The sequence below is a fragment of the Panthera tigris genome, chromosome C1 (genome assembly GCF_018350195.1).
Source record: "Panthera tigris isolate Pti1 chromosome C1, P.tigris_Pti1_mat1.1, whole genome shotgun sequence".
Classification (NCBI taxonomy): Eukaryota; Metazoa; Chordata; class Mammalia; order Carnivora; family Felidae; genus Panthera; species Panthera tigris.
Window position 1 is genome coordinate 16616965 of NC_056667.1, and position 269523 is coordinate 16886487.

Genomic DNA, 269523 nt, shown 5'->3' on the forward strand with positions numbered 1-269523 from the left:
GAGGGAGCATAAGGACGACAGTTACGGAGTGCTTACGAGGCAGGCCTGCGTTTTGTATTTTACAGCAGGTATTTAGCAGGTCCTGGGAGTCCTAGGACCTAGGGCCACCCCTTACCGGTTGTCCAACCGTGTGCATATTATATAACTTCGGTGAACTCAGTTTCCTTATCTGTAAAATGGGAATAACAACGGCACCTACTTCAAAGGGTTGTTGAGAGGATTGAGTGACTTAACATATGAAAATTGCAGAGCCGTTCCTGAGTCAGAGTAAGGGCTGAGTAAGTCCTAGGTATTATTATGTTTTGTTTAATCTGTACAGCTGAGGGGTGAGGTGGGTATCACGACCCTATTTTACAGATAACGAAGCAGGTTGGAGTCTGGGGCTGGATATAAGGCCCAAGGTCAGCGTTCAGGTAGAGGAGCTGGGGTCTGAACCCAAATCTTACTAGCCAAGTGAGGCTAGTAAGGCTTACTTACCCAAGCCTGCGTGTTTAACCGCGACCCTTGCCAGCCTCCACAGCCACGGCCTGACACATGCTTTCCAACCTTGAACCAGAAAAACATGGGCAAGACTCAGAGAGGGGTGGTAATCGGCCCAAGGGCAGCCAGCAGTCCTCCTCAAAGCCAGGCTTCCTGAGTCCGGCCCTGGGCTTCCACTCAGGCAGGCATGTGAGGCTGGGGCTGCTGCTCGCTGGGCATCCCTCCCGGACTGCAACTGAGGTCTGGAATTCTCATGGTGCCTTCCCAGGGTCCCACTTAGCCTGTCCAGGAACACTCGGAAGCAAGAAGCCTCGCTATGTCCTCTGTATGTGAAGACAATAAGGAGACCGGGAGTTCAGTCCTAGGCTGTCCAATGCCCTGCACATTTTCTCAAAGGAAGCCATCTGTGCTTTGTGCTGTGCGCACATCACACACCTGCACGCCACGCAGGCACACCCGTCTTCCTCAGGTTGCACGTGACCCACATTCCCCCATGGAGACCGGCCTACTTCCCACTGAAACACGGGCACAGGAATCCCCTTCTTCGGGCACACCAACCCAGGCCCTTAGATACACGGTGCACACCCCTGGACGTGCACGCTAGTTATACCCTCAAACCCACAGTCGTACTTGGGATACAGGTGACACGCAGGTGTGCATGTCCTCCTCACTCTCCCACCCACTAAGTGACACACAAGCAGCCTGGGAGTCCTCACATACCACCCCCTCCCCAGCACCCTGGCCTCTGACATACACCCAAGACCCTCCCCTGGGGCTGCCCTGCCCTGCCCCCACCGACAGCCTCTGGGGTTTGGGGAGAAGAGAGTGACCCCTCTGTAGCCCCAGCATAGTGCTGGACTCCTCACGGCCTCTCTGCCTCCTTCAGGCCTCCACTCTGCCCCAGCTCTCTGCCTCCTTGCCCAGAACACACTCTCCCACAGACTGGGAAAAGAAACCCATCTTTGTGTATCTATGATGGGCTGGACATTTCCTAGCCATTGATGCATTTAATCTCAGCAATCCCTCTTAACTGGTTCAGAGAAAGGAGATCCCTATCCAAGGTCACACTGCCAGAAAGCGGCAGGACCTAGATTTGAACCAGCTCTGCCTGACCCCAAAGTGGAGACCTCCTTTCCTTGCGATGGGACTCAGAGATGTCAGGAGTGCGGGCCCCGTAAGTGGTGGGAGAGACCCGGCTACAGAAATGTGAGTGCAGGGAGTCTGGCTGCTCCTTATTCTAAATTCCACCCACACACTCCACACCCTGCCCGCCCTCCCCCTCACTGGGCAAATCACTGGCCAGGCTGGATGGAGGAACGGGCAGAGCCAGGCTGGGCCTGGCTGCTGGGGCAAGGGCGGGCTGAGCATGGGCTGAGGCTGCCACCTGCTGGACAAGACAGACCCAGGCACAAACGAGATGAGAACTGAAGATGGGAGCCCCAGGTGCCATTCGGGTCCCCCTCCCCGCCCCCCTGCCAGTGCTGTGTCTATCATTTATGCTTTTCCCAGCCCTACACCTGCTGGGGACTTTCAGGGTCAAGGACATTCACATCCTTGCGCTCATCCCACACTCTGCGGCCCTGTGCCACAGGGTAGAGGGACAGACTGGGAAACTGAGGCCCTAAGGGTCAGTTGGTGAGGCAGGGACAGAGCTCTGAACTCCTGCTCATGCCCGGCACCAGCCTAAGCCCTGTACATGCATCATACACTGGGTCCTCACCACTGCCCTGCATGGGAGCTATTGGAACCCCTCATTCACAGAGGGGGACCTGATGCTCAGGAAGGTCAAACCCCTCACCCCGAGTGACACGGGTGGCAAGTGTGGGGTCAGGGCTGGAGCCCTCTACTGCTCGACAGCCCCTTCCTCTTCCGAATCTCATAGGAGGAGAAGAGGAAGAGAGGAGAGGAGCCTCTCTCGGCTCTGCCCAAACTGGCCCCAACCAGCAACGCCTCACCAGCTCCCACAGGCTCCAAGACCAGATGCAGGGGTGCCAGAGGCGGTGCGGGCAGGGAGGCTGGGATCGTCAAGGGCCCCAGCAAAGGAAGAGGCACCGACATGCGAAGCCTGGGCCTCCCCCACAACCCAGTATACAGATGGGAAGGCTGAGGCCTGGAGGAGCCAGTGGTTTGCTGAGGGCCTCAGAGCAAGGGAGTGGCAGGGCTGGAAGATCTGAGGCCACTGACTCTGTAGCCAGAGTCCCACCACAGCAGGCTGCTTGCCATCAAAGCTTGTCCATCCTGGGGGTCCACCTCCAAGTATAACCAATGGGAGGGGCAAATGGAAGTTTCTAGAATAAGGCCTGCCACTTGACAAGTGCATATGAGGCTAAGCAGAGGCTAAGCAGAGCAAGACTTTGGACCCCAAGAATGGATTTGCTGTGTGACTTTTGGTAAGGGCTTTCACCTCCCTGGGCCTCAGTTTCCTCATCTGTAAAGGGGGAATTATAACTTCCTCCTAGGAATATTGTAAAATAGCTGAGTCTCAAGCACAGTAAATGCCAACATATAGGGATGGGCTGAACTGGACACACACACACATACACACACACACACACACACACGCTTCAGCAGATCTGGGGGAGGGGACATTTCCTCTTTTCAGACGCTCATGATCCGGGGCCGGGGGGACACAGGGTCAGCCTGGCTCAGTACCGAAAAGAAAGTATTGAGTCAGGAAAAATGATGGGAAAGGGGATGTGGGACTGGGGGCAGGGTGAGCAGAGGGGAGGGGGCCGCCCAGCCTGCTCTGGGCCCTCTCTGCTGTGTCCGCTCTGACACCGTGTCCTCCAGTCGGGGAGAGGGGAAGCAGATTTGAGGATACCTCTGTGACCAGACCAGAATCCTTTCACCCCCAGGTGAGGCCAAGACCCCGGCTGAGAGGGAGCAAATGGCAGTTTCTCCCTGCTACCTCCCTGAAACATGGGGACAGCTTGATTTGTGAGAGGAAGGAGGGTCCCCATCACTGCTGAGCTAAAGGTCCCGGCTCAAAGAAGAGGCCCCATCCTCCGTCCATCCTGTGGCCCCAGGACCCAAGGGGCAAGGGGCCTGGGGAAGGGACCTATAGGCTCCTGAGGGCTGTCAAAAGACCAGCGAGGAGGGTGAGTGAGGGGCCAGGGGGCCAACTCAGCTCTCTCCCTACCCAGATCCTTCCCCAGGATGGACACGGTGTCCAGCTCCCGGCTCCCCCTTGGACTAAACCTGCTGGTGCTCTTACTGGTGCTGCCACTTGGGGGCCAGGCCAGCACAGGCTGCTACGGGATCCCCGGGATGCCAGGCCTGCCGGGGGCCCCAGGGAAGGACGGACACGATGGCCTGCCGGGGCCCAAGGGTGAGCCAGGTGAGTCTGCTGGGCTTCTGGGGAGGCGTCACCTAAGACCTGGGGGCAGCAGGCGCAGTGTGCATCTGGCGCTAACCTGGGGGAGAAGGGCAGCGACTTGTTGGCAACAAGTACAGTCCCTACGGACGCACTTGCTCCCAGGACAGAGTCCAGCTTTCCCAGCAGGTGTAACCCCTCTTTTCTCAGAGCCCAGGCCTTGGTCCTCCATATTCCCCTGTCTGTGCCTCAGTTTCTCATCTGACAACAGGGAGGGAACAAAAGCACCTGCCCCAGAAGGTGGCAGGGAGGATCACAGGAGATGACCCACCTGAAGACCTTTGACAGACTCTAAAGTGCTGTGCTGTTTATTACAGCTCCTCCATCCATCACCTGCCCTGCAACACGGACCCCTGGGGGGGGGGGCGGGGCCCATGTAGGGAACGTCCACGATGCACAGAGGGCCGGGCTTCAGTTCCCAGCCCTTCCACTTCCCTGTGCAGAGTGCCTCAGTCTCCTCATCTATAAAATGGGGAGATAGTACCTACTGCACGGGGTGCTGTAAGGGGAGGATTAAGCAAGTTGCTACTAAAGCAGCATCCAGCACATAGTAGGTCTCAGGTAAGTGTAGGCTATGTGTGGTATAGCTGTTGTCCTCACTGTTTTTATGGGAGGTCTGTGCTCACCCGTCTCCCTGGGATCCTGGGTAGTTGGGCCATGGGGAGTGAGAAGTCAGGATTGCAGATTGACGGGCAAGCCCTAGCATGAGCAAAGGGGGCTGAGAACATGAAGGGGCCCTGGTGCTGAGCAAGCACCAGAGTCCGGGGACGACTTGTTTGTCAGAAGGTGCGTATCCGGGATGCAGCGTGTCTGGAGCCAGCGTGGGTGAGACTGAGGTGAGGTTGAGCAGAAGTGATGGCGGGGGTGGGGGGGTTGGCAGAGGCAGTAGGGGTGTGGGAGGCCGGCGGCAAGGAACGTCCTTAGGAATTTCCCCACCGTCATCTTCTCTCCTGGCAATAGAATGGGATTTTGCCAACATTCCAGAAGGAATTCTCTAATTCAAGGTGAGCCGAATAAGGCTCTCGGTTCTGCCGTCGTTTGAGATCCTATACCGCACGCTGCCTCTGGCCATCTCACAGCTCAGTGGCTGATGGCCACCAATTATTGAGCGCCTACTACATACCAGCCATCGTTCCAAATGCTCAGCATATGCTTACCTTACAGGGTAGATAAAATTGTTAACTCTGTTTTGCAAGTGAGAAAACTGAGGCCAAAATCCTTTTTAAAAGTGCCTGACTGCCATCTTACAAATGTCAAACCTGAGGTTCAGAGAGTTGGAGGAACTTGCCCAAGTCACACTGTGGAATCCTGCCCAGCTCCAAAGTGCCTTTATCACTACCTTCCCCTGCCTCTCAAGCCCCTCCCCAGTGCATGTCCTCCCCCTCCCAATCAGTTGCTGGAAGATATCTGGAGGGATGAGACATGGCCCTGCATCACTGACAACCGTCACCAGGAGCTGACCCCATGGAGCACTTCCTAGGAGGTGCCCAGCACATGCCTTCTCCCACTCCAAGCTCCCGGAAGCTCTCTGGGATCTCTATTATATCCTTTCCTCAATTAGGCAAGCAGAGGCTTGGGGAGGGGAGGTCACCTGCCCAGGGTCACACAGCTTTAGCCTGGATCTGTTGGATCCTCAACCCCCTCTCCTAACCCCGGGACCGAACAGGCTCACAAGCCATAGAGGATCTGTCACAAATAGGTCTGCACAGACACCCAACCCTAAGGGAGTAGGAAGCGGCCATGAGGGCTGGCAGAGTTGGCCAAAGAGGGCTTCCTGGAAGAGGAGAGTAGAGCCAGGCCCTAAAAGATGAGTACAGTTTGGCAAGGGGAGAAAAATCTCACAGAGGCTCAGATAATCAGGGCTGTCACAAGAATCACATCCTCTGACTGGGACTCAGCCAGACTTGATTTTCGATCCTGACTCCACCTCCTACTGGCTGCATGGCCTTGAGCAAGTCTTTGGCCTCAGTTTCCTCATCTGTAATATGAGAGAAATGGAACCAGCCCAGGAGTCATAGGGGCTCCAGTGGGCTGAGTGGGGCCGGGGGAGCTGGAGAAATCAACCCCCTTGGTGGGGGCCTCTTCTGTTTGGGCTTCATCCAGTGATTCCCATGTTCTAAGCCGGCCTGGGGTGGTTCCATCTCAGGAAGGGGTACAGGTTTTGTGGGGCTCTGAACCTTATAAAATATTGAGGCCTCTCTTTAAAAAACAATACAAAATTATAGGTACATTTGACTGCGGGGAAGGGGGTCTACACGTGCTACAAGATTGTACTAGAACTATACACACACACACGCAAATGAATGCACGTGCAAAGTGGATCGTCCAAAGGTGAGTTTTCCCGTTTTGATGTCGTACTTTAGTTATGCAAGATGTGCCGCTGGGGAAAACTAAGCAAAGAATACATGGGCTCTTCTTGTCCGCCCCCCCTTTTTCTTGGCAACTTCCTGTGAATCTGTAATTACTTCAACATAAAAAGTTGACAAAATTTTAAGAGTAATGTTAGGCAAAGGGCCTTGAAGGGGCCAGCGCAAGTTAATGGGGCCTAAAGAATAAGTTTCATGAGCTTTCCAGGAAATGGGCCTCCGACCAATCTTCTGATTTTTGTCAAGAGACACTCAGAAGCAAAACTTTCAGGTGAGGTTTGGATTTGTTAATGTTGGGCTCTAAATAAAACGTTTAAGAAAACACCGCGCAGGCCACACAGAAGCTCTCTGAGGCCACACGCTGGCTGTGGGTTGACAGTCAAGGCCTCTGACGTGCTCTCTGAGACCCTGCCCGGTTCTGACACCTCCTGAGGCTGGCGAGTCCCACCCTCTCCACCGTAAATGTGGAAACTGAAGCCAAGAGACAGGGGAGCGTCTTAGCGCTCGGGGAACAAGTCCATGGGGGAGGCCGGACTCCAACCAGGGCCTCCCTCCAACTCTCTGCACGCTTACCCCCAGGTGATCCAGTCCATCTGGGGAAGGGCGTTCCGGAGACCAAACTCTGGTGGAATGTCCCCTGGAGGACACCCAGGGTCCCTGTTCCTGTCCCCTGCCCCATCACTTCCTTCCCACCTACTCTCTCCCCAGGAATCCCAGCTATCCCTGGAACTCAAGGACCCAAGGGTCAGAAGGGAGAACGCGGCACACCTGGGCATCCCGGGAAAAATGGCCCCACGGGAACGGCCGGTAGTCCAGGGGTTCCCGGCCTCATGGGACCCCCTGGGGAGCCGGGCGAGGAGGGCAGATACAAGCAGAAGCACCAGTCTGTCTTCACGGTCACACGGCAGACATCCCAGTACCCCACGCCCAACAGCCTGGTCAAGTTCAACGTAGCCATCACCAACCCGCAGGGCGATTATGACACAAGCACTGGCAAGTTCACCTGCAAAGTCCCAGGTCTTTACTACTTCGTGTACCACACGTCGCAGACGGCCAACCTGTGCGTGCTGCTGTACCGGAGTGGCGTCAGGGTGACCACCTTCTGTGACCACCTGTCCAACAGGAAGCAGGTCAGCTCGGGCGGTGTGCTGCTACAGCTGCAGGCGGGCGAGCAGGTGTGGCTGGGGGTCAATGACTACAACGGCATGGTGGGCACCGAAGGCTCGGACAGCGTCTTCTCTGGCTTCCTGCTCTTTCCTGACTAGGGCGGCCAGGCCCGCTCCAGGCCCGGGGCCGCCCCGCTCCCCTCAGCTTCCCCGCAAGACCCGCTGTGCCCAGGCCCTTCTCCCCACCTGATGGACTCCTCCTCCAGGAAGCCCGCCCTGACGCCCTTGCCCCAACTTCTCTCCCTCCTCCGAACTCCTTCAGGAGTCACCGCTTTGAGCCTTAACCAGCACCCTCTAACACTGTCAATGTTTTTTTTTTTTTTTTTCCAAGTCTCCGGAAAGGCAAGGTGATATATAAATAAATAAATAAATGGAAGAATGTGGCACGGCTCAGGCTTCTCACTGCCAAGTCCTCAAAGGAGCAGGCCTCTTCATCCTCAGCTTTGCACCTGTCACAGCCACCCATGGGCTCTAGACTCAGACAGGGCATCCAGTTGGTGTTCAGTTAAAGGTTGGTGCCAGTGTTAAGACACTCAGCGTCCTGTGGCCATTTCAGAGAGGGATGCTCCAGTGTGATTATAGGCTGCAAGAGGTCCCCAATGTGCCATCTGTTGTCACTTGTTTGGCTGAGAGGTGCTACTGTCATTAAAGGTATCTGTGCTCACAGGCAAACAGGAGTGTTTGAATTCCCAGGTCTATGTTGACCTATGCTGAAGTTTGGAAGCACCTGTGGGCTCAGGTAAGCCCAATGTAGACAAAGAACAGATCTGTAATGGATTTGTGCCCAATTAATGAGTTAATGGGGGTGAATGAATGAATGAACAGTGGGTAAATGAGTGACTAAAAGTAGAGTAAATGAATGAGTGAATTTAAAAAATCTTAATAGCTTGTATTTATTGAGCACTTACTATACCCCAGGCATGATGCTAACCGATCTATTAAGTCATTAATATTCATCACGCACTTTCACTGTGGTGACCATGAGAAGGGCTGACAGTTCAAATTCAAAAATGATAAAAAGCATAACGTTCCTGTGCAGACTGCCAGTCCAGCCTCGGAGCCCAGGGAGACCCAAAGTTCGCTCAGGCGTAGGAGAACCTGCCTGGGCCTAGCTGGGATCTCAGCTTGCTTCCACAAGGCCCCATGGAGCTCACAGAGGCACCAGCCCACTGAGGTGGGCTGAACAACAGGCGGCTGCAGCCTAATTCCACGACTACCTCCATCCACTTTGGCTCCTTTGCTCGTGAGAGGAGACATTTCACACCCTCCACGCCTTTGCCATGATCCTGCACAGCCCCCCTCCCACTCACACGAACCCTCATCCACCTGGATAATACACACTCAACTGTCAGGGTTCAACACAAAGATCACCCCTCCTCCACGGAACCTTCCCCAATTTCCCATTTGTGTCCCCACAGTGACCTCCAGAGCCTTGGATCACAAACTCCTGTCTTTTTAGAGCCTCGGTTCCCCAATCTGGTGGCACAGCAAAATCATCTGCAGATTTGTTTACAAGGAAAAAAAAAAAAAGATTTCTGGAATCAAGGCTTTTTTTCATAAAAGTTTGCAGAGGACGGGGATACGGGTGAGTAGGTCGTTGGCCAGGTGAAGTCAAAACACATAGTTCTCGGGGCGCCTGGGTGGCTCAGTCAATTAAGCATCCCACTTTGGCTCGGGTCATCATCTCTGGGTTTGTGATTTCGAGTCCCACATGGGCTCTCGGCTGTCAACGCAGAGCCTGCTTTGGATCCTCTGTCCTCCTCTCCCTGCCCCTCCCCCACTCTCAAAAATAAATAAACATTAAAAAAACATAAAGCACATGGTCCTCTAGCTGGTTTTCATACACTCACTCACTGACACGTCTGCCCTCTCCGCTGGACGGTGAGTATCCCTGAGGCCACTTTGATAGACGCCTAGCACATAGGAGGGGCATGGGAAATACCCCAGATGGGAAGGAAGGAGGGCTACACACACACACACACACACACACTCACACACACGAGAGGGAACAGAGGCAAAGGCCTAGGAACTCAGCCTGGTTCACGGGGTGCCTCTGGCCGGGTCGCAGGGCCACTCTCTTCATGACTCTCCTCCATCAACCACTTAGCAGTCTGCCCAGCAGTGCCCCGAGTGATACATCTTTCTTCTCATTTCTCTTTTGTTTAAAAAATCAATACACCGTTTATGTGGGCCACAGTGTCAGATCAGAAACCTGTACTTTGGAAGCGACAATTTTTTTTTTTTTTTTTGCCATTTTTGTTTTCCATAATTGTTTCCTTGTTGTTCTCTCTTTGTCAGGAGAGACAGGCCTTTGAAAATGCCAGCTTGTCTGCTGGGCTGAGGGAAACCTGGCGAGGGTTTCTAAGGGGGGGCAGGCAAGGGAGGTTGGGACAGGGACAGGAAAAAGACACGCCAAGCTGCAAGGAATGCCTTTTTGACCACAAGATGTGGAGGGTTTATAAGTTTCTTCTCCCACCCTGGGTAGGGATCATTCCCCCTATATCAGGGATGCGAGCAATGATTTCACAGATACAGAGACCAGCTGGCTCCTACTCAGGGGCCACGGTCCAGGGACCCCCCTGTGCCTGATCCCTGATCCACACTTGGCACCCCATGCTCCCAGGCTCCAAGAACTCGGCCTTCTCTTCATAAATATAGCACTGTCCCCAGGTTTGCATCGGGGGCCTACCAAAAGCTGGGCCCTGGACATGCCAGGTTACCTCACTGGCCCCCCACAACCCATGCCCCCACATTCATATTTGGGAAACTGAGGCCAATAAATGTGCCTGAGGCCACATAGCTGGAAAAAGGCAAAGCTGGGATTTAAACTTGGCAGGGGCTGATTCCAAAAGCCCATGCCCATACTCTGCTCCCTGCTTCTTTCTGTTCTTAGTCTCAAACTGTCTACCCCAAGTTCAAGCTCACCTATTCCCATTGCCATTGGGAACCCACAGAAGGACCCCGGACCCACAACGTACGAATCTACAATTTTCTAGGTTCAGAGACCAGCTGGTACAGAGCTCCACCCTTCTCCCTGCCCCGAATACACTGCCTTTCCCTCCTCATCCAGCCCGAGTCCCTTCCCGTCTATAGTTGGCTGAGCCCGGAGACCCTTTGGTTTTATCAAATAAGTCTTTTCCTTCCCTAACACCCACTGCAGGTAACACTTAATTTCCATCAATTAGCATCCACAAGCCCAAAGATATTCTATCTCCAAGCGCAAGTAGGGCCCTCCTGACCTATGGCAGCTCCTGGTGCCAGCTGGGCAACCATCCCTGTGAGGGGCATCACGGTGCCTTAGATGCAGCCTCCGTAAACAGGCTGAGGGTCTGGGGCCAGGGATGCCTTGCTCTGAGGCCTGCACCTGCCCCTTGTATGAGGTGTGGGCTCCAGCAGTCCCCTCCTTTTTCTGACATTTGTCACAGAAGCCATGAAACCACTGTGTCATTCAATGTTGAACACCAGTCTTCCCAAGTAGAAGCAATTCCCCCTGGGGACGGGAGCCATGGCTGGTTTGCTTGTGGGTCTGTCTCCAGCACCTAGCACAGAGAGGCTCGTGGTAAATATTTATTCTTTCTCCCCTCCGAGCCTCGGTTTCCCATACATAAGGTGAGGGGAAGGAGCTGGGTGACCTCCAAGCCCCTCTCCAGCCCTGACGTGGTGTGATTCCAGGATCAACAAGCAATAAGCCCCTGCCTCTGTCCATTATTGTCATCAGCATCGAGCCCTGCTGGAAGCAGAGGAAGGGCTATAAATAAATAATAACCACATTTAAAATTCATTATTAGATCATTTTCTGAGAACAGGGCAAGAGCAGAAGTACAGAATGGGAAGAGGCAGAGAAGACGAACCCAGAAAAGGGAAGCCTGAGACGTGGCGTGATATTAACAACTGACATGTGTGCTGCACTTTACCCTCCACGATCCCAGATGAGCTCCCCAGTGCCCCATGCCGTCTATAGAGCAGGTATAGTCCCACCACAGAGCAGAGGAAATGGGGGCTCCCTTGGGTTCTCTTGGCTGAGAACATTTAGACCCCCGTTTGAGACCTTAGGAATCACACTCTGATGAGTGGCAGAGCCAGATCACGGATCCAGGTTCCTGACTCCAAATCCAGTGCTCAGGCACCAGGCCAGCCATGTTCTCGTTTCAGTGAGGAACAGCTACGTCTGCTGTAGGGGATCACAAGGTCAGGGGCCTTGGCACGCAAGCCACCGGTTGTGGACATTCTCCCAGGACAGACTGTTCCCCCAACAGCTGCTGAGCTGGCGAAACCAAAGTGGCCACCTACCCACCGCATTTACAGTAAACCCCTCCAGATTGCAGAAATGCGGCCTGAAACTGCCGGATGGGCTGAGAGTGGAGGGGGCCGTCCTGCTGGGCCCATGGGAGGGGGCCCTCAGGGGAAGGCCCTTCCTGTCTCTGGGGAATGGAACTTCCCCTTTGGACCGAGAGCAGCAGGCTCCTGGCTCCCAGCCCCACTGCTGCCCAGCCGAGCGGCCCCACAGGACACGAGGTTCCCAGGTGAGGACGGGGTTCGGGACCTGGGGGGACTGGCCAGCCGGACGATATGGCGGAGGGTGATGATTCCCAAAGTGTAGACTTTGAATCTCTGCCTTGGGCGATTAACGGTGTGGACCCCCAGGCCCAACCCCAGACCTGGGGAACCAAACTTCCCGTGGGTGCACTTGGGTATCTACTATTGCCCGGGACCCCAGGTGATGGGAGCAGCCTAAAATGGGAGCCACCAACATAAGGGCTTTGGAATCACCAAGACTCAAGCTGAGTCCTGCTTCTGTGTCTTAGATGCTGGTGACCTGGGGCAAGTCATGTAACCTCTCTCGGCCTAGACCCTCTCTGGGAATGATGGAACGTTCTAGGGGCCCTAGGAGCCCTGAAGGAGATGAAGCTCACCCAGCACTTAGTGAACTACCTGGTTCAAGATATGTCAGAGGCCGAGGTGGAATTAGAACCCAGGCCCCCCTTCACCCAGCCCAGCATTTTTCCAGCACCTGCCTTCTCTCATTCCCTCTCCGTCTGCTGAGAATAGCTCAGCTTGACTCTTTCAAGGAACGAATTTGCCTCGTAGGTGGAGCTGCGATTAGTGGTTAGTTGGTCTGATAACTAATTGCATGTTTATAAAGGAGGGCGTGGGATCAGACACCACACTGGAGACCTCATTCCTCTCAGATGCCATCTCTTTCCATCCTCTGGCGGTCCTGTGGGTAGCAGTTAACTCTGCCAAAGAGGCCCAGAGAGGTTAAGGCACTTGTCTCAGGCCATACAGCGAGGTGGCAGTTTGAAGTCTCATCGGTCTGACTCCAAGTCGGGGAAAAGGAGCTGTCGGGGCTGGAAGGAGAGGGAAGGGTTGGCGACATGGGAAAGATGTGAGGGGCAAGGCCGACGGTGGTGATGGATGGCAAGGGCAGGGCTCGGACCAGATGACCAACTCTGAGACTCAGCGGCTCCTAAGATGCATCTTCCCACTCCCCCTGCCACCTTCTGCTTCCCTAGGAAGCCTGAGTCTCACTGTGGGTCTGGACCCGCTGTCCCCATCGCCCCGACCCCCTGTTTGCTGCTCTCCACCCCTGGGCTGTACCCACCTGAGATCTCCTCTCCCTGAGCCCTATCTCCCAAAGGGGCTGGCTCCTGCTTTACTTTTCCAACCATCCTCCGTCATATCCCAACGCTCGGGGATTCCTGGATGGCAGGGATAATACAAAAATAGCGAATATTCCTTTAGCATTTCTGGTGTGCCAGGGCCTACATCATCTATCCTCCCACCAACCCTATGTGGCAAGGATTAGTATTATCCCCATTTCATGGAAGGGGAAACTCGCCAGAGAGGAGAAGCGATTTGCCTGGGGCCCTCCCCTGCGAGTGGACCCTGATTTGGACCCTGGAAGCACGGCTGTCCTTCTGATCCCGGAGACCTGTCACCACCGCCTCTGACGGTGCTCAGCCTCCTTCACCGAGCACCAGCCCCGTACCCAGTGCTGCTCAAAACACAGCCACTCATTAGCCCCCGTCAGGCTGTCTGGCTCCAAAGCCCACGTTTTAAACCACCAGGCTTAACAGCCTCCTAGCAGAACACCCGGTGAGTTTTAAGGTCTAGTGGACGTAGTAGGTGCTCAGAAAGGCTGGTTGGAATCCTGGCCACAAGGCAGCTGTGTGACCTTGATGGAGGTTCCTGCCCTCTCCAGTACCCAGTTTCCCCATCTGTAGAAGGAGACAGCTGGGGGCTTTATTGGGGCGGGAGGGGCTGTTGTAAAGACCACATTAAATGAGATAGTAGCACATAAAGTATTTGGCCCAGAGCCTGGCTAAGTGCCCAATGCATGGATTACTGAAGTTGTCAAATCTGTCATTTTGTAAAACTTCCAGGAACGGGTACTTATACAAAGATAATCGTTTTAGGTTAAATTTATATTATGTGAATGTCACCTCAATTTTTCAAAAAACTTTGGACTAGAATGTTAAGGGCGCTTCCGTCTTGAGAATCCATGCTGAGGGGCTCTGGCTGTGCCGACCAGCTCGGTTCTTCCTAGTTCCCTGGTATTTGGCAGGGCCGGCCCTTCCCACTCGCCGGGGCCTGCGGAGGGACCTGAGAACATCCCATCAGCAGAGATGGCCTGGGGTGCTGGCAGGGATACCTGCTTCAGAGCCAGACGGGCTTGGGTTTGAATCCTGGCTACAGTCCTTCCCGTGTGACCGTGAGCCAGTGTCTTGGCCTCTTTGAGCTTCAGGGTCCTTGTCGGTATGAAAATAATAGCTTTCTCCAGGCAGGGCCGCTCTGAGGATGTCAAGTGGCCCAAAGCCCGCAAATCACAGCCTTGACCTCCTATCCCTCTGACCCCTCACTCCCCTCCAGCCTCACTGGCCTCCCAGCTGGCCCTCGACACTCCAGGCTCTCTGTCCTCCCTCTAGGCCTTTGCCCCCACTTCCTTTCCTCCCAGAACATTCTTGCCCCAGCCCTTTCTGAACCTCTGGGTCCTGGCCTGAACACCACTTCTCGGAGACGCTGCCCCCATCTAGAAGACTTTCCTAATGGGAGGACTTCTTCTCCCAGAAAACCATCCACCCGCCCCTCAAGCCTGGCTACTCTGCCTGCAGGCACCCCTACGTTTCTCACAGATCGCTCTGCACTGTCTCTCTTTCCATTTACTTGAATGTTGACCTGTTTACTGCCTGCCTTCCCCTCGAAGGCCAGCTCCGTGAAGGCAGGGGCCGTATCCGTCTTACCCCAGCACCCAGCGCGGGGTCCAGTCTGGTAGCTGGGACACGCTCGGTGAACGCACGGACGAGCGGATGCATGAGTGAAGAAACACGAGGAGTCTCCGTGGTGGTAAAACTCACTCCACCTTCTCCCCCCACCCCTGCAGGAGGTAGCTGAGCCGGGCCAGTGATGAAGACCGTGAGGGATGGCGTCTTAGCATCCCTGCTGCTGCTGCTGTTCCTGTTTCTGCTTGAGGTCTCCTGGGCCCAAAGCAGCTGCACCGGGCACCCGGCCATCCCCGGCATCCCGGGCATTCCCGGGGCACCGGGCTCTCCTGGCACACCCGGGACCCCAGGGATAAAAGGAGAGAAAGGTACTGCAGGCTTTGGGGTTACTCCCATGTCATCGAGCCAGGCCCTGTCTCCTGCCCCCCCAGTCACAGCTGCCTACCTGAGAGATCGCACAAGCCCCCACAAATCCATCGGCTTGCCAAGGCCCACCCCCCACCCCGACCCGTGCAATGACTCTGCAAGGAGGGGATTCTGATTCCCATTTTACAGCCGGAAAAACTGATGCCCAGGAAGGCTACCAACTTGCCCAAGGGAGCAAATGTAAATGTTGAGGCTGAGATCAGGCCATGGCTCTCTTACCCTTAACTCCGGGTAGAGAGACGGAAAACCACTGCAGTGGCTGTCTCCCCGGGAAGTGGCTTCCCAGCTCTCAACTATTTCCTCACCCATACAATGCAGGCAGATACTTTGTGGGGTTGTCACAGGGTTCAAAGGAGACTTCCCGCCATGAGACCCCACCCCCACCCCCAGAAAATGCCGTTCATCCGTTCATTTAACCAAAACCAACCACCGTCCTCACATAACCGCGTGTAACCCACACAATCTCGCAAACTAATCATCCCCATTGTACAGAGGAGGACGCTGAGTCCCGGAGAACGTGCCTCCGTCAAGGTGCCCCGATGAATAATGGCAGGTGGGGCAGGAGGACATCCGTCTGTCCCCTGGGCCTGTGCTCTCAGCCACTATACTCCACCACTTTACTGGAAAAGAGGTTTTATCTCGTGCTGTGCCGAACCAAGGGGCAGCGGCTGCTTGGAGTGGCCGTGAGAAGGCTTCCAAGGCCCCCTGGAAGCCCACTGCGCAGGAAAGAATGCTGGGATTGATTAAAGATGTCTGCCCTGGGGGAGCGAGTGGAGAGGGATAGCCCATGTGCCAAGAATTCATCATCCCCGCCCCAGGCATTAAGCCCAAACAAGGGAGCCTGGATGAGCTGGTGAGGAGGGCAGGCCCAGCACCTTCCCTAAGGAGACACCACCCTCCACACCTCGGGCGTCAGTTCCCATTGCTGCCAGGCACATCGCAGACTCAGAAAGCTGGGCTGGAAGGAGAACCCCCACCGCCAGGGAAGCTGAGGCCCAGAGAGAAGCAGGGACATGTCAGAAGTTACACGGCCAGGCTCCCTGCCTCCCAGCCCGGGACTCCTTCCGTGGTTCTCTGGCCCATCATTTCTCCCGTCTCTCCTTTTCCAGGGCTGCCAGGGCTGGCTGGAGACCATGGCGAGTTTGGGGAGAAGGGAGACCCAGGGATTCCTGGGAATCCAGGAAAAGTAGGCCCCAAGGGCCCCGTTGGCCCCAAAGGTGCCCCAGGGCCCCCCGGAGCCCGCGGCCCCAAGGGTGAATCAGGAGACTACAAGGCCACACAGAAAATCGCCTTCTCTGCCAAGAGGACCATCAACAGTGCCCTTCGGCGGGACCAGGCCATCCGCTTCGACCAGGTGATCACCAACCTGAACAACAACTATGAATCTCGAAGTGGCAAGTTCACCTGCAGGGTGCCCGGCATTTACTACTTCACCTACCATGCCAGCTCGCGAGGAAACCTCTGCGTGAACCTCATGCGGGGCCGGGAGCAAATGCAGAAGGTGGTTACCTTCTGCGACTACGTCCACAACACCTTCCAGGTCACCACGGGCAGCATGGTCCTCAAGCTGAAGCAGGGGGAGAACGTCTTCCTGCAGGCCACTGACAAGAACTCCCTGGTGGGCATAGAAGGTGCCAACAGCATCTTCTCTGGGTTCCTGCTCTTCCCAGATGTGGAGGCATGAGCTGTGGGGCTGACTGCCTCCCTCCCCAACCCCGCCCCCACCAGCAATGCTCACGTTATCCCCACCACTCCCCCACCCAGCCAAAACACACGGAAGGGCTCCATGGATGTTCCTGAAAGAATGAGTAAATAAAATTTTCAAAGGCCAAGGAAGTGGTCTAATTCAACTCTGCGTCCCAGCAGCTGGCACATAGTAGGTGCCCAGAAATGCTGCTTAAATGCTGGTTGGACGACTGAACAACCAATAATGAACGAATGAATGAATGAATGACCTCTGAAAACAGAAACTGTATCTGATTGGAGGTGACTGGAGAGCCAGACTCTGTGCCCAGCTCTGTGACAGCCACATAGTGGGAGACGGGGAGGGAACACCAGCTAGGGAGCAACTTCTATGCTCCAAGCACTGGGCTAGACCTTTTCACTCTCTCATGAATCCTCACCCTCATCCCGGGAGACAGGTTGCATTGCACCCAGTTTACGGAGGAGAAAACTGAGCACCGGAGGGATGAAGGGACCGTCCTCAATCGCACAAGCAGACCTGGCTCTGTCCACTGATGACCCGAGACCTCTTTCGAGGCAACGTATCGAGTCAGCCACTATAAGCTTCCTGCTTACAACGTCACATACCTCGCCCCTGCCAAGGGATCCAGGGGTCTTCCCCCAATGTCTTAACTCACCGTGAAACCAAGGCCCTTCCCTCTTGATCCTCCCCACATGCACCCCCCCCCCAAAACCTTCCCAGCCTGGCATGAGTCAGCCATCCCGTTAGAACCAACGCCCTAACTTTCAATAACCCGCTCAGTAACCTTCAGCGGGTCTCCACTGCCAACCGGATATAGTCCCAGCCCCTGAGCCTGGCCTTCGAGGCTCTCCACGGACTGGCTTTCCAGTCTCATTCCCTCTCCTGGACAATCTGACTCCTGACCCCTGGGCCCTCTGTCTCCCAGGAAAGTCCCGTGTCGTCCCACCTCAGTGCCCTTACACTCCACGGTTCCATTCTCCTCTGCCTATCTTACCGTCCTCCACAGTCTCACTCAAGCCACATCATCTCCCTGAAGCCGGGCCATCCCTGCCCTCACTCTTATCTCTCCTCTGACCTCACCCAACCCCATTCCTTATGTGTGCAGGTCTGAGCACATACGGCCTGTGTCTGGTTTTCACGCGTGCCCACGCCTTCTGCCCAGCTAGGCGGTAGGCTCCTCACCCTGTCCACCTCTCAACCTCACAGAGCCCGATGTGCACAGCGGCCACTCTATAAATAAACGGTGCCTCATTGGCCAAGTACACGGGCAGGGGCCGCTCCAGAGTTCCAACCCCCACCTGCTCGCTGCAGCCCCTCCTACTAGCCCTAATCCACCAAGACCAATCCTGACCTGGGGTAGGAGGGATTTAAGGCACTCTGGCCTATCACACAGGGTCATGGCAACCAGCCGGCTCGGAGGCTGGCCTGTTTCTCAGGACTCCGATCACTGGGTGCAGCTCCAGCCCATCTCCTGGGCCTCAGGCTTGGCCTTGATGACTCGTTCCAACCCCAGACTCTCCAACAGGGACCAGGAGCCTCTACTCCAGGGCCTGGGCCTTCTTTCTGCTGTTCAATCCTTTCAGTACAAACCATCATCTTGGCCTCTGACTTGACTCTAATAACCACACCGCAGCCGAGTAACCGTGCCCTGCTGCGTCGCGTACATCAATTCATCCAGTTTCCGCCGCAAACCCTAGGAGGTACAAAGTATTATCCCCATTTCACAGGTGGGAATTTCACAGAGAGAGCAAGTGACTTGCTCAGGGTCAGTAGCTGCAGGTACACAGCCGGGACTGGAGTCTGCTTCTGTTTGTCTCAAAGCTCCTGCTGGACCTGTAGACACCCCGCCTCCTTGACGACCCGCAGCTGTTGGGATCCCCTTCATGGAGTGAAGCCTCCTCCGCAGTCCCCCATGGCCCTCGCCCAAACCCATCAGACCTTAGGGATTCTCGAACCTTGGCAGTTGGCTCTGTCTGTACGGCCCTTGCTTCACCCCACGGGCGGACGACCCAGGCAAAGCCGGCCATGGCCAAGAAATAAGCGTCTGTCTCCAGTGGTGCCTCAAGCCAGCTGGCCCTCCTGCAGCACCTACTCTCCTCTGACTCCTGACCCTGCCGCCTTTCCCCCACCAGAGCCACCCCCTCCCCAGGCAGGACCCTTTTAACAGGGGCCCCTTTTGTGCCCTCCTGCTCCCAGATCTGCCAGAAATCCAGGGCTCCTGCAAGTCCAGCCGAGGACATGTTAGCCAGCCATACCTTACTTCACCCAAACGTGAGCCACAATGCTCTGAGCCGGCCAAGAGGAAAGGGGGAGGGGGTAACGGGCAAAGAAGAAGGAAGGTGGGGGCTTTGCGAGCAACAGTAATCACCACCCACGCGGCACACTCACGTCAACTCTTGTAACCTTTACAATTATGTTCCCCTTTCACAGATAAGAACACTGACACACACAGCAGGTAAGTGACTTTCCCCACATGGCACAGCTAGTAAGTGATAGAACCAGGATTCAACGCAGGGCAATTCAGCCCCAGAGGCCACAGTCTCGGTCGCTGCTCTGCCGCAGCAGGTGGGAAGCATCCTGGCGGGTTGTGTAGAATAGCAGGAGAGCCAGCTCTTGAATCGGACAGACGCAAGTTCAAGTCCCGCCTGGGCTTACAGCTAGGTGACCCCGCCAAGTGATTGCCCCAGTTTCCTATTTTACGCTCTTACAAACAAACAATGTAGCCGAGAGCATCCTCACACGCATCCTTGATTCTTTTCTCAGATTAAATTCCTAGAAGTGGACTCCCTAAGGGCAAGGCTGTGCAAACTTTGAAAGCTTTGAAATGTGTTTCCAAATGGAGGGAGGGGCAGGCAGTTAAAGCTGAACATACCAGGCCGGCTTCAGGCCTGCTGCCACCAGGGGGGAGCAGACACCGAGAGAGGGGCAGCCTGGAAGAGGACAGGCGCACCCCGCTCTCAGCCTGGGCTATGGGTTTCCAAGGTGGGGCAGAAGGTCGGCTTTGAAGACCCGCGTCCTCAAAGTGGTTCCAGCATCAGCGTCAGCTGGGGGCTTGTGAGACATGCAGATTCCCGAGCCCCAAGCCGGCTGACTCGGAAACTCCGGGGATGAGGCTTGCAGTCTGTGTTTCCACAGCCCTCCGGGTGATCTTGATGGCGCTAAAGCGTGAGAATTACTGCTGTAGACCAGGGGTGGCCAAACTTTTTCTGTAAAGAGTCGCACAGGCACTATCCCAAGCTTTGTGGGCCATATAGTCTCTGTTGCAACTACTCAGCCCTGCTTCTGCCTGGAAACGGCCACAGATAATATATAAACAAATGAGGGCGGCTACGTTCCAATAAATCGTTACAGACACTGGCATTAGAATTTTACATTATTTTCACATGTCACAATCTTCTGATTTCTCTTCATCCGTTTAGAGATGCAAAAGCCATTCTTCGGTAGCAAATTGCACACAGTCTGTGGGCTAGATTTGCCAACCTGCTCTAGACCCAGGTATGGTTCTAGGCTTAGAAGAAGAGGAACAGAAACTCGAACCCACAACTCCCTGACTCCCAAGCCGGGGCACCTTCCGTGAGGCTAGTCTGCAGAATTCCAGCCTTGCGACATTGACAGAAAAACTCTCTGGGTCTTCTTGCCCTTGCCTGTAAAATGTGCACTGCAAACCCCTGTTCTCCGGCGAATTACTTAACCTTTCTGGGTACAGTTTCCTCATCTGTAACATGGGGGCGATCATCACATCCACCCCAAAAAGCTGATAAGGGTTGAAATGGGATTCTATGTGCAAAGCCCACGGCACACAGGAAGTCCTGCACAAGTATTAGCTCTTGGTGGGTTGTGATGGGAACTGAGGTGCTGGAAGGGGCAGGGTTTCCTCAAACTTTAATGCGCGCCTGGAGGCGGTAAAACGCGTATTCTAATTCGGGACTCCCGGGAGCACTCTGGAAGTTGCCAGGGCTCGGAACCCTGGTTCAGCTTGCTGATAGCCACGAACTGGAATTCTTTCACACGTGGCCAAGCACTTGGCGATTAACCTCTTACGGTTATTGCTGCCACTGTGGTCGTGGTGATTATGTTCTGATGGCGATGGTGAGCGAGTTCACAGGCAGACAAAGGAAAGGACAAAGGGCGGGCAGTCGGCTTCCTGCCACCGAGCGCTGCGGGCCTCGCCCCGTTTCTCCTCCACATCCTCGCCCCTCTGGTCTCCTGCTGGCAACAGGGCACCAGGTGCCCTGCCTTAAACCACCCCTCACCCAACGCACACACAAACACGTGCCCTCCTTACAGAGCAAGCTGCAAGCTGCGTTTATTTTTGCACGTAGCCGGGAGGCGTTCTCAGAGACAACCCTGTTGGCCAGATGCAAGAGAAAAGGGGGGTGTTTGTTCAAGAAATCCGGCAGGGCCCACCCACAGAGGGACACCCGCAGCGAGGGGACCCGGTAGAGCTGGAAGCATCCCGGATGGCTAGTCAAGAGCTCCCACTTCTGGGCTGGCCTCAGAACCTGACTTACTGTGCGACCTCAGACGAGTTGCTACCCCTCTCTGAGGCTCAGACTTCCCCACAGAAAGAGGAGGTTGAACTAGATCAGCGGCATGAGGCTCGCTTGGGACAACACAGCTTCTCAGGCCCCCCACCCCAAACCTATTGATCAGAAACCTAGGGGAGCTCGTGATACCCTTAGGAAAAGGGGGAAGAGCTCTGACAGGGTCACGCCCAGGGAGGAAGCTGGGGCCACGTCCCCCAACACACCTCACTTATCCGACAGCCCCACCTACGCAGAACACAGCGAGGACACAGGAGGGAACAGAGGAGGCCAGACAGGGACATGTCACAGCCCAGAGAGCCCAGGAGATTCATGTTTATCGGATGGATGAATGAAAAGCATGGGCGTATGGATTCATTAATTGATTGATGAATCTTTCTTACTCCAGAGCATACAGGACTCGAAGACCGATATACATAATATATGTTCAGTAAATAGTTCAGTGGAAGGAAGAAAGGCAAAATGGGAGGAATGTCAAAATTTTGTCCTGCCTGGAAGGAGAGGCCATGCAATAATGTTTCGTGGGCCCTTGGCGCAATTTGGATGGGAAGGCTTGGCATCTCCAGGGGAAGCAAAGGCAGGCAGGGAGAAAAGTAACCGAGGCCATGAACGGGCCCATTAAATTCTCACAACGACCCCCACCCCGACATGGGTGCCGTTGCCCCCATTCAGAGACAAGGAGACTACGGCTTATTCCCCAACCCCGAGGCAGCAAACTGAGGCTTGAGAAACCTCCAGAGGGATGCACCTGCCGCAGGCACGCAGGTCTGTATGGAACACAGTTTCCTGAGAGCCTCCTTCCTCGCTTCCGTTCTTGACCTTCCTGCCTCCCCCACCTTGTGTCCCCGCTGTCTGTCCCAGAGTCTCCTCCTCTGTGCCATCCTGTCATGTGTTGACCCCTGTGAGCTCTCACAGCATCTGGGGAGCAGGAGGGACCTAAACAGGCTGACGGCAGAATGAGGGCAGAAGAACCAAAGCACCTGCCGTGTGCCGGGCCCCGGGCCCTGTGCTCTGTGCACCTTCCCTCACTGGCTTCTCACGGGGGCCCCACCAGGTTCAAACCCAGCCTTGCTGATGGACCTTGGGCACGGAAGTTACCCGAGCTCCGAGTTGTTGCTTCCTCAGCTGTAAAATGGGGCCGGATTAGCTAATATTGGTGCGAGCACTAATGAGCCAACGTTTGTAAAGTGCCTACCTGGCACATAGTAGGCACACAGCCAAGAGCGGCTGTGACAAAGAACCACGTGCCACACCTAATACATAGTAGGTCCTCAACAAACGTTAGCACGGTCACCTGTAAAGTGAGACTGGTGGTTTTTGTGAGGCTCCTGTGGGTGAGCTGCAAGAAACAAAAAGCTCCGCAAACGGGAAGGTTCTGAGTCGGCCGGTGGCTAGGGAGTGTGGGCTGCACCGGCCATGGTGCAGGCCTGTCTGTGGCCTCTAGTTCCTGAGTCAGCACCTCTGGGGCTACTCTCCCTACAGGCCCGGGTGTCCCTGAGAGAAACAGCTGCGCCCTTGTTAAAAAGGAGTCTGCACACGTTGTTAGGAACACGGCCGCTAATGTGACTAAAGACAGTACATAAATGTCAGCTCCGCCGGGACCCACCCTGGCTGGTTTCCCGGGGAAGGAGACCTGAAAAATAGGTCTTCGTTCCTAAGTCCGTCATGGCTTAAGCCGTGGACAGCTCGTACACAGCGGTTTGTAGGGAGAGGAGCTGGTGCAGAGCCTGTGAGGAGCAGCGAGCAGGGCGGTCTGCCTCCAGCCAGGAGATAATAGCGTGAGTTGGAGTCACCTCTGCCCTGAGAGCCTAGGTCCTCATCGCTCAAATGGGGACAATTAAAAAGATAAAAGAAATTAAGAAGATAAAAATCACAGTTATAAGGTACCCAGGGTAGTGCCTGGCACAAAGGAAGGGCTCACTGCGAATCAGGAAAACAAAAACACGGACGCTGGGAAACGAAGCTGCACGCTTTGTATGCAGAGGTGCTCAGTGCATATCCGTTTAATTGGATCCAAACTAGTAAGGACTTTGAGATCCTCATGAAATGATATTAAAAACAGGTCATGGGAGGGAGGGGGCTCCTGGGTGGCTCAGATGGTCGAGCATCGGACTCTTGATTTAGGCTCAGGTCATGATCTCATGGTTTGTGAGATTGAGCCCTCAGTTGGGCTCTGTGCTGACAGCATGGAGCCTGCTTGGGATTCTCTCTCTCCCTCTCTCTGTTCCTCCCCTGCTCATGCTCTCTATCTTTCTCTCTCAAAATAAATAAATAAACTTAAAAAAAACAGGTAATGGGGGCAGATAAGGTTCAGAAGCACTGGTCCCAGAGTCATTGACATGCTGTGTGACCTCTGGTAAGTGACTCTACCCTCTGGGACTCGGCTTCCTCATCTGTAAAATGGGGGGCTTATCCCTGGCCTGCTGGACTCTTTTGGAGCACTGTGATTAAGCCAAAGACTGGCCTGCCACGTCCTTCCTGGCCCTGATGAACAGGGCATAGAGCGTGCTTGGATTTTGGTGCTCCCCAGGTCTGGGTTTGAATCCTGACCCCCTTCCATGGGCCACGGGACTATGAGCCAGTCCCCTCACATCTCTGGGCCTCCATATTTGCATCAGCAGGACTGGGCATTTAGATATTGCCAGGCCCCCAGAGACAGCCTGGTGTAGAAAAAGAGCACTGGACTGGCAGTCAGAGACCTGGGTTCAAGTTCTGACCTGGGCATCTACTTGGCATGTGGCTTTGTGAACCACCCTTCCCCTCTCGAGCCCCAGTTACCCTATCTGCAACACAAGGAGGCTAGCCCAGATGATCTCTAGGTCACCTGAGCTCGGGCACATCAAATTTCTTCCAGGACGTGAAATTATGGTTGGGATCGGGCTATGGGGAAAAGGCAGTTTAATGATTAACAAAAGGGCAGAAATCTGTGGCAGGAGAAGCCCCTGGATGTGTTTGGAGTTCCCCCAGCAGCGCTGAAAGATACACCCAGAGCAAGGAGTGAGCTCCCTGTGGTACAAGCCCAAGTTCCAGATAAAGGAGGAAAAAAGCTCCAGATGAAAGAAGAAACCTGTATCCCAGACCCAGGAATGGTGGGATGAGGGGAGGGGAGGGGAGTGAAGATTCCATTCACAAACTGCTTCTTAATTTCAGAAGAGACAGCTAGCATTGTCTGGCTCCTCCTTTGTTCCAGGCTCTGTTTTCAACACTTTCTATATCTTTGCTTATTTCATTCCCATGCGGCACTTACTGGTATTGTGTCCATTTCGCAGCTACGGAAACTGAGGTAGAGGGAGGCTATGTAACTTGGCCAAGACCTCATAGCTACTACATGGCAGAGCTGCGACATGGACTAAAACAGTGTGGCCCCTGAGCTGCTCTCCAGAAGTATTGATGGTGAATCATTTAATGAGCACCTACTGTGTAACAGGCTGTAAATATTCATCGTCATAGAATGATCTCTAGTCATTGTAATTGTAAGAGCTTCCTTACGAAGATGGCGTTCCGTTAATCAAATTTTGCAGACGAGGAAATGAAGGCCGAGAGCGATGAAGTGTCTGCCCCTCATCAACAAGCTGGAATGTGGCTGAACCGGGATTCTGACCCAGATCTGTTTGTGTCCAGGGCCTGTGCCCCTTCTACGCCACCAGGCTGGACAAGACGCCTCCCCAGAAAGCCTGAGGGGGTGCTAAAGCAGGTATCAGGAGAGACACAGCCATGGCTGTGTAGAATGTGATGAACGCCCTTCAAGCCTTACCCCAGGGCCAGAGAGGAGGGGCCCAGGGCACAGCCAGGTGATGGGGAGACCCCCACAAAGGAAGTTGGGAACTTTGAAGAGCTGCTGTGAGGTTCACACAGCATCAGAGTCATGATGCCAGGTGTCTTCATTGAGTGCCTGCTGTGTCCTGGGATCACACTACATTCTTTGTGTTTGTTGTCACTGAGTTCTTATCTGTGATGTATTATCATCCCCATTTTATGGGTAAGAAAACTGAGGTGTAGGTGGAGTCATTAGTCCAGGGGCACACCCTCAGCAGAAAGCAAACTCAGGTCCCTGTGTCACAAAGCCAGTGTGTTTCAACAGGGCAAATCTTCCCTCCCAAGTTCAAGTGTTCATCAAAAGCGCAAAGAATCTGGGGCATGGCCAGTATCCAACAATGTGGGAGCCCATCCTGCCCCCTTCTGGCTCTCTCCCAGGGCCGTCAAAGGGTTAACTTCCCTACAGCCCCTCATCATCCCTGTCAGACCTGTCCTCTCCCCCTGCATTATGAGGACCAGACCAGCTCCTTGCTCCCGGCAGCTGATGGGTTCTCTGCTCAGTGGTTCGCGCTCCAGATATTAAATTACTCATAAAATATTTGGCCTGTCCCCAAAGTGGCTGCTGCCTCCTCCCTACGCCTGCCACTCACCCCCCCCCCACCCGACCAGGTCAAGTTCTTCAGTGTGGGGAGGAGGCTCAGAATATGAACCGAACGTCACGCAGAATCAGTCTATGCTGGGAAATTGGGGAGCCCGGGAGGGAGGAGGCTCTGGCAGGGCTGGGAATTTTCAGGGGCTGGAATCCTGTCTGTGACCCTCATTCTGGGTTCCCCAGGCCTGGCCTGAACAGGCCGCTCCCCCAAATCCTCATACTGAAGGGTATGAAGACCCCAAACTCCTGACCACCCCAAGTCCCTCAAGGCAAGGCCAAGGGTGACCTAGAATAGGTTCCCATTGTCTGAGGGGCAAGTGGTCTCGCCTCTTCTCCTCCCTCCCCCACTCGGTTGTCATGGCAACCACCGTGGGGGGTGGGAGGCTGGACCGCTCATCTCCTGGCCAGGCTACCCAGCATGCTCTGCTTTCACCCAGTTTTCTCCCTCGCTGCCCTTCGGCAGGCAGGGGGGTGGGTCAATCCTGCCCTGTCACCAGCCTACGGAGGGTTCACATCCCAGGGTCACCACCTCCAGTCCTCTGCCTTTAGGCGGGAGGTTTTCCTGCACAGCCCTCAGGAATGGGACTTTTATGAATGTGGTTTGACAGAGAATGATTTGGGGGGTCTCTTTCGAGCCCCCTGGAGTTAATGAAGTCAGTTAAGCCCTGGGATTAGAAGGTCGGGGTCATGGGTACAGCCCATGTTTGCAAAGTAACACCCCACCCCACCCCTAGCTCCCACCAGCTGTTTCAGAAATGCCTGATGCTGGTTGTCTAGGGAACTGGCGAAGGGGTGTGGATGGGGCCTGGCAACCCCATCCCAAGTACCACAGTCATAGTCCTGTAGAGCACACACCCTGCGGCCTGGCCATTGGGAGCCTCACCTCTTTCTTCCTGTCCAGCAGAAGACATATTTTCGTAATAGTAGCACCTGTATCAGCAAGTTCTCATCACCCCGGCTTAGGGTTTCATAAATTCGACACCCAAATAAAATTGGGCTTTGGCCTGTATCACAGCTCCTCGTTTCGGGGTACACCGCCACCAGGTGGCAGTAGTCACTGCCGAGGTGTAAGGTTTCCCTGGGATTCCAGAAGGTGATTTTCCAGTTTATATTCCTCCACCGCAACCTATAAAATATAATGCTGTTGCTTTTTTTTTTTTTTAACCTTTATATTAAGGCTACAGGATTTTATAAGTAGCCGAAGTGAAGCAGACTTTAAACAAACTACATTTTGGCATTTAACAGCAGAGAGCACAGACTCAGGAACCAGACTGCCTGACTTCCAACCCTGGCTCAGCCACTTGCTAGCTGTGTGCTTGGGCAAGTTGCTTACTCTCTCTGTGCCTCAGCGTCTTTCTCTGCAAAATGCAGATGATAAAAAGTATCTCCCTCATAGGGTTGTTGTGAGGAGTTAACAAGTTAATGCACGAAGCGCTTAGAACAGTGCCTGGCACCGCATTAAACTCTTAAAAAACGTTGGCTGTTAATATTTAAAGATGATGCATGAGAGCAAAGTTTCAAAAATAATTTGTATTCTGAGATTCATAGGCATATCGTTCTCTATTCGGTCTTTTATCTGGTGATTTGTTGCAGGGCGGCACTCCCAGGCGTCCACACTCTGCCTGGATCCTGCCTCCAGCTGGCTCAGCCCCACATTCAAGACCATAGCCTAATGCTTTCGCCTCCTAAGTGTCTGTGAGACCCGGCCTGTCCACTCCAGACTCACTGACACCCTAATCTCACTCCCGAACCTCTGCCACCACCCCCCTGCCTCTCGCCCTGCTCCGTGCAGAACCCTACCTCCTCACTGTGGCCACAGTGATTTTTCTAAAATAAAAGTACTCCCCTGCTCAAATACCCTGCATGGCTCCCCAGCACCTCAAGAATGTAGCTAAGTCTCGTTCTACTCCCCTTCCCATTCCAGCCTCATCTGCCTCCCTTTGCTGTGCTCCTGTTCCAGCAGCCTCCTTGCAGTCTCCCAAAGCCTCAGGCTCTCTCCAGCTCTGCAGCCTATGCGGGCGCGGCTCCCTCTTTCCCCATCTTTTCTCTCTCTCCCCTGCTCGCTCAACTTCAAGACCGGGCTCCTCTCTCTGCTTCTCTGGGCAGTCTTTCCTGATCCCTCTGCAGCCTCCAGACAGGGTGAAGACCCTTCTTTGCCTGTCCTGACCTGTCTGCCTGCCAGAAAGGGCCCGTCTTAGTCCATCTGTGCCCTCGGACATGCCCTGCACACAGCAGGCCCTCCGTGAAGCTCAGGGGAACAAGCCCAGGATGGCCAACCCATCCTATTCAACCTAAAATGTCCTCTTTCCCATTCTCTCTGTCCTAGTACCTTCCGTTCATCCCCCCGGGCCTGGCTGAACGTTACCTCCCGGAGCCTTTTGGTAACCCTGGTCCACAATTTTATCCCCACGTGGAATATTTTACTCCCTCCTCCAGCAGGCAGAGGCAAGAGGCATGAACTCAACACCTATAACTCCACAGCTGAACCCCCAGGCCCTAGAAGACTGCCCGGCACACACTTGGGGCTCAGGAAACTTATGTCAAACAAACGACCAGACAAATGACAGAATTATAGTCTAGACCAATGATTTTCAACTGAGGTGATTTTGCCCCCCCCCCCCAGGGGCCATTTGGCAATGTCTGGAGACACTTTTGTCACAGCAGTTGGGGGCGGCGGGTGCTGCTGAGATCTAGTGAGGAGAGGCCAAGGATATGGTTAGTCCTCCCACAATGCACAGGACGGCCCCCACAACAAGGCATTATCTGCCCCAAAGCGTCAGTAGTGTTGAGACCGAGAAACTCTAGTCTGGAGCCTGTTACATTCCAATCTGTCCCCCTTGCACACGGAGGGCCCTTGAGGGGGAATCTGATCTTATTTTCTCTGTTTCCTCAGCATCCACCAGAAAGTAGGGGCTCAACAACTTTCTTAAATAAAAATTTTAAATACGTTCTCTCCTCAGTGAGATACTTCCTGTCCCTTTCCTCTCTCCAGCTGCCACCTCTCGCGTGGAGCCTGGTCTCAAACGCGGTGGTCAGATGCCCCTTTCTGGGGCCCCTCCCTGGTCTCCAGGCTTCAGCTTCCCAAGTGCCTCCCGCCTCTGCTGGCCCCAGTCTTTCTTTTCTGAGGTTCCCCTGATCCCCACACCCAGGAGGAATGAGCCTGCGGAAAAGGGAGAGCCCATTTCCGTGACAGAAGGGAGCTTTGCTGGGTGCTGGGGGTCCTGGGAGCAAGAACCGATAGGGCACTGGCTTGCTGCGTGACTTGGCTAAGTCCTAACCGCTCCGGGCCTCAAACTCTCAGCGAGGGGACGAGAGGGGACGCGGGCCCTCTCTGGACCTGCCCTAGGCAACTCCGTACTCCCTGCGTGGGAGAGTGCTTTCCGCTAACCGCGGGGTGTAGCCCAGGACTTCTGGTCCTTCCCAGAGCCTGGGTGCTCCGGCGCACATGGGGTGCCGCCGCCGTCTCCAAGGGCGCCGCTGTCAGCTGTGACCCCTGCGCCCCGAGAGGCAGTCAAACAAGCGGCCTTTGTGGTCCGGGCGCGGGCGGTCGCAGGGAGCCGCACAAAGGGTGGGAAGAAAGACGCCAATCCTCTTAAGGCCGGCGCTGCGCTTTCCCACTGCGGCCCATCTGCTCCCGGGGAGCCGGGCAGAGCCTGCCGGCCCCACGGCAGAAAGCAAGCAAAAGCTGCCCAGGAATGAAAGACGGGCCTGGGCGGCCCAGATCCCCACGGCAAACACAGGCCTGGCCGGGGGCCTGGGAGGGGGCAGGGCCGAGCTGAGAGGAGAACGTGCTTAAAAGCACCGCCCCAGGAGGGGGACCCCGGGCTAATCCCCGCCTGCCCTGTGCCTTCCCTTCCCACACCCGCGCACCGCGCTGCGGCCAGGGCCAGGGGTGGGGGGAGGGGCTGCGATCCGAGGTCCTCCCTCCCGTGCCAGGCTCCCAGTGGGGGCCTTTAAATGCATCCCTCACGTTTTCCTTGCAGCACCCTGGCCTCAGCAAGGCTGCGCTTGCCCCACGTCACCCGGCTGCTACGCGCCGCGCCGGAGCTGCGATCTCAGCTCGGGGCTGATTCTAAATTCGCTGCAATTATACGGGCTCTCCAACAGGGGCTCAGCCAGAGCTCTCCAACCACCTCCGGTTCTCACGGCAACCCTTAGACAGACGGGGAAACTGAGGCCCAGGGGAGGAAGGTGATTTGCCCAGCGTCAACAGACCTGATGCAGTCCTGGCTCTGCCCTGCCCTCTGGTCTCAGCCCCCATAACTCCATGTGCAACCTTGGGCAGGTTGGCATCCATGAGCCTTACCCATAAAGCGGGGATAGGGTTAACCGCCTCATAGGGCTGTTCCGAGCCTTAAATTAATTAAACTGTTAGTTAGTCACTTAGGATAGTGTCTGGTTCACGTTTAAGTGTCCCACGGTGTTAGCTATTATTGGTTGTGGAACTGTTCGCAACAGTTTTGAGGAATGGACAGCTGTTATCATTTGCCCCGTTTTGTTGATGAAGCAGTTGAGCTTCAGAGGGGGAGGGGGATGAACTTGAGGGTAGAAACAAAACCCGGACCCGAGGTCACCTCTCTGGCTGCTTGTGCAGAACCCCTGTAGTCCCAGAGTTGGGGTGGTGCTGGGGGGAGCCCCGGCTCCAGACTCGGCCCGGCCCTGCTGTCTCTGGCTTACATCCTCAGGCTGGTCGCTGCACTCAGCCAGCCTGGCTCTCCTCAAACGGGAAGTGGGAACCTGCGGAGAGGGTCGGTCTGAGGGCTCGGTGAGACGGTGTCCTCAAGACTTTAGTTCCAGGCCTGGCACACAGTAGGTGCTCAATACTGGCAGCCGCTGTGGGTATTAAACGGCCCAGAGCAGGATGGATCCCAGGATGGGAAGAAAAGAAAACGAGCTTCTGCCTGTTGATGGCTGGCCCCAAACATTCATCTTTCCCACGGTTGGGATTTGTCTGCGGCAGTGAGGGCAGAGCCGGGCGAGGGGGAAGGAGGCAGCCGCTGAGGCCCAGACTGAATCCCTTCCAGGGAGGAGCCTGTGGACCAGATGCCCCCACGTCCCACTTCCCACCCGGGTGAGGCCCTGAGCCCATAAGCAGTGGACTCCAGGATATCAGAAGCCAGATGCTATCCTCTACACAAACGCACACCCCCAGCCCCACTCTGACCGTTTTACAGATGCTAAAACTGAGGCTCAGGGAAGGGGCCATGCCTCTTGGAAGATCACGCAGCTCCTGAGCGCAGCCCAGGCCTCCAGCCAGCCTCTCCCCTCCCAGAGGGGATCTGGCTCTGGATCCGCAAGCCTCCCTCCATGCCTTGCCCGCTGGGGAGCCACCCGGGGCTCCGGTTGAAACTGGCTGAGTACGCTGTCCCAGCCTGTCCACTCTCCAGCTCCAGAAATGGGCTCCCTGGTTCTCTCCTCTCTCTCTCTCCTCTCTGCCTCCCCTCCTGCTTTCTTTCCTACCATTTTTTTAAATTTTTTTACGTTTATTTATTTTTGAGAGAGAGAGAGAGAGAGAGAGAGAGAGAGAGAGACAGAGCACAAGTGGGGGAGGGGCAGAGAGAGAAGGAGACACAGAATCCAAAGCAGGCTCCGGGCTCTGAGCTGTCAGCACAGAGCCTGACGTGGGGCTCGAACTCACGGACTGTGAGGTCATGACCTGAGCCGAAGTCAGACGCTCAACCGAGTCAGCCACCCAAGCGCCCCTTCTTTCCTACCATTTTGTGGCTTGCTTTCCACTTCTCTTTCTCCTCTCGCACACCGTCTCTCCTGGCTCTCACGCTGTTGTCCTCTCTCTTTCTCGCCCTGCCCCACGCCTACCCATGGCACACTTTCCCCAGGGAACCTGGCTGTGTGTCGCTTTCCCTGCACCAGGGGCTCTCCTGAGAGCTCCCCAGACTGGTCGTGTCCCTCTGGGTCATGGTTTGAGGCCAGTTCCAGCCTGCCACCAGCCCCAGGCAGCTCTTTGCTCTTCTCATAGGCTCTCTTCCTCTGAGCACCCAGCTGGAGTGCATGGCCTCGCAAACATTTTGTCCCCAACAACTGGGGCCACTGAGTCATTTGAGACGTTGGATAAGAGCTCTATTCACCCTTGGCAATGGTTCTTCCTCCAAATCCTGGTGTCTCTTCCAGCCCTCTCTGGACAAACCTCCCATGCCCTGTGCCCCCAGGAATGCCCATCTCACTCACCCAACCTGACCTCCTGCCCAAAGCTCTCAGACTTCCCCTTCCCAGAGTACGGTGTGCCTTTGGGTCCTCACTCTGATTCACCCCAAGATGTCACCAGCTGACCATAGCATTCTCCGTTAACCTTGGCCTTGGGGTCACAGGAATAAGGGAGACTAAGAATTAAGCAACCGAGGTTCAAATCCCGCCTCTATCCCATACCTGGTTAAGGGGATTAGACAAGATACTTAAGTCTCCTGGCCTCATTGTTCCTCCTCAGTAAGCTGGGGATAATTGCTGATTTGTAGCTGAAATTTAAGGAGCAGATATTACAAAAGAAGCTGGGGCTAAGGGGACACTTCGCTGACTCCACGGATTTGCTAATTTACATACAACAGAGTGTCTGCTTAGCATGAACCCTTTATACTTATGGAGAAACTGAGGCTGGGAGAAGGAAGGCCACCTGCCAAGGGTCCAACAGCGAGCAACAGCAGTGCCCAGACTTGAATCCTGGCCTGGCTCTTAGCAGTTACTCAGTGCAGACTATCAAAGACAGCCAATTCCAGAAGGGAGATCAAAGGCCTACTTCTTTATTCACAAAGAGAAATCCTCATTAAAACATGGCCAACGGCTGAGGCAGCCAGGGAGACGGGCCACGTATGCACAAAAAGAGAATTAATGATCCCAGGCAGCCCGTGCTGAGCGGCAAGGGAGCCATTCAGAGAGTCTGAGCCGCGGAGAGCCAGGGTCAGGGTGGGGGTGGTCTGGGAGGGCTTCCTGCAGGAGGAAAAGACTCAGGCCAGCCTCATGGGGAAAACAGGATGTATGAGAAGAGGTGACTAGAGCCACCATTTATTGAACACCTACTGTGTTCTAAGCACCGAAAGGATGTGGAGCCTATCCACATTTGCAGAGGAAAGCACTGAGAGCTGAGAGATTAGTCTGAGTGACATCATTGGGCAAGCCAGGGCCAGACTTTAAAACAGGTCTGGGGTCCCCCACACTTTTGAGCTGTCACCACTAGACTGTGCTACCCGTGTAGGCATGGTGGGTGCATCTAAGGATGAGAAGGGGATGGGAACATGGCCTGTCACCACAGCAATTTGTCAACGCAAAATGCCTGGGAAGGGCCTGGCTGGAATGGCAGGTTGGTGCCAGGCTGAGAAAATGTTCTCCGAGAATGCCAGGTGGGGGATTTGTGCATTCACCCGTTCTTTGATTTGACCACATGTTTCATGAACATCTAGTATGCAACGGACACTGTTCCAGATCCTAGGGACACAGCAGTGACAAAAACAGATGATGCCTGGCCTCACGGAGCTGACCCCTTGGAGAGAAGCATGGAGAATGAACACACAAGTAAAATCACTTCAGATACTGTATTGATCTCCTAGAGTTGCCTCAACAAACTGCTGCTGACGGGGTGACTTTGAACAGCCAGAGCGTATCAGGCCCCGGTCCCCAAGGCCCAGAGTCCGGAACTGAAGTGTGGCAGGTCGTGCTCCCTCTGAAGACCAGGGAGGAACCCCTCCTTGCCCCTTCCAGCTTGTGGAAGGCTCCTGGCCTTTCTTGGCTTGTGACAGCCAATCCCTTCATCTCTCTCCAAGCCATCCCTCAAACGTCCGCCTCTGTCTCCACACGGCCTCTTCTCGGTGTCCTCGCCTCTTCTTATAAAGATTCACTCCCTTTCACAGAGGAGGAAACTGAGGCTCAGAGAGAAGAAATGACTCACTCCGGGTCACACAGCCGGGAGATTGGGGCCAAGGTGGAAGCCAGGTCCGATGGATCCCCAAGTGCACGACGTGGGTACCCCGGCTCTACCCTACGTGTCAGGGGGATGGACATTTGTTACTTCCGGGCGGTGAAGGCCTTGGGCTCCACGGGCTTCAGCCTGAGGGAACGGCTGTCACCCGCCTGGGGTCTAGCCCCTTCTCCTGGCAGCAGCCTCCGGGTTTTCCTTGGGGGAACTCCTGTCCCTACCGGCAGTCCATGTAGTTTGGGAGGGGCTGACATTGCTGCCCCCACCCATCCCCCCTCCTGCTCCAAGACTGAGCGCGCATCCCGGGCCGGGCCAATCAGCACAGTCCATTATTCTTGGGCCACGCTCTCCTGTTCAAGACTTGACTCATGTCAAGGCAACAACAACAGTCTGTCCAGAGTTTTGTGCGCAAATATTGAGAAAAAGGAGTCCCCTTTTCACTTGGCTCACTAGGGAGGACTCCATCTTGCCAACACATGGGAAGACACTGTGTGAGGACTAAGCCCTCGGGGAGGAAAATTGAGGCAAGGTGGCTGCTGACGTCACGTGAGGGCCTGGGTCCAGCTGCGTCAGCGTGGGGCTAGCGCACGGGCAGAGCGTGCCCCGTTGCCTGAGGAAGGACCAGGGCAGCCTGGGGTTGGCATTCTTATGAGCCAACGCAACCGTAAGAGACCCCACAGAACAGTATCCGAGCGGAGAGCTGAGGTCAGGCGCACAGCTTCATGCTGGAAGGGCCCACGCTGGGGGGAAGCTGGCCCAGCTCCTGCCTCCACCTGGCAAGGTGTCCACATTCTCAAAACACAGCAGCGATTCAAAGATGAGGAGAACCGTCTCTAGTCTCTTCATCACTGAAGGCCTGAACGTGCTCCTCTCCTGAATCTCCCCCATCCCTGGATACATAGGGCACCCCCTCAGAACCCCCACCCAGCTTCTGGGCCCCCAGCTCACCCCTCACTGTGTCCCCTCTGAGCCCTCACTAAGCCTCTCCTTGGCTGTCCCGGGGTGGAGTTGGTTTGGATTATGCATTGTTTGCTCAGCAAAGCTGGGAGGAGACAGACCCCCACAGCCACCCCCCATGGTGGTGCTGGCTGGCTGGGGAACAGGATCCAGGCCACACCCCCCTTACCACCCCCTCCCCTTGGTCCCAAAACAGCGGTGGGTGCATCCCAGCTTGGAGACCGTCCCCCTGGTCTTTGGTGACACTTTTGCTCCCACACAAACCCATCCCCTCCAAGGCCCAGGTGCCAGTCTGTGGATACTGCACGTGGGGAACCACACTCAGAGCCCCAAAAGTTCCAAACACGATTTATCATCTCCTCCCCAAACTTGCTTGTCCACCAGAGCCCGACTCAGCAGCCAGCACCCCAGCACCTAAGCAGGCGCCCAGACTATGCATGCCAGCCCCAGGAACACCTGTCAGCCCCACCTCCTCCTCCCTGTCCCCCGGGGCCCTCAGCCACTGCTCTGCCTCAGCTCCGGGAGTGGGGGGGGATCGGATACAAAAGCCTCCTCGTCACTGGCCCCTCTGCCTCCAGGATGCCCTCATCCATTCATCTGCCTCAGAGTGTGGATCCCCAAGACCCCTTCAGGGAGTTTGTGAGATCAAAAGCTTTCATGATAATAAGCCAGACATCAAAGAGATCCGCAAGAATGTAAAACAATGCCGCTCTGCCCACTAAATACTTTTATATTGGAAAGGACAGTTACTTTTAATTAAAATATATATATTATTGGGACTCCTGGGTGGCTCAATGGGTTAAGTGTCTGGCTCTTGGTTTCGGCTCAGGTCGTGATCTCACGGTTCGTGGGTTCAAGCCCCACGTCAAGGCTCTGCACTCTCAGCACGGAACCTGCTTGGGATTCTCTCCCCCTTTCTCTCTGCCCCCCCCCAATAAAGAAACCTTAAATATACATATTATTTATTTTAATGTGTAATGGGTTTGTTATTGCTACTTTGAAGTGGATGAATAAGTAAATATTTCTAAGTTTTCTCAGTTACTAGGTTGACCCAAGCCCCCTGACCTTTTTAAAATTCCTCAAAGGTACCATTCCCTCTTTTCTCTTTAGATCTCTGCCCACACTATTCTCTCTGCCCCCAGTACCCTCTTTGTCTTTCATCTGGCTATCACCTACTCCCTCTTCAAGATGAGAGTCAGCCATCACTTCCTCCAGGAAGGCTGCCCTGATATCTCTCATCTCCGCTGGTGGGCTTCCACTACCCTCACGCTGCCTTCTTTCTTTTTTTTCTTTTTCTTTTTCTTTTTTAATTTTCTTTTTTATTTTTTAAAATTTACATCCAAATTAGTTAGCATATAGTGCAACAATGATTTTGGGAATAGTTCCTTAGTTCCCCTTAGCCATTTAGCCCATCCCCCCTCCCACATCCCCTCCAGCAACCCTGTTTGTCCTCCATATTTATGAGTCTCTCTTGTTTTGTCCCCCTCCCTGTTTTTATATTATTTTTGTTTCCCTTCCCTTATGTTCATCTGTTTTGCCTCTTAAAGCCCTCATATGAGTGAAGTCCTATGATTTTTGTCTTTCTCTGACTAATTTCACTTAGCATAATACCCTCCAGTTCCATCCACATAGTTGCAAATGGTAAGATTTAATTCTTTTTGACTGATGAGTAATACTCCATTGTATGTATATCCCACATCGTCTTTATCCATTCATCCATCGATGGACATTTGGTCTCTTTCCATACTTTGGCTATTGTTGATAGTGCGGCTATAAACATGGGGGTGCATGTGCCCCTTCGAAACAGCACACCTGCATCCCTTGGATAAATGCCTAGTAGTGCAATTGCTGGGTCGTAGGGTAGTTCTATTTTTAGTTTTTTGAGGAACCTCCAGACTGTTTTCCAGAGTGGCTGCACCAGCTTGCATTCCCATCACGCTGCCTTCTTTCAAGTTACCTGTCACCCTTTATTGAAAGGGTCTGTTTTGGGGGCACCTGGGTGGCTCAGTCAGTTGAGTGTCCAACTCTCGATTTTGGCTCTGGTTGTGATCTCACGGTGGTGGGATCAAGCCCCGAGTCGGGCTCTGGGCTGAGCGTAGAGCCTGCTTGGGATTCTCTCTCTCCCTCGCTCTCTGCCCCTCCCCCACTCACACGTGCACACTCTCTCCCTCTCTCCCCCCTCTCTCAAAATAAATAAGTAAACATTAAAAAAAAATAAAAAGAAAGAAAGGGTCTGTTTCAGTGCAGTCTCGCTCCCCAGATTACGAGCTCCTTGCTCATCTCCGTACCCCTAACCCCTGGCACCGGGCCTGGCACTCAGTGGGTTCTCAGTGAAGCCTGCAGCTGAATGAATAGCAGAGTCAGGTGGATAGATATCGGTGGATTCAGATTTTCTAAACCTGTAAAGTCATTATAACTATTAGCAATGGGAAGGAACGTGGAGATGATAGGATAGACTTAATCTCAGAGCTGAGAAGAGCTGCATAAGTGACGCATCCAGCCTCCCCATTTCACAGGTGAGAAACTGAGGCTCAGACAGGAGGAGTTACTTACTTTGTGTCACATGGTGGCATGAAACACAAGGAGCCTTTTTATTCTTGACTCATATCCCTGCATCTCTCTCTGTCGACTCAGGGGACCCCAGGATCATGGGAAACCCCCCTCACTTGAACATCAGAAAATTTGGTGTCCATTCTTGGCTGTCCCTAACTTGCTTGGGGAAGAAGCTCCCCACCTCTGTGCGCAATAAAGGGCTGGATAGATAAGCTCCAAAATATTTTCCAGTAGAACTGACCAAGAAGCCTAATAACATGTCCAACATCCTACAAAGAGATGCCAGCTAAAACAACAATGAAACAAAAAGCAGTAACACCTAGTGTTGGCAGGCATGAGCTGAAACTGGCACTCTTGATATTTTGAAAGTGGTGTTCGTCAATACCGTCGAATCCTGTAGCCATAGTCTTTTTTTTTTTTTTTTTAATTTTTTTTTTTTCAACGTTTTTTATTTATTTTTGGGACAGAGAGAGACAGAGCATGAACGGGGAGGGGCAGAGAGAGAGGGAGACACAGAATCAGAAACAGGCTCCAGGCTCCAAGCCATCAGCCCAGAGCCTGACGCGGGGCTCGAACTCACGGACCGTGAGATCGTGACCTGGCTGAAGTCGGACGCTTAACCGACTGCGCCACCCAGGCGCCCCTGTAGCCATAGTCTTTTAAATATGGTCTGCATATCCTTTGGCCTCGAGACTTCACTTCTTGAAGTTTATTCTGAGGACATGATGAAAAAATTGACTTCAAGAATGTCGTTTATTGTTTATAACGGTGAGGCGGCAAATAAGAGAGAGAGAATAAGTGTCCAATCAAAGGACATTGGTCCTGTCAATCGCCAAACATATACACCATGGAATACTGTCCAGCCACTTGCACTGATGATGTAGCAATGCATATATGGATGTGGAAAAAATGTCGAATGGAAAAAGCAGATTATAAACAACACAGGTAACACATCGCTGTTAATGTTGTTGTTTTAAAATGTATGTTTGAAAACAACAGGCAAAATATTCACTAAAATGTTAAAGGTGGTTATCATTGGATTCTGGGAGTCTGGGTGGTTTTTAAAAATATATGTATACTGGGGGGCACGTGGGTGGCTCAGTCAGCTAAGTGTCTGCTCTTGATGGCTCAGGTCATGATCTCAGTTTGTGAGTTCAAGCCCCACATCGGGCTCTGCGCTGACAGCTCAGAGCCTGCTTGGGATTCTCTCTCTCTCTCTCTCTCTCTCTGTCCCTCTCCCTCTCACACATGCACACATGCTCTTCCTCCCAAATAAATAAATAATTATTTTTTAAAAATATATGTATACATATACTGTCTTTTGGAGTTGTTTTGCAGTGGTTGTGTATTAGTTGTGAAATAAGAGAAAAAATAGAAATTTCACCTCCGAAATTCTAGGATGGGGGCCCCTCCTTGGCTGCACCCTCATTAACCTCAACTCCTCCCTTCCAGCCCTCCTGTGAATCAGGCCAACAGAAGTCAGAGTCGACCAAAGAGGAATGTGGATTTGGTGAAGGGAGTGCTGTGAACCTTTGGCCTGGACGTGAGCAGTGGAGGCTGTGGTGTGTGTCACCCATGAGAAGGCCCTTCTGTGACGCCAGAGGCAGGAAACCAGGTGTCAGCGGAGACAAAGGAGTCTTCAGTGAGTGAAATGGGACTTGGCGCAAAGCCCACTGGGAGGGATCGGAGGGGGGCCGCCCATCTAGTCAGCCAGTCCAAGAGGGGGAATTCCAATGTCCAGAGCATCCTGGGGTGATTTGGCTGTAAGGGCTTCAGAGCACTGCTGTTCAGCACCCATTTTTTGCACTCGGGAAACCGAGGTACAGTAAAGTAAGTCTGAGATACCTTTCGACCTGCCTGGGCAAGAGGGGCCCCGTCCTACACCCTGTGAGCAGTGTTCCTCAAACTACTATTACAAAGGACCGTTTCGCTTTTTAATGATTCTTTTAATATTTTTTTAAATTTTATTTATTTTGAGAGAAAGAGAGAGAGAGCACAAGCAGGGGCAGGGGAGGGGCAGAGAGAGAGGGAGAGAGAGAGAATCCCAAGCAGGCTCTGCACTGTCAGCACAGAGCCTGATGTGGGGCTGGAACTCACTGTGAGATCATGATCTGAGCCGAGATCAAGAGTCAGATGCAAAACTGACTGAGCCACCCATGCGCCCCAAGATGGTCAATTTTATGTTATGTGTTTTCTACCACACACACAAAAAATGTTTTATAAATCTCAATGATATAGATGCACTTTATATAGATATATAAAGTGCTCTTTTGAAATGACGAGGGGAGCCTGGGTGGCTCAGTCGGTTAAGCATCCACCGTCAGTTCAGGTCATGATCTCGCGGTTCATGGGCTTGATCCCCACGTTGGGCTCTGTGCTGACATCCAGAACCTGGAACCTGCTTCAGATTCTGTATCTCCCTCTCTCTGTGCGCCTCCCCTGCTCACGCTCTGTCTCTCTCTGTCTCTCTCTCTCTCTCAAAAACAAATAAACATTTTTTAAAAATTAAAAAAAAAGAAAAAGAAATGACAGTCGATGCTTCACAAAGCTATGGCACTAAAATTGGGCAAGAAATGAAAGAAACATATCTGTCTTGGAACATTTTATAAGATAATTATAAGAAGAGGGATTAGTAGAACCATCAACGTGAACTTGGAGGGAGCACCCCTGCTACATGGCTAGGGAAGTTTTTAAACAGTCCGGGCTTCTGCCCGGCGTCTGCACCAGCCACAGTCTACCAGACCACACGGGAGTAGCACAGAGTCCCCTATGTCACAAATGCAAACGATTGATTAAGGAGCATGTGGAGCCTGGGCCACTTGGCACTCAGCGCCCCCCATCGCCATCCACATCCGCTCTGGTGACTGATGCCGCTCAGGCCCCAGGGAGGTGAGAGAAACGCTCTCTGCTCGTCTCTCGCTCTGTGTCCTCGACACAAAGGATGGAGGCATCCAGATGCTACCAACACTTGTGGGTTGTGGGGCGGCCGACGTTGCGGGGGGACGCTACCGTGGAGTGCGGGAGGCTTTCGGCAGTGTGAGGAAAGCCTTTGCTCTTAGGGAAGAGAAAAGCTCAAACAATTAACTCGTTAAGTCCTTCCTCTTAGCACAGATGCCATCAACTTTCAGTGGGACCAAGCGTGATTTCCTTGCTTCTCTTCGTGTTCCCATTTGTGGTTCGAGAGGTAGTCAAGAAGGGGCCAGAGTTGCACAGGGCAGCTGAAGAACATTTTACAATATCACAATATTACGTAATTCCTAATACTCTTTTTTTTAATGTTTATTTTTGAGAGAGAGACAGAGAGTGAGCAGGAGAGGGACAAAGAGGGAGAGAAGGAGACACAGAATCCGAAGCAGGCTCCAGGCTCCGAGCGTCAGCACAGAGCCGGATGCGGGGCTCAGACTCACGAGCCATGAGACCATGACCTGAGCCGAAGTCGGACGCTTAACCGACTGAGCCACTCAGGCGCCCCGATTCATGATACTCTTAAATTTGGATATCTGCAGGTCCAGATGTAACATGCTTAAAGCATGACATCAATTGCTTTACATGATTATTGGGTCTAGATGTTGCTTTGACAGTAAAAATCAAGATGCACTTGATAGGATTTATATGAAGAACTTCAACTGTTTGTAATATTTTCCACAATAATCATAACTTAGGCAAGCCCATTACAGCATTTAAGCTTGCCATGTGAAACTCACGGCTCATTTCCTAATCTAAATATTGCTTCAAGAATAGTATTGACTATGACAATTCGTTGCTACCTTCTCAACGGAGCAAGTGTTTCCCAACTGAAATTAATTAAAAACCATCTAAGAAAGACAATGACTTGAGAAAAGTTGTCTAATTTCACAGGACTATCGATAGAACAGAAATCATGTGAAAATTTTGATTATAACAACACAGTTACTGACTTTTCTTAAATAAAGGCAATAAAAGCAAAACTGATAGAATAAATATATAATTTATGAATCATGTATTTTTTTTGTTATCACTCATTCAAACATCATCAGCCCCTCCTCGAGGGACAACCCACACATGTGTGGTAATAAGTCGATCCAGTAATCTTTGAGATTTTGCTGACTTTCAGTCATATAGCTTTACACATATTTTATATTTTGTTGTAATGAAGGTATGTTTGTCATAACTCATTTACAGTTGATTGGTTTGATTTCCAGCTTTTAAATGTTCAGATATATGGTAGGAGGAACTCCACTGGTATCTTGCCCTGGACCCCACGAATATCTGGATGAGTTCAGCCAAGGGAAGGGTCTGGCCCACACGTGAGCCAAATGCCTCGTCTCTCACTCAAACGTGCATTTAATGAGCACCTGCTTGTTGCTAGGTAGGGTGATTAGGCCAAGGTGTGCAGGTTCTAGCCCCTGTTCTCGGGAGTACGGTGGCCTATCGTGGAGCCCAGAAAGACCTACATTCAGTCATTGGAGCACCTGTAGGAGGTATATGGCATATGGTTCCACACACAGCAGATTTTCATTCAAATGGACCAGGGCTGAGGTCAAGTCCATCACCTCCTTGCTGAGTGGCCTTAGGCCAGCGTCTCCTCCTCTCTGAGCTTCAGTTCTCTCCTCTGTAAAATGGGGATAATGACACCTACATCCTTAAGTTACAAAAGTTAGATGAGATTCTACGTGTTTTCATTATTACTGTGTGACAAATTATCCCCCAATCTTCATGGCTGAAGATAACAAACAGTTAATATATGGCAGTTTCTGCGGGTCAGGAACTCAGGAGTGGTTTCGCTGTGTGGTTCCATCTCAGGGTCTCACCAGGTCAAGGTCAGAACATCGGCAGCGAGGGTGGTATCACCAGATGCCTCCCTCAGGGGGCCGATGGCTGGACCCTCAGTTCCTCACCACCCGGGTCCCTGATATGTACCTGAGTATCCTCGGACATGGCAGCTACCTTCCCCCAGAATGAGTGATCCGAGCAGGAGGAGAAAGCCAATGGCCCAGTCTCCAGAGTCACCGGGCATCACTTCGGCTTTGTTCTAGGAGTTAGAAGCAGATCGCTAAGTCCTAAACCACCCTCAAGGGGAGGGAATTAGCCTCCACCTCCTGAAGGGAGGAAGACCTAGGAATCTGGGGACATATTTCTAAACCACAACAGCGTGAAAATGCTTAGCAGGGGATCTGTGAGTTGTTCGCCGTGAATGCCATAATCCTTTGCCATGTTTATATTTCATTTTACGGTTAACGACAGGGTTCCTCGCATCCCTTACGATAGTTAATGTTCAGAAGAACCTTTGGTGCCGTTATTTCCATTTTACAGGTGAGGAAACCGAGGCTCAGAGAGACGTGATTTGCCTAGAGCCACACAGACTTCTGCGGCAGAGCTGGGGTTGGAACCCAGCCCACGGTCAGCCTGGGAGGACAGCAGCAAGCCCGGCTGCTGCTTCTGTGACTGCTTCCCCACAGGACAGAGTTCGAGGTCTGTATTCTGAAGTACGTGGGGATGTTTGAGAAGCCACAGAAATCTGGCCAGCTGCGGGCAAGGCAGCGACTCTTCCAAGGAGAAGAGGATGGCACAGGATGGAAAGGGTCTGGTGAGCACGCAAGGAGGAACAGGACGAGACAGGGTGTGGCTGGCACAGAGAAGCTGCCATTAGAGCATGAGGTGCTGAGGGATGCGGGCGGGAAGGGGTGACCAAGAGAGATCTTGGCAGGTGTCAGCAGCACTTGAGGGCAGACGGATGCAAGTGATCACATGTGAGGGTTTGCAGCAGGCTGATGGGAGGCTGGGCAGGCTCTGGGGTGGGGAGGTCCAGGCCACTGCCCTAGGAGACAGTCCTCCCAGCAAAGGAGGGGACAGACCTTGAGGACAAGCCTGGGGCTTGGAGTGAGGCTCACCGGAGCTGTGTGCCCTTGGGCAACCTCTAAACCTCCCTGAGACTCCATTTCCACAACTCCGTGGAGACAGTGACATCCCCTGAGCCCCTCCTGGTGCCCCATCCCCAGAATAAACACATCTATCAGGAAGCCTGTAACACACTGCGATGCTTGTTTTCATGGGGCAGGAAAGCCTAATTTTCTGGAGCCGCGCTGTCTGTAGGTAGCTACTAGCCACACAGGGCTACTTAAATTCGAATATAAATTCGGTGAAATAAAATTAAAAATTCACTTTCTCCGTCGCAATCGTCCTACTTCAAACTCTTGATAGCCAGATGTGACTTAGTACCATACTGGACCGTGCAGAACGGGACATTTTCGTTACTGCAGAAAGTTCTATCGGGATAGGTCTAGAGCATCAGTGTCCACGCCACGTATGTGATTTTAAATTTTCTGGTGCCCACGTTAAAAAAAAAAGTTCAAGCAGGTGAAACCGAATTCTAATAACATTTTATTTAAACCAGTATATCTTGAATATTATTGCAACATGTCACCAAAATTTTAAAAAACTATTAATCAATGAGATATCTTACATTCTTTCTTTCTTTCTTACCAACTCTTTGAGATTCAGTGTATATTTACCTTTATGGCCTATCTGAATTCATACCAGCCACATATCAATTGCTCAATAGCTCGGGTCACCTGGGGGGCTCAGTCGGTTAAGCGTGTGACTTCGGCTCAGGTCAGGATCTTGCGGTTCATGGGTTCGACCCCCGCGTCGGGCTCTGTGCTGACGGCTCGGAGCCTGGAGCCTGCTTTGGATTCTGTGTCTCCTTCTCTCTGCCCCTCCCCGGCTTGCATGCACATGCTCGCTCTCTCTCTCTCTCTCTCTCTTTCTCTCTCAAAAATAAATAAACATTAAAAGAAATTTTGCAAAAATAGTTCATGTGGCCTGTGGCCACCACATTGGACAAAGTAGTAGGAGGACACAGGCCCTGGGGACCTGCAGAAGAATCTGCTGCAGTGCTGGGTGACCTTGGGCAAGTAATTCAGTCTCTCTGGGCCTCAATGCCTTCATCTGTAAAACGGCGGTGATATTCTATATGTGATATTATTACATGGGTGATATTATATTCTATATGTGATACTATTACATTATTATTATATCATTATATCATCATTATATTATTATATCATTAGTATATCACTATATCATTATATTATATCATTATTATATCTATATTATTATTATTATTACACCAGCCAGTGATTGTTGGGAAGACTGTTGAAGAGCATAAAGCCTGTAGCACAATGCACGCTACAGCGTAAGCTTTTGATAAATGCCACTTGTGGCGGTGATGGGGATACTGTCACAGTTCTGACTATCCCCCCCAGGCTACGTGTTGCTGGAGGGCAGGACCCAGGGTCTGTTCAGCCTCCCTCCCCACCCCCCCAGCCCCCAACAGCCTACCCCTTGTCCCGGCACCTGACCCAGAGCTCCCCTCTCTGTCTGGGCCTCTCTCCGTGGTCAGACAAGTGTGAAGGCCGTTCGGCTTTCGTGCCTGTCCCCACCCCAGGGTCTAGCTCGGAGCTCATGACTCAAGCTCAGCAAACATTCTCAGCCCGTGAGGCAGTTAGTGGTTCGGAAATATGTTCCCCTGTGTGAGTGGGGGCTGGGAGGGAAGAAAGTTCTGGGCTGGCAGACACGAGACCTGCTGGTAACCCCAACTGCTACCTTGGATGGGTTATTTTCTCTCCCTGGGCCTCAGTTTCTCAACTGTAAAACGGGCGGTTCAAACCTGATGACTGTTAGGGCCCTTCTGTGGCATCTGAACAGTTGGTAATGAGGGCCCCTGACCAGCCAAGCTCTCCTCAGAGGTGAGAGCATAACAGATGTGTCCTTCCTTACATATACACTCCTGGGGCTGCCAGATTAGGACACCCAGTCCCTGCACTCTGAGGGAAAGCCGAGCCCAGACCCCAGGTCTCCTGACCTCATGGTATTTGCCACCCCCTCCCTTGACTGAGGAGGGTGAGAGAAACATGATTGCACGGCCCACACTCAGAAATCTGCTGGTCATTTCAGTTTGGCCACTCACCAGCTACGTGATTTTAGCAAGTTTCTTAACTTGCCTCAGTTTCCTTATCCATAAAATGGGTGCATTAACACACTAATGGTGCATTAAGACTTCCCTCACAGGACTGCTATGACCTTTAAATGAGCTAATGTATGTAAAGAGCTCAGAACAGTCTCAAGCTCCTATAAGTACTCTTCAAGCGTTCACCGTTACCTTATCGATCACTGTTACGTGTGTGTACGTGTGTGCATATAGTTTGATGTCATGTTATTGTATTATTTATACTACTGCTGTTATTATGTTACAAGAATTATTGTGGCATTCACTCCACAGGGAGCAGGTGGAAGAGGGGAGGCAGAACTGGCGCTATTTAACGCACTTTATATCTTTCGATGCGCACATGAACTCCACGACGGTGCTGTCCCTGCCCCCATTGCATAGATGATGCTAGACTTTGAGGACTGAAAAGGCACAGCCAGGGCCACACCGCCAGCAGGGTGCAGAGCAGGGATTCGAACCCAGTTCCGACTCCAAGGGCTTCACCCTTTCTCCTCTGCCTCTGTCTGCTTGAAGAAGAACTAAGCTCTGAGTTCTCTGGCTGTGCTCCTGTAAGGATGATCAGTCCAAACTCCTGTCTGCTGGGAAAACCTGCCTCCAGATTCCCTCTAGAATTTCTGGCCCTTGGCTGGGCCCCGTTAAGTCAGGGTCCCTCCAACTGCCTCCCCAGGGTCCCAGTCCCAGCCGTGGCTGAGTTGGGTGTTTTCTGGACAGGACTTTACTGCAGCCAGAACCACCAGGAGCTCAGAAAGCTCCCTTTCTATGGCCTCATTTGCATAATCCCCACAATCCAATGCAGACTCAGCTTCTCTTTGTGATATTAATTATGTGGAGGAAAATGTCCTGGGCAGGGAGGACTGGCTCCTGACTTTCAACCATTGTCCCCGTATGCTCGCCCCTCCCCAATGTGCCATGGGTATGGTGCAGAATCGGAATTCAGGAACAAGAGGTTTGAACCTGCAGCCATGTGTCCCTTAATTGTGCGTTCCCCTGGGGCTGCTTGGGCCTATGGAGCCACTGGAGGAAGGAAGGCCTGGCCCCCGCTCAAAGATCAGCGATCGGTGGATGTTAAATGTTCAAATGTGTGATAAAACATACCGTTTGCATTTAAAAATTAATCCCAGAGGAAAATAATAGACTATTAGTTAATAGGTAGAATTGACAAGCTGGCTGCTTTCCAATGCTATCTTGGGCAGTTACAGTGCCGAACTTCACTCAGCCTTCACAATGGTCCTAGAAAGATGAGAATCACCTGCCTGGTCTCCTTGCCCACCCCCCACCCCCCCACCCCGCCTTGAGCTCCTTGTCCCGGCCCCGTAGTTGGAAGTCTGAAGCCAATTGCTAATTCTATTCCATAAGCCAGGGAACATCTTATCACTAACTTGCTGTGTGACCTTGAGTGAATCACTCTCCTTCTCTGAGATTCAGTTCCTTCATTTATAAAATGAGAGGGGTGGAGAGGCTGATGCCAGGCTCTCCTGAATTTAGAAATTCTCCAGTTCTAGGGGTGCTTGGGTGGCTCAGTTGGTTAAGCGTCCGACTTTGACCCAGGTCATGATCTCACGGCTCAGGGGTCTAAGCCTCGTGTCGGGCCCTGTGCTAAAAGCTCAGAGCCTGGAGCCTGCTTTGGATTCTGTGTCTCCCTCTCTCTCTACCCCTCCCCAGCTCACTCTCTGTCTCTCTCTCAAAAAATAAATTAAACAAAATTAAAAAAAAAAAAAAAAGAAATTCCCTGGTTCTATCCTCATCCCCGCTTGTCCTGAGGCCCATCATGAGAACCGTGTCTCAGTGTCTGTCCATGGGAAGTCTGGGAAGGCTGAGAAGTTTGGGCCCCAGACGCCTGTTCCTATTTGGGCTCAGAGAAAAGCACCGGGAGATCCAAGTTCTGGTCCTGACCCTGCTCCAACCCACCTGAGACCCTGGACAGCACGAGACCCAAGGGCAGCAGGACTTTGAACTGGCCAGGGGCCTGTGAGGTGGCATGGGTACTCTGCCCATACTGGGCTGGAGGGCTGGCTGGGCCAATCTCAGACTCTCCCAAGAAGCGTGGAGTCGGGCAGTCAGTTGTAGAGGGGGACAACTTGCAGAGAGAAGGAAGGGCACAGAAGCCTCAGGCAAGCACCCTGAGAGAATTCTTTGAGGGGCGAATGGGATAACATTTGCAAAATGCCCAGCACAGCCCTTGACAGCTATTGTCGTTGTTCTCATTATCTCAATGGTTAGAGACACCTTAGATTCTGAATAATCACAAATCATGTTCAGGCCTCCTGAGGCTTTTGCTAGGTTCTATTAAATCCTGATCACAGAGGAGAGATGCCTGGTTTTTGATTGCCAGATGTGTCCTGAGTCAATTTCTTGCAATCCACGGAATTGTCACAGCTCATATGTCGTCACCACCTCCTGGAAGCATACCTGCTTGTCATCATCCTCCCTCCTCTTCAGCCAGCCAGCCAGCCAGCCACCCACCCATCCACACGTCCATCCATCCATCCATCCATCCACTCTCTTGGTTGGTAAATACTTCTATAACACCTCCTTGTGCCTGGTCCTGTTTCACTGTGAACCAAGTATAATCTTTGCCCTGCTGGGGCTCTACTCTTCCCCAGGAACCTTTCCAGAGAGCTGGGCTACACCTGGTTCTATGACTTTTTCTGTTCATGTACAACGGTTCTTAAAGAATGCCTGAGCCTTCTCTGTGCTCCCCCAACCCTAGCTCACAGCCCAGTCTGGGTCTTTTCTGATTCTACCTGGAGGAGAGCAGCTCTCCTGGCCTTCAGTGGCTCCATGCCCAGCGCCCAGCTCACCAGCCCAGCAACCCCACCCTGCTACACCTCTGTTTCCAGGCACCCACCCAAACAGCCCTTTCAAACTCTAAGAAAAAGGTAAATTGGGAAACGGCCGGCCAGGTGAGCAGCGATAAAAACCCTGTGTAGTCTTGAGTGGCGCAGAGATCAAAGCGTCCTATATCAGGCACGATGGGCAACTGTAACAGCCTTTTGCCTGGATATGGCATCCAGGTGAAGGCGGTTTCCATCTCCTGGAGCCTTTTATGTCCCAACAGGGCCCCTGCCACAAGGACACTGAGGCCCAGGATGTGACAACCACCCGAAGTCATGCAGAAAGTAAACGGCGGCACCAGGACTTGAACTCAGGTCTCCTAATATTTAACGTGATGCCTCTTCAAAAGGGCTTCAAAAGGGCCTTAATCTGGGGGTCAGGAAACCTGGCTCCCAGCCCAGCATTCGTGAATCTGTTGAGTGACCGTAGCTAAGTCACTTCCTCTCCTGGCTGCTGTTTCCTCTACCATGAAATGGGGAAGGTTGCCAGGCTTACCAGATTGTCGTGGGGATCAAAGCAGATGATGGGTGGGAACAGGCTTGCTGGGACAGGCTGACCACTGCAAGCCATAGCCACCCACCCGTACCAGTATCCTGGGCTATGAACTGGATGAACTGGGCGATTCCTCCCCCCACCCCCCAGCTCCCAGGATGAAATGTCTCTGGCTCTAAGCAGTAACTCCTGAGGCTCGTGGGCACTGAGTAGCATTTTACCACCTGCTCCCAAGGCCAAGCAGGTTCTTTCTGCTGCTGGGAGAGAAGTTTCAACTCACCATAGCAAGCAAAATTACTCAGTACTCATGTGCCAGGCCCTCTGGGGTTCAAAGGTGAACAGAATGCAGTCCACCCCCAAGGGGCTTCCTGCCTAGAGGTAGTATGAATTAGCAGGGGAAGGAAAGTAATGTCCTACAGGTACCTGCCAGTAGCAGGCATTTTGCATTACGCCCTCTCATTCTGTCCTCATAACAGCCCTGTAAGGATTAGGCCCACGTTGCAAATAAAGATACTGAGGCTCAAAGGGGTTAAGATTACACAGTGTTTGAACACATACCTCCCCCAGCTCCAAAGTCCAGACTCTTCCTAGCCCATGAGGCTGCAAGGATGAACGCAAACTGGGGTGTGTGCGATCAGCATACACACTGGGGGAGTTGACCTGTGGAAGGGTTCCTGGAGGAGGTGGTGTGTGACCAGGCCTTTGGAAGACGACTAAGATTCGGAAGACAGGATGGAGAGAACGTGGTCCGGTGCGAAGCTGTGTATGAGAAGAGCCCGGAGGGGGGCAAATGGAGGGTGATCCTGGAGCACTGCCGACCTACGGTGTGAACAGTGGGAGACAAGACTGGGGAGGTGGGCTGGGTCCTGTCTCTCAGGGACCTTAAATATCAAGCTGCAGAGTTTGTGTTTACTTCAGGAAGCAATGGGGAACCTTTGAGGACTTTTGAGCAGGAAAGTGGCTCCACTGAAAACTTAGAGTTTTAGGAAAGCCTTCCAGGGGCTGGAGGCCCGAGACCTAGAGAGAGAGCATGATGCTAAATAAGCCCCGCCCCCTATACTTTGCATTTAGCTTCCCTCTGATGTCAAATATTTATTTATTGATTTTTTAGTTTATTTATTTACTGTGAGAGAGAGAGCTGGGGAGGGGCAGAGAGAGGGAGCGAAAGAATCCCAAGAAAGCTCCATGCTGCCAGCCCAGAGCCCAGTGCGGGGTTCAAACTCATGAACCATGAGATCGTGACCTGAGCCGAAATCTAGAGTCGGACGCTTAGCTGACTGAGCCACCCAGGTGCCCCTGATGTCAAATAATTTAAAACACTGACTTCTTTCTGTGGACTAGGCTCTGTGGCATTTCGTGTGATGTCTCATTTCACAACTCTAAGAGATACATACTATTATTAGCATATGCTACAGATGAGGAAACTGAGGCACAGAAAAGTGGAGTGGCTAGCCCGAGGTCACAGGGCTCATCAAAGGGGGAGCTGGGTTCGAATACTGGCCGTCCCTCTCCCAAAACTACGGCCCTTCAGAATGAGAGCAAGACGGAGGTTCTTCTCCAGAATAGATAATCAGATGACCTGTACTGTGGAAGGTTGGTCATAAAGTCTGGTGGAGACCCAGGAGCCAGAAGGGGACCCCCCCCAGGACCCCCGCACCTCCTGCCTGGGCCCTACCCTCTGCTGGTGCTCCTGGAAGGTGCATTAACTTCCAAGGCCGCCAGGTGGCAGTGGAGAGACTGGTTGCTGGGAGCCTCAGCCCAGCCCAGCCTCCTCCAGCTCCAAGTCACAAAGACCCTTGGGCAGGCGGTGAGGAGGGAAACACAGCGAGACTTTCAGGGGACCCTGCCCTCCTGGTTGCTCCTCGCCACAAAGCTGCAGCCTCTGTGCTCAGAGGGGCATCCAAAGCGGAGCTGGGTCTGCTTTAGGTGATGTGGAAAGACACAAAAGGTTGCTAGATTGATGGCCAATCCCTTCCCTGGAATAGTACACAGCTGATAGCAATACTGTTGCATGAGCCTTTCTCACAACCCAGGGAAATGCTCGCTGCACAGTACCGAGTGGGTAAAAATTAGGACACAGCACTGTGCATACAGTAAGATTATAGTTATGTGCAAAATACTTGTGTCTAGAAAAACCCCTGAAAACATTATCAGTGGCTCTCAGGCTGGGAAAATAATGGGTGGTTCTTTGTTTTCCTTCTTAAGTCTTTCATGTCTTCTTTATTTTTACCAATGGGTATGTTCCACTTTTATCATGAGGTAGAAAAAGTGTTCTTAAAAGAGAGAGGAAAGACATTAGCCATCAGTAAGATTTTTTTTTTTTTTTTTTTGTCTTTCAATTGGCACCTCCTACAGGAAGCCTTCCTTCTCTGGGAAGAGGTAGTGACTTCCTCCTCTATGCCCCTTGAGTGTTTGGGCAGCCTGTATTAAGGAGCACTTTTTACTCCATAGGGTTATTATTGACATCAGGGTCTAAATCTATGCTATTCAATAAGGTAACCACGAACCACGAGCCACATGTGGCTAAGAGCAGGGCACTTGAAATGTGGCTGGTGCAAACTGAGAGATACTGCAGTATGAAGTATGAAAAAAAAGTAAAATAGATCATTAATTGCATGTTGAAACGATAATATTTTGGATATACTGGGTTAAATAAGTATATTAAAATAAACTTCACCTGTTTCTTTTTTTTTTTTTAATGTGTCTACTAGCAAATAAAAATTACATATGGGGCTTGTATTATACCCTGTTGGACTGTACTGGTCTGTGAGTTTCATGAGGAAAGATCTGTGACTCTGTCGGCTCAGGCCCAGAGAGGGGAAAGGCCCTGTCCAAGGTCTCAAACTAGGGGCAGAACCAAAACTTGAACTCCCTGCCCACCCCCACCCCCGGCACTCGGCACTCGCTCCAGCTGTGGTCTGACCCACAACTGGCCATGTCTCCCATTGGTCCTGCATCTCGGCAGAGAAGGGGCATTAGGATGGGAGTCAGAGACCCAGTTATACTGTCAGATAACCTCTATCTCTGTCACTCAGCATAACACATTTTCTTTTCAGAAAGCCTCAGGGAGAACTGAGGGGCCCAGAACTCAGTGGCATCCCCTGGTATCGGGGAGATGAGGACACAGGCCTCGCTCTTCCCTAAAGAGAAGGGAATCCACAGTCAATCCACAACAATGGAGGATCATAGCTGAAAGCGGCCTCAGAAAATGCACCTCAGCCAGTGCTCTCATTCTGCATTCCTGGCAAGTGGGGCCCAGAGAGGGCAAGTGCGTTGACCAAGGTCACACAGAGATTCTGTCCTCATAATCCTCAATGGTGCCCCATCGCGCTTAAAATACAATCTATATTCTTTCTCCCTGACCTAATCTCCTCCACACTCCAGTTGCTTGCCATGCTTCAGCTACTCTTCCTAGAAGGTACCCAGTATATTCTCACCTCAGAGCCTTTGCATGTGCAGTTCCCACCTGGTAGACCCCTCATCATCCCGGTTTCAGCTGTCATGTTTATGTTTCAGTCTTCAAAGAGGACTTCTCTGATTCCCCTGGCTAGAGTAGCCCCCTTCCCTCAGTCACCCGAAGTCCCATCCTGGTTTAGTGTCTTCCTGGCATTAATCTTAACTATCTTGCCCATATGTATGTCTTATACATCAGAAGGTAGGTTCTAGAAGTTCATGGCAGTCCCTACCTCCCCAATGTCTGGCATATAGGAAGTGCCCAATTAATGTTTATTAATCAAATTTGATTGAAAGAGACATGGACAAATCAGGTCACCGAAGGCTAGTTCCAGCGGCACCCCCACCCCTAAAGTCTGCTGTGTGTCCTTGGGTAAGTACTTTTTTCCCTCTCTGGGCCCCAGTTTCCCCTTCGGAAGAATGGAGCTTCCCCTGCTGCCAGGCTGGCTGGCAGGATAGGCTGGTTGAATTAGCATCAGTCGAGCTGATGGGTGTGAACACTGCTTTGTAAACTGTTAAAGCCGTGATTGCAAATGTGAGTAGCTGTTGTCATTAGACAAATGAAGTTAAGCCGTCTCTTCCTCTGCTGCTGAGGGGATCGGGTCAGAGGCTCTCTGGGGCCTCCTGCTCTGCGAGTGTATTGTTCTGAGTCCGGGCACTGCCTTCAGGCAGCTCACAGTCTGCAGGGGTTACAGAGATAAGATGTAAATCAGAAACAAACAATCTGAGACACCAGCTATGGGCTGTGGGCTGCGTGGGGCTGACCATCATCCTTCAGGAAACAGAAAAGAGCAAACCTTCAGTGAGGGGGTTGGAGGCCAAGGTCAATTAAAGCTCTGTGGGGGGTGGGGTGGGGTCAAATCTCAGCCATTAGAGTGGAGGAGGTGCACAGCTGGGACAAAGGTGCCACTGAAGGCAGTTGCTGGAGACCAGTGAGGAGAGTCCCAGCCAGCCAGGATCCCAAATGGGGAATAAGATAATGTTTAGGGAGATGGGAGAGAAGGGAGCTTCATTTTATTATTATTGCTATTTTTCTTTGTAGTCAGTTAAAGCCCCTGGACTGATGTGTATTTAATTATATAATGGTGAAGAAGTCTCTTTAGGCCTCGGTCTCCTTATCTATGTAGAGGGGATGGGGGAAGTTGATAAATGCTTCCCTGAGTTCTATGCATCCAGGAAAGGCTCCAGACGGAACTGAGCTGGGGTCAGAAAGCCTGGGGTTGGATCCTCACTCTAACTTGCTGTATGACCTTGGACGAGTTATCTGGTCCTCAGTTTCGTCCTCCAGAAAGGTCAGCACCTATCTCATAAGGTTGAGAGATTAAGGGAACAATGTATAAACAAAGCTTAGCCTAGTGCCTGGTACAAGATTCACAATTAATGCCACAGCTGTTCCTATTTTGGGTCAAAGAGGGAGGTACCACGGGGTGGGTAGGCGTGACAAGGGCCCCCAGGGGATAGACACAGCAAAAGAGCTTCATCCACCCAGCACAAGGTAACAGGTGCTCAAGAAACATTAGTTGAGTTGGGAAGGGACAGGGCACCTGGGTGTTGGCATGGGTGAGGGCAGTAGTTCGGGGCAGCTCTGCCCAGGAGAGGGAGTTTTGCCCCAGGATGGGCCAAGCTCAGGGTCTGTCAAACCCTGGGTCCCCTGGAAAGTCTGCCAAGCGAGAACCGAAAATAAAGGCCAGCCCTACCCCAGCGGATCTTGACCCTGGTCAAGGAGGAGTCTACAGGCTTGGGAGGGGGAAATCCCCACCCCCCAATTCCTTCTTCCTCTGTCTCCTTCCCAAGCAGCCTCTCCCAGGCTTCAGGGCCCACTTCCTCCTGGTGACCTTCCAGGATGATGCCCTTTTCAGTCGGACTCCTGAGGCTTCAAACGATGACCCAATTTTCCAAACCTTAGATGGGGTCTCAGAGTCCGTGGTGCCCTTTTCTTGGTATGGACTGTAGGATGGGCTCTGAAGGGAAGGGATTGCTGGGACATTTTACTAGTTTGTGGGACAAAGGGACAGGAGAGGTCTGGGTGGTGTAGACTGAATTTAAACCATCTGTACCTCTACTGGGCATTGACACCCACTCCACAGAGCAGGAAGCTCCTGGTTAAGTTTTGTTTGTCAAGAGGCAGCTAGCAAAGGCCAGGGGCCCTGCCTGGGTGATTCCCGCAGGCCCCCTGCAGCCGGCCCACCATCCGGCCTCTGCAAAGCCTGTTAATGATGATGGTGATGAAGGCTGTCAGAGCAGGGCTGGGCCCACAGGGATGGGAAAGGGGTTGCGTTCTCCCTGAAGGGACAGCCATGCACAAAACCATGGTGCACAGAGAGGTCCATCCCATGGGGGGAAGAAGACTTCCCCAGATACCCCCATCTGCCTTTTCCACCCCCAAACTGCATTAAGAACAAGATGTACAGAGAAAGAGAAACCTAATGTACAGATAGAAGGGTCTGCAGGGAGGGGCTCATGGGCTCGCTCAGAACAAGGCGGGGAGGGTAGGCCTGGGGTCTGTCTGCCAGGCCCGGCCCACCCCTGCAGGAGTGACCCCCCCACCCCACCCCCCAGGCCCTCGCGTTAGCGCCAAGGCCCACGCTCCCAGGCAGAGGCCCCAGCCCAGCCCCAGCGCCTGGGAAAGCCGCCTGTTTTGTTCCCATCTCCAACCCCCCTCCTCTCTCTCTCTCTCTCTCTCTCTCTCTCTTTCTCTCTCTCTTTTTTTTTTTTTTTTTTCATTCATTGCTGTTTGGTCCCTTTCGGAGCCGCAGAGACCTGGGTGGCAGGGCTGAGGCAAGGGGGTGGCACTCCAGGCCCTGACAGGTAGGGCCAGTCCCCGCTTTGGGCAGCCCCTTCCCCGCCCTCACCGCCCCCCCCCAACACCCCCCGCCCCGAGTCCCCTCTCCCTGCCCCTGTCAGCCGCGCCAGACGCTCTCCGGCTTTGCAGCATTCAATAAAAATTCAGAAACATTTGGGCTGAAATCGCTGCTTTATCTGGAGGAGCCACAGCGCCGGGAGAGACCACTGCTGCGCGGGGGGAGCTCGGGGTCTCCGTCGCCCGGACGCGCGAGGTCTCCGCGCATCAGCGCCCGCGCCGCCCCCCGGGCGGCCCCGCGGACGCAGGGGGCTGGGGCTCGGTGGTCGCGCGCGGCCGGCTGGGGTCCCCGGCGCGCGCGGGGGGCGGCGGCCCGGCCGGGCTCCCCCCGCGCCCGCGGCTCAGGTGGGCCGTGCCCAGCGCTGGCGGAGCCCGGGTCCCCGTTCTGCCCGGGCTGGATGGCTCATTCTGCTGGCTGCGCGGTGGCGGCGGCTGTGTGTGCGCCGCGCCTCGCCGCTCCCCCCGGCCCCCCGAGCCCGGGGCGCGCGCTGCCGCCCGGGCCCCGCGGCGCCGCGGCCCGAGGCCCCGGGAAGCGCAGCCATGGCCCTGCGGAGGCTGGGGGCCGCGCTGCTGCTGCTGCCGCTGCTCGCCGCGGTGGAAGGTGAGCGGGCGGGCGGGCGGGCGGGCGATGGGGGCGGGGAGCGGCCGGGCACGGGCGGCCGCCGGCGCCCACCTCCGCCCCGCGGCCCGCAAAGTTTGCCCGGGGGCTCGCGCCGGGCGCAGGTGGCCGCGGGGAGGTGTGTCCGGCCGCGCCGGGAGGCGCGGGCCCCGCGGGCGCCCGGGGAGCGGCGGGCGCTGATTGACTGTGCCAGGAGGAGGCGAAGGGACCATCTTGCCGAGGCTTTGTAGCCAGCCCGGCGAGCGCCGCCCAGGGCCGGGGGGCTGCCCACGCGCGTTCGCCGCCCCCGGCCCGGGCACCCCCTTCGCGCGGGCCTGGCCTGGCTCGGCACGGGGTGGAGGGGCGCCGGCCCCGGGGCCCGGCGCGCAGTCGGGGCCGGAAAGTTTGGCAGGGAGCAGAGGGAGGGAGGCACCGCGGCTGGCCGGGGTGGGGGCCCGCGCGGTCTGCGCCCCCGGGATGCAGCCGGCGCCCCGAAGAGCGGAGGACTGGCAGAGTGGAAGTGAACGCGCCAGCCCCCCGCGCGGGTGCCTGCCCATCGCCCGCGGCGTACAATGGGGTCCCCTCCCCGGGAGGACTACGGGGAGGGGGGGATGGGTCCGTGGGCATCTCTCCGCTGCGCGGGGTCTCCGGGCACCCCTGCCGGCCACCGCCCCGCTGGCGGCAGAGCTCAGCGTGGCCGCCGGAGCCCCGGGAACTCTCCAGCTGCCGCCAGGGCCGGACCAGATGCTCTTGCCATGTGTTGGCCTTGGCCAGGGTCGCTGGTCCCTCTCCCCGCGGCTTTCGCGTGTTGGTACCACCCGACCCCCAAGGGCTCAGGGTGGCTGCCAGGTCCCCCGAGCCGGCTTGCTCTGCAGGGAAAGTTAGAGGGGTCTGGGTGTGTCCACCACAAATGGCCAAGCTTGTAGGGCAAGAAACGAACACGAATAATGGTTCTCATGTGCACTGCACTTTACAGTTTATGAAGTACTTCCCACTGCAGGCAGCTCTCTGTGGTTTACAACGTGCTGCACAGTTGACAAGGTACTTTGAGCTTTACAAAGTGCTTTCCCACCCACAATTTCGTTGGATTCCCCAAAATAAGTCTTCCACCGAAGCCAGGTGGGTATGATTCTTACTCCCTTTTAGTAGAAAGGGAGACCAAGGCTCAGAAAAGTCAGTGGCTCACTCATAGCCATTGGGCGATAAAAATAGAACCCAGGTCTGAGGTCTCCCGAGCCTGGGCTCTGTTCATACTGCTGGGTTTTCTTGCCCCTCAACAGGGTGACCCCTTCTAGGATTCTGCCACCATGGGCTGAGGAGTGAAGCGTATGTTTCCTCATCTCAGGCCACTTTGGGCTGGTGGGAAGCCCATTCTCAGGCAGCTCAAAAAAAACCACCAAAACAAAAACCTGATCAGACCGGGCATGGGGCTCTGCAAGCCGTGTGACAGGGTCCCTGTGTTGTAACTTTAGTTCTTCTTTGAGTAAATGAGCGCTTTAGTGACCACAGTTTGGAGGGGTGTCCCTAGATGGCAGCCAGTTTCTTGAACGGAGGCAGCTGTCCTCCGGCTCCTGGAGGATTTGGCGGCTGCCTGTGGTTTCCCAGAGTGGGGCCGCTGGGGCAGCGAGGGTGCCACGGGGCCCTGGGTGTGGAGGGCAGCCCTGGGGCCTGGCTGCTGGCGGGAGCTCCCTGGAATATGGCTGAGGTACCACTTATTAACTATGGCTTTGGGGAAATGACTCATGTGTTGGCCCGCTATACATTGGGATGTTTACAGTATTATGGGGAGCTTGGCATAAATATTGCTATTTAGGTTGCAGTCAGCGGTGCTGGAGGGGAAGAAAATTGGCCCCTCTTCACGTTGGAAGAGGCCCGGGTGTGTTTTTAATTACCGTGGGGTAGATGGAAGGCCCACGTCTGTCCGGCCACGGCCCTGGCTGGGGATGGTTGGGATCGGGTGAGCTGTGGCCCGGTGGCAGTGTGAGCCCCAGACACTGGGCTGATCAGCTGCTGACATCACAGGAGGAGATGGCTGCTTGGGCTGCCACTTGGGGGCAGGGTGGGAGGAGGGCACCCCAAGCCTTGCTTCAGGCTCTTTCTTTGCCCCTCCCCCCGACACTAAGGCGTCTAGTCTGTTAGGGGTTAACGAGGAGTTGGCCAATGGACGGGGATACGGTATGAGGTGGAGGTCTAGGGCCCTTCTTCGAATTTACTATCAGATTTTGGGCCAGCTCCTTCCCTTATAGGGGCCTCGGTTTCCCTGGGTGTAAAATGGTCTGGGTGATCTCTTGGGATTCCATGACATGCACCCACTCACTTCCTGTCTCTGAGCCTCGGTTTCTCCATTGTTAGATGACGGTTACCATAGTGCCCATCCTCCCTGTCTCACAGGGGTGTTTGTGAGATTCAGACGACATAACCGATGAGAAAAGGCCATGTTGAAGTGTGTGTGGCCTTCGGGGGGTGGACCATGAGGATGGACAGTGCTACTTGTGGCACCTCCCAGAAGAGACGGGGTCCACCTGCGAGCAGCACAGTCTGCGGAGACAGGTCTGAAGCTTGGGGAGGTTGAGGGCTGCCCCTGCAGTTCCCGATCCCCTGAGCCACGTGGCTGGCGTACCCTTCCCTCCCTTCTCCTCATACCCCGTAGTACCAAGGCTATCCCAAGCATTAAGATCCTGGGAAAGCCCTAGCCTTTGGAATGAGAGAGGGGAGGGGAGAGGGTATGTGAATTGGGGCTGCGGGGTTCCTGGGTTAGTATGGTGAGCTGAGTATCTCCCCCCTAAACCACGAGACACCCCTACCCCCCCAAGAGGGAAACACAAGCCTGGGGCATCTGGAATGGGGGCTTAGAGAGGGATGGAAGTGCCCTGGGGGGACACATCCAACAAGAGAAGAGGCCAATGACAGACCAGCCACTAGATGGAATCCAAAGGTTGAAGTGGAGAGAAAATCGGTCTCCGTGCATTTGCTCATTTGATCTCCAAATATTTATGGAGCTTCCTCTTTGGCTGGAGTGGTGCTGGACCCTGGGGCCAGCAGGGAGAGGGGGACAAGCTGATACAGAAAACAGTTGGCACTATATAATGTGATAAGTGCGTCCCAGAGTGCTGCCAGGAGGAAGTTGTGTGCCACCTGGGGCAGCAGAGGCGGTTTAGGATGGAAGAGGGCTATTTTGTCTTTTACGGCTTTATTCTTTGCTTCATTTTCTCACTGCTTCCTTCTCCCTGCCTTGAAGCTTTCACAGCCACCCATCACACTGAAGAACCGTGTTCTCAAAAGTTAAGGAGGTTGCCTTCGGGACTGTAGAGGATGAGGAGAGTTTTACCTGGAAAGAGAAGCAGCCTGTGTAAGGGACGTGGATGCATGATGACTGGGAACTTGCTTGGGTGCACCTGAGGGGGATGGGTGTTGAGGGCAGCCGTGGGAGACCAGGCTGAAAATGGAGGGCAGAGCAAATCCTGAAAGGCTGGGATGGAAGGCTGAGGAATTTGAACTTGATGCTGAGGGCAGTGGGGAGCCATTGAACGTTCTTGAGCCATTGAGGGACCTGGCTAGATTTGTCTTTTGGAAAAATCACTGACTTCCAGGGTGTGGGCTGTTCCGATGAGCCAAACCTGGTCCCACACAGTTAAAAGGCCAGCTTATCTGTTCCCTACTAGACTGTGAGCTCCCTGAGGGAGCTCACCTGGCTTATTTTTATGTCCACAGCTGTGGTAAAAAGAGCTCGATTCAAATGCCACTTCCCCAGAGGCCTTCCCTGATTACCTCATCTAAAACAGGCTTAGTTCAGCCACTTTTTAACGCACCTTCTTTGTTTTGCTTCATAACACCCATGGCCACCCGAAAAAGTATCAGAGCTTTGTTAGTTTCCTTGTGTGTGTCCACCATTCCTGCTAGACTGTAGACTCCGGTAGGGGCGAGGGTTTTATCAGCCGCGTTTGCTACAGCGTCCCCAGCGCCTGGAACTGTGCCCAGCCCCATGGGTCCCCAGTCACTGAATGACACGGTCAGCTACGGAACATTGAATGAATATGTGTTGAGTGAACGTATGAACGAATCTATCACATTGTGTTATGTGATAAATATCAGGAGAATGATACAGAGGTGAAGGAGTGTGTCCGCCTGGCCAGGGAGATGAAGGAAGTCTTCCTGGAGGGAGAAGCAGACGGGCTGGCTTGAACAGGGACACAGGATGCAGTTCAGCCAGAGCTGAGGATTCAAATGGGTGGAGCTATGTTCTAGACACGAGCCTGCCCTCCCCCAACCCCCCCAATACACTTCTTGTCTCTCCCACCCCCATCCCAGCTCTCTACTGGGTCCACCTCTTGAGCATTACCTATCTAAGACCCGGCGACCTTCAGTGGGATTAATTTGGAATTGGTTTTCCTTTTATGCTTGTTTCTTCTGCTTTTCATTTCTAAAGGAGGCTGCTTTCATGTATCCGTCTTAGCCAGGAAATCTGGGCTTAGATTTAAAGCCCAAATGCGGTAGAATTCAGAAGCAAGTTGACTTATTCATTCATTCCCCCATCCATCCGCGGGCACCTATTCCATGTCAGGGGCTGGGCAGGGAGAAGGGATTCTAGCTCTGGTGGGGAACAGGGCCAGCCAACTAATAGATAGTGTGGGGTAGAGAAGAAACGCAACGTTTGAGGGCAGTCAGACCTGGGTTTAAATCCCAGCATGCTGTGTGCCCTGAGCAAAGAACTCCGATTCCCTGGACTTTTGTTTCCCCAGGGGTTTCTGTGGGTACCCACATAAAGTGCCAGGCACTCAAGCACATGGCCATGAACATGAGATGTTCTTCTTGGCCCTTTGACTTCCCCTCCCTTAGAGCACCCGTGGGCGTAGTCAGTGATGGCTGTGTCCTAATTTGGCCCCCTTTTTGGCATTTGGATTGTCCAGGCAACAAGTCAACCCTCAGTGTCTCTCTCAACCCGTCACTCAGGCTCCCAAAGTCCCCCAGTCTTGGGATGGCAACCACACAAATGTGGGTGGGCCCAGAGCTCCATCGCTGCCTCCCCCTCCAGGGCCTTGTTGTGGACAAATACTTGGGTTCGTATACCAAGGGAGTGCTCAACATGGGTCCAGAGGCCTCCTTAGGTCTGGGAATCTGTGATCACCCTGAAATTGTAATTGAACACTGGATGTCAATGCAGATTTTCCTAGGAAGAGGGGCCTTAGTTTCAGAAGCTTCTCAGTAATGGTGAAAACACCAGCCTACACCTGGGCACACAGTGGGGGGCTGGCTACCCCTAACTCTGGAGTTCCAGATTCGCTCCCACCCCCGGCCAGCCCTTCTGCCCTGCTGTGGCCCCAGTGCCTCCCAGGGGTTGTCCTTCCTGAGGCTTTTGCACCCCCACCCCACCCCTTCATCAAGGTTTTGCATCAGCCTCAGAGCAGGGGTGTGGTGAGGTTCTCTGGGCAGCTGTGCTGGGCAACTCGGCCACCCAGGGCTCACCTATGGGCTCAGGCCACTGGTCAGACCCCTTCACACAGAGAGACCCCTGCAGAAAGGTGTGGATGGAGCTGGCTTGATAGGAGGCCTGGACTGGGCAAGGCAGGGGAGCCCTTGCTCCCTCCCTGGGTGGAGGGGTGAGATCAGGACATCCTGGCCGAGGTGGGCCTGGCCTGCTTGCCTGACTTAGCTGGGGAGTCAATAGATCAGGAACAAGGCCAGGGAATCTGTACCTTCAGTATACTCCCCTGGTCTTTTCCATTGGGCAGGCAGATTTGTCCCCCAGAGGCCTAAGATAAAACACAGGACTCCTGGGACAGAGGAAGAGAAACCTCAGCGGTAAACTGGAAAAGACTGAAATGAAGTGAAATCAATCAGAGTTAGCGCCACCTGCCCGGGCCGCCTGCCTGCTGGTGAACAGAGAGCCTGCGCTGGGGGAGGGCAGGGAAGAATGTTTGCACAGCTCCCAGGGGTGGGGCGGGCCGTTGTGCCACAGCACCTGGAAGCTTCCTGATTGGGATCAGCTCAGTCTGATAAGGCTGCTTGAAAGCCCTTTAGGGCCTCTTAAGGCAGCTGCCTCCTGGAGGGTGGGAGAAGAGACACCTGTCTCTTTGGCGCCCCTGTGTCACCTGGGGAGCTTGCCCAGGCCACCTTAGTCTGGGCCATGCTAGGTGAGCTTCCTGGAACCATCTGTCGCCTTGCTCCAGCCCCCTGGGGGTGCGGGTGTCCTCAGGGAGGAGACCTTCCCTGCTCCGTGGCCTTGAACAAGTGATGTGTAGAGCCTTAACTCCCCTATCTGTGACTGGAGATGTAAATGCATCTGCTTGTCAAAAGCTCCTGGCAAGGATTAAATGAGATGCTATATACAGTGACCAGCAGTGCAACCTGACCCGTGGCCGGACTGATACTCATGAGTTGTCATTACTATGGAATGTCAGTACCTTTGCTCCCCACCAGAGCACTTCCCACAGTCCTCTAGCTTAGCCCTGACCCCTTTTTCTCTTGCTCTATAAACAGCATAGCCTGGGGGCTACAAGAAGGCCTTCTGGAGTCAGACTGTCCTTTACTGTGTGTCCTCTGGCTGATTACTTAACCTGTCATCTCTAAAATGGGGATAACAGCAGTTTCCAGCTCTTGAGATGGTTGTGAGGAATGGATGTGTTGATCCCTAAAAAGATAAAGCCGAGTCCATGCCTCAAGTGTGATGCTCATTCAGTAAATATGAGCTGGTTGCTATTACTCGAGACCAGCCAGAAACTGGATTCAGAGTAGGGGAATGTGGGTGCTGTTTTACTGGGGGGACTCTGTCTCTGGCTTTCCCTCACGCCTCTTCACTCAACTTTGGGGGAGACCAGACACAGAGTTAAGTTCCGAGCCTTATAGGGCAAGGGTCTGACTCTTCCTGGATAGTTGCGAGGCCCCTCCAGCCTCTCTGTCTGGGACCCATCCAGGTTTTCCTCAAAGGCCCCATCCCTGGCCCAGTTCTGCCTCCCTAATCTTAGGAAGGGGGTAAGATCTTCTACAGCTATGCTTTCCTTCTTGGCACCAACTTCCACACCGTGTTAATGACATCAGCCATCAATTCTTGTGCCAGACGCTCGATTAAGGGCATCGAGTATGTCACATCTGATACACTTGCCCCAAGAGCCCCACCAGGCGGTTTTATTATTATGCCCATTTTACAGATGAGAAAACCGAAGCTCAGAGTTTTGGCCCAAGGACACAAAGCGAGGCAGTGGGAGTCCGGGATTCAAACCAAGGTCTGGGCGACTCCAAAGCTCTTGGCTCTGCACTGCCACTCAAGCCGCTTCTGGAATGTACCTCCCGGCTCAGAGGAAGGGCTTGGCTCTGGCGAGGGTCTCCAGGGCAGCCGTCCAGCCTCTGACTCCATCAACATCCTGAGATAATGCAAGCGGGAGGGTTCTGGAACTCACAAACCTGCCATAAAAATGCAATCTCTGTCATAATGGCCAGAATAATGTTGTTCTAACTTAGACAAATCGGGTGTTAACTCGTTACATTGTGAGGGGCGCCTCCACAGAGAACTGAGGCTATGGAACAGCGACAGGGCCATTTGTAGCTTGTACTTCCAAATCCATTCGTTCATCGGGTTTTCATAGCAACCCAGTAAGTGGGCAGGAGCCATGGGGCCCATTGTAGAGATGAGGAAACTGAGGCCTGAGGGGATAACGCTACTTGCCCAAGGTCAGCGGCCAGACCAAGCTTGAAGCCCAAGGCCAGTCTCAATGGCCCAGAGATCATCCATCCAACTTGAATTCCTGGCCAACATTTAGAAATCAAGAGATTTTAGAGAGAAATCCTCTTTCTGGCTTCTGTGAAAAGTCAGACAATCTGGCTTCGCTGGGCCCACGTCCCACGGGGCCACAGTTGGCTGGAGCCGAATCGTGGCTGCCTCTTCAGACAACATGTGAGTGCTAGGGGTAACTTGCTACCAGCTTGCGTCACACATTTGTGTGACTCTTCTTACCCTTGTGGGTGCGAGTTTTCCTGCCAGATCTGCCCCCCTCTCTCTGTGTGATCTGGAGTAAATTCCTTCTTCTCTCTGGGCCTCAGCTGCCTCTTCCATAAAGCGAGGGGGTGGGACTCGGTGGTTTTGGGGGCCCTTCCAGCTCCAGGATTCAATGTCCAGTGCCAGGCTCCAGGCAATGGAGGGGAGACCTATAAAAAGTAACAGGGCTTTGCTCCTGGAAAGTGTATCAGTTATCTTTTGCTGCATAACAAGTCACCCCAAAACTTACTGACTGGCTTGAAACAGAGATCTGTTCTTTCTCCTGATTCAGTGGATTGGCTGGGTTCCGCTGGGCGTTCATTGGTGTCAGCTGGGATCACTCACAAGCCCACACTCAGCTGGGTTGTGGGGGAAGGCCCATCCTGGCTTCACATGCCCTCTCTGAGGCCCTGGCAGGGATGGCAGGGGCTGGCCCCATTCCTCAGGATCTCTCACCGTTAGTAGTCCAGACTGGCTTGCTTTCCTTGGTGGCTGGCTTCCAGGATGGAGAAGCAGAAACTTCCCGGTCTTCTAAAGACCCGGGCTCTAACATCACGAAACATCACCCTTGCTGCCGAAAAAGTCAAAAGCATCTTGGATTCATCCCAGGCTTCCTCATCAGGTTCAGTGTACAGGAAAAGACACTGGACTTGATTTTCTGCTCAATTGTTAAAGGAAAGCCCCACTCCTTCCCTCCTCCCCACCCCCTCCCTCCCTTCTTCCCTTACTCCTTCCTTTTAGCTCTATGTCCAATGTGGGGCTTAAACTCACCGCTCTGAGATCAACAGTCACATGCTATACTGACTGAGCCAGCTGGGCACCCCCAGGAAAGCCCCATTTCTTGGCCAAGGTTTGACACATAAAATTTGAGTCTGTGCTACTCGTAGTGTTCAACACGTCTTTGGAGTCGATGCTCAGAGCTCAGTGTCCCCTGCCCACCTATTCACCGCGGCACACGTCTCCATGCGCCCTCAGCCAACCTGTGGTCCAGACTTAGGTTCAGACCCCCCTCAATGGGAGGAGCGGCTTTGTGTTTAGCAATGGAAGACATTGTTGGTGGCCATATTTGGAGACGATCTGCCACAGGGAGTTTATAGTCTGGTGCAGGGGTGCGGGTAACAGGAAGCCAGAAACCTTGTTCCCTCCCTCCACCCCAGCACCGCCTCCCTGCATTGGCTTCCAGTGTTACCTGTCTCCCCTGAGATGGCACAGGACTCTCCGCTTCACCTTATCCCACGCCCAGCACAAAGCTCGTGATAGGCACGAAATAGATATTTATGCAGTCAATTACAAAGAATTGAAAACAGCAGCCGGAAATCACAGATCTTCAAGATCTGGCGTGAGGCTAGAGGCCAGAGAAGGAGGCCCTGGTCTGGTGGGACCGAATTTGGAGAATGGGGCCAAGGTGCCCCTGTGGCCCAGGGCAGGACACATCACCCCTTGAGGCCTCAGTTTCCTCATCAATACATTGAGGATCGTGATTTCACCCACCTCAGATGGCCATCGCAAGAAGCTACTGTGTTCTCCATTCAATTGCCAAAGAACCCATAACGGTGTGACTGTGGTTTGTCGCTCCCACCTTGGCCGGGGGCCACCATAGGAGTAGGGAAGCATTGGAGGAAACTACAAAGTCCAGGGGCATTGGCCTGTTGCTAGCAAATCTAAGTTAGGACCGCAGGTTGGCTCAGAGCACTTGGAGATACGTGCTGGGGTGAAGTGGGTGGGTGGGGGACACTGAGCTCTGAGCATCCCCTCCAAAGACCTGCTGAACACAATGAGCAACACAGAATCCAGATTTTATGTGTTAAAGCATTGAGCAGGAGATGGGGCTTCCCTCGGGCACCAGGGTGGCTCAGTCGGTTACCCATCCGGCCCTTGATTTCGGCTCAGGTCCTGATCTCATAAGGTTTGTGGGATGGAGCCCCGTATAGGGCTCTGCGCGGAGCGTGGAGCCTGCTTGGGATTCTCTCTCTCCCTCGCTCTCTGCCCCTCCCCCACTCACAGGCTCTTGCGTGCACGCTCCCTCTCTCTCTCTCTCTCTCTCTCTCTCTCTCTCTCTCTCTCTCTCTCTCAAAATAAATAAACTTAAAAAGAAAAGGAAAGAAATGGGGCTTCTCTTTGCTGACTGAACAGAGAATCAAGCCCAACATAATACAGATAATAAATTCTAGGAGTAGCGGCCAGAGGACCCCAGACTCACAAGCTGGCCCTGGTTGTGAATGAGTGAGGTGAGCTGGGTGTTAGACGGTAATACCCCAGAGACAGCACACGACCTCTCGAAAGAAGGCAGGTGCTACCCACTCCTGACCGTGTTGCCGTGCCAGAATCGGGGTTCAGTTTTGCCAGATCTTCTGATTTTCAAAGTTTTGATGTTTATGGAAAAATGAGTTTCTTACACGTTTGCTCAGTTTATCCTAAAATAATAGTCCTGGCCAAAGCAAACCACGTTTGCTGGCTGGGTCTGGTTCACTGGCGGGCAGCTTACAAGCTCTAGGTTAGGTGTGTTGGGGAGAGTGAAATAGCAAGGGCGTTGTTATCTCCATTCTGTAGATGAGAAACTGGGTTTCTAAGAGCCGAAGTGACTTACCCAAGGTCACACAGCTGGTAGGTAGTGAGGTTGTTAGAAATGCCTCTTAACCTTGAATTGGGGGCATTTCTTTTCCTGTAACTCCCTCCACAGTCCCTGTTTCCTGCCTTCCAGAATAATGCAGAAGCATAAGCTCCTTCTTGCAGGTGTCTGCCATGTTCAAAGGCAGAGGGCATGTCTTCCACCGGGCTTCTTCTTTGGGGCAGAGTTGCTGAACTGAAAGTACATGGTCTTACAATAGAACCATGTCACGGTGGACCTTTGGCTCTGACTCACGGCATCACCATGGCTCTTTTAACTTACCTCTTTGAGCCTCTGTTTCTTCCTCTGTGAAACGGGGCTAGGACAGTCTTCTAGGAAGAAAGTTCTTAGAGGATTCTGAAGGAAGAGCCAGGAAAGAAGCGACAAGGCAAACTTCCCAGGCAATGGGACGGCATCTGCAAAGGTCCGGGTGGGAGGCCTCTGAGTGTGTGATGCTCCAGGGAGCTGGAGGGAGTCCCGTGTGGCTGAGAGCAGGGCATGCCAAGCACCGGGGCGGGGTGCAAGCTGCCTGGCCGCAGCAGGGAGAGAGCGTGGGGTCAGCATTCCCATTATGGCGACGACATATGTCCACAGCACCAACTTGTCACTTGGCCTGAGTCCATGGGAAGCCGGAAGGACAAAAAGCATCTGAAACGTGTAAGTGGGGAGAAAGCGGCTTAGCGCACAGTGGGATGCGTCCCGCTTGAATGGGGCTTCTCCGCCTCTCACGGGGAGGCAGAGCCTGGGAACAGCCTCGACCAGAGCCCGCAGGGCCTTTCTGGAACCCACGAAAGACCGTGGCCCAGGGAGTCTGTTTGAGTCAGGGCCCCGGCCGGTACGTCCTCTTGCCTGCCCCATCAGTGTCAGCTGTCATTCCCCACGGCCTCAGATGGCAGCTCCTGTGGCTCTCGGGAGGACAGCCGAAAGGGCTCCTGAGCTGCCAAGGAGGCCCTGATGCTGGGTGTCCCCGAGCTGGCCCGGAAGCCCAGCCGTGCCAGCAAAGCTTGGGACTCCCTTCTGGAGCTGAAAGGGTTCTGATGTCCCCTTGGCCTGGGTCCAGGGATGTGGAAGAAGCAGGAGACGCAGGGGGAAGATCCCAGACTTGGGAGATAGGCAGACTGCTCAAATCCCGGCTTCTCCACTTGCCAGCTGTGACACCTTGGGTGAGTCACTTCATCGTCCTCAGCCTTGGTTCCTCATCTGTACAATGAGGGCGATAGCACCTACTCTGTGGTGCCGTTTGGGGAATTAAAAGAGATAATGTATGGGGGCGCCTGGGTGGCTCAGTCGGTTAAGCGGCCGACTTCGGCTCAGGTCATGATCTCGCGGTCCGTGAGTTCGAGCCCCGCGTCGGGCTCTGTGCTGACAGCTCAGAGCCTGGAGCCTGTTTCAGATTCTGTGTCTCCCTCTCTCTGACCCTCCCCCGTTCATGCTCTGTCTCTGTCTCAAAAATAAATAAACGTTAAAAAAATAAAAATAAAAAAAAAAGAGAGATAACGTATGAAAAGTAGGTGTTTACCGAACCTTTCCAACTTCAGTTTCTCAGCTGTTCCATGAGGATAGTAATAATAATGAAATCAGCAGCTAACATTTATGGAGGGTTTGCTAGAGACCAGGCACTGTGTTTAGGTGTTATTATTACCTGTATCCTACAGATGAAAAAAATCAAGGCTTGGAGACATTAAATAATTTGCCTACAGCCATTCGGTCGGTAATGGAGCTAGAATCCAAAGTCAGGGAGCCTGACTTCAAGACAGATCAACAAAGAGCTGATTTCTTTTCTTGTTCCCTTTAATATTTCAAACATACAGGGAAGCTGACGGTATAGTAGAATAAACACCTGTGTGTCCTCCACCTAGATTCAACAGTTGTGAACATTTTTGCCACATCTGCATCTCCTTTTGCACGGGTACGTGTACACATGTATGGGCGTCTGACCATACGTTATAGACGTGGACAAAGACCTAGTGTTTACTGAGAATTGATCCGGTGATGTCTGAAGCCCACACTGTCAACCATTCTTTTAGATCACATGTTGAACATCGGCAGCAATTGGGAAGCGTACTTCCCCCTGGGTTGCCTCATTCAGTCCTAGTCTTCCCGGGCCTAGGAGGGAGCTACCAGGGCCTTTATCATTTTCAGAATGGAAAGAAAGACTCAGAGGTTAAGTAACTTGCAGCAAAATATGGGGTTGGGATTTATACCTATGTCTGCTTGATAGCAAAGCCTGTCCCACAAAACTTTGGGGGGCCCGCTTTTCTCCCTTCCAGATGTACCCCTCTTATAACCACCAGAACACAACCCAGGTCAGCAGATGGCAGCTTGGCTCCCTGCAGGGGGATGTAGTCCTTTCTTTATAGAAATCAAGGGGAAATTATAGAGTCCAGCGGGCTCAGAAAAACTGGGGACTGGTGCATAGTCCACAGTTAACCAGGTGGTTATGAGGTCTCAGGCCTTTGGACTTCTAGAATCCACCATGCTATTTCATGTTTCCCCCTTGCCTGGGCACCCCCATTACTTCTCTCTGGCTAATTTCTGCTGCTTATAAAGACCAAACTTGAGCATTTCCTCTTGTTTGAAGCTTGCCCTGACCTGTCTCTCTGGTCCCTCCTGCTTCTGTGGACAGTCTTGAGCCATCTATCCTTGGTGGCCTCTGTGTTCTTGATGGCACTTTTTTTTAAAAAAACATTTTTTAAATGTTTATTTATTTGTGAGAGAGAGAACTCACAAACTGTGGGATCATGACCTGAGCCAAAATTGGATGCCCAACTGACTAAGCCACTCAGGCGCCCTGGTGGTAACTTGAACATATTACCTATTTTATAATGCATACATTAGACCATACTGTGTACTATGATATAGTACTGTGTCCTATATCAACATGTCTGGCTTCCCCCCGACCATACTGGGAGGTCCTCAACCATACTGGTTGAATAGTGTACAGCTGGATAAGTGGAGAGCAGCTGAACATTTGGAGTAGTGCTTGAGTGATTGACAGTTGGATGGGTGAGTGTCTGGATAGATAAAGGATAAATGAATGGACAGTTGCATGGATTGGATGGTTGGATGAATAATGGGCAATTTGAAGGTTGGTTGGATGATTCAATGGATGGATGGATGGATGGATGGATGGATGGTGGACAAGATGGTTTCATGAAGACCGGGTGGTTGGATGGCTGGGTGGCTGGACAGCTGAATGGCTGGCTGGATAACGGGTAGGATAGTTCTGTGTTTTAAATAGTTGGGTGAATAAATGGATGGAGGAATGAACAAGCACCAAAAGCAGAGTTCAGTTCTCCACCTCTCTAGATGCCCTTTGGTATCTGGACTGCGATATTTCCTTATTCTCTAGTTTCTGGCCCTGGAAAGAGCTGGCCAACAGCAGAAATCTCCAGGTTTGAGGAAACCTTCTGAGCCATTGACTGTGGATTTGCCAAACTTTCTGCTTGGAGGAGTTCTGGAGAAGTTGGCCCCCACACTGAATTTCTGTAAAGTAAATCCTATTTTCCCATTGACTTGGCTCATACTTTTGGAGATATGTTCCTGCTGTCAGGGGCTGGTACTCTCGGAGGCTGGTGACAGGTGGAGGCAGAGCTGGAACTCCCCTGGGCATCAACTGCCCTGAGCTTCCACTCACTCAACCTTGAGAGCACAACTGATACTGGCCAGGGGCACAGGAGCTTGGAGCCAGGGGGAACAGATTTGGCATCTGGTCCCAGAAGCCTCATCTGCCAGTGGGATGCTAAGCTGCTGGGCTTCTGGGATGGCACGCTCAGTCTCCTCCAGACTTATCTGTTTCTGTTCATCTGTCCATACAACCTTCCTTCTTTTCCATATTCCACCTTCCTTCTATCCATCCATCCATCCATACCTCCATCCATCCATCCATCCATCCATCATCTATCCATTTAACAGTCGTTTATGAAAGCCTATGGAATGCTAAAGGACACAGAAAGGAATCAAACAGAAATGACACTGTGATGTCAATGAGTTATATCCCAGTAGAAGGTTAGGACAGCTCTCCTCCCTCTTCTTCCTTTTCTATCTCTTCTCTCTCTTCCCTTTCTTGTTCTCTTTCTTCTCTTCCTTCAACAGCATCATCATAGCAGACTCTCCCTACTGGGTCCCTATTACACGCTGGGCACCATACTGGCTGCTTTTCGGATGTGTTCTCACTGAATCCCCTCAACAACTGTGCATAATAGTGACTAACATTTGCTTTGCAGATGAAAAAGCAGGTTCAGAGATGATGGAATGTATTGAGCGCTAAGGGGAACTGTCTTCTAGCCTGGGCTGTTGGAGAAGGGGTATTTGGCTACATAGGATTTTTGACACACAAGGAATGGAATGAAGGGCATTCTTAGCAGAGGGCACAGCCTGAGCACAGCCCTAGAGGCTGGAAAAGCGCAGGTGTGCAGAAGCCACAGTGAACATAAGTGTGTGAGAGAAATGGGAGGTGAGGCTGGCGGAAGAAGTCTACACCAGGGAAGAGAGGCCTCGAGTGACAAGCTAGGGCATTTGGACTCGGTGCTGGAGGCAGTAGGCAGCCACTGAAAGAAAGCAAAGGCAGGGAAAGGTTCAGGAAGATGGCTGTGGAGACTGGCATCAGGGGAAGGATCCAGAGCAAAGAGAGGCAGGCTCAAGGCTGAAAGGGGCCGTGTAGGTCTGCCCTCAAATAAGCCAGACCCTGGGTGCGGGGCCATCCCGTGCAGCCAGTTACTCTGGCTGTGGGAGGGCCCAGAATGTACTGGGAAGGTGGGCCAGAATGGTGGGGACCCTGAAAGAGTGAGCATGTCAGAGGAGGGCAGCTACCTGGCCCCTTCTTCCTCAACCGGAGCCCTCCGGCTCCCAGAGTGCTCTTTGGGGTCCTGTCCTTCCCCTGCGCACCGCCCCCCCCTCACTTCACCCCTCCATGCCAGGGAAGGGTTGTGGGCATGCTGCTGGGGCTCAGCCCTTCCATAGAGCCCAGGCAACCCAAGCAGCACACTGGGAACCATCCAGCATTCAAAATACTACAGCTGGGAAACTTAGGCCCAGAAAGAGACAGCACCTGCCTGAGGTCACAGAAAGTCAGCTGCAGGCCTAGAACTTGGGGCTAGATCCGTAGCCCTAAAATTCTTCATGAGGGAGATTAAGACCTTTAAAGTCATTAAGACCTTTCCTAGCCATAGAGACTTGGATAAATTACTTAATATCTGCCTCTAACCGTTTTGAAAATGAGGTGGAACAAAAGTAAATAGTGGAGATTTCAAAAATGACTTAACCGTTCTGACCTTCAGTTTACCCTGCTGTAAAATGGGAATAATAACAAAAACAAAAACAAAGCATCGGTTGGTCATTTTTCTCCCTGTAAGAGTGTAAGCTTCACAAAGGCAAGGATTGTTGTCTCTTATTTACGAGTGTCCAGCATGGTGCCTGGGACATAGCATCAGTCATCAGCAAATGAATGAATGAATGAGAAATAGCCATCATTTATGGACTCCTTGCAGTGTGCCAGACCCTGCACAAAGCCTTTTATGTGCAGATTCCTGCTTAATCTCAGAACAACCCCACTGAGTAGGTATGATTATCTCCACTTTACAGGTGAGGAAACTGAGGCTCAGAGAGATCGCGTATGACTTGCCCGTGGTCACAGGTCTCCCGAGCGATATTGCTGGGATTGAAACCCTGCTCTGTGTGACCCTACGCCATGGTGTTACTGGACCTGTTTCAGGGCCTGGCACAAAGCAGAGCTGGATGAATGGTGTCCCTTGCTCTCTTCTCTCTCATTACCCTTCCCTGGACCTCAGTTGTCCTATGTGGAAAGCTTCGGGGCTGCACCCTGGCCCCCTCAGTGTCCTTCCACGGGGACCTCTCACACTAAGGAGGACCTTCCCCTTCCATCCACCATCCCAGCTGACACCTCTCTGGCCAGTTGTCCTGCTGGTCATGACCAACTCCCAATCCAAAGAGGAAAGGCCTCTGGAGGTTGTTCAACACTCACTTCCCCTCCTGGGATGCTAGCACCTCTGCTGGCTTCCTGAGGGGCCCCAGTTGGCCTCTAGACGGATCCACCTGGATGGCAGCACCCGGTGGCCTTCGGGAGGGGCGTTTTCTCCCTGATGGCGTCCGTCCCAAGGTGCGAGGCTTCAGCTGCACGCGGCGGCCGAGCTGCTGCTCTGTCTGGAGCACTGCTCAGAGAAACAAACACAGCTGTGTTTATTCCAGAAATTACACATCCTGATAATCTGCTCACTCGGGGTAATGCCTCCCAGTTAGGATCACAGGGGGAGCTGCGCCGAGTTTCCTGAGTTTCTGGGCGAATTTTAATTCTCTGTAACAACTGTTCTGTTGGGCAGACCTTGGCCAGCGAGTAGACCTCGGGCAGGAGACACCTAGATACCTTTGGAAGGCTCAGTCCTGAGGGTGCTGGGAATTCTCACCTTTGCCTGAGATGCTGGGAGGAGAGGATATTTTGCCTGGAAGTTTCCAAATTGGGGGACCTGAGTCTGACACCCCCCCCCCGCCCCCAACCCTGGCCACACTGGGACACAGACACAGAAACATATGGACCTATGTTAGGAGAATATCACCTGGAATTGGGTTTTGAATCCCAGAATGTTTCTCTAAAACATTCCTGTGACTTCCTATTTCTTTTAGGATAAAGACCCACCATTGTCAGGGTCCAGAGGCCCTTCTTGGTCTGGCTGCTGCCCGTTCCCTGTCTTGTCTCTGTCACCCACTCATCTAGGAGTTCCAGCCACTCTGGCTTTTTGATTCCTTATATTCCCTTCCAGCATTTCCTTTGCAGTGACTGGTCCCTTTGTATGGAATGCTGTTCCCTTCACTAATCACCTGGATAATTCTCACCCATCCTCCACTTTTCCAGGGAAGTTTCCCTGAGTTCCCTGATAGCTCCACAGGTTGATGTTTCGTAGTGTTTGTCAAAGTCATTATTTTCAAATAATTAGTGTGTTTCTGTGCTCATCTGCCTCTCCCACCGGACTGTAAATTCCATAAGAGAGGGGCCGTTATTGAATTGCTTTATCACTAGAGTCCCCAGGCCTAACATAGTGCCTGGCCCATAGTAGGTGCTCAGTAAATATGCACTGATTGGAAGAATGAACGAATGAACAAACGAACGGTTCTTGGGTTAAACGAAAGGAGGATGTGCTTCTGTTTGTTCTTTTGGGTGACAGTTGGCAAAGTGCTGTGACATCCGTCATCTCTTTAATTGAACAGACTGGTATTGAAGTCTGCAGGGGCTTGGCACAGGGCCAGGCCCCAGGGTGGGGGTGGGGGACCCAGAGTGAATCAGGCATCATGGGCCTTGTCTTCAGGAGCTCACACACTGGATGTGCACAGCCCCCTGGGAGGAAGAGCCCACTGGGATTGTTCTAGATGGATGGAGGAGGCTTCGGATACTCAGAGAAGGGAAGAAACTTGGTGGGGCCATACAGGGGGTAAATGGGGACAGATGCACATTCAGATATGGTGGATATCAAGCCTGCTGACCCTTCCCTTGCTTCTCTCTGGCACGCGGATGGGTGTGGCCAATAGGTCCCTGGCTTCTGAGGGTCTGCAGCCTGGTGTCTTGACATCCAAGCCTCTTACCCGTGCCTGTAGGCAGTATGGACTGTCCTGCTGATGGGTGGTAAGGATGCTGAGAAGAAAATTAGAGCAGAGCAGAGGTCTTTCAGAGGAGGCGATGTTTGAGTGTTTGACCAACACTCAGCCGGGTGCTGCCTTGCTGAATGAAGCAAGGGATGGAGCTCTGTGGAGACCTAGAGGAGGCTGTTCCAGGCAATGGGAGAGTTAGTGCAAAGGCCCTGAGGCAGGAACATGTGAAGAGGCTAGTGCACTGGAGCAGGAAGGATGGGGGAGAGGCAGGGGAGGAGAGTAGGAGGACATGACATCAGAAGGGACAGGGGCCACTGTCAGGTGGCGGGGTGGGGACTTGTCGATAGACCGCCTTGGTTTTGCTCCCTGAGCTGCTTCATTCAATTTGGGGTAAGGGAGGGGAAGAGAGGAAGCACAGTACGTTTCTTCTCTTCTCGCCCTGACCCTTTACCCCTCCCCCCGCCCCAGGAGGCTCTATTGGCATTTGTGATGCAAAAGTATCTGTCTTCTTGTTTGTAACACAAATTAATAATTTATTGACAACTCGATCCCCTGGCAGCTGCACTGGTGACTCCAGCACGTGCTGGGCTGTTGTGGGGACTGGAAGGCAGGGGACAGGCGTGGCATCGTGCCGGCCCAGCCTTGATCAGGACCCACAGGGCGACTGCCCGGTGCCTTTCCCTCTTTGGACCGTGGCTCATCTATCTAGGATGAGAGGATGTGACTTGGTACCTTCTGCCCTGGCCAGCATGACCGCGTGGCCCGCATCCTGGGACCGAGGGCCATTAAGCACCTGCCATGTGCTGAGATCCTTGGAGCAGTGCATAGAGGACTAAGCCTTGTGGCCCGCACCGCCTCCCCCCACCCCGCCCCGCCCAGCCCAGGGAGGTCAGTCTCAGCGAGAAGACCGAGTTAAACAATAGACCTAGGTCCTAGATGGTTAAAGAAAGCCAGGCTGTGTGCTGCAGTGGAGGGCAGCTGACTGGGGGGCTCCCAGCTCTTATTAGATGTGACCCAGGACAAGTTGCTTTGCCTCTCAGAACCCCACTTTCCTTGCCTGACGAAGGGGGATAATGAGAGTCTACACATACCTTTATTCAGTTGTGACACGTAGTAAGTGCTCAATAAATGATCATCATCACTGCGTAGAGGGCAGGACACAGAAGCCAGAGGATGCCTCTGTCCAGGCTGTGCCTGGTCCCAGTCCACATCCAAGGAGATTTTGCCTGATCCTCGGGCCCCGCCATAGTCTCAGGGTTTGCCCCTGGGTCTCAGACCTTGCAGAGCCCAGCAGCAGTGGCCCGGGAGCCAGCGCCATCTAGAGGAAAGGGCTCCATTTCAGGGCCTGAGAGACATTCGCCAGCTGTGTAACCCCAGGCTGGGGACAGAGCCTCTCTGAGCTCCAGGGGTGATGAGTGTCCCCATCTGTGCGGTGGGGATAATAAAAAGAGCTGCCTCCCAGAGTTGCTGTGGGGATGAAATTTGGAAAGGGCTCAGAGGGTGGGGCTCAGTGCATTCTGGCTCCCTTCTGCCCAGATGTGTGGGCCAGTTGCCTCCCAGGAGTGGGAGCTGAGGGCTGCGGGGCCCTGGGAAAGGTGAGGGGGGCACGGGGAAGGTGGTGGGCAGATGCCTGGAGATGAGAGGCAGGAGGACTTGGGGAGGGCTCGGGGGCAGCCAGAGGGCGGATCTAACAGTTCTCTTTAATTTTTGAGAAAACCTTTCCCCCATCTTCATATAATTAAGAGTATTTTTAAAATGCTGTGTTGAAACAAAAATAGTCCATTTCCATATGACCTCATTTCATTCCACGCCCCCCACCACACACACACACACACACACACACACACACACACACACACACGACCAGAAGTTAAAGCTGCCTTTTGTGCCTCTGCTAGAGTGTGTGTGTGTGTGTGTGTGTATGTCTTGTTTGTTTTTGCTTTTGTTTTTGTTTTGCCTAGCAGGTAAATATTTAGGGGACTTCCTCTCTATTTTCTAATTTACAATCAGAGGCTCTTGAGGGGCCTTTAACCAAAACTGACAACTGCAGCTCTCTGCAATTTAAAAGAGGTGCTCACAGGTCCTGTCTGAGTGGCTCTCCCTGGGTGCGGTCCTGGGTGGGGGAGGGTGTCACTGTGACCCACAGCGGGAGGGGGCGCCACACCATCTGCAATTTTTTACTAGCCAGCGTCTGGCCCTGGACCTGGCACATTCCACACTCAAACTCAGCCAGTGTCTGTGGAATGCACATGAAGAATGAAGCCCATGATACCGGTGGAGAAACCGAGGCTCAGAAGTGAAAGCCCTTGCCCAAGTGGATTTTTGCTCAGATTCAAACCCAGGATTTTTGCTCAGATTCAAACTCAGATTCAAACACCTTCTCTGTGTGCCTTTCTAGTCAGCCCCTTCATTTTCAGATGGGGAGAGCGAGACCCAGCGAGGACAAAGGGTTTATTGTGCAAGGTCGCAGGGAGATGGGTAATGATGGGAATGACAGCAAGTGTTAACACGGTGTGGACTTTACACAGTAGGTTCACTTAATAGGCTTGAGTACATCGTGCAGCCTCACTCTGTGCTTAGTGCATTGCCTTGTTGAATCAGCTGTGAGCAGGACTATTATTACCTCTGCCTTCAAGATAAGAAAACTGAATCTCTGGTAACTTTGGTACCTGCCCAAGGCCACGCGGCCAGTAAGTAGCAGAGTTGGGATTTGAACCCATGATCTTCTGACTCCACAGCCCGTGCTCAAAGCTACTATATCAGGCTGGTGGGACTTGGTGGAGACAGAGCCAAAAGGTGAACTCAGGACTCTAGACTCTTGGCCTCCTGGTTTCCAAAAACAAAACTCCACCCAAAAGGCAACCCCCATTAGGAGCTCCTGAGTAGGAAGGACAGAGCTGTGCCCTGGTCCCCCCACTGGAGTTCAGCCTGGGGTGGGGCAGGGGGCTGGTGTCTCTCTCAGGTCTCTTTGTGTGGGGCTTGGGAGCAGCCCCAACAGTTTGCAGGGTCCCTTCACCTCCAGTCTCGACTGAGCCCCCTAACATCCTCTTTTCTTGGATTTTTTTTAATGTTTATTTCTGAGAGAGAGAGAGAGCGAGCGGAGGAGAGGAAGAGAGAGAGGGGGACAGAGTATCAGAAGCAGGCTCTGTGCTAACAGCAGAGAGCCCCATGTGGGGCTTGAACTCACAAACTGTGAGATCATGACCTGAGCTGAAGTCAGATACCTAACCGACTAAGCCACCCAGGTGCCCCCTCCTAGCCTCCTCTTGAGACAAGCAGGGCAGGGCTCCCCAAGTCTTCAGATAGAGAAACTGAGGCCCGGAGATGTATGTGCACCCCGGGAGGGTACAATGGAAACATCAATGTTCTTTGATTGTAGGTCTTAACTTCTTTGGGGTCATGAAGCGCCTTAAGCAGCTGTGAACTTCCCACCTCCCAGAAAACTTCAGGGAACTCAGATGCGAAGCTTCCATTGTAGTGCCCTGTGGTGCCAATGATAATGACGGTGGTGTCCTTTTGCTGCGTACCTGCTTCGCAGCAGGCAGAGTGTTTGACCCCATCTACACATCTTTTCATCTGGTCCTCATGACAGCCCTGCAAGATGGGAAACTGAGGCTCAGAGAGGGTAGCACTCGCAGCAGGGATTTGAACCAGCTCTGCCCCATCCTGCGGGTTGTACCGTCTTACCTCTGGCCTGGGGGGTGCAGTGCTACGGCATCCTCCCGAGGCTCCTGGCAAGAACCAGAGGCACTGAGGAAGTTCAGAGTTCACGGTTAGCTTCCTCTGCCTTTGCAGACGAGTGCTGGCTTACTCGAGAACAGGGGCTCGGTCGGGGACCGGCTCCTCTCTACCTCCCTGGGAGCTCCCAACATGGTGTCTCTTCTTCTGCTTCCAAAGGATCTGATTTGGGGATGGCCCCTCTTGGTTCTATAGGACTGGAATATCTGCAGTTTACGCTGGACTCATTTGGAGTTATCCAGACGGTGGTTTATCTAATTTGGGAAGCCCGTCTTCCCCGAAACTGCCCCTCCCGCCCCGGGACAGCCTACTCATTCTTCCAGGGCACTCAGACAGCTCTTGGGAAAGGAGTCTGCCTGAAGGCCAGGGAGGTGACAAGGTCACTGGACTTAGAGCAGAGCCCCTCGTTAGCAGAGCAGCCACGGGAGTCTTGTGTGGTGGTGAAGAGTGTGGGCTCTGGAGTCTGGTGGACCTGGGTTCGAATCCTGGCTCAGCCACTTGTGTGCTCTGTTACCTTAGATAGGCCGCTTTCCCTCTCTGAGCCTCAGTTCCCCGACAGTAAAATGAGGGTGAGAATATCGCACAGAGAGACACGTAGCACCATGTCTGGCCCAGAGGAAGTGCTCAATAAGGCTAATGAGTTGGTCATCATTATTGGTCATAAGCAGAGGGCGTGTGTATGTGTGTGTGTGTAAGGGATCGTGCTGGCCAGATCGGTGTCTGCAGGAGGCTGGTCAGGGCTAGGCCCCCCCCCTTTCCTCCTTGGCAAGACTGTACCTGGAGGGGGTTGAGTGAGGAGCAAGCAGGCCAGTGGGGAGGGCGGAGGGTTGGGGACGAGGAGGCCCCTCTTGCCTGGCTGGTGTGGGGAGTGAGGCCCAGGGGCTGGGCCCAAGGCACAAAAGACTCTTCCCTTCAGCTTCCCTCCCAAATAATTCTGGAGGCTGGACAAAGAGTTCCTCGGGGCCCTCTTCCCAGTGCATAAGGAGGGGCTCTGTCTAGCGGCCCCCCCCCCCCCACCAACCCGCCTTGGTCACCGTGCTGGCCGCAGCGTGATTCCCTAGGGGGTGGGACGGGGCCTGGGAGCATCAGGGGGGCCCTGCAGGCCGCGGTCTGGTTCCCATAGGAGGCCCCTTCACAGCTTCAGCGCAAGGCCCTTTGGGGGTGGGGGCAGCCTCTGCAGCCCGACACGTCTGTGCCGCTGACACTGTGGCAGGGTCACCGTGGATAAAGGCGCTGCCCAGACCCCGGGCCCAGCCTGGAATGGGGCTTTCTTGTCAGAGAGGAGCTTTTCTTCCCAGCACACTGTGGGGCGGCGGCAGGGGGTCACCCAGACTCAGAGGATAATGGAACTTCGTTGATGGAGACACAGGACCCAGCCTGCCCCCTCACTGCCCCTCATCAGAGCTGGGAGAGGGGGGGCTGGGGGCGTCTGGTTGGCTTAGAAATGTCAGCTGCCACCTTGGCAATGGTTCTTCTCTAAGGGAGACTCCCCCTAGAGGCCTCTGGGTATCTGTGAATCCAGCCATTGGCCGGACTAGGAATCTCGGGCCGGTCATGCAAGCCTCAGTTTCCTTACTTGGCTGGCTTCTGGATCTTGGGATAGTACCCAGGCCAGAGCCAGCCAGTCCTTTTCACCTGTGCTTGCCTTTCTCCCTGGCCATTCCCAAAACTCCCTGACACTCCATCCCTACAGCCACCACCTGAGCTCACCCTTCTTCTCCTGGACCGTGTCAGTGATCTCTGGACCCCACGGAGCATCACCACTGAGCCTTCAAAACTGCAGCTCAGACCATTCACTCCCCTGCTCAGACCTCGGGTCCTTCGTTGTCTAAAAAAGCAAAGTTAAACACTTTCTCCTGATTTTGCTAACCCAGCTGCTTGGTGACCTGGCTCTAGCCAACCTCCCTGCCTGTCCTATGTCATTTTCATCCGTAAAGTCTAGGTTTCATACGTATATGTCATAAACTGTGCCCCTAGACCTTTGTTCAGGCCCTAGCTGTTGCCTAGAATGAATGCCTTTCTCTGTCTAGCAAACTCCTAGTCATCCTTCAAGGCCCAACTCAAATGTCCCCTCCTTAGTATATCCTGCTTTGCACTCACCCTCGGTTTTTTATTCACAGCTCCTTTATAGGTGACCTTGTAACACCAGAGTGTAGCTAATTTTGTCCACATCGGCCTCCCCTGTTAGGCTGGAATGTAGACACTTTCCAGTCTTCATCATTGGGCTGCCAATGCCCAGCACAGGGTCTGTTACCAGCGGGCTCTTAAACTGATGCTTTATGAATGAGGGAATGAATGAAGACACTGTCTGCCCATAAAAATAACTTCCTCCTCTATCCTAGAAGCTTTTACAACTCAGCGTGACGCCCTCTCAAGACCTTGCAAGTGGGAGGAAGTGATCATAATACACAGGCTGTTCCCAATGCATCAAAAACTAGGCGGAACCCAGAATGATACTGGAGCTGGGTCTTGGGCCAGAACAAGGTGGCTTTTTTATCAGCCCAGCCCTTCAAAAGCTCCTTGAGTTCATGCCCTGCCTTCAGCAGGACCTAATGAACCCATTTACAGGTGAAAAACACCAACTTGTCTCAGAGATGAGAAATCCCCACTTTGGGGCTGGAGGGCTTCTTGGGAGCCCACCCGGGCCCAGCCCCCTCTTTGGGGATGATTTTCACAGAAGCACAGATGGCTTTATTCACTTGGGAGTCTGGTCTTAGCTTTCCTTCCTCTCTTCCCTTTATCATTTTCTTGTTCCTAAATATGTCTGTCTCTATCCATGTCTGTGCCGATGATCTTTCCAAAGCCAGGAAACCTCAAATGTTCTTGGTCTCAAGCCCTCAAGCATCAGTGGTGAATAATGATAATGGTCACTAGAGTAATAGTTTCCATCTCTGAGCATGCTGGGTGCCAGGTGCTGTGCTGAGCTCTGCCGGTACCCTATCCCATTGCACCCCCCTCGCAGCTCCTGGGAGTGGGGGCTGCCATCATCCCCGTATTGCGGCTGAGAAAACCAGGGTTTACAGAAGCAAAGTCATTTTCCTGAAGTTGCCCAGCTAGTAAGTGCAGAGCCGGGGTTCAAATCTCCGTATGAGTTCCTTGCACTTTCCTGTTCGGGGACCACACTGCAGCTACCAACCCATGCGTTTATTCATGCAGTAGCTATTGAGGGAGTCTGTGTGCCATCATCAATCACTTTGGGGCTTTTTTGTTTGTTTTTTTGAAAGAGAGAGCACGAGTGAGCAAGGGGCAGAGAGAGAAGGAGAGAGAGAGAATTCCACGAGGGGCAGTGGGGAGGGAGAGGGAGAGACAGAGGGAGAGGGAGAGAGTATAGAGCCTGATTGGGGGGGGGGGGGGCTCGAGTTCACCTGATAACAGGGCTCGAACTCACGAACCGAGAGATGACCTGAGCCAAAGTCGGATGCTTAACCAACTGTACCGCCCAGGTGCCCCCTGTTATCAGTCACTTTGATCCTATAATCATGCCTTGCATTCAACAGATGTCTACTGAGGATCTACTATGTGCCAGGGCTCTGCTGCAGAGGTTTCCAGGGGAGAGGAGATTAGAGTGAGACCTGGTGATTGGTAGAGAGGAGGAGAGGTATTCTCAAGCCCTGTTGGAGGAATCCCTCGGGCAAGGCATCCCCACAGTCTGACAGTTTGGGGATCATGCCCCCGACATATCAGGAGTGAGAGAACATGTGGGAGTCTTGGCTGGCATCCTGAGGCATTTTCAGAGTTTTGGAATCGGCCCCATGGCTTCTAGTCTTAGCTGCCACCTTTTCCTTTTCACTACGTCCCCCCCTCCCTAAGCCTCGTTTCTGAAATGAGCTGAACTGCCCGGCTCACCTGGCTATTCCAACGCCCCAAAGAGCCCATCTGGATGGAGGGCCTGGCCCCGTGGGTCCCACCCACGCCAGTCTGGGCATGTGTGCTGTCACATATGGATGGCCCCTGGGGAGTCAGCATCAGAGAGACTTGTGTGAGCCCACCCGGCACAGCAGCCCAGCCCCAGAGCTGGGAGCGGAGTGCGGGCTCCCTGCCCCCACGCCCAGCCTGGCCTGGAATCAGACTTGGATTTGATGAGTGATTCATAACCTGACGCTGCAGAAAGTTTGCTGGGCCGCAAAAGGGCTGCCCGGGGTTTGTGGTTTTGAACGCAGAGAAGAATTCCCTCATCGGCTCAGGGTAGGATAACTTACTTGTTGAGAGAGACATTTTCACAAAATAAATCCTTAGAGAAACCAGGCGCTGAGGCAGGGAGGCCTGGGGAGGGATTATCTAAATAAACCCCGTTTTTGAAGCCTCAGGCCCAAACGATCTGCCTGAGCCTTTTGTTGTTTCCTTGTACTCAGCGTGAGGTCCCCAGGGACCCTGAGATCTTTTTCAATGGTACCAATGCATCCAGGTCCTTTCCATCTGGGTGATGCCCCATCATTTGGCCTCACTATAATTCTCTTCGAATAGGGTTACTGGGGTATGGGTTTTTTTGGGGGGGGGGGCAGGCATAGGTGTCATGATTAGTCTACTTTTATTTTTTAAACAAGGTTGCTATTCATATTTTGGTCAGGACAGTTCTTTTGTGGGACTGTGCTGCCCACTGCAGAATATTTAGAACCCCAGGCTCCCCCATGTAAATGCCAATAGCAGCCCTCCTTGTGCCTCCACAGTTCTTGTTTTGTTTTTTTTTTTTCAACGTTTTTTATTTATTTTTGGGACAGAGAGAGACAGAGCATGAACGGGGGAGGGGCAGAGAGAGAGGGAGACACAGAGTCGGAAACAGGCTCCAGGCTCCGAGCCATCAGCCCAGAGCCTGACGCGGGGCTCGAACTCACGGACCGCGAGATCGTGACCTGGCTGAAGTCGGACGCTTAACCGACTGCGCCACCCAGGCGCCCCGCTCCACAGTTCTTAAATGGTGGCCCCGTGGCCCCGGGGTCCTGCAAGCTAGCCGGTGGCCAGTGGCCCTGCTGTGGAGTCAGGAAGAGCCTATCATCCTTCAACCAGGGGGCACGGTGCCCAGTTGAGACCCACTGCCCTCGCCACGGCCTCGTGTCCTGCCCCCCTTCATGTCTTGCTGTTCCTTTTACTCAGCCTGCCTTTTCACGTGGCCTTGCCCCTTTGCTCCTGCTGGTCCCTCCCCTGGAATGCCCTTCCCGGCCCCCTCCATTCCCTTCCAGAGCCCCACCTCCTTAGCCCCAGAAGCCCCTGTTCAGACCAGTCCGCTGCATCCTGGTTCCTCCACCGTTCCTGATGTGTGGCCTTCGACTTTGTCTTCAGCTCTCTGAGCCTCGTCTTACCGATGAGGAGCAGAGTAGAACTTTCTTCCCTTGCTTGTGGGGCGGGGTTTGTGCAAAGCTCTTAATTTGGTGCCTAGTCAAGTAAGCACCTGGTGAGGGTGAGCGGCTCCCACCATGGCCGGGCCTTCCCTCACTGAAGGCGGGGACTGGCACCCCGGCTTATGTACAGAGCTCGCAGCTGCCTGCCTGCCCTTTGGTGGTGGAGGGGGCAGTCCCCGCCCCCCCAGGGGCTCCTCCTACCCAGCAACAACAGCCTGGCTGCGTGGGGTGCTATGTGGACCAGTGGGTTTGGGCTGAAGGTGGCCAGTGGGACTGTCGATGGCTTCAGAGGCCCCCACCTGATCCTCTTATTCCATCCAGTTGCGGCCCTCACCCCCCCCCCCGCCCCCCTGCAAGCTCTCCCTCCAGAAGCAGCCTTGGGAGACGTCTCCTCACTCACCTCGGGGCTGCTGGGACGGGTCTCCCTAAACTGACACCGCGAGAGTCTGTCCCCTCTGCTTTATCCTCTTTCTAAGTAAAACTCCTTAAAACTGACTTCCTAGAGCTGTCTGTTTTCCCTCCCTTCCTGACACCTGGCTGCTCTCCCCCAGTCCACGCCCCCCAGTCTCCCTCTTATCTAAATCCCAAGCCGTCTTGTCTCTCCTTGAGAGATAAGGGGATTCCCTCTCTCTGCCCCCCTTCTCCCCGTCTCCCCAACAGATACCGCGCCTCAGTTACACGCTAGGGACTCACTGCCTGACACTTGGAATAGCTCCTGGCACGTAGTAGGCACTTCAATACTTGTTGAGTGAGTGAATGGGCCGTGTGGCCCCATCTGTGCCTCCTGTTTGGAGATTTGGAATGAAATCTAAAAGCCTCAGGGAAGGCAGGATGTATTTGCTCTGACAGCCTGGTTTTCTTCCCAGCGAAAAACTTGATCAGTTTCTCATGTCAGCCCCAGCCGGTGTAATAACAGTAATGACAAGAGCGACAGGAATAGTTAACCTGCACGAGCGCTTAAAATGTGTCATGCATGGGGCAATTGCCTTTCTTGCCCATCTGTGAGCTGGGCTCTATTTTTCTACCAGTTTTAGAGATGAGAAAGTTGAAGCTCCGTGTGGATAAGGCACCTGCTCCAAAAGGGAAATGGTAGAGTCGGGATTTCACCCCGGGTGGGCATCCATGGCCCAGGCACGTCATCACTGTCTCCTATCTCCTCCGCACTGTTTTTCCTCAAAAACTCCTGTTACAGATGGGAAAACAGGCTCAGACAGGAGGACTTGCCGAGAGCCCTCGGGTGAGTGGGTGGTGGGGCCGCGCCAGGGCCAGACCCACGGCCCCTGCTCCTGGGGTCCAAGCATATCACCCTCTTGGCCTGGATGAGCCCAGAGGCTCTACTGGCTCGCACGGCTCTGGCCTTGTGGTGTGGTCATGTCCCAGAGTCCCTGACATCGAGACTGCTTGGCTGATATAGGAGGGCACCTGGGACGAGACATGTTGGAGACAGACGGCCATTTCTGCATTCAGGGTAGGCAAAGGGCCAGTCAGCAGTAGTGGGTGGAATGTCAGTGGAAGGGCTTGGGGCGGGGGCAACCCTGGGAGCTGGAGCTCTGAACAGTGGCCCCAGCTCCCAGGCATCCCCCAGAGCAAAAGGGGAACAGTGTTTATTGACCCTCTATTCCAAGTACTTTGATACCGTTTGTCTGGACAGAGAAGTTAAACCCCGACTTTGCCCCAGAGTCCTTGTTCTGTTTCCATCTTGACATTAGCTACAGTCATTTGCTCCTTCAGCTACCAGGAAGCCTTTACTGAGCACAGACTCTGTGCTGGGCATTGCATGCTTGGGGAGGCAGTGGCTGTCAATGACCACGTTAACCCAGGGCTCGGTAATGCCTGGGCTCTTCCTAATGTTCTGATAGGCTTCTGACCTGCAACACCCGGAGGCCACCCTTTCCACACATTTCTTTCCTGTGAGACACAGGCTAAGGCACTTCAGCTCTCTGAGCCTCAGTTTCTTCCTCTGTAAAATGGGGTAGTCCTTACTGCCTCACAATACATTTGCAGGGATGAAGGGAAAAGAATAAAAGCCCTTCATACAGTGCCTAGCATGTAGTAGGCCTTTTCTTACACCTCTACAAATGGCAATTTCATCTGTTTCTGGACCGGGGCCCCCGGCTCTGAGTCAGAAAACCTGACCGGGTGTCCGGGTCAGCTCTCAATGCAGCCACATTTATCCGAACCCCCAAATTGCACACAGGAGGTCTGACAAAGGGTTTATAATTGATTTGTAAGTTTATTTCTAATGGAAATCACCAGTAGGATTGAGAAGAGTCAAATCACCTGTGATTGTTAACCCAATAAATCACTTTTATCCAAAATAACAAGGTCACCCCACACCATGATTTCCCCAAGAAACAGACTGGGGCAATGATGTGAATAAAATCAGTCATATATGCCTTTGGAAAATAGTTTTGCAGTTTCTGATAAAGCTAGACTCATGCCTTCCCTGTGGCCTGGCAGCCCTGTTCCCTATCTATTGTATGCCTAAAGGAAATGCATGCACGTGTTCACCAAGACAGGTATTGGACTAGAATGTTCGTTGAGGGTTTTGCTCATAATAGCCCCAAACTGGAAGAGACCCAAATGCCCATCGGCTGGGTAAATAAACCGTGGTGTGTCCACACAAGAGGATACCACACAGCAGTAAGGAAAGAACAAACTATTGGTAACACACAGCATCGTGGATAAATCTTAAAATCTTTATGCTGAGAAAAAAGGCACCGAAGAATACAATCTGAGTGATTCATTTATAGGAACTTCAAAAACAGGCAGAGCTAATCAATGGTGATAGAAGTCAGGACAGTGACTATTTGCAGGGGTCAGTGCGGGGAAGGGGACGTGAGGAATGTTCTAGGTAGCAGTAATGTGGGTATAGACGTTTGAGAAATTCATCAAGCTGTACGTGTAAAATCTGCACTTTAGTGGGTACAAATTATACCTCAATTAAAAGATAAAAAATCCAAACAATGCTCCTCTCTACTTTCTGATATTGTAACTTTGTGCAAATGACTCCATCTCTCTGAGCCTCCGTTCCCTTCGTCTCTAAAAGAGGGTGACAGGGGCGCCTGGGTCGCTCAGTTGAGCGTCCGACTTCGGCTCAGGTTGTGAACTCGGTTCGTGAGTTCCAGGCCCGCATCTGGCTCTCTGCTGTTAGAGCAGAGTTTGCCTCGGATACTTTGCAACCCATCCCCCCCACCCTTCTCCTGCTCCTGCTCCCTCTCTCAAAAATAAATAAAAACAAAAAAAATAAAAGAGGGTGACAATCTGTACTTGATGGGGTTGTGAGAATTTAATGAGATAATTACAGTCCATGCAGGGGCCTGCCCCATGGCGCTGCTCAGCAGTGGGGCCTTGGTGGGGCCCAGGCTGGGCCAGAATGGGTCAGCAGCCGTGAGCCCGGGAGGGGCCTGGCATCTGCCCCTGGATGTTGACTGGTGTGGCTAGTTGGTGTTCATCTGGTTTCTGTGACAATATGTGGCTTATCTTTCTAAGCATGTCCCCCCCCCCCCATGCACTTCCACACCCCTGCAATCACCTACAAAGTGGGGACACAGTGGGATCAATTTGACCTCTCTGTATGCCACCAAGGCTTGGGGAACAGGACCTCCAGCCACATAGTGATTGGTGCTGCACTCACCAAGATCCAGTAACGACTGAGCATCTGCTGTGGGCCCGGCCTTGAGCCAGGGGCTGAGTTACAGCGATGGGAAGACCACGCAAGATGCCTGCCCACTTAGAGCCAGGTGGCAGAGCCGACAGTCATCAAAAAACCTCACGGACGTGGGACAACCACACATAAAACAGCTACTCCAGAAGAGGTTGTAAGGGAAGAGTAGATCTGGCAGGGAGGCCAAGGAAGGCTTCCTGGAGGAAGTGACATACAAGTGCTGGAGAAAGATGAGCGGGAGCTGACCTGGCTCAGCGGGACGGGGAGTGCACCAAGCAGGGGACAGAGCTTAGGTCAAGACCCAGTGGGAGTGTGGATTATTGGTGGCCGAGAGGACCTGGGGGAGTGGAAGGGATGAAGGAAGACTTGTAGCCCTTGGTCCAGCCCCACCCTGTACATCCTCACACTTGTAACAACAGGAAGCCATTCCAGACTTTTCTGCAGGAGAGAGAGGAGTTGGTGAAACCGGCCTCCTGACTGACCACGTAGTGTGGGCTGTGCACCATGCTAGACCCTGCGGTTACACTCCTATTCCTGGCTCCCTCTTGCAAGGGGGTCTCACCCCTACCCTTTAAGATGGAGAAGTCAGGTCAGGAGGGCGTCACGCGTTTCCTTCACCACCTTCCAGCTCGGGAGTGGAGGGGCTGGGCTCCAAACCCAGCTCTGTCTGAGGCTGTGTCCACACGCTTCCCGCTGCACCCTTCTGATGTACAACAGCCTCAGGGTGTAGATCCCTTCACTTCTCACTCAGTCTTGCTTTCCTCCTCTCTGGAGCGGGGTCAGGACCAACCCTCTCCTTGGGGGTGTCGCGCAGTCAGATGAAATAAAGGATGAAGTGACGGGCAGTCAGCGTGGGTAGAGAGCCCCTCAGTCCAAGCCTCTTATTTTATAGAAGGGGAACTGAGGCCCAGAGAGGGGGATGGGCTGGCCCCAAATCACAGAGCCAGCTAGAGGCCGGGCTGGGATTGAGACTCAGGTTTCTGCACCGGCTGCTCTATACCAGGAACACAGGTGGAGCAGGTAGGCAGGAAAAGAACTGTCTTTTGCTCTGACCTGGGTCACTGGGCCGGGGCCCCAGTGAGGCCGGCTGGTGTCTGTCCATCATGGTCGGAGCAGCTGTGGATCACAGATAGGCCCGGGCCAGGTTAATTGCATTAGTAATAGCTAAAATGTTCTAACCACTTTCTATGTGCCAGGCACTGTGCTAATTTCTTTTACTGAATTACTGTAGTCAGAGGTTACCCCCTAGCAATGAAGGGACTTGCCCAAGGTCAAACTCTGTCAAGGCCTGTGGACTCTGGACTGACCAGGCTGTTCCACAGGCTCTGTGATCCTGGTAGGGCAAATTGGGAGGCGTTTGGGAGCCTCCAGATCTCATCTGCGGACACCCCCACAAGGGGCAGGGGCTCTGAGAATACTCACCCACCCACGGGAGCAAAGCCAACACCTCAGAGTGATGACATGTGGCCTCTGAACTGGCATTGCCAGTCACAGGGACCTCTGCCAGTGGGGGTGGCCCGTAGGCAAGCAGGCAGGCGAGCTGCTGGGATTCCACTGCCATCAGGGGAGTCAGATGTGACCTGTCTCATCACCTGGAATGAACTCCTTTGCTTCCTATTGTCAGTGGCATGAGCTCTAAAACCTGTCGTGCTGTGGAGCTGAGCCAGTATTCAGGAGAGGAAGGACAGGGAGGTTGGCCAGGGCCCACTGTGCCACCGGCCTGCTGTGTAACTTTGGGCAAATCACTTCACCTCTCTGTGCTTCAGTTACATCATTCGGCAGAGGAAGATCATCACACTGCTTGGTAGACTTGAGCAAAGCCAGTGAAAAAACATGAGTAAGAGGCCTGGGGGAGCAGCACAGTGGCTAGCTACAGCTGTGACTTCAAAGCTAAATTTCCTAGTTCATATCCTTGCTCCAGAACTTGCTAGCCACTTGAGCAAGTGACTTGATCCTTTCTTGCCTCAGTCTCCCCATCTGTAAAATAAGCAGATAATCTCATCTCTTTCACTGAGTCACTTTGTTATTTTATTATTATATTGTTTCCATGCATAAAGCTCTTAATGCCTGGCACAGAGTAACCACTCGATCAGTTTTGACTATTGTTCTTATTTTCCTTCCTCTTCTCTTCTCAACCTGCTTCCTTTCTCACTTTGGCTGCCAGGAAGCTCAGGACAAACAATGTTTCCTGATTACAGTCACTATCTCATCCCAGACTCATGGAACGATTCTTTTGCCCTTACCTCTAAGGGTTTGGGGATGCTTTTTTTTTTTTTTTTTTTTTTTTTTTTACGTAAATGTAATTTAGCTGCCCTATATAGTTTTTTTTCAACTATAAACTTCCCTCAAATTCTTTATAGAAAGAGCTGAGTATATAGTATTTTATAAAACGCGATAGGTTAGGCTACACATGTCATGGAGCCTCTTGTCTGTGTGTCCCTTATTGTCGGGGCCTGTGACTGCTGGTTACCAGCACTTATGCTCTGGAAAAAGAGGAACGGAGGGCAGAGCCTGGGACACGCATTTTCTTTGGAGTTCTGCCTCCTCACACTTCCGAGCCCAGGGCTGGGCATGTCACAAACCTCCAGCAGAGACGTGGGTGTGAACCAAGGTGTTCAATTCTGTGGGTGACAACAGAAGATATTTTTAGTTGTGTGACATCACAAATCCTGGCATGACATCTGCTCCCACCGAGGAAAGTTGTCCCTGTAGTTCTTTGTTCAGAGAAGGTGAAAGGAAGGTATGGGGCCCAGGATGGAGAGAGGAAGGACACTACCTCTCTCTGTCCTCGGGGCATCTTAGGTCCACTGGAGCCATTCATTCATTCATTCAACAAACATTTAGTCAGCCAGCTGGGTCCCTGCCCTCATGGAGCATTCAGAAAGACAGAAGGAAGGGTATGAGGAGGGGGATGCGTGAAGCATTATAATTGCTGTAATCAAGGCACATGGTTGGACATAGGACTTTTTTCTCAAACTTGGAGTTTATTTGTCACAACGGTCACTACCATTTACCGGGCACTCTTTTTGTGCCCGGACATTTGCTAATCCCCTAATCTGCTTGCTCAGCTACCTGCACTAACCCTCTCAGGTAGTTTTATCCTTATTTGGCAGATGAAGAAATGCAAGGGAGCCTGCGGCAAGTCAGAAGTTCAAAGTCCAGAATTCTCACTCTTTAACTCCTCCTGGGTCCCACCTCCCCATGAAAAGAAATGCGGTGGATGGTTTAAGTGGGGCCGACCAAGAAAATGCAGGGCAAATGCAGGGCGGGTGGTGGCGGTCGGGGTGGGAGGGTCTCCAGCGGGCAGGGCAGGGCAGGATAAGGAGGGGAGTGGGGCAGAGGGGTGCCGTGGCCCGGACCCTTGTGTGGCATCAGAGGTTTGCACCCTTCTCTCCATCAGAGCCGGACTTGGGACAGACGTGCTTTAGTCCCGTGTTTACCAGGGTGTCCAAAAGCACAGACTCTAGGGGGAACACGGAAACGGCATTAAATGACACTGAATCACACGGTAAGAAAGTTCCCCTTCCTTTCTCCTCCATGCCTGCTGATTACTCACAGAGAAAGTCTCTGTTTCCTGCCAACATGTCTCTAACACCTCTCTGACAGCCCCTAATCTCTCTTTTCAATAGGGAAAAGCAGGCCTCAGGCTCAGACCCTACTGGGGGGTTGGAATGCTAGGGCGTCGTCTCGTTACCACTGTGCATAGTTTGTGTACATCTTTTTATTTAACAGACACGTATACAGCACTTACTAAATACCAGTGCTTTGCAAACATAAACTCCTCTTATCCTCATAACAACTTTATGAGATCAACATTATTATTATCTGCATCGTACAGATGAAATAGGCGGAGGCCGTGTTTTCAAGCACCTCGCCAACTGCTTCTGGTTGTAGGAATCAGCGCTGGCTTTCTTCTAGTGCCAGTAGCAGCCTGCCTTTTCCTTTACTAAAGGAACATCTTTCAGTAAAAAAATAGGTGAATCAATTTCAAAATAAAGCCTAGCTCAAGTGGTTACATGGCTATGGCCAAGGTCCCCAAGATAGTTCAGGAATGACTAAAGTTTGAGAAACTCTGGTCTAGTCCAAGCCCCTCGTAGACCAGGATGGGGAAGCCGAAGCCCAGAGAGGGGACAGGATCCGCCCAAGGTCACACAGCAGGTGAGCCTGTAAGCCACTGGGGCAGGTGGGGTTGGGTTCTCACCTGCCTCTCCCACCTGCCTGCTTCCCTCACACAGGCACAGGGGCTGATGGGGCACCAGGTGGCGGGACTGCCAAGGTGCACTCATCTACCCGGAAGTGTCCTGGTAACACAATCCCCACGTCTGCTGTTCCCGGCACAGACAGGCCCTCACCCCTTCAGCATCTTGGCCACCACTGAGCTGACTTTCATCACATTCTCCACCTTCTTTCCCAGAACTCGTTGCAGCCTGAGTGCGGAGCTCTGTCCTCAGCTACGTGTCACCTTCCCACCTTCATACCTTTCCAGAAGGTCCCACAGCCTCTGCCTTGCGGAGACATAGCTGACCTGGGTTCCAGTGGTGGCCCTGCGAGGGACGCACTTCTAGCAGAGGCTTAGCCCCCCTGGGCGGTGCCATCCTCCTATATAAAGTGAGGACGAACAAGATAAGGACAGCTAGCGGGGAGATTGCCTGAGGTGAAGTGTGCCTGCCACACAGAAAGGCAGGAATGGCTGTCACTGCTCAGCTCTTTCAGAGTCACTGAGCCACAGGGCCACCCACCTCTGTCCTTGAGGGAAATAAGGCTCCACTGAAGGGAATGAATTAGGCTAACTGTCCCCATCACAGAGCTGAGAAGACCTAGGCCCCAAGTGGGGGCCAGCTTCTCCCCAAATCAGGCAGGGGTCTGGATGCCTCCCTGTGGGCAGAGGCCCCACTCACAGGCTGTGGACCCCGGCCGTGGCCTTGGGTGGGTCTTTCTCCTCCTTGGCCTCAGTGTCCTCACCTGTCACATGACACCTACCACACAGGGTTATTTTGAGACTTATGTGATGAATGTTCTCTGTAATGTCCAAGGGACTCTGCATGCCTTGTGTGGACGGAAAAATCACTGTGCAACATGCCTACCGTGCAGACAGGACATACAAGGGAATTAAAACCCCCTCTTTTGGTAAGAGTCTCCAGAAAGGGACCAATGGAATTGGATCCGGGCCGATACTTGGTTTCCCATTCATTTTTCCAGTCCACAGTCATGGTTCACCCGCAACTTGGGTGAGACCTAGTGGTGTGGAAGCAAGAGGCTGAGCTCCAAACTCCAGCTGTCCTGGGTTTGCATCCCAGCTGCCCAACTTTCTGGCTGTGTGACCCTGGGCAAGTTGCTTTGCCTCTCTGAGCTTCAGGTTCTTTGTGTGTAAAATGGGGATGACCAGAGGACCTGCCTCACCAGGTCGTCGTGGGGATTAGATGAGTCGATGCGTGTGGAAAGCTTGGTGTGCATCCTGGCCCGTGGGGGACACTCGCTAAATGGTGGCAGTTCCTGTTGTCATATAATTACTACACACTGGGCCCTCCACTAGACTCTGGCCGAGTCAAGTGGCTCGGCAGACATACAAGTCAATCAGTCCCGGGCACTGGTGGAGGAAGCCCGGGCGCCACACCCAGCCTGGGTGGCCAGGGAAGGCTTCCCGGAGCCCGGTGAGGGGGGAAGGCAAGAGCACAGCAGGCAGAGGGATCAGCACTTGGCGTCTGGACGGGGAGCTGCCTCTGCCTTGGGCCGCACTTGGGCTGCGTGTGGGGGAGAGGCAGGAGACAAGGCTGCTGAGTAGACGGCCCCCCCGGGGACAGTTTGTCGAGGAGCTTGACAAGGTTAAGGATCTTCCTCGAACATCCTTTTACTTCCCCTCAATAACCTGGTGCGGATCTATCATCCCCGTATTTATCTAAACCCTTGCCGGACCCATTTATATCCTCAGACTCTCCAGCTTCTCGGCATAATGAGCTCCAGATGTGGTGAGGAGGCCTTCCCCAAATCTCTGCCTCGAGCCCAGAGGGTGCTGGGGCTGGGGGGACGAGGGAAGGACTTAAGTCTGCTCCCTGACCTTGGCTTCATCCTTACACGGGCCTAAGACCCTGGGTCAGGGTCAGGGTGGGGGCTTCAGGTTGGAGCCTGAGCACTCTGTATGCCGGGGCGTCGGTGGGCTCCTCAGGGGCACCCCCCGAGATGTTGGGCCCACTGTGGACACCCCAGGAGAGAGGTGGGGCAGCCGGGAAGCTTGTGCAACCCACAAAGATAGCAGGAATGTCCCCAGACCAAACCAGAGTGTGAGGGCTTGAAGGGACTCAGACACCTTTTTAGTCCTGTGGTTCCCAGTTGTCGGTCTCAATTTCTACCCGCTCGAGCCATGTTCTCACTGCTGTTCTTGAAATGACTCGCTTCTCTGTTTACTGGAGTGAATGTGTTAGAAGGAAAGTCCATATCCCTGCGATAAATGAAACACCAATATTTCTGGACACCAACAGAAGGTAACTAACTATCGATACAGCAGAGATGGGACAAGATGATTATGGGCCAGCTCCAGTCTGGGGCTCGCTGTCCTAGCTGGGCCCTGGCAGAAAGGAGGGGAGCCTGGGGCAGGGTTTAGGGGACCAGACGGGCACTGGGAAGCTAACTTGCTACTCGCTGTTAAAAAGACCAGCAGTGTTCCAGGGAGGTGTTCAAGTCTCAGCAACCCCCAGTGGAGACTTCCTCTTGGAGACCAGGGAATTGAAGGGAGCTGGACAGGGAGAAATGTTCTCACCGTGCAGCGTTCCAGGAAGCAGTGTCGGGTCCCACTGAATCCTCTCGCAGACTGCGCCTGGGAGAAGCAGGTCCAGGGGAGCAAAAGGGGGCTTGTCCAAGTCACATGGAAGCTGGAGGAGCTCGGTTCTCCTTTCAACTACACTGACCCGCCTGCGCCAAATTCATAGTCGCTCACTTTTACAGTTTTTTGAAAAACAAACACAGGAGATATTTTTAGATGGATGCAGGAGAGGGGATCCCCAAAATTCAATAGGCAGGAGGCTGTCTTCAGCAAAGCTGTGGTCTATGGAAAGGACAGAACCTCAGAAAGAAAGGCTCATCTGTCCCCCCTCCCTACACCCCACCTCCTGCCTCCCTCCACTCAGGCTTAGTGCCCTCAGGGCGACTCTGAATTCTTGCTCTTAGAGAAAGGACACAGGACAGAGTAGGGGGCCATCTCATTAAGCTTCCAGAAGGCTTCCTGGAGGAGGGGCTTCCTGGGGGAGCTAGGTGCCCTGTGTTCAAGTTTTCATTCTGCCCCCCCGATTGGTGATATGACCTTGGACAATTACTTCACTGTGCCGTGCCTCAGTTTTCCCATCTGTAAAATGGGGAGAAGACAGTGCCTGTCTTATAGGAGCATTAAGATCAAATTAAGTGATACGTGCAAATGTTTCCAGCTGTCCCGGCACAAAGTGCTATGTGTGTTTGCTGATGTGATGCTGATGCTGGTGACCCAGCAGCACAGGCAAGACAGGAAGGAGACTAACATTCATCTAGTCCTTCTGAAGGGCCAAGCACCATGCCTCTGATTTGCATAGCTCATTCTATACAATCCACACAACTCTAGAAAGGCAGCTCTTTGTCCCATAAGAAGATGGGGCTCCAACCTCATAAGTGATGTGCCCACAGTCACATCACTGTGGGGTGCAGCCCACATCTGGCTCTGGGCACACAGGTATTCACTACATGGCCTTAGGCAGAATGGGGAGGGGGGAACATGCAGTGAAAGCGGGGGTGGGGGGAGGAACCAGCTGAGTTGAGGGCCCCTGGGGTGGGGGTGGGGAGACAGCAGGATGAAAGGGCCCCCAGGGCTGGCTCAGGAATTCCGGGGGAAGAAGTTTGCACTTTCTCCCACAGGCCCTGGAGAGCCACCAGCAGGCTGTGAGCGGGGAGTGACATGATAAAAGGGGTATTCGGGGAAGGTCTGTGTGGCTGCGGTTTCAGGATGGATGGGTGGTGGAAAGGTCCAGAGGGGAGGCAGGAAGCTCAGCTGGGCAGCTGGACTGGAAAGGTCCCTTGAGACAGGCACAGGCAGCCTTTAGTCAGACGCCGGGGGCAAGGCCCAGCTGGGTCAGGGCCTGGGCCCGAGGTGCTGAACGGGCCCTAGAGACCGAACCCTCCTTCCCTTTGCCAGTTTGCGGCTTTATCTGGGAGTCTCTGGAGGGTGTCCCGGCTGGGTCGAGCAGGCCTGGCTGCCTGCAGATTTATGAGGTGTGGGGGAAGTGGGCCCGGGTGGGCGGGGGTGGTGGGCGCAGGAGACAAGCCTGTTGGAAGAGGGGCAAGTGGGAGGATGTTCTCCAGTCTGTGGACGTGTTCTGACCCCACTTCTACCTCGGAACCCAGCTGGCCCAGCACAGGGCACGACCCCATGCTGTTCCACCCACCATTCCTCCACCCCCCCTCCACCTATTGCCTCAGTTTCTCCTCACAGACACCCTGAGAGGTGAGTAGAGAGGGGCTGCATATGCAAATCTTAGGGAAGCTGCCCCACACTAGGTTACCAGTCGCCAATAGAAAGAATGTGCTGGAACCTTCTGTACCAGGGTCGGAAGATGTCAGTGATAACGTTGAGAGCAGGTTACAAACAGTATGTTGAGTATGAGTTCATTTGTGGCTTTCAGAGGAATAAATATGCACTTATGCCTCTCGGTATACATTTGATTCACAGGAAATGCCTCAATGATACCTAATTGTGACTCCCTCTGGAGAAAGAGCTTTGACTTTCCATTTTCTACTCTTCAATGATGTTTCAGTGTCTTATAATAAGCATATATGTCTTTCACTTAAAAAATGGTTTTAAAATTCAGAGTCATGGTAGGGCGTGATGTCAGAGAGAGAGGGGAGGACCCTCTCCAGGCTCTGGGTGATGGGTGGGCTGCTGCTGCCAGGGCCTGAGGGTGCTCAGGGTTTGGGTCATCCTGTCTCTGCTGAGAGCCCTCCCCTGACCACCACCCCCTCCCCCCACCCTGCCACCAGACCCTGCTGACCCACATGCAGACAGGCTGTAGGGAGCATCGAGGTGAGTTGGGCCAGTCGAGGAAGCTCTCCCAAAGGCAGTGGCTCTTGAAGTATGGTAAGATTTGACTAGATGGGAAAGAGAGCAAGGGTATTCTAGAAGGACTGGAGCAGAATGGAGTCTGGAGTCAGGTGTGAATGCAAACCCTTCCTCTTTTATTTACCAGCTGTGGGACCCTGAGTACATTTTGTCGTCTCTCTGAGCCTCAGTTTTCTCATCTGTCTAATGGGGATCCTCTCCTAAGTGTTACTAAAATAAGGCTGTGCCCATGATGTGTAAGGTATTATATATTTTTTTAATTTTTTAATGTTTATTTATTTTTGAGAAAAAGAGAGAGAGAGAGAGAGAGAGAGCATGAGTGGGGGTGGGGCAGAGAGAGAGGGAGACACAGAATCCAAAGCAGGCTCCAGGCTCTGAGCTGTCAGCACAGAGCCTGACGCGGGGCTTGAACCCATGAACTGTGAGATCATGACCTGAGCCGAAGTCGGTCACTTAACTTATTGAGCCACCCAGGCACCCCTGTAAGCTATTATTTTTAGGTCTGGGGACCCCCAAGGCTGGGGATGACCTTGCAGAGCTTGAAAGCACCTCGACCTGGAAAGGCAGAGGGTCAGGATGGACTGTGTGAAGGAACATGCAGGGGAGGCAGTTCCTTCTAGGAAGGGCTTCCTGAGGCAGCTGGACGAGGGCAGAGAGCTTGGCTGCACCTTGTGAGAGCACCGGGCAGTCAGTCCTTGGATCAGAGCCCTGCGGGTCCAGGTAGCCACTGGCAGCTGGCACTCATTTGCGCGGGTGCTACCTCGCGAAGGCGGGGGTACATGACATCCTCAGGGAAGACTCCATGGTGCCCACCCACTAGGTAGCCAGTGGACACACCAGAAAATTGAAGCAGATAATGAATACTCCCTCCTCAGGGCCTTTGCACTTCCTCTTTCTTCTGCTTGGAACATTTTTTTTCCCCGTTACTTTCCTGGCTCACTCCCTCACCTGCCACAAGGCATCCTGAAAGGGCACAGCAGAACCGCTAATCCCCACGGGCCTTGAGCAAAACCCTTGGTCTCGCTGAATCAGTTATGCCGCCTGTAAGACGAGGCGTGTGCCCCCGTGCACCCCTCGGTTGCGGTACCTGTTATCCTTTATTGCACCTAACGGAGGTCTGTCTGCCCCATGCTCTTCCTGTCCCCACCTCCTCAGAATCTGCACTGCCCCAGGGGCTGGACCACATTCCTCCGGCAGGAAGCAGGCACATAATAGATGCTCAGTGAAGACCTGATGAATGAACGCATGTCCCTGTTGCAGGACTGTTGCGAGAAAAGTACAAGACTCTGAAGGGGCAAGTGCCTTGTGAACTGTGAAGTGTTGTGCCATCATCTGTAAGGGGTCTTGTCTTGGCCCCTGGCCGCACCAACCACACACCCTCCGTGGCTCTGCCTCAAGGGGCTGCCCTGCTATGTGCCTCCGAGCATTTGGGCAGGGAATGCAAAGCATTTTCCACCCCCACCCCCCGCTGTGTTCTGTGACAGCACTTTAGGGGAGGTGTGGGGAATACTGTTCTCACATGGAGTAATTAGGAGCTCACCTCCCTTGATGACAGTGGCACCCTCTGGAGGGGCCCCCTCACCACAACCACACTTGCCTGACGGCCCCTGCAGCCCATGGCCTGCAACGCCAGACTTTGGGCCCAGCTGACAGCAGGCCTGGGTGTGTGCGTCAGCAGCAGGGTGGGCGGGGGGTGGGGGGGGGTGGGGGGGGGTGGGGGATGTCCTTCCAGGACCTGCCCTAAGTCCCACCCGTGCAACATTCGCTTTGCCCATCAACCCAAGGCTTATGTGCTTTATTTACAGTTTTCAAAATGCATCCACATCCTCTGATTTGCTCTAGATGACAAGTTGAGGCAGGTGAGAGAAATAGCACGATTCACCCATTTTACAGCTAGGTAAACTGAGACCTGAAGAAGCTCATGCTTGGTTTATTCAGACAGAACGGAATGTGACCCAACCCTGCCCTCCTAGACCCCACAGTTTGGTGGGGGTGGGGCACTCAGAAAACATTATAACCCAGCAGGAGTGCAGGGGTGGGGACACACAGAAAGGGGGCTGAGGGAGCCCAGGAGGTGAACTCTGAGCCAGGTCCCGAAGGATGATCAGGTAGGGTGGGCTGAGCTAAGGTCAATTCCGTGCATGGCGGTGCGGGTCTGCTTTTTAAGGACAGGAGCTGTTGGTGCATGGAGTAGGAGGGGCAGGTAGGAGCAGAGAAGGGAATGGCAGGAGCTTCATTCTGGAAGCCTGGCACCAAGTGAGTTCTCAGTAAGTGAATGGCAATGACTGCCAGTCTCATTTGGACCGCCATCTATCATACTGGGGAGCCACTGGCAGTCCTTGAGTGACAGGGTCTGAGTTGTGTTGTGGAAAGGGATGCTCTGAGGAGGCAGGGGCAGCGTCTTGATCAACATCTATTATGGGTTTCCTTCTCAAAGGTCCCCGCCCCACCTGTGCCCCTCTTCCCTGGCTCCAGGTGGCTCTATCCCTGTCCTCGGGGACCAGCTTCCCATCCTTCCCAAAGCCTTCCAGGAGACAGCTGGAGCTGAAGCCACCGTCTTCCTAAGTGCAGGCCGGTGGGCTCATCCAGCTGGCTGCCTCGGCATTACCTGAGAAGCTGGTCAAAAACACAGGTTCCCAGCCGTCAACTGCCAGCCTCTCCCAAGATTCTAATTCGTTCCATCTTATGGGGTCAGGGACAGCCAGGATTGGTGTTTTTAAAAGGCACCTGAGTCCACTGTGATGCACAGCCAGCTGCTACCCTGAGCTGCCACCAGATGATGTTACAAGCGTCACAAATTACGTGAGTTAAAAAACGAAGAGTGGAAAGAACATGCCCAAATGTTAGCAGTAGGTCGTGTGGGGGTGGGGTGGAGGGACAATACAGGGGAGATTATGATCTTGTACTTTATATTTCCTTCTGACTTTTCTACCTTTTCCAGATAGTCTGTGTAATGAGCGTGTATTGTTTGTAAAGTGAGGAAAATAAATAACAGCGTCTGGACAGGAGCAGTTTGGAGAGGGGCAAGAATGAGAACCGGAGATGTGCCCGCACAGACCTGGGTCAGTGGCCGGCTCTGCCCTTCCCCAGCTACTGGGCTCTTGGGCAGGGCCCTTGATCTCCTGAGCCTCCATGTCCTCATCTGTAAAATGGGAATAGGAAACACTCAAAGTGTGGCTGGAAGTGTTCGATAGGGGGGTTCTCCACGGCCAGCAATTGTCCTTCCTGCGCCCGTCTGTTACACCTCTCTTTCCCTGGCAACGGTGCCCCTCACACTGGACAGACACCTTTTGCTGCCAGTGTCCAGCTGGGACCTCCTCCCCTGCTCTAGCCCAGACCTTTGTAGACTGTGGGGCCGGCAGGGGCTCTGGGAGCCGCCTCAGCCCTCCCTGCTTTACAGCTGGGGAAACTGAGGCCCCCCGCGGTGGGGGGGGTGTGTGTGTGCACGCGCCTGCTGCACGCCTTCCTCCCGGCCGGCGCCTTGCTCAGTGCGTGAGGGGCAAGTAAGTCACCATCTGTGTTTTCCAATAAAAGAAAATGAAAATTGAAGCGCATTAAAAATAGCTCAATTGGGATTCCGAGTGGGGCTCTGAGGCTGTGACAGAGACGCCCAGCCTGCCTCCTCCCCCCTCCCAGCCTGGCACCACCGGCATCGGGAAGTCATCTGAGGCGAACGTCTTCTAGGAGGGGCCAGGGTGCGGGCGGAGTCCCCATGAGTACCGAGGGTCGCTGGGGACCCCCAGTTCCAGCTTCCCAGCTCTCAGCTGCTGGCGTCCAGGATCATGGGGTCCTGCTACAGGCAGAAGATGCACTTAGAGCCATATGCCATCCCCTGGGCAGACTCCGGATCCATCCACCCCCAGGTCCCCGGGGCTTTCAGGTGGCACCCCCTGCCTCCCACGGATGTCCCTCGAGGGAGGCCCTGTGGCTGAGAGGAAGGCGGACTCCCCTGAGGGGCAAAGACCTGGGTTCACCGCCCACCTCCCCGCCGCTGCACTGACTCTCTGGGCCTGGAGCAAGCCAGGAGCCTCTCTGGGCCCATCCTGTCCTCTGCACGGCAAGGATACTAACAGAGGCCCGGGAGCGGTGCAGGAGGGGGCTCCTGAAGCCCAGTGTACTGGTTGGGAGTGAGCCTGATTCAGGAGTGTCCTCCGAAGGGATGTGTCAGAAGACAGAGTAAGAGGACAGCTCTCAGCTTGGCGCTTGCTTTGGACAGGGGCTCCGCAGATGGCCATTACTGGTATTGTTCTCGTCCTTGTCATTTTCTGTGAAATGGGAACGTGATGGTGAGCTGTAGGAAGCCTGAGTGAGGTCACATGGGAGAGGGCTTTGCACGAGCCACAGCTGCTTACCATGAGGACGGGCTGGCACGCGTCCAGGAGTGCTAGTTCCGTGATTCTCAGAGCGCCTCTTCCTCCCCAGAGGGGCCCCGCTCTCTGAGGGTCCTCCTGCACCTGTGACCTCAGCTACTGTGCAGACCTCTGTGAGGCAGACGAGGAAGCACCGTTCCTACCCCGGAGGCCCAGAGGGTGCTGGGACAGGGAGTAGTCCCGGGTTCCGCAGCCTGGCCTGCCGCAGAGGGCCGCTGCCTGGTGGGACTGTCAGATCCGTACGGCCTGGGTGCAGACAGCGAATCCAGAGAAGGCCGGTGCTGCCCATGCCTGTGCCTGTACTTGTGGAAGCCAGGTGGCCTCGGGCAAGTTGCTTCATCCTCTGGGCCTCAGTTTCTTCATCCTTAAAATGGGGCTAGGTAATAGTTCCCAGGCTTTGGGAAGATTGGGTCCTGGGCAGGGCTTCGCACGTGGTAAGTACTAGAAAGGCAGTAGCCCCGAGAATAGCCCATCCCTACCTGCTCTCCTGTTAGTCCAGAACAGACACTTGCCGGGCCCACCAGTGCCCAGCCACATGGGACCGGCATTTGCTCTGCCACAGCCTCAGGTCTCTCCAGGGAGGACTGGGAATGCTGGAGGGAGGGCTGTCCTCCACCAGCCAGGAACCCTCACCCCCACCACCCCTCTCTCAGCGGAGGGCCTGGGCCTTTCCTCAGTGGTGGGAGTAGGGATAGAGCAGTGGCTGGTGTGCAGGAGATGAGCATTTTCTCCATTAAGGATGGTGTAATAGTTTCCTATTGTCCCTGTAACAAATAACTACATCTTAGTGGCTTAAAACAGCACAACTTGCTGTCTTACAGTGCCGGAGGTCAGAAGTCAGCAGGCTTCACTGGGCTGAAATCAAGGTGTCAGTGGGGCTGCATTCCCCCAGGGGTTCTGGGGGCAAATTCATTTCGTTGCCTTTTCCAGCTTCTAGAGGCCACTTCCTTCGTTGGCCTACAGCCCCTCTCTCCGTCTTCAAAGTGCATCACTGCGCCCTCTGCTCATATTCTCCCACCTCTCTAGCTATGACCCTCCTGCCTCTCTCACAGGGAATCTTGGGCGCCTGGACAATCCAGGAAACTCTCCCCATCTCAGAATCCTCAACTTAGTCTTGTTTGCAAAGTCCTTTTTGCTATGTGAGGTAACAGTCACGGGTTCTGGGGATTAGGGTGTAGACACCTTTGGGGGGTCCACAGTTCTGTCTACCACTGACAGGAAAGCTAGAATCTGTCACTGACAGGAGAGCTACTGAGCGAGTGCTTTGTGCCAAGTTGTGTAGAAATTGGGGTTATAGTAACGACAGCCAGCATTTTACTGAGCACTTACTATTTATTGCCAGGCACTGGGCTAAACATGCCCCGTGTGAGGCATGATCTCACTAATTGTCACAGCCACCTGCAAGGTGTTAACGCTCTTCCTGTTCCACAGCTCAGAGAGGGAAGGAAGTGGCTTGCCTGGGGTCACTGGGTTAGGAAGAGGGGTTCAAATGTAGATCTGACTGCCGAGTCCGTGCTGGCAGCTCCCTGGGATGTGCACATATGCTGCTTCCCTGGGTTTGGACCCAACACCTGGGTTCTGCACCAGGCGCCTACTCTCCTGCCCCTCTGGTCCCACATCCCAGCGTGTGCTCCTCACCTGATGACAAGCACCAGGACTGCATGCCCAGGTACCCTTCTAGGCAGTCTGGGTAACTCCAGGCAGGGGCTGTGGCCACACAGCAGGTGCTCAGGGAGGGAGCCATGTTGAAATGGGAGGAGAGAAGATGGGTGGGGTGTTGGGAAAGGGGAGTGGCTGTGTGCCTGAATAATTCTTTTTTTTTTTTTTAATGTCTATTTTTGAGAGAGAGAGAGAGAGAGAGAGAGAGAGAGAGAGAATGAGTGGGGGAGGGGCAGAGAGAGAGAGGGAGACACAGAATCCGAAACAGGCTCCAGGCTGTGAGCTGTCAGCACAGAACCCGACGCGGGGCTCGAACTCACAGACCGCGAGATCATGACCTGAGCCGCAGTCGGAGGCTTAACCCACTGAGTCACCCTGGTGCCCCCTGAATAATTGTGTGCCCAAGTGGGAGGTAGAGGACTAGGAGCCAGACTATCCAGGATTGGGGTCATGAAAGGAGTTTGGGCCACACGGTCCAGAAATCAAAGTCTGCCTTCCTCACCAGCTTTCAGGGGGTCTTGGCCCACAGACTGACTTGTCCTCACTGAGCTTGATTCTGGCCACACCACTGGGTGGCCAACATGCAGCCTTGGCCCAGACCTCTCTTTCTGAGGCTTTTTGTCTGTGGAATGGGGCCGCCGTGGCACTCTGTCCCCTGGAAGGCCTTCAGGAGGCTCCAGCCCATTGAAAAGCCTGAATCTGTGCCGTGAGCCCTGTGACTCTCTACTCAGTCCTCAGGGCCCTTCCCCAGCTCCGTCTTTCTACCTCTCGATGGGCTTTCTGAGGCCCTTCTCTAGGTCTGTATCCCTCACATGCTGCAGCCTCAGTCTTCCCATCTCTACATTGGGTGCTGTCTTGTGCCTCAGCCTGTGGTGTGAGCCCTTTGCAGCCTCTGCAGGACTGACAAGGTGCATCTGTCCGTCCTCCCAGCCCCCATGCTAGCCTGGTCAGTGCCCTGAGGAAGGGACAGAGGGAGGGAGGCCCAGGAGCGGGAAGAGAACGCGTGTCCCCCGTGTTCATTTAGTCACAGGCTCAGGGGAGGAAGGTTCCTGAGAAACTCCCTGTTCGTGGCATCCTCCACCAGGGTCTTGCCGCCTCCCTGGAGAGCTCAGCTGTAACCAGCGGGAAATGGGACAGATAATTGCAACTTTAAATAAGGCCAAGTTAAAGCTCCCTGCCAGGCCCAGCACGGGGGACTCTCTGAGCGTTGATGGGAGGCAGCGGGAAGTCGCAGACAGCGCTCAGAATCCCCATGCTGCCACCAACTCCCTAGTGACCACAGGCGAGTCACCGCCCTTCTCTGGGCCTCAGTTTCCTCATCTGTTGAACGGGGACCAAATGGCATCACCTATGGGGAGGAGCTAGCATAGTGCCTGATACATGGTAGGTACTCAAGAGCCGGAAGTCTGGACTATGATGATTATCCCTGTTCAAATGCAGCTGCCCACCCCACCCTACCCAGAGTTTCTCTGGGAGCTGTTCTCAGTGCCGTTGGCCCCTGGCAAGGCGGGGTGATAAAAACTGCAACCGACCCCTCCCGAGCCAAGGCGACTGTACTAGGCCTTGTGCTAAGAGCTTGGCATCCACACCTGCGAGGAAGGCTTGTTCCGTGTTCCCATTTCTCAGATGAGGTCACTGAGGCTGCAGACCTAGGGTGGGTGTGGGGAGGAGTGGGCCAGCAGGGAAAGGATCAGGAGCTCCAGTCAGTATCCCGTCCTAACAGGGTGTACACCGGTGTGGGGAGACACGTGAGGTCCCACATCCAATTTCTCACTTAGAGCAGGAATTCCTAGGCCCGCTCCCAGCCTCAGCGCCTCTGCCAGGCTGCCCTGAGCTGCCGCCACCCCGATATTCCCGGGGAGGAGGAGGCCCGTGTGGGCCTGGGGGATTGAGAGCCGACCAGGGCAGGGAGCTGGCCGGAGTGTGGCCAGCAGACCTGCGGTTTCTTGCTCCCAGATGGACAAGCCAGGCGGCACAGCCAGCGGCTTGGGAAGGCTGCTCCTTGGCTCAGCTCTGAGGCAGGCCTGGCCTGTCGTGTTTGTGGGCTTGGCACGGGCCATCTGCTCACTGTCTGACATCGCCTCTCCGTGTGCCTGGGGGGCAGCCGCTATCTCCTGGTGACACCGGACACGAAAGACCATGATGTTCCGCTCAGCAGCCAGCATTGCAGGACCCCTGCCCCATCCGAATAAACCAGCTAGGAAAGGGCATCAGACAAACTCCGGTGAGTTGTTGCCCAGAGAAAGGCTTACCCGAACTGGGGAAGGGGTCAAGGATGGTCAGGGAAGGCTTCCTGGAAGAAGAGATGCCTGAGAAGTCTTAAAGGGTAAAGAGGAATTTTCCAGGTGAAGGAGGTGGGCATCCTAGGCAGAGGAAGTGGCTTAAGCAGGTGAGGGAAGGAAAAGGAGAGTCTAGCATGTTTAAGGAACTCCTCTCTTCTGCCCTGGGCCTCGCTCCTGCTGTCGGCCTGCCTGCCTGCCTGCCTTCCTGCCCCCATCTTTTCAGAGAAAGTGTTCCAGACAGGGGTATGACCAAGAGCAAAGACTCGGCAGTGGGAGACCTGAAGGCCTGGACTCCGACAGTGAGCAGGCTGGCCTCGGAGGGCGGAGGGAGGGGCAGTTGGGGTCAGAGGCCAGGGCCAGCCCATAGAAGGCCTTGAATGTCAGACTGGTCTGGATCATCCCTTCAGGGCAGCTGGTGGAAACATCCCTGCCTGGCCCATCAGCACCTGGTCAGTTTCCCAGGGCAGCGTGGGCCTGGAGGCCTGTAAAATCGTAGGTGGGGAAGAGGGGCCCTTCCCTCCCAGCATTGTGGCCAACTCCTCTTGGAAGCCTTCCATGACTTCGTGAAATGAAATGATCTCTCACATGGACGAGAAGTCTCCTTCGCCACCACCCACTACCAGACGCCCAGAAAAGCCCATTGCAGGTGACGTGACAGTCACAGCCCAACTCGGGTACCGCCTGGAGCAGGCAGTGCCCTCCACCTCATACTCTGCAGGCTACAACGGCACCCACGAGTTGTGGTAGGAAGAGCACAGTGTTAGGCGGCCTTGTCCCCTGCCCATTCACCCTCCCTGGCAAAGGCTTCCCACCTCTGGATCAGATGATGCCTACTCCCCGATTCCATGCCACCACCCTCAGGCCTGGAAGTCCCCACTTCCTGACCCCCCGCTCCTGCTCAGCCCTCACCTGAGACTGTATAGACTCGCCCAAGTTTCCCTGGAGCCATGAAAGGAGTTTGGGTCATGCAGGTCAGAAATCGGTCCACTTCCTCACCGACTTGCAGGAGATCTCGGCCCCCTAACTTGACCTCACTGAGCCTCAGTGCAAAACGGGGATATGATATCTTTCTTGAAGGTTTTGGAGAAGCCTGGATGAACTCAGTCCATTGCTTGGCATGGTGCCTGGCATAGAGTAGATACTCAGTAAATGGTCTCCATGGTGATGGGGATGCTGGTGATGGAAGTGGGATTCCCTGTATCTGGCCCAGGGTGCCCCTCCCCCCGTGTCTTCTCCACACTAAGAACCCCCTCATTTCAAGTCCTATTCCTTTCCAGGTCCTTCCTCTGTCATCAGTCCTTCTGTGCACAGCCATGCCAGGAGCCCCAGCAGCTCATACCAGAAGCTCCCAGGCCTGGCTCTTTGTCTGGCATCATCTCTCAGGGTGTCAGAGGCCGCGGGGAATGAATAGTAACTGATGACGAAGACACGGAGGCTCTGATCACAAAGACAATGACAGGAACTTGTTGGTGGCTCTCCTGTGAAACATTGACCCGTGAGAAAATGCCCCAGCAAAGCCATGTCTGCTTAACCGCCCGAGATGCCAGGCACGGTTGGCAAGTGAGCCCGGGGGCCGAGAGGGAGCAGTGGAGTCACACTGAGCAGAGATGGCGCTCTGGGGGTCCTGTCACTGCACCCAAGCTGTCCAGGGCCACAGAAGCAGAGCTGGAGGGGAGTGTTCACACAGGAGGGATGCAGGCATTTTGGAAACAGCTCCTCTGAGACAGCAGCTGCTCTCAGAATGAGCAAAGCGGGGTGGACGGGGCGCCTGGGGGTGCTCAGTCGGTTAAGCGTCTGGCTTCGGCTCAGGTCATGATTTCGCGGTTCATGAGTTCGAGCCCCGCATCAGGCTCCATGCTCACAGCTCGGAGCCTGGAGCCTGCTTCGGATTCCGTGTCTCCCTCTCTCTCTCTGCTCCTCCCCCACTCATACTCTGTCTCTCTCTCAAAAATAAACATTAAAAAAAAAATTTAAAAAAAAACAAAACAAAAAACGGGGTGGAATTTGCACGCTGCCCCCGACCAGCTGTGTGGCCTGGGACAGTCCTCTGCATCTCTCTGACCCCTTGGCTGCAATTTCCTCATCTATAAAATGGATCAGTTACTCAAGAGAATGCAGTGACAACTGAATCAGGCCACCCTGCTGCCCTCAGGATGATCTTAGCCTGGCATTCAAGGCTCTTTGTGGCGTCTGGAGTGCTCTTTCTCCTATAGGCCTTCCTACTCCCTCTTGCGGTTCCCTGTAGGGGCCATGCACATTCTGTCCTCCCAACTTTTGCACAAACTATGCCTGGAACACCCTCCCTCCTCTCTTCCCCTCCTTCTAGCCTGGCTGTCTCCTCTGTATTTGGGGTTCAGGCCAGGTGTTACCCATTTGGGAAGTCTCCTGTGAGTTTGTCTCACATCAGAACATTTCTTGAGGTCAGTGACAGTATCTGATTGTAATTCTCCAGTACTTAGCATGGGCCTAACACGTGGTAGGTGTTCAGTAAATACAGGGAGGGGTGGATAGATAGATGAGTAGCAGATTTTTAGAGATATAAGTGGTGTGAATGGAAGGACAGGTAAGTGAACAGTCAGGTGGATAGACAAATGAAAAGAAAAGCAGAGAGGGAGGGAGGTTGGTTCATTGGGAAGATGGATGGGTGAATACCTAAGTAGGATGCTAGATGTATGGGGGAGCAAATGGATGGTGGATTATTGGGGAATGGAATAATAGACTGATGGGTGGGGTAGGTGAGAGGGTGGGTGGGTGGGTGGATGGATGGATGGATGGATGGATGGAGGAATGGGTGGGTGGATGGATGGATGGATGGATGGATGGATGGAGGAATGGGTGGGTGGGTGGATGGATGGATGGATGGATGGGCGGGCAAATGAGTGTGTGGATGGGAAGAAGGCAGAATGATTCCATAAATATTTGCTTGGATTTGGTGGTTCGGTGGTTGGATGTGTATAGAATGGGTAGGTAGATAGATGGATGGGTGGGTGGATTGTTGGGTAAGCGAGTGCGTGGATGGATGGGTGGAAGGATAAGGGTGTGCAGGTGGGTAATTAGGTAGATGGGTGAGTAGATGGCAAGATAGTTTATGGATGATTGCAAGGATTGGATGGTTGGAAAGATGGATGAGTGGGTGTGTAGGTCAGTGGGTAAATGAATGAACAGTAAAATTTCATGTGGCTAAATGCCTGACATCTTGCCCAGAAGCAGAGGGGTGGTCTGGATTCTGGGATTTGAGTTAATTGTCCTTCACTGGGAGAAACCAGTGCCAATTAGGCAAATAGATCCAGTCCCAGCAGGTCCTGGAGCAGGCTTGCTAATTGACTCCAACCTGACAGACCCTGGCTTGGACTTACAGTGGCCTGTGTCTTATTGATTTGTAATTTACACTCCACACACATCCAGAAGGATTTGAGGTGACGTAATACTCAACCTGCATGCAGTAGGACAGTTAAAAATTAAGTGAGAAAGCGAGAGGCTGCCTCGCAGAGGGGTTAAAAGCATACCTGCGTTCAACTCCTAGATCTGCTGCTGACTGACTGTGTGACATTGGGTAAGTTGCTTCACCTCTCTGAAGCCCATTTTCCCATCTCTGTAGGAAGACAGGGAGGAAGGAAGGGAAGTTGGTTTAACGGAGGAATGTGTGAACGATGAGTAGATACCTACATGGGATGCTAGATGTAAGGGTGGGTGGGTTATCGGGACAGTGGAATGGAAGACAGACAGAGAGGGTAAGTGAGAGGGTGGGTGGATGAGTGGATAGATGGATGATGGGTGGGCAAGCAAGTGGCAACAATAATAATTCTATCTCATGGACTGCTGTGAGGCTCCGAGGAGTGACAGCACAGTGGTTGGCACTAAGTAAGCACTTGGAATGATCTAGTATATGGAGTTACCTTGATACGAGCGACTATCTCCCAGAGGAAAAATCCAGACACCCAGACTCATGGTGGAAGCAGGAAAGAACATTTGATGTCTGGGGGGCTGGGGGTAGGGACGAGGGAGAGGGTCCGATGGTTTTAATAACAAGCGAGACTCAGCCTCACCCACAAGGTGCTCACGGTCCAGTTGAGCTGGTGAGTAAAGGTCGCAGGGCAGGGTGACAAGTTTCCTCTTTTTGTTTGTTTATTTTCTTAATTTTTGTTGCTGAGGTCTAGTCGACATTCTCTCCTCTTCTTTTAAATGGCCGTGACAGTTGTCCTCAACTAATTGGTGACCGTTAGGATCTCGTGAAATGAAGTCTAAAAGCACTCAGCCCAGCACCTGGCACACCGTTGTTGCTCAGTAATGCCGACTGCTGTCGCTGTATTTTTATTACCTATTTATTAGGTGGGAAGGGTCTGTGGATTCATTTAAGTAAAAGGGCTTATTTTAAAGATTGTAAATCATTGGGTAGATGCTGAGGCAGCCTGGTGTGTCAGGAAGGCTCAAGGGCAATAGATTTGGATTCAATTTCTGGTCTGCTGTGTGGCCTTGGCCAAGTCACCTAACCTGTCAGAGCTTCGGTTTCCTTATGCATTCGGTGGGACCAGTAACAGGCATCCCTCAGGGTTGTCGCGAGGACTAATGAAGCTCTTATGTGTGCGGGGCCCTTCCCGTCCCTGCCTCCCTTCTTCCCCTTCCCCAGCAAGCCCCGGTGTTCATTTACCGCCCGCCCCACCCCCAGCCACCCCTTCCCAGACCTCCATCCATCATCCTGTCCTTTGCGGAGGTTAAGTGGGTCCCCAAGCAGCGAATCCAAACTCTCCCGAAGCCCCTGCCGCACAATGCGGCCCGCTGTTAGCGAGCAACCCGGCTGGCCCGGAGGATTGGGTTTCAGCCGGGCGGCCGGTGCTGGCGGATGCCCAGGCCAGCAGCGGGCAGGCGGGGGACAGAGTGGAGGAGCCGGCGTCGCGGGGACTCCTCCGCCTGAGCCTGAGAAAACAAGAGCAGACTCCAGGCAGGCAACCGAGGCAGAGAAGGGCCTCTGAGCGGCAGGAGGACGAGGAGGGGTATGTGCTGCGAGAGTCCTGGGGCAGAAGGATTTTACATTAACTCGGTCCCCTTTCCGTGAGCCTGAGGGCGGAGCAGGGGGGCGAGCTGGAAAAACAACGTGCTGCCTGTTGGCAGGTTTCACCTTAGAAAGTCCACGGTCTTCCTGGAACCGGCTCAGGGCTTCTGTGGCATTGCCACCCCCACCCCACTCGCCTTGCTTTGGGCTGAGACTCTCTTCGCAGCCGATCCTCACTGGCTTTTCAGAGGAGAGGTCCTGGGGAACCCAATGGGCTGCTCTGGGTTCAAATCCAGCTCTGCTTTCTGGCTATGTGACCTTGAGCAGTTCTCTCAGCCTTTCTGAACTCAGTTTTCGCATCCGTATGATGGGCACAACAGTGCTAGCTTTGCAGGGTGTACAGAGTGATGGGCTCAGGGTCTGGCACCCAGGGCATCGTACATGAACCCGTGGTTTTTCCCTCCCTTTTGTGAGGCGGCATAGCCTGGCGGTTTCTGGGTCACACCAAAGGGGTCAGATCCTGCCCCGCCCCTTATCGTGCCTGGGGGAGTTCCTGATCTCTCCAAGCCTTGGTTTCCCCATAAGGTTGCTCTGGGGCAACAGTGAACCAGACAGAATTGATGAAGCACCTGCCCACCGTTAGCCTCCACGAGTGTTAGCAATTTTCACTGTTGCCTTTGCATGACCTGGCCTTCGCATGTTCGAAAAACCTTTTGCACCCAACGCCTCCTTGAATCTTCTAAGCAACCCTGTGAGGTACACAGAGCAAGGATTTTGTGATCCCCATTTTACGGATGAGGAAACTGAGGCTCAGAGAGGGGAAGTGACTTTCCTAAGTCACCCAGTTTGTCAAAGTCCTTGAATGCCTTAGTTCCTGCCTGTTGCCTCTTCTTAGAATTTCTAACATGGATGTGGACCATGGAAAGAATGCTCCAACTCCCAGCCATTGATTGCCTGGGTATGGCCCCATGGTAGGGCAGATAGGCCTGTGTTCGAGTAACCTCGGCCCTATTAGTCCTCGACAGGGAGCAGGTGGAGCTGCCAGAAAGGGTCCAGAGCAGCATCTGTTGATTGGGTCATGCACCACGCTGATTTGCTGCCTGGGCTGTGGTCTACTGGCCAGTCTGGGGCAAAGACCCCACGGAACAACTACTAGGTGTCTGTCCATTTTCAGGATAGACCATATTCTCATGTTCATTTTTTCGGGACAGACCACATCACTACCTTACTCAGGAATCTTCCATCGCTCCCCATTGCCTCTGGGACAAGCTCCCAACTCCTTAGCCCCGTATCCAAGGCCCTATGAGTTCTGGCCCCATCCTAAGCTACCATATCCTTCCATGAAGCATTTTGCTCCTACCACATGGGACAGACACCCTAGCATGGTTGAGGGTTAAGTACTAATTGGAGGCAGACACAGATGCACCACTTCCTGGCCATGCAAACCTTGAACGATCTCTCCTAACTTCAGTTTTCCCAACTGTAAAGGGAGATAATAAAGTACCTACTTTACAAATAGTTATAATGAAATGAGATCATGAATACTAAACCCTTAGCCCAGAGCTCAGTGCGGAGAACCAGTCCTCAGGTTTTACTCTTATCCAAACTGCCCCTGCCTCTGTGCCTTTGATGCTGTTATGTGCCCTGTACATGGCATGCCTTGCCCTCTTCTCCCGGCTCAAATGCCACTTTCCCAGGGACACCTTTGCTAATTCCCTGGTCAAAGCTAACACCATCTTCCTCTGGGTTTCCTGGCCCCCAACCGGGACCAGCATTCTCACCCTGCCTCTTCTTGTAGAAAGTTCACGTGCCAGGCACTAATCCAGAAGATCCTTGAGAGAAGGATTTGCTGATCCGTTTCAACATCCCCAGTGCCCAGCACAGGGCCTGGCACTCAGTAGATAGGGTAGATATTCATGGAATGACCAAGATCTTGTTACTTAACCCGGGAGAATTCAGGGACAGGAAGAAAGAGCCTTTGAGTTAAGTTTTGGAAGAGAAGTTAGCCTGGCTAACCAGGCTGGAAGGGTCAGGCATTCCAGGCAGAAAAACCTAGACTGGTCAGTGCACCAGGACCACGGAAACGTAGTGCCTTCTGATGGATGGCTGGACACTAGAGACATAGGAAAGCCTGGCTGGAAGGTAATTAACTGGCCTGGTCAGCAGCGGGTGCCTTAGGGCAAGGAGCTAGGACTTTCTGTTACCAACAGGTGGGAACTCCAAAGGGCATTAAGCTCAGTTAAGGCATAATTAGACATGGACTTTAGAAACATCACCCAGCTGCCATGTGGAGGTCGAATACATCTACCTCGAGCCAGAACAGTTCTCAGTGCTAGGGATACAGTAGTGAAGGAGGCAGGCACAGAGCTCCCCCAAGAATGGGGGCCCTGGGAGACGGCAGATCGGCAGAATTGACTTACATGATGTCATCTAATGTGCATGTGACCCATTTTACAGATGGGGAGCCTGAGGGCCAGAGAGGAGCACAGACCTGCCTGCAGTCACAACCTAGAGAGGGCCAGAGCCCAGGTTCTAGCCTGGACAGTCTGAGCCCCACCCCCTTTTCTTTTTCCCCTCCCATCCTCACTCAGGCCCACACAGAGGGAGAGAATAAACACATGCAGAGAGCCCCAGTAATTGTGTGTGTGTGTGTGTGTGTGTGTGTTGTCTGTTTTTTTAAGTCTTTGTTTGAAGCATTCTTAAAAATCATGCAGATGTAGAATGAGACAGATGTGGTTTCAAATGCTAGCCTTGCCTGTGTGCCCTTGTGAAGCCTGCTTCACCTCTCTGACCTCAGTTTCTGCATCTATAAAACGGGGTTAAAGGCATATACCCCACAGGTTGTCGAGAGCCTAAAGCCGTATTTAGAGTGCCCATCTCAGTGCCCGGCACACAGTAGGTACCTAGTGAAAGTTCTTCCTCACGTCTTTGGAACTCTCACACATTGTCATTGGTACGAACCAACAGTGTCTGTGGCCCTAGAGAATTATGATCCAAGGGGGGGTCAGACAGAGCTGACCGGGGGTGGGTTGGGGAGCAGAGGGCGACCACTTGCCCCAGCCTGAAACGGGCCGGTGGAAGCATCCGCCAGGGCCTCGTGCAGCCACCCTCCCGTCGGCTCAAGACTAACGACTTCAGTGCGTCTCCCCTTTTAGCTCAAATATTTCTGAAATGCACACTGCTCATTCACACATAGCCAGAGGGGCCAACGGGCCTCCCCAGCCTGTGTAGTCAGGGCCTCCTGATTGCTTTCTTCTGTGCAGTCTCCAGGAAGGGGGTGTGGGCGCAGTGGGGCCAGGGCCAAAGCCGCTGCCATGGCTCGAACCCTGTTTTCCCACCGAGGAAGGCTCTCCGAGTAGGTGGCTGCAGGCCTTGGTTCCAGCTTCCTCCTGTATCTGTCCACCCAGCCTCAGTCTTCTCATCTATCCATTGGGATTTTTTTAAATGGTCACTGAGCGGGGCGCCTGGGTGGCTCAGTCGGTTTGGTGTTTGACTTCGGCTCAGGTCATGATCTCACGCTTTGTGAGTTCGAGCCCCGTGTTGGGCTCTGTGCTGGCAGCTCAGAGCCCGGAGCCTGCTTCGGATTCTGTGTCTCCCTCTCTCTCTGCACCTCACCCATTCACGCTCTGTCTCTCTCTCAAAAATAAACAAACATCGGAAATTTAAAAAAAAAAAAAAGGTCACTGAATGCATTCAGGGCTTGGAAAGCAGACATATCCATGGGAGTGCCTGGAGACGAGTGAAAGGGCAGTGTTAGGCAGGGTGGGGAGAGGGTGGCACCTGAGAGGCTGGCAAGGACATGGGCAGGGGATGTGGTCCAGCCAGGGGGCCTCAGAGAGCTGCTGACTGTTGCTGTCCACCCTTCATTCTCGTTCATTCCCACCGACCATGCCATATCGCTCACCTCCTTTGCCTCTGCTGGCCCCTCCGTCTCCCATGCAACCCCTCCTGCCTCCCTTCTAACTCATTCTTCAAGCCTCCATCTAGAGTCACTTTCTCCAGGAAACCATCCCGAAATTGAGCATTTTCTTCCTCTCCTTCCACATGCAGTCCCCTACCCACACTACCCCATGCACATCCCTGTTGCAATGTTTGTCACATTGTGTGGTGATTAATTATCTGTGTACAGCGAAAAACAGCCTCCCCTTGCATGAGGGATTGTCATTGTCACAGTGGGGATGGGCTGGGGACATTTCTAGCACTTTAGAGGCAGTTCGGTGCAGTCCCGCGGTCCCCAAAGTGTGGGAAGTGAAATGATGTTAGGTGCTTTGCAGATGAATGTTTTTAATTGTAATTGTCCTGTGTTTATTTTCCTTCTTTTTATGGCAAGTGATATTGGTGTCCCATTTATAACAATAACTTTTTCCTCTTTAAAATGCCCTTTAAAAAATGCCCTTAAAAAAAGACTCATCTGGAAGAATAGTAACTAAGTAATAGTACATGTTATAGGTGGAAATGGCTGATGTCATGAATGTTGTTCTGATGGAGCAGAACGCTAGCCTGGGGGTGGGGTGTGATTTCAGTCTTTGGCTGTCGACCTGCTATGTGCCGAGCCCTGTGCTGACTCTTGGGGACAGGCAAAGGTGTGGAGGGGGAGATGACTAGAAGGAACCACATGGCTGGGGTCTGGGGAGTGAGAGGACACCAGTCTATGCAGCTGGAGCACAGCTTGTGAACGAAAGATGTGTGACCTTGGGCAAGTTCCTAAGCTTTTGTAAGCCCCGGTTTTCCCATCTGTGAATGGGGCATCGTTGGGCATTTCCCAACTGTGTTGGCAATGTTGGAAGAACATTGGTGAGGGTCTCTGGCTCAGGAAATATGAGTTCTCTCCCTTTGCAGATTTTTGGATTAGAAGGGGAGACGTCTGAGGTGAAGGGAGAAGGAAGGGAGAGAAGGAAGGAAATGCTGGTGGTAGAAATAGGCCTGGCTTCCTAAACCCACCCAGGTTCCTGAGGCAGGAACTACTAACTCCAGATTCCCCGGGGAACTGAATGTGACTTTTGTGCTTGGTTTGAGAGGAACAAAGAGGAAACTCAGGGCATCCCAGGAAAGCAGCGTCAGACGAACCAGGAAGGGTTCCCCAGAGGCCGTGGTGCTGGAGCAAGAGGCTGATGTTTGTCAGATGTTGGCAAGCACCGTCTGGAGTGTGGGGGGAGCCTCTCGGACCCGCCTTCACTTTCAGGAGCCACCTCATGAGCCCAAAGGAAATGGCGTGTGTGCAGGCACGGGGTCAGCCAAAAAAGCACCACACTCAGTCTGAAAAAAGACTAACTGGCACTTACCGAGGCTCTGCTTTGTGTTAGACTCCAAGTTAACCCTCTCCTCTGTCCTTCAGTCCTCGGCCACACTCAGAAGGTACTATGGCCATTTTCCAGGTATGGAAACTGAGGCTTAGGAAGGATACAGGTCCAAGGTTACAAGGCAAGTCGGAGACAGCAGGTGTTGGAATCGAAGTCCCTCTGACCTCCTGACCCTTAGTTTATCTGCTCTGCCTCCCTGCCTTTTGTGCAGAGGGCGGAGGGAGATGTCAACACTGGAAAGCAAGAGGCTGAGACGCTGGGGGGAGAGCCCCCGTGGGTCACCTCCTGCCATAGCCCCGAGGAGTAACAGCTTTCCCAGCGGCAGGCTTCTAGGTGAAGCCGGGACAGGCATGGAGAGATGAGAGCCCCCTGCCTCCGTCCCAGGAGACCTGCAAACTTCACACTCCCTCTCAGCCCCTTCCTCTCTGTGAACCAACCAGCAAATTGACTGCTGGCCTTCCGGGATCCTTCCACCTCCCCCCCTGCTACTTCTAGGTGTAGGGGGAGGCAGAGGGGAGCAGTAGAACACCCACCCCAGACTGAGCTCCCTGGGATCCCGGAGTTTGAGCACCAGCCTGCAGTCTGTGACTTTCCGCAAGTCGTTTGCCCTCTCTGGGCCTGAGTTTCCACCCGTACAATGAGGATGTCAGCTCACAGCCCCTCCTCTGGGCCGTGGAATCCTCTAGTGCTTGGCCTCTGGGTCAGCCCAAGAATCCAGCCAAGGGGTGGGGCCACCTGCTTGGCAGGCGTGCCTCCCCCACCCGACCCCTTTCTAGTCCCAAGCAGAGTCTCCTCTCCCTTGTTCCGTGCGGCTCCCAGCAGCTGTTCCTCAGGCCCAGGCAGAGAGCCCGGCTTGGCGCGTCTCTGGCTGAGGCCGATGAGAGAAAACAGGTTAAAAGTTCAGCCCTTGTTCTCTCCAGGAAGAAAAATCTGTAGCATTCGGAGTGTGAAAAGGAACCCTTTTTTCAGCTCCAAAGCAGCACAATAGAACTTCCCTCCAATTTGCCATCAAAAAGACACCCTTGGCACTGGACTCCACCGTCCCTGGCACCCCTCCTCTCCCCTCACCAGCCCCCAGTGCAAAGGGACATAGTGGCCGCAGACATAAGCCACAGGCGGTCACGGGGACACTGCTGCATCCTCTGTTGTCAGCTCGTGGGTCTGAGTGGGGTCACCTCTGGCTGAATGCTTCCTCCCATCCACACCACCCCACCGTAGTTCAAGACCTTGTTCCTCCCATTTCGACCTTCGCACCTTTGACCTGGGCAGTGTGCACCCTGCCCCAACTATCCTCACCCTAATTCATCCAGCCCAGGTTATCCAACTAAGTCTCTAGAAGTTTGTAGGGTCGGAGGCAGGAGATCTGCACCTCCCACTCTGCTACCAACTCCTTTGTGATTTTTATGAAGTCTCGTCCCCTCTCTGTGCCTCAGTTGCCCTATGTCCAAAATGAAGCAGTTGGCTGGGCCAGAGATAGCATCTCAAATGGCAGGTGTCAGCTTCGTGGCACACTGTGGTGAGAAGCATCGTGTGGCCACAGAGTGTGGGCATTGATTAGTGATGTCTGCTTGGGCACGGAAGTGGAGCATAGAGGCAAGCACACCTTACCTACTCCTGCAGAGCTAGGTGGTAAGGAAGGTCCAGCTGTGAGCTTCTAGGTCTCTGTGCCCACTCTCTCGTGGCCGTTATGTGTACATGGCTCGTCACCACTACTAGACTGAACAACTCCATAGTAAGGTCTTGCTATTCACCGTTTTCTCTCCCAAGGTACCCACTGCCTGGCACAGAAGGGGCATCAGGATACATTTGTTGGATGAATGCTTGAAAGGGGCCAATTTAAATCTGCTCAGTGCCTTGCAGTTCAGCTCCAAAAGTGTCTTGAATTCCTTGTGGCAGGGAAGGGGGAGTGGGAAAGGGTCCTAAGCCTTATCTGGGGGTGAATAGGGCTCTTTCTAGCCCTCGGGGGTCTCCTTTGTCATAGGCTATGTGGCTCCTTCCTTCCAGCTGCTGGAGAGAGGAGGGTGGGCGAGTGGGGCCCTGGCTGGTTCAGAAGCTGATTTGAGTTTCCTGAATCCCCAGAGGGCAGGTGATAGACTAGACTCACTTGGCACAGTGCTCACCCTCAACACCCCTCCACTCCTAGGGCCCTATCCTAGGGGCACAGTTGACCGAGGCCTAGGGGAGGGAGCCCCAGTGTGGGGACACTCTAGAGGACTCTAGGTGCCTGAAGAAGGGGGAAGGTGTCCCTGATTGGAAGTGTGGGCCAGAGAGCCAAGGTAGGGTAACTAATGGGGCTCAGCTAGGACCAAAGGGAGACCTTTCTAAGGCCCACATTTCAGTTTTTGAGAATTTGATGCAAGCTGAAAAGCAGACACCCTAAGTTTTACATAAAATTTCAGGAGTTGCCTGGTGGACTCCCTGAAGCCCACCCAGGAGACTCCAGGTTAAGACCCTAATCCACCAGTAAGGGAGGGAAGTGGCAGTCGCTAGATTGGTAGGACATGACTGGCTCACAAACGGCATGACCCTGCGTAGAGGGCCCGGAGCTGGTCTTTAAGGGGGTGGAGCCTGGAGGAGCAGCATCAGACGATTGGCTGGGGCATGGGAGTGGGTGGGATTATGGGGCGGGACAGCCAGATGATTGATTGCCGCAATGGAAGTGGGTGGAGCTCTGTAAAGAAGGCCCTTGAGGGGTGGGGTCTTGGGGTGATTGACAGCACTCCGTAGGTGGGCGGCATTGACCCTTTGCTTTCCTCACAGAAACGCTGATGGACTCGACCACAGCGACGGCAGAGCTGGGCTGGATCGTGCATCCTCCATCAGGGGTGAGTCAGTGGTCCCCAAGCCCTGCCCAGTTCCTCAGAAGACCTGGGGTTTTGCTGCAGGGCCTGGATGCCCCCTAAATTTCATCCCCTTTCCCTCTTTCAGGGCCCAGGGCTTGCCTCTCATTGCCCCACCCTATTGGTCCCCTACTATTTGGCGTGCCGGTTACCATGACAACATGTTGGATGCTTTCAGCCTTTCTCCCATGGCATCCTCGGGGCAAGGCTGAGAAGCAGGAATTCGCATTGCCCCCATTTTACAGATGAGGAAAGTGAACTGTCATTTTCTGAGCACCCACTTATCATATACTGTATCAAGGAAGCACGTTTACACACATCTTCTCCAATAATAAGGGGAGGAAACACCTCAATTTTACAGGTAAGGAAACTGAGGCTCAGAGAGGTGTAGCCGCCTGCCAGGGACGTTACACCTAGTTAGTGATGGGGCTCAGGTTTGTATCCAGGGCTGTGACCGAGCCTTCTGCGTACCCATAACACAAGGCTTCCCCCAAAATCTCTCTGACCACTTCCATGGCCCCCCTACTTTCCTGGGGCCAGTGGTTTGAGCCCATGTAGGCTGTGAGCCCCTCAAAAGCAAGAGCAGGCACAATCTGAGATTCCTCTTTCTTCCCACACCAGCCAGCCCAGCGCTTACATACAGGCTGTGGGGTCAGACATGCCTGAAATTCTGTCCCAGCTCTGCCACTCACCAGCCATGTGATTTGGGGCCAGTTCCTCAGCCTGTCTGAGCATCAGTTTCCTCGTCTATAAAACGATGTTGGTCATGTCCTCTGCGCAGGATTGGTGTGAGGTTTTCCCGCACGGCGTCTTGCACGGTCCCGGTGATAAGTAGCTACAGTAGTCCCACCATCACCATTGTCCTCGCCACCGGTTTTCATATCATTGCCTCCTCATTCCCCTGGGTCCCCACAGCCCATCTCTTCCCTCCCCGCCATCCCAGCGCCTCCACTGGGACTCGGCCGCTGCCCCAAGGAGCTACATCCCCCCCCACCCCCCACCCCAGGCCTGTGTTCTCAATAGGCAGGGCCCTAGGGTCAGGCCTCTTTCTGTGGCTCTTTCTTGTCACCAATTTTCCATCTGCGAAGGCGGCTGGGCCCACAGCCCCACCCTATCAGTAATGAGGCCAGGCTGGGCTGCAGGGCCCCCGGACGCAATTATTTGGGGTGTTTAGGCTGCAGGGCCTCCGCATGTTAATTAGAGAGAGGGGAGAAAGGCAGAGTGCTCTAATTAAGTGCTCTAATTAAGTTCTGAAGAAGAGCAGTGGTTGTAACAAGGGGCTGACTTTGTCACATGGTGCCACCAAAAAAAAAAAAAAAAAGAAGCAATGTAGGGAGCTTCAGAGCCACCACTGACATAGAGGCTGGGCTAGCAGGCTCCAGCTCGGCCTTCCCCACGGGCACTGGCCTTTCACAACATCAACCCTCCCCAGGCCACTGCACTGCCCCGCAAAGATTTGGCCCAGATATCCGAGGGAGGCCAAAGGACAAGGAACACCGACTTCAGGGTGACACCTCTATACCGCCACCTGCCTCCCCCTCCTCCACCCAGCTGGGGAAATCGAGGCCCAGCAAGGAGAAGTGACTTGCCCCAGGCCACACATCAAGTTAGCAGGGCAGGGGCAAAACCCAGGACTCCCGGGGCACTTGTGGGTCCTTGTGTTTCGAGGCTGTGTGCACGAGTGCAGGAATGGGTCTGGGTCTGTGTGGCTTGGGTCAGATGACCTCACTTCCCTGGTCTCTGCTCCCTCATCTGTAACATGGAGATAATAATATGCACCATGTGTGACCATAATGACAAAGAAATGAGGTCCTCTTACAGCACCCACCCCAGGCCGGCATGGCTAGGAGGGGGTGCTCTGCTGTTGGGGCTCTTTTGGGTCTACCCCGGGTAAAGGCAGCCCAGTGCCAAAGAGGGGGGTGCGTGGCTACTCTCAGTAAGCTTTCGGCCCCCCTGGGGAGACCAGGCCGAGAGGGCCAGGAGTACTCGGCCCCCGCCCAGACCAGGCCGGTTGTCCCCAAAGACCCAAGGGAGAGCCAATGAATGCAAACACCACAAGAGGTTCCAGAAGGATGGGCAGAGAAGATGAGAGGGTTCTCGAGGAGGGCACAAAAGTGTGAACAAAGGCTCAGCATGTGAGGGTTGGCCTGTGAGGGTGTGTGAGGAGACGTGTGCCCCGCACCCTTCATCCCCAGCTTTCCGTGGCCCTGCCCGGTGCCACCCAGCAGTGGGGCTCGGGAATCCCTTAGCTGGGTGTGCGAGAGCCAGGCTGGGGTCCAGGGAAGGTGCTGAAGCACGTGCCGCAGGCAGGAAGGGAGTGAGTCTCCCTCCAGGTACATTCTTAACCACGTTAGGCCCCAGAACAGACCGCCCGTCTTCCCCATCATGGCGGTGAGAGCTCTTCTTCTGTCAGCCTGGGAATCCCCTAGGGTAAGGACTGTGTCTCCCAGATCGGAATAGGAGCTCCCAGTAGGCGGAAGTTCTGTCTCTCCCATCAGACTAGTACTCCCCAGACACAAAGCGATGTCTGCTCTCAGCAGAGGAATCCCCTCAGGCTGGGCCTCTCCCTAATTTTCCTTCCAGGTAGGAGCTTCCCAGGAGCGGGGGCCATGTCTCCTTTATTGCCCTGGAGTGAGGGTCACATCGCCCGTATAAATCAGGGGAAAACCAAGAGCAGCGTGTGTGCCCTTCCCATCAGACTGGCATGTCTCCCTCACAGTGTGGGGAATTCCTGGGGGCCAAGTCCATGTCTCCACCTCAGCTTGGGAGTTCTCTGATGGTACGACTCACGTCTCCATCATCAGACTAGAAGATGCCCGAGGTAGAGGCTGTGCCTCCCCCGTTAGACTAGGAGGCCCCCAGTGGCCAGAGTCCTATTTGCACCCAGCAGACTGAAGGGTTCCCTGAGGCAGGGTCTGTGTCTCGCCCATAGACAGACGATCCCTGGGGTTGAGCCCCATCTCCCCCACCTGACTAGTGTTTCACCCACAGTGGGAAGAGGTGAGTGGCTACGATGAGAACATGAACACGATCCGCACGTACCAGGTGTGCAATGTGTTTGAGTCGAGCCAGAACAACTGGCTACGGACCAAGTTCATCCGGCGCCGTGGTGCCCACCGCATCCACGTGGAGATGAAGTTCTCCGTGCGTGACTGCAGCAGCATCCCCAGCGTGCCCGGCTCCTGCAAGGAGACCTTCAACCTCTATTACTATGAGGCCGACTTCGACTCGGCCACCAAGACCTTCCCCAACTGGATGGAGAATCCGTGGGTGAAGGTGGACACCATTGCGGCCGACGAGAGCTTCTCCCAGGTGGACCTGGGTGGCCGGGTCATGAAGATCAACACCGAGGTGCGGAGCTTCGGGCCGGTGTCCCGCAACGGCTTCTACCTGGCCTTCCAGGACTACGGTGGCTGCATGTCCCTTATCGCCGTGCGTGTCTTCTACCGCAAGTGCCCCCGCATCATCCAGAATGGCGCCGTCTTCCAGGAGACACTGTCGGGGGCTGAGAGCACATCGCTGGTGGCTGCCCGGGGCAGCTGTATCGCCAATGCCGAGGAGGTGGACGTGCCCATCAAGCTGTACTGTAACGGGGACGGCGAGTGGCTCGTACCCATCGGACGCTGCATGTGCAAAGCCGGCTTCGAGGCCGTGGAGAACGGCACGGTCTGCAGAGGTAAGGACTGCCGCGGTGGGGCAGGTGCCCCTGCAAGCGCGTGGAGTTGGTATTGGCTGCGGACCTGGGCCTGGGGTCCCAGGCTGGCAAGGGCAGTGGCCTGGAGCCGACCGTGAGGCGCTCTTTGGCCGGGTTTCCAAACGTGCAGCCGCTGTTCGGTGTCTTGGAGGGAGACATTTGAAGAGCGCTTCTTGAATGGCAAGAGCGTGCAAGGTGCTTTTCGTTGGTGCCAGGACAGACGTTTCTCGTTTTAATCATTACGTGACTATTAACAGGGGCAAGTGGTGCTGTATGTCTCCATCTGCGAAAGTGATGTGGTTTCCTTTTTGCAGAAATAAGTCACAGTAAGTAACAGTTGGAAGTTCAGACTTATTGGACTTTGGCTGGATCGGACAGTAGAGGCCAGGTTGGAGGGAAGTGACCAAACAATAGACGTTTATTTCTTGCCCAGTGCTACCTGTCCCTCGTGGGTCGGCTCCAGGATTCCTCCCTCTGGGAGCCAAGTGGATGGAGGAGCCGCCATTTGCAATGTTGTGATCACGAGGGCGGAAGGAAGCGGTGTGAGCTGGGTTGTGTGCCGGCTCTAGGGTTCTGCCTCAATGGCCGTGCACACTCCTCTGGACACTTCAGTGGCCGAGGCAAGTCACGCGCTTACTTCCGATCCTCGCAGGTGGGGAGGTGAGCCAGGCCTCCTGACCACCACTTCTCCTGTGGGCCGAGCACCTTCTAGGTCTAACTCCTTTAATGCTCACAAGAGCCCTGTGAGAGAAAGTGCCATTTATATGAAGACATCGAGGCTCAGAGAGTGAGTGGGGGAGCCAGGAGTCTTACCCAGGCAGTGTGATTCCAAGCCCACCCTTAGCCACCGTGCCACTTTGGTTAACTTAAGGAAACGTTCTAAGTCAGCGGTGGTACGGGTGGTGTTTATTATGGTGAAGAATCGTGGAGGTGGTTTGCAAACCTAAGACGTTTGTAAGAGGCGATGCACGGTGGTAGAAGGCTGTGAAGGTAGACGGACCTGCGTTCGAATACCACCCCTGTTATGAGCTGTCTGTCCTATGCTGAGTATGAGACCCTCTTTCATAGGGTACTTCCGAAGACTCAACAAGTCAAGACTGTAAAGCAACTATAATGACTTGCAGTATACAGTAGGAGCTTAATAAATGTTGACTAAACGAGACGTGTACAAAGCCCGACCTGGTGCAGGTACTCTACAATGTGAGCTGTGATGGTGATTTAAAGCCCTATTTGTGCCACTTGCTCTTGCCTTTCCTGCTGGAATCGGGTCCCGGGGTCCCCCATGTGCCAGGCAAAGAGTCTGGACCCTATTCCAGGGTCCCTGCAGCACCGGTGGAAGTGTGGCCTGAGGTAGCTGCAGTGACCCTCCCGTTTATAAAATGCTGTCACATCCACTGTCCCTGTTCCTACCCTCCATGCTCTGAAGCAGCATTTTAAAGGTGCCTGGGAGGGCACGTGGGGTGCAAGAGACAGCAGCAGGAGCCTGTGGGGAAGCAGCGGCCGTGTTCGCAAGAGGTGGTGGCTCTCTGGAGTGGGCATCCACTGTGCAGGGAAGGAGCCAGGCTAGAATGAAGGGGTGTGAGGAGGGTGAGTGAGAAGGATGGCATGTGCAGGAAAGGAGGAAACAGTGAAGCCCGGCTTCCAGGGAGGTGACGGTCCTGGAAAAGGACATTTGGGGAAAAAAGCTGGTTTCTGGGGGAAGATAACAGATCTGGCTTTCTATACTTGAGTGTTGAAAGTGCACAGCCTCAGGAGGTGGCGGGCCATGTGGGCCACAGGGCAGAATCAGTTACTCCTCGCTCATTGTTTATTCACTCATCAAACCTCGCCCGCGCCTGCTCTGTGTCAAGGCCTTGTGCTGAGCGTCGGGTGAGACAGACAAGAATGCGGCTGTGGCCCTGCCGTCTAGGAGCTCACGGTCTAGCAGGGGACGCAGACTGTAAATGAACAAGGGAGGGCATGCCTTTGACTTGCTTTGATTGGAACCCAGTGGGCACAGAAAGAGAAGGGCTTCCCAGAGGAGGTGACATCGGGGCTGAGTCTTGGGAGAGGCATATGTTGACTGGGTGGCCCGGGCCTTCTGGAGGATGGCTCTACAAGGATCTGGGGACATGAAGCACCACGGGTTAGGGGGGACTGGTACAGCGTCTGACCTGGCTGTGGCTGGGGTTCGGGGAGGGACAGAGGAAGAAATGTCACTGGAAGGTGCCCAGATGAAAAGGTGCACTAGTCACCCATTGCTGCATAACAAGTCACCCCAGAACGTCACAGCTGAAAACAAAAGCATTTGTTTTTCTTAGTTTCTTAGGCTCAGGGATCCAGGTATGGCTTCAGGGGGCTTCCTCTGGTGCAAGGTCTCTCCTGGGACTGCAGCTACGCTCTTGGCCGGGGGCTGTGGTATTATCTGATGGCATCACCGGGGAGGGGTCTGCTTCCACATTCATCCTCATGGTTGATTGCAGGCTTTGGTCCCTCACCACAGGGATGCACATGGGCAATGGCTTCCTCCAGAGCGACTGACATGAGAGCGTTAGAGAGAGCACCCACAACAGAAACCACAGTCTTTTTATGAGCTCATCTCAGAAGTGACATCTCATAGCTTCTGCTGTATTCTCTTTGTTAAAAGCCAGTCACCCAGTTCAGCCCACACTCCAGGAGAGGGAATTACGTGAGGTGTGAGTGCCAGGAGGTGGGGTCACTGAGGCCATCATAGAGGCCACCTGGCACAGGCAGGTTCTCCAAGTCCGAGCTTCTCCGTGCAAGTAGGCCCCGCCCCCCTCCAGCCCACCTCCCCAGACCTACGGCCAGCCTGCCTGCCCCAGGCCCAGCCTAGTCCAGCCAGCCACTGGGTGTGAGTGGAGGCCAGTCAGGTTGTGATTAATGAGCTCAGGAAGCCAGAAGGACACCAGCAGATGCTGTGGCCTGTGCTGCAGCCACCCAGATGTGGGGCTACTCCAGCGCAAGTCCCAGAGGAACTGGTCCCACTGGCCCGGGATGTGTAGGGCTGGTGGCTACAGCTCACATCGGAGTGGTTGGCGGCATGCTTTCTCAGTCTCCAGTCTCCAATTCAGGGATTCTTGGCCTTGACTCTGCCTCAGAATCCACTGGGAAGTTAGTTAAAATGCAGATTCCTGGGTCTGGTGCAAACCTCTACCCCAGGTCTGATTCTGTGGCTCTGATGGAGCCACAGGTGGATGGATAACACAGAATTTACTGTATTATTTTTTTTTATTTGGAGGAAAGAGAGAGAGAGAACACAAGCAGGGGAGAGGGGCAGAGGAAGAGACGAAGAGAATCTTAAGCAGGGTCCACGCTCAACGCAGAGCCTGATGCAAGGGCTCGATCCCACAACCCTGGGACCATGACCTGGGCCAAAATCAAGAGTCGGATGCTCAACCAATTGAGCTATCCAGGCGCCCTAAGAATCAACATTTTTAAACAAGCGGCCCTCATGTTTCTGTAACAGGACCATTAGCTCAGACACGTGGTGTGGTAACATACCCTTGGTCAGACAAACAGGACTTCAAGCCAGATTGGTGACCGCAGGCCCAGCCCGGGAACATCCACCCTCGGGGATGGAAGGGGTCATTAGCAGAATCTACAGGAGAGTGTGGTTTGGGAAGATCCATTTAATATTGAGGCATAACTTGATAGGAAAAAAATCCATTGCTTTGTTAATACAATTGGAGAAGATAAGGCCGGATAAAGTCTCCTTGAGAGATGACAAGTAAGTAGATGAGTCCTCAGGGGAGTGGCAGCCATCCTGGGAGGGTGAAGGGGTGGGGGGGACAGACAGTGGTGGTTAACGAAAGGTTGGGAGTTTCCAGTGCCCTGAGCGTTTCACAAAACAGAAGGCCAAACTGACTCAATCTGACCAACCTCCTCTGGTGCCTGCTGTGTGCAGGGCGTAGTAGAGAAGGCAGGGGCCTGGAGAAGCCAGTCAACCGCTCAACAAGCATATATTAAGTACCTTCTGTGTGCCGTTTAGCCCTCCAGCAAATATAGAAGGCTCGACTTACCATGGTCCGACTTACAATTTTTTCAACTTCCCACTGGTGCTCTAGTGAGACATATTCAGCAGAAATTGTACTTCAGATTTTGAATGTTGATCTTTTTCTGGGCTGGTGATAGTTGGTTTGCTACTCTCTCCTTCTGCTGGGCAGCCAGCCACACGATCATGAGGGCAGACAAGTGATGCAAGAATAACCATTCTGTACCCATGCAACCATTCTTTCCCCGCTTTCAGTACAGTATTCAATAAATTGCCTGAGATATAACAGGCTTCGTGTTAGAGGATGTTGCTCAACTGAGCACATTTAAGGTAAGTGAGAGTAAGCAATGTTGTGTGGTAGGTTGGGTGCATTAAGCGACTTTTCCACTGACAATATTTTCGACTTGTAGTGGGTCTGTCAGGATGTAACCCCATCGTCAGTTGAGGCAGATCTGTATGTATCGGGTACCATCTATGAGCCAAGCCCACACCGATGCTGGGAAACACAGAAGCGAATGAGTTTTTTGTCTGAGTGGGTGGATGGGAGAAGACGGAGGCGAAAAGTTAGTGAGCAAATAAATAAAATAGTTATGGGCTGTGATGAATGAAAGGGGGGAAAAGCTGTAGCAAGAGAGAACAAAGAAGACTTGCTTTAGCCAGGTGGGCCAGAGAAGGCTTCTTGGAAGAGGTGTCACTTGAGGTGACAGGGGCCGCCCTGGGAAGGCTGGCAGAGAGCACCTGAGACACAGGGTTTGGCTCACTGGCTCCTGGGTGAGCAGGGGACTCAGACACACGGAGAATAAGGCAGAGTACGGTCTTTCCAGAAATGAGGTCCATCCAGTCAAAGCACTTTGAGAATATGAGAAAGAAAGCCTTTTCTGAAGAAGGCTTCAAGGAGGAGGTGACATTTGAACTGGGCCCTGAAGAGTGAGTAGGATTTGGATGGGAGAAAGGAGGGAGGTAATTGTAGGTCAGGGAACGCACTGCATGAATAAAGGCCCTGAGGTATGATGGTATAGGGTGTGTTTGGGGGGTGTCCTGTGCCCTACTGGGTGCAGGTGCTAGGGTGTGACTTCTCCCTGTTCATTCCTCTGTGCACTTTTTATTGGGTACCTGATCGGGACCTGCACTGGGCGTACAGCTGGCAGGTGAGGGACTCTGGGGACTTCCTTCACAAGAACTCTGCCCCCTTCTCCTACCCAAGTCCCCAGTCTCCGCAACATCATGGTCTCCACTGGGGCTTGCCGTCAGCAGATCTGCCGGCGGGGTCGGGGTGGGGGCAGGAGGGTGGCCCTGGAACTCCTTCCCTGCAGCGGCTGCTCCCCCCAAGCTCCCAAGTCTGTTTCTTGACTCTTTCCAGATGTTCCTGGGCTTGATTGTGAATGTGCTCCTGCCTCAGTTTCTCCAAGTTTGTCTCTGTATCCCAGTTTCTCTTGGTCTCTCCTTCCCTACCTCAGCTCCTACTCGCCCCTGCCCATCAGATCCCCAGCCTAACCACTAGTGGGGACCCTGCCCTCCTCTCTCCCAGCAGCAGACCCGCATCTATAAGGGATCTGGAGGCATTTCCACAGTGATCGTGATTGCTGTGTACTGTCGGGGTGTAATGGGATTTTTAATATTTAGCTTGGACAGGGAGAGGGGCTGTGAGCCAGCGGGGAGGGGGTGGGGGTGGGGGGCGGTTGCACGTTCATGTTGATCCTCTGGCTCCAGACTCCCAGTTCCCAGCTGCTGGGCTTCTCCCAGCCTCTCCCTCTCCTCCACCCTGCCCTGCTTGGCAGCTCCTAGCCCTGCTACCCACCCACCCCACCCCCCACCTCCCCAGCCGTGACCTCTCCTTGACCTTGGCCTTGGAGACCTGGTTTCAAACCCCAGCTCTGACCCTCTCCCAGCCTTTGTTTTCTCATCTGCAAAACAGGATAAACAGAAAGGCTGCTGTGCAGAGTAAATGAGAAAATACCTAGAAAAGTGTTATAAAAATAAAAACAGGGACTTCTATGAACACCATCTTCTGCTGTGAATGTTTTCCTCCCCCCTCTGATGAGCTTTTGATTTTGAGGAAAAAAAAACGTTTCCTTATCACAAAAGCAATGTAGGTCATTTGTGGAATCTTTAGAAATTACTGATAAGCAAAAAGGAGAAAATTAAAATCACCCAGAGATAGTCACTGTAACAGGCTGGTGGAGATCCTTCTAAGTGTATTTACACATATTGATTTATTTTTTATTTATTTATTTTTTGATGTTTATTTATTTTTGAGAGAGAGAGAGAAAGAGAGAACGTGAGCAGGGGAGGGGCAGAGAGAGAAGGAGACACAGAATCCAAAGCAGGCTCCAGGTTCTGAGCTGTCAGCACAGAGCCCGACGCGGGGCTCGAACTCACAAACTGTCAGATCCATGACCTGAGCCGAAGTCGGACCCTTAACGGACTGAGCCACCCAGAGGCCCCCGTATTGATTAATTTTAAAGAAAAAATGGACTCCCGCTAAAAATACACAAGGATTTTTGACTGATTGATATTTTACAGACACTTTCCCGTGTCATGTTAGATCTCTGGCATCATTTTGGAAGGCTCTTAGAATTCCATAGGAAAGATGTGTCATAATTTATTTGCCAGTCCTCTGTTGTTCGACATGTAATTGCTGGCCATTTTTCGCTCTTCATGAATGCTGGGATGCAAGTCATTGTCCCTGTCTCTTTGTGCACGAATACTCATATTTGAGTAGGTATGTTTCCAGATGTGGAATTGTGGGATCAAATGCTTTTTAGAGCTTGACACACAGAGCCAAGTTACCCTCCAGAGAGGGACCGCTCAGGTACCCTCCTGGCAGCAGACTTACACAGTGCCTGTTTCCCCACATGCTCACCAGTAGGAGATATTATGCCTGTTGCTTTATTTTCTGTTTTCCTCCCAGAATCCTGTGCTCCCTCAGCCAAGGTAGGGAGGGGCCAGGGGTTATCTCTGGGCCCTCAGGGTTGGGTCCTGGGCCAACCTCAGGGTGGCCTCCTTCATACCCTGCTTTCAGTTCCAGCCCTTCCCATAGAGGCTGGACCAGTGGCCCAGATGCGTCTGGCGAGTCTGTGGGGTAGGGTGCGGTCCGTCTTGGGGTGAGGAGGAGGGAGGCCTCCAGCTGGCAGGGCCTGTGCTGGCTGGGGAAAGGGTGTGAGGGTTGGAATGCTGGGTGGGAGGAGAGGCCCAGACCCCCACACAGAAAGTTCTGCTACATCTCTTCCAGGGCAGGGTGGAGACGCCCGGCTGGGGGAGCGGGAGGGGTAATAGGCATCCCCTCCAGACCCCCAGGCTCAGGCCAGGCCCAAGACCACACAGGCCAGCCTTTTGAAAAGGGGATTGGAGGGGACCTTGGCCAGCACACTCAGGCTATGCAGTTCTCTGCTCTGAAAAATTGAAGTTCCCCTTCCCCTGTGCTCTCAAAGCATCTTTGTTTACAGCCCTCCATCCATCTGTCCATACGCTGGTTCACCTGTCCAGCCAACCAGCCATCAGAGATTCACTGAACACCAGCTTGTGACTTTTTTGCTTCTTAGAGAGGCCAGTGATGTCTTCATAGAAGACCAGGAGGCTAGCACATATTGAGTGCCTGTCATGTGCCAGGTACTGGGCCGGGCATCGGGGTTTTTGGAAAGGTCAGTTATGGGCCCTGCCCTCACAGACCACCCAGTCTAGAGATGTTGACAGACATGCCTGTAGGTAGTGAAGGTGGAAGCAGACAAAGGAACCCAACCTACCTAGGGAAGCATCAACCAGGGCCTTGGTGGTCAGAGGAAGGCTTCTGGAAAGAGGAGCTGTTTAAGTGGAAGCTGAGTGAGGAGCAGGAGTTAGCCAGGTGAGGACGAGGAGATGCAAAGGCCCTGAGGCAGCTACAGTAGATATTCCTAGAAAGGAAGGGAGGGCCACTTCAGCCCAATTTCCTCTCTGGGTCAACTATATGGAAGGAACTGAATATCAGGGCATGGGATAAGATGGTCTTCATATCCCCTCGGGGGTCTGGGCAGGAAATACTGAACAATTTTGTCCTGCCGTACTCATAACAGCTCCCCAGGCACCTATTGTGCACCAGACCCTGGGCCAGATGTGGGGACTGTAGAGAGGATGAAGGCCCTTCTTGCCTTCCTAGAACTTCCAGTGGGGGTGGGGGAGATGGCTCCTTCTGTTACTATAGCCTTGGGGCACTTAGGAAGGAGTCTGGGGAAAGCTGGGGAGGCCCCCTGGAGGAGGAGCCATTTTTCCAGGGCTTTGGAGATTGAAAGGAAGGAAAGGCAGGAATTAGTCCAGAAAAAGATGGTCAGAAATGATACTTTTTTAACCCTGGCCTCTTGCTGACCTCCCCTCCCCCTCCCCCGCCCCCGACCCCAACAAGGTGTAGCCGGCTGGGGGTGGGGGTGGGGAGAGGAGAAATGTAGGGCAGAGGAGAAGGGTGGAGGGACTGCCAGGCTTTTTAGCTCCATGCCGTCAAAGGGCTGAGTGAGGCAGAGGCTGCAAGGAATCCTGAAGGCTAGGCAGTCCCTCCTGTGTGCCCAGTGCTGTGTTACACGCTCCGGGATCTTTTCGAATCTTCTGTTGACATCATTATTAGCTCCATTTCACAAATGATGAGACTGAGGTCCAGGGAGGGTCTTGTGCCCAAGACCACACAGTCAGTAAGCAGCGGAGGCAGAATGTGAACTTGGCTTTCTGCAACCGCTGAACAACTGATTAACCAGAATGGGGTGAGGCCTGGATATACTCTGTCCTGCCCACCTCCCAGATTGCTGAGGGGCCCCGGAGGTGGTGGCGGGGAAGGGCTTATACTCAGGACTGTGGGGCCGCCCTGGTGGGACAATCTGAAGGGCTTCCTAGTAGGAGAGGGAGGCTTGTGTCTGGGCCTTGAAGGACGAGTTGGTTTCATATCGAGATGCTGGGCACAATGGAATGCTGTCCCAGAGCAGAGATTCAGGGGTGGAGAACCCCTTGTGGGTCTCTTCTCCTCATGCTCAAGGGACAGAAGACCTCCAGGAGGGACATGCACCCACCCCTCGTCTAACCTCTGGCCAAACAGAAGAGTCTGTTTGCTCCCGCACAGCATTTACCGAATGCTCACCTCGTCTCTCAAACTGCATGGTAACCTTGTTGAATGTCCCCAGCGGACTAGGAAGCAGACTGGGGCCCACGGTCACACTCCTCGGAGGTGGCAGGGTAGGTGTGCATTCTCATGCCCCCCGCTTCTGATTTCTCCCACTTCTTGGAGGTGACGAAAAGGCTTTGTGGCAGGCACCCAGTGCTCGCATTTGTTAGGAGCTTCCTGTGGACCAGGCAGCTCTCACTCTCGGTCTCAATGACTCTCAGTCCCCCCTGGGAGTTAGGTATCATCATTTCTGTTTTACAGAGGGGAAACTGAGGCCCAGAGAGAGCAAGCAGCTTGTCTGAGGTAACACGGTTACGGAGGGATAGGAATGGAGCGCAGGCCCTCTGACTCTGGAGCTCCTGTGCTGTCCTCTCTCTCGGCCCCAGACTGGGGTGGGACCCTGAAGGCACCAAGGCCCATGGTTTGGTCACAGGCTGCCTCCACAGCGCTCTGGCAAGACCGTAAACAGCTGGGGAAGCTCCCCTCCCTCCAGCCGCTGCCTTTACATCTGGCTGGGCTTCAGGATCTGGCGAGAGAGGCCCGTTTATTGAGGAAGTTTATGCATTTAACAGTTTAAGCCTTTCTAAGCCTGTGGTACAACAGGATTTGGGAGCCGTTAACAATTCCGTGTGGTTAAGAGATTTTCATTGCTCTGCGGCAGCTGGCTCAGGCCCCACAGGCCCCATTCTGGCCTCCACCCCGCCCTGCAGGGCACCCCCTCCCCAGGGCCCTTTGTCCTCGGCCCTCATCCTGCTGCTTCTCCCTGCTCCCCCCTCCTCCGAACCTTTAGGTATGAACTTTGACCTCAGAGGAGGAGCAGGCCCAGAGAGGGGAATTCCCAGGCCTGTTGGCCAGGGCCACACAGCAGGTAAGAGGCTTGAATTGACCTGCCTGGAAAAGCCCGAGTCCTTTCTCCCACCCCAGACTGCTTTCCTTGGGGGACATTATATTGTTAATTCCTCACCGGCAGAACGGACAGAGCCCCTCTGAGACCACCATGTGTTCGAGCCCTACCAAGGCTTTGGGCAGAGGGGGTGGGGTGACTCATTCACCTTGTCAGGTCCAGAGCTAGAATCAGAACCCAGGCCTCCTAAAGTCCTAATGAGAATTCTTCACACTATACCAAACTGGTGGGGTTTTTTCCATAGCTTGGGGGGGAAATGCCATTTGTAATTATAATGTCTTACATATGCACAGTATTTATTTACTTACACCCTGCCTTGTTCCAGAAGAGATTAGAGGCTGCTTTTGTATAGCATTTGGTCTCACCCTATGAGATACTTTGATCTGCATGATACCCACATGAGAGAAGCAAGGCGAAGGTTATTATCGGCATTTTAGAGACGAGGAAAACTCAAGTCAAGAGAGGACCTGACTTCCCCAGGGCCACATTACACTTTGGGCCAGAACCGGAACTAGATGACATGGGCTCCCTCTGGAGAGACAGACAGCCTCCACCCTTGGCCTCCGTATCTGCAGGCATGAGACCCCGGGGGTCCCCCCTGAAACTCCACAGGGGACCTTAGTCTCCATCTGGGTGAGAAGAGGTGGTCCACCCCAGGGGTGAGTCGCTCGCAGCTCGGATGCAAGGTTTGGGTGAAAAGGAACGTGGGGGAGAGTTTGGTGGGATGTGAACTGGCTCCTGAATCCTGAAGATGAACCAACCCAGGGCCGGGGGACCCACCAGCGTCTCCCTGAACGTCAGTCGGCCTTGGGACTCCTCCTCTGTCTGGTATCTCCGGCCCTTTGCTTCTTCCTCAGGCCTTTCCAACCTTTCCCCACTGGGTCCTGTGGAGGTTGCATGGTCCTATTGTTTTTATCACATACACTTGTTTCCTGCTCATGGTAACTCGTCTGCCCAGCCAACCAACAGGCCCACAAACGCACACTCACTCCCATTGCACTGGTGTCCAAACAGCACGCCCGCTTTGTCTCCTGTCCTCTCTGCTCCCTCAAGTGAAGGGCCCAAGATGACTGATCAGCAACTTCATGGTTATGAAAACTGAGGCCCAAAGATGTCAAATGAAATGGCCTGTCCAGGGACACAGCATTCAGTCAGGATTCTACCCCAGCTCTCTGTACCTCCGGCCAGACCCCAGCTATCTGTAACAAAGACAAAAGCCCAAGGAGGAAGGGACACACATTGGCAGGTTGAGCACCTGCTAGTCACCAGGCCTTATGCCCTAGGCTTCGTATAGAATACTTTGCTGAATACTGTTGTTTTTTTTTTAACATTTTTGTTTTTTACAGCATTTTACTACTTTTCTTTCTCTTCCTTCCTTCCTTCTTTTCTTTCCTTCCTTCCTTCCTTCCTTCCTTCCTTCCTTCCTTCCTTCCTGCCTTCCCTCCCTTCTTTCTTTCTTTCTTTCTTTCTTTCTTTCTTTCTTTCTTTCGTTTTTCTTTTTCTTTTTCTCTTTCTCTTTCTCTTTCTCTTTCTCTTTCTCTTTCTCTTTTTCTTTTTCTTTTTCTTTTTCTTTTTCTTTTTCTTTTTCTTTCTATCTTTCCAAAGAGAGAAATAGAGAGCAAGCAGGGAGAGGGGCGGAGAGAGAGCAGGGCAGGGGAGTGGGGAGTCTTAAGCAGGCTCCATGCCCAGTGCAGAGCCCCATGTGAGACTCAATCCCACAACCCCAGGATCCTGACCTGAGCCAAAATTAAGAGTCAGATGCTCAACCAACTAAGCCACCCAGGCACTCCAGCTTTACTGAATCCTACAGATCCCAGAGGTTGGCTATAGGTGATATTCTCATTTTAGAGAGGAGCAAGTGGAGGCTCAGAGAGGTTAAAACCACCAACCCAGGATCACACAGCTAATGGATCGTGCGCTGGAAACGAAATCCAAAGCTGTCCTCTTCCCCCGGAATATTTGTACAGTGTTTCACTGTTAGTAACATTTTCTCCCACTTCTTACTTCATTTGGTTCTCAACAAACTAGGAAGTGAAAGGATGTTACCCCCACTCTTCAGATGAGGAAATTAAGGCTCAGGTGGTAGAGTGAGCTGCCCGAGGCTCATGGCTGGGAAGAGTCAGAGCTGGGACCACAGCCAGGCCTGTTGGACCCTGATGCCCAGGCTCTAACCCTCCCAACCCCCATCCTCTGCTCAGAACCCCCTGAGGCCCCTCTTCTTACACTGAACAAAAGCCAGGGTCCTAAAACTGGCCCACAAGGCCCTACAGACCTGTCGCTCCCTTCTCTCTCTCCGACCAGTCTTTCTTCCCAGCCTCCTCCACTCCAGACACGCTGGTCTCCTTGGTGGTTTCTTCTGCCTGGAATGTTCTTTTGTCAGGTATCCCTCTCACCTTCTGCAGGTCTCTGCCCAAAAGTCACCTTCTCACCAAGACCCCCCCCCCCATTGCCCCAGTTTTGAAAAGAGTGCACATGGGTACACACACATGGAAACATGCATCCCGTCCCCTTCCCTGCTTTATTTCCCTCCGTGACCCTTATCACCGTGTGACATACTGTATGTTCACTTGTTTGTCACTTCACTACTTGTCTTTCCCAGCTGGAATGTGTGCCCCTTGAGGACAGGCATTTCTGTCTTCACCGCTATTTGCAGTCTCTAGAGTACTAGGGTCTATTCTAAATAAAGATTTATTGCAGAGCCCCGCTCCCCCAGTCTCAGAGACCATACCTGCCAAGCTTGATGTTCATGAAGACACCAACAAAGACCCTCAGTGAGGCCGGGCCTCTTCCTACCACCTCCAGTGGGCTCGGGGGGGGACCAACATGGCCGGGGCGTCCTGCAGTCCCAGCTTCACGGGGTTTGGGAGAGGTTCAGAGGAGTTAAGGGCTCAGCAGACAGAAGAAGATGGGGAACGGAGGGGGTCCTCCTGCTCCAGAAAGCAATGTTTCTCAGGCGGGCACAGTCAGTGCCTTGGCAGAGCTCCTGGGGAGCAAGGCTGTGTATACATGTCTCTGGGGGTAAGGCTTGGTTGATAATCCCCTCTCAGTTACAAGCAAGTCTGGGCAAACAGCAGGCGCCTAATATGCGCTTGTGGAATGGCAGCGTTTTGACTAGATAAGGTACGTTTACTGAGCAGCACAAGGGCGGCTCACAGAGTCAGGGTGCTTGGGTCCAAATTTGGGCTCTGCCCTCCTTACTCTGGGATCTTAGCACAGCAACTCCCTCCCCTCCTGCCTGTGGGGCTCGGTGTCACCGTCTACGGAATGACTCTTACTCTGATTCTATCGGCCTGGTCCTTATGGTGCCCCTGGTGAGGCCAGCAGGGCAGCTGTGACATCTGTGACATGAGAATCGTGACCCCACCTTGCCTGCCAGGAAGGTTTAGCAACATCGGTTAAGGGCCAGCTGCCTATGTGCAGATCCTGGCTGCAACATTTACTCCCCATGTGACCCAAAACAGATGACTCACTTTCCAGAGCCTTGATCTCCTTGTCTGCAAAGTGGGTATATCAATAAATGGAGTGTTACAGATGAGCTGTGAGGACTCAGATAATGAGAGTATTGGGCACCGCACCCAGCAGGTGGCATGTGGTCAGTGCTGATCCTAGCCTGGAACTTACTATCTAAATGCTTAGGGTTTTCACCATCCCGTTCTATAGAGGAAGCAAGTGAGGTTCAGAGAGGGCAGTTGACTTACTCCAGGCCACACAGCAAGGAGGCCCCATAACCTTATTGTGTAGTAGATCTGACTAGTGGGCCGGGTAGGACTTGGGGGCCAGTCAGAGCTCTGCCCACCTCTATCCCTCTGTCCCCAGCAAATTCTGGGGCCAGAGCTTCATGTTACCTGGCTCCTTCCAGGAAACCAGACTCCAGTTTCTTCCCTTAAAGGTGTTGCCATCTGTTTAGCAACATTTAAAAAACCTAAGAGTGGTTGCTGGCCTTTTTGCGCTGCCTGGGCGGCCGAGCAGCTTTGGGAGCCCCACATCCGTATCCCTGGCAACCCTAGCCCTGGGCTGCCCTCCCCCCACACCCTGCTGTCAGAGCTGTCTGTCTGTGGGAGCTCCCTGGAGGCCTGAGAGGGATATGCATACACACATGCGGGGTCCGTGCATCAGGGCAGAACATCCTGGCTTGCCTGCGTGCGTGTGTGTGTGTGTGTGTGTGAGTGTGTGCACGCATGCACGTGCGTGTGCGCTAGCTCCGTCGGGTGTGTGAGTGTTGGCTGGGCCTGCTGGGAGTGTGTTTGTGTCTGTATGTGCACAAGTGCGCCCACTGGCCCAACCTCCACGTGTGTGCCTGGAACGTTCTGGACATAATGAGCAGGTGTGTACATTTCAGGGGTGGGACACATACGTGCCTTTGTCTGAGCAGGTCACCCTGGAGCCCACTGTATGTCATTATTGTCCCTGTATTTGTGTGTTCCTCTGTCCCTCTGACCTGTGTCAGCACACGTGTGTGCAGCGGAGAGCATATTCATGCATGTGCTAGATCAGCTGGACCAATACGTGTAAAGGAATGCGTGTGCCACGTGAAACAAGTGTGTGCGTCCATCCTTGCATGTGAGGGTCCCTGTCTATGTCCTTGGGTGTGTGCACCGCGGGTCAGGTCGGTATGTGTGCTTTTGGGCACATCCACCCACAGGAGATCCAGCCAGAGTGTATCATGCATACCCTTGAAAATAGGTATTTGTGAGCATGTGTGTGTACAGGCTGTGGAAGATAGTGGACTGTGCCTGTGTGTGTGTGTGTGCGCGCGCGCGCGTGTGTGTGTAATACAGACACACACACACATAGTTTCTGGGGGCCGGGATGTCAGGGCCATTGATTTTTCTGTCTCTTAGAAATTCCCTTTGAGGTCCTCTTCATGTCTCTTTCATGAACCAAAGTGAGCGGTTGCAATGCTCTTAAAGCAAATAGGGACCGTTTTGTAGCAAGGCTGGCCTGTCCGCCTCCCCGCTGGTTGTGCAGACAACACGTACATGCAGACGCTGCTTATCATTCATGGGACGAGCATGGGGGACCCTGGGGGGGATTCAGTGAGAGTGCTGAGCTGGGGTCAGGGTCCTCGTCCAGGCTCTGCTGTTTTCCAGTCGGATGGCTTCGGGCATTTCCCTTCACTTCCTGGAGCCTCGAGTTTCTGGTGGTGGAAAAGGCTTGATGGCGAAGTCCCCGCCCAGGCTGGGGCTTGTGGTTCCTCTCACATCTGTCTCGGGTGTTATGTTTACGCAGCACTTTCTCTTTCTTCCTGGGAGAGAGGCGGTGTCTACACAATATCCCAAAGCCGGGGTCATGGACAGGCCGGTGGAGGAGCCGTGGTTCTTCTGTGAGAGAGGGAAGGGCACACATGAACTGTGCACCCCTACTGTGCCCTGGCCCTGTGCTCCAAGGACTTGGCTAATGTCACTTCTGTGTCACTAATGTCACCAGCTGCTGCCCTCTGTGGCGGCTGGTGTTACCCTTATCCCGCAAAGGAGGAAACTGAAGCCAGAAAATTGCAAAGACTTGCCTGAACCCCACTTTGGGTAGCAGGTGGCAAGCCAGAATTGGGACCCAGGTCTGTCCATCTCCTGAGCCTTCCTGCCACATTCCAAGAACACTTCCAGGCAGGAGTAGGAGGCCAGGCCTTGAAGGATGCCCAGATCCCCCCCAGAGGGCAGGATGGCACACAAGCCCAAGGCGCTATGTGAGCGAGGGGAGGAGTGCCAGGCTGGAGGAAAGCCGGCCCTGCGGTCTCTGCTGTCTGCTCCGGCTCTCCCTGCCCCTTCCCCCTCCAGATGGGGTCCCCTCCCACCCCTCGAGCTGCAGTCTTTGTGGCCCGGGAAGAATGCCTCTCTTTATCTCCCCAATGCCCCTTCCCTTTGATTCTCTTCTCTCCAGCGTTTCTGCTGACCTCTGCGTGTTGGGAATCCAATTAGAGGAGCGGACAGAGAGAGTGACAGCCGCGCGGAATCCCGCCTCGGCCCCTCTGAGCACGCCCGGTGGAGCTGCAGGCTGGCGGGGCCTGCTTGTCATGCGGGCCCTGCGCTGGGCTTTGTGGGGATTAGCTGCCGGGGTGGGGGTGGGGGGCACTCTGCAGATGGGACCAGAAGTGACACTGGTGAATGTCACGTCCCAGTGGAGAGTAGAGGGAGGCCCCGCTGCTCAGTGCAGAATCCAGCTGGGGGAAGTGGGGGGAAGGGAGATGGGAGGCAGGCTGGCTTGGTAAGGAGTGGGGGTGCTTGGGGAAGTGATGGCCCCGTTGGGTCATTTGGTTCCCCGTTTGGGGCCTGGAGGATCAAGGCCCAAAGCTAGAGTAAAGTAGCACTGGCCACCAAGCTTGGATCTGCCTACTGTGGGAGATGATACCAGAATGTCCACGTAGGAGGGGATTTGGGGGTCAGTGTGACTGCAAGGATGGGCTATTGTCTTAAAGGTTCTTTTCCGTAGGATTGGCTGGGGGAATCCCAAGTAACGAGGAGGGGGCAGCCAATGAGAGATGGTGTCTAAAGAAACAGCCACCACAAGCCTCTCCTTGGCATGGCCACCAGGCTAAGAGCAACACCCTGCCCTTCCCCAACTGCCACCACGAAGCTATCCTCCTGCTTTACAGCTAAGGAAAATGAGGCCAGCGGGGGCAGAGCTGGGATTCCTCATTCCCTATCCCTAACCCGTGTCACCCCGACCCCATCCCCAAACTCTTGATTGAGCAGAGTCCCTATGTCCCCTCCCCAAGGGGGGATACCTGGTATCTGAGGAAGTGGATCTGGGGCCCTCAGGGAAAGCAGCAGCCTCATCCGTGTCCCCAGGAGCACCAGACAGAATATGGTCTGACCCTCTGCCCGTGACCAGCAAATGCCCCAGTGCCTCTGGAAATGACCAGAGCCTATAGTGTGCTGGGCCTGAACGCAGGGGGCGGATCCGACATGGCCTCTGCTCCCAGGAGCTCATAGTGGAGAGAGACCAGGAGAGATGAGACCCTGATGCCCAGATGATGGAGTGTGTGCAGGGGGGAGCCGAGGACTGTGAGAACCCATAAGATGGCCTGGAGGGTGGGTATGAGACCACACTCAGTCTGGGAGTCCCGGAGGTCTTCCTGGAGGAAGGGATACCTGAGCTAAGACCTGGAGGGTGAGGAAGCCCTGGATGTCATAGGCCTGAGAGGCAGGGCAGGTGTGAGGCTTCCCAGAGTGGGACACCTGCCCACCCCCATCCGCACCCTCATTCCACAGCTGCCTGGGCTGGGCAGGGCTGACCCACCTCCCACCCTAGTGACCCAGTGGGACTGCACAGCTGTGGCTGCCTCTCTGGCCTGCCAGACTTGGCAGCTTCTGGATGCTCAGTGTCTTCAGTACAAATCACCACAGGGTGAGACTGGAGAGCCAGGGGAGTCCCAAGGTGGTCCCTGGCCAGCAGTAGTGGTTAGGAGGCCACAGTGCCTGAGAGCACACTGTTGGAGAACCAGCATTTCTTTAGCCAAGCCCCTTACATGCGCTACTCCTCATCCCACACCATCCCCAGGGAGTAGGAATCGCCACCCTGTTTTACAAGTGAGAAGATGAGTTCAGAGAGGCAAAGGGACTTGCCCCAACTCACAGAGCATGGTAATTTATGGGACCAACCCTTAAGCTCAGGACCCCATAGACCCTCCAGGCTGCAGCTATCAGTGCGGCTATGAGTTTGTCGGGTTGGTGATTCTGGTTCACTCCAGCACAGTGGCTAGCACATGGCAGGTGCTCAGTGAGTGAGTGGTGGGTGCTTGAGTGGATGGATAAAACATCAATCAGTTGATCAATTCTTCCTTACTTGGTACCTTTTTTTTTTTTTTTTTTTTTAATCACAAACTACACCAACCCCCATCCTGCCAGGGAAGGCCATATTAAATATGAATTAATCTTTCAGCTCAGTTCTGGTGAATACAAAATGAGAAGGGCATGTGGACTCGAGAGAGCAAGAAAAGACACCCCCGTCTGCTTCCCACACCTGCCTGGGCCTGAAATGCACATGCACACCCTGAAACACACACGTGCAGCCACACGGACCCACTCACACCCTCCCTCACGGCTGGTGCCTCAGGCTAGGACAGCAGCTCCAGTGACAGCCCCTCTGGGGACCTCATCCCACCCCCACCCCCAGCTCCCAGTAGGCCTCACTGGGCTCAGCCCTGGCCTGCCAGCCCTTCCCTGCAGCCGCACACCCGCCCCTCCCCTCCCTCTGAACTTGACTCCTCCCCTGCCCGCCTTCTTCTTCCCTCCTCCCTCCCATTTGTCCCTCTTTCCCCTACTCCTGTGTTTTCCTCCTTTCTTCTTCTCCTCTCTTGGGGTCTGCCTTGATCCACCTTCTGGTCTAGTCCTCCGTCTGCCCTTCCTGCTGTACCATCTGACCATCCTCATCTCCCCATCTCGCCTCCTCTCAACCTGCCTCACCCCTTCTCCTGGCCCTTCACCACTTCTTCCCTCAGGCCAAGGGGACCTCTTGCCCTTGCCTGGAAGCCAGGGCCTGGTGAGCTGGAGGCTGGAGAGCGTCCTCTACCCAGACCCTCAGGGGTCAAGCAGCGCCCCCCCTTCTCCCTTAGGGGAGGGGCCTGGTGCACATGTATACGTTGGGGGAAGAGAGCCTGACTGCCTCAGTCTCCTCACCTGCCAGCTGGTGGAATCATCTGGCCAGGCCGAGCACACTCTCCTTACTCACCAGTTTATTTGCTGTACACACTTACTGAGCAGCCCCAGCCCCATGCCCAGCCCAGGTGGGGCCTGGGAGGAAGCCAACCCAGGCTCCACAGGATTCGCAAAGCCCTGGTTCAGATTTCCTCCATGCCCTGAGCAGGTGCCTCCGCCCCTGAATCTCAGTTTTCTTGTCTGTAAAGATGAGGACAAGAGAGTCGGCCTGGAAGGGCCGCGTGAAGCTCGCAGGGTCCTTGAGTCACATCCGTCCTCTCTGAGCCTTAGTTTCCTCATCAGGGCCTTTGAATAGATTAAACAAGGGGCCGCGGGCCCAGAGTGGGTGTTGGGTAAACCCCCAACCTCCAGCAGTGCCCGTCGTGTGCAGATTCCAGACCTGCCCTCCCCTTGTGGCCCGACTTGAGCCCCCTCTCTTTCAGGAACTGACCTCCCCTCCCACTGCCTGAAGAGTCTGGCCCCAGGACGCTGGCGCCCTCCGCCCCCTCCCTCCACCTCCCTGCGACCACCCAGCCCAGCCAGCTGGGCTGGAGGCCATCAGAGGCTGTGAGCAACCCTCCCCCCACCCCACCGCACCCACCCTGGACCCAGGGAATCAGCAAGCCTTGGAGTGTGGGAGGAGGACAGAGACTGTGATTCTATCGGGTGGGGGTGGGGGTGAGGGCGAGAATCAGGCAGGTGTGTGCATGTGCGTGTGTGAGAGCAAGAGATCGCCAGTGCACGTGTGCCTGCTGGGGAGGGGGCTGCAGATGTGTCTGAGGACCCGGGAAGGCAAGCCTGGGAGAGAGAAGACAAAAGAATGGAGTGAGCTGAAGAAGCCGCTGGGCTGGGAAGCTGAACCCATTTGTATGCAGCAGGAGCAGGAGCCCAACGAGGCGGGCTCTTCAGAGGAGTCTCAATTCCCAGGGCACTGGAGGGATCACTGAGACGTCTATGTCTGCAGAGCCTCCCTCACACAGCATCCTGCCCAGCCGCAATTGCACAGGTGGGGAAACTGAGGCAGGGAAGCCACACAGCAAGCGCCTGGCAGAGCTGGGACTAGAACCCAGCCAGCCTCCTAGACCACGGTTCTCCTCATTTCGCTGACTGCCTCCAGGGACTCCAACTAGGTAAAGAGTTGGATAAATGAAGGAGTGAATGATGACAGTTGATGTTTATAAAGCACACTGGTGGGCATTTTGTGATGCCTCGGTAATCCTCGCACAGCCCATAAAGTCTGTGCTGTTTTTATCACCCCCCTTCTACAGATGGGAAAATTGAGGCAGAGAGAGATGAAGTGACTTGCTCAATATCATACAGCTCGTAGGCAGCAGAGCCAGCGTTCAAAGCCAGGCCGGCTGGTGCCAGAGTCCGTTCTTTGCAGTCCCTATACCATGCAGCCTCTTCAGAGTGTGAAGTCCTTGAAACGCAGGGACTGTCCATCTCTGTGCCCCCAGTTCTGAGCAGTGGCCTGGCACATGGCAAGTACTCAGTGATGCTTGTTGAGTGAGAGAGTGACTGAATGAATGAATGAATGAATGAGTGAGAGCCAGCTTCGCCACACGGACATCTTCCCAGGCCCTAGAGCCCAGCCCTCTCATCACAGCCCTACTGCGTGTGCTTGGCTCCCACCCCCACCCCCACCAGGCAGGTGTTGGCTGTGCCCTCCACGGGGCCAGGCCCCATGGGGACAAAGCCGGGGGCGCGCCTGGGCGGCCCAGCCTCTGCGTAGGCTGAAGCTGCTAACAGGCTGGAAACCTCTTTTGTCAAAGCCTGCACTGCCTCCAACCTCCTTTAATTAAAGACAATCAGTGCTTTCAGCCCCTCTGCACAGCTCAGCTCCCCTGTTTGCAAACACACAGCTGCGGGAGCTTTGTGGGGCCCCCCCTCACCACCGCCCCTAGCCCCGCTTCCCCAGAGACACACAGAGGTGCCTTTATTATCAGCACTCGGGCTGCAGCACCAAGAGGCGGGCGCCTCACGCAAGGAAAGGATGTGAGCACTTTCTAGAGAGGCTGGGCAGCGGGAATTGCTGACGATCCGGGGTGGCCTGTCACACGTGGGCCATGGGCCTGCTCTATGAGGAACAGCCTATGGGTGCCAACTCCAGCTGGGTGCCTTCCAGGGACCTGCCACCTTCCTTTGTCCCCCTCAATCTCCTTGGTCCTCTGGGCCCTGCTTCTTAGAATACAAGCTCCCCATGTGTTTTCTTCCAGAACCTTGTCTCTGATCTGGGCACTGCAGGGCACAAATGTTGGCCCTGAGTGCCACCTAAAGAAGGAAGGGAAAGGGAGAAGTGGCTTCTATGGAACACCTGCTGTATGCTAGGACTCTGAGCCAGCACAGCATAATTCTGAGGTATCCCCATTTTATAGGCAGAGATGCCAAGGCTCCAAATGGCTCGGTAACTCAGACACAGCAGGAAGGAAGTAGCAGAACCAGGAATGCAAGGCCAGGCCTTCTGACCTGAGTGTACCAGTTAGATCTAAGCATACTTAGAGGCCCAACCTCTTGGGGGTCAAAGGATCATCTGGTCCTGCTCCCCACCTGCCTCGGCCCCCACGGACTGAGCCTGTGCCTTGTGCCAGGCAATCTATGGTTTTCCTGGGTATTGAAGCGGGCACAGTCATGGCTGTACCCTCCAGGAGCTCTTAGTCGAAGGGAAAATGCCATGGAGGAGAGACCCGTGCCACGGTGTTGCCCTGTTAATAGCAGAGGACTCTGCAGAATTCTCTGGCAGCACAGAGGTAGGACTGACCGTTTGCAGGGAGAGGTGGGAATATTTGAACTGATGCTCAGGGATAAATAGTTATTCTCCCCCCAAAACAGAGAACAGTGGGCAAAAGCATCCTAGCCAAGGGGCAGGGCCATACAAGAAAAGCAAATTTCCAGAAAGATGAGCCATTCAGGAAGGAAAGGGATCACTGTGCCCATTGTGGCCGAGGGGTCGGAGGCCCAGGGGGTGCTGAGTGACTGGTCTAAGATCATACAGAAAACTAGTGCAAGAAGGGGAGCCTGTCCCCCACCCCCATGCAATGCTGCACCCACCTCTCTTTCTCGGCGCTTTCCAAAGTTCTGAATTGACATGTACTTTTGAGACTATTTAATGAGGGTTTTCCCCACTGGATTTTTGATGCCAGTGCGAAACCATGTCTGTTTTTGCTCACCTTTGAATCCCAGGGCTTAACCCAGTCCTGGTACCGAGCAGGAGCTCAGTTTAGTATCTGCTGAGTAAATGAAATGTCCCAGTGAAAGCGTGTGATGGGTCTGTGGGCTTCCACTCTCCCTTTCGGGCGCAGGGCAGACATCACAAATCCATCACCTCACTCCTCCACCCTGTCCAGAAGGGCTGCAGGCGGACCCCTCAGAGCTGGCTCAAGTGGTAACACGCCCGTGTTACCGCAGAATCAAGTCCAGGCTCACTGTCTACAGATGAGAACTTGCAGGTAGGATGATTTCAGATGGGGCAGAAGGGATGATGATAATAATACTAAGAGCTTAGCATTTACAGAGTGATTCCCACATGCTGGACATAGTTCTAAGCTCTTAGGGTGTATTTGGTTCCCACAGCCCCCAGTGACCTGAGTCCTCGTCGTCGTCCTCCTCCTCATTTTGCAGAGGGGGAAGCTGAGGCACAAAGCCATTGAATAACCAACCCAAGAGTACACGTCACTAATTTGCAGGGCCAGGGTTCAAACCCAAGGAGCCTTGCTGCAGGGCCCCACTCGACCACTACACCACACTGCCTCTCTTGGCAGTGGGACCTCCTGGACCCCAGAGCTCGCCACCCTGAGGGCTGCTGCGTGTCCAGCCTCGCTGTGAGCCCCCGGCTTCCCGCCCCTCCAAGTCGAGACCCAAAAGCTGAGTCAGAGCCGGCAGGGCCAGGCCGGGCCTGGGATCCATCCGCCTTTCGGCAGCTTCAGGCCCACTTCCTCCAGCCTGGGCTGCTTCCCAGCGGTGCCTCTCGCAGGCCCTTTCAAGTCCCCTGGCACCTCCAGCCCCACTTCCTGCGACCCCTGGCCCGGGCCTGACCCGCTTCACTCAATTTCCCAAGATGAGTTGCAGAAGCTGCGGGGTCTATATGCAGAGACGGGAGAATTAACGAGCTGCTCCCCGGCAGTTGGCGGTTTCCAGGCACCAGCTGGCCTGGAGTATTTACTCGGCACCCTCAGAGCAAGACAATTAAGCAGAGCTTAGGCTGGGGTGCAGAGATGTCTACAGATCAGACCAAAACCCTCCTAAGATGTTTTTCCAAGGGATCAGTGCTGAGAACAAGTTTCCAGGGAACTGGGGCCTTTATTTGTTCTTCCTAGTATATGATATATTAATACATATAACATATTTTATGTGTGTGTGTGTGCACACACATACATTCATTCACTTAGCATTCTCTATGTGCCAGGCTCCTCACCTGGGTTACTTTATTCAACCCTTGCCTGTTTTCTGCAAGGTGGACAGGATTGTTCCCATTTTACAGATAAGAAAACTTGAGGCCCAGCAAGGTTAGGAGACGTCTTCCAGGTCCCACAGGGGAGCTGGAATTTGAACCCGGGTCCATCTGACTCCAAGGTTCAGCTTCTTACTGTAGAGTGGGTCTCCTTCCCAGCCTTTGAGTATATGCACCAGGTGCAGAGAAGAATATGAATATGAGATCGCTTCCCTACCCTGGGAAGTGCCATGTTAGAAATACAGTATATGCTCTACAATACATGAGCCCAGGAAGGTCTGGTCAGTTCGAATAGGATCCTGAAGGTGGGCAGGGCCTCACTGAGGAAACCTTGTTTTTGACTGGGAAGGCTGAATAGCAATCTGCCAGGTGAAGATGGGCCACAAGCATTCCAGGCACAGAGTTCAGCACGAACTCTCCGGTGGGCCGTGTGCTGGGAAAGTGGCGCCCAGTTTGGTCTGGTGTCCGGTGAGATCACTTGGTGGGAGTGGGGGGTGGGTAGGAGGAGAGAGAGAGAGCGCAGAGAGGACGGCGGGACAGATGGTTAAGGACCTTGAAGGCCTGGCTAAGCAGTTTGAACTGGGCACTAGCCTAAGAGAAGAGGCACAGGGCTGGGAGTAGGAACCCCGCTGCTGCTGATACATCCTCCAACAGGACGGGCCCACTTCCCCACTCAGTACCACACAGCTGCTTCCCCGGGCTGCTGGCCTTTCTCCTGTTCCCTGGGCCTCACGGTGGCCAGGGGGAGGAACAAGCTGGCTGCTTGGCCACTGAGCCACCTCCTCCTTGCTGTCTTCCAGGAGCTACAGATCCACCTGTCCTCCCTCATTCCCCAAATCAGGCCACTACTAACTCACTCTGACCCTGGACAGGTCACTTCTCTCTGGCCCATAGTCTCCCCAAAAGCCAAAGAAGGAACTGACCCAGAGGTCTCCGGAGACCCTTACACCTCTGGATCCCAGAGTTCTTAGAGAAAATGGGTAGAAAATTCTGCCTCTTGGGAGTTTCCCAGTGGGTGGGGAAGGGGGCAGGGAGTTTAGGGACTTCCCGTGACAACCGTCTCCAGCGGACCTGTCAAGGCAGGAGGTTTGTCCTCCAACCTCTCTGCCTCCCTGACCTACCCCATCTGGGCCCCATCTTATTCCTTGTCACCTAATCTCCCCTGAGGTGTCACTTAGCCGCTGTCATCCCACCCCAAAGCTGGATAAGCTCAAATGAGGGACTTTCAGACATCCTGACACACCAAAGAGGGTATATATTTAGGCAGGGGCCTGGCAGCCTCAAGTCCCCCTCCCCAGTCCCACCCAGGCCCACCCAGCCCTGAGTGGCCTCTTTTTTAAAATGTCCTATTTCCTGTCTTTGGGGTGAGGGGTCAAGGGCCTATAGTGGGGAGTCCGAAGAAACAGGGTCCGGTCTTAGCTTGATAGCCTACTTGCTGTGTGACGCTGGGTGAGTTCCTTGTCCTCTCTGAGCCTCCGTTTTCCCATGCATATAATCATGGGGGTTGGATCAATGAATGGTCCTTAGCCCCAAGCGAGTGTGAGAACCCCCCCCAGGCCCCAAACCCATCTCTGCTGCTCTTGGTCTGAGGGAGGGCCCGGCTGTCCTGTGGTTTGTGCACTGCTTCCCTAGGAGAAGGGCCAAATCCAGCTCGGACACTTGGGAACTCTGCTTCTCCGTTTGACCTAGCTTTGACCCCTCGCACCCTGATGACCAGGACCACAGAGAAGGTGGTGCCAGTCCCGCCACACTCCGGGTGTCCAGGCTAGAATGCCGTCTTTTGCCTCACTTTCCCTCTCAGTACGGCTGGTCCCCCAAGCCAGTCTGTCCTCAGGAGTAGCCTGGCCAAGATAAGGAGCTAAAAATAACCCTGCCCGGGCACTGGGAGTGGAGGGCAAAAACCCTGTATACTCTGGAGCGCCTGGGGGGCCCAGTCAGTTGAGTATCCGACTTCAGCTCAGGTCAAGATCTCGTGGTTGGTGAGTTCGAGCCCCGGATCAGGCTTGCTGCTGTCAGCCTATCAGCGCAGAGCCTACTTCAGATCCTCCCTCCCCCTCTCTCTGCCCCTCCCCCATTTGCGCTCTCTCAAAACTACACAAACACTAAAACAAAACAAAAGCAAGAAACCATGTGTGCCAGGCCAAGGAAGATAAGCCTGCAGAGTCGGGCCTGGGCTTAGGCTCCACCCCGGTCCTGCTTAACTGTACAGCCCCCGGCCGACCAGCTCTCCCATCTCCACACCCCTGGACATTTGTCGTAATGCAGGCATAGCACCTACCTCTCTGGATATTGGGAGGAGCAAGAAATAACAGCGAATTTAGGCGCCACCTTGCCTCCTGGCCCCAGATGTCCTGCCTGGCAGAGGAGAGTAGACAGCCTTGTAGGAAGCTGGGAAGGAGCAACTCTGCTGAGGGAGGGGTCACTGGGGGGCCCTCTTGGGCCTACTTGGGGATTTTCTGCAAGTCTTCCACTCAGAGTGGGCAGCAGTAATGTCAGTGAAATCATGGAACAGATTTTGTAAGAAAACTAATAAGGAACAGAGGGGATGGAAATTATGAGCCCTTGGAAACCAAGGGGAAAGGGGTACGGGGTTGGTACTCAGAGGTGCCAAACCCACCCAATTAAGTTGGGGGGGGGTCTTTCAGAATGAGGGGAGTTGGGAGTGGGGGCTGTGGAGAGTGAGGTGCTTGTAAGTCACAATGAAATGGCATGGCCAATGAAGACAGGGCCAGCCAGTGAGGGAGAGGGATGTGGCACAGAGATGAGAAGGGCCTCCCAAATCGCTGGATCCTGGCCTCAGCCTCTTTGAGCCTCGGTGTCCTCATCTGTAAAATGGGCATGCAGATTAAAGGGAACACGCCTGGTGTCACTGGGCTCCATGATCAGCAGCTGGTATTGATCTTCTTTGTGGGTGGGAGAGCTTGTGATGCTAACCCAATATGAAGCTTTGCAAGTAAGGGTTCGATGAGTGTTGGTACAATGGCCAGATTGTTGGATGCTGGATTGGTGGATGGACAGGCTGATGGACAGACAAAGAGAGGAAGGAATGACTGCAGATCGGACTTACTGGGCAGGCGTAGGAGCTTAAATCTGCATTGTATGTTTCTTTTATTTCCCCCACAACCCCCTAGCCAGCTGCTGACATCTCTACCCTTTTAAGTGATCATGTGTAATTAATTATAATTAGGCATATTATGTATTTATGTCTTAGTTCAATATTATAATCCATTGTATTTCTTTAATTAAAGCCCCCACCCACCTAGTACCTTTCTGTTCATAAAGCATGTCCACACCCACGAACTCACCTTACCCTCACAACAACCTATCGGGCAGGTCCTCTTCTCCACCTTTTTCCAGGAGGGAAATCCAGGCTCAGAGAGGTTCAGTAACTTGTCACAGGTCACCCAGCTCATAAGTGGCAGGGCCAGAATTCAAACTCTGGGTCTTTTGTCTTCATGGACACTGTCTACTGGAGTGGATCATTCTGGATGGGACATTCCAGGCAGTGTGGATCTGACATGAAGGAGTAAAGGAGGGAGAGGGAGCCACTGGGGGCAGGGTCAAGAAAAAAGGGGTGAAGTTAGGTAACACAGGTCAGAGGCTGAGGGGATGGGGGCAGCTCAAGGCCTGTTCCAGGGTATGATCTGTCTCTGTGAGGGCAAGAGGGGCCTGTGCCGCAGGAGGTCGACCTGAGGCTGCCGTTTGAGGGCGTGTTGGTGGAGGGAGGGGAAAGAGTGGTGGTGGGCCAGCAGCAGACCCTACAGGCCGCAGGAGATGGGCGGGCATGCTGGACAAAGCACATGGGTGCCAATATCATTGTCCACTGTCCACGTGACCCCATCAAGTGCCTTCACCCCTCTGAAACGTGGCTTCTTTCTCTGCGAGATGGAAGCTACGGCAGAAGTCAGGGAGCTTAGCATCCAAGAGCCCTTTGCACAGAAGCGCTCAGGGCACCCTGGCCTGTATCCCCATCAGTTACCAGTATAAATTCCACTGCCATGACCTCCAGCCTCCACCGTAAGATATGCCCCCCGGGCACTCCCCAGACCACACCCCTAGATCTGGGGTTCAGAACCCATAGTCACCCTGTTTATTCATTTGCTCTTATAATAGTGACTGAAGACCTGTTGAGTGCCGACCTCGAGCGTGGCCCGGCGAACATAGCAGGGCACCAACGTCAGTTACTCCGGCTCGTCTGGGGGACAAGTAAATGGACTATTGTGGAGTGTGAGGAGTGCTCTGACTCAGGTAGACATACAGAGGGCCGCTGGAGCAGGAGGAGGGGGCCCCGTGCACCTCTGCAGGGGGGACGCCGAAAGGGAAGGGGGAAATGGAGGGAAGCCAGCACCTACTTTGTACCATGCTGTGCCTGTTCTAGCCATCTCGCAGTCAGTGCCCTTTACGGTGCATCATGATAGCCTCCTCAGGCCCATTTTCCAGACGAGGACACGGAGGCTCAGAGAGGTGAAGGCACTTGCTCTGAGTCACACAGCCAAGAAGCTGACCGCAGCTGAGGCGTATCTACCTCCAGACCTACCAAGGTGGGGTGGGTGGGCCCGAGACAGGGCCCAAGGGCACTGTGAGGAAACAGGAACTCCGAAGCCTGGCAGATCAGAAGCTGTGTCCTCGCCAGGCCCGCCGCGGCCACTGGCCAGCCGCGGTTTACAAGGCACAGGGCTGGCCCGAGATGTGTTGCCTCGCAGATGCGCAACGTCGGCTCATCTGGGGTAAGTTTGCGTCTTTATGAGTGTTCTTCAAAAGCCCAGCTCGGTTCCATGCCCGTCACCATGGAGACGGCTCTGGGTGGCTGCAACCGGCCGCCCTCTGTGGCCGCACGTAAAGGCTGCCTGCCAGGTGCTGGGGTCGGCGCCATGCTGGGTGGGGCACCCACAGAGGCCTTCCTGAGACATGCTTGTTGAGGGCCAGAAGCGGGGGTTTGAATCCAGCTCCCACGAAAAACGAAAAGGTCGGGTCCCCTCTATTGGCAGTAGAACCCCGTGGGCTGGGGGAGAAGCGGGGGGGTGGGGAGCGCCTCTCTCGGGTTCCATGTGCCTCCTCTCCCTGGTGAAGCAGTGCTTTTTCCCCAGCCCACCGCCCTTGGACTCTGGACAGGCTAAAGCCGGGGAGGGGAGGGAACTGGGTTCGAATCCCAAAGATGGCCCGCACTTCTATACACCCTAAAACTCTCCCACAGCACCCCTGTTCCGTAAGTGGGGAAACCAAGGCCCAGAGAGAAGTGATTTGATTGAGGTCACCCGGCAAGGTAGACGCCACATGAAGCCTTGTCACCCCTTCTTCTGAGTCCAGTGCTCGTTCCGGGCCACCATGAAGCTGCTCAGTCAGACCTAAGGTGTGGCCGGGCCCCACTGCAGGCCAAGGCCAGGGTGCAGCCAGCTCACATTTGGAGGAGGGCTTGATGGCTGGGAAGACGGCCGGAGTCCTGCCTTGGCCCTGGGCCCTTCTTGGCTCTCAATTTTGGTCCAAGTCTCAGGGGCTGTTCAAAGATTCCAAAGGCATTTGAACATTTTGGAAGCAATTTGTCAGTCCTGGAAGCTGTTTGGAGGCTCCAAAAACTATTTAAAGTTTCCAGAATCTGTTGTGTTTACAAAGGCTGTTGTTCATGGTTTGCAGTGCGGTTTGAGGTCCTGGGCGAAGGTCCCCGACACAGTGTGGGGGTCTGGGGCCGCAGGCATGCCGTGAGCCCTAGTGGGCACTGGGGGTGGAGCTCCTGGCAGCATGAGCCCCCGGCGTTCTCTCCCGGAACCCATCCCGTGAAACCACTGAGTCCACTGGAGCATCTGCTGTTCTGAGGAACAGAAGGAGTGTGGGTGTTGGCAGCAGGGAGCCGGAGTTTCAAATCCAGCTTTGCCACTCACAGGCTGCGTGACCTGGGGCCAATTACTTAACCTCTCTGGGCCCCCCTTTCTCCCATCTGTAAAATGGGGGTCAGACCGCTTGTTCCGCAGGCCCGGCTATGCCCCTCCCATCCCGTCTCAGGCATTTGTGGGATTAGTCGGAGCACAGCCCCCTCCAGGGCCGGTTGACACTTGCTCCTGGATGTGGATTTACTGGTCCCTAACAGGGTGGGAGCCTGATGTGCCGTAACGGCCCAGCCCACCTGTGCCCGGCCACAGGGGAGGGGCCATGGGCTGAGCCGAAGGCCCTGGTTGACCAGAATGCTCCTACCTGCCCATGTCCCCATGGAAGGTTCTCTCTGGTCACAGCCCCCTGTCCTGCTTCTTGGCCTCCCCATACCACACTGCCAGCCCTCGTGTTCCTCCTTCCTTTTTAAAACAAAATTTTTTTTATTGTTCATTTATTTTTGAGAGAGAGAGACAGAGACAGAGCACAGGTGGGGAGGGGCAGAGAGAGAGAGAGGAAGGCACAGAATCTGAAGCAGGCTCCAGGCTCCGAGCTGTCCACCCAGAGCCTGACGTGGGGCTCAAACCCACAAACCGCGAGATCATGACCTGAGCTGAAGTCGGAGGCTCAACCGGCTGAGCCCCCCAGGCTCCCCCTTCCTTCTAATTGTTATCGTTGGCCCGATGATCCTATCCCCACCCACCTGTACCTGAAGTCTCAGATACGCTTTCACCTTCGTCCAGGACTTTGTTCATGCCATTCCCTCTGCCCCGAATGCCTGTTTCCACCCTGATACGTGTGCACATACACACACATACCCCATAGCCCTCCTGGATCCCCTGGTTCCTTCCCCAGTAGCACCCATGGCCTCTGTCATGTCACTGACCACAATGGTGCAGTCCACTCTCTGAGTCTGTCACCTCCTTGGCTAAAATCTTTACTGCCGGTGACTCCCCACTACACCCATGTGGAGTAAGCCTGGGTGTGGCCCAAGGTCTGAGTAGGCCTCTTAGGTGCGGTGCGACCTTGGGCAAGCTAGTGGCTGAGCCCTGCTGAGCCTCAGTTTCCCCCTCTGTAAAGTGGGGATGGGAAGTCGTGCTCTGCTCAACTCCCAGGGTTGTTATGCCGGTCACTTGAAGTGACGGATAGGAACGGAATTTATAAACTCGGAAGTGATGCGGCTGGTGGGGGCTGAGTGATTTGCCTAAGGTCATCCTGGGGAGGTAGGTGCCAACACAGAACCGCAGTCCGGGGCTCCTGTAAGGACGTCGATGGGAGCTTCTACCCACTGGGGTCCCGGGCCGTCCTCGGGGCCCCTCTGAGAAGCTTTACTTCTCTCCAACTCCCTGACCCACTTGCGGAGCTGCGAGTGGACAGGCTGGCTCCCAGCTGGGACGATCCGCTCGCAGCTGACTGATGCACGAAATGCATCGTGCCTTCCTGGGAGACGGGAAAATCGATACTGCGGAGGACGGGCCGCCTCGCTCGATGCCACAGCCAGCCCCCGAGGGGGAGAACGGGCCAAGAATAAATAGAGCCAGCCCTTCCCCTCCACAGGGTCAGTCCAGGCCAGACCAGAAGGGTGTGGATTTGATGTGCTACCTGTGGCATTCTCAGCGTTGTCACAGCAAGCAAGTGACTGTGCCACACGGTGTTTTCTCAGCTTGTTTGTGTTTAACGTGTGTTAGCTCCTCAGACCCTCACAACCACCCTCTGTGGCAGGTACTAATATCCCTATTTTAGAGACATAATGTGGCACAGAAAGATTTAGTGACTTACCCAGGGTCACACAGCACACAAGTATCCCAGTCAGGATCAGAACCCACACCTGCTTGGCTCAAAGTCCATGCTGTTGCAAGGGTATTCTGCCTCTTTAGTCATACAGAGCACTCTGTGGCCACACCCTCCAACCCCCCCACCCCACCCCAGGCCCCTGCTCACTCAGAATGCCCGCTTGGGGCCTCATCTCCAGCCCCCTCTGTACTCTGGGCACTGGGACTTAGGCTCCTGAGCTACATTTTCAGGGCTTGGAATGTGCTTTGGCCAGGTTCCCCTTGACAGGTTGAGGGACGCGCCTACCCCACCGATGCCCATACTCAGCCTCATGCTGCCAGAGCTCACAGCAGACGGGTTAAAGGCAGGCCTGGCCCCCAAGGTCACTCTGGACGTGAGAGGTCCTGTGGCCGACCTGGATTCTCAGAGGCCTAACCCCTTGAACTGCAGTGACCTCAGCCTCACTGCCCATCTGCCCCAGGAGGGCATGCCTGTAGCCAAGGAGGGGCCAGCCTGAGGCTTGCCAGCTCCATACCTCACAGGTGAAGCAGGAGAAAATGCAGCCCTAGGCTTCTTGGGGTTAGGCGGGGAGCGGGGACAGATAGATGGTCAGGGCACAAGATGTGGGGCTGCTGAGTGGAAAGGGCCTGGCCCTTCAGTCTTCTCCCTAAGTGGTAGGAAACGTTGTAGGCTTCTGGGTTAAACCCGGCTGGGCGCCTCCTGGCTGTGTGACCTTGGATAATACACTTAACCTCTCTGAGCCTCATGTCACCTCCCTTTCAGCTTTCCCCCAGACCACATGGCTCCTCCCCACTCAGAGTCAGTGTGCTCACCCCTTCTGTCCCTCAAGCCCAGTGCCCTTGGCCAGCCCCCCATTGCCTCCTCCCTCGGCCACACCCGAGTCCTCCTCCAGCACTACCCCTGCCATGCAGTCGATACCAAATCCTGTCCATTTTCCCTACTGAATATTGGCATAGCTCCCTCCCCTTCAGATCCCTCTACCTCCCTGCTGTGGTCCAGGCCTGGTTGTCTTTTCTCCTGGATTTGTGCCGCAGCAAGCAGCCTTCTGACTGTTCCCTGCCTCCCCCTACCTCCCCTCTGGCAGTTCCAGAACCATCTTCTTAAAATGGAAAGCTGGTTGTGTTATGTGTCTACCTAACGCATCCTGACTGCACACAGAATAAAGCTCAAACTCCTTCCCATCCTAGACGGAAGGCCTGTCACCGTCCTGGCCCCAGCCCCCTCGCTGACCTCTTCTCTTAGCGCCCCTCTGCCTCCAGCCACACTGTGCGGCTGGCTGTGCTTTGGTCTACCCCTGAGGCTTTGCGCGCACATGCTGTTCTCTTGGCCTAGAATTTTCTTCTTTTTCCTCCCTCCTCCTCCCCACTCGTTTAACACCCACTTATCCTCACCTCCTCCAGGAACCTTCCTTAACCACCACTCCCCAAGACTGGGATAGTAGGCCATCCCGAGCTCCCACACCCCCGTCATAGCCGCTGCCCCTCTGAATTGTCATCGTCTGTTGACATGTCTCTCTGCCCACTAGATAGGACCCCCATCCCCAGGCTCAGAGGTGGCCCCAATGACTGAGTGTGAATATCCTCCTCACCCCAAGCGTCCTGTCCCAGGGAAATCTCGCCTCCCAGTTCCTCCAGGGCTGTGCTGGGAGACCTGGGGCCAGTGCCTTCCCCTGACCACCACTGAGGAACTAAAAAGGTGAGGCTCAACTAGATGGCCGCTCAGGGCCGTGCCTCCTCTACAGTTCCACAGTGTGGTCTCCCATGATGCTCCTGGCTCCACTGCTCTGTGTGCCTTTTCATTTGGTCTCTGGCCACTGCCTCTCACAACTTCTGTTTCGGCCTCTCTGGTGACCCTTTCTCTCCCTCTCTGCCCCCAGACTTCCTGTGAGGACTGAGGCCTCCTTCATGCAACCCCAGGTCCGGGTCGAAGGGCAGACCTGGAAGCCTCCCCGATCCCCCTACCAGCCTCCCGTCGTGGGATCTGCCATCTGCACAGCCCCAGTAGGGCCATTAACTCACTAGGAGTCAAACGAAGCCATAAATAAGTAAAGGGGTGAGGTTCCCAAGGGGTCTCAAGCCCAGCTGGCTGCCCCGTCTCTGGCCAGATCTGGGGTCCGACTGCCCCAGGACGGACTCGGCCTGACAGATCTTCACGTGTCATCACTGTCCCCAGAGAGTGATGGGGAAGTCACCAGGCCTCTCCGGCCCCCATTAGTGTCAGTAATTGCCAATCAATTTCCTGGGATCCTGGTGGGGAAGAGGCCCCTGGGTGTCTCCAGTGGGGAAGCCACATCTAATGGCTTTTATTTGGATTGCTGCAAATTGATTGTTTTTTTTTTTTTTTTTTTAATGGAGTTTTGGTTTTTCTCCCTGCATCCTAACCACCCCCTCAGGGCTAGTTAGGCCAAAAGATGAGTAATGGCATGACTTTACTCTCCAGAAGAGCCAGGCACAGGGCTGATCATACCCACACTGCTGGTGTCTCGTCCATCCAGCACTTCCTAAAGCCTCCGCCGCAGGTCCCACTTCTCCGGGAGTGATCCCCACCATAGGCCTGCTGGATTGCCAGCTGGGACCTCACCACGATGCTACTGTGACCTGCATCACCATCCCCAGGAAAAGATGAGGCTCGCCTAAGATCCCACAGCTACTAATGGTAAAGTTGAGGTTTGAACCCAGCGCTTTCTGGACTCAAAGCCTTCATCTTGCCATTCTTACCTGTACCTTTCCATCGTGTCACGTATACAGAGATGAGGGTTCCCGTGAAAGCCAGAGATACAGGAGTTACGGCTCTCGTGGGATTCCTGCGGAAGAGACTGGCTGATGAGGATAATACTGGCAACGACACAAGCAGCTGTTATGTACTGAGCCCCTATTTATGAAACAGAGACTAGGCATCTGTATTTCATTTCCTCCTGAGAAGTATGCATCGCTATAACCATTTCAGACTGGGAAACTGAGACTCAGAGGTTAAGTGACTCGCGTCAGATCACTCAGATTGTTGGTGTTAGAACTAGGATTCAAACTAGGTTTGTTGGAATCTACAACATGTGCTTTTGACCAGGTGTTTCAGTTTGGATTGTGAATGACAGAAAGCGAAATAACAGTGACTTAAACAAGATAGGTGTTTATTCCTCTCTCTACTAAATGAAGTCCCCGGTAAGTAGCTCAAAGCTGGAATGGCTGTTCTACCATCATGAGGGTCCCGTGCTCCCTCTGTCTTGGTCTCATGATCTGAGTTGGCTGCTAGAGCTCCAGCCATCACATCCACATCCCAGGCAGCAAGAAAGAGCAGAGGGTAATGACAGACATGCGTATTTCTTTTAAGGACATTTCCTAGAAATTGCACCTACCATTTTTGTTTCGTCTCATTGGCTAGCACTAGATCACACTCAGGTGCAAGACGGGCAGGAAATGTAAACTCGATTCCAGGAGACCATGTGCCCAGACGACAATCAGGGTTTGTGATTAAGGAATGAGAGGAGATCAGATTTGGGACAATTATTAGTGACGTCCATTAGCATCACTCTAACTGCCCCTCTAGATATATAAACAGAATTTTATAGCACAGTCTGGAAAGCCACCAAACCTAACTTCCTGGTAGCCCCAAAAAGGAGTCTAAGCTCAGAGAGGGGGTGTGACTTGCCCAGGATTGAGCAGCAAATTGTGGCAGAACCAAATTCAGAAGCCTGTCCTAGTAACAAAACCCATGCTCTTGGCACAACACCCCGTGTCTGTCAACATTCCGGGACCTTTCTTCTGGTTCTTGGATTGTCCCTCTCATTTTCCCATTTTCCCCTCTCCCTTTCTGGGGCCTTTGGTCAGTAGCACTTTGGGACCTCTTTTAACCCCTGGATTGAGTAACAAAGAACTTTATTCTGTTCCCAACATCTGTACCAAAGATGACTGACCTTGGCCCTTGGTATTGCGGTCTGAGGATCTTGAAGATCTTTCCTGCTCTGACAGTCAGTTTATGAGATAGTCAGAAGCTAACGGCAGCTTTTGCTTAGCAAATGTAAATCTAGTGAGAGTAGAACTGTATATTCCTCAGCAGGTGAGGCTCCAGAGGCAGTACTTGTGTGTGTGTGGGGGGGGGGTGGTGGGGGGTGCTTGTGGAAGGGGCAGCAGATGAGGGATGAGGGGTAATGGATGAGGTCCTCAGATGATGCTGGGAGGAAAGAATAATCTTTGTTAGGCATTTACTGGACACATACAGTGCTGCAATAAATGCAAATGGGTTATATCTCCTAATAATAGACAATGACTCTTCCATAGGGCTAAAAATAGAATAAATCCAGCTACGTGTTCTTTTTGAAAGACATCTAAAGCAAAATGATGAAGGATCAAAAGTGAAAGGATGGAAAAAAGGCCTCCCAAGCAAAAACAAATGCCAAAAACAAATTAAAAATCGAGACAGGAAAAGAAAGCAGGAGTAGCAATATCATTGTCAGCCCTCTTTCACAGTGAAGGCTCAGAACAGTAAGGTGACTCACTTGGAGTCAGGTCTCCCCTACATGGCAGAGGTGTGATGTGAACCTGGGTCTTTCTGTCTCCTAAATTCCTACTTCCTTGGGAACATCTAGTTGCCTCCAATAAAGCCGACCAGTGTCGTGACCTTGACCTGATGGGATACTGATCTGGAAGTGCCTGCCGTTACAGAAAAAGGCTGGAGCAGGCAAGAAGGAAGGGAAGGCTGAGTTGGCCCGGAGGGGCCAGCCCTGGGCAGAACATGCAGTGGCCTCGGGGCCAGAGCCTGGACTGACTCCCAGAGTGCCCGCCATGCCCTGCTCTGGCCCGCTGTCAGCTGGTTCCAGCACAGTTCCAGGCCCAGGGCCACAGAGACTCCCACCCCTGCTTCCCAATTCCTACCTTCAGATGGAGGTAGGGATGAGGGTGATACAGCCCCCAGGGCCTCATGGCTAAGGTTCATGCCTGGAACAGAGCTCCCTCTGCCTGGCAGAGGACAGCAGGCCCGGGGGCCTCCGAGAGACAGTCTGGGAACAGTCAAGGCTCATCCCCCAGATGAAAGCCCCTGAGCCCCGTACATAGTCCAGCCAGTCCCAGAGCAAGGCTGAAAGTGGGGCCAGAGGCAGGTCCTCACTGTTTCCTGGGAAGAACTGGGCAGGGGACCTGGGTTGCACAAGGCAGGGTGCGGTCACACCCCAGCTGGCACCCCCACCAGTCCTGGACAGCACTCTCCACTGCCTCTCTCCTTCAGGCTTGGCACGTGCACGGAACATGCGAACGGAGTTGGGCTAGCCTCCACTCAGCTAACCCTGCCCGTCTGTCCCAGCTCAACGTGGGTATCACCTCCTCCAGGAAGCCCTCAACGACCCCTCCTCACTCCTGTATTATAGTAGACCCTTAAACAACATGGGTTTGAACCATGCAGCTCCACATATATGCAGATTTTTTTTCTGATAAATACAGTACAGTATTTACACTTTCTCCTTATGATTTTCCTAAAAACGTTTTCTCTAGCTTACTTCATTGGAAGAATACGTCTATGACACATATAACATACAAGATACGTGTTATTCGACTGTTTGTGTTATCAGTAAGAATTCCGGTCAACAGTAGGCTGTTAGTAGTTTCTGGGTTGTACGTGGATTTTTCTATTGTGCAGAGGATTGGCGCCCCTAACCCCAACCAGCACCGTGGATCTTGACCTGAGGAGTGTGGATGGGCTTTCAGGAGGTTTGTGGACTCACTAGAATTGTCCACAGAATGTTTTCTGTGTGCGCTTAGGTGCATTTTGGGGAGCAGAAGTAACAGCTCTCACTGTGTTCTCTGGGGAATCACTGCTCTAGACTGTGTGCTCTTATGGTTAGGAACCGTGTCTGTCACTGTATCCTCAAGTGGTATGTAATAGGCAGACAATACAGTAATTGCTAGGGGGATGCATAATTTGATGGATGGCCTCTTTCTGCCTTGGTTTTCTCATCTGGGAAGTGGAGATAAGGGTAGGGATCCCACTGCTTCAGCTTTTCCTCATTTCTATATTCCTTCTCTTGTCCTACTGTGTAGCATAGTACCTGGCACACAGTAGGTGTTCAGTGGACATGTATGAGAGGAATGGATGGTGGGTGATTTGGTAGACAGGTAGAGGCATCAGTATTTAGACGAATGAATTGCGGTGAGTGAGTGAATGGGGCGGTGGCTGCTCTACGTGAACATTCGGCAGATGTCCTGGTACGTTTGGTGGCTAGATGGCTGCATCAGTGCTTGGAAGGTTGGCTGGTTGATGGGTTAACAGAGTGAGTGGATGGATCAATGTCTAGATGAATGGATCAGCGGAGAGAAGGCTAGATATTTGGGGGTGGGTGGGTTTTCGATGAGGGGATCAGTGCATGGGCGAAAAGGATGAATATGTGACTCAGTGGCTCACAGATGCATTTGTGCATGGATAGGTAGAAGGATGGATGGATGGAAGGAAGGGAGGGAGGGAGGGAGGGTGGATGGATGGTGGACAAATGGACAGATGAGTGGATTCACACATGGATGGATGGAAATTGTAACCAAATGTTGATGTGTGCAAATAGGAGATTATGGGAGAACTGATGGATAGTTGGATGGACAGACTGACGATTGGAAAAACTAAAGGACAGATGGATGGAAATTGTACACAGAATATGTGTGTGCATTTGTGTGTCTGGGAGGTAATGTTTGGTGGAGGGCCTAAAGGGTGGGTCGGTGTGTGGAAGGAAGGAAAGGGAGGTGAGGAGGGAGGGAGGAAGGGGGAATGGCCTCCATATAACTGAGACCAGAGAGTGATGAGGCAGGGACACGGGGTTCCCTGTGCTCCAGGCTGGCTTGCGAAACACATAAGCCACCTTTCTTCCAGAGCCTCCATGTTGGGCCCCAGCTGAGCTCTTCCTTCCCGTGGGTTCAGGGTCTCCGGCAGCACCAATACCCAAGCTGATGGAGGACGGAGACAAAGGGAGTGGGCAGACACCAGGGCCAGAGGGAGGGAGGGAGGGAACATGGGTTGGGGCTTGAGCCGCCAATGGGCAGCCGCCCATTTACTCAGCTCCCGAATGAAGCCCCGGAGAAGGGCTGTTCATATTTCTCTCTTGAACGGGGAGCTGACATTAATGAACAGCTAATTAACATCTTGGAGTGCGATAGTTCCAGTGTCAGTGTCCCTAATTAGTCTCGCGCTAATCTGCTTTAATTAACTGTCCCTGTCGTGGTTTTAATTTAATTTTCAGCTCCTGCCCAGAATGGCAGCCCGGTGAGCATTCTGTCCCAGGGCTCCTCTGGCCAGGGCAGGGTGGGCTAGCCGAAGCCAGGTTCCCGGGGGCATTGCTAGGCGGCCCAGGGTTGGGCTAAGCTGGGAAGAGAGAGAGCCTGGCCCTGGGGGCAGAGAACCTGAGGACTGGACACTTTCCTCCCCGTGTCAAGGGAGTGTTCTCAGGTCACCAGTGGCTCCCAGAGCATGCATAAGTCAGGAGCACAGCCTGTGACCATGCCTCAGTCTCAAGCAGGCTCCGTAAACTGACCACACTTTCCGGACATGGGCTCTGCGTTCAGAAAGACCTGGATTCTTATCTTAGTTCTGGTACTTTTTAGCTGTGTGGCCTTGGGAAAAGTACCTGACCTCTCTGAGCCTCTGTGAAATTGAGCTGATCACCTAGCTGCCGCACCCTGTTCCCCACAAGGTTGCAGTTTTTCGGGGGTGAGCTGCACGCTTAACACCCTCGTGGTCCAGGCAGAGCCACCCATTAGCAGAAATGGAGGGGACTTAGAGCCCACATCGGGTGAGGAGAGCACCGGGGCAGGAGTCAGGCGGCCCAGGTCCCAGTCCCAGCTCTGCTACTAATCCTTCAACCTCTGGGCTTCTGCCCCGCTCCCATCCATAAGTTGATAGAGGCAGGTGAGGGGAGAATAGGATGCTCTGAGCCCCCTCATGCTCTGATGAGGGTTGAAGAATGGCCGTGCAGCTGGCTCAGGGAACCCAAATCTGGAGCAGGAGATCTAGGTGGGAACTGGGTGCTAGGGCCAGCCTGGGGGTCGGGTGAGGCCTCTGAACTTTGCCTTGCAAAATAGGCACCACCAGGGAGGATGTGTCTGCCTTGGTTACGAGGTCCTGCTGCAGGTGGGAAACAAATCAACACGCCTGCCCCGTGATGGGAGCCAGAGAAGCATCTGCCAAGATAGTTAAACAAATGAGGATCGTCTGAGGGGAGGCTGGCAGGTGGCAGAGGATATGGAGAAGAGTGAGAAGCTGAGTCAGGACCCCTCATCCACCTTGTCTAAGGAGCTAAGAGTGCAGGGCAAGAAGTGGGGACTGAGGCTCAAGGAGTGAGGAGGCTCTCTCTGAGGCAGGTATGCCAGCTCAGGAGTTCAGCTATAACCCTGAGGGTACTGGGGAGCCATGGCAGGGTTTTGAGCAGGAGTGTGGCATGATCAGGAGATTAGCTGCTGGCAGGGGGTGAGTGAAGGGGAGAGAATAAGGGGACAGGAGGCAGAGAGGGCTGCTATGGGACTGCTGTCTTGCACCAGGCAGTGCAGTCTTGCAGGGGGTCGAGCAGGCTCAAGACTTCCAGAAGCAGCTAGCTAATGTATGTGAAGTGTGTGCTCTTTAGAAAAGGCGGGCAGCACCTCCCTCTCCCTATGGCCTTGGGCTTAATGAATATGTTCTGAGTTTCTTTGTGGCAGAGGTTGGATCTCACGCTTTCTCACACTGGGTCTGCAGAGCCCAGGATGGGGTGCCCCACATGTATTTCCAGGGGTCTAGGAATTGTAAGAGAACTTAAAATTTGTGTTTAGATTTTAATGCTGTTCAAAAAAAAAATTTTTTTTTTTTTCTGTTTTTGACCACTTGTAAAGCAGCGATAGAAGGCATCCTTGTTACCCAGCCTGGCATCTGAGGTCTGGAGAGATGGTCTCCAAGGTCCACAAAAGAACATTCCCCTTTCCAAAGGGCCTGAGCCTTGTCCAGCTCTGAGAAATGCTGTCAGAAGCTCTTCCAACACCGAATCTATTTCTGGCTTAACTCTGCGTCCCCATGGCCCGACACAGGTCTGAACCTAGGGAGGGTCTGTGAATTGAGGTGAATTCTCTCTCTGGATGCCCCACAGGCCCCCTCCCCCTGCCTTTGACCTCCAGTTGATCTTTGTTTTCAGTCCAGTGGAGCTAAACCAGTTTTTCCTGAAATTCTCAGTAAATTAGTGTGGAATTCAGAGTTCCTGTGCCGACCCCCACCTACACACTGGTGCACAAAACTCCCATGAAAGGAGAAAAAGGCCCTCACCTTTCTCTACTCCTGCCCCCCACCCCATGGCAATCCTGCACATTTCTTCAGGTCCAATTCAGACCGTGCCACCTCCAGAGAGCCCTCCCTGGTTTCCCCAGACAAAGGTGTCAGTCAGATCTTAGAGCTCCTTGGAGCACGTGCTACTCCCTGGGCCGCCGGTCCTGTCCTGTGTTGTCTGCATTCGTGTCCAGGAATGGAATTGCTCACATCTCTGTGTCCCTGACTCCCGCCTGACTCCCACCCCTCCCCCACCCAGTACCTGGCTCACAGCAAGGGCCCTGCGGAGCAGGTGGAAGACTGATCCCTCACCCCCAGGCTGGCAGACGGACGTGCTCTGTGAACCGTATTCTTGGCAGAGGGGCAGGTGGCCACCAGCCTGGCTGATAGCGTGGCGCCATGGGGGTGGCTCTGCTGTCCGTCAGGCCCGGGTTTCAACTGCAGCTCTCCCCACGGTGTGCTGGCAAGTTTGGGCTGCATCTCTTGAAGTCTCCGTTTTCTCATCTGGAAAATGGGTAATGATAACACTCACATCCTGGCATCTCTGTGAGGACTTCATGGAGGAAATCCACGTCAGGGCCCGGGACGTCGTAAGTGTTCATTAAAACCAGCCCGTGACGTGGTGGCATATGAGGAAGCACTATAGCTCCAAGCCGGAGCCCCGGCACCCCCATGTGTCGGGGCACGGTGGTTCCCATAGACCCAGTGTGGAGTTAGAAGAAGCCTAGTTCTCAGTTTAGGGGCTGGCCCTGGGTGAGATCTGCTTCCCTCGTTTTCCCTCTCTCACTCACCAGGAAACAGCTGGGCCAGGGCTCAGGCTACCGTGGGCATAAACCCACCAAAAGGTGACCATACCCTTGGCCCTGGCCTTGGCCTATGGGGCTGTAGCATGAGACCTCCATGCCAGGGACATGCACAGATACCCACAGAGATGGACCAGAGCTCCACACATAAGCACCCACCATCGTGTGTGCTTGTGCACACACATACCCAGAATAAGGAGAAGGAGGCCACTTTTGACGACCGCCAGGCGAAGACAAACATTTCACAGCAGGAGCTGGGGGCAGACAACTCCATCCTGCCGTTTCCCCTGGCTCCCCAGGTGGGTTTCAGCCACACCTGCTCAGTTCTCTCTGGGTTGAGCCAACCCCCCAGGGGGTCAAGACTGTTGAGATCTCCTCTCGGCACCTGGAGAGGAAAGGCCACCAGGGTCTTAGCTCCACAGGGATTTGGGGGTCTGCATGGTAGCTTGGCTGTTTCTGACTTGGGGCTTCTAGGGGGTACACAAGCCTGTGTGTGGACCCTCGTGGGACGTGACAGCAGGGCCTGCACTGCTCCAGGACCCTCCCAAAGACAGGGACGGGGAAACAGCCCAGACACCCAGGCCTACTCCAGAACCCTCCAAGCCCTGCCCGCCCCACCTCAGGAGCCCCTGAGGACTCTTTCACATTTGCACTGATGAACTTCTAGTTGACCTGATCCTTGTTCTGGCAGGAAGAGGCCAGAGGGTCCAGACTCTGGAAGAAAGCAGGAGACCTTGCGGAGGGACCGTGAGTGCTGCTGGAAATGCAAACAGCCAGGGGCTGGCAGTTGGGGAGTGTAGGAGGTCAGGCAACCCAGGGTCACAAGCTCCCAGGGTGTTTCTGTCACTGCCCACTACGGCTGCAGAATTGTGCGGTGTTAAAAGCACAGTCAAGCAAGAATTTTAGAATGTTACAGGCCTGGAAAGGTTATAATCATAGCATTATAGAATGTTACAATCATGTAATCACAGAAGCACCAAGAAGACTAATTAAGCATATAAAAGACTAAGAGGCAAGAGTTTTAGAACGTTGCAGGCGTAAAAAGGTCATAATCCTAGAATGATAGAATTTTACAACTGTAGAATATTAAAAATTCAGCTTTACAAGCAGGAATTTTTAGAATGTTACAGTCATGGAACTGTGGCCTGTTACAGTAAACACACACACACACACACACACACACACATACACACACACACGTAGAACATTCACTTGTAGTCTTAGGAATTCTAGAATGCTATAGTAGTAGAAGGGCATGGTTGAGAATCGCAGAATATGTCAATCTTCAGGTGTTAAAGTGTCACACTCAAGAATTAAGGAATGTGAGAGCTGGGAGAACATCTTACGTGTATCGTGCCAGATCCCATGCAGAGCACATACACCCACTAACTCATTACCCCTGACGGCAGCCATGAAGCAGCAGCTCCAGGACAGGCAGGGCCGGGCTGGGAGGCAGGAGCCTGGCTGGGCCAGCCTCCCGGGTGCAGAGTCTTGGCAGGGATGGGGGGAAGCAGTTGCCTGGGCCCGTGCTTGGCCCCTCGCAACCCCCAATGCATACCCAGAGCAGGGGAGCACAGGACGGTGCAGTCTAGGCCTGCTGGGTCCGCTTCCTGTGTGTGGGCAGGGAGCCTGAAGCCTCATGGGGTCAGCTCTGCAGGCCCCACCCAGATTCCTGGCCAGGGTGTGAGGAGCCATGGGTGCGTGATTCCCAAAGGCCTTCTGCCACCTGCCCTGACCCTCACCTTCCTGTCTGGCCCACAGGTGATCAGATTGATCTTCACCCGACACCCTTCCTCCATCTTTCATACATTCGAATAACCTTTCTCAAATAACCTTCTAAGGGCCAGGCCCTATTCTGGGACACTGGGGAGATGGATGTGAGTCAAAATAGCCCCTTGCCCTAAGGAACAGAATGGTGGAGGCTGTTTAGAAAAACAGAGAAAGCGCTGCGGCGTCAGAGGTGGGAGAAATGGCCAGGGCCTCGTGGAGGCCTTCCTGGGGGCGGGCCTGGGTCTTAGAAATAGGCGGAATTTGGATATATAGGGATGGTGGTGAGGGCATTCCAAGCAGAGGAAACAGAAGGAACAAAGGCCCAGAGACAGCTGTGTGTGGGATGTGTTCAAGAATCATCGGGGAGCTTTTGCTCAGGCAGTCTGAAAGGTGCCAGATGATGGAAATGCGGCAGGAGAAGTAGGTTGAGGCACTGGGTGGAGGCTCTGAGTGCTGGGCTAAGGGAGTTTGGGACTTGTAAATGGTAAATGGCTGTGCAGGTTCATGACAGTGCTTGAGTTTGGCTGGTGGGAAGGAGGACCAGAGCTTGCAGTTTGCTTTTCCTTTCTTTAGAAATGAGAGACTACACATTCCTTCCCAGGACTGGTGGGCCAACCCTGGGCTGGGCTCCAAAAACGCAGAGAAAGGGCTTTAGCGGGAATTCTAGGGCTGTGCTGAGGGGTGCTGGCTACGTAGCTTTTGTCCACGGAGGCCGGCCGCAGACACCATACTCTGAGGGGGGGTGGGGGGGGAGGTGCTCAGCCATTGAACAGGTCCCACTCGGGGACCGCACGATTTCTTCCAGTTCTTGGCAGTCTCTGCGGTTGTTTTCTCAGAGCAGGAGGCCATGCACACACGGAAAAGGGCCAGACAGCCCTGTGCTCGAGTCTCAGGCTGGCCTCACATCGCTGAGTTAGTTGAGCAAGTGACATTACCTTCCCAAGCCTCAGTTTCTCAGACTGTAGTGCAGGGCTGATGACCGAACCTCACCCACAGGGTTACCAGGAAGGAATGGATGCCTGGCCCCCAACAGGCTTGTGATTCATGTCTGTTCCCTTTATGCCAGCAGTCCTAGAATCGGCAAGAAACATTTAATCCAACTGCCCCATTTTACAGGTTGGAAAACTGTAGCAGACATCTCAGAGGTAGAATGGCCAATCATTTGGTTGCCCAGAGCAGGGGAGCTAGGTGAGTGAAGAGGGGTAGCGTGAGCCCAAAATCTGAACTCAGGATGACAAGACAGGCAAAAACCCCAGGGCTCCGCGGATGAGCTCAGCAGGCACTGACCATGCCTTTACAGGTCCACACTGACAGCGTCTCCATTCTGTCCAGCAGTCCCACGGGCCGGCAGAGGGGGGCACTGCAGGGCCAGTGAGGGGCATTAAGTGGGGCGATTTCTGTAAAGCACCTTCCAGAATGTCCTGCACATGGTAGGTGTTCAGGCCCTGGGAGGGATTATCGTCAGGGTAAGTGAGCACTAGTTACAAACACAAACTGAGATGGAGTGACTGCCCCCTGCTAACCCTACCCCTTCTAAATGGCAGCATTCTGCACGAAAACTCAGCTGCAGGCACTTTGCACGCTCTTTAGAGTAATGACATTTATCTATTCATTGACTAGTTAACTGAGTTCCTACTGTGTGCCAGGAAACCTACTGGGCCTTCTGCATGAATCATCTCATTTAAACCCAACAACCTCATGAACAAACCTGCTATTATTTCCACTTTACAGATGAAGAAACTGAGGTTCAGCAAGGGTTTTGCCTGAGGTCACAAAAAGCAAGGCAGGAATCCAAGGCTTTCCGAATCCAGAGCCTAACCCTACACCACGCTGTGCTGGCACAGATACCAAGAATTGCTGACTGAGAGGTTTAAAGGGAATGTCCAAAATGAACGCTGAAATCAAATCCCCATGGTAGCTATTGATGGGAGGTGCTGATCTGGGCTCCCTCAGGAAGGTGTGGAATGTTGACACCATCCCCTGGGCTCTTCAGGGACTCAGGAGGAGCTGTCTATGTCTGGGCTGGAGACTGAGGGCTGACCATGATGGGTTCCGGAGGGGGGCTATCCACCCCCCCTAGCCAGAGGCAGCCAGGATTCCATTAACCTGATTCTCTGCCCCACATAAACCTGCAGAGGGAGCCCCAGGAGGGTGGGGAACTAGGGAGGGGAAGAATTGGGCTTCCCCAGGCCCTGAATGAGGCAGCCAATGGCATTAGTTTCCTCTCTTGCAGTCCGGGAGGACCTTCGAGGCCCCTGGCTCTTTGAACAGAGAGTGGGGAGAGGGTTGAAGTGCTAGAAATTAGGGATAAGAGAATCTAGGCTAGGGTATAGCAGCAGGGGCAGGGGAGAGGCCATCCAAGCACAGAGCCCTGAGTCGCCATGCCTGTCCTGCCTCCTGTGCGGCCTTGGATAAGTCACATCACCTCTCTGATCTTTAGGTACTTCCTTAGTAGTAAGGGCAAACCAGTGTCACCTCTTTATGCTGGGCAGAAGCAGCTCCATGCCAGACACATAGTAGGTACTCAAGAAATGGTGGCTGTTACCATTGCCATGACTTTAAAATTGTGACCCCGGTATAGCTCTTCTCAGCTTGTCTGGCACATTCACATCCATTTTCTCATTGGAGTCACAATATTTCTTCAAAGCGGGCAAGGATCCTTACCAGACAGGTTAAGGGACTTGGTCAGAATCACATAGTTTGTAACTCTTGGGCTGGGATGCAACCCACTGATGTTCATAGAGTGGGCCACCCCCACCAGGCCACTCCTCTCAGGAGTGAGGTCAGGTGCCTCTTCCTTCAGGAAGCCTTCCTTGACCACACAGCCTGGTTAAGTACTCCTCTTCTCCTACAGCCTTCCAGGCTTCTTCTACTAGAGCATTTATCAGACATTGTTTTATCACAGTTGTTAGGTACTCCCACCTAAGACTCTGAGGGCCCAGCCCATGCTTTTTATAGAAGGGAAGGGGCCGCAATAAATATTTTGTTAATGACTGCAGCTGCTCCCACACTGAGGGGCATACAGGTCTACGTAGAGTCACATAGAAGTATTCAGTCCTGCATGTACACAGTTACATGCGTGTGGGTTGGTGAGGACACATGTGCACAGATGAAAGATGAACTTTCTGGAATGTGGTAGATTGAGCTGATGTGGATGCCTCCCGTCTCCCCACATGCATACAAACACACAACAGTACCAGAGATGATATTGATGCAAGCTTGGAAAAAAAGGAAAATCCTTGGGTGACTTTCTTTTTTTAATTTAGGTTTGTTTGTTTTTTTAAATAATAGGTAGAACAAAAATACAACCATAAAATGGAAGATAGGAGGAATAAGATTGGAATTAAAACACGCTAAGATTGTTTGGGAAGTAGACAGGAATATCAAGTGACTTTTGACCTTGTTGAGATAAATGTGCATGTTAAAAATGTAAGGGCAGGGGCGCCCGGGTGGCTCGGTCGGTTGAGCGTCCGACTTCGGCTCAGGTCATGATCTCACGGTCCGTGGGTTCGAGCCCCGCGTCGGGCTCTGTGCTGACAGCTCAGAGCCTGGAGCCTGTTTCAGATTCTGTGTCTCCCTCTCTCTGTGACCCTCCCCCGTTCATGCTCTGTCTCTGTCTCAAAAATAAATAAACGTTAAAAAAAAATTAAAAAAAAAAAAAGGTAAGGGCAGCCATAAAAGACTAGAATATATAACTGCTGAACCAGTAGAGGAAATTAAAAGACCTAAAGGAAATTCAAGCAATTCCACAGAAAGCAAGAAAGGAAGAAAGGTTTTAAACTGATGATACATAGGGGTGCCTGGGTGGTTCAGTTGGTTAAGCGTCCAACTCTTGATTTCGGCTCAGATCATGATCTCACGGTTTGTGGGATTGAGCCCCTCCTTGGGCTCTGCACTGACAGCACGGAGCCTGCTTGGGATTCCACCCCCTCTAAAAATGAATAAATAAAATATATTTTTTAAAAGATTTAAACTGATTTAAAGATTAAAACTGATTTAAAAAAATTTAAAAAGATTTAAAAAAGATTTAAATGATTTCATCATTTATGATGAATAAAACACATAAAATAGTATAAATAAAGTCAAGTACAATTGGCCCTTGAACAACACCAGGGTTAGGGGCACTGACCCTGCCTCCTGACACACAGTCAGAAATCTGCACATAACTTTTGACTCCCCCAAAACTTAACTGCTATTAACAGCCTGCTGTTGACCAGAAACCTCATCCATAGCATAGTCAATTAACACATACTTTGTACGTTATACATAATATATACTGTATTCTTACAATAAAGTAAGCTGGAGAAAGGAAAATATTATTAAGGAAATCACAAGGAAGAGAAAATTCATTTAAAATACTGCACTGTATTTAAAACAAATACACATATAAGTGGGCCCCACACATTCAAACCTGTGTTGTTCAAGGGTCAACTGAATATTTGTAATCACAATGAATAAAAATGGATTAAACTCAATTGTTTAAAACCAGAAATTCTTAGTTTAGTTGAAGAAAAATTCTATCTCTGTTTATAAGAGACACACCTAAAAGATAATGATGCACAAAGGGTATAAGTAAAGGGATATAAAACAACACATCAGAAATTTTTCTCTGTAATAAAACTGGTAGCAAGTAAATATTAGGGAATAAAAAGACTTTAAGAAGCATTATTGGGACACAGAGAGACATTACTAATGACAAAATGAATAATTCACTAGGAAAATATAATAATCCTGAATTTGCATGTACTCCCAACATAGTTTCAAAACAGTTTTTAATATATTTTTTTAATGTTTATTTTTTGTTTGAAAGAGAGAGAGAGCATGAACAGAGGAGCGTAGAGAGAGAGGGGGAGAGAGAGAATCGCAAGCAGGCTCCACACTGTCAGCACAGAGCCTGATGTGGACCTCAAACCCATGAACCGTGAGATCATGACCTGAGCTGAATCAAGAGTCGGAAGCTTAACCGATTGAGCCACCCAGGTGCCCCAGTATCAAAACGGTTTTTTAAAAACACACGAAATGTTGTATTTGCAAGAAGCAATTGTCGAGTTCACATTCTTAGGAAGATATTGTAGCATAGCTTTTTCAGAAATTAAGTAGACACAAATTATTAGGCTCAAAGGACCTAAATATAAGAACCTTGAATCCAACAAACAAACACTGCACATTTATTCCTGACACACACACATAGGGCCACGCAGACCCATGGACCTCTCCCTGGATGTTTAGGCACACAGGGACAGAAAGCGACGAGTACACAGGCACAATTGCAGCTCATGCCAACAAAGACACCCAAAAGTGGGAGGGAGGGGTCTGGTGTATGGTCAGGTATTTAGCCAGCCAAACACTTACCTGGTCCATGACCTTGGACAGTTAAACACCCTAGCTGGGTCTGTTTCGTTATGTGAAAAATGTGGATTAGCCATCAGCAAATAGTAAAGATCCAGAGAGTTAATATATAACCGAACTCTGCCATTGTAGCATAAAAGCATCCATAGACAATACATAACCAAATGGGCATGACTGGGTTCCAACAAATTTTATTTTCAAAAACAGGTGGCAGGGTGAATTTGGCCAGCGGGCCGTAGTTTGTCCACCCTCGATGTAGACGAAACCATTTGCCTTGCCAGGATCAGGGATGACGTAAAGAATAGTAATAGAAACAAAGCAACTTCTATAGAATGAGCTCAATAGACAGCCTCTCAGAGGGACATCACATGAGGGTGTGTGCACACATATACATGTGTGTACAAAGGCATATGTGTGTGGATCTGTTTGCATATGGATATATAAAAAGTGAGGTGCACGTACGAACACATTTTGTGCACAATTAGACGTGTATGTGCACAAACATGTGTTTTTACGTGTAGGCGAGACTTTTATAAAATGGGAAAATAAAGGGCACCTGGGTGGCTCAGTCGGCTAAGTGTCCAACTTCGGCTCAGGTCATGATCTCACGGGTCAGGGGTTCGAGCCCCGCATCGGGCTCTGTGCTGACAGCTTGGAGTCTGGAGCCTGCTTCAGATTCTGTATCTCCCTCTCTCTCGCTGCCCCTCCCCTGCTCACACTCGGTCTCTCTCTCTCTCTCTCTCTCTCTCAAAAACGAATAAGCATTAAAAAAATAAAATGGGAAAATAACATAAATCTCATTGGGCAGTAAGGATAAAATGAGAGGCTGCCTGGCACGTAGTAGGCATTCAGAAGTTAGCTTTTATTGTGCATGGGAACAGGTTCTGGAGAAACGGGTACGTGACGCCGTGCCCGCTCACACACATTCACACATGTACCCATAACGCCGTTTTTGTGAGCTTGTTTCCAGAGGAAAACTGGGCTAATGAGGAGGTCGTCTTCGTAGCCAGCAGGTGCCCAGAACAGCCCTGACGGGGATGCAATTTAGCTTTCTCCTGAGATGTTGGGCAAATGAGGAGAAAGGCGTTTTAATCCCTTGTCACGTCTCCAGGGGCTGGAGGACATGTGCTGAGTTGGAATTTTTCAACTTCAGCCTTTTTTTTTTCCTTGACACATCCATCCCAGAAACATCTGTGAGATAAAACAGAGAAGGTCTTATGAATTCAGCTCATACTCGGCCTGTGCTCCCACCCCGAGCAAGCGAGACATGAATCACCGGCCCGGGGGCCCAGCAGCCCCGCAGAGAGCGGTCTCTCCAGCGGAGCCCTGGCCTTTCCTGAGTAGCTGCTTTTGATTTCCCCGAAGCCTTCTGATCGTCTACACTCACAGAGCGTGTGTTGTCCGAGGGGAGGCATGCTGAATGCTCGGCTCACATACCAGTGTGGGGGTCAGCCACTCGTTCCCAAGCTCGGCCAAGTCCTGCTCTGCACCGGGCACTCGAGGCACAAGGATGAACCAGACACGGAGTGAAGGCTGCCTTGCCCTGAGCCCTCTCTGCCTGGGCTCACATTTTGTCTCACCATTTCTGTAGGTTTCAAGAAAATGAGGGGATTTCAGAGCTGGTGCCAGCTTGTAGATTACACTCAGGGCCCGGGAGGGGGTGTGATGAGCCCTCTTTCTGATTTCTTCTGTCCAGTGAACTACCCCATGGTGGGTACCTGTTATGCTCTAGGCCCTGTGCTGAACACTAAGAAGGATAAGACAGAGCCCTGCCTTTAAACGCCAACAGTCCCAGGAGGTGGGTAGTCCAGGGCACTGATAAGAAAGGCAGAAGGTTTTTCATGTTCTCAGAGATACAGACAAAATCCTAAAGGGGTGCAGGAGGTAGAAAGAGACACACAGAGACACCTACTTTCCCTGGTCTGGTCGGCTGCTATGTGGGATGGGGACGATGTGATGTTTACAGAGCCATAAGTTTGTAGGAGCTGCACCGCCTGGAGGGTCTGGGTCTCTGACAAGAAGGTGGCAATGGGAGAGAAAAAAGTATCTCTGGTCCTGAAGTATTTATCCCTAGGCCTATTTTACAGATGGGAAAGTAGAGGCCAAGTGACATAGCCAGAGTTGTAGAGTATTTAGAATAAGGTAAAACCAAGCTTGTAGGGAGCAGGAAGAGAGAGGAGAGTGTAGATGCCAGACCACGTCTAGCCATTTTCCCGTCTGCTCCCGGGTCATCACTGTCTTCCTGAGGACAATTCCAGATCAGTCCTTCCGTGTGGCTGCTCCCGGGCAGCTTTTCACCTTAGCCTTCCCCGCCTCCTTCCCAGAATCCTTAGCAACAGACAGGCAGTGTGAGAGGGGCAGGAATGCCCCCCGCCCTAGGACAGGCTGACTCCTGTTTACCCAGCTGGTGTGAGCCCAGGCCGGGGTCGCAGGGAAGACCCGGGAGGCCTGTCGTCCAGCTGGCGCCCCGCTGCTCAGGTCTTATGACCCCTCTCTCCCCTCCAAGGCCTCTCCCTCAAAGATGTGACCCAAGGTGGGGTTTGGCCTCATGGAGAGGAGAGCTTGGCTCCTGTTACATCGCCTTTATGTCTCTGCTCTTTCATTTTTACTGAAAACACAGAGGTGGCCTTGAGGGAAGAAGTGCTGTGGAACAGAGGAGCTGGTTAGGAAGGGGCAGGTGGATAGAGCATGAGATTTACAACAGAAGACCTGGGTTTGAGACCCAGCTCTGTGTGACCCTAGCAAATCACATGTCCTCTCTGAGCATCAGTGTCCCCATCTGTCGACTGAGGGTGAGGGTCAGCCCTCCCTCTTGCCAGAGTCCTTATGCAGCTCGAGCCTAACAATGATCGTGAAAATGCTTTGTGGAGTCAAAATGCAACACAGCTCGAGACTGGGACCCTTACTTGATGGGCGTCAGGGGAAGTATCTGTTCAGATAGGTACGTGCAGCCAACCAGGGGCAGGAACAACAGGCCTGGGAGTCAGAAGACCCAGGGACTAGAGTAGTCTCTAGTTGACTCTGGGCATGAACCTTCACTTCACTTCTCTGTTAGCCCCACCTTCCTCATATTTGTCTGCATGGAAAGGCTGTTCTCCCTAAAGTCTCACAATGACCAAGGAGGACTATTCATCCGACCAGCATTTACTGAGCACCTGCTATGTACCAATCCTGGGCTAGGCTGGCATGTGGCTCTTGTCCCCGAAGAAAAATAACTCTAGAAGAAGACGTGGGGCTCAGATCTAAAGTATCAGATATAATTGAGTCTAGTCCCCTCATTTTGCAGACAGGAAAAAACAAAAACAAAAACAAAAACAAAAACAAAGCCTTAAAGTAGAAAATGGCTTTCCCAGGATATCAGAACTGGGGAGTGCCATTGCCATTCCTACCTGATTCCAAGCCAGATATTGAGACTCAATCATTATACTCTTCCCACTAAATCCAGGGCTACTTCAGGATCTTTCTCAACACAACACTCTAGAAAGCTACTGATCAACGGGATGAAGTTGGAGGTCAAGACCAAATCATTTGCATACCAACCCTAAATCCTCATCTTGCACTGGTCTGAGGCTATTTGACCAGAATCATCCATGTAGGGACTCAGACCTAGGTGTTCTCACCCACTCTGCCTCTCCATCTATTCCAGAAACCAGCTTGTATTGAGTGCCCACCATGTACCCAGCTTTGCGCTGGACTCAAAGACGAGTAAGGTCTGCTTACAGGCTCATAGTCTAGTGTGGAAGAAAGCCGAAAGGAAAATAATTATGGGGGGATAGTTGAGATACACACATATTCCTGTGGGAACTCAGAGAAGAGAGCAACCTGATGGCCCAGGGACAGGGTTGGGGGGCTAGGTGGTGATTGAGGAATACTTCCCAAAGTGGGGACGTGGTAGGCAGCACTCAGCCAGCAAACACATGACAAATATGAGGTCCAATATAGAGTCCAGATACATTTGGCTTCCTAGGGGATCAGTGACATCTGTGGCCTAAGAGATCATAAGAAAGTGTTGCAGGAGAAGCCACTGACCCGATGAACAGGAGTTTGCAATGTTGACAAGGGGCAAAGATGGAGCTTAGGAGGAGTGGCTTAGGGGGGAGAAGGGAAGCTTCTAGGTTGCTTTCTTAGTTAGGCTGAAAGCCAACAACATATACTGTCAAGCCCCTATTGAACTCACCTGTGCACTCCTTAACTTGTGGCCCTGATCAGACTGCCTGTTATTTAATGGAGGTAGGTCTTTCCTGGCTAGACTGGAGCCTTAATAGGACAAAGACTGGGTCTCATTTCTTACTAGCTGAGACTTGAACCTAGCCCTGGCATAGTGCGTGCCTGGCTCATAATGAGTACTCAATAAACCTTGGATGGATGGATGGATGGATGGATGGATGGATGGATGGATGGATGGATGGATGAGTGGGTGGGTGGATGGATGGATGGATGGATGGATGAGTGGGCAGGTGGGCGGATGGATGGATGGATGGATGGATGGATGGATGGATGGATGGATGAGTGGGCAGGTGGGCAGATGGATGGATGGATGGATTGATGGATCGATGGATGGATGGATGAGTGAGCAGGTGGGTGGATGGATGGATGGATGGATGAGTGGATGGATGGGAGAGTGAGTGGATGGATGGGTGGATGGATGAGTGCATGGGTGGGTGGATGGATGGGTAAGTGGGTGGCTGGGTGGATGGATGGATGGATGGATGGATGGATGGATGGAAGGATGAGTGGGTGGATGGATGAATGAGTGGGTGGGTGTGTGGGTGGGTAGATGGTTGGATGGATGGATGGATGGATGGATGGATGAGTGTGTGGGCAGATGGATGGATGGATGGATGAGTGGGTGGGTGGATGGAAGGATGAGTGGGTGGATGGATGAATGAGTGGGTGGGTGTGTGGGTGGGTAGATGGTTGGATCGATGGATGGGTGGATGAGTGTGTGGGCGGATGGATGGATGGATGGATGAGTGGGTGGGTGGATGGGTTGATGGATAAATGGATGGATGACCATGGAACCTCTCTAAGCCTGTTTTCTCCTCTGCAAAATAGGGGAAACAGTGCCAACCTCACAGGGATATTGTTAGGACTCAATAAGACGATGCAGCTAAAACCCTTAGAATAGTGCTTGGTGTTCAAAAAAAATATTTATTGAAGGGATAATGATTAGCTTTTAAAGGTAATCTCAGCAGATAGATCCTGACTGATGAATTTTGCATGTGCTCTCTGCCAGGATGCTATAAAAAAAAAAAAAAGGAGGGTGCCTGAAGTTATTATTTGTAACAGTTGTTAGAAATAAAATTCGGTGATTCCCATCGGGACAGTAAGACCTTGGCTGGGAAATCGTACAAGTCCCTGAGAACGTGAAAGAACAGACCTAAGCACGTACTCTGTGCAGACACACTGTTCTAAGTGCTCTACTCATAGTAACTCATTTAACCCCCGCAATGACCTTACGTGGTAGGCCTTGGTATTATCTCCATTTCTCATATGGGTAAACTGAGACACAGAGAGTAAGTTGGCCAAAGCACACGGCCAGGACATGGTCTGACTCCTAAGGCCACTTTCTTAACCACTTGTTGAGAAGCTCTCAGTCCAGTGGAAGAAACAGAGTATACACTAGGTAGCAGTACCTAAGAACAGGCATTGTGTCTGACCTCTTTCTGTCTCAGTGGCAGGTTCTCAATCACTGTCTATGGAGTGAATGAATGAACAAAACAATGAACGAATCTGCACTCAACCCACCCTTAGAGCATTGTGACAGGCTCTCATAGTGCTATTGATCAGTAGACAAAGGGCAGTGGCTAGTGCCTAAATCATCTGAGATGGCTATGTCATATCTAAGTGAAGGCCATGGTCGTTTTAAAGCTTGCTTAGGACACATACTCTGCTGCCCATTCCTGTCTGTTGCTGCCCATGTGTGGCCTTGTCGGTTATTCCTCTGATCCCAGCCAGAGTCTCCTGCCATCATGTCAGTCTTTAGAGAGCAGCGGGGAGCCTGGCTGGAAGACGGCCTTGTGCCAAGGAGACCAGGCTCAAATCGAAGCCAGAGGTGGACATCCTGGCCCGCTTTCTGCCCCCGCCATCCGTGTGACCTTAGGCAGTCACTTCTGTCTCTGAGCCCCACTGTCCTCAGCCCCAGGGGGAATAGAAATAACGTCCCTCTCGCAGGTCCTTGTGAGGCACACCTGTGGCCACGCTCAGGAACCATGGAGACAGGAGGTGGGGTTGTTTCTGGAAAGTTGTGATTTATCGTCTGGTTTCAGGAGCGAGTGGGTCAGTCTTGAAGGTGGGAGCAGTAGGGAACCATAGGAAATATGAATGGCCGTCCCCGGGGCCCTGTCGGCCCCAAGGTCACCCCTCCGGTACCTGTCATGATGCCTGAAATGTCCACCATTTGACTAACTCCTGGGATGGAGGTCTGGCGTCTCCGGGAGGGATCCTGTTTGAATACACACAGTGTAGCATTCTGATTCCCTGGCGAAGACGCATCCTCTCTCGGCCTGGGCCGAGTTGAGCGGGAATGAGACACAGCTGGGGGCAGAGGGCACACACCGGGGTGTGGTGAGACCTGAGACCTTGAGCAGGGGTCCTCTGGGGCCTTGGGGCAGCCTGGGGAGTCACATGCCTGGGGCTGGGTGAGAGGCGACAGGAGGACCCTTAAAATGGGGCAAGGAACTGCCGGGAGCTGTTTTGCTTCCCTTTCAACTTTCTGCCAAGGAGCAGCGCGGCCCAGAGAGGAGGTTCTGCCAGCCCCCCGGGCACCTGTCCCAGAAGCCTAATTACTGGCTCTCGGTGGGCAGTCAGCTCGCTGATTGAGAGTCCTTGGGGACAAGGCACTGCTGAAATGGTGGAGGAAACACCATATTCCTTCACAGAAGCGGAGCCTGGTGTCTCCCCTCTCGCCCCTCTCATTCGCGTGGGGTGTTCCCGGGGGCAGAAGAGGTTGCTCGTGGGTCCTCATGACACCTGACCACGCCTCCACCCACACTGTCATCACCCTGTCCATCCCGTGTCACCTCTGCCTGGACCACAGCACAGACTCCCCGCCCTCTGCACGGCCCCCTCTCCACCCAGCAGGCAGGGACCTGTTCACACAACAGGTCCCTTTAGAGCCCAGCGCAATGGCTTTCCGTTGACTCAGAGTCTGGCTTCATCTCCTGTGGTTCAGCTCCCTCCTCCCACCATGCCCTTCGCTCCCCTTTCCAGCCACACAGGCGTCCTTGAGGCTCTTGACACAAGGGCCTTTTTAGTCCCTCCCGAGGAAGGGCCTTTGCACGTGCTGTCTGCCTGGAATCCTCTTCCCCATGGACTCCCACTACCAAATCTTCTCTGCCTTTGGGCCTCACCTCATGTGTCACCTTCTCAGACAAGCCCTCCCTTACCACCCCGGCTAGAGCAGTGCCCGCTCAGCACCCTCTAGCACGTCACCCTGTATTTATTTGCTGTCTGTTTATTGTCCATCTTCCTCACTTGATTAGACGCTCTGCGAGTAGGGAACTAGCTTGCCTTGTTTGCTGTCGTGTCTCCAGCGGCCAGAACAGTGCCTGGCACACAGTAGGGCTTCAGGTCTGTTGAATGATCCCTAGAGGAGACACACTAACAGCCACCTGACAAGTCCTGCCGGGCCTATGGCGTCATCCAGCTGTAACTTCATTTTGTCCTCACAGTATAAAACCCTGCAAGGGTGTGTCCCCATTTTACAGCTGAGGAAACTGAGAGCCCAGGGGTTTAAGCAACTGTCCCAAGGTCATGCAGAGAGCAACAAGCAGAGGCCCAGATCTGCCTAAGTCTCTGCTTTTACCACTGTGTTATTAAAACAGGTGTGGGGCACCTGGGAGGCTTAGTCAGGTAAGTGGCTGTTGATTTCAGCTCAGGTCGTGATTTCATGGTTTGTGAGTTCGAGCCCCACGTCATCAGGCTCTGCAATGACAGCATGGAGCCTGCCTGGGATTCCCCATCTCTCTCTCTCTCTCTCTCTCTCTCTCTCTCTGCCCCACCCCTGCTCATGCTCTCTGTCTCTCAAAATAAATAAATAAATAACTTAAAAAAATTTTTAATCTAAAAAAAAAATTTTTTTTTAATGTTTATTTCTGAGACAGAGACAGAGCATAAGTGGGGGAGGGGCAGAGAAAGAGGGAGACACAGAATCCGAAGCAGGCTCCAGGCCCTGAGCTGTCAGCACAGAGCCCGACGTGGGGCTCGAACTCACAGACGGTGAGATCAGGACCTGAGCCGAAGTCGGTCGCTCAACCGACTGAGCCACCCAGGCGCCCCTTAAAACATTTTTTAAATAATAAAACAGATGCTATTACCCCTGTTTTACAGACAAAATAACGGAGACTCTGAGAGATGTCCCCATGGTACCTAAAGGCCTCAGCCAGAAAGAAGTGAGGTTGGGATTTGAACTCCAATGCTGCCTTCTCTACAGGGACAGAGACGGCCGGACCCAGCCGACTCGCTGTCTGTTACATAGGGGCTTTTGGACTAGGCGGGAGCTATCTGGTTTGGCAGCAGGATCCAGGGCACAGAGCACCCTGTTAGGGAGGGGAGGACAGTAAAGCAATATCTAACACATATGGAGCATTTACTGCTGGGGTGCAAGCATTCCAAAAGCTTCAGGAGTGTCACCCATCTTCTTGACAACCTTAGGAGGGAGATAGCTCTATTGCCCCATTTTGCAGATGACACAACTAAGGCACAGACAGGTTATGCAACTTACCCAGGGTCACTCAGCTAGGAAGTGTTGCAGCTAACCACTGCATTGTACTGCCTCTCTGAGGAGACAAAGCAGGATAGGACCCCAGAGCCCTCCGAGGCTAAGAAGAGCACTCCAAGCCTGGCCGAGTAAACAAAGCCTGCAGCCCAGAGCCGTGGCTTCCCTCGGCTGTAAAACAGGGCCAGGAGTTCATCAGGATGTTGTAATGAGAGGAGATGACAGAGCTGAGTAAAGCCCCCCACCCAGTCTGGAGCCCGACCCCTCAAGTAGTGAACAAGCAGTGGGCAAAGGAGAGCACATGATTTCCACCTCAGCTTAAATCTCTGCGCCACCACTCGCTGAACCAGTGGTGCTGGGCAAGCGATTTACCTCTCTGTGCCTATACTCCCCCGTAAATGAGGATAATTATAGTATAATTTGAGATTACATAAATTAATCCACATAAGGTACTTAAAACAGTGCCTGGCCTAGAATAAGCTCTAAGTGTGAGCTGTTATTTATCAGAAACTTACAAATGTTAAAATATTAGTTCTGGCCTCTCTTGTAACCAAGGAGACTCTCTCCAACAGGGTTGCCATGAGGTCAGAGAAATTAAGGTAGGAAACTGTGCTCTCAAGCCCTCGCTTGGTGACGGCGTGGGCTATCTCTGCAGGCTGCCCTTCAGCAGAAGTCGCCTCCCCGCTCTACATCTCCAGTCTTCACCAAGGATGAGACTCCTTCCCTGTGGGTGCTAGAGCTGTTTGTCAAATTTATGAGCTTTCAGAGACAACCAGGTCTCCCCATTTTTATAAAGACTGAGCGAAGAGTTTATGAGATTAGAGGTTTGTCATCATCCTCTGCTTTGGTGTCTGTCTGTCTGTCTCTCTCTCTCTCTCTCTCTCTCTCTCTCTCTCTCTCTCTCGGTTTCCTCCTCTTCTAAAAATCCAAAGTGCAAGCTGGGAGCAGCAGCCCCAGGCCCTATAAACACACTGTTCGAATAAAGGACATATTTAGGGGAGGATGGAGCATATTTAAAGGTGATCACTCTAAAATGACCACGTCTGGGCAATTTGTCATGAAGTATTCTGGCTGTTGCCAGAGATCATTTTTTCCTGCAAATCTTGCTGTTGGCTCATCATTTTCAACTTTTGACCCTTTAAAACTGAGGTGTGGGATTTTTGTAAGCTTTGGGGATGCGGTGGTTTTAAAATTACTTTTTAAAGGGGCGCCTGGCTGGCTCAAGTCAGTGGAGCGTGCGACTCTTGGCCTCAGGGTTGTAAGTTCGAGCCTCATGTCGGGTATGGAGATTACTTAAAACTAAAATCCTTAAAAAAAATAATAATAATAACTTTTTAAGAAGCCATCTATCCCCAGGAAACTCTGGGATTGGACTCGAAGGAACCCTGCGGAGGAGGTAGGATCCCTGGGTCCCTGTGCTGCCATGGGGGGACTTTACAGTCCAAGAATGTTCTAGTCCAGGGACTGGGCAGGCTTCTTCCTGATTCTCTGTGGGTTCACAAACTGTCATGCCACACGCAGGACTACTTGACCTGCAGGTGGTCCCGGAGGCATGGACACATAGTCCTGGGCGGGAGGCTTGTCACTCTCTGCCCCTGCTTGCCTCTCCAGCCTCATTTCCTGCACCCCTGCGTTCACAAATTCAGGGCTCCACCTACGGCCCTGAGTCTTGCTGTGCAGTTTCTCATCTCTACTCTTTTGCAGACTGTTTCTCTGCCCAACATGCCTCTCTTTTCACTCTTTTGTCCTTCTTTGTCTTCTAAGATAGCTCGAGTGTTAGTACCTCCAGGAAACAATGTTAAGGTCCCTTCTCTGGGCTCTCAGGCCCAGCACCTCTTCCCCGCCATGCATGCCTTGGCACTAATCACACACTGTGTGGAAACTGCCTGTCTACTTGGGCACCTTCCCCACCAGGCTGGGAGCCCATTGAGCTTTGGGTCCCTAGGCCCAGCCCAGGCACGAGCCTGGAAGACGTGAGGCCATGTGATAGTTAAGACCCCGCCTTTGGACTCACGTGGAGTTCTCCACTGCTGTCCCCACCCCCAGCCCTGACACTGCCTGTGGGCCGGTTGTGTATCCTTACTGAACCTTAATTATTTCTATAAATGGGACTATCAGTGGTACTTACCTACCTCATAGAATTACTCTAAGAATTGTTGTTGGGGGCATCTGGCAGGCTCAGTTGTTACAGCATGTGACTCTTGATCTTGGGGTCATGCATTTGAGCCCCACGTTGGGTATAGAGATTACTGGAAAAAAAAAAAAAAAAACTGTTGATGAACACTAATACACTCTATGGCATTAACTCTGAATCTTCACAAGTTAAGTCCTATTGGCAGACCCATTTTCCAGATGGGAAACTGAGGCACAAAGAGAAGTTCAGTAACTTGCCTAAGGTCAGTGGGAAAGCCAGAGTTCAAGGCCAGATGGACCCTGACTCCAGAACCCGTACCCATGACCACTATGATGCATGGCCCCCTAAAAACTTACATGAAGCCCTCAGCCTGGCACACAGTAGGTACTCAATACAGAGAGTGGCTGCTGTTGTCACTTGAGAGTTGTTAATAGCTCCATTCAGTTTTTAGTTGATTTTTACATGGAAGAGATGGGACTGGTCACAACACAGGAAGAAGGGCTCGAGAGCTGGGGGAGGGGAAGGTTAGGGGGAAACAAGGAGAGGAGATGGGGAAAGAGTGGAGACTGGGGGGTGGGCCAACAGAGGCCAGAGCAGCAGGGCTGGGGCATGAGTTGGCGAGGGCCTCGGCAGGCTGCTGGGAGGAAGGAGCCCAGGGCACTGGTGTGGCCATCTGAACGGTTAACACAAGACTACCACTGGCTTTCCTGCTCTTGGAAAATAAAAGCCCAAACTCCCATCACCGAGCACACAAAGCCCATTGTGGTGTAACCCCAGATCACCTTTCTTGTCTTAGATTTCGCCTTTTCCCCAACACATCCCATGCCCTAGCCACCCTGCCCTGCCCTTCACTCCTCCATACCTTTGCACACACTATTCATCTGCCTGAAATGCCCTTCGCTTCTCCTGGCCCTGATGGACTCCTACTCATCCTTTAATACCCAGTTCAAATGGCCTGAAAAACCCTCGTCAATACCCCTCGCTGATCATATTCATTCTTCCCCTTCTTGAAGTGGACTTCAAGGCTAGGGACTGTGTCTGTTGCCCAACACAGAGCAGGACACAAAGTCACTGCTTAGAAAAAAATTGTTGGGCTTTTTTTACTGAGTAAATCCATCCTCAAATCAAGGACAGACCCTAGTGAAACCACACACATGATCTCAAATCTCCAGTGTCCAGGAGAGCTAGAGCATTAGGGAGAGAACTCATCCTTCCCAGGGATCCAGACAAGAGAATGTTCTGGGGCAAGTGGGGCTCGGGAGCTCTGTTGTGGGCCTAGAAAATGTTGCTTGGGAGAATTCATGCCTGGGACCCCACTCCAAACCCCTCCAGCACAACCCAGAGATGGCTGCAGTCAGAAAACAAGCCGGAAACCTGTCCACTATCACTCAATGGACCTCCATAAAACGTGGAACTCAGGACTGACCCTCCCTGAGCAACAGGGAGGAAGCTGGGCTATCACTCTACTTCTACTCTTACAGTGTAAGACCACATTGGCTTTTTCAGCAGCTTTTGGCTTGTGGTCAACTCAAACCCCCAGATCTTTTTCACTGGGATGGCTGCCAAGCCACATCTTGTGCATTTGATTTATGGCTTGGGTTAGCTGAGGCCCACTCCTGCTCCCCAGAAGCCAACAGGAGGAGGCGACGGTTTCTGTACCCCTAGGAAGGAGAGCGATTGCAGGCCCCCAACCCAAGAGCCTCAGTGTGAGCGTCCCCCTCTCCCTGTTTGTGTTTCTAAGCCCTTTTCCTTGAGGCATCAAATGCCGGGACCTCTTGAATGGGATTTTCATTAGCATTCAAGTCACAGGCCACCAGGGCGCATGCAGACCAACCTTTGGGTTACTGGGGAAAACACCCAGAAGGTCAGGGAGAGAGGGGCAGGTATCGGAGGCTCAGGCTCCTGAGCTGGATGTCCATATGCCCCAGGGAAGGCCCCTCGTTGCTCTGAGCCTCTTGCTGATCTGAGGAATAGGGGTGACAAATCCCAACCCCGTGGCATTGTTAGGGCAGAGGTGCCCAAGCAGGAAGTGCCTTCACAGGCATAGTAGTGTCTGTGTGGGGTCATAGATAGCTGGGGCCAAGTGGGCACCAAGTGCCCAATAACATCCGGCTCTTCCCCCATTACAATGAATGAGAAACTGAGGCACTGGGCTTGTACCACCTTTGCAAATTTTGCTCCCGCTCGGCCAAGTGTGCTTCTCTCCCCAGGGACTGCCTTTTTAAACGCCACTTTTCAGAAAGGCCACACTCCCTACAGAGACGCCCCCCACCTGCCTCAGCCTGTGGCTGTCACCTTCGTGGCCATCACGAACCGTGTACAGTGTTTATGTTTGTCCGGTGCTTCTGTCCCCCTTGCTGTCCTAGACCCTCAGCATCATGAGGGCAGGGCCCCCGTCTTCCTCGTTCGCCGCTCTTCCTCCCCGGCCTCAGCACGGCCGGGACTTGGCGGTGTGTGGAGAGTGACTGTGAGAGTCTCTGGAACATGCCTTTGGACTTTGGCTACAAACCCAGGTTGCGTTAAAGAGAAGCGTATTTATTTCCCTGCGCCACAAACAAGGTCACTTCCCCTCCCTGGGCCTCTGTTTCCCGAGCTGTAAAATGAGGTGTGAAATGAGAGATTGAACTAGCTTTTCTCTAAAGTCCTTCTAGCCCTAAAGACTCTAAGTGAGCACAGAAAGGGGGAGAAGATTGTATTGAATTGTATTGCCTGTTGGGTTGAAAAAACCAACTTGTGCCAGGAAATCTCTCTCACTGTGTCACTTTCTCCACTGGCCTGGAAAAAACTGCCCCGTGCAGGCCCAGGCCTGTGGAGCCCACACTGGAAAAGTCACAGGCCCCTCCTGCCGTGGGCCCAGGCGAGGGGGCCCCCGAAAGGTGTGTGGTAGCTGCTTCCCCGGGGGGTCCAGGGTTTGTTGCCTTAACCGGGCGCACGGAGCAGGTAAAAAATTCCAGACATGTTCTCCGCTGACAGCTAATTGTGTCCTTTATTAATGACCATGGCTTTCTTGGGGCAGGTGGGCGGAGGGAGGAGGCCAGTCTCAACCCAGGGGGCTCCCTCAGGTGGAGCTGATGACCGCATTTCTGGATCCCATAGAAAGGGAAGTGCTACATGAGGTGACCCTGAAAATACACCCCCCAGGCTGGAGAGGGGAGGGGGCTTTCCCGGCTCCCCAAGCCCCAGCGGGGGCGGCCGGGCCCACAAAACGAGGCAGGGGTTTTGGAATCTGGCAGACCAGGTTCGGGGACCTAAGTCGGCCTCTTAGAACACAGCCACCGAAGTACAGTGGAAGGCCTGAAGGGGACCCACAAGGGGGCTGTGGTCCGTGGGCAGCTTGGGAGATGCTCTCCAGCTCCATCCGGCCATCAGCCCCTCATGGTACCAGGACCGGGCCCACAAGGCCCTTCCTCAGTGACCTGCTACACCACCTGTCAATACAGCAGCCAGATGTGCTGGGGGACTTGGGGCTGGCCCTGCCAGATGTGTCAAGCTTTCCAACACATCCGGCTTCCCCTCCGGCACATCGTGATTATTATTTAACACTTGCTTCTCCAGCATCTGTGAGTCCCGAGGATTACAGGCTGGGAGGCTCCAGCGTGCCGATCCAGCTTAAGGTCTGGGGGCCTGGAGTCCACTGCTCATCAAAGGGCCTGTTTCCTCAAGGACCCAGTGAGGACCTTTACAAGCCCTCTCGCAGTGATAGCCTAGAGCTGGAGGGAGGGCTTTTGTGGAGCTCTATCTGTTCCCCACTTTCTCATTAGGATCCCCTGTTAGCCTGGGGAGGAAAGTGAGGTGTGCAGCATTAACCCCATTTATAGATGAGGGATATGGGGCTCAGAGAGGGACACAGTGAAGAAGTAGCTGAGCTAGGACTTCAACCAGGCAGAGGAAACAGCATGTGCAAAGGCCCTGAGTCCAGAGGAGGCCTGATGTTTCCAGGATAGCCAGGAGGCCAGAGCAGCTAGAGTGGAGTAGACAGGAGGGAAAGTAGTAGGAGGTAAGTTCAGAGAGGTGAGAGGGATACAATGACATCACACAGAATAAAATACCATGGATAAATTAAACCAGAGAGGTAAAGGGGGCTTTGGTAGGCTATTGGTTTTTAGTCAGAGTGAGGTGGGAGCTGTCGAAGATCTTTGAGCAGAGGAGCAACACACAGTTGATTCCTGTTCTGCAGGATCCCTCTGGCTGATATGTCAACAACAGACTGCAGCCAGAGGCGAGTAGAGAGGTAAGAAGGCAAGGGGGAAGGCCAGGAAACCAGGCGGGAGGCTCCTGCAGTGATCTGACGGCCACCACCCCTCCACCCCTCTCTCTTCCCTTCCAATCTCCGTGTCAGGATTCCTGGGCTGCAGCCCAGTCTCCGTCAGCCACTAATTTGCTGGGTGACTTTAGGCAAGTCACTGGTGCCGTCTAGGTTGTGTATTCTGTAGTCATAAAATGAGGAGCTTGGACCAGAAGATCGTGAAAGTTCTCCTGATTTCCAGTGACCCAGACCCCAACCTGCCTCTCCAGCCTCATCTCCCACCTCTCCCAGCCTCGAACTTCATGCTTCAGTGACCCTGAAATATTTGTAGTCCCCCCCACACACACACCATGCCATTTCATGCCTCCGTGCCCGTGCACAGGCTGTCCCCTCTGCCTGCAGTGCCCTTTCCCGCCATCCACCCTGCACGTGGAGAGCCATGTTCTTCAGCAGATCTCAAGCTCAGGTGGCATCTCCAAAGGCTTCCCCTGACCCACCCACCCCCACCTTCCTCAGTGACCCTGGGCACTTTGAAGGGCCATCCTGATCTCCGAGAGACATTAGAATAGAGTGGATGTGGACTCAGAGCTGGCTTCAAATGCCACCTGCGTCTCCGAAATCACCTAATGTTATTGAACCTCTGTTTCCTCATCTTTATTTTTTTAATTTCTTTTTTTTTACATTTATTTATTTTTGAGAAACAGAGTGAGACAAAGCGTGAGCGGGGGAGGGGCAGAGAGAGAAGAGACACCGAATCTGAAGCAGGCTCCAGGCTCTGAGCAAGCGGTCAGCACAGAGCCTGATGCGGGGCTCGAACCCACGAACTGGGAGATCGTGACCTGAGCCGAAGTCGGACGCTCAACCGACTGAGCCACCCAGGTGCCCCTCCTCATCTTTAAAACAGAGATTATATTTCCTACTCCCAAGGTCAAGGTGAGGATTCAGTAAGAATGTAAAGCCCCTAACCCAGTGCCCAGCACGTAGTCACTGTCCGGGACCTGTGAAGCCAGATAGCTGCAGAGACTGGGCTGTCGAATGAAGATGGGGGTGGCCCTGGACAGTGTGGCCCCAGATTCCTGGAATGGCCCCGGCCAGGACTCCAGGACAGCCTCCCAGCAGCCCCACGGCTCAGGGGCATTCCTGTCCACCCTTCCTGTCACCAGCCAGTCCCTCCGCTCACCTCCTCCATCAGGGCCTGGTCAAAGCTGCCTGCCTGCAGCCACTCAGCACTTGAAAATGTCCTTAATTGCTTCACCAGAGTGGGGAGTCACCCTGCAGGCAGATAATTAAAAAGTTCAGAGCTTGATTAATTGGGAGGAAATTGGAGGAATGGGGCTGCCTGCGGGGCGTGCAGGAGCTCTCAGCCCCTGTGTGGGGACGGCACGAAGGGAGGCGGCCAGAGCCGGGACCTGTGGCCCTCACATAGGATCCAGGGCCTGGACAGGCCAGGCGTGAAACCTGCCTTTGCAGGATGTGGGGTTCAGGGCGTGGCTCCCCAGGAGACCGTGAGCTCCACTCCTACTCCACACATACACACAAATACAACTAGGGCAGAGAGGTCAAAAGACACATGACAATGGTCATGGAAGTTCTGATTACTCTGGCTTTGGGGCTGTGGGACCTACAGGCCTTCTAGCCTGTCGTTCAGTGAGGTGTCCAGAGGGCCTGCTCTGTGCCAGGCAGTGAGCAGGGCAGGCACGGTGTGGCTGCCTCATGATGCTCACAGTTGGGCAGGTGGAAAGGTGGGAGGTAGAGACAGGTATTAACCAAGTGCCAAGAAGCAGGAAGGTGGGATGGCTTGAGACCCCATCCCTGGGGCACAGGAAAGAGCTCTGGGGGCTCTGACATGGTCTGGAGAGCTCTGGAGGCCTAGAACAAAGTCTCCAGTCCGCCCACCAGTTGAGTGACCTTGAGCATAAGATTCTGTATTTCTGAACCTCAGTCAGTCAGTCAATACACACTTCCTGAGGCCTTCTGTCCGTCACCTCTCGGCCACTGGTGCTGGGGGGTTCCAGACATTGTGGGTGCCTGCTGCCACCAGGCGCAGGGCCAAGTGCAGGAGGCAGACACTTACAACCATTTAATCATGCGGCAGCAGAGGCAAAGTGACAGTGCTTCAGGAGCATGGGAGAGAGGCCCCAAACCCAGGCCCGGTCCGGGATGGTATCCTAGAAGAAGGCCAGAAGGTGATTTGGGTGGAGCCGAGCTGGAAGGATAAAAAGGAGTTAGCCAGGCTGGTGCTGGGGCAGAGGGAACGGCCTGAGCAAAGGCCCAGAAGGAGGACAGAACACAGCTGGTGGGGGAGCTGGAAGCCGCTGGCTGCAACTGGGGCCCAGGGTGCGGCTAAGAGGTGCCAGGAACTCCGGCTGGCAAGGTGGACCATGGAGGGGAGGCCAAAGCAGGCTGGGCTCGCCACAGGCACGGGGATGCATTGAAGGGTCTCGAGCAGAGGAGGGACGCCACAGATGGCCGGTGTGGAAGCTGGCTTGGGGAGGCCCTGGGATCCCCCCCCCTCAGGGAAAGAGGAGACGTGTTAACACAGTTCCTGCCGCTGCCTTCTGACTTCTGTCGTCCTGCCAGCTGCTGGCAGGGATCCACAGAGCCCAGGTCCCGGCAGGGGCAGGCGGGGGTAGCCTGGGCATGTGGGGGAGTTGGGGTGGGGGGGCGGCGGAGGCAGGATGACTGACATCCCCTGGGTGGTCCCAGTAGGAGCTACCACAGCAGGGGAATGAGCCTGAGGCGCTCCCTGGACTTAACCTGGCCAGGCAGGGCCCCCCTTCTCAGGGGAGGAGACAGGGAGAAAGGTAGAAGATGCGGGGGGCACCCTTCGTCAAGCTGGAACACTGAGAGCCTCAGAGACAGGAGTTAGGAAGAACTGTGGGTCACAGCCTCTGACTGACTTTGGACGAGGCATTCCTCTCTGTGAGCCTCAGTTTCCTTATCTCTAAAATGGAGACAACACCTCCTACTGCACAGGGTGACTGTGCAGACTGAGTGAGGTTAGGAGCTGAGGAAGCTGCTGGCCCAGCACCAGGCAGGTGCCTGGTAGGTACACAGTGGTGGGAAGTCCCTCCTAGCCCAGAAGCTTGCCACCGGCTTCCAGCGTGGCTGTGCCCATGCCACAAAGGATCAGGCACCCTGCCCAGTTCAGTCCAGGGGGACTGACTCCACTGGTTTAACCTCAGTCGCAAGAGGAGGAAGCGTGCAAAATGCAAAAGCCACTTTGCATGGGGAAGACCCCCCCAAACCCCCCTTGCTCCACCACGGGAATACCGCAAGCTCCGCTCAGACATAGTCACAGCACAACGCCCTGAAAATACACAGATCGGTTGATCCACAATTGAAGAACATAGGACCCAGGACTGGGTGCCTGAGCCTGGCCATAGCCAGAGTCCCACACCCGGGAGAGGCCGTAGAGGCCAGCCCAGAGTGGGCAGGAAGTGGCCCGGGCTCACAGAGCAAGGGGAGCAGGGAGCCACAGGGGCAGCCTAGCCCAGCCTCCCCTCTCTGGGCCCAGAACTCTCCGCCGCCCGCTCAAACTCCTCTCCCCAACCCAAACCCAGAACTTCTTGGAGACCCCAAGGCAGGAAAGTGAGCCGGCTGCCCTTCCAACCTGGCACTGCTGAGCCTGGAGCCCGCTCCCTCTGCCCAGAGTGGCCAGCAGTCAGGTCTGGTCAGGGGAAGGTGTGCCGGCCCCCTGCTCAGTCATGGCCCCTTACAGGCAGGGCCTGGGCCTTTGTCTCCGTGTCACGTGCCTGGCACATAACAGGGACTCAATACATGCCTATTGAATCAATTCGTAACTCAGCATCTCTCCGACTGGACACAGACTCCTGAGGGCAGGGACCACCACATCTTTTTTGTCTCTGTACCCCCAAGGCTTGGCACACAGCAAGTGGGGGACCAAGAATGAACGGAGATAGTAACAGCAGACACTTGTGGAGGGCTCAGTGCACCCTAGGCAGGCACTGCTGCCCGTGCTTTTTCTAGATTAACTCACGTCCTCTCCCCACCAAATAGAAGGTCGGTGTTATCATTCTCCCCATTATACAGACAAGGGTGCTGAGAGTGAGGTACGTTGTCCCTGGTCACACCGTTAGCCAGAGGCAGGCCTGGGATTCAGCCCGGGCAGCCGGCTCCACGGTCCACACCCAGGTTCCGTTTCATCAGACCTCCTGCTCGGGCGCTCGGGAGCTAGAAGGCGAAGCCGCCTCTGCCCGGACAGAGCCCTCTGCTCTACGGGACCCCCAGGGAGGCGGAGAAGCTCCTTCCCCACCCCCAAGGCCTGGCACACTGGGCCTGACGGAGCGTTTGACTCCACCGTGGCATCGGTCGTCTGGGGATTAAACCGGAGTCTCTGGGAAGACAGCAAAGGACCTGCGAGCCTGGCAGGGAGGCTGCAAAGATCACCCAGCGCCAATTAGCGGCCCCGCCGTGCCAGGTCCAGATGGAGCCCTGCCTCGGCCTGACTCAGGGCTCACTCGGTCAATTATCACCTATCCCGGAGCCCAGGGGGCAGGTGGGGAGAAAATCTGTTTCCCCATAATCCTCCCTCCCTCTCCCGGCCAGCTGCCATCCCTGCCTGGGGTTGCCTGGCCAAGGGATCTGGGCGTCTGCAGAAGGCGGGCGCTGACTGGCTGCTTTGGTCCCAAGTCCCCAGGTGTGTGGGGCCAGGCTTCGCCTCTGTCTTGCTGAGTGACCCGGCAAGCCCTGTCCCCTCTTAGGCCTGACGACAGGGTCTCCAGTAATGACGTTCAAGCCGTGCGATAATTTCTACGTCCAGGAATACCTGAGCGCAAGGTTTTTGGAATCCCACAGACCTGGGGTCAAACCTCAGCTCTGTCATTTAGTAGCTATGTGACCTCGGCATCGCCATTTCACCTTCCCCCTTGCCAAGCCTCAGTTTCCTCGTGCGTAAAAGGGGGGGGGGGTGATAATGGTACCACTTCAGTGGGTGGTCAGGTGGATTTAATGAGTGCCAATCACTTGCACTGGCCTCAGCACCTGGAAAGCACATGATAAATGAGAATTATTACCACCCTTGCACTCTGGGTGAGTAATAATAGCTAACATGTATATGGTACAGAACTTGCTGTGTGTTCTGTGTGGATATTAGCCCACCAAACCCACAGCCCCTGCTGTTGAGCCCCCCACCGTCCACTCGGGGAGACAGACCTGCCCTCAGCTAGCAAACTGAGCTGACTGAGCACCAATTATGTGCCAGACCTGGCACTGGGGATGTGGAGACTGAAGACCCAGCCCCTCCCCCAACCAGGGTCCATCCACCGGGGAGCAGCACACAGATAAGTGGCGGAGGGGTGAGGTCCGTGGTAGGATGGAGCTGGTTGGTACCAGCCTGGCTTTCAAGAGCCAGCCATGCACATTTCTTCCCAACTCCACGTTCAGTTATCTCAGACTGGTAGCTTGAAATTTGTCCTAGTGGGAGCTTTGCCACCGAAATTGACAAAGGTGACCAATCAGGGCTTCCCGCCCCCCTTCCCCGCCCCAGAGGGCCATTGAGCAGGACATCACTGCCCAGAGAGTGTGTCTGATGTGCCACAGTAGGGGTCTGAGGTGTCTGCTGTAGAGAGTGGAGGCCGGCCTCCCAGAGGCGTCCATCTCAGAACCCCATCCCTGATGGGCAGAAGGACATTCAAGCAAAGGGGCCCTTGCACGTGCAGCCAGGGCATCTAGGGAACAGCAAACAGGCGAGAGAGGTGACCAGATGGGGCCAGAGAAGTGTACCAGAGGGTCAGGTTACCAGAGACCGAGGACGTTTCTGGGACACGGGACTTCCAGTTTGAAAAGCAGGATGAGTTGTCACCATAAGGGGACAGCCCCCTGGGATGACCCACGGGGACAGAAGATGGGAAGTGGAGTGGGATCTGAGCAGCCACGGAGCCAGATGAAATTGACATGGTGACGGTGGCACCGAGCCTGGCATTTGCTTGGCCAAGTATTTTCTCATGGCACCCTGTAAGGGGCATATTCGTTTATGCGACAAGTACATGTATTGAGCAGCTACTATGCTCCCACCACTTTGCCAGGAGTTAGGGAACCAACGAGAGAGCCAGACAAACCTAGTTCCTCTTCCCCTCTGCAGGCACTTCCCAGGCAGGGAAAAGACATCACACATGTTTATAAGCTGTTTTCTAATATAATTACAATTCGAGATGAGTGTCAACAAAGGAAACAGACTGAGACAGAGTGTAATGAGAGGATCACTCTGGCCAGGGTGGTCAGGGAGGGCCTCTCTGGGAAGTGACATTAAAGCTGGGGCCTGAGAGGCGCCTGGGTGGCTCAGTCGGTTAAGCATCCAACTACACCTCAGGTCATGAACTCATAGTTGGTGAGTTCAAGCCCCATGTCAGGCTCTGTGCTGACAGCTCAGAGCCTGGAGCCTGCTTTGGATTCTGTGTCTCCCTGTTCCTCCCCCACTTGCGCGCTCTCTCTCTCTCTCTCTCTCAAAAATAAATAAAGATTTTTTAAAAATTAAAAAAAAAAAGAAAGCTGGGGCCTGAAAGAAGAAGCAGGTCAACCATAGGAAGCAGAGACAGTGCTCCAGGCAGAGAGACAGCATGGCCAAAGGCCCTGAGGCAGGGGCACTCTTGCCAACCGAGGGGCTGGAGTGCAATTGAGTGAGAGAAGTGTCCAGAAATGCCAGGAAGACCACAGAGCCAGCCCGGCGGGCTTCTCGGACCAGGGCTGGGTGTGGGGTAGTTCTCAGTGCCACGGGGAGCCACCTGTGAGTTTAAAATAAGCAGAGTGTGGTGGGTCCGATTCATTCAGATCTCTCCCGTGAGTGTGGGGGATTAGAGGGGAGGCAGAAGTGGGTCAGGGAGAGCCACGCAGAGACTCTGACTGCATCCATACCTTGCACGTATCATCAGCCCCCTTTCCGGAGGAGGGGACTGAGTCTCAGAGAAGGCACCTGTCAGAGGCACGGCCTCCAGGTCCGTTTTCTTCCCAGTTCTGTGCATGAAACCCGGATGTTGGCAGGACTGAATGCCTTCCCAGCTGAGAAGCTAGGAGTAGCACGTCCCCTAGGGCACTGGGCACTGAGGGCGGGCCGCGGTTCCTGACCTCTCTGTGGGCAAAGAGGTGGCGGACCAGAGCTGAGGGCCTCCCCCGGCTCACACAGTATACCTGGTATCAGAATCTGCCTCTGCTGCTGAAGAGCCAGGTGTGTCTGCCCCTCTTTGGGCCTCAGTTTCCCCCAACGTCGGATAAGGGGGTTGCACTGGACGCTCTTGCAGCTTTATCACTACCTGTCACCTGCTAGGCACCCGGCATCGGACTGGGAATTCACAGTCCAGCCAGGCACTTACAGATTCATGACTAAGTAAGCAAAACAGGCACCTCTGGGACACCCGGGTGGCTCCGTCGGTTAAGCCTCCGACTCTTGGTTTCAGCTCAGGTCGTGATCTCACAGTTCATGAGCTCGAGCCCTGCATCACACACTCTGTGCTGACGATGCGGAGCCTGCTAGGGATTCTCTTTCTCCCTTTCTCTTTGCCGCTCACACACCCACACCACACACCCTCTCGCTCTCAAAATAAATAAATAAACATTAAAAAAAAAGAGAGAGAGAGAAAGAAGCCTTCCCTCCAGGAAAGGCTTCCTGGAAGAGGGGGTACCTAAGCCAGGTCTTAAAGGGGTGTAGGAGTTTGATGACAAGGGGAAGGCATTGCAGGGAATGAGAGCAGGGTGGACAGAGGCCGGAGGTGTGGAGGCAGGCCTGGGGCAGGCACCACATGTAGCGGACTGTGCAGAACAGCACAAAGCTCAGGGTGGTGGGCACTGAGAGGCAGGCAGGTGCCAGCCCTGGGGGCCTGGGGGCCCTGAGCAGTTTGGGGAGCTGTTGCGGATTTTTTTTTTTAATAGCAGTTTTATTGTGACGTGAGGCACATACCATAGAATTCAGCTAAATTGTACAATTCAGTGATTTTTGGTGTATTCATAGAATTGTGAACATAAAATTGTTCAATTTTAGAACACGTTCATCACCTCAGAAAGAAACCCTCTTGCCCATTAGCGGTCACTCTCCATTCTCTGCTCTCCCCTGTCCCTGGCAACCACTAAGCTACTTCTGTCTCTAGAGATCGCTGCTCTGGACACTTTTAGATAAAGGGAAGCATACAACATGTAGCCTTTTGTGACTGGCTTCTTTCACTAAGCACAGTGTTTTCAGGGTTCATCCACGTTGTAGCACGTATCAGTGTTTTATTCCTTTTTACGGCCAAATAATATTCCATTGTGTGCCACTGTGGATTTTTAAGTGGCACAAAAAGGTTTGTACTTTAGAAAGCTGGCTCTGGAGGGTGGGCAGGAGGAGGCCAGATGGCCATGAGAGGCTAAGGAGTAGGTAAGAAGAGCTTTCTGGATGCCCGCATGGGTGGAACAGTAGGAGGGAAGAGCCAGGACGGGGCACTGCCGAGTGGGGGGAAGACCTGATAATTGGCCGCAGGGGGTGAGGGGAGGGAGGAGGCATCCAGGGTTCCGGGGGACTGGGTGGAGAGTGACGTCACCTTGCAAGACGAAAGAGTGGGTTTTGTGAAGCACGGTGCCGAGAGATACAGAAACCATAGCCGCCCAGTGAGAAGGCGGAGGGGTGTCCAGCCGGACACCTAAAAGAGGGAAGGCTTCTGAAGGAGGCAGCCTGGGGAGTCTGAGATGGGGCCAGGATGTGGTGACTGGGAAGGACAGCCAGGAAGGTGGCCCAGATGGAGGGGCTGGCACGGCACAGAGGAGACTGTGGGCAGCCACTCACCAGCCAGGCCCCGGGAATTACCAGCAGATGGGAGAGATGTGCTAAGCTGGGCCGGCTCTTGCCCGAAAGGGAGCCAGGAGGGTCCTGATCTTGGGATCAAAACCTTTTGGCATCTATTAGGATGGTCCTAGACCCCCCCTTCACAGGAGCCCTGTACCCCCACTTTACAGCAGAGGAAACTGAGGCTCAGAGAGATCAATCACTTAACGAGAGCCAGAGCTGACTGGATAGTGCCAAGATGGCCCTCTTTATCCAGACAGCAGGGAAACTCTGGTGCCTGAGAGGAAAGTAAGAAGGAAGGAGGGCAGGAGGACTCAGGACCCCAAAGCCAGTGCAGTCAAGTGGAGAGAGCTCTGGGCACCCACCCAGGAGCTGCCAATCCCTGCCCAGCACTCACAGACCTTTGACAACAATGCAAGTTGCATAAGGGCAGTGTAGTGTGGTGGTTAGGGAAGCCTCTAGAGTCAGACCACCCAAGATTGAATCTCAACTGTGCCACGGTAAGCTCACATCCTAGCAAATTACTCCACCTCTGTGCCTTCGTGCCTCCATCTGAAAATGCAGGTGATAACACTCCCTCCGTCACAGGGCTGGGTAACGACTGGATGAGTTACTATGGGTTAAGTACTTAGCACAGTGCCAGTATTTAGTAAGTACTCAGTAAGGGCTGCCTGGGTGGCTCAGTCAGCTGAGCATCCAACTCTTGATTTCAGCTCAGGTCCTGATCTTGTGGTTTGTGGGATCGAACCCCCCACATCAGGCACTGTGCTGAGAGCACGGAGGCTGCTTAGGATTCTCTCTCCCTTTCTCTTTCCCTCTCTCTCTGCCCCCCCACCCCCACCCTGGCTTGCTCTCTCTCTCTCTCTCTCTCTCTCTCTCAAAATAAATAAACATTTTCAAAAACTACTCGGTAAATGTTGGCTGCTTCGTATTTACACTCTGAAGGCCTGGTATCCCCAGCTGTACAGCAGAAGCCCTAAAAACTCCCCAGAGCACTCACTGCCATCCTCCTTGGTGTCACTGTGGCCTGAATGGTTATGTCAAAGTCCTGACTTGGCCCTTGCCTGGCAGTTTCTTAAGGACTGGACTGGAGCTGGCTCTTCAGGATCCCCACAGGGCCTGGTCCAGGTGACATCAGCCAGTGTCGCTGTCTGTTAAGTCGGTTGCCACCTTCTGGAAGCCCCCTCCAAATGGCAGGTAAACTAGGACCCCAGGGGGAGGGTGCTGCTTCCTAGTGTCCCAGGGGGACTTGTGTGTGGCTTATTTACTGCACGCTTGTGTCATCCAGCAAAGCCCTGAGATTGTAACCACAACCTTTCCCCACCCCCATGCCAGACACTGGCCATCGCATGGAGTCCACTTTATGGGGTAGATGCTCTCTCAGCAATGAGAAAACTTTAGCTCAGAGAAGGTGAACTACTTGTCTGAGGTCACCCAGCAGATTGGTATTTGAACCAGATACCGTTCAATAATGCCAGGAATTATTCCGGGAATTTTTGCCTAAATTAACCAGTGTGATCCTCACAGCAATTATAGAACATAGATGCTGTTGTCCCCATTTTGCAGGAAGGAAATAGCTTAAGCGACTGGCCCGAGGTCATACTGCTGGGGATTGGCCAAGCAGCCTGCACACCAGCCACCGTTCTCCACTGCCTTCCTGCTCGCACGATCCCCAAAGCCCAAGCTCTTCCCGCTTAGGCAAGGCAACTTCAAGCGGTGTTAATGGAGCATCTGCTGAGTGCTGGGTTCTGTGCTGGGCACAGGGGAAGGAGCCGTGAATCAGACAGGGCTCCGATCCTGAGGGAGCCAAGAGCACGGCCAGGGGACCCCTTGATGAATAATTATGGCAGGGGAGTAAAGCTTTCCGATCTCAAGTAACAGAAGCCCCAAAGAGGGTGGGGTCTCCGAGGCTGGAGCCGGTTGAAGACTTGAGAGGAGGGCAGTTTGCTAAGATGGGAACTTGGAGGATAAGCTTGGAGACTGGGGCTGGAAAAATAATTGAGGGAAATTTATGTTAGCCATTTACATATGAGGAAAGTGATGCTCTGAGAGGCAGAGATGGCTTGCCAAAGGTCACACAGCACACAGGCATGGAATGTGAGCGTCCCTGGCCCGGGGACAGTGTAGCCGCATTTCACTCCAAGGAGGAACTTGCCTGTTGCAAAGCTCTTCCCCATCCGCCTTCTCAGTTACCCCTTCCATGATCCTCCCTCCCAAGATCACAGCAGAGGTGGGATTATGAACCCCAGTAAGCAGGAGAAGAAACAGGCCAGGAAAGGGACAGGGCCTGGACCCCAGGCCTCCCGATTCCCAGCCCAGGGCTAGGAGGAAGACGGTAGGGTGGATTTGCACACTGGTCCACATAGGACTGGTCATTTCTTGTAGAACCTGAGCCCTGAGCTGCAGGGCCTGAACCCAGATCCTGAGCAGTCCCCCCAGAGCAGGGAAGAAGGCGGAAGCCTCTGGAAGAGCCCTCTTAGATGAACATGCCCATCAAGTGCAAACACTTCCCTCCTCAGGCTGTCCCTGGTATTGCAGGCTCCGTTTAGCGAAATAAGTTGATCAAACACCTGCTGCACTAACAGCTAGTACTCATTGGGCACCCACACTGTGCAAGGCTTCGTGCCATGTACCTCACACACTATGCCAGATTCCCCAATGGCTTTCAGAAATAGGTCTTAGGATCATGATTTTACAAATAAGGAAACTGAGTCTCAGAATGCGTAAGCCACTTGTCTATGGCCACACAGCTAGTAAAAGGCCCATCTGGGACTCAAACCCAGTCCTGTCCACTTCCAAAGTCAGTGTTCTTTCCTGCTATACCCACGTCATCTTTCTACATGCCCCGCACTTTGCTATTGTAATGTAATCATCCTCAATCATCTGGAAGCCAGGAATCTAGTTACAAGAATCAGGGTTCAGCCAGACATTAGTGAGCAAGACTGGGCCATGGGCGCTTCCCCAGACCCCTTCAGGGTCTTCGGAATAAGTCAGGATTGACCCTGGAAGCTGTGGCTCAGCCAACCTGGAGTATTTGAAGAAGGATTGCTAGGGGCCCCAGCTGAACCCATAGACAGCTTCAGAGACAAGACGCCAGGTAGCCTGGAACCTTCTGGGCACAGAAGGGACTGCCAGGTTGGAGCCTGGAGGCCCCCAGGAGCTTTAGGAGATGGGACTTCCCAACAACTGCACTTCGCGGCCCCTCCGTGATGCCGTGTGGCGTCTACGAGAAACTGCAGGGTCTCTCCATGCCTTGTGACCTCTGAGCCCTCCTCCGGTTTCTCCAGCAATTCTCCTTGTCTTCTGTCCCAGGTTGCCCATCTGGAACCTTCAAGGCCAACCAAGGGGACGAGGCCTGCACCCACTGCCCCATCAACAGCCGGACCACTTCCGAAGGGGCGACCAACTGCGTCTGCCGCAACGGCTACTACAGAGCAGACCTGGACCCCCTGGACATGCCCTGCACAAGTACGTTCGGGGCCTCTCGGGAGCAATGCCTGACCGAGTCCCGAGGCCACGTGCAGAAAGCTCAGAGCAAGGGCTGGACAGCCGTCGGGCTGCAGCCAGCCTTTCCCGAGAGGGGAGCAGCCAATCACCTGATGGGAGGGGAAATGAAAAGCTGTTTGGAAAAGGACCATCCTGGGGTGGTTGGATTGCCAACAAGCAGCTACCAGGGAGCTGGCATCTGGCTCCTTACCTCCTCCTGCCAGTCACATGGAGGATAAAGTCAAGGTCTCGATTCACAAAGGGACAGTAAATGGGAGGCTTGGCAGAAGGAGAGCCAACCTGGTGTCTGTGACAGAAGAGGCTGCCCGGTGTTCTAACCTGGTGGCGGCTGCCTGAATCACAGGCCAGCGTTCTCAAAGAAAGGGATGACTACGAGGGCAATCTCCCCACCCCTGGATCAGACAGGAATGGCATTCAGCTGCAGGCGACAAGAGACAGAGCTGACCCCAGTGACGTAAACCATAAGGATTTATTCTCTCACTTCACAGAACCCCAAAGATAGGTACCCCTGGGATAATTGTGGCAAATCCGCGAAGTTCTCTGGGACCCGGCTCACTCTTCCTGCTCTGCCAATCTCGGCATGTGGCTCCTCTCCTTCGGGTCACTTCCTAGTCCAGCATTGCTGCTGAAGCTCCAGCCATCACACACATTCTAGACGGAGGAAGGAGGAAAGGGACATAGGCACATTTTATAGCTGTGCCCTTTTAAGAAAAGGTCCTAACCAAAAAACCTCTGCCGTATCTCAGTGGTCAGCACTTAATCACAGGAGGCTGGGAAATATAGTCTTCTGGCTGGACATATTGCCCCCCCCCCAATAAAATCGGGATGCTATTAGAAGGAAGAAGGGGAAATAGATATCAGGTGGGTGTAATCCCCAACACAAAAAGACTGGTCCTGGTCCCGGTAACAATCACCAAGGAGGTTGGAGTCCAGGGAGAAAGGGTTAAGCAGATGTGCAGCAAGATGAGAGTTATATTCTAGAAGCATCTCTCTGATGGGTGGAGGGGAGAAAGGATGCGAGGGAAGCCTTTGGGGGCCTGGGCTGGAGCCAGGGCAGTGGGCAGAGAGCCGTCTCTTGGGGAACGTACCTCCACAGCCCCCCACTGACCGAAACCTCTCCCCACCCTCAGCCATCCCCTCCGCACCCCAGGCGGTGATCTCCAGTGTCAACGAGACCTCCCTCATGCTAGAGTGGACCCCGCCCCGCGATTCAGGAGGCCGTGAGGATCTCGTCTACAACATCATCTGCAAGAGCTGTGGTTCAGGCCGGGGCGCCTGCACCCGCTGTGGGGACAACGTGCAGTATGCACCCCGCCAGCTGGGCCTGACCGAGCCGCGCATTTACATCAGTGACCTGCTGGCTCACACCCAGTACACCTTCGAGATCCAGGCCGTGAACGGTGTCACCGACCAGAGCCCCTTCTCGCCTCAGTTCGCCTCCGTGAACATCACCACCAACCAGGCAGGTAAGCACTTCAAATGCACGCTCCGGGGGCAGGGCGGCGCCCTGCTGTGCAAACCAGTATCCCGCCAGCCCTCATCAAAGACCCTCTCGCCCCTGTGGAGTGGCTTCTGCTTTTCCAAGGCTGTACTCACCTGGGAGGGTAAGCGTTTACCTGTCCGTTGTCATGGTGTTCGTAATAACCGCTGTCGTTTGGTGAATGTGTGTCGTTGAAGGTAAGCGTGAAGCTGCTATAACAAAAAGGGTTCAGTGGCTTAAAGTTAACACAGAAATTCAGGCTTCTCCCCTGTGAGAGTCCACAGGTGAGCAATCCAGGTTAGTGGGTAGATCGGATCCACTTGGAGACGCGGGGGCCCGGGTTCTTCCGTGTGCGTCAGCGCCCCCCACGCCCCCTGCCTGTGTGCACGACCGATGCTGAGGTGCAGGCCTGTCTGTGCTCCGGCCTGCGGGGAGGGTGGGAGAGAGAGGACGCAGGGCCAGAGTAATGTTCCAAGCCGGGTAAGCAGGAGTGGCACCTGTCACTTCTGTGCACCTTCCCCCGGAAAGAGCTTGGTCATGTGGCCTCACCGAACCACAGAGGAGGCCAGGGGATGCGACCCCTCGAAGCCTAACTTAGACCTCTCACAGTGGGCGGTGGGGACACAGCCAGGAGACATCTAGCAGTTTCCACAGGTGTCTTCTGTGAGCCTCCCGCCCACTCCAGTTCAACTCAGGCAAACTTTCCTCCCTCAGCTCACCTTTCATAATCCTTTCTGGGACCCCACGTCACTCCGTCTTCTGCCCTACTTCCCTCATAGCAAAAAAAAGTTGCCAAACAAGGCAGTCTCACCACTGCTGCCATTCCCTCCTCAGTCCACTCCACACAGGCTTCTGGCCCCTTCTCTCCACCAAGACCACTGTCCTCTGGGTCGCCAGTGACCCCCATGTGCCCAGGTCCAGGAGACACTTCCCAGCCTCATCCCCCAACCAAGGGCCACATGAGATTTTCAAGGACCTCATGGGACCTATAGGCTGAAAACTGAGTGTGCCCCTCAGTTATTCAGTCAACAACCCTTGCCCAGCTTCCGCTGTGAGCATGGTCTGGGGGGCCCTGTCCAAGGAAGAGCCAAGGGAGGCCAGGCTCCAGGAGAAAAGGTGAGTGGGCTAAACATTCCCTAGAGTTTCTCGTTCAGTAGGTCTGGGTATGGCTCGAGAAGCTGCATTTCTAACAATCTCTCAGGTTATCCTTCTGATGTCAAGTGAGACCCACACAGTAAGTGCACAAGGGATCCAGAGATATAGGTCTAGGGACGCTTCCTGTAAGAGGCAGGATTTGACCTGTAGTTTAAAGGAACAAAAAAAATTTTAAGGGAGTGATAGAAAGAAATGTCTTATGGGGCACCTGGGTGGCTCCATCAGTTAAGCGTCCAGCTTTGGCTCAGGTCATGATCTCATGGTTTGTGGGTTCGAGCCCCACATCAAGCTCTGTGCTGACAGCTCGGAGCCTGGAGCCTGCTTCATATTCTCTGTCTCCCTCTCTCTCTCTGCCCCTCCCCTGCTTATGCTCTGTCTCTCTCTCAAAAATAAATAAAAACATTAAAAAAAAAAAAAAAGAATGAGGAAAGGCATGAACAAAGACATGGAAGGAAAGGGGCCAACCAGCTCCACCTGGCTGAGGGGTACTTTCTATACATGACCTCACTGCATACCCCCAGCTTCCTTGAGTAGGAGACATCCATGCCCCCATTTGACAGATGATGGTCAGAGAAGTTGAGTCACAAAGCAGGAAGGGTAAGAGACAGGAATTAACTAGGACAAACAGATGGTGCTTGGGCACAATCCAGGGTATGTCCAAGGACATTGGGTTTGATGGTGTGTGAGAGCGAGTGCATGTGTAAGAATGTGTGGGTGCGTCACTGTATGTGTTTGGGCGACCATGTGTTTATGATTGTGATTACATGTTCTGTGGCCATGTGGCTTCTTATTTATACATGCGTTCATGAGCATGGGTGTGTCTGAATGTGAGGGGCTTGGAGGGGGGTGTGTTTGAGCACGAATTTATACGTATGAATGTGGCCGTGCCTCTCTGTGTGTTTGTGTATGAGAAGGAGTGTGGTTTTGTTTGTGAATGGTTGCGGTCTCGCTGTGGCCAACAGGGCATATTTGTGAGCATGTGCCTGTAGTTCTTGTGGGGTCATGGGTGCGTTTAAGCCCCGCTCAGATTGGGGATCCGGATGGAGCTGACTCAAGGCAGGCAATCTGAGAGAACCAACAGCTGTTGGTAAAGACACCTCACAGATTATGAAGCCTCAGCTGTGAGGCTGTCTAACTGGACAAAGCTCTGTGGTAGGGAAGCCCAGGCTCCTGGTAGAGGGGGGAATGGAGGTAGAGGAGAGAGAGTTCTTTCCCTGGCTGTAGCAGCCTCCCTTGGACCTATTTGGGAGCCCTGAGGGAGGCCTACTCAAGAAGCCTCAGCTTATTAGCTGCAAGGAGTAGAGTCTGGCTGCTTGAGCTGGACCCTAGTTCCCAGAGATTAGAGATGGAACAGAGTGGGAGTGAGAGGCTTCCAGAGGAGAAGGTGCAAGGGGGAGCCCTCAGGATTGAAAGACAGATGCAGTGAGAAACAAGCACCGGATTCAAACCTGAGTTTGAATCCCAGCTTTGCCATTGACTTGCTGCATGACCTCAGTGTATCAGTCAGCTATTGCTGTAACAATGCTGCATAACAAAACCACCCCAAAACTTAGTAGTTTACAACAATGAACATTTATTTTCTCACTCACTAGTCTGTGGGGCAGCTAGGGTTTAGCTACTCTGCAGCAGGGCTCTCTATTCTGGGCAGGACTCCAGAATGTGGGTTGGATTCAGTCTGTTCCATATGTCTCCCATTCCCCTTGGACCAGCAGCCACCCAGGCTCGTTTCTCTTATGGTGAATGCTGGGAGCACAAGTGGCCGGGCCAAGCCATGCCACACAAACACATACCTCTGCTTGGGACACAGTCACCAACAGCAAATGAGCCCTGCAGAGTTACTTGGCAAAGGGTGTGGGTGCACAATCCTGTTCCAAGAGGCAGTGCTGAGATAACTGATCCAACCCATCACACTCGTGAAAACCACTGCTTACCTCAGGGCCTCCATTTTTCCACCAAATTGTGCATCAGAACTATACGAGAGCTTTTCCGGAACACAAGTTCTTGGCCCTACCTCAGACCTGCTAAATCAGAATTCCTGGAGTGGGCTCCAGGAATCTGCATTTGTAACAAGTGGCTCAAGTATTCCTTACCGTGAGACAAACTCGGGAAACCTGGGTCTAAGCGGGTCTAAGCCCCTGTATGCCCTCAAAGCCCTGGGGCTTTCTAGATCACAAACACCCTATCTCCCTCCTCTTTGTTTCAAGCCCCTTGACAAGCTGACTCTCTCACAGATGGTCAGAGCCCAGCTGGGGCCTGTGCAGCCACACCACGCCCTCAGCACATTATCCCCATTTGCCAGATAAGGAAACAGAGACCCGGAGAGATAGAGCCATTTATGCGAAGTCCCACGAGTAAGAGGCCTCAACTAGGATATAAACTCAGAACTATGTGACTGCAAATCTATACTAGAGAAGACAGAGTTCCTGCCCTTGGGGATTGATGCCCTGGTTGGAAAGACTGGATACAGCATCTACATTAAAGATGGAATGAATAAGGGCCCAAGGATGTATATGGGGAGGTGAGAGAGATCACAGGCAGGAAAGATCATTTCCTCCTGGAGAACGGGAGGAGGGCAAGTCATGGAAGGCTTCCTGGAAGAAGAGGCATTTGAGCTTGGCTTTGGAGAATGGAGAAGCTTGTAAGAAAAAGAGATGGAATCCTGCAGGGAGGAAGGTGTCCCAGGGGAGGGAAGTGCGGGAGGCAAGCCGGAGGGAGAGTTCTTTTTGTTCCTCTGCACATGTTCCCTCTGCCTGGATTGCTTTTCTCCTCACTCTTCTTTCAGACTTTAGCTCATCTTTATTGGCCTTCCTGACTTGGTCACACCCCCAGCACCATGGCCCTCAAGCTTCCCTGGTTGAGATTTTAGCCTTATGCCTTTGATCGTGGCGTTCCTGTCTGTCTCCCCCGCCATCAGCACGTGATGGTACACAATGGGTCTGCTTTTCCTCACCACGGTTTTCCCGGCACCTGGCCAGGGGCACACCACAGTGAATGCTCAGTGAACATTTGCAGAAGGGCTCAGGGAAGCATGGAGTGAGGTGGGGTGTAGAGAATTATGATAGGCTGGAAAGCAAGGCTGGGGACTTGATTTCCAGACAAATGCATTCAGTGGTCGGTTTTAATCAGACCCTAAAATTCAACATATAAATATCTAACTCATTGCCTTAAAAGGAAAAAGTATTCTTTTTGGGCAAGTGACTGGGCCTTGCTCACACTCCCTTGGCATTCACTGGGGCCAGAGCTGCCTTCTGACTTCATAAAGCCGTCATGCCACCTTCGAACCACACTCCGCCATCCTGGAACGCCTTTCCGCCCTGTTTTCATGCGTGCTCTCAGGGCCCCCTGGAGAAAGGAGGCCAGGCTGGGCCGCACATCCCCACTTGAAGGAGGAAGAAACAGGCACGAGGAGAGGCCAAGCATGTGCCCAGGGCCACTCAGCTGGGAAGGGGCAGACGCAGGATGCAGTCTGCTGTCCAGAGTCTGTGGCCCTCGACACAAACAAGCAAGACTACCCAGGGGATGGGAGGGAGGAGCACGGGCATCGGGGCGGGCATCCGAAGAGAGCCTCTCTGTGGAGGTGGTATTTAAGCGGAGATCCAAATCACAAGGCGGTGACGGCCTTGCAGACCCGGGGCGCGTGTGGCACTTCTGTAACGTGGGGCTCGTCCTCAGGGACAGCGTCCAGTACTCTTGGCCGCCCTCCGGGGCTGTGATGGATACCACCTCACCCGGAGCAAGCTCCGGGCAGCCGTGCCCCTGCCCAGTTTGAGACGGGCCGGGAAGGGTCTGGGTTTGGGAGTCTGGCACACAAACCTGGCTTAGGATCAAGCCTGGATGCTCGCTGGCACAAAGCCTTAGCCGAGTCACTTAGCCCACATCTGAACGCATCTCCTCGTGAGTGTCACTGCCCCTCCTTGCGGGACGGCTGGGATATTCTGAGGTCATGTCTCAAGGTGCCTCCCAGGCTGCCTCCCAGGCTGCCTGCCTGCAGCAGGCAGAAAGCAGAGCTCGTCTTTTATTCACCCGGGTCATAATAATGGCTCGCATCTAACGAGTGTTTACTGTGTGCCAGACACGGGCCCAAGTCCTTGGCGGTGAATCTTCACATCGACTCCATGAGGTGGGTCCTCTTCTTATCCTGTCTCATGGGTGAGGACAGTAAGGCATCGGGAATATAGGGACTTGCCTGCAGTCACCAGGCAGGCAGCAGCACAGTGAGTAACGTCACCGCATATTTGGGGCCCCGTGCTGGCCGGACTGAAGCTTCTGCAGAAGTGGGGCAGGCTGTGCGCATGGGCCCATTCACACCACAGCCTGGCTGGCAAATGCAGTCTTTGGCATCTCCTGTACTCAACAGTAGATTGGCCAGTTAGGAAGCTCCCCTGTTGTCACATCCTAGCGGGTCGTGTGGGCAAAAATGCGTCCTCGGTGCTGAGCTTGGCCCTCGTCCCACACCGCCCTTTCCGAGTTGTGTGACCAGGCTGCATGGGAGACGTCTCTTCTCCGAGCCTCAGTGTCCTCACCTTCAAAATGGGTATTGATCTATCACTGCAGCTTTGCCAGATGGTGTCCGGATTAACAATCATGTAGACAGAGCGCCTAGCACACGGTAAGTACGTGGATAAGACATGTCAGCTAGGCCTCAAACAAAATCGGAAGGTGTCTCAGTTTCCTACTGGTGCTATGACAAAATACCACAAACTCAGCAGCTTAGAATGAGACGCAGCTCCTGTCTCACAGCTCTGTAGGCGGAAGACTAGTCTGGATCCCTTCAGGCCCAAATCAAGCTGTCGGCAGGGCCACATTCCTTTCTGACGGCTCTAAGGGATGATCTGTTTCCTTGCTCGGTCAGGTGCCAGCAGAACTCAGTGCCCCGGGACGGTAGGAGCGAGGTCTCCCTTTCCTCGCCAGCTGGCAGCTGCCCTTAGCCCGCAAGACCCTCTCTCCAGCCCCTGCACGTGGCCCCCCCAACTCAGAAGCTTCAACAGGGCGTCAAGTGTCTTCATGCCCCAGCTCTCCGGTTCTCTGACTCTCCGCTGGGAAACGTTCTCCTCCTTTAAGGGCTCAATAGATTAGATTGGGTCTACCTGGATAATCCAGGATAATCTCCCCATCTCAAGGGCCATAACCTTAATCGCATCGGCAAAGTCCCTGTTGCCACGTAAGGTAACATATTCACAGATTCTGGGATTAGGATGTGGGTATCTTCGGGGGTCTGCCTGTCATCGAAGGTAACATAAGCCAAATTAAAGCACATCAGCATCGGCAGGGGCCCTGCAGGGCAAACCTTTTTTTTTTTTTAGAGAGAGGAAGACTGAAGCCCAGAGAGGTTCCTAAGTAGCTGTCCAGGATGACACAGCAGGTCCGTGGCAGAGCCAGTCTCCAGACCCTGGCCCGGTGTCACGGCCCCTGCCCGTGACACCACTCCACATGGCTTTCTCATGGAAAGACTTTCAACTTTCCAAAGCCCCTTCTGCCAGCGTGTTCTCCTCTGATCCTCCCGCCCTCCTGGGAGGCGGGCATACAGTGGCTTCGTCTCTAGAACTGGCACGAACGTGTACTCACCTACTTCTCTTCCTGGGGGCCAAGAGGATCAGAAGGAGATATGGGCCAAGAGAGCCCCCAGTGAGGCCCAGGCCTGGAGAAATGAAGAGAGAGGGAGAGGGCACTTCCCTCCCCAGGCCGAGCCCTCTGCACGCATCGGCCTCTTTGATCCCCCCAAGCTTTCTGCAGGGAAGGCACTGCTGGTCTAGAGTAGCAGTTAAGATTGAGTTTGGCTGCATATAACAGGAAGAAAAGTAAGAGATGCTGTTTGACAATCAACCACAACACCAACGGCATAAAAACAAGCGTTCACCTAGCTCACAGGTCTCCAGATTGGCCAGGTGGGTTGCGGGGGGGGGGGGGGGTGGGGGGGGCGGTGGGCAGGCATATTCATACGTTTGCACTCCCTCTACTCCGGGGTATTCGGCAGCTCTTGGGATATTTTCAGGGCCTTATGGCATGTTTGAGGTTGACTGCTGTCAGACTATCAGGATGGTCCTGGCTGGGACAACAAGGGCAATAACTCTGTTCTCTGTGTCTCTTCTTCATCAGGTCGGCCTGGGCATGTTCTTATGGCAATCACAGGGAACCAAGACAGCCGGCCGACATATGCAAGGGCTTTTCAAGCTCTGCCTATATCATGTTTGTTTATATCCCATTGGCCAAAGCAAGTCACATGGCTAAGCCTAGAGTTGGGGGGCAGGATTACACAAGTTATAGGGCAAAGAGTATAGATACAATGAGGTGGTTAATAATACAACCAATCTACCATCGTGGTTTAGACAAAACGGAGGTTTATTTTTCTTATATGTAAAGGATGTCAGAAGACAGGAGTTTGGGCAACTCCATGGAATCATGATGGATCCAGGCCCCCCAGCGCACAGCCTCTTGTCCTTTATAGGCCAAAATGGTTACAAGAGCTCCCGCTATCACATCCATGTTCCAGGCAGCAGGATGGAAGAAAGAGAGTGAGAAGGCTCTTCCCTTTGAAAAAAACTTCCTAGAGGTCCCACATATTACATTAGCTTTATGTCTCATTGGCACACATATTGTCACATGGCCACTTATAGCTACTAGAGAGTTTAGGAATATGTGGTCTGTTATTTGGGCACAATGTGCCTAGCTAAGAACCAAGTTTTGTTAATTTGACAAAGAAAGAATGGGTATTTGGTAGGCAGTAAGTCATATCTGCCACATCCCATTTTACGAGTGAGGAAACTGGACTCAGAGTGAAAAGTAACTTGCCTGAGGTCACACAGTCACCTGGGCATTAGAGAGCTAGGATCTGAACCCTGAATGCTGCCTCTTCTCCCTTCGACCACCGTCACCACCATTCAAGAGCCTTTCTGAGCTCTCAGCTACTCACAGGGCTGCTTAAGAGTCTGAACAGCCCAGGGGCACCTGGCTTGCTCAGTTGGAGGATCAGGCGGCTCTCGATCTCAGGGTGGTGAGATCGAGCCCCATGTTAGGTGTAGAGATTACTTAAATTAAATAAATAAAAATTTAAAAAAAAAAAGGGTCTGAGCAGCCCAGACAGCGACATATGGCCGATGTCCCGCGGCCCCTTACTCTGGACCAAGTCTTATGCTAAGCACTTTACATGCTGGTTTTCATTTAACCTCCCAACATCCATGCCATTGCCCCCATTCTGTAGAGGAGAAACTGAGGCACTGAGGGGTGAGATATGCTGCCTTGGCTACCGGATTTGAAGCTTGGGCTGTCACCATCTTGCTAGTCCGGGTGCTGGGGTAGGACTGGGTCCCACTCAGCAGCCAGAGGTAAGATCAAGGCTGTTCAGCAGCCCCCTAGGAGGTGGGCCGTTGGATGTTTCCACCATACCAAGCCCAAGGCGTGGCCTTATCCTGCTCGGATCGTGCTTATGGCTCCCGCCAAGTACTCAGGGAGAAAAAAACCAACCTGGGCTGTAGAGTCAGGCAGGCCTGGGTCCTGATCCCACCTGATCCCACCTGGGTCCTGATCCCACCAGCTGAGGTACCATGGGCAGGAGACTTGACCTGATTCTCGCTTTCCTCATCTGTGAAGTGGATGTGATGAACCCCACTCCATCTGATTGGGTAGCACCCAGCAGGTGCTGTTAAATCTATGCCGAATCAAGGGAAGAATGAATGTGCAGATGAACAGCCACCCTAGACAGGAGCCTTTCTCAGGTTCAAGGAAAGAGATATTATCTCCTGGACCTGATTTTTGTTGTTATGGGGGTTTTTTTCCCCCAAAATATATTTCACAAACTGCTACTTCCAAAACACATTAATAGCTGTTATGTGAAAAAGAGGCTCTAAAGCCAAATGAGACCTCAACCACCCAGTTAACCGGGTCTCTCCCCTGCAGGACATCTCAGAGCCTTGAACAAAGGAGTGTGCAGTATGAGTGTAGCAGGGGTCTAGACCTCTGTGTTTCTCTGACTTTCTTGGCCACAGAGCTCCTTTGCTTCGTAGAAAAGTGCCACCTTGGCACCAGTTCCCAACTATTCCTTCTTTTCTGTCCACCGCCCTGTTTGGTCCCATCAGAGAGAAACGAGGCCCATTTTCTGGACGTGTTTTATTTGTGGAAATTCTGTTGTGACAGTTATGATCAGGCCACCCAGAATTGCAGTTGGATTGTCAGGAGTTTACTGTATTGCTACAGTCAAAACAGCTCTCCCATTATCCACCGGAAATACTCTAGGAGTCTTGTCACGGGGAAGGTGTTCCTGCTAGAGACCCTGGAGAATGCAAGCACAGTAATAATTGACTGTTGTGGCATTGTTGGCTGACTGGTTGGCAGGAGGCTCCGTGTGACATCGCAAGGGGGCAGGGGCTCTGAGGGAGAGCCAACTGTGACGCCCATCACAGAAGCTGTGCTGCCTTCCCCCGGCCGCTGCCGGAAGACATTACTCCAGGTCCCAACCCCCAAGGTCAGTGACTCAGACAGCCTCCTGAGGGTGCCAGGAAAGGTGAGAGGCTGCCCTTCTTTTTCTCCTTCCTTCCTTCCTCCAGTATATTGATAAATGCTTCTTCTGAGCCACACACTGTTCCAGGCACGAGGGATAAAGGGTTGAATAAGAGAGATGAGATCCCTGCCCTCAGATAGTGTTAGTGCTACAAAGTAAAGAAAGCTGGGGGGGAAGGCAAGTGACAGGGGGCAGGGTGGGTGGACAGGGAGTGCTCTCTGAGGAGGGGCGGTTTAGCTGAGATGTGAGTGAGGAGGCCATGGAGATCTGGGGGACGAGGTGTCCAGGCAGAAACACTGTGGGGCCAACGCCCTGAGAGAAAAATGATGACCTTGGTGTGATTGGAAACAGAAAGGCGGCCAGTCTGGATGGCACTTGGGAGTAAAGGAGCAAGTTGCAGGTAGCTGGCAGGTGCCGGGCAGGTGGGCCCTGAGGCCACGTGGGGCATCCGTGCGTCATTCAGGGGGTGGTGGGAAGTCAGGTGCAGTGAAGACGTCACAGATGCAGCGGGATCTGCTACTGGGGCTTGGGGTGGGGTCTCACACTGCCAGTGCTCAGCGCCTTCTCCCCACTGCTCTAAGCTCCCGGCGTCTCCTTACTGGTGAAAGGGGAAAGGCCAAACACACTCGGGGGTCTCCTTCCTGCCTCAGAGCTCAGGGCTGCGGAGGTCAAGCTGGGCAAGGTCCAACCCACTCCCTCTTGAAGTAGCCAGGGTCACAGGCCTCCTGTCTTCCTGCCCGTCAAAGGCTCCTGGTCCCAGAAGGCTCTGAGAGGCCACCTGACTCAACCCCCCTCGTGCCCTGAGAGGGAGACGGGGCACATGCGGAAAGCACTTCCTCAAGTCTCAACTGATGAAGGGACTGGACACTCCCCCAGGCATCGCTGGGGACAGCAGGGCCCCTGACCACCTGCTCCAGCCAAGCAGGCCCTGCCTGGCCAGGCTCCCCTCTTCCCCTCTCGGCCACAAGCCTCTTTTGTGCTTACTCCCTGGGGCTCCATCTCCTTGCAGGGGTCACAGGGCACCACTGACCCCAGCCCCCTGCCGGTGTGCCCTGCTGGTAATTGAAAATACCAGAATTCCCTGAAGACCAACTTACAGGGAAATCTGATACCCCAGGGTGGGCGGTGGACAGCAGGAGGGATGGGAGAACATCCAGCTGTTCCCTCTTCTCCACCATTAATCCCCCTGGATTCCAGGAGAAAGGCCAGACCCGCTTGGCCCCCACTGGCCCGCCTTGATCATCTTCCCAGCAAATGCCGCCTCCTTGCCACGCCCAGGGTTACGGTACTTATGGGATCAGAGTCCGGGTTAGCTGCCTGTAACCCAAGCCTGCCGGCTAAGCCCCCCAAGCCCAGACCCCCATGGCTGTGTGGGACCCGCCCCCATAACAGCTGAGCTCCCGGAGCCGAGGAGGGCCGGGCGGTGGTGGGTAAGGTGAGTCAGCGGGAGCCGAGTGGAGTTAGCTTTGCAGCAACAGAATGGGAGCCGGCCCAGGATGTCCTCAGAGGCCCTCTGAAGTCCCCTGGTTTCCAGACCCCCCTGCTCAGCCTGCATCAGCTGCAGCCAATAGAAGGGAAGGGTGTGTTGGACTTGGGTGGGCCTGGGTTCAAATCCCAGCGTCACCGCCTGATAACCCTGTGACTTTGGGCAAGCAAGTTACTTCCTACCGCAATGCCTCCATTTCCTCTTCTATAAAATGGGTATAATAAGAATACCAGCCTCATGGGGTTAGTATGAGTGTTAAAGGAGTTCACTATGTAACGCATTTGGAAAAGCACCTGGCATAGAGTGAACAGGTGAGAGTCAGGTGTGGGCCTTCCTTACGTTTTTCCACTGGGCGTCATGGGGCATACAGGCATTGTCGAGATAACAAGCTCATATGTCATTTGAGGAGCAGGTTGCCACTCCTTCTGCAGCCCTTCTGTGGCTCCCCAGTGCCTTCAGGACAAGGCAGGCTCCTGGGCAGCCTACAACTTCTTGTCCCCCTGCTTTAAGACCCTCCAGAGCTGCAGGCTCCAGAGGGAGTTAGCCTGGGCTGATGAGAAGGGCAGTCCCTGCAGATGCCAGGCCGTGAGAAGTAATTTGGTGGATGGAAGATGTACTCAACCGGGATTCAGATGGTCTGAGATCTTATGCCAGCCCCTACCTGCTGTGTGATCTTGGATAAGTCACTTTCCTTCTCTGGTCCTACATCTACTACTCCTCAGAGTGTGGTCCACAAACCAGCAGCATCAACTTCCCGAGGATCTTGTTAGAACCGCGAATCCTCAGGCCCCACCATGTATCTTGGTTGGGGGTGGGGGGGGGAGGTGCCCAGCAATGTGGGTTTTAACAAAGTCTGGTTATCTCCTTATTCCCTCTCAAGTTTGAAAAGTGCAATCATCTTTAGGGATGGGAGTTGAAATCACAGGGAAAGAGGGGAAGGGAACAGCCTTGCCCCTTCTCAGGCCTGCATCACCTTGGCCTTGTCCTGACATGGGGGCTGGGACCCAGGAGCTCTAGCCTGGAGCAGACACTCGTTGTGTGAAACAAATATGCTTTCTCCCCTTAGGCTGCGAGTGCCTGGAAGGCAGGGACCCTGAGGGTTCCTCTCTTGGGCCCCAGAACCCGGCATCATGCTGGCATCATAGCAATTCTGTGAATTGACATCTTTTTTCCAGCTTTATTGAGATATTATTGACATGTAACATGTGAAAGTTTAAGGTATATGATGTGATGTCTTGATACATGTATATATTGCAAAACGATTACCACAGTAAGGTTAGTTAGCACCTCCATCCGACCGCTCACGTAACTGCCATCTTCGGGTGTGTGGTTATAACATTTAAGATCTGCTCTCTTTACGACTTAACTGTTACGCACTACAGGATTGTTTATTATAATCACCAAGCTATCCGTGAGACTTCTTAGAGCTAGCAGTTTATACCCTTTGACCAGCATGTCCTGGCCCACAGCCCCTAGTACCGTCCTACCCAGTTGAGATGTTCGCTTGTTTGTTTCTATTTGTTTGTTTGTTAAGGAAGTTTTACGCCCGGTGTGGGGCTCAAACTCACAACCCCAAGATCAAGAGTCGCATGCTCCACTGACTGAGCCAGCCAAGTGCCCCTGGGAATGTTTTTAATGATATCTCCCTCCTGCTGGTGCCAGGCACCATGGTCAACTCTGTACTTTTCTCCTTTTATGCTCATAGCATCATTGCCAGGTAAGGGTCCCCATGTGACAGGTATGGAAACTGAGGCTCAGAGAGGTTGAGAGAGCTTGCTGAAGGCCACAGCACGGGGGAGGGGAGGGATGAGGATTTGCCGGCAGTCTGATTTCACCCTCCGGCTCCCAACCACTAAGCCGGACCGCCTTCCTGGGGCTGGATTGGAACCTTCCCACCAGGGAAGATTCTACGGGTCTCCGCGGAAAGCGCCAGGTGACTGAGTTCACGTAGTTGTGGCTTAATGGCAATACTGCTCACCCAGGCTTGTGGGTGCTGTGTGTGTCCGATGCTGCACAGATACGACGGACGTGCAATGACGGCACACTCTGTCAGTGGAAGCGGGCTGCAGCAGGCGGGAGAGGAGGGTGGACAGCCTGGCCTCACAGGGGGGCCAGGGCCTCCGGCAGTCCAGAAGAACAGGGTGCTCAGCTCCACACAGAGGCAGCTCCGAAGGGAGAGACGGGGCTGGGCTGGACACGGGGTCAGAGAATGAGGGCACAGTTGCAGGGACTGCTCTGAGGGCCAGCAGGGAGCATAGCTGGGGGCAGGATAGCTCAGCTCCAGGCCCAACTGAGCTCGTCACTAGCTGTGTGACCTTGGGGAAGTCACCATGCTTCTCTAGCCTCAGTCTCCTCTTCTGCAGATTGTGGATCTTAACCCCCATCCCACATTGTTGTCGAGAGAACCGAATCAGGTGACACGGGGCAGATGCTCAGTGCACAGTGGCAACACCCCAGTGACCCTGGTGAATGCTCACAGCCATGCTGAGCTTTGGACAGGATCTCAAACACCCGCTCCCCACGACAGCCCTCAGGGGGCACGTTGCCCTCAGGCCCATTTTACAGATAAGGAAACTGGGACACTGAGAGCTCTGACTGCCCCTCCTTTGTGCTCTGACAATTAACCTCATCAATTTCTGGTAAGCATTTGGCTGGAGCCGGGCTGACGGCTCAGTAGCAGGTGCTGTACTAGTGAAGAGCCTGAGGTGCCGGGTTCAAGTCTAGCCTCCACGGCCTTGCTGCATGACCCTTGAGCAGACTATGCAAGAACTCTGAGCCTCAGTTTCCCCCTCTGTAAACTGGGGATACTAATAGCCCCTAGCTAATGGGGCAGTTGTGAGAATTCTCTGCTTCACCTATGTTAATAGGCATAAAGATCCTGGAACAGCGCCGGGAACAGAGTAAGGGCTCAATAAGTGTTAGGTTAGTGGCGTTATCATTGCTATTATTATACACATCTGCACAGCCCTGCAAGTCCTTCAAGCGACTTCGTGGAGCAGGAGAAACATCACTTCCCGTCCCCAGGCATCTGGTGAGAATGCGTTGCTTTGCGCGGCCACTTACTATCTGGATAGCCTCGGGCAAGACACTTTACTCTGGTTCTCAGGCTTCCCATCTGCAAAATGGGCCGAAGGAGGTCTGCTTCCTAGGCTGTTGTGAGGATTAAATGAGGTAATATGCACGTCCACATGGGCATAGCACAGGGCCCAGCGTGTAGTAGGGCCCCTTCGCTCACGTCGGGGTCTCCTGATTCTCTGGGAAGCAATAAGGAAGACAGAGTACCCTGTTTGACTGAGGGAGAAACTGCAGGGAGCAGGGGCCTGATCTTCCCAAGAGGCCTGCTGCCCCAGCAGGGCTAGGGCCAAGCTGAGAGCCAGACAGCACTCTTGTGGTGCAGAAAGAACAGAGGCTGGTCAGCGATGCCTGGACCAAGCTCCAAGTCAAAGGTCACAGTGCTGCCACCCTGTCTCGGGTGTCTTGGGCCAGTTTCCCACAGGTACTTGGTGCTGGGGGGAAGCCAGACCCACTCAGACTCACGCTGGCCTCTGGGCTGACCCAACTCCAGGCCGAGGGCTGCCCAGGAAGAACAGGCAGGGAGCGTTCGAGCTGCAGGACCCCAGGGACCTTCCAGCCTGTTCATGGTCCAGAGGAAGAGGCCAGGTCCAGAGGTGGGAGACAGCTCGCCTAAGGTCACACAGTCAGCGGGCAGCAGGCCAGAGAGCAGAGCCTGGGTCTTCTAACCAGCACCCTGGGGAGGAAGGGACAGAAACAGAGCAGCGACCGGGTGAGCTTCGGGTCCCGATGAGCTCCTACCGGCTGCTACCCCACACTCAGATCGGGACAAAGCCACTGAGAAGCAAGATTGGGGTGAGGGGGAAAAGGGTCCCTCTCACCCTTCAGACACCCTGGTGTGGGCCGAGACAGGGCATCTGCTGGTCACACACTTGCCCAAGATGCTCCCTTCACCCTGGTGAGTCCTCAGCCCCTCCCGAGACCATGAAAACATTGAGCCCGGAAAGGCAGGGAGGCTCACTGCAGTGAGGAGTGACCGCCTAGGGAGGGACTGTTTCAGGAATCCACCTCTGCTCTGTCCAATCATGGGGCAAACACTGCATTAGCAGACCTGGGTTCAAATCCCAGCTCCCCTACTGAGGGTGTGGGGGCACTGGGATCTCAGGACCCCCTTGCCCCTCTGAACTTCGGTTTCTTCCCCTGTCAGTGGGGCTAATACTGCTCCCTCACCAACGGTCAGCTCAGGAAACACATGTGAAGGGCCCAGGTCTGTGGTTGACACATAGTAGGTTTGGTCCATTTGAGAAGGAGGCAAGAGACACAGGCCTGGGTGCCTCATGAGTCAGGAATCAGTAAAAGGGCTGTGTGTTGTGAACTCCCCATGTGATCTTGGGCAACTCACAACCCTTCTCCGGACCTCAGTTTCCACATCAGTAAGATGCAGGAATGGGGTTAAGTTATTTCTCAGAAGCCTCCAGCACTAAACAAGCCGCCCCTGACTTCCTGTCTCCTTCGTTTAACCACCCTCCGTGATGGCTCTAGCAACACTAGGGGGAGGGAAGGAGGGATTGATCTTATTGAGGTTTACATACAGTTAACCATTTTATTTTATTTTTTAAGTTTGTTATCTTGAGAGAGAGAGAAAGTGCAAGCAGGGGAGGGGCATAGAGAGAGGGGGGGAGAGAAAATCCCAAGCAGGCTCTGCGCTGTCCTCGCAGAGCCCGATGCGGGACTCGGACTCATGCCCCATGAGATCATGACCTGAACCAAAATCTACAGTTGGATGCTTCACCGACTGAACCCCCCAGGCCCGCCTGCAATTAACCATTTTAATGTGTACAATTCCGTGGCGTTTAGTACATTCACAGGCTTGTGTGACCACCGCCTCTGTCTAGGCCCAAAACATTCTCATCGCCCCAGAGGAAAACCTGTGCTCAACATTCTCTGTTTCTCCCCTACCCTCAGCCCTGGCAACCGCCAGCTGCTTGCTCTCTGGATTTACCTGTTCTGAATTATTTCACATAAATGGAATCATAAAATATGTGACCTCTGTGCCTGTCTTTCACTTTGCATGTTTTTGAAGTTCATCCACATTGTAGCACATGTCAGTACTTGCTTCATTTTTATGGCTAAATACTCTTCTATGGTATGTGTATACCATCATGTGTGTGTCCATTTATGTGTCGGTGGGCATTTGGGTTGTTCCCCTCTTTGGGCTGTTGTGAATAATACTCCTGTTATGTGTACTGACATGTGTAAGTATTCATTTGAGTACCTGATTTCAATTCAGTAAAATTAGGAGTGCAAATGCTGGGTAATTCTACATTTAACTATTTTTTTTTAATATTTATTTATTTTTGAGACAGAGAGAGACAGAGCATGAACGGGGGAGGGTCAGAGAGAGAGGGAGACACAGAATCTGAAACAGGCTCCAGGCTCCGAGCTGTCAGCACACAGCCCGACGCGGGGCTCGAACTCACGAACCGTGAGATCATGACCTGAGCCAAAGTCAGACGCTTAACCGACTGAGCCACCCAGGCGCCCCTACATTTAACTATTTTTTTAAAAATTTTTAATGTTTATTTATTTTTGAGAGAGAGAGACAGAGTGCAAGTGGGGGAGGGTCAGAGAGAGAGGGAGACACAGAATCTGAAACAGGCTCCAGGCTCCGAGCTGTCAGCACAGAGCCCGATGCGGGGCTCGAACTCACGAACCACGAGATCATGACCTGAGCCAAAGTCGGATGCTTAACCGACTGAGCCACCCAGGCACCCCTACATTTAACTATTTTTAAAAAATTTTTTAGTGTTTATTTATTTTTGAGAGAGAGAGACAGAGTGTGAGCGGGGGAGAGGCAAAGAGAGAGGGAGACACAGAATCCGAAGCAGGCTCCAGGCTCTGAGCCGTCAGCACAGAGCCCGACGCGGAGCTCGAACCCACGAACCACAAGATCATGACCTGAGCCAAAGTCGGATGCTTAACCGACTGAGCCACCCAGGTGCCCCATTAACTTTTTTTTTAAGCTTATTTATTTATTTTGAGAGAGAGAGAGAGAGAGAGAGCATCCACGAGCACGGGGGAGGGGCAGAGAGAGGGAGAGAGAGAATCCCAAGCAGGCTCCATGCTGTCAGCACAGAGCCCGATACAGGGCTCAGACCTACAAACCGTGAGGTCGTGGTCTGAGCTGAAAACAAGAGTCAGACGCTTAACCAACTGAGCCACCAGGCACCCCTACATTTAATTTTTTAAGTAACTGCCAAACTGCTTTCCATAGTAGCTATGGATTTATTTTTATGGATTTATTTTTGGCAGTCATTTTTCTTCAATGCTGAGGGCACATAGTAGGCCCTCGGTGCACATTCGCTGGAGGAACAAATGAATCTCCCACCCTCTCTGCTCCCCTCTCCCAGAGCCCATGTCTTGGGTCTGTAAGTTCCCTAGTCCAGTAGACTGTAAGTTCCAAGAGAGAATGAACACCTTTCATCCAAACACGTTGAGCCAGGCCAGAGAAGGGCCCAGTGCATCTGTCTCTCACTTGGTGCGGCTTGAGCTCCCCAGGGATGGCCAGAACTGTCAGTGTCTGAAATCTGAAGGTGCAGCACCCACAGCCCTGCACAAGTCCTGCTGGCCCCCGTCAGCCCCCTAGGCAGGCTGTGTGGCCTCAGCCAGATGCCTTCCCCTCTCTGATCCCACACTCTGTCTGGGCACCTCTAGAGTTGGGACAGAATCTGTATGTACCCTCTCACTGCTGCTCCTGACCCTTGGCCTCTGACCTGTCTTCCAGCTCCGTCGGCTGTGTCCATCATGCACCCGGTGAGCCGCACGGTGGACAGCATCACCCTGTCGTGGTCCCAGCCTGACCAGCCCAACGGCGTCATCCTGGACTATGAGCTGCAGTACTATGAGAAGGTACCTGTGCTCCTGGGCCCACTCCCCACCTCCACACCCCTGGGCCTGCGGTTCTACCCTCCTCCGAGACTGGACACCCTGGTACAGCAGAAAGAGCACTGGCCTCAGAGTCAAGCCGCCTGGCTCAATTCTGACTCCAGTCCTCCCCAGCTGGGAGACCTCAGGCAGGTGCCTTGACCTCTCCGAGCTGCGCTTTTCTGGTCTGGGGCATCAGGCCAGCAATCTCAGTAAAATGCAATGGTCGGGGCCCTTTCCTCACCAGGACCCCCTTCCTCTTGACTTCAGTGGGCCTGATGTTCTGAAAGAGCTGGTTTCCCAGAAAGCTTCCCCCACTCTGAAGCAGAGATTTGAAAGTGCTCCAGACAGCTCTGTACAGGGCAGGAGTAGAGCCTCCTCCCCATGTTGCTCTGATTCCAGCTAAAACACTTGTTTCCATTTGCCTGGGTGCCATTTGTAGCGGGAGAGAGCGGTTTCTCTTTGAGCTTTTAATTCAGACCTTTAATTCTCTCTCAGGGACCCCTAGGACCCAGGGACCAAGGGTTAGAAGCCACTGGTGTTGTAGAAGGAGCATTGGACTGGGAGTGAGAAGCCATAGGTTCGGGTCCCAGCTCCAACCATAACAGCTGTGTGACCTTGGGCAGCCATCGTTCTCTCTCTGAACCTCAGTTGCCTCCTGTGTCAGATGCAAACAAGATTGCCTCTCTTGTTGGCAAGACTGGGGGCTGCACAGGTCAAGGAGAAAAGGCAGGGACAGTACCCGGAATGGCTCCCGGCCCTAACAGAGTGTACTTTCCTTCCTCCCTTCTGCCCTGCCTTTTGCATGGTGGGCAAGAGCTACACAACATGAGGCCAGGAGAGGCCAGTACATTTGAACATGGGGCGTGCACAGTGTTGGGGCCAGGGGGTGGATGCAGCAGCTGGACATCAGAGGCTCAGAAAACTCTCTTTTTGACTGGAGACTTTTCTTACCTGCGGCCTAAAGCATCAAACAGCCACAGAGGCTGGAAGAGCCCCTGGGAAAGGTGTCATTTGGACCTCATTCAGACTAAAGTGTAAATGACTACAGAAAGTGCTTTAGTTGAGGGTTGGGAACTGGAAATGAATAGAAAGTCTCTCCGTAAGGGTTGAGAGGAAAAGAGGTGGAAACAGTACCAGCCACCGCTGCTGGAGCCCAGCCTTCGGAGGCCCGGCCCCGCCCTTCCACTCAGTTAACTGCCGGCTCAGCCAAACTCTGGTGAGCCTCAAGACGTTTTCAAACACCTATCCAGCCTCACCCAGCCGGTCTGTGATTGCTTGTTTCCTCGCTCATCCTTTGCTCTAGGCAGTGCATTCTGAGAAGCCAGGGACCACATCTGTCCCATTCACCATCTTCTCCCCGATACCCTGGGCCCAGCACCAAAGAGACACTTGGTAAATATTGGTTGAATGGATAAGTGAATGAATCCCCTCCCACGGCCTGTTCCTCCAGAGTGGGGACCTTGCCTTACCTCTGCCTCTTCCCCAGTCTGGCACACAGTAGGTGCTCACGAGGTGCTGCTGGATGGCCCAAGGTGAGGACAATGTGAGGGAAGCAGCCCCACCCCTCTCTGGGCCCTGGAGGGCCTTGAAGGAGCCAGGCATCCTGTAGCCTTAGCCAGACCAGCTGCTCCCAGGCCCAGGAAGCCCCAGCCCCTACAGAAGCCAGCATTTCCACCCCCTCTGGCGGGGACAGTTCAGCACCTCAGAATTCAAGAAAGAAAGGGGGAAAAAAAAACTAATTAAGAAGCTTTATGATTAAACGAAACTGAAAGTGTTTGTCCCCAAAGACTAGAGCGGAAATGAGGAATCCCGGCGCGGGTCCTGCCTACGACCCATTTCCTACCGAGGCGGGAGGGGCTGCGGAGGCTGATGGAGGTGTGAACCAGGAGGCGGCTCTGCCCTACTTTCTGCCGCTGCCCCGCCTCCCCAGGCCCCTGCCGAGGTGGCAGGCCCAGCAGGCCCTGCAGCGGCCGCGGCCGCGGCCACCACCTGTTCGCGTTTCATGAGCACAGAGCACGTGCCAAGCACGCCACCTCCGTCGTCTCGTTCCTCCTTGCAGCAAGGCCATTCATCCCCCTGGACGGGAGTGGAAACTGAGGCACGGAGAAGGTGTGTGACCTGTTCGAGACCACCCAGCTGCTAAGTGGCAGAGAAAACAGGATTTGGACCTGCGTTCTCACTCTTTGCCTGGCTCTCCTGCTTCCTCCCTCCCCTTTCACCCTCCCAGGGGTGCTTCTGGGATGACTGTTAAAGGGCGGACAGGGCCAGGCTCTGAGGGGGGATCTTAGATACAAATGGCGAGAGAGGGACAAGCCTCAGGTACAGCTGTGATAAGACATGGCGCTACCCTGCCAGCCCCTCCTGCTGGGCCTGGGGTGCAGTGAGGGGCAGCCTGGAATCTGCCAATGGGAGAGATGGACACTGGTTCATTCAATATTCACTGTCACCAACCTTGGGCTGGGCCCTGGGCTGGGTGCTGGGAGTACTGAGATTAGCCAGACATGCCCAGAGGCCTCAGGGCCTTCACCGTCCAGGGGAAAAGACACCTCCAGACACAAATAGCCATGAGAAGGGCGTGACACAGTCACAGAAGGGCAGGCAAAGATCTGTCAAGGCACCAAGGAGGGACCCATGGTCTGAATATAAGTGAGGGGAAGTCTTCATTCCAGTGACATTTGAGCTGAGCCTCAAAAGTTGCTAGGAGTTCACCAGACAGACAAGTGATGAGAGCAAAGTCATTCCAGACAGCAGAAACAAGACACGCAAAGGCCCTGGGGCAGGAGAAGGCAAGTGTGGAGGAGCAATATGAACAAGGGAGAGATTAGCGGGGAAAGACTTGGAGAGGGAGGCAGGGCTGGGTTGTGGTGGGCCTTCCATGCCTTTGGAGTCTGGATTCAATTTAAAGTACTCTGGGAAGCCGGTGGAAGGTTCTGGAATGATGTGTTCTGACTCAGATTACGTGTAAGATCCCTGTATCTTGCTATGTGGGAAACAGACTATAGGGGGTCCTGGAGACACAGACCCTTTTGAGGGCTCTCGTGGGACACCGAGTGAGAAATGATAGTGCCATGATGGAGTAAGGGCTGGCAGCACAGGTGGTGAGAGGCCTACAGATTCAGACAACCTTTTGAAACTCAGGGGACCAGGGAAGTGCGAAGGACAACTCCCAGTGGATGGTGGTGCCTTTTCCTGGGGCCAGTGTGGGTTCGTGATTCGCAGGTGTAGGTATGGTGCTCGCCAGGAGTGGAAAGGTATAACCAAGAACAGACAGGAGAGTGTGTAGAGGAAAAAGAAACGGACGGATAGAATCAGGAGAGTGTGGCGGAATTAAGGGGAGAAGGAAAAAGGAGTTGATGAAAATGTCAGAGGAGATGCCAGCACAGGGGTAGGAGCAGTCTCGGTCCCCAACCTCTCGGGCTTCCTAGGTCAACCTGGCTGTCCCATCAGGGAGGGACCTCCAGGATGCAAGATGGCTTCTGACAAGTCCACAGCCGGCTCTTACCTAACACTTGGGAATCCTCCTGATGCCTGCAATTGATTTCTTTAATGAATGCTCCAAATCTTCCCAGGTAGGGAAGTTAGGCACTGAGCAGTCCCGTGTGGGCCCCACCGCCACTATCTTTTCCACTCCTCCTTTCCTTCTTTAGAAAGGGCTCTTTTTAAGAGACTGTTAAAAACTGAGAACAAACTGAGGGTTGATGGGGGGTGGGAGGGAGGGGAGGGTGGGCGATGGGTATTGAGGAGGGCATCTTTTGGGATGAGCACTGGGTGTTGTATGGAAACCAATTTGACAATAAATTTCATATATTAAAAAAAATAAAAAATAAAAAATAAAATAAAAAAATAAATATAAAAAAAAAAAAGAAAGGGCTCTTTTTGGAGCGGGCTCTCCATTTGGCCTTTCCCCAGCTCCACTGGGATTTCCCAGCCTGCCCGGAGCCCGGAGCTAAAAAACCACTTTGCTGGAAGGCTCCTGGATGCCGCTGACAAATGGTGTTGGCCAGACCAGGGCCGGCTGTTTCCGTCGGTTCCAGCGTCCTGGGGGAGGTGGCCTCCTTTGGCAGCTGCACCAAAGCACACAGGTTCGTGCTCCCTTTGGCTCCCCCAGAGCTCCGGGAGAAGATTCATTTGTGAGGCCACCTATGGCGGACAGGTCCCTATAGGCCTCATCGATTGGTGTTTGTTCAACAGAAATTTCTAGCTGGCAGAGCAAAGGGGAAGAGAAGGTGGGGGAGGCGGGGATGAACAGTGAAAGTCCAGGCTGCATAGGTCTCTGCCCAGTGTACGTGGAGTGGTACCTACATGGAGAGATCTATTCACTCACTCATTTATTCTTGCATTCATTCATCCATTTAATGACCATTGAGGAAGGCTTCTCTGTCATGGCATCGATAACTATGATGGCCAATGTTTGTGAAGTCCTTATGTGTACCAGAAACGATACTAAAAGCTTTGCCCGTTTTCTTTTTCCTGTTGAATCTCCATACCCACTCTGTGTGGCCTATAGTATTTTATCCCATTTTAAAGATGAGAAGACCGAGTCTCATAGGGCTTAAGAAATGCTCCCAGTGCCTCATTGGCCCATAGTCTTGGGGTAAGGATTTTTGAGCTGAGGACCGGTAGATTTCATACTAGATGTCTTCTCCTAACCTGTCAGTGCTTAGTCCTTATTCAGGTAAAGGTGTTCCAGCCACGAGGGAGGAGGTAGGGGGCTCTAGAGCAGCTCCTTTGTGCCAGACACTGCCTGATCACATTTCATCTTTACAACAGCCCTGGGAGGTTGGCATTTAGTGTTCCTTTCCTGAAGTAGAAAACAGGGGCTCAGGGGAGGGAAGAGTCTTTCCCAAGGTCACAATGCAAGCTAGTGGAAGAATCTGCCTTTGAAATGACTTCCCAATCCCCCGCTCTGTCCTGTTCCCGCTTTAGAGAAGGGATCTGCTAGTTTCTTTCCTCAATCTGAGGCACCTGTGCCACTGGCAGTTACCTCGCATCGCCATCCTACAGTCTGGAACTTAAAACTTCCATCCTCTCTGAGTGGACACCCACCCACCCACTCAGGCTGCAGAATCCGAGCAGATTCCGTGTTGGCTGGTGGCACCTAGTGGGCAATCTTGGTACTGCAAGCTGGGTTCGTAGGTGTTGAATGGTCTCTCCTGTTTTTCATTTGTCGCTGGCGGTAGTTAGTGAGCACCTACTGTGTGCTGAGCCTGGGGGTCCCGGAGATGGATGGGACAAGGTGTCTGCCCTCAGGAAACCCACAGTCCTTAGAGAAGACACGTGCATATCGGAACAACAGGTGGGAGAGGAGAAAACGGACCTGCAAATCTTTTCTGGGACATCTGGGAAGTCTCTGCAGCAAATGTGGTACTTGCACTGAGTCTTGATGAATAGGGAACTGCCAGGCAGATGGAGAATGGATATTTCAGATAGAAGAAACAGCACTTGCAAAGTATCAGAGTGTCCAGGGAAGGTAGGGTTGCCAAATAAAATATAGGACACCAATTACATTTAAATTGTTTTAAATAATTTTTTAGTATAAGTATGTTTTAAATATTGCATGGGGGAAACTTTTACAAAAAAAAAAAAAACACCCTATTCATTGTTTATCTGAAATTCAGATTTAACTGAGCATCTTGTATTTTTACTTGCTAAATCTGGCAGTCCTACCAAGAAAGGGAAGGGAAGCATTTGGGGGAGGGGGTGGCAGGCAAGACTGGCAAAGGGCAAGTCATGAAGGGTCTGGAAAGCCAAGCCAAGGAGTACAGCCTTTACCCTGGGGCCAGGTCTCTTTGTGCAGGCCTCTGTGCTCAGTGCAGGGAAACAAAACACAGCCACTTCCTTCAAGAGTTTACAGTCAAGGCTGTGAGATCAGCCTGGGCCCAGGATAAGGGGGTGGAACAGAAACCCCTCCTGGGGCGTCCACAGCAAGTGCTCCAGGGCTCAGAGGAGGGGAGGCACATCTGGCTGAGAGGTCAAACAGGCTTCCTGGAGGAGGGGGCAGAGGAGCGGACTCAGGAAAAGAGGCTTCCTAGGTGCTGCTGCCCCCTGGGAAGGGTGAGGGGGTTGGGAGGAGGCACTTGCAGATCAGCCCTTGTCCAGCCCCACATCCCATTTCTCACCTCCTTGCCTTTGCACCTGGTGCTCCTGGCCAAGAATGCCCTCCCCCTTTTTGACGTGGGTGACTTCTGTTTGTTCTTTAAAATTCCATTACGTAAGCCCCACTCTGCAGATAGCTTTCCTGGACTTCACCTGATGTCCCCCACCCAGGTGAGGTCCCATGCTCATTGTGCTTACACTACCAATATCCACATTTTATACATATGGATTCATTTTATTCTCTAAACAATCCTCTGAGGTAGCTGCCATTATTATTATCCCCATTTTACAGATGAAGAAAAGGAGGCAAGAGAGGTTAACAAACTTGCCCAAGGTCACAAAGATAATAAGTAATAGAGTCAGGACTTGAACCCAGGAAGTCTGGCTCCAGTTTGTGATTTTTTTTTAACATTTGTTTTAAGTTTATTTATTCTGAGAGAAGGAAAGAGAGCATGAGCCAGGGAGGGGCAGCGAGAGAGGGAGAGAGAGAACCCCAAGCAGGCTCCACACTGTCAGCACAGAGCCCAATGCGGGGCTCAGTCTCACCACCCATGAGATCATGACCTGAGCTGAAAGCGAGAGTTGGATGTTCAACCGAATGAGCCCCCCAGGCGCCCCCCAGTTTGTGATCTTAACTTCCATGCTATGATTCCTGTAATAACATTGCGCCCACTGAATTTAATTGTTTTGAGAGAGTTTTTGCAAGGGCTCTGTGCATTGCACGTGTGTATGATTGGCACGTACAATCAGGTGGGCATTTTTCTGCACAAAGGCTCCTACCTTCCATCAACTTCTCAGAGGGGTTCATGGTCCTCAAGGTTGAAGTCTCCACACTGTTTTCCTGAACTGAGCTCTGTGAACCCAGTGCCTGTGCCTCAGTCCCTTGGAGTCCCCAGGGCCAAGTGCAAAGAGGGCGTTTGGGGAAAGTTTGAAGGGTAGCTGACAGATGCCCGAATGAGCATCATCTAGATTGGCAGACAGCTGCATCCAACTCAACCACATCCCCATTCCCACAGCAGCTAATCTGTGTCTTGTCCTGTGCTCCTTGGGTCACCCTGGGCAGTGTTCAGGTCAGAACTGGCATTCTGCGGGGTGCCTGGGGGGCTCAGTCGGTTAAGTGTCCGACTTTGGCTCAGGTCATGATCTCACAGTTCGTGGGTTCCAGCCCCGCGTCTGGCTCTGTGCTGACAGCTCAGAGCCTGGAGCCTGCTTCCGATTCTGTGTCTCCCTGTCTCTCTGCCCCTCCCTCCCTCACACTCTGTCTGTCTGTCTCTCTCTCAAAGAATAAATAAACATTTAAAAAAGGGGGGGCACCTGGGTGGCTCAGTTGGTTAAGTGGCCGACTTGAACTCAGGTCATGATCTCACTGTTTGTGGGTTTGAGCCTCGCGTTGGGCTCTGTGCTGACAGCTTGGAGCCTGCTTTGGATTCTGTGTCTCCCTCTCTCTCTGTTCCTTACCTGCTTGCAGTCTGTCTCTCTCTCAAAAATAAATAAAGATTTTTTTATAAATAAATAAACAAACAAACTTAAAAAAAAAGAATTGGTATTCTGCATCTCTCAAAGGAAAGAACATTAGGTCCTGGGTACTCAAAGCCTTGGACATTAGAGGTAGCTCCGTGTACTCCATTGTTTTCTTTTTTTTTTTTTTTAAGCTTATTTATTTATTTTGAGGAGGGATGTAGGGGCAGAGAAAGAGAGGGAGAGAGAGAATCCTAAGTAGGTTCCACACTATCAATGCAGAGCCTGACACAGGGCTCAAGCTTACAAACTGTGAGATCATGACCTAAGCCAAAATCAAGACTCAGATGCTTAACTGACTGAGCCACACAGGCACCCCTACGAACCTGCTTTTGAGTCCCAAAGCAGCCACCAACTAATATGTGACTTTGAGCATCATTTTCCCTGTCTGGGCCTTAAATCTTGCCTCACTCGAGTGTGCTGTGGCGGAACAGGGGTCCTTGCGCTTAACCTATCAAGGCATGGGGCAGGGAAGTAGCTGCAGAAGTGGGTAAGGGAGGCCCTCTTCCTGCTGTCTCCCAAGAACTCACAACCTAGACCTCAGAGTCTGCACATAGTGACCCCTCAGCATCTGTGTATCAGTCAGCTATCACTGAGGATAATGCTGCAAAATACACAATCCCCTAAATACGATGGCTTCCAAGTGGCTATTTTTCTTGGTCATTGGTTGGAGTCTGCAAGTCAACTGAGGTGGCCCTGTTTCAGCATAGGAATAAGGTCAAGATCTTCCCTACATGTTTCTCATTCTGGAACCAGCCGCTACCCAGGTTAAGTCCCATCATGGCAGAAGGCAGGAGCACAAGAGGCCAAGCCAACTCAACAAGCACATATAAAACCTCTGCTTGCATCATGTCCTCTAGAATGTTCCATGGGCCAAAACAAGACCATAGACAAATTTGGCATCCGCAAGGAAGAGAAATACACTCTGCCTTCTTTTGTGGGAGGTGTTGGGAAGTCACATGCAAAAAGCGTGGGTGTGCAATTTAGTCACAGGGAGAGAATGAAGAATTGGAAACCACAGATGTTTATCCAGTGACCAACCCCCCCACCACAAGTGGCAGGAGTGGGCACTGGGCTCTGGGCCCACCGTGGGCAACAACCTTGCTAATGGTCTTCTCTGTTCCTCGGCAGGAGCTCAGTGAGTACAACGCCACAGCCATAAAAAGCCCCACCAACACGGTCACTGTGCAGGGCCTCAAAGCCGGCGCCATCTATGTCTTCCAGGTGCGGGCACGCACTGTGGCAGGCTACGGGCGCTACAGTGGCAAGATGTACTTCCAGACCATGACAGAAGGTAAGCAGCATCCAGAGGGCAAGAGGCGGGCACTGACTCCACAAACAGAATACATTTAAAGGCAACTGCTCCTTCAAAGTGCCTTCGCACAAATTAGAAAAGGCACCCCCTCTTCTAGATGTCAACCTTCCCTGCCGGTTGGGAACCAATCATACAGAGGTGCTATTTTCTGTGATTTGGAAAGCATATGGGCTCCTCCATTGCTATCGTGTCAGCCACTCCCTTTCACAGGACTCTCAGGAGCTCAGCCCTAACTTGCAGACACACTCTGAGCAAGTCACTTCCCTCTTCTGGTCCAAATTTTTCTCATCCACAAAATGAAAGCATCATATTCGGTCTTTGAGAGCACACCTATTTCATCCGTACACTCCTCCCATGACTTGCAGTTGGATTGAGAAGAATTCTAAAGTTCAGCAGCAAGAAGTGCTGGGATGGATTAGTGATGTCTGCCCTGGACAAGAAAATGGGAGGTTGCAGCCCATGTGCCGTGTGTCTCCCATTGCGGGACCACATGGTCTCTAAGTACCCTTCCTATTCTAATAGTCTTTGAGGAACAGCAGAGTTAAGAGTATGGGCTCTGATGCCAGCCAGACAGAGAAATTACAGTGCTGATTCAGCCCTAACTGTGTGGCCCTGAGCAACTCACCTTACCTCTCTGAGTCTCCGTTTTCTCATCTATAAATGGGGATGATAACAGCTATCTCATTGTCAACATCATCATCATTATCAAATTAGTGTAAAGATGGGGGATAAATATCTGGAACCTGGCACAGGGTTGGCCGTAGCTCTCACACGTAGTTAGCGCTCGCCAAATCATAGTTAATGTCATAGTTGTCACTGCTGTGAGTCTGTTGTCACTGCTGTGAGTTCACCAACCAATGAAGCCCCAAGGCAGCTTTCCTTATAACCAGACTCCAGCATCCCTTCTTAGCATCAGCTTCAATCACTGGCCATGGGCCTTGGCCTTTGCCTAGCTGAATGTCTCAGAGGCTTAGACCCATGAATTCTTGTTTTATCACAAAAATTCTCCCTAATGGCTTTACCATCTCTTCCAGGACGCTAATGGTACCTCCTCTATAAAGCCCCACTTCCTCGTGGCCAGCATTTTCACCTTTGTAGACCTCTTGTGTGTCGGATGAGGGTCATTGACCTGGAGCCTTGGGGGACTGTCCCGAGATGCTTTCCTTATTAACTCAACAAATATGTGCTGGTGCTAAGGACCCAGGACTTATCTGGTCCCTGACTTTAATGAGCTCCTGTCTGGTCATGGAAGTAAATGAGAAGTAATAATAATAGAATTAAAAACAATGATGGTGTTGATGGCATTGAAAATGTACTGAGTGGTTTCCAAAAGCCAGACCAATGCTGAGGGCATTTTATGCATTATCTCATATAAGCCCGTGGCCTTGGGTCAAAGAGACCTCGGTTCAAATGCTGGCTTTGGCCACTTTGTGTAAAGTAGGATTTCCCACTTTACAGATGAGGAAACTAAGCCACAGAGAGGTAAGTCACTTTACCAGAAGTCACAGATAGTAAGTGGTACTGCCACTTAAGCCAGGGAGTCTGGCCTCAGAGTCCGTGCTTATAACTGCCTCTCTGTAGTTATAAGTCAGCTTCTTATCATTGTTGATTTTCATATCAACATTGAGGTATAATGCCCATTTTATAGATGAGAAACTGAGGGTTGGAGCAGTCCACGGACTTGTCCAAGTTTACCTCTGAGCGAGTACCGGCCAGTTCTCCATCTGGGCATGTGACAGGTGCTCTATCAGGAGCAGGAAGAGAGTCTGGGGATCCTAGGAGACCCAGCCAGGTGGGGAACATTAGGATTCCCAGAGCCAGGCTGACAACAACGTGCTTTCTCCCCCAGCCGAGTACCAGACAAGCATCCAGGAGAAGCTGCCACTCATCATCGGCTCCTCGGCGGCCGGCCTGGTCTTCCTCATTGCTGTGGTCGTCATTGCCATTGTGTGTAACAGGTGGGTGGGTGTCTCCAGCCCCTTTCAGGGCTGGCTGAGCATCTATTCAACCATTCCTGAATAGCGTCTGTGAGCCAAGGAGATATTCCCATCATCCCCAGGGCCAGGGAGAGGCTCGCACAGGCCTGGATACCCTCCCTCCTACCTAAATGGCTGCCATTGGCTACATCCCTCTGGGCTCAGAACATGACTACATGTTGAGGCCCCTACATGACTAGGGCCACAAGTGGGGTGTCAGAGGGGAGGTTGAGGAGCTCAGATAAGGCCCACTGGCTTTGGTGGCAGGAAAGACAGAAAGGATGTAGATGGGAGGAGGTGGGGGAAGGGGAAGGGACATCCCAGGTGGCCGGCACAACATGTGCCCAGGCAGGAGGTGGGACTTGTTCCTGACTTCTGCAGGGCACCATGCAAACACCCTCTCTTCCTCCTTAGGTCCCCACTTTAGAACAGACTGGGCTGTAAGGTCAGATGGACAGAAGCCCCTGGGATGTCTGGGGCCACGGGCGATAACTTTGAAAGGGGCTTGGCTGGAGAGGGGATGGGGAAATGGTGAGCCTGGATTTGAGGTGGGAGAGGTGGGAAGGGATGAGGGCGGCCAGGAGGGGTGAGGCTGCTAGGCCAGGGGCAGGCAAGGAGCCCCCTGGCAGGGGTGTGGTTTTGAGGGCCTGCCCTCCCTCTTCCTATCACCTACTGTGGCTCCCAGCTCCCCGGGGGCTTCCAGGTGGCTCCAGCCCTTTGCTCTTGTTCCAGAAGACGGGGGTTTGAGCGTGCTGACTCGGAGTACACGGACAAGCTGCAGCACTATACCAGTGGCCACAGTACGTACACCCCAGCTGGGCCGGCGCCCTTGGGCCCCTCACTCTTAGCTCCCAGCAGCCTCCCAGCCTCCTTCCACTGCCTCCCACCATGCCGCAGCCAGACTGAATGTTAGGCTGTTCCCCGAATGGGCCAAGCTCACTCTTCCCTCTTAGCCTCTGCACATGCTGCCCCCTCTGCCTGGGGCATCCCCCGCCTTCTCTTAACCTGTGTAACTCTCCCCTCTTCCTCAGCCGCGGCACATACAAACCGCTCTGAGCGGCCTCCCCGGACCCCACCCCCCCATCCCGCCCTGGCTTCAGGGCCCCATCAGTGTTTGCACAGCGCTCCCTTACCTGGCCGCACCGTGATGGCCGTTTCCTTGTCTCCCCAACAGTATAGCGGGAACATCTGGAGACCGGAAAGCGTGTCTGACACTCACTGCTGCCCCCCAACACCAGCACGCTGCCCAGCACATAGAAGACACTAGATACATATTTGCACAATAAACACATGAGTTAAATGAGATGATGAGGACCCCAGGCTCTGGCCCAAGAGGTGACTCTTCTGGTAGCCACTTCAGGCACTGTTTTAGGTGCTGGGGATACACAAGTAAGCAAACCACATATCCCTACCCTTGTGGAACTTATACTCTGGTGAAGGGACAGGGAACGACAAAAAAAAAAAAAAAAACACAGGTAATAAATGAGAAAAGCGCATGGTGTCCTAGAGACGAAAAAGCACTAGAACAAAAGGCAAAGTAGAACAGGGCGATGGATCCAGAGTTGCAGGGTCAAGGCTGCCTTTTCAAACAGGGCAGGCAGAGCTGGCCTCAAGAGGGTTTCGGGTGAGCAAAGACACGAACAAGCTAGGGGCGTGAGCTGTGTGGATATACCTGAGGGAAGGGCCTCCCAGGCAGAAGGAACAGTCAGTGCAAAGGCCCTGAGGCTGGAATGTGCCTGGCAGGTTTCAGGAACAGCCAGGAGGTTAGTGTGACTGGAGCAGAGTGAGGAGGCAGGAGGGGCAGGTACGAGGGGTTGCAACATGCAGATTGTTGTCCGCCGTTGCAGGGCCTTGGTTTTTATTCCGAGTGAAATAGGGAACCTCTAGGAGGGTCTGAACCAAAGACTGACGTGCTCTGAGTTACAGTTTTGACAGGACCTCTCTAGCTGCTGTGTGGAGAATGGACTGAGGGGGCTGGAGGGTGCCAAGCAGGACAGAAGCAGGGAGACCTGAGAGGTGGCTGTTGGAATAATCCAGGGAAGATATGTGGTGCCTAGACCAGAGTGGAAGCAGTGGCGGTTGGATTCTGACATTTTCCAAAAAGCGGATGCACTAGATTTCCTGCAGGATTGGATGTGTGGAGCGTGCAAGAAAGAGCCGAGTCGAGGGGCGCCTGGGTGGCGCAGTCGGTTAAGCGTCCGACTTCAGCCAGGTCACGATCTCGCGGTCCGTGAGTTCGAGCCCCGCGTCAGGCTCTGGGCTGATGGCTCGGAGCCTGGAGCCTGTTTCCGATTCTGTGTCTCCCTCTCTCTCTGCCCCTCCCCCGTTCATGCTCTGTCTCTCTCTGTCCCAAAAATAAATAAAAAACGTTGAAAAAAAAATTTAAAAAAAAAAAAAAAAAGAAAGAGCCGAGTCGAGCAGTTCTAGATATTAAGCCTCTGGGTAACAGTCAATTTAAAGGAAAAGTTCCTGAGCTTAAAAAATCATTTTAGACATAAATGTAAAAAATAATTAAACCATTAAAATTTCCAGAAGACAATTTCGGTAACTATGTAATGGATATGTGGATAGAAAAGGACTTTCAGGGCACCTGGGTGGCTCAGTCAGTTGAGCATCCGACTCCTGATTTCCACTCAGGTCATGATGCCAGGGTCATGGGATCGAGCCCCACATCCAGGGCTCTGCACTGAGTGTGGAGCCTGCTTAACATTCTCTCTCTTTCTCTGCCCCACTCCCCTGCTTGCACACTCTCTCTCTAAAATAAATAACATGAAAAAAATTATAAAAAGAAAAGGACTTTCTAAGCATGAAAGCAATGGAAAGCTCTCAAAAAAAAAAAAAGGCAAATTTAGCTACACCAAAATAAAAAATTCACCTGTACATTAAAAATAAAAGTCATAAATTACATCACCCCCTCCTCTTCCCCAAGTAATAAAATCATGGTTGTAGATATAGCTAAATGCATACAGTATGCCCAGGAATTGTTTTCATGCGGTACATATATTTGTCCATTTAATCCTTATAACTGCCAACTTTGAGCATGAGGGAATCGAGGCCCAGAGAGGTCACAAAGCAGCTCAGGGCCAGAACGGAGGTCCACACTCCTCACCACACCGTGCTGTCCACACCTGACTAAATGTGGACTAAGGTGGACGAAGCTGGACTAAGGTGGCTCACATGCTTCGTCACCTGGAGCCATGTGGAAGCCTCACTATTTAGAGTGTGAGTGGGTAACAAGGAAACAGGTGACAGCAGGGATTTATTTTTAAAATAGAGCCCAGGATTTGTTCATGGATCAACATGTTCTAAAGCTCAGACTCCTGCTCCCTGAATCTAAAAAGGACTTTGTTTTCTTCAAAGCCCTGCCAGCCTTGGGGTCCCACACCCCCCGGCAACCGTGTGTCGCCGGGACAGAGGAGGAAGCTGAGGCCCGGAGATGTGTGTGACTGGCTTGAAGTCACCCTCACCGGCTCATGTGTTCCCTCGTCCAGCAGGTGCTGAGTGAGGACCAGGGTCCATGGTACCTGGATGTGGACCAGAGGGACCAACCTGGTTTCTCTTCCCTGCTCTACCCCTGGCCAGCTGTGTGACCTTGGGAAAGTCATCGAACCTCTCTGAACCTTGGCATCTTTATATGGGAAGTAGCAAGAATGATGCTTCTTTCACAGAATTGTGAGGATTAAATGAATTAATGGATATTAAAGTGCTTCCTAATAATATTTAATAATAGCCAACTCTTCTCTATAGCAGGTAACAATTATTCAGTGCTTTCTATTTGCCAACAACCATACTTAGCCCCTTAAAAAGATTCTCGTTTAACCCTTGCAGTCCCCTTATGAGGTAGGTGCTATTTATGATCTCCGTTTTATATGTGAAAAAGAAGTGAGGCACAGAGAGGTTAAGTAACTTGCCTAAGGGCACACAGCTGTATCAATACAGTGGTTGATCCTCCGTTCAAACTCATAACGCAGCTTTTTTGTGACTATTGTTACTGGCAGATCCAGAACTCAAACCTGGTCTCTGAATGTCTGGTTCTTCCTCCTTCCACTTGAATTTCCCATTTGGGTCCAGGACAGCAGGTCCTGACAGTCATAAGTCATCCAAACAGCAGACCAGTATTTTCTGAAGACTCTGACTGCAGAGATCCTTATCCAACTTCAGTTCAGCAAATACCTGTCCTGGGAGCCAGGCCTTGAATAATCACCTTCCAGTCCAGGAGACAGGATGGGGAAGCACCCAGAAGAAAATAGTAGGCGGGCAGTTACAAGTGTAAACTCACAGCCAGACGACCTGGATTCAGCCCCCAACGGGCTGTCGCCTCGGGCAGGCCATCTAAACTTTCTTATGCCTCAATGTCCGCATCCAAACAATGGGGATAATATTAGGTTGGACCCAATGGAGTTGCCATGTTTGTAGGTCGTAAACAGCCAAATACTAACAATTTCATACGGCTCAGCCTAATAATAGCATTTACCTGGCAGAGATGTCAGGAGGATTAATCGGATAGACGCCTGTAAAGTACCTAGAACGGGGCCTAGTGCCTGGTGAATCCACACTGAACTGTGAGTAGATTGTGTTATTAATGGTGAGATGAAACCAAAGGGTCACAGAAGCAGAGACAGTTTTACTCAGAGCCATACAATCAATAAGCGTTTATTAAGCATCTACTGAATGCTCCTTCACTTGTGTACTGTAGAGAAAACATTCTAGAGCGAGGGCTCATAATGGGGGGTTCACAAACCCCAAGAGCTTCAAGGGCCGGTGAGCATTCCAAAACTGTATGCTGGGTATGGGAGTGTGACACACATGTGAATAATTTTCCAAGGAGCAGATCCGTAGCTTTTGGCAAATTCTCGAAGGTATTCATGACCGCAAACAGGTGGAAAGAGAAAAAAGGACATTTCAATAGGTAATGTTATTATTCTTTCAGTAAGCATTTCTCGAGTCTGCTCTATGGGTCAGGCTCTGGCATTTAGCGTGAGCTGGACAGACATGACCCCTGTCCCCCTGAGGGAGAGAGGGTAAAGCGAGCGTTCACAGGCAGCAGAGTGTTCCAGAAAGGGGTGGCAGGATGCATATCTGCCAGACCCCATAGAAGAGGAGAGCCATACAGATGTCACGGCCGTGGGAGTGGGTGCAGAGACAGGGCTTCGGGAACCTGAAGAGGAAGCATGGATCTCCACTAGAAGGATCCAGGCAGCCTTCACGGAGGAGGTGGCATTTGATCTAGACACACAGAGGAAGAGAAGTGCATTCCTGGTGGAGGGAACCACATGAACAAAAGCACAGAGTACAGAAATGATCAGGTGTGTGGGACCTCTGGGTAAATACTTCCTTTTTGCTGTAGAGGATCAGGGAGCTGAAGTTGGAGCCCAACCCAGAGAGTTTGGAAGGCCGGATGAAGGCACTTGCCTTTGTTCTGCAAGCAATAGAGAGCCCTCCTGACCAACACTCCTGGCCAAGGCTTGGGGATGGCATGTGATCGGCTGACAGGGCCCAAGTCAGCTTTGAGCTCCTGCTCTGCTTCTCCTTAGCTCCCTGAGCTGACCCATTCCTGTCCTCCCTCCACAGCTGGCCTGGCGGAAAGGGCTTCCCCCAGTTCTGTCGGAGGGAGGTTGAAAGTCAGTCACCAAGAACCACAGGCCAGGCTCAGCGTTTGAGCAAGAAAGGGAGCATCTCCCAGGAGCTGATGTCCCCAGTCTGAGGAGGGCTGACTTAGAGAAGGGGTCATGGCTGAACAGTCCAGGAGGAGGAGAAGGCATGGACCAGATCTGGTTGGATTGCATCTGGGAGGCCACGGGCATGATGATTAAGAGTAGTGGCCCTTGGCTCAAATCTGACAGGCCTGGATTCAAGTCCTGGCTATACCATTTTCTAGCTGTGTGGCCTTCGGTAGATTACTTAGGCTCTCGGAGGTGCAGTTCCCTCATGCATGAAATGAAAATAATGATCCTTTCCTCCAAGAGTTGTTGGGTGCAGAAGATGAGATAATCCATATAAAGAGCCTGCCCAGTGCCTGACACAAAGGGTTCGGGTAATGGCAGCTGCTGTCATTCTTTTGTCTCTGTCACATGGATTCTGCTCAGCTCTATAGACACTGAGTGTATATTCTATGTAGAACTTTATGCATTATTCTAGGGGAGAGAAAAACGAGGAAAGACCATGCACCCACCCACCCCCTCCACCCAGGCTCCCACAGTTATAGGTGGTGGTTCTTAATTTCTTTTGGGGTCTCAGGCTCCTCTGAGTCAGCTGAAAATTTTGGATCCTATGGCCAGAAAAACACAAATATGCATACACGTGTGTAACAGAAAAATCTAAACTCAGGGATGGATTTGGGGAGAACTTCAACTTTCACAATATTTATTTCCATAGTTTTTAGACTATAAATAAAGAGTATGAGTCACTTTTCTAATTCAAAATGGTAATAATAGGGGTGCCTGGATAGCCCAGTTGGTTAAGCGTCCCACTCTTGACTTTGGCTCAGGTTATGATCTCACAGTTGTGGGACTGAGCCCCACGTTGAGCCCCACTCTGGGCATGGAGCCATGGAGCCAGTAAGATTCTCCTCTCTTTCTTTCTCTCTGTCTCTGCCCCTCTCCCCCACTTGTGCTCTCTCTCTAAAATAAATAAATACATACATACATACATACATACATACATGCATTCCATTTGGGAGGTTACCAGACTCCCCTGTCCCACCAAACTCATCCTGGGTCTGTCAAGTGGTTCACAGACCCAAATTAAGAAACCTTCACCTAAAGCACTAGACAGGGACCCCTGGTTGGCTCAATTGGTAAAACATGTAATTCTTGATCTCGGGGTTGTGAGTTTGAGCCCCATGTTGAGTGTGGAGATTGCTTAAAAATAAAATCTTAATAAATAAATAAATAAATAAATAAATAAGTTAATTAAAGGGCTAGACAAACACCTACATAAATAATCCAAAAAACAGCTAATGTATTAGAACAGTAGTTGGCAAACTTTTCTGTAATGGACCAGAGAGTAAAAATACCATAGGGTCTCTATTGTTAACTACTCAACTTGGTCGCTGTAGCTGAAAGCAGCACCAGGCAAAGGAATGCACGCAGCTATGTTCCAATAAAACTTTATTTACAAAACGGTCAGTGGGCCAGTTTGCCAACCTGTGTGTTAGAGGTTCCAATTTTAGATTCCTGGAATATCTGCAACAGAAACAGAGTGATCAACTAACGTGTCCAAGGTCACACAGCTGAGCAGCATTGATGCCCCCATTCACCAACCAGCCAAGCCTTACTATGGTCCAGGGACTCCAGCTCCCTCCTCCTAGAGTTGCTGCCTCCAAAGTTGCTGCCCCTGGGGCAATGGAGAATGTGGGCAGGAAGCTGGGGAAGCCAGAGGGAGGACTGGGCAGCAGAAGACGAGTTATCTGGGAGGGAGAATATGGGATTGATCACCTTTCCCTTCCTTCCCAGTGTTTTGTTGGCTCAGTGCTAGGATCAGAATTAGGTCTTTGATATCCAAGTTACATCCTTAATTTCTGCATCAAATAAAAAAGTACATCCAAATCAAGAATCAAATTAATATGCCCCATGTCCAGCCACATGCTGATCACCAGGAAATTTGAGATCTGGCGTGGTTTAAGACTAACTAGTGGGGGACCTGGGAAGTGGGCCGAGTGATGGGTCCTCCGACCCTAGTGAGTAGGCAGCCCCTCCAGGCTCTGGGGCCTGCCTGGGAGAGCTGAGGCAGCCAGGAAGTTCCCTGAAGGGAGAGGATGCTTAAATTAAGCTTTAAAAGACAGGGAAGGCTCCTTAGCAGCTGCCCAAGAACATGGACTCCTGCCTCCTCTTTCTCTATATCTTCCAAATCTCTCTCTTCCTTCTTGACTTCCTCTTCCTTTTCTTTGCACCCCCTGATTCTCTAACACAGGAGTGACAAACCTATCTATTCTTTTATGCCCACACCCATAGTAGACATTGATAAACAACCCTGACAGTCTTTTAGCTCCTTCAGGAAGACATTACTAATCAATTAGAGTTGGAACAAGAGCTAGAACCTATTTTCTCTCTCTGCCGAGCTCTCTGTTCTCCTCACCCTTCTACTCAGCTCAGTGCCCATCTGCTCACCGAGACTCAGAGAGGTCAAGTAACCTCCAAAGGGTTGCCCAGTTCCTATGGGGCCATATGGGAGTGTATTTCCCTCTACAGAGGGACTAACTGTAGCCTTTCCATTTGTCCACATCTTGATTCTGTGCATGTGACCAAGCCTGGTCTTGTCCCCCAGTGACCCCAGGCATGAAGATCTACATCGACCCTTTCACCTATGAGGACCCCAATGAAGCAGTGCGGGAGTTTGCCAAGGAAATTGACATCTCCTGTGTCAAAATTGAGCAGGTGATTGGAGCAGGTAGGTGGTGGGTGCTCTCCCAGGTACCATGGCCTCAGCCATGAGGGGGGAGTACTTTAGGGGCAGAGGGGAGCATGTGGGGTAGGAGCCTCAGAGGACCCTCCAAGGCCTGAAGGTCCACAATAGCCAAGGTGGAAAAGCCCTCAAGGGTCATCCAGGAAAACTACCTCATCGATAGATGAGGAAACTGAGGCACAGGGCTGGGAAGGAGCTTGCATATCATGTCAGAGATTGAGCTAGGTCTAGAACCCAATTCTCTGGACTCGGTCTAGTGCTGTGTCCTTCCTGTCCCTCTCTCCATCCCCCCCAGGTTCCCCTACAGCCTTACCCCATACCCAGCCAAATACCATGGGGCAGCTGTGAAGAGTTTACTGAGACCTTAGGGGCCCCCACATTCTACAAAGGGGTTCTTTGTCAAGAGGATGAGCTGACCACTGGGGAGAAAAAGTTCATTCAGGACCCAGGAACAGAGGTTACAGGGAGTGGGAAGGTGACATTTCCAGCTGGCAAGTGACATCCTGCCTTTCTTGGTGTGTGTGTCCCAGGGGAGTTTGGTGAGGTATGCAGTGGCCACCTAAAACTGCCAGGCAAGAGAGAGATCTTTGTGGCCATCAAGACGCTCAAGTCAGGCTATACTGAGAAGCAGCGCCGGGACTTCCTGAGCGAGGCCTCCATCATGGGCCAGTTCGACCACCCCAATGTCATCCACCTGGAGGGTGTTGTCACCAAGAGCACGCCTGTGATGATCATCACTGAGTTCATGGAGAATGGCTCCCTGGACTCCTTCCTCCGGGTAGGGAAAGCCAAGAGTTCCAGGGGCCCATGGGTGGGGAGGAAAAGGAGTGGTGGATATAACTTCATGTTGTCAGAGCCTGATGGGGTCTTGGGGAAAATCTGTGTCAGGAGGGGCTCGTCTGCTGCCTCTTTCCATCCTCTTACCAGTGGCAGACATTGCTAATCACCCCAGAACTCTGTTCCCCTGAACCAGGTAGCGGTCTCAGAATCCTGTCAATCTAGGAAACCACAGCCAGTCCGTCAAAGTTAGCACGCAGCCTGAAATCCGTTATCATCTATGCTTTTAGCCAACCTTCTCATTATGCATGAGAGAAGAGTGAGGTTCAAAGATGGGTACGGTTTGCCCAGGATTACCTAGGGGGTCAGGGTGAGAACCAGGACTGGAACCAGGTCTCTTGAACCCTAGTCCAGGATTTTCACCAGATTTTGGATTTCTCCAAAGCCATATGGGCTAGTGGGAGGAGTCCAGAGCACAAGGCCAAGAGAGGAGAGTTTTCAGACCCCCCAGGAGATCACAGATAACCAGCTAGACAAAAAGCATAGAAACATGCTGCTAGACTAGTTGCCATTTAACAAACGTTTTTAAGCACCTCCTATGTGCCATGCACATACCTCTGTGCGCCTTCTTATTTAACTCAGACAGCCCTGGGAGATGGATATAACTTATCCCCATTTAATACACAGATGAGGAAACAGACTCAAGAGGTTAGGTCACTTGTCCAAGGTTGCATGGCCAGCAAAGGGCAGAGCCAGAGTCAAACCAGCTGCGTCTACTCCAAAGCCCATGTTCTTTCCCTCACCGTGAAATTGGCCTCTCGTGGGCCTCTCTAAGACCCCCAAGCATCTGAATTCTTCCCACAGGGAGCATGAGGCCAGGGTAGCAGGGTCCTGCTCTGGTTTCCTGTTGTGCCGATGATCCAGAGCTCTGATTGATGCCCTCCCATTCACTATGTGTTTTCTCCACTTCTCCCAAAGCAAAATGATGGGCAGTTCACAGTCATCCAGCTGGTGGGCATGCTCCGGGGCATCGCGGCTGGCATGAAGTACCTGGCAGACATGAACTACGTCCACCGCGACCTGGCCGCCCGCAACATCCTCGTCAACAGCAACCTGGTCTGCAAGGTGTCTGACTTTGGGCTCTCACGCTTTCTGGAGGATGACACCTCAGACCCCACCTACACCAGCGCGCTGGTAAGATGGAGGCAGAGAACAGCGGGGTCATGGTGCCAGGAAAGAGGACATAGGTGTCCATCTCTCCCTACAATACCTTTTCACCGACACCTGCTCATGCCAAGCACTGTGCCGGACCCAAGAGACATAGAGGCATAAATCACAGTTTCTGCCCTCTTGGAGCTCACAGGCTGGCAGGGGACACAGATGTGCAGAGAAACATAGGGTAACAGAGCTCTAAGTCAGGACACCAGTCTTGGGAGGCCCAGGAAGGCTTGCTAAGAGGGGGTGAGATGTGAGCTGAAAGCTGAAGGGCCAGTAAAAGGTTGTCAGATGCCATGTTCTCAAGCCAAGCTGTGACTGGAACACAGACCCTAAGAGGGGAGGTGGTGGGTAGTGAGACTGGAGAGGCAGGCAGGGCTGATTTTGGAGACCTGGAATGCCTAAACTCAGGACTGTCCCCTGCTGAAGGGTTTTAAACAGAAAGGAGCAAGACGAAGCCCCTGCCCGAAGAACTCAGAATCTATAGCATAAGAAGAGGCAAGCACACAGGCAAAATGATTTCAGTGCTGCTCTGTATGACAAGTGCCTCCCTGACAGAGATCGAGGACCTAGTTGGAGGATTAAAAAGAGTGAGCAACTCCTTGGCACTTGGGACTTAGGGAGAGACTTTCAGAGATACTTAAAGGATAAGAAGGGGTTTTCAGACAGCAGAGTGAGGAAAGGCATTTCATGCAGAGGGAACAGCACGTGCAAATTCTCAAGGCCTAAAGTAGCATGGTGAGTTTGAGGAAGAATGAGGGGCTTCGTGTGACTGGTACGCCCAGGGCATAGGGTGAGGAATCTTGAGAGCAGAGACCAGATGGATCAGCCTCTCACCCATTAACTTTCCTCATTGTGTTCCCCAGGGTGGGAAGATCCCCATCCGCTGGACGGCCCCAGAAGCCATCCAGTACCGGAAGTTCACCTCAGCCAGTGACGTGTGGAGCTATGGTATCGTCATGTGGGAGGTGATGTCCTACGGGGAACGGCCCTACTGGGACATGACCAACCAGGATGTGAGTATCCAAGGGGGCTGGGCAGAGCCTCTGTGGCCAGCCAGATGGGAGGGGAAGATCCAGAATTTCTGGCCTTTTCCTGATCTCCCAGGGAATGGGAGCAAGGTCTCTGAGATACCGGGCCAAGGCAGCTCCCAGCCCAATGGTGGCTGATTCAGATGTCTGCACAGGACCCTGGAATCTCCAGAGGTCAAGAGCAGGAAAGGCCTACACATCCACAATTCAGCAAATCTTCAAGATGCCTTCACTTTGTGGTCAGCCCTGAGTGAGACTATCTCAGGTGGTTTCCACATAACTGGGGGACAGGACGCTTGTTCCAGGAACAAGATGTTGTCATCAGGAACTTTATGATCAGCTGTTAAATGGGAGAAGGCAGGTGTCAAGTCCTGTAGGTGTTGAGGCAAGGGCAGCATGAACAAAATCAGGAAGTCTTCACAGGACAGGTGGGATGCTCACAGTAGTGGGACTTGGAGACATGAGGACTTCAAATGGGAACGATAACCCGTGCAAAGGCCCCGAGATGGGAACTAAGGGATCATATTGGGGATCGGTAGAGAGGAAAGATGATCAGAAAGGTTGATAAGGCTCAATAATGGGGTGTTTGAAAATCAAGCCAGCAAATCCTGATTTGCAGCAACACAAAACGGGAAGGACTTGAAGAAGCTTCTTGAGCATGGAGGGTGACTCACGGTCCAGCTAGGGAAAGTGATTCTGGGCCTAGTGGCAGGACAGATTGGAGAGAGGGGGTAGGCACCCAGGTTGCAGGTCAGACTGAGGCCATAGATGGTGGGAACTCAGGTGAGGCCCGTCCTTGGGGCTGTATCCAGGAGGTGAAAGCAGTTGCCACGGCAACCAAATAGGTCTTTCCTGCAATACAGAGTGGGGGGTGGAAAGACAGGACAGGTTAGAGGCAGATGCTCTTACCCCACCCACCCCACCAACTCTGCCCCTGTGTTGTTCCCAGGTAATCAATGCCATAGAGCAGGACTATCGGCTGCCGCCACCCATGGACTGCCCAAGCGCCCTACATCAGCTCATGCTAGACTGCTGGCAGAAGGACCGAAACCACCGGCCTAAGTTTGGCCAGATCGTCAACACGCTGGACAAGATGATCCGAAACCCCAACAGCCTCAAAGCCATGGCACCCCTCTCCTCCGGGTACGGCTCTGGTCTGGCCCCACTCCCTCCTCCCAGTATATCTCCACCCCATCCCCAGCCAGCCCTTCCTGTCTCCAAATCTCCACTCCCTCAAGCTCCACCTGCCTCGGGCAGATGATCTACACTGCAGCTTGGGGTCAGGGAAGGCCAGCACTAATGTTCACTGGGCATTTGCCCTGCCTTGGGGGTGTGGAGGAGCCCAGGACACAGAAAAGGAGAAGGAAGCGGTAAAGGTGGTAAAGGAAGCACTTTTTTTTTAAATATTTATTTATTTTTGAGAGAGAGAGAGAGAGGGCACAAGCATGGGAGGGGCAAAGAGAGAGACAGAGACACAGAATCCAAAGCAGGCTCCATGTTCTGAGCTGTCAGCACAGAGCCCAACACGGGGCCCCAACTCTTGAACCCCAAGAACGTGACCTGAGCTGAAGTCGGCCGCTTCACCGACTGAGCCACCCAGGCGCCCCAGAAAGCACTTTTTAAAGCATGGTGAGGGGCGCCTGGGTGGCGCAGTCGGTGAAGCATCCGACTTCAGCCAGGTCACGATCTCGCGGTCCGTGAGTTCGAGCCCCGCGTCGGGCTCTGGGCTGATGGCTCGGAGCCTGGAGCCTGTTTCCGACTCTGTGTCTCCCTCTCTCTCTGCCCCTCCCCCGTTCATGCTCTTTCTCTCTCTGTCCCAAAAATAAATAAAAAACGTTGGAAAAAAAAAATTTTAAAAAAAGCATGGTGAGAGAGGACAGCATTGAAGAAAAATTACCAGAATCTTGGTTGGTAGACATATTCACTGGTCACCAGGTTTCCTTCCTAGCTACCCTCACGCTCAAACTTAGACCCTCTCACTTACATTTGCAGCCTCCCCAACCCAGCCACGCACGTGCACACACACACGCGCACACACACACACACACACACACACACACATGCCATGGCCCACACTCAGGTCACCATCCCTGAATCAGAGAGACTGTCAGCTCCAGTGATCCGGGTTTGTCTTCTCCTGGGGGTCCAGGGCATGCTTCATCAGACCTGAGGTCACCACTGCCTTGCTTGGGTGGCGGTCCCAGACCCCTGTCTCTCCTGGCCTTGTACGCTCTTTCTCTCCAGGACACTATCGCACAGGGTTTCTGAGGGGTGTCCAGCCAGGTGTCTTCAGGATCCAGGGCTGGCTGTATCCAGAGACTCTTTGGGCCCAAGTCCTTCACCTGCCAAGTTTTTGTGGCCAGAAATTTGTGTTTGCGTCTGCCTGTCGATCCCCACCGTGGCCCTGCGTCAGCTACTCCTGACTCTCCGGATAAAATCACTCTGAGCTTTTAGCCCCGTGAGAGTCATTTCACTCTCGCGAGTGCCACCAGCCTTGTCTGGACGTTGGAGGTGCAGCCCATAGCTTCCTACAGCACACCCAGCGTGGAGAAGGATGGAGGAAATACAGAATAGTAGCACACTTAGTCCCGCCACACTTAGTCCTGCACACTTAGACTCCTTCCTCCTGCAAATAGGAGGCTTGGAGAAGCGTCTCCCTCCTCACCATGGTGGTCCAGCCTTCCAGGGGTCCCCACAGAGGCTTCCCTGGGTTTTCCAGGTGGCCTCAGCGTGGAGTCCTGCACACACACTCACTCTCACATAGCCACACATATACGTGTACTCATTTACATAGGTGCAAATTCACATCCACATCACATTCACATCACACAGAAATACTCGCGTATGTATACGTTCGTTCACCTTTGTTCACGCAGATGGATACACAGGTGCAGGTACGCAGCCCACGGGTGTGCCCACGCCCATGCTTACCCCCGCCCCCCCTCCCAGCTCATGCCCTGACCATCTCTGTTGCCCACCCCACCCCCAGAATCAACCTGCCGCTGCTGGACCGCACGATCCCCGACTACACCAGCTTTAACACCGTGGATGAGTGGCTGGAAGCCATCAAGATGGGGCAGTACAAGGAGAGCTTCGCCAATGCCGGCTTCACCTCCTTCGACGTCGTGTCGCAGATGATGATGGAGTAAGTGCCCGGCTGCCTCCACCCACCATCATCAATACCCCTCCCCACCCATCCCACTAAGTAGGGGGCTCTGGAGGGTGAGGGACAGACAGTGTCCAGTAGGGATGTGTGGGACAAGATGGCCAGCTTGGGGTCATATTCAGAACACCACCCAGGTCTGCCTGTGACCATGGGCCAATCAGAACCTCCCTCAGCCCCAGTTTTCTCCTGTAAACGGGAGATTGGTAGGACGATCAAAGGGATATAAAGTGAGCGGGCGCTTCCTAAGTGCAAGTTCCCTCCTCCCTCCCCGTAGCAGGGGAGACCAGTGCCCCCTGAGTGTCCTGACTCCCAGTCACGCGCTCCTTCCACCCCCAGCCCATCACTCCTGCTCCAGACATCCACCTACTCACCCCCCTCCCTTGCTCTCTTCAGCAGGACACCCCTGGAGAAGCCCAGACAGCTCTCTACCTGGCCCAAAGTCCCCTCCATCCCCACATTTCCTAACGCACATGCTTCTCTCCTAAAGGGACATTCTCCGGGTTGGGGTCACCTTGGCTGGCCACCAGAAAAAAATCCTGAACAGTATCCAGGTGATGCGGGCACAGATGAACCAGATCCAGTCTGTGGAGGTTTGACATTCATCCGCCTCGGCTCACCTCTTCCTCCAGCCCCCCCCCCACTCCGCCCCACACGCCAGCCCCCTGGTTCTCCGTCCACGTCCACCGCAGGGTCAGCCACCTGCCAGGAGGCCACGGGCAGCAGGAAGAACCGAGCAGCGCTCCAGCCACGAGACGTCACCAAGAATATGTGCAACTCAGATGATGGAAAAAAGGGAACGGGAACAAAAGAAAATAGATCCAGGGAGGGGGCGGGAAATACAAGGAATATTTTTTAAAGAGGATTCTCATAAGGAAAGTGATCATTGTTCTTAGGGAAAAAAAAAAAAGAAAAGAAAAGAAAAAAAAAAGGGCTTGGGAGATCCACGCGATTTGTCCCAATTGGAGACCAAAAGCAGTTTCTCTCCAACTCCCTCTGGGAAGGCAACCTGGCCAGAGCCAAGAAACACTTTCAGGAAAACCAATGTGAAGGGGGAGACAGGGGCCACCCTTCTCTCCTGTCCCTGGGCTGTTCTTCCAGGCCTCACTCAACAGCCACACGGCAGGCAGACGGGGCAGGCGGGCGGACAGGCAGCCACCGCGGGAACCACTCGGGGAAACTCCACTCCCGCCGCCACTGGGCAAACAGAAGAATTTTTCTGTCTTTGGAGAATATTTTAGAAACTCCAATGAAAAAGACTTGTTTCTCCTGTCGGCTCATGGGACCGAAAGGGGGCTGTTGTCTTCCTCGGTCGGGGAGACCACGGGGACATCGGCAAGGTCAACCTTCCTGAGGATGCATAGCCCTGCCTGCAGGCCCGATGCTGCAGTGACGACTGCCACTGAGAAGGATTGCTCCTGCATTTGGGTTTGTTTACAGCAATTCGTGGACTTGGGGGTATTTTGGTCAGGGGTGGATTTGGTTTGGGGGGTTTGTTTGTTGGGTTGTTTTTTTTTTTTATGACAATGAAGTGACACTTTGACATTTCCTACCTTTTGAGGACTTGATCCTTCTCCAAGAAGAAGGTGCTTTCTGCTTACTGACTTAGGCAATACACCAAGGGCGAGATTTTATATGCACATTTCTGGATTTTTTATATGGTTTTCATTGACACTCTTCCCTCCTCCCCCTGCAGAGAGTTCCCCCCTGCTGCCAGGCCTCACCAAAGCCAACTGCCACGGGGCCATCTGGGCCGTTCAGAGACCAAGTGAGATTTGGGAGGATGAGGGGCCAAGGTGGAGGGGCACCCCACCCAGGGCTGTTTTTGAAAGCACCAGATTGAGAAAGAAGTGAGCCCTAGGGCTGCAGAATCACACGACTTTGCCCACTTCTCCACCCGCCCTCTGCCCCAGTCTGTCCAGTACTTTCTAGACAAATAGGCCCCTTCAAGGTTCCTGAGTGCTCTCGGATGGCCAGAACCCAGTTTCGCCTCTGGGAGCCTAAACGGGGCCCCAGATCATTCACTGTGATATCCCAGCCCTCCAGAGTGTCACCCTCAGAGATGTGTGCAGGCGCTCCTTCCCTCCACTGGGGGGAAAGTGTATGGTTTCTCTCCCACCCCCTCCCCCCACCCCCAGCCCAGACCTTCACCCAGGTCTGAAGGTCTTGGCCGTGGGAAAACCATCAGCCACGAGGTCTGGCTACAAACTCCCTCCTGTGAGCAAATGCAGGCACTTGAGCAGAACAATCGGTTAGTGAACTGAATGGAAATAAACACTTTAGTTATAAAATGACCCCTGTTCTCTGTAAGTTCCAAGAGAGACTCTGGCACCCTGGGGCATGTCAAGTGACCCATGGTGCTCTTTTAAGGGATGCTTCCTTCCCCGGGGTTCTAGAAGGCCCAGGGCTGAGAAAACACATGGAGGACACCAAAGGTCCACATGGCCTTTCTGGCTCTGGCTCGTCAAAAGCACAGGCAACAGAAGAAGCAGGTTGGAAGTGGCTCGGAATTCACGTTCAATGCCCTGCAAATCAGGATGAGCCGCTCCGGGAGGCATCAGGCAGGAGGTTGACAGGGGTGCACTCGGTTCTCCTGGGCCAAAGGAAGGGGGTCCGGGTGTTAGGTAAGCTGTGATAGTGGTAGTGCGAGGGTCCTGGAGTAGCCGTGGGTCCCCAGTCAAAGCCACAGGTAAGATCCCCTCATCCTGGTCAACACCAATCTCTGTGCAAATGGGCTCCTACTTACATATAATCAGAAATCTTTTTGTGGAAGGAGGAGGCAGGGAGGCGGATGTGCTGTGGATATCAAGTCTGGCTGAGGAGGGAGAGGCAGAGACACCACCTCTCAGGACCTTCCCCTTTGTCCATGGGAGACTGACCAGGAGGAAGGATCCCAGCCGCAGGTGGCCCATGGGGCAGCCTGGCCCAGCCTGTCGTCTGTCACTCACCTGTTCTCAGAGCCCAAGATGTAAAGGGAAGGAAGGGATTAAGAGGGGAGCATGGGCCCCTGGGGGGAACAACAGAGTGAGCCACAGGGAAGGCATTGGCTTGCTGCCCACGAACTGGCCAGCCTTGGCCCAGCCAGCTGCCCTTTGTGCCCCAAAGCTGCCCAGCACGGGTGGCAGCTGTCCTAACACACAAGGTCACCTTCTGGAGGGAGCTGCCTTGATGCTCTTCAGATTAACTCCGTCTCCCCAGCCCGCCCCCCACTACTCTGGGGCCCCACACAGGGCTGGCACTCAGTGCTTCCTGTCAGATGGCTTCCTGTCCTAAGCTGCTAGGCTGGTGCCTGCTCGCCAACTCATTTGCCCATCCACCCTTGAGTGCCGAGTCCTCAGGGGTCCCGGGCCCCCCTGTGCCTGCTTCTCAGAGTGAGGATGCCACCCAGACCCTCTGTGTCCCCACTTCAGGGTAACAGGTATCACTGTGACTGCCTCGGGTGTGGGCAGAAGCCCACCTCTCCCTGCTGCTGGGGCAGCTCTGTCCCCACCACCTCTTGCTTGCTTCTCGGCGGGGAGCAGCAGGCCATTCTGCCAAGCGCCTTCCGCTGATAATACCCACTCGCCTGGGCACACGGCGCCGAGCCTCCCGCTGCCTGGTTACTAATCCTTTCCTGGCTCAACCTCCCCAAGTGCCAGCCCCCACCTGCCCCGCAGTGTCAGAGGACTTTCCGGCTGCTCTGCACACAGTTGGTACTGGAGGAAAGAAAGCCGCCTTGTAAACACGGGCCAGGGCACCATGGAAATGGGGACCAGCTGCTCTCGGAGGATGTGACAAGCAGACGTGTGTAGGGCCAGGCTGGTACTCCTACTCCACTCCTACTGCCCCAGAAGCCCCCAGAATGGGTTATTGTTGATCAGCAGGTCTCTTCCTGGGGGATGATATTCAAAATTTCTATCAACTGGTAAAATGTGGACGGATCAATCAGAATAGATGATGGCCTTCGTGCTAGACCAAAAGGCCTCAGAGTAGGGGCTGGGATGTGAGGGCAGTCGGGGACACTTAAGGGACCGGGGCAGTGCTGTTTACTAACCAGTGGTGCCTCCTGCTCAGATGGCATCAGCTGGACTTTGTCCATCATTTCTGGTTGGTCCCCATGCTGCCACCTCTCAGGGAGCTCTCTGCTACCCCCTTGTGTGCAGTCACCAGCCTTGCACCCTCTCAAATCAGGGGCTCATCCCAGAAGACAGGGAGCTCCCAACCATGCCCAGCCAGCCCTTCCTCTGCCTGGCTGAAACACAGGAAGGGCCCAGGATCCAGACCACCACCCACCCCAGTGCTAGCCCTCGGGCACTGCTGGCTCTCTCCTGGGCCCCCGTGGTTCCAAGATGGTACTAAAAGGCTGGAAGAATCTTGCCAAATAGGGTAAATGCATTCAAAGGACAGGATGCCCCATGATGCTAGGGGAAATACACCCTGACCCCAGAGTGGCAGCCTTGGTCCTATGACTAACTTGAGACATGACTCTGGATAAGTCATTTGCCTTCACTGAACCTCAGTCTCCCATCTGTAAAGTGAGGAGATGGGACTGGGTGAGCCAGGCATGCGAAACACTTTCTACGCCACCGTCCTGTGAGGAGGGACTATTTTCTCTCATAGGTGGGCGGGGGGAGGGGAGACTGAGGCTCAGAGAGGGGAAGTAGCTTCCTCAGGATTACACAGCCAGGAAGGGACAGAGCGGGGCTGTGTTCATCTGTTCCCAATGCCCACTCCACCACACTCGGGTGACATGAAGCACACGGTCAGTGTCTGATGCTGGTTGGTAAGAGAAGAGAATGCTCAAATCACTGGGGTTGTCAGGGAGGCCTTCGTGGAGGAGGCTGTCTTGAAAATGACAGAAGTTGAGAGGAAGGTCACTCCAGGTGGGAGGTACAGTATAACCAGAGATGCAGAGGCCAGAATTGTCCAGCCATGAGGAGTCAGGTCTGGATGAGCCAAAGGAGTGGTGGGAGGTGGGGGTTGATTGAAGAGGAAGGTGAAGTAGCTTGAACGTGATGCCCAGTCCAGCCACAGCAGGTTCTTGAGCAAAAGAGCAGCAGAAAGAGCACTGGGTTCTAGGAGAAAGAGTCCATCCAGCCATCAGATGGATGGCAGGATGCCTCATAGCTCCCCCTCTCCTCCTGGAGGAAGAGCCCCCTGGAAAAGCCCTCATTTCTTCCAGGAGAATCCAAGCCCTGCTGCTTCATTGTCCATCCTCACTCACTGAGGCAGATAATCCAAAGAGTCATTTCAGCTGCTTGGAACAGCAGGGTGGGTTTTGTGCTACCTGGTTCCTAATTCAGCTGCACTCACTTGACCTTCACCCCATTTCCGCCAGGCCCCGCTGAGAGCTGCCGGGCACTGAGGGAGCTGCCACTCGGGACCAGAGTTGAGTGGATGCGGATGGCAGTGGTGGCGTGGGAAGGCAGGCCAGCATCCTGGCAGAGCCCTGGGGGCACAGAGCAGAGTGCAGGGGTGAGCAGGGGCTCGGGCTCGGGTGGGTGGCACGCACACTGCTCAAGGAAGCCTGTCTCTGCCCCGGGAGGCCTGGCCCTGCCGAGATTACCCAGACGCGTTGGAAGGGTCGGTCTGGGGTCCTGCCGTTTTCAGTAGTGTGTTGTGCCGGGGAAACCCAGGAAGAAGTTGGGGAGCCACATTGCACATGCCTATACCACTTGCTGCCCTTGACAGACTCCCATGAAATGGCTCCTGCCATATAATTTAGCATGAAGAATGACCTTGGAGCTGGCCAGTTTCCCCTTCAGGGAAACCAAAGACAGTGACTTGTCCTTTGTTCTGGGACACAGGAAGGCTCAGGGATGCTGCCCTGGGAGGCTCACCTCAGGAGGTTGATGCCACGGGCAGGGTACGAATTGCTGGTACACTGTGTGGGGCTCTTACTGGTGTTATCATCCCCTCTCTGCTGGCGAGGAAACCGATTCCCAGAGGTGATTCCCAGACCATCCCAAGCAAGCCATCCGCCTTTAGTGTTCCCTCCTTCCTGCCTCATAGGATCTTTCAAAACTTTTGCCATCAGCCACCTGTATTAGAATCTTCTGGGCCGTTCATCTTGCAGATTCCTGGGCTGCACCATGACCCCTTAAGTCAGAACCCCTGAGGCCAGCCTCTATTTTTAATAAACTCCTCTAGGAGACTTCTCCAGACACTGAAATCTCTTCACTTCCCCCACAATGACCTATGCCCTGATGTCTGCAGGGAGGGAGGTTCTGGCGTAGACAGGGATTAGGAAAAAGCAAGACATCGTCAGATAAGATGCCCCAACTCAGACATGGATTAGGACCCATGAAGTGGGGGCTGAGCTGACCCTCAGGAATGTGTTCAGACTGAGCTAAGCTTTCAGGAAAATTAGAAAGACCCCCAGACCCAGAGTCTGTCTGAGTTTAGCTCCACAGCATGAAGGCTGCCTCAGGAAAGCTGATACAGCAAGAAGAAACAGGAATTTAATACTTCACAGGGGCCCAGCAGCCCACCCAGTCCACCCTATGGAGACCCCCACAGATCCCAAGGCTACAATCCAGGCCTGTTCATTCAACACCTGGCCAGGTGGGCCAGGCAAAGTCAGGATGGGTCTTCTAGCTGGGCCCAGAGCATCACATACGCAGCCCCCAACAGCCTCTGCTACCCAGACTAAAACATGGCTTGCCCTGGAGGGAGAAGAGGGAGTAAAGGACCCTGTCTCTACTCAGGGTTTAACAGCCCCTGCTGGAGGAGGGGAACGGGAGAGGGAGGAGGTAAGAGCCAGGACCACATGCACTCTGGGGGCCCCGCTGAGACTGTAAAAGTCCAATCTAACTTCCCGCGGAGAAAAGATTCCAAGATTCTAAGATTGTAAGCCCCGTGATTCTAAGATTCTAACAGAAGAATTTCATGTTTTTAAGATTCCATCACCCTATGATTCTATACTGATAGTTCTTAAAATTTCAAGTCCCATTGTTCATCCTCGGTGCTTAAATCTGAGTGCCCTAGCCGTGATGAGAGCGCAAAGAGAGAGTGAGAGACCTGGGGAGAAAGACAGCTAATATCAAATATTAGCAATAGCTCCATTCTTTGAGTCAGAGATGGACCCTCACAAGGGCTCAGGACCCTCCTTTTGAGTGTGACGCTGACTTGCTTTCCTGGGTAAGTGGCAGAATTGCCCACACCTGGCCCTCCCAGTGGCCAGTGGGATGGTGCCCCAGCTGAGCAAAGCCCTCACACAGGCCACGGTGCCTACTAGCTTGTGGGCAAGACAGTCTAACTCAGAAGCCAAGTAGGGGCCTCAGCGGCTCCATCTGGGAGGGGACTTACTTATTTGGGGTGGAACATCCCCCTCCCCACCAGAAAGGAAGGTCCAAGGCAAAGAATTGGCTTAGGAAACTGCCCAAGCACCCCACCTTACTGTTCAGAGCCAGAGTCTTAACACTGGGCAACCATAGGGTCTTACTACAAACCCCAGAACCAGGTGCCTTCCCACTGACACTTGGGCTGCAGTGTCCATGGCCACACAGCCCCTGCCTGATTCCAAGGAGCCTTCACCCTTTCCGGTGAGGCCACTGCCTATGGGATCTGAAAGGCCAAGGAGGTGCCTCTGGATTGGTCGGAACGAGTGGTCAGTCTGGCTGCCCTCCCTTCCATGGACAGGGATTCTGCTGAGCAGGGGGCACAAAGCTGAGTCCCTGAGGCCGGCCCAGGGCAGGCCTGGCAGGGACACTTCCTGACAACCAGCCTCTTTGGACTCCAGAGAAGAGTAATTACTGGTTGATCATGCCCAGCCCCAAATCCTAATCATAGCTGCTATTTCTTGAGTGCCAACGATGTGCCAGGAAACGCACTTAACTTTTTATACGCATTGTCTCGCTTCACCCTCACACAGCTCTGTGAGACAGGTACAATCAGAATTCCCATCCCAGAGACTAGGAACCTCAGAGACATGTATGGTGGCTTTCCCAGGTCACAGAGCCAGCCAGTGGTCTCTGACCCCAAGATCTGCCCTCATCAACACTATGCTATGCTGCTACCAGTGGCCCCTACTCAGCCCCACCCCCTGTCAGACCCTTTGCCAATCAAATCCAGATCTCTGTGGGGGAACTCTGTTCAGGGCACATTTTCTTTGACCATGGCCTCCTGGAGCCACTGTCAGAGCCATGGGTGGTGGAAGTGAGCATTTGGACTCCTCCCTCCACAACCCAGGTGTCCATTCCAGCCTGGGCCATGCAGGCCAGAGCTCTCAACCAGGGACCAGGGGGTCTGGCAGGGTTTCACTGAACCCTATTCCCTTTGGTCGTGAACATGGGTTTTCCTGACAATGCTGGGGTGTTGGGAAGTGATGCGGCTGGGGTTCCGATGGCTGTGGGTCAGACCTAGCTCCTCCCCACTGCTATGACCAAGGAAATCTCACCAGCTATGTCCATGAGCAACCCTGATCCTGTTACTCCAATGCCTTTGTAGGAGTATTTTTAGCAGAACTTTTTTTTCCAAAATAAATGTGAATTGTAAAAATTATTGCTCTGACTCATGGCTTGTTCGTTCGTTTGTTTCTTTGTTTGTTTTCCCACTGAGGTTTCCCAGGGAACAAATGGGCACCCCTAAATGTTCTTAGCAGAGTTTTGAAGCATGGCTAGGAGTTTTCCAGGGCTAAGAATGGAGCCAGGGCTAGGACTAGAATTGGGGTTGGGGTGGGGATTAGTCCTGGGCTGGAGTAGGGTGTTGAACTGCAACACTACGAAGAACACTCAGTCCTGTTTAAGATTCCCACGTCTCCATCAGGGATCCTAGCCTTGGAATCACAACTCTGCCATTTGTTAGCTATGTGTCCTTGGAGAGGTCGTATAACTGCTCTGAGCCTCATTTTCATGTCTGTAAAATGGGGCAATAAAACCAATCACCTAGAGTGTAGTGAGGATTATATGGCAGAGCCTTAAATATGTGAAAAGGGCTCGTCTAGAAAGCTGTTATCATTTGCAGCATTTCCTATGCTGGGAAGAGCATTTCATGGAACCAGTGTTCCTGGGAGCAGACTTGGAGAACCAGTGCTTGGGTAATGCTCTGGGGCTTAGAGGTAGAGCAGGACTGAGGCTGAAGTCAGGCCTGGGAATGCGATGGGGTCGAAGTCAAAGGGAATGGGATCTAGGAGGTTGTCTTTTGATTCATTCATTCAATACTCATTTATTCAATCAAAAATTACTTACTGTATTCCTAGTACATGAAATGTGCTGTATGAGATACCTGGGGGAAACATAAATGACCCAAATGTGCATCCTGCCCTGGAGAGCTCATCAGGGCATTCGGTTGACTTCACTGCACATGAATTGGGCACCCACAGAGTGCCAGACATGAGGCTGGTACTAGGAATGCTGTAGTGACTTAGACATGTGCCCTCCCTCATGGAAGTCCCCAGTCAGTGGAGGAAACCAGTAGACACTCAGGTTATTACAACTCAGGGCAATGCGTGCAACAGTCAAAGTGCCTGTAGATTCCAGGAAAGGTGCCATTAATCCTGAATGGGAGCCCCGAAGGGTCCTGACTGGGGTTCTAAAGCATGCCTGGGAGTTCTCCTGGAAGCTAAGGATAAAGAGTTCCATGTAGAGGCAACAGCAGATACAAAGGTATGAAGTCAACATTGATATATTTTGTGAATTACTATGTAAGTAATACAAATAGAAACGTGACTACCATGTTAAAAACTAATAAATGATTCTTTATACCAGTTTGTACATACAGACCTCAGGGCTTCCAGCCCCTCTCAGGGCTTAGGGTACCAGGTGGAGGAGACTCTGAGAGCTGACACTGAAGCCAATTGGGTCACATACCACCTGCGGGCACACAGCACAGAGTCCCGTGTGCAAACTTAAGGCCTTCCTTAGACATCCTGGGGGCCTCTGACTCAATGCCAGACAGCTTCTGTCTGTCCCAGCCCAGTTCCTCTGAGAAGTATGAATCCCTTACTAGTTCCACTGGCGAGCCCAGGCCCTGGTCCACACCAGGCTCCCCCTAGATCCAGCACAATCTCATGGAGAGTTGCCCCAGCTCAGGGATGCTGCCCCAGGTCTCCTACCCCCCCCCCACCCAGTTCTTTCACCAAACCCTCTTCTCACACTTCCTTCCCACCCAAGGAGTAGCTACAACCTCCCTCTGCCCCTCCTGGCTCTATATGGGTGTCCGCGGTCTGTCATTTCACAGGGACAGAGACATCGCAGTGACAAGAGATATCACCAAGGAGAAAAGAGAAACAGAGGAGGAGTTTTCTCCATAGACTCTCACTAGGTCTGGTGGCAGAGCCATGGAATCCCCTCCCCCACCCCCCCCCATGCCAGGCGAGACTGTAGAAAAAGTCCATCCCCACCACCACCTCCCCCCAGTCCCCACCACTCCCATCAGACCAAAGGGTGTGCCTGGGCCAGCCCTGCCCCAGAAACCCCGCTGACTCAGCATGTGGAGTCCTGCGGCCGGTAGTGCCCCTGCCCACTGCTGGCATTCCTCCCCTGATGCCCCCTGGATGGCACAGTAATAAAATTTGAGACTATATTAGTGCTGCTGCTGCCATGGCCCCTCCTCCCCCTCCCCCTGGTGATGGAGGGTCCCGAGGCAGCAAGAAATGTGCTGAAGCCTGCCCCAATCCCCTTACCCCAGACCCCACCCCTACATACTCACATGCATAAGGTCCCCTCTCATCCAGGGGCACTCGTGTTTATACACACATATTTTTGCCATCAGCTACAAACAGGCACGCACCCGCACATTCATGCATGCACACATACACCCATAGCTGCAGGCTCATGTTCAGACTCACCCCATACACATCAAGTCACATATACACAACAATTACCCCACAGCATGACCGCAAGTAACTCTCAGAATACTCCCTCTGTGTCAGGCGTGGTTCTGAGTGCTCTGCACATTATCATCCTGCTTAATCTTTTAAACCCGTGCTTCTCAAACTATCTGTGGTGAAAGACCAGGTTTGCTTGGGGGGGGGGAGGGGGTCTGTTTTGTTTTGTTTTGTTAATTTCCAGTTGTTTGTCGATCAATATAAGGTCTTACTGTGAATTCAACACCCAGCCTTGTTTATACCCTGTTCCATGAGACCTGTCCCTGATCTCACACTTGGATACTATGGCAATGTCACGATGCTACAAATATTTCTGTAATATCTGTACCTACCTTGTCATAGACCAGAAACAAACAGTTCTAGGACAGGCACGAGTCCTATCTATATCTTGAGTAGCAATCCCTTAAAGCATGCCAGAAAGTGGACAACTGGCATTATCCCCATTCGATAAATAAGAAAACGGAGGTACAGCATTTTGAAGATTGCCCACAGTTACACAGCTAGTAAGGGCAGGAGCCAGGATTAAAACCCGGACGGTCTGCTCCAAAACTGTGCTGTCTCATATCCCTACACACTTGGGCACAGAGTTATACTCACATACACAACAAAAGACACACACCTGCAAATACACATATGGACAAGCACTCCAGACACAAATGTGCATGTATTTATTCACTATAGTAAACACACAGGTATGCACACAGAACTACAGGCACAAACATACAGATGTGTCTGTTTTGCTAATTATTATGTCCCTGGTGCTAGTACATTGCCTGGCACACAGTAGGCACTTAGAAAATACTTCTGAATGAATCAATACCTTTATGCCCCATATGCCTTCCTTCTATAAGAATATATGTCTATGAGTGTATAGGTTCTCTTTCACGGAGGGACTAACACAGCAGGTTATAAGCACGATCTTTGGGTTCAGGCAGATCACAGTTCAAATCCTGTCTCTGACATTAATGCTGTGTGACATGGGGAAGTTGCTTCACCTCTCTGAGCCTCAATGTCATCATCTAGAAAATGGAGATTTCAGGGGCACCTGGGTGGTTCAGCCTGTTGAGCGTCCGACTTCAGCTCAGGTCATGATCTCATGGCTGTGAGTTCGAGCCCCCTGTCCGGCTCCGTGCTGACAGCTCAGAGCCTGGAGCCTGCTTTGGATTCTGTGTCTCCCCTTCTCTGCCCCTGCCCACCCCCCAGCTTGCACTCTGTCTCTGTCTCTCTCAAAAATACAAAAATGTTAAAAAAAATTTTTTTAATAAAATAAAATATAGTGGGCGCAGAAGAATACATGACCTAAGACCTCATTTTTAAAAAGATTAAGAGCAGCCAAATTAATCAATGGTGGTAGAATTCATGAGTGGTTCTTTCCAGGAAGTGGAGAAGGGAACCACAGGAAAGGCTGGAAGGGTTCCACACCTCAGTCTAGGTGGCAGTTACACAGGTACAGACATAGGTTAAAAAAAATCATCAATTTGCAAGAATGAGTGGTCAGGGAAGGGCTCACAGAGGTGACAGGTGAGTAAACGTCGGAGGGAAGGGAGCAGTGAGTGGTTCGCTGGAGAAGGAACCGTGCAGTCAGGACAGCAGGAGCAAAGGCCAAGGATACCCGGCAGGTTCAAGGAGCAGCGAGAAGGCCAGAATGGCTGAGGCAGAGAGAACAAGAGGCCAGTGGGAAGAACCGGGGTCCTCTGTAGGCCATGATAAAGACTTTAGTTTTTCTTTGAATGCAATGAAAGCCCTAGGAGTGTCTGAGAACACCAGTGCGTGATGTGACTTTTAAAAGGATCCCTCTGTGTGTCCTGTAGACTGATGTCTGTGAGTATATTAGTCAGGGTTCTCCAGAGAAACAGAACCACTAGGATATATATTAAGAGATTTATTTCAAGGAATTGGCTTACATGATGTGGCGGGCAAACCCAAAGTCTGTAGGGAGGCTGAAAGGCTGGAAAGTCTCCAGCAGGAGCTGCCGCCGCATTCAGAGGCCAATTCCTTCTTGCTTGGGAACTGCAGTTTTACTTTTATGGCCTTTCACTGATTAGATGAGGCCCACCCAGGTTATCGATGGTACTCTCCTTTACTTCAAGTTCGCTGATTGTGGATGTTAACCACATCCACAAAATACCCACACAGGAACACCTAGATGAGTGTTTGAATAACCGAGTATCTTAGCCTCGTCACATTGACACAGAAAACTAACCATGACAGGGGGTAAGGATGGAAATGGGGAGACAGGAAATCACTATAATAACCCTGGAGGGAGAGGACGGTGGCCTGGAAATGGCCAGAAGAGCAGAGGTGGGAAGGAGGGATTGGATTACAGACTCCTTGTGAAGTAGAGCCAGCATGACCTACGGATGGGATGAATGTGAGAGAAAGTGGGGATCCAGGAGTCCAGCCTGGGCAACAGCAAAAGCAGAGCTTCCACTGATTGAGATGGACAGACTACAGGAGGAACTGGTCTGGGGTGAGGCTGACAGTCCCATTTTGGACATAAGGCAGAGATGCATCCTGCATACCCAGTAGGCAGGTGGACACAGAAGTCTGGAGTCAGAGGAGTAGCCGGGGTAGAGATACAAATTAGGGAGCCCAGGGTTCGGCCAGGGAAGTATGGTAAAGCCAGAAAGGGACAGAGAAGAGACAATGGCAATGACCCAGGGGCCAAAGGTGTGCAGACAATGAGATAACACCGCACACCTGTTGAGAGCGTTAAGTCCGTTAAGACAAGCTACAGACTGGAACATATTTGAAACCAGGGACTAGTATCTACAATATGTAAAGAACTCTCAAAACTCAACAATTTCTTAGAAATCCAATCAGGAAATGGGCAAAAGACATAAAGAGACGTTTCACCGAAGAGGATATACAGATGGCAAAAAAGCACATGAAAAGGTATTCAACGTCATTGATGATTAAGAAATTACAATTACAAAAATAATAATAGTGACCAATGCTGGCACAAATGCAGGGAAACTATATACATATATAACTGTATATATGTGTGTGTGTGTGTGTGTGTGTGTACATACATATACATACTGATACATTGCTGATTGGATTATAAAATGGTACAGCCACTCTGGAAAACAGTTCATCAGTTTCTTTAAAAAGAAACAAAAACAAACAAACAAACAAAAACCCTACCATATGGCTCATCAGTTGCACTCCTGGGCATTTGTCCCAGAGAAATAAAAAACTTATGTTCACACAGATACCTGTAAACAAACGTTCCTAGCAGCTTTATTCGTAATAGCCTAACATTGGAAACAAGCCAGACATCCTTCATCAAATGAATGGTTAAATAAACTGTGGGGCATCCACACCATGCAACTATTACTCTACAACAAAAAGAAAAAAGCTGTTGATACTTGCAACCACTTGAAAATCTCCAGAGAATTATGCTGAGCGAAAAAAAAAAGTCCCCCCCAAATTACATATTGTATGACTCCATACATATAATATTCTTGAAATGACAAAATTACAGAAATGGAAACCAGATTGGTGGTTGCTAGGAGTTCAGGAGGGGGTTGTCTTGGTAAGCAACTGGGCATGGCTAGAAAAGGGCAAGAGGGATTCTTGTGATGATGAAAATGTTCTCTATCTTGACTCCATCAATGTCAACGACTCTATCAACTTGCCTATGATATCGTACTACAGTTTTGCAAGATGTTTCCATTGGAGGGAAATGGGTTAATGGCACACTGGTTATTTCTTTCGACTGTACGTGAATCTACAATTACCTCAAAATATAAAGTTTAATTTTTAAACGGACATGCAAAACGCTAGCTTAAATTTTGTATTAGATCCAACAGGCATAAAAGCCATCAACATTTTAAAACTTCTGCTCTTCACCAAAAGACATCATTAAGAAACTGGAAAGGCAAACCAAAGACTGAGGGAAAATATTTGCAATACCAGCTCTGACAAAGCACTTGTATCCAGAGCACAGAAAGAATTTCTACAATATGAGCAATACAATGCAATCAAAACCACAGTGGGACAGGACTTCACAACCGCTAGCATGCCTAAAGTTGGAAAGACTGACAATGCTACGTTTTCACAAAGATGTGGAGTAACAGAAGGGTCACATATTGCCGCTGGAAATGTAAAATGGTACAAGTGCTTTGGAAAACTTCATGGCTTACCTAGATATTTACCAAAAGAAATGAAAACATGTATTCACAAAAAGACTTATACAGGAATGCTTTTTCATAGCAGCCCCAATCTGGAAACAACCCAAATGTCCATCAACAGGTGAAGGGATAAGCAAATGTGGTGTACTCATACAGGGGAATGCCACTTCGCGATAGAAAGGAACAAACTTTTGATACACACACAGACATGCGTGAACCTCAAAAACGTCATGCTGGGGGCAGGGGGACGACCCAAAAGGCTACACTGTATGATTCTATGTATATGAAACTCCAGAACAGGCAAAATAATCCACGATGATAAAAGTAGATCGGTGGCTGGGTGCAGGGAAGGGGACTGACAGCAAAAGAATAGGAAAGACGTTTGAGGGATAATGGAAATTTTCCCTATCTTGATTATAGTGGGCATAAATGTCAAAATCATGGAACGGTATCCTGATAACGTGTGCATTTCATTTTATATAAATTAAAACTCAGTTGATTTTTAGTACGAAGACAAAATACAAGCCCAAAGGGGCTCTATCAACTTGCTATGAAAGTTTCTAAATGTTTACTCTAAATTTCCGTACTGAACTCTCCCACCCCGTGGACAAAAAACAGCTGTGGTCCGCGGTCCACACTCTGAGCAGCAAACACCCTACCCCACTTTGCCAACTACTCGCTCCTCTAACGCATCTCCCCAGCTCCGCCTTTCCAACTCTAGACCGGAAAGCCCGGAGGCCAGCAAGGGGGAGGCTCCCGACAGAGTCCGCGGTCACTGGGTCTTGAATACGGGCTTGCGCTGCAGCCGCAGCACCCGGTAGGTGTTCAGGCCCGGCACGTCGAAGCCAGGGGACAGTCCGTGGCGGTCCAAGGGGTAGAAGTTGACGAGCTGCCCGTGCTGCGCCTCGAGGGAGAGCCAGGCGTCGCCAAGCGGCAGCTCGCAGGGGAACTCGCGGGCCACGTGCAGCTGGAAGACGCGGCCGCGCAGGTGACGCAGCGCCAGCGTGCGGAACGCGGGGGGCACCAGCGCCTCGACGCGGGGCCCGAACTGGCGCAGGCGCAGCTCGCCCTCCGGCCCGGGGCGCACCTCGTAGAAGGTCTGGTTGGCGAAGGTGAAGTAGCCGGCGAAGGGGCGCGCGCTGGGCGGCGGGGCGGGGCTGGGCTCGGCCTCGCGTAGGGCCCTCTCCATGGCGGGCAGGAGCACGGCGTAGGCCTGCGCCACCAGGTCGCGCCCGGGTGGCCGCGGCCCCGCCAGCAGCAGCACGAGGCTCAGGCGCAGCGGCGGCACCAGGGAGAAGGTGGCGGCGTAGCCGTCCAGGTCGCCGTCCTTGCGCACCACGCGGTAGCCCCCCTGCGCGTGGAACTCCCACGGGGTGCCCGTCTCGTTGGCGAAGTAGGCGCCCGAGCAGGCCAGCAGCGGCGCCAGCAGGGCCTTGGCCGCGTCGGGCCGCAGGAGCGGGGGCCCGCCGCCCAGGAGCACCATGGCCAGCTTGGCCAGGTCTGCCGGGGTGGAGTACATCTGGCCGGACGGCCGGTACCAGCCCAGGTCGTAGAGCGGCGCCGGCCGGCCGCTGCCGTAGAAGCCAGCCGCCAGGCGGGCGCGCACTAGGGGCGTGAGGTCGAAGCCCGTGTCCTCCATGCCCAGCGGTTCCAGCACGTTCTCCAGGATCCAGCGCTGGTAGTCGCCCTGAGCAGTGTGCGCTGCGAGGACATGGGCCAGAAGCGAGAAGGCCAGAGTGCTGTAATGGCACCTGGAAGAGGGGGGGTGGAAACTGGGATGCGGCCGTGGGTGAGTATCTCCAGGCCCTGAAGAGCCGGGCCCCACCTGCTCAGACCGAGATGCCACCAGAGGTTCGTTGGAGAAGGAACCTGCTTCATTGCATCCCAGGTGGTCAGACCCAGCAGACACCCCAGAGATGATTGACTACAAGGCATTATCCTACATCTGGGGAGACTAAGGACCAGAGAGGGGCAGAACTGCCCAGAGTCACACGGCAACTTGGGGAAGAGTTGGACACAGCAACACATCTGGGAAACTGGTAAAACAAATCTTTTTGGTCCTTTTTACTTTAGTATAATTGATTTTATCAAGTGGAAAACTAGAGTCCTGGGGCACCTCGCTGGCTCAGTCAGTTAGGCACGAGACTCTTGATTTCAGCTCCGGTCATGATCTCACAGCTCATGGGCTCAAGCAGCACAGATCCTGCTTGGGGTTCTTTCTCTCCCTCTCTCTCTGCCTTCCCCCTGGATGTGTGCTCTCGCTCTCTCTCTCAAAATAAATAAATGAAACTTAAAAAAAAAAATAAGTTCACTGTTCACTCACAAGAATGCACACTACATGAGGAAAGCCTGCTTGTAATTGGCTCCCTGCTGTATCTCAGTAAGTAGGTGTTGTATCTCGGTTGAGTAGGTGCTCGATAAAAGTTGAGTTGGTGAATCGACAGACTACGAGGTTCACACAGAACTGAACCTGGGCCCAGCTTCCCCCTGCCTTGCGGTGCCAGCCTGTCTGGGCCTGTCTTCCCAGCTGTGGACTAGGGGATGCATTCAGGGATCCCTGCATCTCCCTTGGCTCCAGATGTCTAGGGTGAGATGACTCAGGCTCTCTCCTAGGAGGGGTGTGTCACCTCTGGAGGTTCCTAATGTCGGTGGGGCCTCAGACACACTCCTCACCTGGTTCCCGGGTCTGCCACCAGCACATCATCCTTGAGCAGGCTCAGGGCCTCCTGGGTGCTGCCCCTCCACAGCAGGGAAGTAGAACGGAGCCTTCTGGGCAGCCCTGGGGAAGAGCAGTGATCAGAACTGCTGGGCAGGCTGAAGGTGGGATAGTGGCCCCTGGATGCACTCCCTCCCCCACCTTCCGTGGATTGAGAGATAATGACCGCAGAATCACTTCAAAAAAAAAAAAAAAGTCTAGCATGGACTCTAACCCTCCCTGTGTTTGGTTGGGCAAGTCACTTAGCCTCTCTGAGCCCCAGTCTTCCTATCTTCCTATCTTCCCCAGTCTTCCCTTCCCTATCTTCCCGGAACACAAGGGAAATCACTTAATTTCCTATATCATAGGGCTCAGGTGAGATAAAATGCTCAGCTTGGGGCCTGGCCATAGTAACTGCTCAAAAAAAGAATTGTTATCATCAACCCACAGAAGTTTGATTCCATAAAATTCTTGAGGTCAGTACCCAAACAGGTTTTGCCAAACTGGCTTCTCTGACCACTTGGAATTTTTTGTTTATTGGATGTGACACGTATGGGAAGGATTACAGGACTGGGATTCTTTCCATCCCTCCACCCGGCAATAGTTTTCAAGCACCACGTTTTGTTCCAAGGTCTGTTCTGGGTCCTGGGCATTCAGCAGTGAACAAAATAAAGTCCTTGACCACATGGAGTTTCCATTCTAGTGGAGGGGACAGATGATAAATAAATACTCGTGCTATGGGGTAAGAAACGAGGGATTGTTATTTGATACAAGGTGATCAGAGGAAGGCCTCACAGAGAAGGTGACCCTTGAGCAGGTGAGAGCTGGAGGAAGAGAGGGGGAGAGCCAAGCAGCAGTGCGAGGGAAGAATGTCATGCAGAGGGAAGGTGTGGAACAGCCAAGTGTGGAGGCCCTGAGGCGGGAGTGACTTAGCTTGTTTGAGGACCAGTGTGGAACAGCCAGTGTGGCTGAAGAGGAGTGAGAAGGGGAAGACTTCGGAGGTGAGAAGTACTGGGGGTGCAGGCACCAGGTGTCATGGGGTGCTATAGGGTACTGGAAGGACTTGGCCTTTTCTCTGAGTCGGTTGTGACCATGGCTGGGGTCGTGAGCAGAGGAGTGATGAAATCTGACGTATACTTCATCAGGGTTGTTCTGGTTGCTGTTTGAAAACAGACTTGGCGGGGGGGGGGGGGGGGGGGGGCGGGTGGCGGGCAGAAGCAAGGAAGCCTATAAGGAGACTTGAAAAATCCGCATTTTTTTCGTGGTGGCTGGGACTCGGGAGCCAGCTGTGGAAGTGGTGAGGACGGGTTGGGTTCTGGATCTACTTTGAGTGTGGAGCCAACGGAATTTGCTACTTGAGGGGATGTGGAAGGTATGGGGGTTGGAGGTATCAGGGGTGACTCAAAGGCTTTTGGCCTGAGCAACTGGGAGATGGATGTAAGTTCTGACTCTGGAACTTCTTGCTGTGTGGCCACAAACCATGTACCTTACCTCTCTGAGCCTCTACTTGTTCCTCTTTAAATGGGCTGCAACACCTGCTGTGGTTTCCCTAGGAAGTGTTAGAAGGCTTAACTCAGAGAATGGGTGAAAAGCTCCAGGAACGGGAGACAGCTGTAGATTACAGTGAGAGTCGATCATAAAAGACATTGAGAGCCTAGAACAGAGTTATTCAGGCAGCTGTTGCCTCAGCTGGCCCCTTGGGACTGTAGAAGACATGTAGGATATTTTAAAACTAACCAAGCACCCTGGGCTTGGTTCCCTGGGTATGGATGAAGAAGAGTCCACAATACACCCCTAGAGGGAGCCCTGGAGTCAGAGTTATAACCCAGGTGGATTGAACAGGATGCAGGAAGAGCCTAAGTAAGCCTGAAGGCTCCTTACCTGCATGGCCCCTTCCAAGGCCTATATCTAACTTGGAATTTTTAATAATGCATTCTTAAAGAGGGCCCCCATAATTACATCCTCATCAGGCCCCACTGCACCTAGGTCTAACCCTGGCTAAAATAACCAAAGCTACATTGACAAGTACCTGCTGTGTGCCAGGAGCTCTGCTAAGTGTTTTTACACTCATTATCTCATTTAATCCCCAATAATAAGACAAACCACAGTCATTTTACAGGGGAGAAAAATAAGGCTCAGAGAAGTTCAATGACTTGCCCAAGATCACCCAGCTGGGAGAAGGCAGAGCTGGAAGTTCAGTGCTCATGCCCTTAACCATCAGGCCACCCTCCCCCAAGAAGAGTGACCCTGTCCTGCCTGAGCTGCTTCAGGAGGTTCCATCCTCTCGCTGAACCTCGGGTACACCACCTGGGCTCAGGAGTGATAACCAGCCATGTCCATTGACTAAGACCTCAGGCCTTTTGAAACAATGAAATGGCATCGTTTCAAATGAAATGGCCTGGGTGGCTCAGTGGGTTAAGCGTCTGACTCTTGGTTTTGGCTCAAGGTTCATGAGTTTGAGCCCCCGTGTCTGGCTCTACACTGACAGTGTGGAGTCTGCTTGGGATCCTCTGTCTCCTCTCGGCCCCTCTCCCTGCTTGTGCACTCTCTCTCTCTCTCTGTCTCTCTCGAAATAAATAAGTAAACTTAAAAAAATGGCAGGCACATGTATGTCCATTTAGTTTATATAAACGTATTATAGAGTAATATGTACATTACACATTCTTACACGTATTCATTCATACACATATGTGCACTTTGTGTGTATATTATTTTATTTATTCCAAGGGTAGCATATAATATATGCTGTTTGAGCTTTTTCCCCCACTTAACACTGTATCTTATTCCATCTCAGTACATAAACAACATTATTCCCCTTTTTTCTAACGCTACATCTGATTTGATGATATAGCCGTGTTACAGTTTGTTTAGCCGCTCCCCTGCTTATAGATATGTAGGTGTTTCCGTCTTTTGCCGTTACAAACAGCGCTGCAGTGAATGCATGCAGACCTCACACCACACATGTGTGAATACATCTGTAAGAGAATCTCCTAGAAGGGTAATTGCTGAGCCAAAGGATCTATGCATTTTTAATTGTGGTAGATATTATCATTGTCCCCCATCCAGGTTGCACCAATGTAAATTCCCACCACTGATGCATCAGAGGGTCTAGTTCACCATAACCTCACCAACCCAGTGCACCCACCATTTTGGCCTTTGCCAAGGGGAAAAATGTCTCTCCGTGGTTTTAATTTGCGTTTATGTTGTTATGAATGAGGTTGAACATCTTTTAATATGTTTTCATAGTCTTAAGGGCCATTTGTATTTCCTTTCCTGTGAATTGTCTATTCTGTTCCTATTCTTCGCCCATTTTCCTGTTGGGTTGTTAGTCTTTGTATTGATTTGTACGTAATCTTTATATATTGAGGGAAATTAGGTCTTCATTGTAGATCTGTGTACAAATATTGACCTGTTCTTGACCTAATAAGCAGATCTTGACTTTCAACTTGCCAACTGATCTTGATTTGTCCCCTTGATCTAAACTCCCAGATTTCACCTCCGCTTTGACCTCACCAGACCTTTCTACCCCTGGTCCACCATCCAGGGCGGGTGAGAGGGAGGTGTGGCCGGCCTGGCTGCATGAGAACCTGCTGCTCAGTTGCCGCCCCTGAAATGGTTTGGGCTGAGCTGCAGAACTTCAGGGCTGCTCACCTGAGAGCTGGCTGGCCATCCTTCGGAGGGTGACGGACGAAGGCCTTGGGGCTGGGCCCACCTTCTCCAGCTCATCCATCAAGCTCTGTTGTTCAGGGGCTGATGCCATGCCCAGCGGGTTGTTAATGGTGAAGGTGCTGGCATACCGCTCCAGAGGGTCATCTAGAGAGGCTACAGTGCCCTCCTCCCACAGCCGATACAGCATGAGGACTGGAAAGATCTTAGAGATGCTGGAGATTCTGGGAAGTGTTAAGCACACAAGGGTGCAGAGGATATACAGTTGGCCTTACAACCTCCGTCCTGCACCCCAGGTCCCAACTTTCTAATGCTCTAGGAAAGCACTGAGTCCACCCTCTTCAGTGTCTCAGACGGAAATTCAGCAGTCTCTGTAGAACTGCCTTCGGGATGTTCGAGAACATAGCACAGTGGCAGGTGGACACTCTTGAGTGCCTACCCCGTGCCAGGCCTTAACCCAAGCCCTTCCCATTCTGGGATAGACATAGGTTGGGATCATGTACCTCTGCCTCTTACTAGCCAAGTGGTCTTGGGCAAGTACTAGATCTCTCTCCGTTTCTGTTTCATTGTCCATTTCACAGGTTGTAGAAAAGATTGAGCGAGATTGGGCATGTGAAGTGCTTGGCAACATACCTGGAAGGTAGGTAGCAAGTGTTGAGTAAGTGATAGCAAATGCAATTGTGGGCCCAGGCCTGGCACGTGGCAGGTGCAGTGTGAATGGAACCTCTGTAATCCTCACAGTGTCTCTGGGAGTGAACGTGTTCCCTTTGCATCGTCAGCTTGGAGGATCCTGCAGGCAGCACCTAGGAGGGGAGACTCTGGGTGTGCCGCAGGGGGTCCCAAGTTTCTTCCGTCTGGACCACTGCCGCCAACTAACAGCGACCCGGGGCAAGGGCCCAAGAACTGGTTACAGTTCCTTCGTGGCATATAGTAGGGTGTGGGAGTGGGACACAGGGAGCGTTTTCTAGTTAGGGAGGTTCTGGGCTAAGGGCTCTCCAGAAGAGATTCCTTCCTGACTTGTTACCCCTGAGGTGTGATGTTGGGCACTCTCTGGTCCTCTCTGGCCCTCAGTCTCCTCATCTATAAAATTGTCAGGACTTAATAAAGGGTCCTGGCAGCTTGGACCCCCAGTCATGATTCTCTTGAGTCCCCCTACCTCCTAGGTCTCCCTTGTCCTCCCATCCCATGCCCCCCTCCACAGGACCCCAGAGGTCACCCAGCTGACCGGTACATAGTGTATTCATTGGGGGGCCCAGAGGCCGGGTCTGATCCATTCTTCCTCCCAAAGTTCCCGGTCCAGAGCACGGTGTCATTGTGGATGACAACTGCAGACATGGCAGCCAGGCCCGGGGCAGACAGTGCCTGACGCAGGATCCTGTCCACCTTGGAGGAGAAGAGCAGGAGTGCAGGCGCAGACAAACACTCCTCTGGTCCTGCTTGCCCTGCGCATTCCCACACCACACCCTGCACACAGCGCCCCCTGCCGGGACCCCCTCCATTCTCACCACCCCACCCCACCCCCACCCCCACCCCCGTGGCTGGAGCCTCAGACCTCAGGTTCTCAGACCCCCTGGGATTGGACCCCCACCCAGTTACAACCAGAGCAGCTCCTCTAAATTTGTTTTTATGTAGGGCTTCCTCGTAAGATTTCTGTTCAAAGAAAATTTCTTTGGGAAAATGTAAAAGGAGAGAGGGGTTAAACTACTGATGTCGTTGAACCCTTGTCTGCTGCTCTAGAAAACCTCATGAAGGCCTGGTCTGACCCCCTAATGTTGGAGGATTCACTATAGAGGCCCCTAGACCCTCTTTGAACATTTATTGAAAGGACATTGTTTTCAATAATGAAATACAGTGACAATGGTAACATCCAAAGTTATTGGACATTTGGAATGTGCCAGGCACAATATAAAGCGATTTTCATGCATTGTCTCATTTTAAAAAAAATTTTTTAATGGTTTTTTTTTTTTTGGAGAGAGAGACAGACAGAGAGACAGAGTGTGAGTGGGGGAGGGGCAGAGAGAGAGAGAGGGAGACACAGAATCCCAAGCAGGCTCCAGGCTCTGAGCTGTCAGCACAGAGCCCTACACAGGGCTCGAACTCACAAGCTGTGAGATCATGACCTGATCTGAAGTCAGACACTTAGCTGACTGAGCCACCCAGGTACCCCATGCATTGTCTCATTTAATCCACAACAAGCCAGTGCTAAATTTCTCCCTATGTTACAGATGAGAAGATTGAGTCTATGAGATATGAAGTGACTTGCCCCAGTGGCTAATGGTTAGTGGAGTCAGGATTAGGACCCCAGGCTAACTCTAGCCCTAGGTCCTAATTAACTGCCAGACCTCCTTGCCGAGTGATTTAGCAGGTCCAGAATTGAGTTCTGTTCATGTGTGGTTTCCACCCGGGCACTGACTTTGCTTCTGTTTGCCTCAGTTTCCTCCTCTCCAGATAGGGATTCATGAGGCATTTGTATAAAGAAGCTACCGCATACTAGGTGCCCACTAGAAGCCAGCTACGGTTACTGTTGCTATTTCTTGTTTTCATTGCTATGACCCTGGAGCCTCATAGCACCGTTCTGCTCCCTCTCCTTCACTAAAGCTTTTCAGGTACTTGCAGACAGTGATGCTGTCTCTGCCCAGGCCTTCTCTTACATGGACACGTCACCTGCCTTCCTTTCAACCGTTCCTTGGATGACAGTTTCACACCCCTCCGCTGTGCTGCTGCTTGTACACTTCCAGTCGTGTTTCATTTGTCTGTGTATCTCCTAAGGTGAGTGAGCTGGCCAACAACCCCCTCTAGCGTCAGGCCATCATGCAGTGGTAAGAACTGTGTTATAAGGTGTGTGTGCTTAATTACATTGCAGTGGCCTCTGTGATACGGGCTGTGTCCTCCTCCCCCTGTCCCACCTTTCTCCCTCCCCCACCTGCAGTCCCAGCAACCTGAATTCCCTGGTGGTTCTCTGTGTGTGCCTTGCACTCATTCTGCTGCCTCTGGACCTGTGCACAGGCTGGTCCCTCTATCCGGAGCACATGCTTCCCTCCCTCAGTCTCCCTTACTGTATAAATGCATATCACCTGGGTACTTCCTACTTGTTCACATCTCCGTTTAGACATCATTCCCAGGGCATCTGAGTGGCTCAGTCCACTAAGCATCCGACTTCGGCTCAGGTCATGATCTCACTGCTCATGAGTTCAAGTCCCGTGTTGGGCTCTGTGCTGACAGCCTGCAACTCTCTCTTCCCCTCCCCTGCTTACTCTCTGTCTCTGTCTCTCTTTCTCTCTCTCAAATATAAAATAAAAAAAAAAACATTAAAAAAAAAAAGTAGACACCATTCCCTCCAGAAGCCTTGCCTGACCCCAAAGCCAATTTCTTTGTGCCCCCGCAGTTCCCTAAATGTCCCCAATCCTCACTCTTACCCCTGTATTATAAATGTTACTTGTCTTGACTATGTCATCACATCCAGACTAGTAGCTTCTTGAGAGCAGGACAGTATCTTCTTCCTGCCATGTCCCTGGTGCTTAGCCCAAAGTAGGTGCTCAAGGATTATATGTTGAATGCATGAGTAAATGACCCTGCCAGTGCACAGTACGTGCCCTCCCCTTCATCCCCCAGGCCTAGCACACACGCCCAGTTCCCTCTTGGGTCATCACTGACCTTTTCCAGGGCCTCCTTCAACACAGGGAGGGGGTGGGCCAGCGGCACAGGCTCAGGGTGTCGGGGACACATCCTCACAGGGGCAGAGGCCACCTCTGGTCCCAAGGAACCTATAGGGAGCATCACATGGTGAGTGGGGGACAGAGCTCAGGGTAGGAGTCTAGGGATCATCCTAGAAGAGGCGGGAAGGTGGCAGCAAAGGCCAGAACCATGCCTTGGGGCTGGCCTTCCCAGCTGGTAACAGCCTCACCAGGAGATAGATAGTAGGGCACAGCGCCCACCATGGGGGCGTATGCCTGAGAGGAGAAGGGACAGTCCCACACCCACCACCTGATGATTGGCCTTCAAAATACCAATTAGGCCAAGGCTCCTGGTTGGCAGCCCTTTTCTCTTGTATGACCAGCTTTCCCCCTCCATGTAGTCAGAGGAGTTAGAAAAGTTCCAGCTCCTTGGGGCAGGCTCAACCGTGTCTGTCTGTCTGTCTGCCTCTGTTTCTCTAGTACAGATTATATATTTGAGTGGAGAGGTGGACTTGGGCCCCGCTTAGGCTTCAGGCCTAAATCATAAGGCCAGTGCCTCTGTCACCAGAGCCGTGTGTCTGGAATATCAGGTCTAAGTCCCATTCTGCTTTGGTCCAGCTGTATGGCTTCCTTGGAACCTCTGGGGACAAGGTGTGGGCCCTGGCAGGACAGGATTCAGGCTGAGAGATCATCGCACGGGCCCCAGAACTCCCCTCATCCTCAGAGAGCAGTGTAGGGTAGTGAGGCTGAAAGCGCCAAGAGGAGCTGCACGCTCCTCAAATCCTCCTCAGAACTGAGAGGAGCTTCTCTGTGGGAGGCTCACTATGGCCGCAAATCCTTCCAGCTCCTCCCACCTCTTGAATCCGGCTGGCCTTGTGACTTTGTCAGGACAAATCGATTGTGCACCTTAAGGAAGGTCTCTCAACAAATCCATGACATAGGTTTAATCATTGGAGTAGGGAGGTCTTGGCCCAAACCTAAGCTTTGCTCAGCCTGGGACTCAGGTAGGTCTGGTGCCTACAGCCCTGCATTAATATGCACGTGCACGGGGGCGCGTAGGTGGCTCAGCCGTTCTAGCGTCTGACTTCGGTTTGGGTCATGATCTCACAGTTAGTGGGTTCGAGCCCTGCTCTCAGTGAGGAGCCCGCTTCAGATCCTCTGTCCCCCTCTCTCTCTGCCCCTCCCCCGCTCTCAAAAGTTCTCTCCCAAAAATGAATAAAACCTAAAAAAAATATGCACGTGCCCAAAAAGTCATCTGGAAATATTTGAATGCATATTTGATTCAGTAGATACGGGATGGAGGCAGGGCATCCTCATTTCTAACAACCTCTCAGATGGTACCCATGCAAGGGAGAGGACTTCGATCACTGTGGACAGTGATCGACCCGGTGATGGACCCAAGCAGGTCCACGAACTGTTTGTTTCCCATTCGTGACAAATTAAGTACAAAATTTGAGCGCACACATTTAGAAACTTCTGTAGCAGTTTAATCTGGTAATTTTGTGTGGAATCTTAAAACTTGAGCTTCTGTTCTGTAGTATTTTTTTTTTCATTTAATTTCATTTGTACGTATTTATAGTAATAACCGATCTGCTTTGGATTGGTACTTTGACCGTTGGAGAAGCATGGTCCTTTAGGACAGGCTGACCTGCCTACTTGAGGACTGTTTGCTTGAGGGACTGAGAAGCCCCTGATAAAAGAATATACCCTAGAAAGAACAGGTTGGGGTGGGAGAGGAAAAAGCCAGCAAGAAAATAAAAGGAGCCATTTCTGCAGAATGTCTCTGTGGGAATTTGGGAGCCCAGGCCACCTCATCGAGCCTTGGGCATCCGTAACACAAGAGGAACGGAGAGAGACATTCTCCCCAGCGTTAGCAGAGAACTGGGATTCTGGATGATCCAGGTTGGAGGTTGCAGGGGTTGCTATAGCAACAAAGGGCCTGGTGGCCATTGTCAGCAGCGGTGGCTCACTAGCCAAGCTTTGACCGGCCCAGGATGGAGAGGCTCCAACAAATGGCAGCTTCTGTCCACGGACACCTCGTTGTTCCTCCCAGGGTCTTAGATATAGCTGGGGGGAGATCTTTAAAGGGGTGGAGGTAGGGCCTGGAGATCCTACCATGGGGGCTGAAGATCAGGCAAGAGAAACTCTGTTTTACCTATTGGGAGTCCCTGAGCTTTACAGCCAGACTGGGTGGTTGAAGGAAACTCCAGTGGCATTAGGATCCTCATTTTATACCCAAGGGCAACATGACACAGAAAGGTCCCTTGACTGGTCCAAAGATACACAGCTAGTGAGGGTTGGAGTCAGAATGAAGGCCAGAGCTTCTGAGTCCAAATCTTGTGGTCTTGCCCCTACCCCCTCAAATCAGGTGCATCAGCTCCAGGCTCCCAGGCCCCACAGGGATAGGAAGGAAGTCAAGGATGCTTGTGCACTCACTGGTGTCCAGCTTGGGGAGGTGATATTGCCACAGGAAGCAGCCAGTCATAACCACAGAGAGCAGGAAGAAGAAGCTGCAGGAAGCTGGGAAGAGCCACTTCTTCTTCAGTTTCGGCAGGCTGGGCTGCCAGCCCACCTGGGAGGGGAAGGACACAGAGCACGGCCCCCAAGGGGGTCAGCCAGAGGGAGGCAGAAGAGGGACCCCTACCATGCCTTAGGTTCACCCAGACACCACAAGAGCCCACAGCTTGGGGCAGATGTCACACCTGTAAAACCAAGGTCCTTCCCAGTGTGAGCCCTTCAACAGCTGTGCCACGTGTATCTCTGCACCTCTGGGCTTTTGCATGGCCTGCTTCCTCTGCTGGGCATGCCGTGTCTCTCTTGTGTACTTAGTGAAATAGCTAAGGCCGGCTGAAATGCCGCCTCCTCCAGGAAGCCTTCCCCAACTCTCCTCACCCAGACCCCCTCCAAGGCACTTTGGACAAGCCTCCATTGTGGTGGGAGTCCAGCTCTCTAATGCAACAGCTGTTCAACTACTATTAGCTGGTGCTCCTGATGGAGTGTGAGTTCTCCAAGGGCAGTCACCACTCAAGCTTGTTAGATCTTAACGTTTTACCCTGTTTTCCTCATATCTCTACATTTTAAAAAGTACCGCATCAGCTCCTTGTTTGGTTTATGGTCTGTTCATCCCATCCCATTAGAAAACAGGAGTTCGTTCACTCTCCCCCCTCTTTCTCTGCCCCTGCCCTGCCTGTGCTTGTGCTCTCTCTCCCTCTCAAAATAAATAAATAAACATTAAAATGAAAAGAAGGAGGGGCGCCTGGGTGGCTCAGTCGGTTAAGCATCCGACTTCGGCTCAGGTCATGATCTCGCGGTCCGTGAGTTCGAGCCCCACATCAGGCTCTGTGCTGACAGCTCAGAGCCTGGAGCCTGTTTCTGATTCTGTGTCTCCCTCTCTCTCTGACCCTCCCCCATTCATGCTGTCTCTCCCTGTCTCAAAAATAAATAAACGTTAAAAAAAATTTTTTTTAATAAAAAATAAAATAAAATAAAAGGAAGGAAGGAAGGAGGGAGGGAGGGAGAGAGGGAGGGAGGGAAGAAAGAAAGAAAAAGAAAGAAAGAAAAAAAAGAAAGAAAAAAAGAGAAAGAAAGAAAGAAAAAAAGAAAGAAAGAAAGAAAGAAAGAAAGAAAGAAAGAAAGAAAGAAAGAAAAGAAAGAAAGAAAAAACAGGGATTCGTGATTTGTTTTACTCACCGTGGTATTCCCAGTGCCTAGAACAGTCCCTGAAA

The 269523-nt window shown here is 53.0% G+C and overlaps 4 protein-coding genes and 1 long non-coding RNA gene across 6 annotated transcripts; 3 read left to right on the forward strand and 2 right to left on the reverse strand.

Moving 5' to 3' along the window:
- The first annotated feature begins 3202 nt into the window (after positions 1–3202).
- On the forward strand, positions 3203–8219 carry C1QC (complement C1q C chain). Its single transcript, XM_007083714.3, has 3 exons — positions 3203–3335; positions 3624–3817; positions 6928–8219. The coding sequence occupies exons 2-3, from the start codon at positions 3637–3639 to the stop codon at positions 7482–7484; spliced, it is 738 nt and encodes a 245-aa protein (XP_007083776.1). The 5' UTR covers positions 3203–3335; positions 3624–3636; the 3' UTR covers positions 7485–8219.
- Positions 8220–11785: 3566 nt separating this feature from the next.
- On the forward strand, positions 11786–16863 carry C1QB (complement C1q B chain). The gene is made up of 3 exons (XM_007083715.3): positions 11786–11908; positions 14767–14973; positions 16141–16863. The coding sequence occupies exons 2-3, from the start codon at positions 14790–14792 to the stop codon at positions 16713–16715; spliced, it is 759 nt and encodes a 252-aa protein (XP_007083777.1). The 5' UTR covers positions 11786–11908; positions 14767–14789; the 3' UTR covers positions 16716–16863.
- A 99799-nt stretch (positions 16864–116662) lies between these two features.
- EPHB2 (EPH receptor B2) lies at positions 116663–241696 on the forward strand. The gene is made up of 15 exons (XM_007083711.3): positions 116663–116760; positions 119767–120451; positions 195578–195733; positions 196903–197238; positions 215184–215308; positions 224072–224234; positions 226105–226213; positions 226967–227031; positions 234497–234619; positions 235165–235412; positions 236390–236605; positions 237493–237642; positions 238607–238800; positions 240647–240802; positions 241311–241696. Exons 1-15 carry the CDS (start codon positions 116704–116706, stop codon positions 241417–241419), a joined length of 2892 nt encoding a protein of 963 aa, XP_007083773.1. The 5' UTR covers positions 116663–116703; the 3' UTR covers positions 241420–241696.
- On the reverse strand, positions 169278–180188 carry LOC122241145. 2 transcript variants are annotated; one of them, XR_006221134.1, is made up of 6 exons: positions 179606–180188; positions 179248–179364; positions 177122–177286; positions 174769–174841; positions 169834–169981; positions 169278–169587 (listed from the first exon to the last, which is right to left on the reverse strand). It is a non-coding gene; the product is annotated as an uncharacterized LOC122241145 (long non-coding RNA). The 2 variants fall into 2 exon arrangements; XR_006221135.1 differs by lacking the exon at positions 174769–174841.
- A 14839-nt stretch (positions 241697–256535) lies between the features above and the next one.
- LACTBL1 (lactamase beta like 1) lies at positions 256536–268298 on the reverse strand. The gene is made up of 6 exons (XM_042996998.1): positions 268235–268298; positions 265779–265888; positions 263350–263507; positions 262110–262348; positions 258437–258542; positions 256536–257514 (listed from the first exon to the last, which is right to left on the reverse strand). Exons 1-6 carry the CDS (start codon positions 268281–268283, stop codon positions 256536–256538), a joined length of 1641 nt encoding a protein of 546 aa, XP_042852932.1. The 5' UTR covers positions 268284–268298.
- Positions 268299–269523: the final 1225 nt, after the last annotated feature.

What these genes read in the sequence shown, in the direction of transcription:
- C1QB (XM_007083715.3), top strand. Translation starts at nt 14,790, where the DNA reads ATGAAGACCGTGAGGGATGGCGTCTTAGCATCCCTGCTGCTGCTGCTG. An exon ending in AGGGATAAAAGGAGAGAAAG is followed by an intron (nt 14,974 to 16,140) that starts GTACTGCAGGCT and finishes CTCCTTTTCCAG; the next exon opens with GGCTGCCAGGGCTGGCTGGA.
- EPHB2 (XM_007083711.3), top strand. Translation starts at nt 116,704, where the DNA reads ATGGACTCGACCACAGCGACGGCAGAGCTGGGCTGGATCGTGCATCCT. An exon ending in AGCTGCAGTACTATGAGAAG is followed by an intron (nt 215,309 to 224,071) that starts GTACCTGTGCTC and finishes GTTCCTCGGCAG; the next exon opens with GAGCTCAGTGAGTACAACGC. An exon ending in GGGACATGACCAACCAGGAT is followed by an intron (nt 237,643 to 238,606) that starts GTGAGTATCCAA and finishes TGTTGTTCCCAG; the next exon opens with GTAATCAATGCCATAGAGCA.
- C1QC (XM_007083714.3), top strand. Translation starts at nt 3,637, where the DNA reads ATGGACACGGTGTCCAGCTCCCGGCTCCCCCTTGGACTAAACCTGCTG. An exon ending in GGGGCCCAAGGGTGAGCCAG is followed by an intron (nt 3,818 to 6,927) that starts GTGAGTCTGCTG and finishes CTCTCTCCCCAG; the next exon opens with GAATCCCAGCTATCCCTGGA.
- LACTBL1 (XM_042996998.1), bottom strand. Translation starts at nt 268,283, where the DNA reads ATGACTGGCTGCTTCCTGTGGCAATATCACCTCCCCAAGCTGGACACC. An exon ending in TGAAGGAGGCCCTGGAAAAG is followed by an intron (nt 263,508 to 265,778) that starts GTCAGTGATGAC and finishes TTCTCCTCCAAG; the next exon opens with GTGGACAGGATCCTGCGTCA. An exon ending in GATGGCCAGCCAGCTCTCAG is followed by an intron (nt 258,543 to 262,109) that starts GTGAGCAGCCCT and finishes GCTCTTCCCCAG; the next exon opens with GGCTGCCCAGAAGGCTCCGT.